A 288358-nucleotide genomic window follows, 5' to 3' on the forward strand; every position below is an offset into this window, starting at 1 on the left:
GCGGTTGCTGACCCGTCGACCTCCATCACGCGACGCCGACCTCGCTGGCTTGTCGGCCATTTCTGATCACTCGGGCTTGCTCGCCGAGGTCAAGTCATTTGTGCGCGAGGAAATTGCTCGCCAGTTTTCTCTACTGACCTTGCCTCAGTCGCAGTATGTTGAACAGCCGTCGACCACACTGCTGCCTCCCTTACGCCGCGCTATTCAACAGGAAATTGCGGAGGTCATGCCGGAATACCACCAGCCACCCCCGGCGCTTGCGCCACTCAGTTACGCGCAAGTTGTAGCCAGGCCACCCCCAGCGATCCCTGTGTCTGCCCCACATCCTTACGCCGAAGTCGTCGCCAGACCACAGGCCTTCCAGGCGAGTGTGCCGGCTGCGTACGCCGACGTCATTCCTAGGCCACGACTGCAGACCACCATGCAGTCCTATCAGCCGCCGCCCCGTCCATCGCGTCTTGGGCCATGGATGGGACCCACCCCGGCGAACCGATGGCGCACTTCCGACAACCGCCCCGTCTGTTTTGCGTGCGGTTGCGCCGGGCACGTCGCCCGCTATTGCAATCGCGTGCAGTCGCCTCCAGTCGCCTCAACCATGCCAAGCCAGTCGAGCCGCCCGTATTACGATTCGCCGCAGCCTATGTCACCGCCGTCTCGCCCAGCGCCCTCTACCCGCCGTTCACCGTCACCACGACGCCGCTCACTGTCCCCGATGCGGCCACGTCTGGTCCCACGCAACCAGGAAAACTGGTCGTCGCAGTCCACGAGGCAAGGGCTGCGACGCGATCGAACTGCGAAAGCCCTCAGCGAAGCCCATAGAACGTGATAGACGTTGTGCTACCTCGACGACGTCGTCGTTTTTGCTCCGGACTTTTCCACCCATCTTCAACGCCTACGGCATGTTTTGACGCGTTTGAGCGACGCCGGTCTGCAACTGAATCTAAAGAAGTGCCGATTTGCAGCACGGCAGCTGACAATCCTCGGCTACGTCGTGTCCAAGGACGGAATTCTCCCCGATCCAGGCAAACTTCGCGCCGTGACCGAGTTCCCAAAACCTACGTCCGCCAAAGAACTTCGCAGTTTCGTAGGCCTGTGTTCCCACTTCCGGCGCTTCATTCGAAATTTCGCGACTATCATATCGCCTCTGACGAAGCTCCTCGGAAGTAACGGGCCCCTCCATTCATGGTCGTCCGAGTCTGACGACGCTTTCGAAAAGCTCCGCCGTTTGTTGACGTCGCCTCCCATACTACGCCACTACGACCCTACGGCTCCTACAGAGGTACACACAGACGCTAGCGGTGTTGACCTTGGCGCAGTCCTTGCGCAGCGCAAACCAGGGTTCCCTGAATATGTCGTGGCATATGCAAGTCGTACGCTTACTAAAGCCGAGACCAATTACACCGTCACCGAAAAGGAATGCCTGGCGATCATCTGGGCCCTTACGAAATTCCGACCTTATTTGTATGGTCGCCCATTTGATGTGATCACCGACCATCATGCACTATGCTGGTTGTCGTCACTGAAAGATCCCTCAGGTCGCCTCGCCCGCTGGGCACTTCGCCTACAGGACTACGATATCCGCGTGCTGTACCGCAATGGACGCCAGCATGCTGACGCCGACGCACTCTCGCGCTCCCCCTTGCCTGACGACAATACCCATAGCTCAGTGTCTCACAATGCCGTTTCTTCTATCGACATTCACACCATCGCTACTGAACAGCGCAAGGATCACTGGATCGCCTCATTGATAGACTTGCTGACTGATCCATCGGCAACACCATCCACTCGCGCGTTGCGTCGTCAAGCCCACCATTTCGCCGTTCGCGACGACCTCCTCCACCGACGCAATTTCGGCGACGGCCGCCAGTGGCTACTCGTAATACCCCGCAGTCTGCGTTCTGAGATATGCGACTCGTTCCACTCTGATCCGCAGTGCGCACACTCTGGGGTATCGAAAACCTACCACCGCATTCGCCAACGGTACTTTTGGCGAGGGATGTACCGCTACGTGCAGAGTTCGTTCGTTCCTGCATCGATTGTCAGCGCCGCAAAACATCAACGCACCTGTCGCCGGCAGGTCTGCAACCTCTGCCTTGCCCTGACCGGCCGTTTCGGCGCGTTGGCATAGACTTGTATGGACCACTTCCTCTAACGTCGGCTGGTAACCGCTGGGCCATCGTAGCTGTTGACCACCTTACGCGATACGCCGAAACTGCCGCCCTCCCAGCGGCTACAGCGCGCGATGTTGCTTCCTTCCTGCTGCACCGATTCATGCTGCGCCACGGTCCACCCCAGGAGCTGCTCAGCGATCGAGGTCGTGTCTTCTTGTCGGAAGTCGTCGAAGCCATCCTGAAAGAGTGCAACGTTGTTCACCGGAAAACTACTGCTTACCACCCGCAGACGAACGGTCTCACCGAACGCTTTAACCGCACGCTCGGCGACATGCTCTCGATGTACGTCGCCGCCGATCACACCAATTGGGATGCGATTCTGCCTTTCGCCACCTACGCCTATAATACCGCCCCTCAGAGCACTACTGGTTTCTCCCCCTTTTTCTTACTGTACGGCAGACACCCGTCGCACACAATCGACACAATCCTTCCATACAAGCCGGATCCGTCTGAGTGTGCGCCTATTTCTGCCACAGCCAGACTTGCTGAGGAGTGTCGGGAGCTTGCCAAGACGTTTACTACGCATGACCAAGAGCGGCAAAAGAGCATTCGCGGTGACACCACCACTTTTGCGCCCACGTTCCGCCCTGGAGCACTCGTATGGCTCTCAGTCCCTACCACTGCACCTAGCCTCTCTTCCAAACTGCTGCCCAAGTACGACGGGCCCTACCGTGTCGTCGAACGCACATCCCCGGTCAACTACCTGATCGAGCCCATTGAACCATCTTCGGACATGCGCCGTCGAGGGCGCGACATTGTCAACGTAGAGCGTCTGAAGCCCTATCATGACCCGCTCATAGTGACAAGCAGTTAGGTCGCCAGGCGGCTCCCTTTTTCGTACCCGGGGTAATTGTAGCGAAGCGTTGGAAGTCTGTAATGGGTCGCCCTCTCGAGCGCTTTCTAGTGGGTCGTCCCCTTCGGCTCTTCTCTGACAGCATGCTCCTCGCGCTCAGAGTCCGCGCTCTGTCTTGACTGTCGCCGTTGTGCTTCGTCGACTAGAGCCGTCAATAAACGCTTTGTACTTTGTATAATCCATGGGTGCGGCTGAGAGTACAAGGGAACGTAAGAGGCTGAATAAGGAAGCGGCTTGTAATAAGAGAGAAAAAAAAACTCACAGGGTCCCTTATGCATTCGCCTAGACCACTCGAAGGCGAAAGCCGTCTTCCTTTTCTTCAGTTGATGTATTGTTCCTCACGCGCCCCCCCCCCCTCGAAAGCTTTGTGACCTAACATTGTTTTGCACTGCCTCCAAGATCGGAGGCACTGCAATCTTTCTACACCACATCTGGTCATGTGCTGACGTCATCGCATGCAGTCACGTTATTCGACGTCATAATGAAGTCACAATATTTGGTCGTATGGTCACGTCATTACGTGATGATTTTTGACATCCCTCGTGTTGACACCGCCGGCGGTCAATTTTCGCGTTTGCTGAGGCATCTAAGGTTTTCTTCAGAGCAGGTGCAGGGCCCCTAGTAGGCGCGTGTTAAATGAAAACAATACCTCGTTCGGCTAGTCTGATAGCGGACATCCTGTTGGTTTACTTTACAAAATCATTTTTCTGCTCAACTTCTTCGCGCTCTATACTTTTAAATCACGAAATTTCATCGAGCACATAAGGGCCCCTTGCTATAGTGGAAGAGCTCCCTGCACGCGCACAAACATCGTGCGCTATACGTGCATGACTAAAAAGCGCAGGGCAAATTCGCTTAGCACAAAGGCGCAGATTAATTTACATGCGCGAATTAAACGTGAAACTGGTAGCAAGTACACAAGCGGCAACACAGCGGTAAATGACACCATAGGCTGACAGCCACAGAAACACAGACCACATAACGTACAACACATGCCAGGTAACCGCCGCCGCTGACGCGCGGCGGCCCTAACTTGCGATATCGAAATAAATCTTCCCCTCACAACGTCACGGTAACATCCCAAGCTCTTGCTCAGAACGCGCGATAAATTACGTAAACGCAACACATCACGCTTGACACTTACAGCGTGATCGCTGCAAAATTTCAGTCTGCCCAAGTGATCGAAACGCGAACCATAAAACTCCTTTTGTTTCAGCGCGACAAAATTATTTTAAAAGTTTGTGCGCCTGAAAGGGCCCCATTGCACAACCAATAATACGTTTGTGTTAATGGTACGCTGTTTATAATACCAGCAATAATCAAGCTAAATACTCAAGTGCGTATCTCGCATAGCACAGAGCAGTCGGTCGGGGTCCATTTGCTGCGTGTGATGTGTCTGATCCAAGGCGTCGTACCTTCTTTTCCTTCGGAAGCCTAAAAGGCGGAAACCCTGCGCGCTGCTGCTTGAACAGCCAACCGCGCAAACAGCAGCCCATCGCACGCAACAAATTCACGCTTGAATGCGAAGAGCAGTCGCCATGAATATGCGCGGCTTCGCACAAGAGCTTCGTAACCTACGCGCACTCCTCAGCGATCGTGTAAGTGCGGCGCACCGGCGTCTCTCCTTCGCGGCAGGGCGGCAGCGCCGGACTCGGCGCCGTGCTGTCGCCACTGCCGCCCGCCGCCGCCGCCGCGGAGAGAGTGTTACGTCACGAGAAGTGGGCGGCGCTGGGGCGGAGCTCGGAGAGCGGTGAGATGAAACAATAGCCAAACTCTACCGAAGGGTATTGGTCGTATTGGTGGCGAGGAGTTACGGAATCGCCCTCTATCGGATGGGCCTCGATTGCGTGCTAGGAAGGATGCCGCCGGCGCGCGCCACATAGGTATTGCTGTCGGCGCTCTACAAAATGACCTCGCGGAAGCCCTCCGGGACATTTATGCAGGTACTTTCGAAAAGAAATATGTTCTTTTCTGTCAAAAGAATAATTGTCGACGAACAGAAAGCACAAGACAGTGTACAGTCGCTATCTGCAGAAAACCGAGCACCCGCTTCACACGGTCACCGCGATGGAGACCCCTGAACCGGCTTCTTGCGTGAAAGGTAGTCACTCGCTGAGTGCAAAATATGTGAAATATCTCGTTAGAGTAGACTGCCTGTATAACCAAACGGAGCATAACAGAAAGAAGCCTCAAGGCAGCGATCGCACGGGTTCGCGACGACTGACGGTGCCTCTGCATGTATGAGCGTCTGCATGTATGCTCATACTGATGGTTTCGCTTTTGCTACGAGCGCGTTTCGGCACCGCGCTGAAGTTGTCTCGCGCTGCGTATTGATCGGCCTTCGCAGCGGGCAAATGCCGCTGCATCTGTTTCTTTATTCAGTGCATTCGTTTCGTTTGGTGCTCACACAAAACGTGAGCAAATGCGATGCCTTTTTTTAATGCTCCGCGTTTCGGCACCGCGCTGAAGTTGTCTCGCACTGTGTATTGATCGGCCTTCTCAGCGGGCAAATGCCGTTGCATCTGTTTCTTTATTCAGTGCATACGTTTCGTTTGGTGCTCACACAAAACGTGAGCAATTGCGACGCCTTTTTTTAATGCTCCTTAATTATCGTTACATTTGCATTCCAGTGAACTTGCCGCTCTCTGTCATCAACAAATTCATAGACCAAAGCTTCACCACTTCGACATTGCTGCTGGAAGGAGAAGTAGTCTACGAGACCGAGCGTGGTAGTAGCATGCAACGTCAAGGAAAAGAAAGAAAATACAGTAACGTTCGCCGGACTTGTTCTGCAAACGTCGGCTGTGAACTAGAACTCACGTGAACTTGAAATAGCGGTGAATAAAATAGAAGTTCATTGCAGCAACCAGCAGCCGCAAAACAAGATAGTAAATATTTGACGAGTACCCCAGCAATTTTGGCAGCAGTGTCGTGTTTAACGCACACAGGGTGGCATCTTTCCCACGAAAATAAATGAGGCTCCAAGAAAATACATGGGATTGGAGAGGCCCACCGTCAGTTTGAGAGTGGCACAAATAAATTTCGGACATAGTGTTTGCGTCAGGGGAACGCAAGCTTGACTGAAAAAAATGTTATTGGCAACATGAATGCAGCACACAGCCGCAGCATTAGACTCTCTCGCTATGTACGTCCACCAGCAAACGTCGCGTAGCTTATGAAGGCGAAAGCCAGATGCCTCTTCAAACGGGAAGATTCACCTTCGCGGCGTCAAGACAATTGACGCAAAAAATAATCGTCACGTGATGAGGTCACCATGTGACGTCACCATGACGTCACAGACCTCCTAAATTTGTAACTTCATTATGACATCACCCTGACGTGACAACATGATGTCACATGATGACGTATTCACACGACATGGTTCCTTTGCATTGCCTCCGTGATCGGTGATGGCGTTATCATATGACGTCATCATGGCGTCACAGATCGCCAAAATAGGTAGCGTCATTATGACGCCACATAACGTGGCGTCACATGATGACGTATCCAACGTCATGGTCGCTTTGCATTGCCTCCGTGATCGGTCACGGAGGCCGTCCAAAACCGCGTTAGGTGCAGAACGCTTTTGGAAGGGGGGGGGAATCAATACATCGACTGACAAGAAGATGGCTTTCGCCTTCCAGTCATCTTTGGCGAGTGCATAAGGGGCCCTGTGAGTTTTTTAATTCAGCGTTTCCAAACAATGACTTGCGCATCTGCAGCCGATTTTGTGGGGACGCTGAACACGGGGCCGACGATCAAGAGGTCGCACGGGAGGGTTCTGAGATGGTATCGCACGTGGTAAAAGGTAGCGCCTTGTCCATCCTGTGGCAGATAAGCATCATTTGCCGGAGGGAAGCGCGCGGGAGCCGTCGCCTCAGTGCGTGCTGTCTGCTACTCACCGAACATCGCAGGCCCGACGCAGTAACGAATGTCTTCGTCGCGGAAGTGCTTGCTGCAAACAAGACTCGCAGCCGATGGCTACTTGCCGGTTCTTAGCTTTACAACCCATGCTTCACGCAGTTTCTTGACCCGCGGTTACCGGTTCAGGCTGACACTGGGCTCCGTTGCGCAAGCCCGACACTGCGGCACCGAGTGGTAGAGCCCCTTGTTCTTCGCCTTCGGAGGCAGCCACTCTATTACAATGGTTTCAATTGAGCAGAAAATGCGAGAAAACGTCCGTACTTGAACAGTCCGCAGCGCATGTGGGATTTGAAACTCGTTTTCAAAGCACGCGGCAGCGCTCCACAAGCAGCCGACGCGGCCGCTGAGAGCACGTGATCCTGCCAAGTACGTCACGCCGACGGTGGCGCCGGCGTTTCCAGTGGTGGGCGTCGAGGCCAATATATGGCTCTGCTACGGAACGCCCACGCGCGTCATCATGCGCCTGCTCCAGTAGTTTACTTGATAAGTTGTGCCACAACGCAAACAGGTATCATACACAATCTAACCGTCGTTGCGCTCGGGATTGAGTAGGTGTTGTGGCTGGTGTTGCAGCCATAGACGGAGCAGACGGCGTAGCAGATGCCATAGCGGACGCGGCCGCAGCATTTCACACACGAGTGCACAGACGGCCCAAGGGCCCTCGGGCGGCTTGGGACTCTTGGATCACGTGATAACCGCGCCATGTGACGTAGTTACCTATGAGCCGAGACGTCCGCGGTGCGGTGGCCACTGGTCCGGGACGCGTCCGAGACTTGGTAAATCGAAGAAGCTCAGTGTGCCCCCACATGTTCTAGCGAATCTTCGGCCGGCTTGCCTCCCGCGTGGCGTTCTGTGTGCCTCGTTTCTTTCGATCGGTTGCGAATGCCGTAGGCGGCATCAAACCGTACAAACCTTGCGGGCAGCGCTGACTTCCATCGCTGCGGATTTCGTGCGGTTCATTGCGCGCGCCGAGTTGATAACGGGTCCTTTAGTAACGAGCAGCAGAGCGGCACCTCGTGAAACGTTAGGAATAGTTTGAAACCGGGGCTGAAACACAATTATTTTGGCAGACATGACACAATGTTATTAACACATTCTAAAGTTTGAATATTATAGTTCACACAAAAGATACCAGAAGACGCGGACGTTGCGCCTACAAGTTCAAATTCCTCTGTAAGCGCGGAACCACAACCTCAATTTGACTGTCAGCTCCATAGGACTACACTTCTACACAGTCATTATTCAAAAATAAGGGGCAATCGCATATCCCGAGCACACGAATGTTGACGTATGCGTTCCTACCATGTCGACAGAAAGGCCCTTGACCATACAGCTTTTCTATCATTGCTGTTCTCATGCAAGTGGCGCCTTGCGCTATCATTGGGTGCAATATCAGACACAAAAAATCTGTGATCTTGCATATAAGCTTGTTCATGATGACATCTTGCGGTCTGCCTGTCTACACCGGCATTAGTCTTCCATCGAAAGAGACGCGGAAACACGCGTTGCAACGGACACTTAGCACGTGATGCGTACCGTTGCGATGCGGAATAGATGCAGGGCATCAACGGCACTTGGACACATTTTCATTTTAAGGCAACTTCCCGACGAAGTCTGGTTCGTTCGGTTCACGAGTTGTACACTTTCGTGGTGTGTAACCGTGTAGGTCGAAACCCCTTTATCGAGCCATACACCCAATGCGCGCTTGTGATGGTAGAAGTGCGCGAGTGTTGTGTGTGGCTTCGTGACAAAGCCGACATGGACAGAGCAAACAGAGTGGTTAGGCAGAAGTGCTGAGACATGATTTGCGCGAAGAGGAAGTTGACGATGGTCTGGCACACGAGGCCACCAGAAAGAGGAACCGAAGGGCTGAATGAGGTAAATCAAAGTACGCGTGATAGGCAGGCCCTTATGAAAATGACCGTTGATTTTCCATTGCCGGAGTATGATCGAAATATTGACTTTATTGATTTTCAATGATTCCGCAATACTCATTGACTTGCTTCAATACGACGTCAACAACATTTCTGTTGAACTGTTCGCAACAAAAAGGTCATTGACTCATTTCTATCGAAATACCATAGAGGGAGTATTTTCTCAACAATATTTCTGTAGAGCACCTTGCAATAAATATTTCATTGACTCATTTTAATCGAAATACCATTGAAGGAATATTTCGTAAACAAAATTTCTCTTGAACACTTCGCAATAAAAATGTCATTGGACCACTTCCATCAAAATACCATTGAAGGAATATTTCGTAAACAATATTTCTGTTGAGCACTTTGCAATAAAAATTTCATTGACACAATCATTTCGAAATACCATTGACGAAATCTTTCATCAACAACATTTCTGTTGAGCAGTTCGCAATGAAAATGTCATTGACGCAGTTATATCGAGCTACAATCGAGCAATTATTGAGTGCTGATGCTAGTAATGTGCGACATAAAGAAGTCCACACGCCACTAAATATCCCTTGCTAAGCCTTATTTGTTTCACTTATGGCTCAGCAAGGTCATACTCACGTCGGACATGCGCGAAATATTCGCTTGTTCCAGAAATATGCGGTACAGGGGTTGGCTTCGTAGAGGTGGGGGCCAGCAGGAAGGAGGCGCGTCAAGGTGTCATTATCTCACAGTTGAATTTCACCTCTTAGCACTCCGCTTCCCACTAGAGGGCACTTGTAAGCACGCTACTGCAGCATGCCAGAAGATGGGGCTCGAAGCCACATGATGCAGACATGGCAAATGTAAGGGACGACGTCGCTCACTGTGGATGCCCGAGGCACTTTATCTGCGCAATAGACTGTCAACTGTCATGATGGGTACACATTTACGCGCCTGCTTCGTGCTGGCCCCCTCCTCTACGAAGCGAGCCCCTGTACTGTATATTTCTTGAACAAGCGATTGTTTGGCACGTGTCCTACGTAAGGATGACATGCACATGGCATACATTCCACCCAAAAAATCGCGCCATCGACTCATGAGAGTGAAGGATCACCTGCCCAGGGAGCGTTTCCCCAGTGTAGTTTACTAGGTGCCTTGAGCAGACTGCAAGGGTGTTCACATCAGAGTGAGGAAACTACAAGAAGCGTATGCTACAGCATGCCTGTGATATAAATAATAAGAGCGTTCGCAACAACGCTTCAGCAGAACACGCTGTGATGAATGACTACAAGATTGATTGGAACAACGCAAGAATCGCCGCAACAGACAAAAAGTGACAGCATCTTGGCTACAATGGAATTGCTTATCATACAGACCACTTGTAACAGAGTTCATCTTAACAGAAATCTAGACGTGATCAATGCGCGGTATTTGCAGTGATTTCTCAAGCCTATTTAAATGAACCGCTTCTGCTGATGCATTCATTGTCAACAAGGCTTCCGTGCTGGAAGCCAAAACGTGATAAACGTCAGTTTGGTCTGGTCGGTGTCTCTTTTTGTTTCGAATGTACGGTGCCAGCCACGCGGTATTCCTTCATGCTGTCAACTTCCATGTCAACAGATAGTGCATGCGCTTCGGCAAATCAAGATAAAAGAGTGCACAAACTGCAACAGAAGGTGAGGTAATGGGATAGCTGTATGTTTTTAAATGCGAAGCATTTCTTAGCGAACCTTTGGCACTTTGAGCGTTTCTATCTACGTATCTATCTATCTATCTAGCCGCCTACGTCTGGGTGCCATCATGATCACCTCCTTTACTTGGTGTAGACCAAAATTTGCATGGGAGGGTAAGAGGATTTGACGAATATGACTGTCGGGTCATTACATTGATAACGTGAAAATCCTGTCGCGTACATCGTCAAACCCTTTCCACTAGACACGTGTGGCACATACCCGTTTACCACGGGCCGCGGTGTACGGGTATGCGCCACAGGTGATTGACAGTTACCCAGGAACGGCGAGAACAGACATTGGTAGCTTAAATGCGACAGCGTTAAGAAAAACCGACATCGGCAGCGTTGACCGGACGAATGGAAAGAATAAAAATTAGGATCCCAGCAGGAATCGAACCCAAGCATTCTGCGTGGCAGTCAGCTATTCTACCACGGAGCCACGCCAGTTCTATAAACTGGTTTGTCAAAACAGCCTACGCAGGCGTAATATCGATGCAACGTCAATTGTGGTTGTGGTGCTTGCTATCTAATTTTACAGCACAGCAATAAACAATACGTGATACTCCTACGATGTGTACTCCTACGATACAGTCATCATATCAGATTAATGTATGTGGCTCCAGTGTTGGCTCCGCTTTTGTTTCAGTCTAATAAACATTACATTTCTATTCCTATGATTCAGCAAGCTATATTGAAGCATTGCTCGACCCCGGAGGAATACATGAATGAAAGTTATGTGTGATATCCACATCACCGCACCGTAAAGTGCACTTAATCCGCCAGAACGACGTAGTGTCCTCTTCATTTCTTACGAGGCTGGGCGATGGCCTCATGCTAACCGAGGATGATGCCAGATTGATTAACAGCCGCTTTGTAGACTAGGCTACGTAGGCCACATACGTCCAGGTAGTCTACGAATACGACAAGCGCCATCCACTGATGTTGGTCTACGTGGCACTATCCTGGCCTACCAGCCTCCACGGCCTATACCTCACCTACACGAAGGGTGACTTCTGGTTCCGGGTTGTCTCCGTCTCTATCGACCGACAATTAGTCGACAAAATAACCGAGGCATCCTCGAATTCCAACAGCTGTACTATACCCCATACTTCACTACACATGGACCCTTCGTCACCGCGATCACGACCGGATCCTATAACAAGTCATGACCAGCTGCTGGTGCTCACTGATCACGGAGATGATGACCTTGTTCAAGAATGGTCAAGAACTTTTTCCACACATGCACATGGGTAATATCGCTAAATTCAGCGACGGGAATACCCCCCGCCCCACCCAAAACTTAGCCGGGCCCAGTCCGTTCAATGGCGGCAATTACAAACAGGCACCTACACTAATCCCGTAATTATGAAGCACATTTACCCTGATTTGTATTCAAACGACTCATGCAAGTATTGCACCAATAGGGCCACACTAGCGCATATTCTCTGGGAGTGTCCAGCACTAATTCGCAAAACTAGGGACGCGGCCTCCAATGAGGACCTTCGGGGGCGTTGGCGGGCCGCGCTGCTCAGCTCAGGACTAGACAATCAACTCTGGGCGATCCAGCAGGCCAAGGAAGCTGCTGAGAGATACGGTCTCTCGGCCGACTCCTAGGCGGGAACCCAGCCCGGACACCTCCAGGAACTTATTAAAGTTATCCACTCACTCACTCACTCATGCACATGGGTTCGTGAAACGCATATCAGCTTACCGCTTCTGGTGTTGGTAATAACCACGTTGCCGTTGGCAGCGTTACCCAACGGTAAACAACTGGTTATATAACACATATGCGGCTCTTGAACACAATATATGTGCGTGTGAAATTTATACAGATCTTTAGCGTCATTTTTGTAACTTGTCGCTCAGTAAAAAAAATTACGCCACAGTCACCTCCCCGCCGCATGCTTCGCATAACACCGACTCCACGGTACGTGGGATCTGCCGAATTTTTTGCTTCAAAAGCTTTTCAGATACAACGGCCTAGCATCCTTGGTTGTAACGTAATTGATATTATGCGTAGCATCTGGAATACTGTACTCTACGTCTATATTTTCTTGGTGCACGATGGAAGCCGCAGGATTCATTCGCCGACAGAAATGGCAAATGCTCCTGAATATGCATTAATTTATGCGTGTGTGCAGCTGTGGCAAAATGTTGTTTGAGCTACAGTTCAGTACCACTAATGGTGTGTATATTGCTGCTCCGACCACTTATGTCACAAGCAGTCTATGCTATAATGTCTCTGCCAAAGTGGTCATCTTTAACAGTATGCGCTACAGTGCAAAGTTTTTGAATATAAATTTGATGTAGAAGTGCTTCAATTCATTCAAAGGTCGCTGTCATGCTTTTTCTTTGATCTCACTTGCCGCAGTCCGGCAAAACACGTGTATCCACGGCACCTAAAAATTGAAACAAATCTTTGGAGCATAAGTGCAACACTGAGCAAACAATGGCATCATTATTTTCTGAACAATTGCGGATGTTGCAAAATATTTTCTTTGCGCTCTTACATTTACAGGTATAATAACAACTTTTCCCGCCTCGCCCGGGCTTTTAATAAAGTTTATTCACTCACTCACTCTAGCATACTAAGCATGTGGAGCCTGACTTATACCACTTTGGCATTCGCTGATTTCGCTTCATGAACAGGTTCAGCACAAAGTGTTGCTGCAGGATGCCGCGTATCCTGCAGCCACACTAACTGGTTCTGCTGCCTCTTCTGGTGCCTCTTCTGGTTCTGCTGCCTCTTCTGGTTCTGCATCCTTAGCAGTCGCACTGCCTGCTGCCCCTGATGCTGACATGTCGCAGTGTTCATTCAGCAAGGATGAAGAGGTAGTATATTTGAGGATCCCCAAGGAGTATTATAGGTGCGTAGCCTATCATGATAATAAATAGTAACAAGAGTGCTTATTTGGGCCAGTCTGTACATGTCCATAAGAAACGAGAAACAGCACGAACCACAGGATGACAGGACTAAGCGCTGTTCTACTCGGACTACATTTACGGTGCAAGTATTACAGTGCTAAGTCCATATCTATGATTTGTTCTGTCGTTCGCGCTGTTGCTTATTTTCTGTGAGCTAGTAACAAGGGGTGCACATCAGCTAGTCGCTAAATAGCTGCGTGAGAAGACATAGGATGTCTTTGCGTCTTGTTTCTCATGCAATAACTGGTCTTGTGCCGGGTTTCGGCTTACCTACCCAAGCAGCGATGAATGTGTGGGTGCAGAGTATATTAATTGCCAGTTCTTGCCCAGTCAGTCTGCATGTTGCCTGATAATCACGTTGTCTCGACAAAACCCTAAAAAATAATGCTTTCGTGGTAAGAGCGACAACAGAGGTACCATTCAATAAAGCTAAAAAATTGTAGGAGGTGCTGGTAGTTATCTTTGCTCGCTAGTGCTACGTGAGGTATGCTGATAATCCGTGCCCAGCCTTTACCGAAGGTGTATTTCAGCTTTCAGAAGCTGAACTTACCTTCGAGGATGGCTTATCTTACTATTCAAAAGGAACATCATGTGAGCTACTGCATTCACTGTGCATGAGGCGATCTGGGTCAACACAAGCTAGATTGTGCTGCCACTGTATTCATCATTCACCGTGGTTATAAAGCGACAAATGCTGAATTGTAGCTTAAAATCTGTGCAAGGCTTCGACGGTAACTGATCAGCACTTGCTAGAATGAGGGCATTTTGTCATCCTTCAAATGTGCAGCTGCAGCACAACACCCTGAAATATCTCTTAAAATACAGCAACGTCTGCCACACTTGTGACGTAGCGTGAGCGTTACAAGGAGTCGAAATAAATTACTGCTCGCCGCACCGATGCAGACAAACCGCATTGTTGCTATTGACACACTCATTATGGTGATTACTCTTTCTGAATGCATGCCGCCAATGGTTACTGAATAAGATGAAGCTACTGTTTGCCCTAAGAGATAATACTATTTACGCAATCGTAGACGGCCATTACTCAATTCTGAAGACGCACAGTCAGTACATACAACAGGTATCAATAATTTTCAGGTGGTGGCCTTCGAACCTCCAAGCGACCCCTGTAAATCTCTTGCTGGGCCAATGAACACAGCCCATCATGTTTTCTTTTGTGTATTTTGCCAACTATGAAAGCGGTATTTTATAGAGAGCAATTCTGAAAGCCCATTCTCACTTCTTAGCAAAACAAAAAGCATTTTTTCTGTTGAAAAGCTGGCTAAGAAATGGCGACGCCTTTGGCGAAATTGATTGCATCACTTAGCAGTTTTTATTATGTATTTAGTATTTGAGAAATTTCAATTGCACAAGACATTTTGATAATAATTTTCTCACAGCATTTGAGGCGAATGATCTGAGAATATTCATACGTAATGGAACTGCTTATTTTGACTGTTGACTAATATGTATCTTTCATTCAGTATTCATCAAACACTGAATGTGCAGTGTGACAAAGTATAAAGAGTACCTCGCAAGGCATTCTTAACTGGTGAATTATAATCAAGCGCTGAAACCTGGCCAAGTATAAAGTGAAACTTAACAAGATGTACAATTCAGGCCAAGAAATACTATGTGGATAATGCAAGTGAAACTTAGAAAATTATACGATTTAGGAGAAGAATAATAATTATGGGGCTAGCTGCACTGTTATCATTACTACTTCCTTGTTGACATAGAGTAGCTTCAATCAGGGTGTCGGGGACGAAATGTTTTTCGTTTCGGTTGTATTTGTGTTCTGGTGCACAAAGTTCCGTTCCGTTTTTTGTCCGGAGCGAAAAATGAAATGTTCAGTAACGGTTCGTAACGGTTGTTTTTATTTTTTGTGTGCAAAAATTTGTAGTTAAGGTAATCAAAAAAACACTGGATTTGTGATGTAGTTACTTGCCCTCCACTTAGAAAGTGGGACATGGGTAAACACGCTCTTCGGAGGAGCGGACGTTACTGAAAAACAAATTCATAACAACTAGCACAAACCAGTATAGCGTTTAAAGCCATAGTATTTATATTCTCAAAAGGCCAATATGAATTTTTTTGTGGGCTCAACATTTGTGTCAAGGGAGTGAGCACAGATCTCAGACGCAGCCGTCATTGAGTGCACTCTCAGATCTGCAAGACCGCAGATCTGATAAAAAAGATCGCCAAACCTGCGCGGAACACGCAGCGCAGTCACAGCGAAAGCTGGAAGAGCGGACTTTGTAGAGCCCGTTGTAGAGTCTCTTGGGGGAACTTATCAAGTACGCGTGCAAGGTACCCACTACGCGATAAGTCATCGTAAATTTTCTGAGGTAGCGAATGTTTCACCGATGTGATTATTCGTCATTCTTCGGAGAATCGTTGGACCTCTGCACATCTGTAAGGCATTCTGTGCACTTTGTGCTGTGGCTGATGATGATGGAGGATTATCGGTTGAGCACATTGCAGTGGGTGGGAAGCAGTGTTGCGGAATGGGCGCCTCCATTCCATTTCTAGTTCTATTCCGGGCAATTATAACTTACGAACTTACCGCAATTCCATTCCTTTCAACTTCCTCGGCATGAAAAAAAAAACTTAGCCCATTCCCACTCCGGAATGGCCGGGCAGTTTCATTCCATTCCTGTTTTTTCTCAAAGTAGGAAAGCCATCTTGATAGTTTTTTTTTAGGTAAAGAATAAAACGCCCCATCAAGCTGATGACATCACATGCATTAGGAACTGCAAAAGTACGCAAACACGTTACCAAGGCCGAGCGATACTAGCTTGGTGAAATATCTCGTGCAGTCCAATCGCCCTACTATGGTCAGCGTGTTGAACGAATGGTGAGGTTTTATTATTGTTCAAGCTTAAATATGATAATACTAACATGACGACATAAGGTATTTTTATGCTGACCAAAGTTGTATTCAAAGACTAAGGAGTTTTGCCACGAGGCTGCCACGATGCCACGATGTACAAAACTAAGATTTGGTTAATGGGAAACAAAACCCTCTAGATTTGCTGGTATTACTTGGAACAGTGCACCGCCTCGCGTACCTTTTGCCTTGCATCGAATGCGCTACACTGGCCGCACTGCTCGTCCGCACGCACGCTTATCAAGCGCGCCTCGCATGCATGGATGGGGTGAGAGAACTTTCTTTTTTCGCCTGCGTGCAGGTATGCAATGTCTTCCATGTCGCAAATGTTATTTACGTGTGCCAGGTACTAAACTGCTCGTGGATAAAGATCCGGCTGCGCATAGAGTACTCGGCACTTTCGTGAAGGGGAATAAATGAGAAACCAACGCGCAGGGATAATTCGTTTCTCCCCTTCAGTATCTGCTCGGATAATGCAACTGTTTGTACACTAACTTATGCCTCAGTTGTAATAGGTGCGTTGCTTATAAGTGTACCGTGCTTGTAATCAGCCAAACCATTTTAAAAATACTGCTTAATTCGTGACTCTGACCTACTAATCTTTGAAGTTTGGAAAGAGCACGTAGACGAAAACGTCTCTATTTTCGAAAAAAGACGTCATTCCATTCCCATCCATTCCGTGCAAAAGTTTCTTAATGCCATTTCTATTACATTCCTCCAAGCGTGGTCCCCATTCCATTCCCATTCCTTTCCGGGGTGGCGAAACTGTGGAATGATTCCGGTCATTCCAATTCAGGAGCGCAACTCCGCACACTGGTGGGAAGCATTAAACTACACACTCTTTGCGCTATTAGCATTGTGTGACGACTGGTTGTTATTTTACTCTTCTTCCACACTATATTACATTGTTAACACGATTTCGCGCCTGACATGACACCTGTATAGAGTATTTTCGCGAAGGAGTTACAAGCACCAACGTGGCACTGTGGTGAAAGACCCGACTGCCACGCAGGGCGCGTGGGTTAAAGTCCCACCCGACCCTAGAAACTTGTTTCTAATTTATTTTTTCTTATTTCACGTGATAGCGGTCACGGACACCGGCGGGCTGTTGTGATCTCATAACAGCTTTCGCTTTAACAAACTTCTCCACTTTGGCCTGCGTGACAGGCGCGCAGAAATCCACTTGCGTTAATAAAACCCTCTGTTTACCACTGTTTTCGCTTTCCGCACAATTTCAAGGCTTCTTTGCTTCGAATTCCTGCCTGAGGTACGCGCTAATACTGCACCCTGAGATATGCTCACACTGCATGAGCTCAGTTGTTCCGCATTGCGAAGTTCTCTCGTGAACCGAATAACCATTGAAAACATTTCGGTTTCACTCGGAACGAAATATTAAAGTTTCGGTTACGTTTTCGTTCCGGTCAAAATTTCGTTTTTTTTTTGTTTTTCGTTTTCCGTTTTCGTTCTGTTCCGACACACTGGTTTCAATATTATTTTGAAGCTTGCACTTGGCTCAGTAGAGCCCCGCTGGTATTTTCCTCGCTGCATTTCCCTGGCTCGTTCTCATCGTTTCCCGCTGGTCCCGGCATAGCTTCCATAGGGTCCAATATATTGGGAATCCCATTTCTCGCGAAGTACCTAGGAGCTGGTCGGAAGAGAGCGGCCATGTTAACTTTCCGACCGGCTTGGCTTGGCTTGACCGTAAGATTAGCTAGCTGCATGAGTTGTTGAAGGAAAACCCATAAAGTTCTGCTGGTTCTCACGACCAAACAGCATTTCAGATTTTTACTGCAAAGATGCGTCTATAACATAATTGGTTGTAAACTTGTTTGGGCGCTCGCGAAAGTGAGGCCTTAGAGCAGAGGTCTCAGACTCATCTCAGCTAGCGGGCCGCAGTCCGCAAATTAGTGCAACAAGGGCCGGGACCAGGGTGTCGGAACGAAATGTTTTTCGTTTCGGTTTTAGTTTCGTTCCACAGCAAAAAGTTCCGTTCCGTTTCTGTTCCGAACGAAAAAAAATGTTCCGTAACGGTTCGTACGTTTTTTTTTATGGAAAATTTGAAGCTAAAGTAATCATAAAAAAACATTTGATTTGTGATGTAGTTATTTGCCTTCCTCCTAAGAAAGCGGGACAAGGGTAAAACACGTTCTTCAGAGGAGCGGAGTAACTGTACGATGAATTCCTACAAACTAGCACAAACCAATATAATACCCTTCAAAGTCATAGTATTTATTTTTTCCAAATTCAATCACGATTTTTAGTGGGCTCAGTGCTTCGTGTCAAGGGAGTGAGCCATCTCAGACAGCACGTCATTGAGTGTACTCTCTGATGTGCGAGACCGCTGTTCTGATAAAAAGATAGCCAGCCTACGCGGAATGCGCAGCACAGTCACAGCGAAAGTTGGAAGAGCGGACTTTGTAGAGCGCGTTGTAGAGTCTCTTGGGGCAACTGATACAAGTACACATGCAAGGTACCAACTACGCCATAAATCATCATTTTTCTGAAGTAGCGAAGTTCTCACTTGTCATTTTGCGTCATTCTTCGCAGAATCGTGGTATCCGCTACACATGTAAGGCATTATGTGCGCTTTGCTGTAGCTGATGACAATGAATTATAGCTGAGCACTTTGCAGTGGGTGGGAAGCATTAAACCACACACTCTTTGCGGAATTGGCATTGTGTGATGGCTGGTTGTCGTTGTACTCTTCTGCCACGCTGTATTACAAATGTTAACACGATTCCTTGCCCGACATGACGCCTGTATATAGTATTTTTTGCAAAGGAGTTATAAGCACCAGGGGCAGTGTGGTGAAACTCGACTGCCACGCAGGGGGCGCGGCTAAAATCCTATCCGATCGTATAACTTTGTTTCTCATTTCATTTTTCTTACTTCACGCGACAGTGGTCACGGACACGGGCGGCGGCGGACAACTGTGGTGCCAAAATCAGCTGTTGTGATCTCATAAGAGCCTTCGTTGTAACAACTTCAGCGCCGACAATGCCCTCTCCACTTTGGCCTGCGTGAAAGTCCCGCAAGAGTCCACTTGCGTTAATATACATCTCTGGTTACCATTGTTTTCGTTTTTCGCACTATTTCAACATATCTTTCCTTTGGAATTGCTGCCTGAGGTACGCGTTAATACTGTACCTTTAGATATGCTCACATTGCATGAGCTCAGTTGTTCCGGACTGTGCAGTTTTCTCGTGAACCGAAAAAACGATTGAAAAAATTTCGGTTTCACTCCGGAACGAAATAATAAATAAAGTTTCGGTTACGTTTTCGTTCCGGTCAAAAATATCGTTTTTTTTCGTTTTTCGTTTTCGGTTTCGTTCCGTTCCGACACCCTGGCCGGGACAGTGAAGAAGTCGGAGCGGGGAGAGATTTGAACAAAATGTCCATATAACACTGTTATTTGGCAGCATGCCTTTCCCATATCTCATGTATGGGTCATATCCACAGGGGATTTGACGTTGGTTGCAAGAAAGATATCGATACCGATCTGCAGAATGGCTAAATTCTGAAAGAGTTTTTGTTCAATGGTGATGTTTAAACATAGTGACCGTATGGGGTGTCTCAGCAAAAAGATGCTTGAGATCAGTCGCGTCTCTGTAGCCCCGCTGAACAAAGTATTGTTAATCGAAATAGGCGAGAAAATAATTCGACTACAATTTGAAAAACTCACAAATGTTTATTATTTGTGAATTCACAGGCCACTAGCAAAAGGTTCGCGGGCCGCGTGTTTGAGACCCTTGGCTTTGAGGTTGTCATTTGTTGCCACTGTCGCATGTGTATTCATCATTATTTGATGAAATCCGCTGTCTTTTTGCTCTGGCTTTGCTTTTCTTGTGGGTAGTTGACTCGTCGTAGTGGTCTTGCAAGCATGGTGCGAGTGCGCTGCATGTGCTTAGTTTTTTCATGCCTCCAACTGTACGTGTCAACGGAATCGCATATGATCACATTTCTGTAGATGATGCCATTCTCACGTCTACGGTTCTATCCATCGGCTAGATCAAGGCTGAGTATGCCAATGCGAGCACCAGTGATCAGTTTAGAAGTTGGTCTTGCAAGAATCTTTTCTTGGACGATAGTTTTTCGGGATACGTTCACTTATGGGAGGTATTCGTTTCTACTACTACCAGCCACGGCAGCCCGGCACTGTGCCAATAGCGTAATGTTATCGCGCAGCATCACTGACACATCTGGGGATAATGTCACGAAGGTATTGCCATAAGTGATCGCTTGTCAGGCTTCGGCTATTGGCAATAAATTTTTACAGCGAAAGCTGTTATGAGATCATTTCAGCGGCCGTTTTTGGCGCCGTAGTTGTCCGCCGCCGCCGCCGCCGGTGCGTAACCACTATCGCTCGAAATAAAGAAAACGAGATAACAAAAAAATTACAGGATGGAACAAGGCTCAAACCTGGGCCCTCTGCGTGAGAGCCGAGTATTCAACCTCTGAGCCATGCCGGTAACCGTGAACAGTAACAACGCGAATTCTGTAACCAGGCGTCACACAATGCGAATTGCGCAACTAGGTTGTTGAATGCTTCCAACCCTTATAAAGGGCTCCGCCATAATTCTTCATCGTCTCAGGCACAGCATCAACAAAGCGCATAATGCCTTAAATGCGTTTATCAGGTACCACGGCTCTCCGTAGAATGACGAAAAATGGCATAGTGCCTGCTTCCCTGCTTCTCAAAAATTACAGTGATTTATAGCGTAGTGGGTTCCTCGCAATGCACTTGTATTGGTGCCAAGGAAGCCTAAGCGCATGATCCATTTCCTCGGGGTCTCAGTAAAGTTCTTCGACCCCCCTTCGTCTCTCTCCCACGTCAACGTATGTTATACAGCATAGCGGGAGAGGGAAATAGCGACCGGGCGTCACCCAAGGCAAATTGCATAACTGGTGGGCCTTTAAAGCTTCCAATCCATTGCAAAGGCCTCCGCCATAATTCTTCATCGTCATCAGGCACAGCATCAACAAAGTCCGCAGGATGCCTTATAGACGTGTAGCTGGTGCCTCGCTTCTCTCGCAGAATGACGATAATGGCTTAGTAGGTGCTTCCCATCTTCACAAAAATTGTGATTTATGGCGTAGTGGGTACCTTGCCAGTGTGCTTGTATTAGTAGCCCCAAGAGAGCTTACAACGGGCTCTAGAAACGCCGCTCTTCCAGCTTTCGCTGTGACTGTGCTGCGGTTTCAGCGCAGGCCTGGCGTTTTTTAGAGGATATGATACTGAAGGTGCTCGAAAACCTTTCATGCTTATCTGCAATGGCAAATCCTCCAGAAACGCACAGTTTTTTCACGCATAAGAATACGAATTAAATTCTGTGCAGTTCAGCACTAATTATTTTTTTTAGTTTTCGTGTTTTCATCTCTTTCATTTCCCAGCTCTAAAGTTTAATGCTTAGTACGGTTCCTTCAAAAATGTATCAGCAGGGTTCACGGTATGTTTTTAAGTTCAATGTGTAGTTCAGACTTGAAATTCAGCTCGTCCCTATTGTCATTGGGATGAATTAAACAGTGCTGTTTGCTAAAGAAATAATTTTTCGTTTGTGTCTGTGCAGGTTGGCCTGCCTAACGGTGAGGTGCTCTCAAGGGCCGCCTCAAAAAAGGACTTCCATTTGGTTCGGAGTTTCACCAACGCAATATGGTGGACAGATGCCGGCGCGCATAGGAGCTTCACGGGAACAAATCGTTTTGTAGGAGAAGGCGGCCAGAAGCCTGCACAGCAGTCATTGTCCCCACACAAAGTGGAAGCAGATAGAGGTCAGCAAGAAAGCTTGCGCATTTCAGTAGCGTGCACGTTTTCTGTCATGCATGCATGTCGTTTTATGACCTGGTACCAGTTCGGCGACTTCAGTGTACCATTTCTGAGCACAGCTGCAAGTTATATTTCCAGCCACAGAATATACATGCCTAATCGCTGAAATGCTGAAATGCTTGTCTACTTCAAGCAATACTGCAAGTCGGCCTAGTTGGAACATATTCATCTTCACTGATTCGCGCAAGCACACGGAGACAAGGACGAGATACGCAATGACGAGCGCAGTCTAAGCACTAGTTTATTTTTTTGAAATCCTTCACTTGACAACCCTCCAATCTGCGCGATCTGGTCAAAAAAACTCCTCAAAAGCACACGGCGCAGCTCGTGATCACATGCCGTACAGATGACAACAGCAAATTCTTTCTCAAGAAAGCAACAGAAAGGTGGCTAACACATTTTTCTTTCTGCTTGTCAAGGAAAAAGGCCTCCACTATCTTCGTCGAAGTTTGATTGCGATGTCTGTATTCCATGATGGTGCTACTAAAACAAGGCGTGAATCTGCACTCATTGCGGTGCAAAGCTAAATGTGTGTTAGGGCGACCTTTCAGACCCGACATATGTTCTCAGCCTAGTGTTTATACATCTGCCAGTCTGCCCTACGTACACATACCACACGTCAAAGGAATATTGTACACTACATTTTACACATTTAACAAACTGGTGCTTCATGGTACACACCTAACAAACCTTACCTGCACGGGCTATCTCACAGAATAAAATGTTGCTGGAAATTACGAAGTTAAGGTGGTGTTTTAGGTTTAAGAAGAGTAAAAGTGCACTGAAGACGAACACACAATGAAGGCACACACGCACACACATAGCGCTACTTTAACAGTTTATTTTGTGATCTCGACGCTACTTATAGGGCAAAACCATGACCACATCTACTGCCAGAATTACAGCAAGATTACTACGCATCAAAACGGACACCAAGAAAATCAAATTCCTTTTTCGTCAGCGCGATAGAAGGCATACCAACACACCTGTCACCAACCTATTCAATCTCTCCTGCTTCGACTATCTCACGTGTAAGTAGATTTCTATTTCTAGACAGAACTCTGCAGGTGTCGAACAAGGCATGCAACCACACTTCTTACAATGTATTGCTAAGAACCCACCTGCCACGTTTCTAACATTGTAATGATGCTCACGCAGCCGGTCATTCAAGCAACGCCCGGTTTTCCGACGTAGCTGCGACCACAAGATAGCGACAGGCAATACACCACACACTCAGCGCAATCAACAAACTTATTTTTTTTTATAGTTTTCTACACCCGATTTTCATTTGCATTCCTCGTCGTAATCTTGCGCAGCCTTTCCAACTTGTTTGGCGCCGAAAAGAGTACGCGCACATTGGCCCGTTGAGCAATCTTTTTCAGATTATGGCAGACCGCGTGTACGTAAGGTAACACCTTGTGCGATTCCCTTGCTCAAATGTTTCTCGCCACTTTCGGTATTTGTTTTTGCTGTCCCTTAAGATACCTTCAGCTACGGAGACAAGCAAAGCCTGGGGAAACCCGGCATCCAGCAGCCTCTTTCTTTGCTGATCGAAACTGAATTGGACCATATGGTCACACGACTTCGTTAGGGCACTCTTGAAGCAAAGCTTCGTAATCGCCCTCTTAACAAGTTTCTGAGAGATAATAGGCGACGTGACGACGTTTTTGAGTCGTGTGCCATTGGTTGTACACACTGGCCATGTCATACTCCTTCAGCCATACTTGGACATCGTCGCATGGGAGACCAACGATGGGTGGTTCCCGCTGCCGCGCGGTGATGGTCCATGCCGGAGCGGGTGGTTGGGTGTTGTGCCGGACGGCCTGGACAGCGTTTCTTGGGCCATGACAGCGGAGAAGCGAAGCAAACGGCGACCCGAACGCAGCTCCAGGAGAATTCGACGTCGTAGAGCACTTGGGGATCGAGAGCAGCCTCCACGACTCTGCAAGACAGCAGCAATGTCGTGGGCTCGACGTCCTTTATTCACCGAGCCGCCTGACCAATTCCCCGTAAAAAGAAGACACTGACGGTGATGATGATTGTGTACAGGTGAAGATGATGGAGGAAAAATGCTATGAATATTTTGCTCACGATTCATGTTTACAGCCTTCTTGCAGCCATGATATCAAAGGCACACCCTAACTCATGGTTCATCCTCATTCCAGCATAAACTTACAAGGCGCTCTTTGTACAGATTTAGCCCTTGCGCCACAAAACACAACATCATCATGCGTACCACGCTGACGCTATGGTGCGACACTTAGCCAGGTGGTAGCGCGACCGACAAATGGCCCGCCGATAATTTTCCGTTTTGCTGACACGTTACGTGTTCAATCCCCAATTAGCTACTTTTCTTTCATTGAGTTCTTGGTAGAAACCAAATATAGGGCAGCCAACTTTGATTAATAATTTCGAACGCTTGTGCGGACATATTCTCGTCCAACAGAACCAGAAGTTCTCAAAACAGAACAGCTGAAATGTAAGTCAGTAAATTTAAGCATGAGTGAAAAACAAGAGTAAGCATCATCTGGTGGGTTTTTTGAAACTAGTTTTGTGGCGCTACCGCGAATATACCTTTTATTTGAGACTTAGGTAGTTGCACAATTTTTAAACTAAGTCATTTTGTAGACACCATCATAGCATTTCACAGGTTAGATTCACCCTTCCCACTGTCGTAGCTGAAAGAAAACTGCATATTTACTTCAATACGCTACCATCATAATTTTTTAAATGTCACAGTTTCAACGGAAAGGCGAAGCAGTGAATGCGATAACAGCAAATTGGAGTGTTATACGAAGTTAGGTCTGGACTGACTCCTTTGGGTTTCGATTTCGCTTAACTATACGAAACGCCGCTGTACATTAATATGGCTGTTCCAGCACGCGAATCAAGCGAATCGGTTTCAGGCTCTCTCTCGATTCAATGCGAAATAAGCGGTGAAAGTACAGCACTTACACAGGTATGATCCGTGTAATAATCACCTCTTTTAGTGTACGGCGCGTGCACACGGGCGAGCACGCCAGTTAAGTCGAAGTACGCAATTGCTCTCGGAGGCACGCAGCTCACACTCTGCCTCATTGGCAAGCCTCACAAGCAGACCGACGTTATCGCATGAGCACTTGGCGTGACGTAGACGGCCTAACTGTTTAATCTGGGCTTCCGCCGCGTTCGTCGGCAGCGGAGCGCGCTTTTACTCGTGCGTAAATAACGCTTCCAGCTGGAGCCAAACCCAGGCATTCTACAATGCAGTCATGAATTTTACCATCGAGCCGCCTACTGCATGAAACTTCTACGGAAAGGACCCTATAGGGTGATTCCACGTAAGATCGAACAAACGATGGCTGGTCGACCTCACAGATTTTTTCAGAATTTTATATATTTTGCCTGATGAGTGGAAAGAAGAGATCCGCAATTTGTTTTGCCACCAAAAATTTTTTCGAACCGCAGGAAATCAATAATGACGAAGAGGTGGAGTGGAGCGCTCATCCGCTCTGCTGTTTTGGCCAAATTTCGTTATGAATTCCACAAAATATATTGAAGTTAGGTAGCTGAAATTTATTTACCTAAATATATGCATGTTTTTGCTTCTGCTCAGGTATTTTTAGTTTTTATGTGTAGATGTTTTTATAAAAAACTTCAAAAATGGCCCAATCGGCAAAATTTTCTTTACTTTGAAGGTCTTTATCTCAAAAAAGCCTCGTGGCAGAGGTACAAAAATTCTGCATTACGTTCTTCGCATGCGTATCTACCAAACTGCCAAATCTTGTACTTATATAGCTTTTCAGTAAAGAGATATGATCGGGCTAAGTTCAAGAAAACACCGAACAATGAAAACTTCTGACGACAATTAAAAAGAACCCCATTTTTTAAATTTCTTAAACTTTGTCCACTTATTCTCCTCCACATCAGCTTTCACAATCATTAAAAACATGTTGCATAATGTCGTTGCACTAATAGTTACGGCCCCTCCAATGAGACCCTTAGGCAAGGATGGGCAATTCCGACTTCTTGCCCAGCAAGTGTATAAAATGCAGGCAGGATTGAATTTCTTTTTATTAAATGGTCAGCACGTACCTAAAAAGGTGTCGCCGGCACTGAATACGTTAATTTTGAAATTATTTGGTCACTGCAGCGGCCACGAGCGCGGAGCTACCGAGTAGGCGCGCGCGCACCCGAGATGCTCATTGTAAGACGGCGCAGTGAGAGCTCGTTCTCGCGTCCTCAGACCGATTGAGTTCGAAACAGCAACACCTCTCGGGTGACTTGAACGCATGTGCACTAGAGCTTCGCTATTCTATCCGCCCTCTGTTCGCATCTCAGCTAGGCGCTGATAACACGGCGGAGATGGAAGCAAGATGAAAACTCTATAAGGGAGCTATGAGCGCTCGCTTCACGCACGCTGCTGCCACAGAAACTGCGCTGCGCCAGTTGCGATCAGTGGAAAGCATGAACGTGGCGCTCCAGTGGCAAAGCAAAATATGGATTGTCAAAGGAAAGAAAAGCAATACTATCGGTAACCGGATGCGCTTGTCTATATTAGATGTCGGCAGCAGACGGCGTGAACTGGCCGCGCGTTCGGTGCGCTGTTCACACTTCATTCGGCGCGGATAGTTCTTGTGCTTCGCTCTTACTCTACTCCTCCTGTGCGTCTCATGACAAGAAAGTATAGCTCTGAATGAGTCTATTATGGAGACTACCCTTCGAAGCACAAGAAGCTTAAAGGAGTACTGACACCAATTTAAAAAAATTTCGGATTGTTGCTCTAAATAAAAATACTGGTGTCGAGAAACGTGAAACGACTATTGTGGTGCCTGAGAATGCATCCTATATATTTTAATTAGCGCCACCTTAAAAAGACACTTTCGGTTTCGATATCGAGGGGATGGCTTCTCAGTGTCGTTTCATAGCAGTGTGACGTCACGGAGATACACAAATTCGCGACGTACTAGCGGGAAATCCGTCATCTGCTCGTGGTGCAATAGACAACGATGAGTGAATTGTCGTCCAGTGACCCTGACAGTGATTTCTACGATTTAGGCTGCATGCAGGACGCAGAACTCGCGAACTCGGAGGAACTGTCTTGACTTGTCGGGATAATGTCCTTGCAGTGTGGCTGGCTTCAAATGCTCAGCGACGAAAACTTCAAAGTTAAATTAAAATATTTTATACCTGTTCTCCGACTCCAGTGTGTGGACAGCGTGGACACTGCATAACAACCAAGCAAAAAAGTCCCTTTTGCGATGTCTCAAAATCGTGTCAGTACTCCTTTAATTATTGCAAAGAAGTCAAAATTTCGCAGAGTTACCGACCTAGACTTAAATGCTTTGAAGGAACGTTTAACGCCCGAAAGATCAGTGACTGTCAGTGAGACGGACTACTTGTGCTACGCGTGCTTGCTACCACTGCAATGAAAGATCTTCACGGAACGCACAGTTTAACGATGACATTCTTATGCCCCCTGAAAAAGAAATCGACGCAATTAACCAGATCACTGCGACTACCGGTGCACGTGCGTTCAAGTCACCCGAGAGGTGTTGCTGTTTCGAACTCAATCGGTCTGAGGACGCGAAAACGAGCTCTCACTCCGCCGTCTCTTACAACGAGCATATCGGGTGCGCGCGCGCCTACTCGGTAGCTCCGCGCTCGTGGCCGCTGCAGTGACCTAGTATTTTCAAAATTAACGTCTTCGGTGCCGGCGACACCTTTTTAGGTACCTGCTGGCCTTTTAATAAAAAGAAATTCAATCCTGCCTACATTTTATACACTTGCTGGGCAAGAAGTCGGAATTGCCCATCCTTGCCTAAGGGTCTCATTGGAGGGGCCGTAACTATAGTGCAACGACATTATGCAACATGTTTCAATGATTGTGAAAGCTTATGTGGAGGAGAATAAGTGGACAAAGTTTAAGAAATTTAAAAAATGCGTTTTTTTTTAATTGTCGTCAGAATTTTCTATTGTTCGGTGTTTCTTGAACTTAGCCCGATCATATCTCTTTACTGAAAAGTTATATAAATACAAGATTTTGCAGTTTGGTAGATAAGCATGCGAAGAACGTAATGCAGAATTTTTGTACCTCTGCTACGAGGCTTTTTTGAGATAAAGACCTTCAAAGTAAAGAAAATTTTGCCGATTGGGCCATATTTGAGGTTTTTTATAAAAACATCTACACTACACATAAAAACTAAAAATACCTGAGCAGAAGCAAAAACATGCATATATTTAGGTAAATAAATTTAAGCTACCTACTTTAATATATTTGTGCAATTCATAACGAAAGTTCGCCAAAACAGCAGAGCGGATGAGCGCTCCACTCCACCTCTTCGTCATTATTGATTTCCTGCGGTTCGAAAAAATTTTTGGTGGCAAAACAAATTGCGGATCTCTTCTTTCCACTCATCAGGCAATAATATATAAAATTCTGAAATAAATCGTTGAGGTCGACCAGCCATCGTTTGTTCGATCTTACGTGGAATTACCCTATACACGATTTTATTTTCGATACATGCGCGCCGCCATCTTGGACTGATAAGCGATTGTTCTACCTGTTCTCTATATCGTAATATGGAATGGTCATGGTCATGAAACGTTGAATGTACCGGCCAAGCGTTTTCGAGCATGCGAGTTCACCGTAGCACTGTTTATTTTATAAGGACACAAAACTGCAGCGTTATCAGTCCAAGATGGCGGCGCTTGAGCGTGTCCGGGAAATGGTGTATACAATAGCAGTCTTGGGACAACGTCAATTGCGGTGCTGTGTTACTAATCTCTCTGATAACTGTGTAATTATGACTTCATATGCGGGTTTCTTTTAAAAAGCCAAATGTAGAAACCGAAGCTGGGCTAAATTTCACGGGAGCGTGAAGTGCACCTAAATTTATTTCACTTTTAAAACAACTCTAATCAAAATGGAACAATTCCTCATTCAAACGCAAACTGAAAAAGTAGCTTCGAAAACAAAAATGAGGAGATACTCTAAATGCTTGACTCAAACTGAGCCAGATCCAATAAACCAGCGCTGAGTCAACAACTGTGATCAAAGCAACCAACTTGCAATCCGTTTCATTTCTCTCCTGGTAGCTTCGCTGTCGTGTTTTCGCTCCAAATTTTTGGGGGTAGTGGGGGGCGAGTTGATACTTACCGGAAGAAGTGATGTTGTAGGACAATACTGAAATGTAAGGAGTAAGAGCCCGGCTTTCCTCCTTTTTTGCTCTTAGGTTTTCTTTTCGATCTTTCCAGAACAATATTATGTGCTTCTTCTCTCAAAGACGGTGTATTTGAAATACAAGACGACGGAAATAAAGACATCGAGCACCGATCTATCTTTGAAGAAATAATCCGAGACGGCGCGCCATAAAGGAGCTAAGAAGAAGAAGAAGAAGGAGAAGAGCTGAAAGATTTTAGAAGGCCTTCAATAGATGCCAAAAACACGAAAATGCTGCCGACAGTCCAGAATGGTGCCCCTTTTGCCAGGAAGGACCACAATTACGCCCATGCAACAAATGATGGCACTGACAGAAGCACAAATATAGTGTTCATATTATCGTAAAATGTTGATACACCGTCCATTCGCTGCGATTTAGACTGCTTTTGCGGCTAATTCAAGTCTAAGTGAAATGTTCCAATCTATATGAGCCAAATCCAAATTTGACTCCTGAATGCCGACTATAGTGGGCTACACAGATTTAGCCACAGTAGAGATTTGAGTAACTTTGGTGACATGAGCACAATGGCCAAAAAATTGTCGATGTAGGCTTCACTATATTGTAAGCAGCAAAATACTGCATTTACTCAGTTTCAGTTAAAGTGGACTTGGCTGTTTTGGCAAAAAGCATGGTTCATCCGTTCATCATAAAGGACGGTATAACAAAAAAGTGAAATGTGTCCTCGCAGAAGTTGTTGAACGTTTATTACACATTGATAAGGAGAACTTGCAGAATGTCTATTGGTGTTTGGCAGTTATAGCACCACTTGATGCGGACACACCTACATCGACGCCTGGTGGCGCGTCTAAATCCCGGCGAATAACGCTCATGAACATGATTAAACCTTCCTGGTAGCTGTAGTAGTGAACATACAGCTGGACACAGCATATGCTGAATCCCGTTCAAAGATGGCTTCAATATGCACATAATAAACACGAACTCGACATGCACTCTTCCAAGGCGTCGTGATTTGAGAAGAGAAACGGCAAGGTGTCCGCATCGTAGTAGTCGGTGCCGGTGCCGGCGAAGCTTCCGGCGGTGAAGAAACCGCCACATTTAGCCCTTGCGCCACAAAACACCAATACATCATCAGGCGTATCACGCTGACACTATGGTGTAACGCTTAGCCAGGTCATAGCGCGGCCGACAGAAAGCCTGCCGATAAATTTCCTATTATGCCGACACATTATGTGTTCAATGACCAATGAGTTACCTTTTTTTATTGATTTTTTGGTAGAAACAAAATTTAGAGCAGTGAACTTTGATTATTAGTTTTGAGCACTTGTGCGGACGTAATCTCTTACAACACAACCAGAAGTTCTCAAACGCGAACAGCTGAAATCTAAGTCAGTAATGTTAAACATGAGTGAAAAACAAGAGTAAACATCATCTGGCAGGTTTCGTAGAATCAGTTTTGCGGTCCTTCCCGCAATATATTTATTTAATTGGGTCTTAGGCAGTTGCACACTTCACGTTTTCAGTGAAGATGCAGGAACCCTGAGTACATTTCCCGCATCACAATACCCTTGTTGCCACGTGCCGCCTAAAAGAAAGCAGTGCATATTTTACTTCAATACGCTACCACCATAATTTTTTAAAAGTCGCAGTTTCACCGGAAGGGCAAAGCAATGAATGCGATATCAGCAAACAGGAATGTTATACGATGTTAGGTTTGGACCTGACTCCTTTGAGATCCGATTTCGCGTAGCTATAGACGTCAGACTCTGGAGTTTCCAAGATGTGTGGCGCCACCTGTCGGAGAAGTATTGAGTAGTGCATAGACCGACTCTCTTGCACAGTTTGCTATGGGACCAGGTGCAACTAGCGAGTGCGAAACAACGATTGAGCTTAATATCGCGTGTGTTTGCGCATTTAGCACTCAGAACGAGAGCTGTGAATTGCTCTCCGCTAGTCGGACGCGCCACCGAACCGTCGTGAAGTGCTTGCTGGATCACTCGCCTGAACGACGGCGAAAACAGCAGCAGACGAGAGCCCTCCGCACGCTACGAAGAAACTCCGCAAAAGACGCACTGTTGCGTTGTGAATTGCCACGGACGTAAAAGACTGAATAACAACGTTCAGTTTTACCGATTTCATAGTTGTCGTAAAAGAAGAAAGGCGAGAGCGCTGGATACGGGCCGTTGCGAGCGTGTTGGGTAAGCGAAGTACCCGCGTTCTCCACAGCCGGTGGCATGAATGTGTGGCTCTGCTGTTGTTTTGCGTAGCCCTAGCTGATCGTCACAACACAGCATCGCGGACGAATGTATACGTTTTGAAGGCTCAGAGTTCTGGTTCTAACTAGCTAACACTACGTGCGTCATACAAGTAAATCGCAGAATGTTGGTCGTGACCCCCTTCAGGTTTGTTTCGCCCGTGTCCTCCGCGGTTGCCGTATAGCTATCTCGGAGGCCACGGTTTTGTCTTTGGTTGTACCCCGCGAAAGTGGACACGCACGTATACCCATTTGCAGTAACAAACGGAAGACGACCATCAAGAGACCATTTGAGGATGCGTAAAAAACACTCCAATGCACAGGAAGCGACAGATGAATTAAGGGAGAATGCAACTGAAAAGGCGAAAATCGCCGGAGCCATTCGCCCCTGATGAACCGAGTTTTCTACCGCTGATCGTAAGATGCATAGCTAAGTAAATTGATCGTGTATGTAGGTACTTTATCGCTGTGGCATACGTATACATATACCCGATTTTAACGCATTTAAGCTCTAGAGAACGGATGCCGGAGGGCTTGCCTCGAACTCGGTGTCGTGTGATGCTCGCTTGTACTTGCGAGTTGCAGCGTGCGGGAATAAATAAAACTTATTTTGCATTGTACTCGCAGTTCGCTTTGATCAGCTTCCTTTGTTTCTGAAGCGTGGATTGGCGGAAGAAGCTTTCCAGGTCCTTGATTTTCAGGAAACCGCGCCTCGACACCAACGAAAGAGGAGGGTTATATTGCGGCCTATGCACATTCGCTTGCGGGCGGCTCTCTTTGCACTACCCATTTAGTGCCAGGGCTACGATGAGGGCGCTGGTGGCGATGTTTTTCGCAGCGCCGCCTGGGCAGAGTCTGACGTCTATAGGAAACGCTGGCGTAGGTGAATACAGCCGCTTCAGCGAGCGAATATATTTTCTGGTTATCTCCAGTTTCATGGAGAAGTAAGCGCTGAGAGTACAGAACTTACACAGGTATGATGCGTGTACTAACGGCCTCTATTGGTGTGACGTGAACAGCGCGTGTAATACACAAGGACGAAGAACCGACGAGGACTAGCGCTGACTTCCAAGTGAAATTTATTATCACAGACATAGAAAACGAGAACATGTGCACCCGCATTGTGAACAGTGCATTGCGAGAAAACCTTCTGTCCCTCCGCGTACCTTTTTGGTTATGCTCCTGCAAACGTATATTAAGGCACCTGCCTGTCTGGCCGATATAAGTCTGTCCGCTTGAGAGTGCAATGCTATAAACAACGCTACTAGAGCAGTCAACGAACTTATTCTTGTGGTTAATTTTGCATGCGCTTTCATCCGCATTTATAGGGTTGCTCCTGACACTCAGCTCAGACAGCTTGTGCGGTGCCGAAAATACGACTGAGATGCCCTCCTTTTCAACTATCTTTTTCAGCTTGTGAGAAATGGCATGTTTATACGGGATAACCGTCACCTTATTTTTTGCTGGTACCTGAAGATCAGGAGGACTACTCGACTGCTTGAACCTTTCCCGCAGCTTTTCAGCAACATAGACGAGAAGGTGACAGGAATAGCCGGCTGCCTTCAATCTACCTATCTGCGAGAAGAAGCTGTCGTGAATGGAGTGATGGCAGGACTTAACAAGGGCGTTGTGCAGGCATGATTCCCCTCTTAACAAGTTTACTATGTGCCGAAGTGTACGGCAGGAGAGGTTTTTTGGCGCGGGGCTCATACTTCCAGCACACATGCCAGTTAAAAAAGGACAGTTTTAAGTCGAGATATTTGAGCACTCCCTCATCAGCGAGCTCATGTGTGATGACAAGCGAGTCAAGGCAATCCTCAAAAATTGACAAAGTGCCCCGACACAAGGACCCGAAAGTGGCTTCGTTACACTCAAACAAGATGAGATAGTCGTCCACGAACCGGAAGCATTTTGCCACATTGGTTCCTTCCAATCTCGCTTCAATCTTCCTATCCACATGGGCTAGAAACAAGTCACTTAGTATATGAGCGATGCACGAACCGATACATACACCGCTTTTCTGCAAATAAACACGCACATTCCATTGAGCGAAGGTAGAGGTGAGGTACACTTTGAGTATTTCAAGAAAGCCTGCTATTGTAACACCGCACTCGTTTTGGAAAGCAACGGCGCCGAAATCAAGTATTGCTTGTTCACTGACACTCATGAGAGCGCGATGGGGAATAGAATAATAAAGGTCCTTGACGTCGATGGACATACCCTTGTACGATACAGTGTTATGCTCCTTGAGGTATGGATGACATCAGAAGAATTATTAACTATGAAATGATCATTGACCTCTAACATTTTTAGGTGACCTTTATTATTCTATTCCCCATCGCGCTCTCATGACTGTCATTGAACAAGCAATACTTGATTTCGGCGCCGTTGCTTTCCAAAACGAGTGCGGTGTTACAATAGCAGGCTTTCTTGAAATACTCAAAGTGTACCTCACCTCTACCTTCGCTCAATGGAATGGGCGTGTTTATTTGCAGAAAAGCGGTGTATGTATCGGTTCGTGCATCGCTGCCATACTAAGTGACTTGTTTCTAGCCCATGTGGATAGGAAGATTGAAGCGAGATTGGAAGGAACCAATGTGGCAAAGTGCTTCCTGTTCGTGGACGACTATCTCGTCTTGTTTGAGTGTAACGAAGCCACTTTTGGGTCCTTGTGTATGGGCACTTTGTCAATTTTTGAGGATTGTCTTGACCCGCTTGTCATCACACATGAGCTCGATGATGAGGGAATGCTCAAATAGCTCGACTTAAACTGTCCTTTTTTAACTGGCATGTGTGCTGGAAGTACGAGCTCCGCGCCAAAAAAACCTCTCCTGCCGTACACTTCGGCACATAGTAAACTTGTTAAGAGGGGAATCATTCAAGCATGCCTGCACAACGCCCTTGTTAAGTCCTGCCATCACTCCATTCACGACAGCTTCTCGCAGATAGGTAGATTGAAGGCAGCCGGCTATCCCCGTCACCTTCTCGTCTCTGTTGCTGAAAAGCTGCGGGAAAGGTTCAAGCAGTCGAGTAGTCCTCTTGATCTTCAGGTACCAGCGAGAAATAAGGTGGCGGTTATCCCGTATAAACATGCCATTTCTCACAAGCTGAAAAAGATAGTTGAAAAGGCGGGCATCTAAGTCGTATTTTCGGCACCGCACAAGCTGTCTGAGCTGAGTGTCAGGACTAACCCTATAAAACCGGATGAAAGCGCATGCTAAATTAACCACAAGAATAAATTCGTTGACTGCTCTAGTAGCGTTGTTTATAGCATTCCACTCTCATGCGGACACACTTATATCGGCCAGACGGGCAGGTGCCTTAATGTACGTTTGCAGGAGCATAACCAAAAGGTACGCGGAGGGAGAGAAGGTTTTCTCGCAATGCACTGTTCACAATGGGGTGCGCTACAGCATTTAATAACACACAGATTTTAGCTAGGCATCGTCAGGATAGCACGCGCATAATCATTGAAGCTGCTGCTATCGCTAAAGGCAATTGCATCAGCAAACCTTCAATTGCCCTCACTGAAAAATCAACTAGATTACCCAAGTTCATCCGGTCAAATAACCTAGACTACCTCGGTTGCTTCTCCTGACGTCTTTTTCGCGGTTTTGTGGTTTTTGCTTGTTAATTCTTTTTTGTTTCTGGTTCCCTCTCCATGTCTGCCGTCATGCGCATTTAAAATGAGCGGTGATCATGTGTCCGACATGTTTCTCGTTTTTTCCATGTTTGTGATATAAATTTCAGTTGGAAGCCAGCGCTAGTCCTCGTCGGTTCTTCGTCCTTGTGTATTATACGCGCTGTTCACGTCACTTGGAATACCAACTAGCCCGGTCACACACCTTGCTTCTATTGGTGTACGGCGTGTGGCCATGAGCGACCACGCCCATTATTCGGAGCACGCCATTCCTCTCGGAAGACACGAAGCTCACACTCTCCCTCCTCGACAACCCCTCACAAGTAGGCCGACGTTATCGCACTCGGTCTTCGTGTGACTTAGATGGCATGCCTGTTTCACATCTGGCTTCAGCCACGTTCGTCGGTAGGGAGCGGGTTTTTCACTCGCACTTATTCACGCTCTATCAGGAATCAAACCCAACCTTCAAGTGGCAGTCATGAATCCTTCCACCGGGCCGCAATATTGCTTGAAACTTCGGCGGAAGGGACCCTACAAAGTAGCATCTCGGGGCAACGTCATTGTGGTTGCGCTCTCACTAATCTCTTGATATAAGCGCAATAAGACTTCACAGACTTAGTGGGGAGAGAAATTGTTTCATCGAAAGGCGAAGCCGTGAACGCGACAGCAACAGTGGTAATGGTATACGAACCAAGGCTAGCAGCTAACTATTTGGGATCCGATTTTCCTCGTAGGCTCTACAAACGCTGGTGTATGCGAATACAGCCACTCCCGGGAGACGTGTTTTTCGTGCAGTTGTCAACGTTCGCATTTGCTGCTCACACCACGCAGCATGCCCCCCCCCCCCCCGTTAGGTCCCTTGCTTCGCCCAGCGAAAGACGGGCGGGGAAGGGTTGAGGAGCAATAGACGGCAGGCTGGCACGGAAGCTGATGTTATTGTATGCGCCCTTCGTGCGACGCAGATGCCAGCTTGTTTCATTTCTGCTTCAGACGTGTTTCTTGCCAGCGCTCGCAAGCCTTTTACTTACAGCCACGCATACGCAGTGATGGAATCGACATTTTGGTTTTTGGAGCACATGTCTGGAGCAGAAAAAATGCTAGTTTGGAGCAGCTATTAAACATTTTTGGAGCAGATGGCAAAATATTCCAAAACTACTCCTGGAGTTTAAAGCATTATTAAGCATGTCATAAGTATTTATACTTATTATTGAACATATTGCACAATCAGTTATCACTGCAAATTGCAATAAACAAATAATAAGCAGATGGGTGGCCACTGTACACTAAGTAAGATGAGCTATATGCTTAAATTTTTGGGTACTTGTGGCAGAAATAGTATAAAACCGACCAAAGCTAAGCGCCAAATCATAAAAGAAACCACAATCACGTACAGCAGTTTATAATTGGTAATAGAGCTAAGCAATCTATTTATTTTCATATTTGAACAAAATAGCCTTCGTTTAAAACTTAAAAAAGAACACGAAAACTTAGTGCGGATAGGTTTAAAAAACAGCCGTGCCATTTCTTGTGGCAAAATGATGCCGGAACTGACAAAGTGGTAATGGTGACATGCAACTACTTGTGGCATTGTCGATATGCTAGTATGGAGCTAGTGCAGAAACTCCATACTAGCATACTATACTCGCCGACTTTTTCTTGGCAATGAAGGAAGGCTAAGAGAGCGGAACTACTGTACATGTGCTGCTCCGCGAAGTAGTCCGGTTTGGCACGCGTTTTAGAATTTAGTTTCAGTTTGTGAACCATCCGTATCTCCTGTGACGGCTGTTCGATTATTCAAATGGCCGTAGTCGAATAATAACATTGCATACAATTTGGCTTCGTCTCCTTAGAGAGTCATTCGTTAGTGAAATTTGTCAAAAGCTCGTTTGGCGAATCATTGGAAAAGCTAGAGGGTGACAAGTGATCACTGGAAGACAAAGACGCTATTTTAATTGTGACGTGCAGGTAAAAGGTGCAACATTTTCACACGCGCAAAAACATGAAATAACACTGCGTAAAGTAAAACAAATATAAATTTTATATCGTCCTTGGTGTGTGCTGCACCTCCTTTCAAACAGTGTCCCGTAGAAAATAGAGCAATGTTGTTGTTTTAATTCTAACGCAGAAAACATGGATGCAATTGTGGCACTATATTCTTCAGTGGTAGCACACGCGTACTTTGGCTCTGTAGCGTTCTCTTCATGGCCAAGAAAAGTTGTCCGCGAGAAAGAATGATAGTAGACAGCTTGTTTTTTGTTTCGTTCAGGCTCGCTGGATGATCATGTGCTTAAAGATCATTGCTTTCAATTTACCAGCACCATTTCGGAGCAGGTCCGGAGCAGTTACTAAAAATAATTACGGTTTGGAGCAGCATGGAGCAGCATTTCTCTTTTGGAGCAGTTTGAGCAATTCCAGCAGCACTTCATTACTGCATACGCTGCTATGTTATCGATTTGGTGTTTATACGGAACATGACGGCAACGGTAAAAACCTGCCTAGAGAGTCATCATAATTCTTATCGCAATAAAAATTAACAAAAACCGTGGAAGCGGGCTCGCCTTTTTACTGGAGTGCTGCATCGTTCTCGCAGTAAACAGTTCGTCCATTGGAAGAATCAAATAATCCGGCGCTTTTTGCTTTGGTTTAGTTCTCGCCTCCACTACCCTTCTTGCAGGCGATATGTCCTCGCCGGATATTTCTTCACAGATCGCGCGTACAATGGCACCACTAAGCGTTGAACCTATCAAAATTGCGCGCTTGTCGGCCGCGCGCTGTTATCTCCCTTTGCGCGGTCGGAAACGCTCGAAATAGAGCGAAGTAAGTTGATCACGCTCGATGGTCGTACGAGACGAGTGAGAACGGGTGGTCTACTGCATGGCAAAGCAGGGTGGGAGACAATTCCCAACTGATGTTTCTCGTATATGCAACAATCAAGAGTATGCGCTCTAATGATGTCACGTGAATCACCGTTCTGGCGTCACGAATTTCGCCAAAAAGACGAGAGACGGCAAGAGAGAATGAGGCGCTCGATATTATATTTTGAGAGGCGGTTTTTGGACCCTGTGAAGAGGCAGGGCGTGCAAACGCGGACACAAGAGAGTGTGAAGACACCACACGCGTCGCTAATAACTGAAAAATCTTACAGCGCCCATAAATAAGGTAGACACAAATACTTATCTGCGCATTCTAAGGCAAGAGGCGATACCTATCAGTCAGGTGCGCTTGATGGTCGGCGTGTGAGATAACTATTCACTATCTTGATTTTTCTCTTGTCTCTGATTGCACGTCGTGTCTTTTTAACATGAATACCCACCAACTAGCTCAGCTCTCTGTTATTCTAAGTTTTTCCTTGTCTTTATTTCTATATTTACTTCTATATATTACATATCTATTTTATTTATCCATGCACAATGTACTGGGCTCTAGACTACACGAATATGCTATTCAGTGAGTTGGGTCCTCGTGCTTTAGGGCTGGAACATGCTGCAGCGTTGAGGTCAGGCACTACTCTTGAGGATTCGGGATGAGAAAAAGATACAACTTTCGGGGAGCTATTCTCGATGTGTCCATCCAAAGGAGATGCTCATGCCGTGTTGCCAGGTCGGACGACAGAGTGCAGCGAAAGGCTCGAGAAACTGCAGCCTAAATGTACCCGAAGTCGAAAAGAAGCCAAACAATTTGTAGCCGACTAAGCCATTCTTATTTGCAGTTTTATTTGGACATGAGATTTCACATTCAATATCTACCATCCCTTTCGGTGCAACCCGTCGTTAGTGTATCAAGCAGCTTGTGTTAAAAAGGGTGAGAGTTCTGACATTCACGCGTTTCCTTATCAATCACCGAGCGTTATTGAAAAAAAAAAGATATGCAGATTCTGCAAGCTCCGTCTCACCATTCCGTTGCTTTTGGAAAGTTACCTTCCAATGCGAAGTCTTCCATAGGACCAGTTATCAGCGACACTGCAGTATGTTACCCTTGAAGCAAAACAGGGTTAGGTTTTTTAGATGCGAAGCAGCTCTTTGACTCACGTGTGTAACGCCGTACATTACGTGCGTCCGTACGGATGAGCCGCAACGCGTTCCTTCGCCGTAGGTGTTGGAGCGTTGCCAAGTAGGTCACACCACAGCTTTGCGTTGACGTCACGCTCCCCTCGCACGCTTCCCTCGCAGGTGCGCGCTGACGTCACTCTCTCCCTCACCCGCAGCATGCTCGCCGCAGCGCCCGCAGCTGCCGGCTACTCCGCCCGCTCGCAACACCTCTGAACGTGTCACTTCTCTCTCGCTTCACCCGTGGTAGTCAAGGCGAAACGCGCGCCTTCTCCGGTCCAGCGCCCCTGTCTCGACTCTGAAGCAACAACGACTACGAAGTCTTGCCAAACGCTTTAATGAAACTTACACGAAACCCAACCCGAATCCCGTGTCCTTGCCTTTCAAAAATTACACCATCTCCCGCTAAAGGGGACCATGAGGCGATGCGAAGCCGGACAGTTGCACGATCGCGTTCCGTTGGCGTTCGTTGGGCATGCTACCGACCTCGCGTCGTGGAACGCGAAGAGGGACGGTACGAGCGTCGTATCTTCCATCTAGCCTCGCCGTTTATTCTCACAGGGCGAGCGGGGAACGCGGTCGACAGGCGGGCGAGAGGGGGCAGCGTAGAAGAGGAGAGAGAAGGGGAGGGGACGCGCATGCGCTCGAGCTCATCGCGGCGTGCGCAGGAGACAATTTCGGCATGTCTAGCCCGCGTTTCAGAGGAAGAGTGGAAAGGGGGAGGGGAGAGGGGTGGAGAGGAGGTGTGCGGAGAGGGTATGCGCATGCGCAGTAAGGTGGTCACGCCGCACACACCACCACCACCACCCCACCACCGGATTGAGCTCCGCCTTAAGATACTTCGCATCTAAAAACGTTTACTCGAGCAAACGCTACAGCGAGTTTCGCTTCAAACCATTCTCCAGCACCCGCGTCGACGCCCGTTTCAACCGGGTCAACGCCGTGCGTACCGCTGCTGCTTCGCATCCCATCAGGGTTCCCTTCGGGGAGATGGTCCAAGTTTTTTTGTGCTTTCCTTGGAAAATATTGTTATCGGAGCCACTAGCCTTTGCCACTGCCCTGTGAACATTCAGTTAATGAGTCGAATTTAGTGTAGCGCCACCAAATAAAGAAAATTTGCGTCAGCGCACTCCATAATCTTGAGGGCACCCGATAACAAGCCATCACTAATTCGATTTGCGATTTCTACGCGCATGTGCAGCCCTGTAGTGTTAGCAGCCTATGTGGCACGGCGCCGGCCCATGGCGTCACCTTGTTGCAAGAAGCGCATCCACTAACACGCACTATTGATTCATGTCTACAAACGGCAGGCGGCGGCAGCTCTGACGAGAGTGAGCCGATGCCTTGTCTGGAAAGAGACCTTGCCTGATAATACGCGAAATTCCCGCGCCGGTTGTACACTCTCCTTGCCGCGCATAACTATAAAATGGCGCTGAGCTGTTCATAGCCGAGTATGCTTTCTACAGGGTCTTCTTTCATGAAACCCGAGGGGTTGTTCATGACCCTTTAAGTTCCTAGCAACGCGCATCTCTTCTAGGTTTTGTCATCGATTGTGTACTACATTGGTTTTGTTCTGCGATTTAGCAGCCTTTATGCAGATTTCGCATGAATAAAACAAACAGTATAATTCTCCGAAAACTTACGTTCCTAGAGCCCCAAAACTAAAACGACGATGCTGGAGTGTAAAAAATTGCAAGAGAAAATAAATGTCTATTTGTGATGTAAATCAAAATATATAACGTTAAAAAACTCTAGAGAGAAAATGCACAAAGTCTGTTATGTCTGCCCCTCATAAGTCGATCGTGCGGAAGAGACGGCGCGGCACTGTACGTCGTACAAAGCTTCTTTCTCGGTTCTCTCGGCATGGTCTTTGACTGTGCAATTATGAACGGAAAGCAAACTGCTTCCATTGAGGCAGCTCGCCCCCACGCTGGCGCCCACGAGTTCCGAGTACGCGACCGTTCTCAGAGGTCGGCTTCGGGATTATAGCCCGAACGGGTAGGAAAATGAGGAGAGCAAGCATCTCCTGCTTGACCCCCCAAGCGCTTTCGGCACGCCGATGGCGGGGCAGGGTGGAGTCACAACAATGCACAGTCCAAATGCGGGGAACGCGAGGACACGTAAATTGTCTTCCCGGAACCATCTTGACGACAGTCACCGGGGGTTCGACTCGATGAGCGTGAGAAACGGCGCGAGTGCCTCAGGTGTGCGATACAGATGTATTGCAACCGTGGGAACTCCTGAGAGCGTGGGGTAAAGAGAGAGCCATGATGGGAAAGAGTGCCAAAACGCCTGTTTAAAATGTAAAGACACTGCTGTCGAGATTAGGGACAGCCCACTGGGGACTTAATCTGAGAGTAAACAGATTGGATAGCAGAAAGTTGAGGCGGGCCAACTGTGGCCACCTCTCCTTTTTCTTTGTTACCGCAAGGTACTAAAGACTGGACGGGATTCGTTTCCCTTCAGTCTAGGCTGTAATCACTTAACTGATCGATCAGTAAGACTACGTACGATGCAACTTCGTCTGGGCCGTAACCACTCGGTGGTCGAACAGTGAGACTCGGTTCTTCGTATGTAGTAACAGTGTTCTAGGCTCTAACCTAAGAAAAGTTAAGTAGAAGAGTAAGACGTTGTTGGTGTCTATGTTATCATCAGTGTGCTTCGGCAAGATGTACATATGACTGTAAATATTTCGCTACAATATACCTTCAACTTTTTATTACCTCCAACCTGCCTCCTGCTTCATCGACGGCGATCATCTCCTTGACGAGACTTCAATCCACATCAAGGAGAAAACGAACAACAAGGAGAAACATAACTGGCGCAGTCTGACAGGGATCGGCGAGCTCTACAGCAACATACCCTGGACCAGCGCTGAGAAGACCCGAGGGGCAAGGCATCCAACAGCCACCAGCGGCAACGTCGAGACGATCCCACAGCAGTCAACTCCAGCACCGTGGAGGAGATCCAGGAACGAAAAAGCATTCAGAAAAGGGTGAGCAGGATTTCTTACGTCTTTCTCAGATTGGCATGGCAGTTTATGTGTAGAGCACATGGTGAGAACACGCGGGGGTGCTGAAACAATGGAGTCTATTGGAGATGAATGTGCGAGTGTAGCGGATATGGATCGGAGGCGAGAGACATCAAATGATGGTAGTCTAAATTCCGGTAAATCAGATGAGGCGAGAGTGCCTACTCCGAGTCAAGATTCGATGCAGCAGGCATCTCAGGTGCTACCGAATTCAAGGGATACGAGAACGCTCGAACTTGAAATTCAAAGGCTCAATCTTCAGATTGAGTACGAAAGGCTAGTGCAGAATAGAGCGAAGGCTGACCGTCTCAATGGCACGTTGTCCAACTATGGGTCGGAGACGGGTGATCAATGGCGACTGGGTTTTGACTCTATCCGGCAATGTGCAAAAGTGCTGAAAGGGTTCCGCCTGCCGAGTGACGCGGATGTGCCATTATGGTTTGAGGAGGTAGAAAAACTGTTTGCTACTTACCAAGTACCGTATGAGAGTCGCGTGCATTTGGTTATACCAGCACTAACTGAACGAGTTCGTTACCTACTGCGTAACCTCAACCCTGAAGAGAGTGCATATTACGAGGCAGTTAAAGCAGCAGTGCTGACGGAACTGAAGCTTTCTCCGGCAGAGTATCTGCAGAGGTTTGAACGAGCAGTAAAGCGGAAGGAAAAGACGTGGGCGCAGTTCGCGTCCCGCGTGAAAACTTATTTCTCATTCTACCTCCAAGTGAGAGAGGCCGACACGGTAGAAGTGATGGCAGAACTCATGGTTGCTGACCGCATAAAATCGGGCCTTAGTATGGAGGGTCTAGAGTATGTGAGATTAAGGGAAGGCGAGGGATGGCTTAGGCCAACTGAGATCGCTAAAGTGCTCCAAACTTTCGAACAAGCGAAAGGGAAAGGGCATGCTTCAAAGCAACCAGCTGTAGAAATGGGGCAGAAGCCGGCGACACGAATTGAGAAAGGGGCTCTGAAATGCCACTTATGTCACGGCTCAGGCCATTTCGCTAAGGAGTGCCCGAAGGCTAGTGATAACGAGAACGACCCGAAGAAGGCTACCGAGCCAAAGCGGAAGGTCCAGAAGGTAATTTTAACCCACGAGACGGAAATTGAAATACCCAATGAAGTCCTTAGCGAAAAGGTGAAGTCTCTGAAACACGAGGGCGAAGGCACAAATAAACTGCAGTTAATTCCTGTATCATGTGCAGATGTATCCGCAGATGCGATTTTGGATACAGGGAGTGAAGTAACTGTCATTCGGGAGAGTCTGCTTCCGCGTAGTCTATTAGAGCCGTGTGGCACGGTAAGATTGGTGTCTACTTTTGGTAAAACGATCGAGGCAAGGCTAGCTACGTTGCCGGTAAATTTAAATAGCCCGCGAGTGGTGAGGCAGCCTGAGAGCGTCGACCTACTCTGCGCGTTAACTGATGAGCTCGTCGAGGGCACAGATTGTTTGTTGACAGAGGAAGATTGGAAACTTTTGTTGAAGGCCAGCAGCCCTCTGGCACCCTGTCGAGCACCGGCGGAGCCTGCTCATGAGGCAGAACAAGCAGCAGAGAAACCAAAAGTAGTGGCCTGCAATCTTACCTTGGAGGAAAAAGACGTTTCCGGAGGAGATGAGCAAATTGTGGAATATGCTCCACAACCAACCACTATAAAGCGGGAAGAGCTAGTGCTAACGAGCGAGAAGGTTGCTCACCTTGATACTTACGCGCAGGCGGAAGTACAGGTGGTGTTCCAAAGACATTGCACACTCTTTAACGGCACCCCGAGTATAGCGAAGGTAGACGAACATAAGATAGAAATAGAACCGGGCCACCAGCCAAAAAAGGTGTTTCCTTATCGGGTGCCGGAACTATTAAAGAAGGAAGTCAGCCGGCAAGTTGACGAACTTTTAACTTCGATGTTGATCTACCCCACGGAAAGTGAGTTCGCACACCCGGTGGTATGCGTCAGAAAAAAAGATGGGACTATCCGCATGTGTGTGGACTACAGGGCCGTCACCAAAGCGGATGCGTTCCCTATGATGAATCCTCAATAATTGATTTTCCGAGTAGGCAGAGCGCAGTTCATTACGGTAGTGGACCTTAGGCGCGGGTACTGGCAGGTACCGATGGAAGAGAAAAGTCAGAAATTCACCGCGTTTGTAACGCACGAGGGTCAGTACGCATGGAAAGTGATGCCTTTCGGGCTAAAAAATTCCGCGGCAACCTTTCAAAGAATGGTGAATAAACTCTTGTCGCAACATCAAATGTATGCCACGGCATACCTTGATGATATTGCTGTTACTTCTAGTACTTGGGAGGAGCACTTAAAGCATCTCGACATTATTCTTAAGGTCTTAGATAAGGCGGGACTGAAAGCCAGTCCGGAGAAGTGTCAGGTTGCGCAATACCACATACATTACCTGGGGCGTATTGTCGGTTCCGGGACACCTGCACCAGACCCTGGAAAAATAGCAGCGATTAAGAACCTGGTACCACCGCGCACCAAAAAGGAACTACGCAGCATGTTAGGACTTTGCGGCTACTATCGCGAGTGCGTCCGAGGATACGCAGAGGTGACGAGCCCGCTCACGCTGTTAACAATGAAAGCGGTACCTAATAAGATACCCTGGCCGGAGGAAGCCCAGGCGGCATTTGAGATTCTCAAACAAACTTTGTGTGAGGCCGTGGCGCTTAACACTCCAGAGCCATCTCAGCCCTACTGGCTCTTCACAGACGCATCAGCTACGGCGGCGGGAGCATGCTTGGCGCAAATGTCAGCCGAGGGGCAAGAGAAGCCTATCGCCTTTGCAAGCCACCGCTTCTCACCGACCCAGATGCGCTGGTCGACCATTGAGAGGGAAGCGTTCGCAATAATATGGGCCTTAAAGAAGTTTGACTACTGACTTTTCGGTGCCATAGTAATTGTCGTTTCCGACCACAATCCGCTGTCGTAGCTTACAACTTGGACTCCGCACGGGGCGAAATTGACAAGATGGGCGCTGGCTTTACAGCTATATCATGTGTCGGTACAACATCGGAAGAGCGTATGTAACGGTAATGCTGATGCATTATGAAGGCTGCAGAATAGTTTATGGAAGCCATCAGAATAACAGTGCCATGCCACCTGGGGGGGGGGGGGGGGGGCGTGAATGTTCCTGCCCACTTGCTGCTGTATATTGTGGACTGTGTGATTGTGAATTCAAGAAACAGACACTGGTGATCATACCGCTTGAAGCAGCAATGGTGTGCTTGATTGTTTAGCATGTACTTGTTTACATTTCTAGCATTCTCCTGTTGTGTTGTCTCGCAATTGTATTTGATGTTTGTGTAGACTGTTGTATGGTTAGAAAGTCCAGTGACCTAATCGCAGCAGTGATTTATCGTACTACTGAGCGTAGAACAGCCCAGCGTACTCTTTAGGGGGGACGTGTTATGTCTGCCGCTCATAAGTCGATCGTGCGGAAGAGACGGCGCGGCACTGTACGTCGTACAAAGCTTCTTTCTCGGCTCTCTCGGCATGGTCTTTGACTGTGCAATTATTAACGGAAAGCAAACGGCTTCCATTGAGGCAGCTCGCTCCCACGCTGGCGCCCACGAGTTCCGAGTACGCGACCGTTCTCAGAGGACGGCTTCGGGATTATAGCCCGAACGGGTGGGAAAATGAGGAGAGCAAGCATCTCCTGCTTGACCCCCAAGCGCTTTCGGCACGCCGACGGCGGGGCAGGGTGGAGTCGCAAAAATGCACAGTCCAAATGCGGGGAACGCGAGGACACGCAAATTGTCTTCCCGGAACCATCTTGACGAGAGTCACCGGGGGTTCGACTCGATGAGCATGAGAAACGGCGCCAGTGCCTCAGGTGTGCGATACAGATGTATTGCTACCGTGCGAACTCCTGAGAGCGTGGGGTAAAGAGAGAGCCATGATGGGAAATAGTGCGAAAACGCCTGTTTATAATGTAAAGACACTGCTGTCGAGATTAGGGACAGCCCACTGGGGACTTAATCTGAGGGTAAACAGATTTGATAGCAGAAAGTTGAGGCGGGCCAACAGTGGCCACCTCCCCTTTTTCTTTGTTACCGCAAGGTACTAAATACTGGACGGGATTCGTTTCCGTTCAGTCTAGGCTGTAATCACTTAACTGATCGATCAGTAAGACTCCGTACGATGCAACTTCGTCTGGGCCGTAACCACTCGGTGGTCGAACAGTGAGACTCGGTTCTTTGTATGTAATAACAGTGTTCTAGGCTCTAACTTAAGAAAAGTTAAGTAGAAGAGTAAGACGCTGTTGATGTCTATGTTATCATCAGTGTGCTTCGGCAAGATGTACATATGACTGTAAATATTTCGCTAGAATATACCTTCAACATTTTATTACCTCCAACCTGCCTCCTGCTTCATCGACGTTGATCATCTCCGTGACGGGACTTCAATCCACATCAAGGAGAAAACGAACAACAAGGAAAAACATAACTAAGACTATTGAAATAAGACTGCAAAACCACCTTTGGATTTTTTTAGCATGGCCATGCTTCGCACTTTCGCTCCGGCTGTGGATCGTGACTGATGCAGACCGCGAATGAGACGCCAACATACAGGTACGTATGGTTGGCTACACCCCCTCCCCACGCCCCCCGCGTGAACTGTGAGAGATTTGCTATCATGTGGGCAACAGTTAAGGGTTGACTGCTTACTATAGTTTCTGACCAAGCGGTCGAGTACTTTAAGTAGCACGATTCTTTTCTCCAGAATGAGAAATAATATTCCAGAAAGCTAAACTTCTAGAGCGCTCACGAATTCAAATGCGACATCGCAACTATAGAAACTGGAATACGCAATAGCTCGAGATAGTCCCATCGTATCTTCACGAGTCTAGCCACTCAAGGTAATGTACCAGAAATGCAAGTCTACGAGCCAATATTTAGCTCATGGGACACTAAGTGAATACGGCGAGAACGATATTACGTAATGTACTTAGCGCTGAAGTGGCGCGGTTGTACATGCCCAAACACTGTACATGCTCCAAGTTTCCCCTAGGGACGTTTGCTTAAAGTTCAACGTCACTTTCACGGGCATCATTTCGGTATAGTGGCTATATTTCCTGTCTTTTAAAATTTCAAAGTTCATTCCAAGAGATTGCCGCTTGTGCGTACGATTTGACGCAGCAGGAAATTTCCGTGAGTTTGCTTTTGCTATCGCTTGTCCTCACGTCTGCGTTCCCTGTGTTTTGAAGACATAAAATAATAATCCAATAAATAAGTTATTTCTCTCGTTTACAACAAGAAAGAAGGAGAAGTCGAAGCCCGTGAGACCTGACCTACTTATGCTCTTACGACTATTCGGCAGGCAGCCCATACGTAGCACACAAATCATACAAAGATAATAAATGTAGTGGTTCTACGTCCCAAAACCACGATGTCATTGTGAGAGACGCCGTAGTTAAGGGCTCCAGAAATTTTGACCATCTGGTATTCTTTAACGCGCACTGACATGGCACTGTACACGGGCCTCCAACATTTCTCCTCCATCGAAATGCGACGGCCGCGACCGGGGTCGAAATCGCGACCTTCGGGTCAGCAGCCTTGAACCATAACCACTACACCACAGCCGCGGACGCAAGGAAACTTAGGGAGCTTAGGACAGAGCACCCCTGGAAGACGCTGGGCTACCATCCACTCGTCCACGTCATCCGCAACGTCGACCACGTGTATTAGCAAAAACCGAGGTCAGTGCTTCCTACATTAACTATGCCGAGGTGACAATGTCCCTCATGATTACCAGTGGGTACATGGGCAGATTGCACGTACCGTGGGATTCGATGTTATACGAAGCATGCGCAGGAAGGTGACTGTGTCGCAATTTTTCACATTGGGCGAAACGTTACGGAATGACGCTAGAGAAATGTGCAGATTATATACGCATACACATATTATGAAGGGTCGAACTTGTGTTGTATAACCAGTTATTTACAGTTGCTTAAAGGTGCCAAAAGCAACATAGGTGTTACCAACACCAGACGCAGTAAGCTGGTATGTAGTATATATATTCGTCTATACTGGATAGCGCGACTTCGAATAGGACAATGAGCGCACATGCACAGCACAACCGCTACTCGCCACTAAGCTATATCCAGAAAAGTTGCCCTTAATATATAGACAGCCGAGTGGTAGGAGCAGGTGCACTACACGTGCGTTACAGTCACAGTTGCAGTTGTTACCCGTGCGCATATGTGGAAGGGGTTCTTGGGAGTTCTTAAATAAGGTCGTCATCACCGTGATCAGGGAGCACCGGCTGCTGGACGGGACTTTTTATCCGATCCGTTCGTGATCGCGGATACGGATGGTCTAAGTGTAGTTAAATGCTAGGTATAGTAGAGATGGTGGAAACCGCAGTTGACTCTTGCGAAGACGCTATCTCCGTCCACATCCAAGCCGTCTTTCATGCCGTCTAAGAACCAGGAGTTGTTGGGTTTTGATGAATCAACGCTGAAGTCACCGGTAATCATGAGGAACATGGTCACCTCGGTATAGTTATTCTAGGAATAATTGACTGCTATTTTTGCGTAATCCACGTGGTCGACGTTGCGGACCACGTGGACGAATGAATGATAGCCCACCTTATTCCAGGGCTGCTCTGTCTTCAGTTCCCTAACTTTCCTTGCGTCCGCCGCTGTGGTGTAGTAGTTACGGTGCTCGACGGCTGACCCGAAGGTGGAGACTTCGATCCCGGCCGCAGCGGTTGCATTTCGATGGAGGCGAAATGCTAGGGGCCCGTGTACTGTGCCATGTCAGTGCAAGTTAAAAAATACCAGGTGGCCAAAATTTCTGGAGCCTTTCGCTACGGCTTCCCTCATAATCATATCGTGGCGTTTGCGACGTAGAACCCCAACATTTACTGTTATTATCACTTTTCTTCCGTGTCAATGTGTATGTTCTCGGTTACTGTGTTGATTGAGACTCTGTATCACCTGTGGCACATACCCGGGTATGTGCCACACGTGACTGGCGTGACTGTGGCAAAGGGTTTCATGACGTAAGCGACAGGTATTTTGCGTTGTTCATGTCATGACCAGTGAATCGTGTTCGTCATACACTCATCCTATGGTGTGCAAAATATAGTATATTACAACCTATGGAGACGACCAGGAGAAGCGCCCAGACGTAGGCGGCTAGATAGATAGATAGATAGATAGATAGATAGATAGATAGATAGATAGATGATAGATAGATAGATAGATAGATAGATAGATAGATAGATAGATAGATAGATAGATAGATAGATAGATAGATAGATAGATAGATAGATAGAAACGCCCAATGTGCCTGAGGTTCGCTAAGAAATGCTTCGCATTTAAATATCCAACTTGAACCTTGTGTAGAGAGAGAAAAGTTTTATTATGGCAGAAAAGCTGACAGGTCGGCCTGAATCAATGTTCTGGCCTGCTACTCAGCATTACGGAAAGGGGAGAGTGGTAGTAAAGAGAGGGGAGAGAAGAAGCGGATGATGATGAGGGAGAAAAGTGCTGACAAAGTAAGTCCTTGAATGTCCAACAACTATTTACAGTCTCTCGTCGAGCTCTGTATCACGCAAAAACATGTTCGGCGCTTTTAGAATATCGCGCTGATGACATGGTGGTGGTCCCAACAGAACTTTTTCTGAAACTTGCTGCTTCGATGACAACAAGGTGGTCGCCATTGAATTTCTTTGCGTGAGGTATTGTGGGCAGACGCACAGGAGGTGTTCGATAGTCTCAGGAGTGCTACACATCTCGCAATTGGGACTGTCGGCACGGCCGATAAGGTGTAGGTAACGGCGTGTGAATGCCACACCTAGTCGTAGTCGGTGAAATAAGCTTGTAATACACCTTTTCATGGTTGGTGGGATTCTAACATTCATATTTGTGTCAAGTTCGTGAAGACGGCGGTGATGATGGTTTGGTAAAGACCAATATGCTGCTGTAGCACCATAGTTGCTCTGTATTGTGTAGGTTCTGCACCATACACCACTAGCCGCGTTGCGCCTGCAATCTCATTATAAAAAGCCACAGTGTCACCGCAAGGGCGAAGCATTGAACGCGATAGGAACAAATTATGTTATACGAAGTGAGGCTGGCAGCCAACTCTTTTGGGTCCGATCTCGCGTAACTCTTTAAAATGCTGGTGTAAGATAATACGGCCACTCCATGGAGGGAATCCTCTTCCGCCCAGTCGCTTCTGGTTGCGCTGCACTTCGATGAGTATAGAAAGCGCCCGGTGATGGTGCCGAAAACACGGGCGCCAACGATCGCGACCGCGTCCATAGAATCAAAGTTCAAAGCTGCTGCTCGAGCGACACGCTCCCCCTCCTCCTCTCCTCGGGTCTCCATGCTCGCTCAACACAGGCAGGCCTTTCCTCTCTGCTCTCACGGCAGAGCCTCCCGAGCGGGGTGATGTTATCGCATGCTCCGAGGGACGCAGGTAGGCCGGCTCGTTTGATCTCTGCTTCAGCCTCTTTCGTCGGCGAGCGTGATATCACCTCGCTATTGACCATGTCGACACATCGAAACCGCCAGCACATTCCCAGTGTAAGACGAAAGTTGACGAAATGTACAGAAACAGGAGCTTCTCACGTCTCAACTAGCATATGAATGTGTCCGAGATGTTTGAGAACGATGCAGAGAACGCGTAGCGACCTTCACAGGTTCGTTAGACGGGCGGCGGCGTTAAGCCTAATTTGATGGCTAACGCGATCAGAGTTCCTACACGGCATCCGAGATGTGTACCCAAAAGCGGATCTCTGGCGGCTGCGTTCGTTGCGTTGGAGCGCGTTCCGTCCCTCTTTTTTCTGTCGAGAGTTAATTGTGAAATCTTCGTTACGTCAAAATGACGTTGCAGAAGAAGAACCGGAAACAGAGGGCACGCTGCTCGCCGAGCTCCCGCCATTCATTGGTGGCTGAAATGGACAGTCCATTGCATGGACACATCGCGAACACCTCCCCGGTGAAGGGATGTATTTTTTATGTTCAGATTCCCCGTTCATGTTAAAAGGCAAACGGCAGCGCGCAGCAATAATATGGCGGCGGCGGCGGCGTGATCACTCTCCGGACTTCGGCGCGGCGCGGCGGCGTACAGGTCTAGAGAAAAGTGAACTCCTGCTGTCTCCTTGTCGAAATTTGCGTCACGAGAGAAATCGCTTGATTACGCGAGTAAAAGTAAAGGGCTTGAGGATGAACTTTAGCCACGAATACAAACATCTTGCAAGATTCTTGCACCCTGTCCGTCAAGAGGCACTTCGCATACAGAGTGACCAGTTTTTCTAACACAATCTGTCCACCGTCTTTTAACCACGCAGCCGAACCATGAGATTGAAGTAACGAAAATAATCATAATGAAATGGAGCTCATGCGGCACGCATTCTCAAATAATACATGGTACTTTACCGCAATACCTCAAAAGGAAGGCATATAACAGCTTCATCTTACCGGTACTTACCTATGGAGCAAAACCTGGAGACTTACAAAGATCGTTCAACTTTGAGGACAACGCAGCGAGCAAGGAAATCAAAATATTATGTGTAACCTTAAAGCATTAGAAGAGAACAGATTTCCACAAAAGAGCAGACTGAATTGCCGTGCCGACACTGCCGTGCTGGACAGGGCTCGCGTACGTTGCACTTGATCCGGCGCTCCCTAGGTGCCGCGCGTCTCGCCCTTGCTCCTCTCCTGCCCCATACAAGAGCGTGCGCCTTCTTACGTGGCTAGTTGATCTTCGGGGTGTGACGTGGTAGAATGAGCTAGAAGCGGGGTAGTGCGCTCACTGACGTTCAGAGTCAGACGTCAAACGCAAATTGCCACGCCCGCTTCTTCTTTTATTTGGATGTGTTCGAGTTTGACCAGCAAGGACGGTTATCAACGCTCGACGCTGGCCGCGAAGCAGTGTTCGAGAAGCTTCACGATTTTAGTAGATCGTTTTGTTGAGACTGCGCGCCGCACGCGAATGTTCCAGCTTTGTCGAGAGATAACGCCGCCATCAGCGATATTGCTGGAAAGTTCCATAGCGCCTGTATAAAAGCCGACGCGCTTGACCGCTTGTCAGTTGATCGACGGTCGACGCTCTGTACGCCGCTATCAGTGTATTGCTGCAGCTTTCAGTTTCTCGGCCACAAGTTCGGCCTAATAAAGAGTTTCATCTCGACGTGCTTACTGCTGCCTTCGTCGACGTCACGACCACGTGACATCTGGTGGTGGTGCTGCTTCTTCCATGATCCGCACGCCCCCGCGAAGCGCTGACCCAAGCCCAAGCCGAGACGAGGACTGCGACAAAGAAAACCCGGATCGTCGAATAAGCCGCAGGCAGAAGGGACTACAGCCAGAGTGCGGGCTGCTTCCCGAAAAAAAACAGGCAGCCCCAGATCCCAACATCGACCGCAACGACCATGACCGATCCCGTGCAGCCTGCGCCGATCCTTCTCCGGCAGCCCAAGGAGCCGCCAACCTTCCGCGGATAATCACTCGAAGACCCGGAAAGCTGGCTTGAAGCCTACGACCGAGTCGCCATTTTCAATGCCTGGACCAGCGAAGACAAGCTACGGCATGTGTATTTCGCTTTGGAAGACGCCGCTCGGACCTGGTTCGAGAACCAAGAGCGAAGCCTGACAACGTGGGACATTTTTTCGCGCCAGGTTTCTCGCCATATTCACGAGCGTCGTCCGCAAAGACAGGGCTGAGGCTCTGCTCGAGACCCGCGTGCAGATGCCGAACGAAAACGTGGCACTCTTCACGGAAGAGATGACCAGGCTGTTTCGCCACGCAGACCCTACCATGCCCGAAGAAAAAAAGTTCGCCTTCTCATGCGAGGAGTTAAGCAGGAGCTCTTCGCTGGGCTCATGCGGAACCCACCCAAGACAGTCCAGGAATTTGTTTCCGAAACCGACAACATCGAGAAGACGCTGGAAATGCGAACCCGGCAGTACAATCGCCGCGCATTCCAAGACAGCGCAGCAGTTCATGCCCTCGGCTCCGACGACTTGCGCAAAATGATCCGAGCCATCGTGCGAGAGGAGCGGCGAAAGCTCGCACCTTTTGCACAGCCCGAAGTGACGTCGATTGCGGACGTTGTACGCGAGGAAGTCCAACAGTCACTGGGTGTTCCTCAGCCGGCACCGCCGCAGCTGCAAGCAAGGAGCTATGCTGCTGCAGCCCGACGCAACGCCCCCCCCCCCTCCTCGCCCACGTCAAGACGCCGCGCCACACCAGCAGTTCTCGCCACCACCGATGTCATACCGCCCGCCAGCCGGCCAGCGATACACGCCGAGGAAAACCGACGTTTGGCGCGCCCCCGATAATCGTCCACTCTGCTACCACTGTGGAGAAGCCGGCCACACCTACCACCGCTGCCATTATCGGCAGATGAGAGTGCGTGGGTTCGCCGTCGACGCGCCGCGTCCACAGCAGGGTGAACGACCACGTGATATCGCCGACTATCTGGCAGGAGCGCAGTGGACCACCCGAGGACCTTCCCGATCGCCGTCGCCAGGCCGCTACGCCTCTCCCCAACGCCGACCATACACTGGCCCAACCCGGGGCCGGTCACCTAGCACGCAACCGGAAAACTAAGGGCAGCAACCGATGGATTTGCGGTTGCTGTACGACGAAATACCGAAGACCCTCCGCCGCCGACGCCGCCGCCACGACGAACGCTTCAGGACACGACGCGAACACCTGACGACGAAACCTCGCGGACCGAAGTAGACCTGACGACGCAACGTGGAAGCAGCGGAACAAACCGACGTAGCCGTCATCCGACGCCACGACCTAACTGCAGCGCAAGACGACGAACTAGCGACCTCGACGTTCTTATCGACGGCCATAGCGTCACAGCCCTCGTCGACACCGGAGCCGACTAATCTGTCATCAGTGGACCGTTCGCCACGAAGCTGCAGAAAGTTAGGACAGCCTGGGAAGGCCCCGAAATCCGGACAGCTGGAGGTCACCTCCTAACGCCGGAGGGAATCTGCACAGCGAGACTCACCATTAACAACCGGATTTATCCCGCGAACTTCGTAATCCTGCCGCGTTGCTCCAGAGATGTCATCCTTGGTATGTACTTCTTAGGCCTTCATGGTGCAATCATCGACCTGAGGTCTAAGTCAATAACACTGTCCACGGAAAAGGCACTACCGCCGCACACTCCGCCAAGAAAGCACGCCTTGAATGTGCTGGAAGACAAGGTCACCATTCCCACTCGCTCCAGCGTCATCATTTCCGCCGCACTCAGAAATCAGCATGACCTGGAAGGCGTTGTTGAAGGCGACCAGCACCACTTGATTAACCGCAAGATTTGCGTCGCAAGAGGAATAGCAGAGCTGCGGGCAGGGAACGCAACAGTTATGCTCACGAATTTCAGCAACGAGTACAAGCGCGTGAGCAAAGGCACGACGGTCGCCTACATCGAAGAAATCGTAGAAGCCAGCAATGCTTTCGGCCTCACCGATTCTCCCGAGCGTACTCCGACGAATAAACCGCCGCAGCCAGCTTTCGACATCAATCCCAGCCTTCAGAAGCACAAACAAGAACAGCTCAAAACCCTGCTCTTGCATTACACTAGGACTGCTTTTCGTCGTCGTCAAGAATTGGGCAGATTCCCGTGGCAGAACGTCGCATCATAACAGAGTAAAGCACTAGACCACTCCGTCAGAGCCCGTACAGAGTTTCGACGCGAGAACGCGAAGGCCGTGAAGAAACAGGTCGACGAAATGCTACGCGACGACATCATCCAGCCGTCGAAGAGGTCCGTGGGCATCCGCGGTGGTGCTAGTGAAGAAGAATGATGGGACTCTACGTTTTTGCGTCGATTATCGTCGCCTGAACAAAGTCACGAAGAACGGACGTGTATCCCCTTCCCCGGATAGACGACACCCTGGATCGATTACACAACGCAAAGTACTTTTCGTCGATGGACCTCAAGATCGGTTACTGGCAAATAGAAGTCGACGAGAGAGACCGAGAAAAGACTGCTTTTATAGCACCAGACGGCCTGTTCGAGTTCAAGGTCATGCCCTTGGGTCTTTGCTCGGCACCTGCGACTTTTCAACGGGTTATGGATACAATACTGGCCGGCTTGAAGTGGCAGATGTGCCTCGTGTACATTGGATGACGTCGTTGTGTTTTCCTCAAATTTCGAAGGAACACCTTCGGCGCCTTGAAGTTGTACTTCAAGCAATCAAGACTTCTGGACTCACCTTGAAGCCTGAGAAGTGCCGCTTCGCGTACGAGGAGCTCTTGTTCTTGGGTCACGTGATCAGCAAGGATGGTGTTCGCCCGGACCCGCGGAAAACAGCTGCCATCGCTGACTTCCCGACGCCCACCGACAAGAAGGCTGTACGCCGTTTGCTCGGCTTGTGCGCCTATTACAAACGTTTCGTCAAGGAATTTTCACGGATCGCCGAGCCACTGACGCAACTCACGAAGGCCGACGTCGAATTCAGGTGGGAAACGTCGCAAGTTCAAGCATTTCAAGAATTGAAACGACGCCTGCAGACGCCTCCGATACTTGCGCATTTCGACGAATACGCCGATACGAAAATCCACACCGATGCAAGCAACGTAGGACTCGGCGCCGTCCTTGTGCAAAAGACCGACGGATTCGAAAGGGTCATCAGTTACGCTAGCCGGTCGCTATCAAAGGCAGAAATCCACTACTCCACAACAGAAAAGGAGTGTCTGGCCATCATCTGGGCTACATCGAAGTTTCGCCCCTACCTCTATGGCCGGCCCTTCAAAGTTGTGAGCAGGGTTGCCACTGACTTTCGAGTACATGTCGCCAAACGACGAGCACAAAGTCGCCAAAAGTCGCCATTTTTTTTTACAAATTTCGCCAAAAATGTCGCCATTCTAGATATGTGCGGCATATCCTAGTAATAAGAATTTCACTTATGTGTAGCCCCGTGGAATACAGTGTCATTCAAAGCCCCTAAAATATATTGACGTTTCTAAATGCCAGTCGCATCGCCCGCTTCACCATGGGAGTGCTTGGTACACCTGGTTTTCCGACTAGCCGCAAGATGTTTGCGGTGGCGCAAGCATGAATGGATAAAACACTCATGATATCCTTCCATCCCTGTCCGCTCGTTTCAAAGGTAAAAGTGTGGTAAACCTTAAGCGAAAACCGTGAAGGCGTTGTTTGTAGACAGCTTTACATCCCCTTATATGAAAAAAAGGATTAACAGGCTCATTGAAAGCAGTAAGACAGAATTCTTAAAAGTACCGTTCATTAGTGAGTCTTATACCCTTCAGTTTGGACTAATATATGATAGCGGACGCCACTAGCACTATCCCTTTCCTATAGTCACTTATATCCATGGGCGTCGGCAGGGTGGTGCAAAAGGGGCATTTGCCCACCTTAAGCCACAGCATGACTTGCCCCCCCCACTCAAGCTACACCAACACTCCCCCTACCCCTCCCACCCACAGCCGCGATGCAACACGTGTTCATCCCCCCAAGACAAAATCCTGCCGATGCCAATGCTTATATCTACCCGCGTCAATCCGATGCGTTATAATTGAACAGGTAGACAGTGTAAAATGTTATATAGCACTTGTTTTCATTGCACACCCTCACCGAGTATAGTAGAAAATGCCTGAATAAATAATTTTTTACTGCACAAACACCCTCGTATCCGCCAATCTTCGCTACACGAGCTCAGTTAGGGGATACTGCAGCAGTGAATAAGTCGCCAAGCTATTCAGAACAGTTGGAGCTTTCGCGGAACAAATGGCCGAAACACACGACCAACCCGTCATCTAGCCCCTTCAGAAGCGTCATAGTGCCGCTCATTCTTTGGGAAGACACTAGCATAGGATGCATAACTCAGTGGAGACCTAAGCCGAAAATCGCCAAAAATTCGCCATGTCGCCATTCATAATGTTAGGTCGCCACGGGCATCTCAAATTCGCCAATTTGGCGGAAAAGTAGCCACCATTGCCAACCCTGGTTGTGAGCGACCGCCACGCCTTGTGTTGGCTAGCTAACCTGAAGGACCCTTCAGGTCGCCTCTCACGGTGGAGCCTACGACTTCAAGAATTTGACATAACCGTCGTTTACAAGTCCGGAAGGAAACACTCCGACGCTGACTGCCTGCCCGCGCCCCCGTCGACCCTCCGCCGCAGGACGACATGGAGGATGACTGCTTCTTGGGAACCATAAGTGCCGAAGACTTCGCCGAACGACAGCGAGCGGACCCAGAACTCAGGGGCCTTGTGGAAACCTCGAGGGCAGGACCACCGTTGTTCCCAAGGTATTCACTCGAGGACTGATGTCGTTTTTCTTGCGCAACGGTGTTCTCCTTAAGAAGAACTTCTCGCCGCTTCGAGACGATTCCCTTCTCGTAGTGCCCTCCACATTGCGACCAGAGGTCCTCCAGGCTCTGCATGACGACCCGACGTCAGGACACCTGGGTGTTTCTCGCACGCTCGCAAGAATACAGGAAAAGTACTACTGGCCGCGCCTTGTCGCCGACGTAACTCGCTACGTCAAGACATGCCGGGACTGTCAGCGACGCAAGACACCGCCGACTAGGCCAGGCAGACTTCTGCAGCCTATCGAGCCACCTCGACGGCCGTTCCAGCAAATTGGGATGGACTTACTGGGGCCGTTCCCGAGGTCCAATACCGGAAACAAATGGATCGTCGTAGCTACCGACTACCTCACCCGCTGCGCCTAGACAAGGGCCCTACCCAGAGGCAGTGCCACCGAGGTAGCGAAGTTCTTCGTTGAGAACATCCTCCTGCGTCATGGCGCCCCAGAGGTCCTCATCGCCGACAGAGGTACGGCGTTTACTGCTGACCTAACTCAGGCAATACTGAGATACAGCCAAACAAGCCACTGCCGGACTACAGCGTACCATCCACAGGCCAATGGCCTCACCGAGCGGCTAAACAAGACCATCGCCGACATGCTGGTCATGTATGTCGACGTCGACCACAAGACGTGTGATGCCATCCTTCCGTATGTGACCTTCGCATACAACACGGCCATGCAAGAAACAACGGAAATGACGCCGTACAACCTGGTCTACGGAAGGAGCCCGGCAACGACGCTCGACGCAATACTACCAACCGCCACCGACCAAGACGATCTCGACAGCATCGAGAACCTGCAGAGTGTCGACAGCCGTCACTATAATCTTCGACGACGCCACATGGAGTACCAACGCGGTGACCGTGTGTGGGTCTGGAAGCCGATACGCCGACGTGGGCTCAGTGAAAAAACTTCTTCGGTGATACTTCGGGCCATACAAGGTGCTTCGAAGTCACGGCGCTCTTGACTACGAGGTCGTCCCGGCCGGCATTAAGAACTCCCAGAGACGCCGCGCACGACTTGAAGTCGTCCACGTCGTGCGCCTTAAGCCGTTTTTTGCGCGTTAGCGAACCTGGGGACTCTACTTTTTCCTTTGTTATTGTAATTTATTTGTGTATGCACTTGTTTTTTTTCCTTTCCATGTTCTGTTGCAAGCATCGGGACGATGCTTTTTCAGAGGGGGACAATGCCACGCCCGCTTCTTCTTTTATTTGGATGTGTTCGAGTTTGACCAGCAAGGACGGTTATCAACGCTCGACGCTGGCCGCGAAGCAGTGTTCGAGAAGCTTCACGATTTTAGTAGATCGTTTTGTTAAGACTGCGCGCCGCACGCGAATGTTCCAGCTTTGTCGAGAGATAACGCGGCCACCAGCGATATTGCTGGAAAGTTCCATAGCGCCTGTATAAAAGCCGACGCGCTTGACCGCTTGTCAGTTGATCGACGGTCGACGCTCTGTGCGTCGCTATCAGTGTATTGCTGTAGCTTTCAGTTTCTCGGCCACAAGTTCGGCCTAAAAAAGAGTTTCATCTCGACGTGCTGACTGCTGCTTTCGTCGAAGTCACGACCACGTGACAACATTGTTGACATTTCCAATGTCTTCTCACGTGCTTTCTACATGGATGGCAGAATAACTATTCTCCATCGACGGAGTAGCACTGCGATCCACTGGTCTATTGTCTCACAAGGACACTTTTTGGCGTCTTTTTCTTCGGCCTTGCTCGGCAGACTCCTGACAGCTGCCGTTGAAGAACATAAATACCAACGAAACTGACGTGTAGGCTGTAGGTTGCAGCGCTAGCCTAGCTTAGCTTGAACTCGCTAGGCTACACTCTAGCCCACCTCAGGCAACCGTCGAGCTGCACTACTCTCGAACCAAGTGACGGAGATCTTCAAGGGGGAGGAGGGGGGGGGGCACTAGCGCTAGCCTAGCCTCGTTGTGCCTCTCTGGGGTACACTCTAGCCCCGCCCACAGAAAGGCGCGTTTATATTACTACGTTATCGGCGCGTTGGCGAGCGTCACATGCATCGGAGCGCATCGGCCGAGCCCAGTTATACGTTGTCTGAGGCAGTGCGTCGAACTATGGTCTGTTTTTGCCGACGTGACGCAGCGCATGCTCGCGTTTACCCTAGGTCGCACTATAATCGCGCCTTAACAGGAGCTAAAAAACGTGAACAAAAAAAAACATAACTAGCGCGCTATGCCCGCGTTGTAGTTAATACCGCCACACTAAGTCATTCTTGTTTTCCTTCATATGAACAGCTCATTTAAGCAAAACTTGTACTCGACGAACGCGAAAAGGCATTTTTAGGCGCTGAAAAGCCGATATAGGCCCAAACCTCAATATAGGCACATATAGGAACAATAAATGTGTGATTAAAACGTTTCCCTTCCCTTAGTTCATGCTTATATGTTAAATAGGCTCGAAACGGAACCCACGAGAAAATAGGCATTTTGCCTGAAGTTCCGGTCTCTAGTGATGACATCCTCGGCGGTGCTGGGGTTTTGGACGGCCAGAGCGTTGAGCGGGACGTGGCCTATCCCTTTGAGGATGTGTCGCACACGATTAGCTACTGGCATAACCGAGTCCACGCGGCAGCAAAGGGCAAGGACGTCTTCCATGTACGAGGTGTACATCTCCCCTGGGTGTTGTACGCGGCTGTCGAGCTTCCTCTTCGAGACCTCAGAATGAATGTTTGGTGTCCCTAAAGCTCTCCGGATTTGTTGAGCGAAGGTAGGCCACTCAGCGAAGCTGCTCTCTTTTTTGGCAGATAGAAGGCGACGTGACGAAGTTCTTGAGGCGCGTCCCACTGGTTTTACACACTGGCCATGTCACACTCATCAGAGATACTTGGACATCTTCGCTTGAGACAGCGGAGATGATCGGTTGCCACTGCCGGGAGGTTATGGTCCATACAGGAGCGGGTGATTGGGTGTTGTTGCTGGGAGGTGTAGGTAGCGTTTCCTGGGCCATACCAGCGAATAAACGAAGCAAACGGCGACCCGAACGCAGCTCCAGGAGAACTCGACATCGTAGAAGACTTGGGGGTCGAGAGCAGCCTCCACTACTCTGCGAGACAGCAGCAATGTCGTGGGCTCGACGCCGTTTATTCAGCAGAGCCGCTTGACCAATTCGTCGAATGAAGAGACGCTCACAGTTATGATGATTATGTACAGGTGAGGAGGAAGAAGGACAAATGCTGTGAATATTGTGCTCACAATTTATGTTTATGGCCTTTTTACAGCCACGATTTCATAAACACATCGTAACTCATGGTTCATCGACATTCCAGCATAAATTTACATGGCTCGATTTGGCCAGATTTAGCCCTTGCGCCGCAAAACACCAATACATCATCATGCGCATCACGCTGGCACTATGGTGCAACGATTCACCAGGTGAAAGCGCGGTGGACAGATAGCCTGCCGATAAATTTCCGTTTTATGCTGAGACACTATGTGTTCCATCACCAACGAGTTACTTTTAATGAATTCCTTGGTAGAAATCAAATATAGGGTAGTGAACTTTGATGATTAGTTTCCAACGCTTGTGCGGACGCTATTTATTTATTTATTTATTTATAAGTACCTTACATTGCCCTCGTGAGGCATTGTGTAAGAGGGCAAACAGTATGTACAAATTAGAGATAAATATACATAGGTTACATATTGATTATTACAGAAGAAGTAAGTGAATACACGAACATAGACACGCAAAATATACTAAGAAAGCAAAGTGTAATGTGCGCAGGCTCTACACGAAAGATAATCTAAAGGTAACTATTTAAATACCAACAATTTAACAAGAAATGATAACTGCGGAAAGAGTTTTTCGCAAATAACTGAACACAAAGGATCAAAGAAAAGCAGGTGAAATGAGGAAGAAAAGAAAATATACCGATAGCAGCATTGTATGCACGGGTGAATGTGAAAACGCCATACAACAAACTTCGGTTCATAAATATTTTTCAGGGTTGTTTAAGAACTTTTCGCGATCTCGCTCTGATGCGAGATCATCTGGTAGGTCATTCCAGAAACGAATCACTCGCACAAGAGCCGAAAGGTTGAAAGTGTGTGTTTCACCATACATGCGTGACAAGCTAAGGTTTTTATGTAATGGGCATGAAGTTCGATAAGCTAGATTAAGGTGAACAGATGGCATCGTGCTGGTGTTTATGTGTTTGTGGAATAGCGATAAAAGGGAAATGTTACGATAAATTTTTAGTGGCTCAAATGCAAGACCTTGTTTAATCTGTGCTATGCTAGAATGGTAGCTGTAATTACTCGTCATGAATCGACTGGCTCTGTTCTAGATAGATTCTAACATGTTAATTAGGTATTGTTGATGCGGTGAAGAATTGGAGGAGGCGAACTCTAGCTGCGGACGGATTAAAGCAAGATACACGAGCTTGTGTACATCGGACAGAGAACTGTATAATATACGGCATAGAAAATAAAATGATTTTAACGCGTTAGCACAGATGGAAGCGATTGTGTGGACTAAAAAGATTATGAGTTAGGTTTATGCCTAGGTAGTTTAATGCTGAGCACGTTCCACAATGCTGTTACCAATTTTAGATAGCCCACTAAAGTTACGATGTTTTCAACTAAAGGGGATTAGTTTGCACATGGAACCGTTTAATGTCATCTGCTAGGCCTTGTAGCACTCACCAATACGCTCAAGGTCTTGTTGAAGGGCAAGATTATCACTACTGATGCGGATGGGACGGTAAATAATGCTGTCATCAGCGAATATGCGCATACAAGATGGTAAATTATCCGGCAGGTCATTAATGTAGATGAGGAAAAGTAAGGAGCCGAGAGCACTTCCTTGCAGAACACTAGAGGAAACGTAACAAAGTGATGAAGAATAACTGTTTGCGATAGTAAATTGCTGCCGGTTCGTTAGGAAGTTACGGAGCTATGTTAGCGTAAACGAATCTAGTTTTAGCGATGAAAGTTTTAAAATCGAGTTGCAGTGAACAATACGATCCAAAGCCTTTGCAAAGACAAGGAATATGCAGTCTGTTTGTAGATAACTGTTCATATTATCTTATCTTATCGCATTATATGTTATCGTATCTTATCTAGTACAACACAACCATAAGTTGTCAAAAGCGAACAGCTAAAATGTGTCAGTAATTTTAAGCATCAGAGAAAAACAATAGTAAACGTATTCTGGTGGCCTTTTTGGAACCCGTTTTGTGGTGCTTACACCAGTATATTGTGAGCGCAGTCACTGACTCTTCTTGGTCAACTGGACATATCATCATTTGTGCAACTTCCTCATCTGTACATATCATCAGTGTGTTAATAAATCAATTTATCTGAGTGTTGGGTGATTGCACACTTCTTATATCGAGTCATTTCGCAGACACCATCATAGCATTTCCCACGTTACATTCACCCTTAGAACAATCCTGTCTTAGCTGAAAGAAAGAAAGTGCATATTTTACTTCAATACGCTACGGTCAGATTATTTTCAAAAGTTACAGTTTCACCGGAAGGGTGAAGCAGTGAATGCGATAACAGCAAATGGGAATGTTATACGAAGCTAGGCCTGTATCTGACTACTCAAGGGGAGACGTGGGCCTTGAAAAGTGTGTTTTTAATAGTTAGATGAACGGAATGAAATTTATTACAATTAATCAGTTTTTTCTGCAGATTTCAAATCTCTGAGTGGATTTTTAATAGCTGCATTAGAACAAAACATATGCTAGTTCTACAACGTTTTCCAGCACAATTCTTGCGGGGAGTTTTGGTATCTTCTTTTCGTCAAACACAAAAGCAAAGTATGTGGCACGATTGGCAGAAATCTGGTCTAGCCGATGATGCTATTTATTTTCTTATAATGGTGTTTACCAAATGCTAATTCTCGATAATTGTAAAGTGTACGAAGCAAAAACTTTTCAATCTTATTTGCATCCGTTTATTTTGCACTCGAAGTTAAATAAAAGCAAATTAGCATCATCGGCTAGACGAGCTCTCTGACAATTTCGCCACATATTTTGTTTTTGTCTTTGACAAAGCAAAGTTGCCAAAATGTACCGTAAGGAATATGCTGTCAGAAATTGCTTATCTTTTGTTCTAATGCAGATAATATCAATCTACTTGAAGATTTGGAATCTGCAGAAAAGAACTGAATAACTGTAATAAATTTCATTCAGTTAGCCCAACTAATAAAAAAGTTTTTTTTCAAGAACCACATCTCCCCTTAAAGATCCGATTTGGCGTAAGTATACCAAACGCTGGCGTAGGCGAATACGGCCGCTCCAGCGAGCGAATCGGTTTTCGGGCTCTCTGTAGCTTCAATGCGTAGTAAGCGGTGCGAGTACAGCACTTAGATAGGTTTGAGCCGTGTACAAATGCCCTCTGTTAGTGTACGGCGCGCGGCCATGAGCGACCACGCCCTTGAAGTCTAAGCGCGCAGTTCCTCTCGGAGGCGCGCAGCTCACGTTCTGCCTCCTTGGCAACTCTCACAAGTTTACTCACAAGCAGGCCGACGTTATCCCGTGCGCCCTTCGCGTGACGTAGTTGGTCTATCTCAGCTTCAGCCATGTTCGTCGGGGTTGGGGAGCGTGCTTTTACTCGCACGTAAATCGCGCTTCCAGTCGGAGACAAATCCAGGCATTCTACGTTGCAGTCAACAATCCTCCCACCGAGCCACACTATTCCATGAAACTGCTACCGAAAGAACCCTCTACCGCCGCAATCTCAGGACAACGTCAATTGTAGTTGCTGTGTTGCTAATCCCTTTGATAACAGTGTAATAAAGACTTCATATGTGGAGTTTTTTTTCTAAAAGAGCCACATGCAGAAACCAAAGCTGGGCTAAATTTCACGGGAGCGTAAAGCGCAGCTAAGCATGTGTCACTTTTAAAACAACTGTATTCAAAATGGGGTAATTCCTTAATTTAACATGAAGTCAAAAATGCTGTTTCGAACAAAAAATGAGCCAAATACTGTACCTGCTCGACTGAAACTGTGATCAAAGCAACCAACTTAAAATCCGTTTCATTTCTCTGCTAGTTGCTTTGCTATCGTGTTTTCGTTCCACATTTTTTTGGGGGGGGGGGGGGGGGCGGGGGCGAGCGAGTCGGTACTCACCGCAATGATGTTGTGGGGGAATACTGGAATATAAAGAGCAATAGTCCGACTTTCCTACTGTTTTCTGCCTCTCAGTGTTTCTTTTCGAGCTTCGCTCTACAATGCCATGTCCTTTCTCCCAAAGCCTGTATAATTGAAATACGAGACGACTGAAATCAAGATATCTCAAACCGATGTATTTCTTGGAGAAGTTATCCACAACGACGCGGCATAAAAGGAGCTAAGAAGAAGAAGACCTGAAGCATTTTCGAAAGCCTTCAACCGATGCCAAGAACACGAAAACGCTGCCGACAGTCCACAATGGTGCGCCTTTTGCCAGGAAGGATCCCCATTACGCCCATGACACAAAAGATGGCGCCGACAGAAGCACAAGGATAGTGTTCATTTTATCCCAAAATATTGATAGATCGCTCATTCGCTGCGATTTTCACAGCTTTTACAAGCTAATTGAAGTCTAAGTGAAATGTTGCAATCTATAAGAGGCAAATCCAAGTTTTATACCTAAATACCGGAAATAGTGGGCTGTATAGATTTTAGCCGCAATAGAGATTTGGGTTATTTTGGTGGCATGCGCACACTGGCAAAAAATTGTTGGAGCAGGCTCCACGATATTGTGAGTAGCAAAGGACTGCATTTTTCTCAGTTTCGCTTAAAGTGGACTTGGCTCTTTTTGGAAAAAAACATGGTTAATCCGTCCATCATAGGGATCGGTGTAACCGAAAAGTGAAACGTGTCCTTGGAGAAGTAGTAGAATATTTAATATACATATAGTAGAATATTTATTATACATTGATATATTAGATCTTGCACAATGTCTATTGTTGTTTGGCAGCTATAGCAGCTCATGATGTGGACGCACCCACATTGATGCCTGGTGGCGCATGTAAATCCTGGCTAAGAATGCTCATGAACACGATTAATTCTCTGTGGTAGCTGTAGTAGCAAACATACAGCTGGACGCAGCGTATGGTGAATGGCAAAGATGGCTTCAATATGCACATAATAAACACTAAGTCCACATGCACTCTTCCATGGCGTCGTGATTTGAGAAGAGAAACGGCAAGGAGTGCGCTCCCTAGTTGTCGGTGCCAGTGCACTCGAAGCTGTCGGCGGCGGAGAAACACCGTTGGTCATTTTGGAAGTGGCCCTACGCTGGCGAAGAGGCATCACACGCCCGCGCGAAAGGCGAATCGCGTAACTGCGCCGTCACCAAAATGAATCACCGTGGACGCCGCAGTGTGAGGAACTCGTTAGTGTCATGATGCATTACTAGTGGCCTCCGAGGTTGGCTCCCGCAACGCGCCGTTGCTAGTGTTACTCAGGCCCTTCCATTCGCGCGGCGAGAACTCAATCGGAGAAATTGGTGTGACAGCCAGAAAAGCGTCGGTTATACGACGCCTACCTTCTTTACCGGGCTTGGAATAAGGTCGCCATCCCGCGGAATCTTAGAGTTAACCGAAAGATCACACCACAGCCGGCCTGGAAACTCGACTGGAAACGCGACGCGCGTGGAGTCTCCTCTTGATCTGGCCCTGATTTCTCACGGTGCGAACGGGGAGCGCGATGACAGCCAGGCGAGCATCGCAGAGCTATTTTTAATATGAATGGATGCTACGAGCGAGACCTTTGCTAAAGCCGCCACCTCGCGGTGTAAGGCGCTGACAAAATTACACTTCTTTTGGAAACGCGCCGAAAAGGACGGCCGTAGCAGCGTCGCAACGAGGGTTCCCGGAGCAATTCGCGGAGGTCATTCTTTACTTGACTGTAAAGCTCTCTGACGGCAGCACCACACCGCGAGCCAAGAGCAATGCGAATTTACGCGTTTAACGTAATACCGAACGCCCTACTAACTATGACCTAAATAACACTACTCTAGATTTTGTTGCTTCACATAAATACTTGGATATTTATATAATGTCTGACTTGAGCTGGAAACATCACATTAATTACGTTATTAACAATAGAAATCGCATTGAAGGGTACCTACGGGCAACACTATTCGCTTCCCTAAACTACGGAACTAAAAATGCCGAAAACACTAGTGCGTCTTAAATTCAAATACGTATGCTCAATTTGTGACCCTTTTCAATAGCACTTAGCTGACTCGTTTTAAACAGTACCGAATGACACAGCACTTTTCATATTATCTAACTACCGTCGCACTGGCTGGTGTGGTTCAATGAAACGCACCCTTTCTTTGGAGTCACTGGAATCATGTCGCAACGCACCTAGTTTAGTGCTTTTTCATAAGACATTGAATCATTCAGTTTTTAAAGCTCATTTCGTTATGACCCCATCTGATAGCTCAGCTCATTTGGATCATCATTATGACGTACTCGTCATTAGTGACCGCACTAACACTTCTTAATACTCCTTCGTTCCACGCGCGACCAAATAAGAAAACCACGTTCGCTTCCGTACTGTTTTCATTTCAGATGATTTGTTTTTTCCACCTTACACAATTAGTTTCAGTATAAAGTGTTAAGTGTACAGTGTATAATTTTTGGTCTTATTTCGCATCGTGCCTGCATTTCAAATCAGTTGTTGCAGCCTAACATCGTATCTTCATATATATTGTAGCTATTTTCTTACGTTATTTTCGTTTGCTTTTTTGTTAATATTGCGATAGCAGTTATATGCACAGTCTCGTCTGGATTTTGCTGTCGCCGTCGCCTACGTCATGCATCGTATATGTATAAGTATGTATATGTATATATCAAATTCCAAAAGAAAAACAATTCAGGAAAATGCTTCCGGAGCGCGGAATCGAACCAGGGATCTCTCGTTCCGCTGCGCGTGGCGCTAACCACTACGCCAGAAAGCGCAGATCCTTCAGGTAGCTAACGGCGAGCGTTATATACGCACATTTTACCGCTGGCGAGACTTAGAAACGGCAGGCGCTTATAAGCGTTTCTTTATTACCAGCGAGATGGCGCGAGGAGCGCGACGGGCGGACTTAAATGTCGTAGGCGAGCTCGCTCGCTTCTTCTTATATTTGCGCAAGGAGAACCTTGCCCTTCCGCTGTCTGCTCGCGTGGTTTTCTCGTTGTGAGGGGAACAGGGATGTTTCGCGCTTTCACCGCGATGTCCACACTCATGTTACGGAGCGTACGAAAGTCGCTCGAGCTCAAGGGACGCCGCTAAACGAACAAACAGAAGATGAGCGCGAACTCTCAAGTGTCACAGTTCGACACTTGAAGCACGCTGGTTTCCTTCGCTGCTTCGGCCGCCTTTGCAACAGGAGCGCTATTCAAACTGAGAGTATCTAATAGCGAGCCTGACTTCGTATAGCATTAGTTTCTTGCCATCGCGCCCTTGCGGCGAAACTATGACTTTTCTTATGTACCCTACTCCCCATTGTAATGCATTGTAGGGTAAAATACAGGAAATTAATGAAATGAAATGAAAGAGTTGCGATTAACGACGGAACTTCTCTGAACCTATCTTGTGAGCTTATCCGAACTACTATATTGCTCGAGGCAGGACATCCTTCGCGTGAACTTCTTAAGCTAACATGGCGCAGTTATAGACTGTGCCGTGTCCAAATCAATAATGCTACCGACGGAGAAAGTGACGCCACTGGGTACGAACCTACGTGGACGTGCCTTGAATGTGCTCGACGAACAATTCACAATTCCGTCACGATCTACCGCGAAAGCTCACAGGGTCCTTTATACTCGTATATTCGCCTAAGACGACTCGAGTCAAAGCCATGTTGTTCTTTTTTTTTCTCAGTCAATGTATTGATCTTTAAACGCCTCCCTCCGAAAACTTTCTGCAGCTAACGTGGTTTTCCACTGCCTCCAGGATCGGAGGCATTGCAAGCTTCCTGCACCTCAACTAGTTTTTCACTGTCTCCGTGATTGGCCGATCTTTCACCACCAAACAATATGTGATGACATGATTATTTGATGTCACGGTATATCACATCATAGTGACGTGATCATGATGTCACAAATTTTGGTAAGTGTGACATCATAATTGCGTCATATATTGAAGTCATTACGCGATGATGTTCTTTTGGATGATTCGTTTTCTCGCCGACGGTCAATTTTCACTTTTCTCCACCGGGCATGTTAAGAGTACTTACCGGGAGTGCACTTCGGTTAAATCGCTATTTACCAAATCCAAACAACGCAAACAGAGTGTCACTTGCAGAAGTGTATACACCGATCGTAGAGCGTTCTTTGAGCGCATTTTCGTTCGTCGCGGCCGCACGCGTCTCGGCCGCGCGCGAGACCGCAAAAGACTGGTGGGTCCCGCTCCCGGGCAGTGATGGTCCACGCGGGAGCGGATGGTGTGTCGTTGCTGGACGGTCTAGGCAGCGTTTCTTGGGAGCCGACAGCGGATAAGCGAAGCAAACGGCGACCCGAACGAAGCTCCAGGGGAACTCAACGTCGCAGACGAATTGTTGATCGAAAGCGGCCTCCACGAATCTGCTGGCGGCTTGGCTAAATAAAGGGCTCGACTCCGTTTATTGAGCATTGCCGGCTGACCAATTCTTGGAACGAAGATATACATATTGATGATGATCATATACAGGTGAAGAGTATGAAGGAAAAAATGCTGCGAATATTGGGCTCAAAATCTATGTTTCTGGCGTTTTTACAGCCACGATATCACAAACACATCGTAACTCATGGTTCATCGACATTCCAGCATATTTTTACATAGCGCTCTTTGGCCAGATTTAGCCCTTGCGCCACAAAACATCAATACATCATCAGGCGTATCACGCTGACACTGTGGTGCAACGCTTAGCAGGGCGATAGTGCGGCCGACAGATGGCCTGCCGATTGTGGGGTTGCACACGCAACCCATTAGCGAGTTTTAGTATAGCGGGAAACGCTTACGTTAGCGTTAGCGTGCGTCTCAACGCTAACGCTAAAACGGAACGCACTGCGTGTCAACTGGTGGTCTTTTAGTACAGCGGAAGGCATTCCCGCTAACGCTAACGCAAGCACATACAGCGCCATCTAGACATAAAAACACTAAATGCACTGTAGAATCCACAAAAGCGCCACCAAGTCGAGCTGATCCAAAGTCACCACTGTTGCGTCTCCACGTCGCGTTTGCAGAAGTTATGAGTTCTGACACACTGGTTTCTGTCGACATGCCACGTTCGAGAATTCTTCAAGACCCCTATTACTTGGCCTTTTTAAGCTGGGACGCATCACGCGTCACATTCATACACTGCCGCGAAAGGCATGAAGGGAAACGACGCCTGACATGTATCTGCTTGACTTCTGGCCGTATCTTGGAAAGAGGCGACTAAAGACAACGTCGCCATCTCTGCGCCGCTACAGAAAACATGAGCGAACCTTGCAAACAAATCTTGCTAAGCCTTCTGCAGCGCAAATCCACTTTGTCTCTCAAAAACGGAGCTATTTTATCGGGGGTACACAGTTGGCGAAGCCTCATTACTCAAATCTAAATCAAATACGAGCATTATTAGGGAATGAATAAGTTTAATAATGCAGGACGACGGCTACAAAGATTCGAAGTGGACGGCTCTCGCTTCAACAGGCTCCGCCATCTTGCCTTACGTACGGGATCTCTTGCGTGCGTTAGCGTTCAACGCTATATTCCAGAAATAGCGTTCGAACGTAAGAGCTCGGGCTACGTTTACGTTCTGCTCATGCGCAGTTAGGAGCACGCAACGCTAACGCTAACGCTAAATCCTTGCGTTTGCTGTTATCCGCTATACTAAAACTCGCTATTGTCTTTAACGCGGCGGCACCTCGGCTTCGCGCTACGTTTGTACGCGCAGTGGCGAGGGGGGGTTGTGTGGGAGAGGGCGTCGTGCCGCTCCCGCAGACCTTCGCGCCCTGCTCCTTGGCCGAAGTCGAGATGCCCCGTTTTTCCCTCCTTGCCCTTTTCTGGAGAGACTCCTCTCCAGACCCCAAGAAACGCGCGCAGCTTTCTTGGGGACCGCCTTGTCTTTCGACTCGAGCAGCGGTGACGACCACACCTTGATCGAGTCGGGAGCCACCCAGCCGCCATCACCCCCTGCGCAACGCCCGGTCTATATTGAGGTGACTTGCTGCCTCAGGGCCCGACTACGAAGCCACGAGACGTGAGTACGAGCCTTATTGCTCTCAATCTCTTGTGCTTCCCATTTTGTTGTTGTTTTCACGTTGTGGAGCGGAACTTCTCCGCCGCTTCGTTTTATCTGTAATCTTGTTGTGTTGGTGGCGCTTTTGGCACAATAAACTGTGTCAGGCAAACAACCTGTCTCTGTTACCACTGGCCTGAAACCCGCCGTGGTCGCGACTCAACGCGAACCACGGGTTAGGGGTCCAGCTCTGAGTGTTAGGGCTGCTGCGTAGCACTAGTAGCAAGTAACTACACTCCTCTAATGCGCGGTGTGATCCAAAGACGGGACAGTTTCTCACGCGCGGATCTGCTTGTTGCAAAGTTACCCCTATACGATACATTTCCGTTTTATGCCAAGACATTATGTGTTCGATCACCAATGAGTTACTTTCTTTTTATTGATTTTTTTGGTAGAAACGAAATTTAGGGCTGTGAACTTTGTTTATTACCTTGGAACGCTTGTGCGGACGTAATCTCCTGCAACACAACCAGAAGTTGTCAAAAGCTAACAGATGATATGTAAATCAGTAATTTTAAGCATGAGTGATAAAGAAGAAGAAACATCATCTGGCAGGCTTTGTAGAACCAGTTCTGTGGTCCTTCCCGCAATATATTTTTTATTTAATTGGGTCTTAGGCAGTTTCACACGTGTCAAGTCCAGTCGTTATGCAGTGACCGTCATGGCATTTCCCCACCTGACAATAATTACCGAGACGTCCGGCCTGAAAGAAAGCAGTGCATATTTTACTTCGATACGCTACCACCATAATTTTTTAAAGGTAGCAGTTTCCCGGATGGGCGAAGGAATGAATGCAATAACAGCAAATAGGAATGTTAAACGACGTTAGGTTTGGAGCTGACTCCTTTGGCATCCGATTTCACGTAACTATAGGAAACGCCGGCGTAGGTGAATACGGCCGCTTCAGCGATCGAATCAATTTTCTGGCTATCTCTGGCTTCAATTAGAAGTAAGCGGTGAGAGTACAGAACTACAAAGGTATGGCCCGTGTACTAATGCCCTCTATTGGTGTACGACGCGGGGCCATGAGCGACCACGCCCTTTAAGTCGGAGCACGCAATTCGCCTCGGACGCACGAAGCTCACACTCTGCCTCCTTGGGAACCCTCACAAGCAGGCGGCGTTATCGCACTCGCCCTTCGTGTGAATGGATGCCTGATGGCATGCCTCTTTCATCTCGGCTTCAGCCACGTTCGTCGGCAGGGGCGCGCGCTATTTACTCGCAATTAATCACGCTTCCAGCCGGCATTAAACCCAGCTTTCTACGTGGCAATCAAGAATCCTTCCACCGGGCCACAATATTGCTTGGAACTTCGGCGTAAAGGACCCTACACAGTAGCAATCTCGGGGCAAAGTCAATTGTGGCTGCACTCTTACTAATCTCTTTGATTAGAGTGCAATAAAGACTTCATTGAGTTGATGGGGAGAGAAATTTGTTCCTTGAATATCGGAAAAATCTGTTTTATCGAAAGGGCGAAGCCGTGAACGCGAGAGCAACATGTGGTAATGGTATACGAACCAAGGCTAGCAGCTAAGTCTTTTGGATCCGATTTCTCGTAGCTCTACAAAACGCTGGTGTATGCGAATACAGCCACTCCCGTGAGACGTGGTTTTCGTGCAGTTTGTCAAAGTTCACAGTTGCTGGTCACACCACGCAGCATCCCCGACCCCGTATGTTCGTCCCTCCGCCCAGCGAAAGACGGGCGGGGAAGGGTTGTGGAGGAATAGACGGCAGGCATGGCACGGAAGTTGATGTTATTGTAAGCGCCCTTCGTGCGGCGCAGATGGCCAGCTTGTTTCATTTCTGCTTCAGCCGTGTTCCTGACCAGCGCTCGCAAGCTTTTACTGACAGCCACAGCATACGATGCTATGTTATCGATTTGGTGTTTATACGGAACTTGACGGCAACGGTAAAAACCTGCCTAGAGAGTCATCATAATTCTTATCGCAATAAAAATTAACAAAGACCGTGGAAGCGGGCTCGCCTTTCTTCTGGAGTGCTACATCTTTCTCGCAGTAAACAGTTCGTCCATTGGAAGAATCAAATAATCCGACGCTGTCTGCATTGGTTTAGTTCTCGTCCTTCACTGCCCTTCTTGCAGGCGATATGTCCTCGCCGCATATTTCTTCACAAATCGCGCGTACAATGTCACCACTAAGCGTTGAGCCTATCAAAATTTCGCGCTTGTCGGCCGCGCGCTGTTATCTCCCTTTGCGCGGTCGGAAACGCTCGGAATAGAGCGAAATAAGGTGATCACGCGCGATGGTCGTACGAGACGAGTGAGAACGGGTGGTCTACTGCGTGGCAAAGCAGGGTGGGAGACAATTCCCAACTGATATGTCTCGTATATGGAACAAACAACACTATGCGCTGTAATGATGTCACGTGAATCACCGTTCTACTGTAACGAATTTCGCCAAAAAGACGAGAAACGGCAAGAGAGAATAAGGCGCTTGATTTTGTATTTTGAGAGGCTGTTTTTGGACCCTTTGAAAAGTCAGGGCGTGCGAACGCGGACACAAAAATTTGTGAATACACCACACGCATCGTTAATAACTGAAAAATCTTGCAGCACCCACAAATAAGGTGGACACAAATACTTATCTGCGCATTCCAAGGCAAGAGGCGATACCTATCAGTCAGGTGAGCTTGATGGTCTACGTGAGAGGTAACTATTCACTATCTTGATTTCTTTCTTGTCTCTGTTTGCACGTCGTGTTTTTTTAACATGAATACCTACCAACTAGCTCAGCTGTCTGTTATTTTGTGTTTTTCCTTGTCTTTACTTCTATATTTACTCGTATATATTACATATGTATTTATTTATCTATGAAAAATGTACTGGGTACGTACTCCACGAATATGCTATTCAGTGAGTTGGGTCGTCGTGCTTTAAGGCTAGAACATGCTGCAGCGTTGAGGTCAGGCACTACTCGTGAAAATTCGGGATGAGAAAAAGATACAACTTTCGGGGAGCTATTCTCGATGTGTCCATCTAAAGGAGATGCTCGTGCCGTGTTGCCAGGTCGGACGACACAGAGCAGCGAAAGGCCCGAGAAACTGTAGCCTAAATGTACCCGGAGTCGAAATAAGCCAAACGATTTGTAGCCAACTAAGCCAGTCTTATGTGCAGATTTATTTGAACATGCGATTTCACATTCGATAACTACCATCCCTTTCGGTGCAACTCGACGTTAGTGTGTGAAGCAGCTTGTGTTCAAAAGGGTGAGAGTTGTGATATTCACTTGTTTCCTTAACAATCACCGAGCGTTATCGATAAAAAAGATATTCAGATTCTGCATGCTCCGTCTCATCATTCCGTTGCTTTTGGAAAGTTACCTTCCAATGAGAAGTCTTCCATAGGACCAGTTATCAGCCACACTGCAGTATGGTACAGATGAAGGAAAAGAGGGTCAGGTTTTTAGATGCGAAGCAGCTCTTTGACTCAGGTGTGTAACGCCGTACGTTACGTGCATCCGTACGAATGCGCCGCAACGCGTTCCACTCGCCGTAGGTGTTGGAGCGTTGCCAAGTAGGTCACACCACAGCTTTGCGTTCACGTCACGCTCCCCTCGGACGCTTCCCTCGCAGGTGCGCGCTGACGTCACTCTGTGACGGTGCGCGCACCTGCGAGGGAACGCGCACCGTCAGGTGCGCGCTAACGTCACCCGCAGCATGCTCGCCGTAGCGCCCGCAGCTGCCGAATTCAAAAAGGTGCCACACGATTTGTAGCCAACTAAGGCATTCCTATTTGCAGTTTTATTTGGACATGCGATTTCACATTCGATAACTACCATCCCTTTCGGTGCAACCCGTCGTTAGTGTGTGAAGCAGCTTGTGTTCAAAAGGGTGAAAGTTCCGATATTAACGTGTTTCCTTATCAATCACCGAGCGTTATTGAAAAAAAAAGATATTCAGATTCTGCAAGCTCCGTCTCATCATTCCGTTGCTTTGGAAAGTTACCTTCCAATGAGAAGTCTTCCATAGGAGCAGTTATCTGCAACACTGCAGTATTTTACACATGAAGCAAAACAGGGTCAGGTTTTTTTTTGTGCTTTCCTTGGAAAATATTCCTATCAGAGCCACTAGCCTTTGCCACTGCCCTGTCAACATTCAGTTAATGTGTCGAATTTGTGTAGCGCCGCCAAATAAAGAAAATTTGCGTAAGCGCGCTCCATAATCTTGAGGGCACCCGAGAACATGCGTTCACTAATTCGATTTGCGATTTCTACGCGCAGGTGCAGCTGTGTAGTGTCAGCAGCCTATGGAGCGCGGCGCGGGCCCATGGCGTCACCTCGTGGCAAGAAGCGCATCTGACTAACACGCACTCTTGATTCATGTCTACTATTACCTAATGGCATGCTATCTGCTGTTCGACGTCAAACGGCAGGCGGCGGAAGCTCTGACGAGATTGAGCCCATGCCTTGTCTGGAATGAGGCCTTGCCTGATAATACGCGGAATTCCCGCGCCGGTAATACACTCTCCTTGCCGCGCATGACTATAAAATTGGGCTGAGATGTTCATAGCCGAGTATGCTTTCTACAGGGTTTTCTTTCATGAAACCCGAGGGGTTGTTCATGACCCTTTAAATTCCTAGCTAACGCGCATCTCTTCTAGGTTTTGTCACTGATTGTGTACTACTTTGGTTTTGTTCTGCGATTCAGCAGCCTTTATGCAGATTTGGCACGAATAAAGCAAAACAATATAATTCTCCAAAAGCCTACGTTCTTAGAGCCCCAAAACTAATACGACAATGCTGGAGTGTGAAAAATTGCACGACAAAATAAATTTGTATGTGTGATGTAAATCAAAATATATAATGTTAAAGAAGTCTAGATAGAAAATGCACAAAGAACATTCAAATAAGACCGTAAAACCACCATCCGGTTTTTTAGCATGGCCATGCTTCGCATTTTCGCTCCGGCTGTGGATCATGACTGATGCAGGTCATGACTGATCGTGACTGATACAGCTACGTATGGTCGGCTACACGCTCCCCCCCCCCCCCCGCCTCCCGCGTGAACTGTGAGAGCTTTGCTATCATGTGGGCAACAGTTAAGGATTGACTGCTTACTATAAATTCTGACCAAGCGGTCGAGTACCTTACGTTGCACGATTGTTTTCTCCAGAATGAGAAATAATAATGCAGAAAGCTAAACTTCTAGAGCGCTCACGAATTCAAACGCGACATCGCAACTATAGAAACTGGAATATACAATAGCTCGAGATAGTCCCATCGCATCTTCACGAATCTAGCCCCTGAAGGTAATGTAACATGAATGCAAGTCTGCGAGCCAATATTTAGCTCATGGGACACTAAGTGAATACTGCGAGAACGATATTACATAAAGTACTTAGAGCTGAATTGGCGCGGTTGTACATGCTCTAAGATTCCGCTAGGGACGTTTGCTTAAAGTTCAACGTCACTTCAACGGGCATCATTCCGGAATAGTGGCTTTATTTCCTGTCTTTTAAAATTTCAAAGTTTATTCCAAGCTATTGCCTCGTGCCCCGCCACGGTGGTGTAGTGGTGATGGCGCTCGACGGCTGACCCGAAGGTCGCGGATCGAATCCTGGCTGCGGCGGCTGTATTTTCGATGGAGGTGAAAATGTTTGAGGCCCGTGTGCCTAGATTTAGGTGCACGCTAAAGAACTCCAGGCGGTCGAAATTTCCGGAGCCCTCCACTACGGCGTCTCTCATAATCATATTGTGGTTTTGGGACGTTAAACCCCAGATAATATTATTAAGTTATTGCCGCTTGCTCGTACGATTTGACGCACCAGGAAGTTTCCGTGAGTTTGCTTTTGCTATCGCTTCTCCTCACGTCTGTGTTCCCTGTGTTTTGAAGACATAAAATAGTAAATGAATAAATTAAATTATTTGTCTTGTTTACAACAGGAAATAAGCAGAAGCCGAAGACCGTGAGACCGGACCTACTTATGCTCTTACGACTATTCGGCAGGCAGCCCGTACGTAGCACACAAATCATACAAAGATAATAAATGTAGTGGTTCTACGTCCCAAAACCACGATGTCATTGTGAGAGAGGCCGTAGTTAAGGGCTCCAGAAATTTTTACCATCTGGTATTCTTTACCGTGCACTGACATGGCACTGTATATGGTCGTCTAACATTTCTCCTCCATCGAAATGGGACGGCCGTGGCCGGGGTCGAACTCGCGATCTTCGGGTCAGCAGCCTTGCACCGTAACCACTACACCACAGCGGCGGACGCAAGCAAAGTTAGGGAACTTAAGACAGAGCACCCCTGGAAGACGCCGGGCTACCATCCACTCGTCCACGCCGTCCGCAACGTCGACCACGTGGATTACGCAAAAACCGGGGTCAGTGATTCCTACAATAAATATGCCGAGGTGACCATGTCCGTGCCATGTCGCTCATGATTACCGGTGGGTACATGGGCAGATCCCACGTACCGTGGGAATCGATGTTATGCGAAGCATGCGCAGGAAGGCGACTGCGTCGCAATTTTTCACATTGAGCGAAACGTTACGGAATGACGCTAGAGTAATGCCAAATTATATACGCATACCCATATTATGAAGAGTCGAACTTGTGTTGTATAACCAGTTGTTTACAGTTGCTTAAAGATGCCAACAGCAACATAGGTGTTACCAACACCAGACGCCGTAAGCTGGTATGTAGTATATATATTCTTCTATACTGGATAGCGCGACTTCGAATAGGACAATGAACACACATGCACAGCACAACAGCTACCCGCCACTAAGCTTTATCCAGAAAAGTTGCCCTAGATATACAGACAGCCGAGTGGTTCGAGCAGGCGCACTACTCGTGCGTTACAGTCACAGTTGCAGTTGTTACAGTTGCGTTACAGTTGTGATGCTTATACTTATCCGTTATGGCGGAGAACACACGCACGTTTCACGAACCCGTGCCCATATGTGGAAGAGGTTCTTGGCAGTTCTTGAATAAGATCGTCATCACCCTTATAAGGGAGCACCGGCAGCTGGACGGGACTCTTTTTATCCGATCCGTTCGTGATCGAAGATACGGATGGTCTAAGTGTAGGTAAATGCTAGGTGTAGCAGAGATGGTGGAAACCGCGTTTGACTCTTGCGAAGAAATGATCTATGATGCCTCCTGTCCTGGACGTGGCACCGAGGTCTTGTGATCCCCGTCCACATCCAAGCCGCCTTTCATGCCGCCTAAGAACCAGGCGTTGTTGGGTTTTGTTAAATCAATGCTGAAATCACCGGTAATCATGAGCAACATGGTCACCTCGGCATAGTTATTCTAGGAAGAATAGACCCCTGTTTTTGCGTAATCCACGTGGTCGACGTTGCGGACCACGTGGACGAATGGATGATAGCCCACCTTCTTCCAGGGGGGCTCTGTCTTCAGTTCCCTAACTTTCCTTGCCTCCGCCGCTGTGGTGTAGTGGTTACGGTGCTCGGCGGCTGACCCGAAGGTGGCGACTTCGATCCCGGCCGCGGCGGTTGCATTTCGATGGAGGCGAAATGCTAGGGGACAGTATACTGTGCGTTGTCAGTGCAAGTTAAAGAATACCAGGTGGTCAAAATTTCTGGAGCCTTTCGCTTCGGCTTCTCTCATAATCATATCGTGGCGTTGCGATGTAGAACCCTAACATTTACTGTTATTATCACTTTTCTGGCGTGTCAATGTGTATGTTCTCGGTTACTGTGTTGATTGAGACTGAGGCACTGAACGCGATAGCAACAAATTATGTTATACGAAGTGGGGCTGGCAGCCAACACTTTTGGGTCCGATCTCGCGTAACCCTATAAAATGTTGGTGTAGAGACTACGGCCACTCCAGGGAGGGAATCCACTTCCGCACAGTCTCGTCTCGTTGCGCAGCACTTCGAAGAGTATGAAAGCGCCCGCTGATGGCGCCGAAAACGCGCGCGCCAGCGATCGCGATCGCGCTCATAGATTCAAAGTTCAAAGTTGCTTCTCGAGTGACACGCTCCCCCTCCTCCCCTCCTCGCGTCTCTTCATGCTCGTTCAAGACGGGCGGGGCGTTTCCTATGAGAACTCACGCCAGGCCTCCCGAGCGGGGTGATGTTATCGCATGGTCCGAGCGTCGCAGGTGGGCCGGCTCATTTGATCTCTGCTTCAGCCTCTTTCGTCGGTGAGCGTATTCTCACCTCGCTATTGACCGCGTCGACACACCGAAACCGCCAGCACATTTCCAGTGGAAGACGAAAGTGGACAAATATGCAGAAAAAGGAACTTGTCATGTCTGGACTAGCATATGAGTGTGTCCGAGATGTTTGAGAACGATGCAGGAAATGCGCACCGACCTTCACAGGTGCATTAGACGCGCGGCGTTAAGCCTAATTCGATGGCTAACGCGATCAGAGTTCCTGCACGGCCTCCGAGATGTGTACCCAAAAGCGGATCTCTGGCGGCTGCGTTCGTTGCGTTGAAACGCGTTCCGTCCCTCTCTTTTCTGTCGAGAGGTAATTGTGAAATCTTCGTTACGTCAAAATGACATTGCAGAAGAAAAACCGGAAAGAGAGGGCACGCTGCTCGCCGAGCTCCCGCCATTCAGTGGTGGCTGAAGTGCACAGTCCATTGCATGGACACATCGCGAACACCTCCCCGGTGAAGGGATGTATTTTTTTATGTTAAGAGTCCTCTTTCATGTTAAAAGAAGAGACAAACGGCAGCGCGGTGCAATAATATTGCGGCGGTGGCGGCGGCGGCGTGATCACTTTCTGGACTTCGGCGGTGGCGCGAGTGGCGTGAGCAAAAACAGGCGGTGGCGGCGGCTCGGCCCGGCGGCGTCCAGTCTAGACAAAAGTGAACTCCTTCTGTCTCCTTGTCAAAATTTGCGTCGCGAGAGAAATCGCTTGATTACGCGAGGAAAAGTAGAGGGCTTGAGGATGAACTTTAGCCACGAATACAAAGATCTTGCAAGATTCTTGCACCCTCTCCGTCAAGAGGCACTTCGTATAGAGAGTGACCAGTTTTGTAACGTAATCTGGCCACCGTCTTTCAACCACGCAGCCGAACCATGAGATGGAAGTAACTAAAATAATCAGAATGAAATGGAGCACATTCGGCACGCATTCTCAAATAATGAATGGTAGTTTACCGCTATCCCTCAAGAGGAAGGTATATAACAGCTTCATCTTACCGGTACTTACCCATGGAGCAAAACCTGAAGGCTTACAAAGAGGATTCAACTTGGAGTAGAACGCAGCGAGCAAGGAAATGAAAAATATAGGTATAACCTTAAAGGATAGGACGAGAGCAGATTGGCACAAAAGAGCAGACTGAACTGCCGTGCCGACATTCCCGTGCAGGACAGGGCTCGCGTACGTTGCACTTGATCCGGCGCTACCTAGGTGCCGCGCGTCTCGCCCTTGCCCCTCTCCTCCCCCATACAACAGCGCGCGCCTGCTTACGCGGCTAGTGGCTCTTCGGGGTGTGACGTGGTAGAGTCAGGCCCCGAAAGTCTCAAGTTCCAGCGATCGCCGCAGAGGGCGAAAAAATCAACCGCGGCGAGTTTCAGCTTTAAACACCGGGAGTGGATCGACTAACCTCTGCGTTAGGATAACATGGCGGCCTTGTGGAGGCCGCCATTCGCGCTATTTCACTTTTTATGTAGGGGCGCCCTCGTTGGGGCCAAACTTCAAATAAAAATATTCCTGAAATAAGGAAGTTTAGTTGTTTGCTTACCGTTAAACTTCAATAAAACAAATTGCCGTTTATACGAAGTGGCCTTGCCTTGCCAGTTACCGCGTCATGAACCTTTTGTAGTAGTTTTTGCTCCAACAGACTCGTAATTGTCAGCAGCCTATCGGCATCATTATCTTCATTTCAAAATATACGGCGGCAGGTAACGGTTCGCGGTGCATTGGGATGGGTCTCGCGCTGTTTCGTTTCGCTGTAAATGTTTCGAGCCACTGCCTGCCGACACACTCGCTTTTGTTCTGTTCGTTTTGACTCGTTAAAATGCGAAATCGCGAAGTGCATTCAGCTGACTTCAGGGGAACGAAGGGACCGTTGAAGCTTTCACCGGATGACACTCGTTTCAAGCCCGATAATATGCGGACCGGTGAGTAAAAACCCATTGCTTCAGTTTTTTTTACCAATGGCTTTGCGTGGGTGTCACACGGAGGAGACGCACAGCAATATTCAATTTTTCGACGCCATACTCTGTATGAGAAAACGTGCGTTCCTTGCGGCGTGGTTTCACGTGGGAGCGAGTTGCTGAGTTTATCCAGGCCGCTGCAACCAACATTAACCAGGCCGCTGCAATAAAGAAAGGCAACTGCTTCACCAACGCCTCGCATGTATCTTAGTAACTAGCCTGTATATCAGTGCAAAAAACATATGAGTTATAGTTTGCCGGAGTCGCATTTGAGAAGCCAGGTTTAGAGGTCTCATTTCTCCTGTTGTCAGTTTAGGTTATGTTTACTACACATTTAGTGTAACAAAAGCTTCACATAATTATGAGTGTACTTTCACTTTAGTGTGATAAAAAACCGTCACTATAATCAGAATCTTTTTTTCTGCTGTAGCCTCCTGGCCTGACAAGGAAACAGCTGTGTGCAATGAGCAAGGCACCTGTTACATGACACGCCTTGTAAAGAAGCTAGCCCAAGTGATACAACATGCATTATAAGGTACGTTTACATATATGTATAACAAACCGCTGTTTTTGTTCACTATGTTTATATGTTTACTTTTGCAAAGTTTAATATTCATTGATTATGCTTATCAATATCTTGTGATGTCATTACTTGTTTTTCCAGGATTGCCAGGCAACAACAGGGTGACTACCCCCGAATGTCCACTCTGCAAGTGCGGCGAAACATGTGAACGTCTGCTACAACAGCTCATCTTCAACCTCACGCTTGCAATGCTGTATTTGTGAATGGTTTACCAGGCATCTCGTGGAGGGGAGTCTACAATCGTCCACAAGCATTAGCTGTCTACTGTGCCATGCAACCTACACCACAATAGCGTTCAAATTGAACACTACCTCCGTGCATTAGTTACGTTACGTGGCACTGCTGAGCTCAACGACGCAGGTTTTATACCCAGCCACCGTGGTCACATTTCATTGGGGGCGAAATGCAAAGACACTCGTGTGCTTAGATCTGCGTCTGAAGTTCAGGGAAAGACGGAAGCTTGAATAGACGAAAAATTTGTTAACAAGAGGTGTCGCTGGAGCAAATGTTTCGACATGCAGTCTTGTCTTCTTCGAGGCTACAACTGCGTTTGTTTAACTCCAGGCAGTTAGAATCAATCTAGAGTTGCCCACTACTGTATGACTCATAATCATATCATGCTTTGCATGTGAATCATCAGAAATTATAAATTTAAAGGTAAATATATAGAAGTCTGTCTGGCTGGGCAAGATTATAAGAATAAAAAGACCCTCCAGCCACATTTAATCATTAGTCTTCTTAATTTAAAAAAACTAGGAGAACGAACGGGTCTCGAAACGTAGTTTTTTTTAATTATAAATCGCATTAGAAAACGAACATCACGGCAGTGAGGGGAATTAACAGTCTTTCCAACATCTAATAATATCTGGGGTTTACCGTCCCAAAACCACGATATGATTATGAGGGATGCCGTAGTGGAGGGCTCTGGAAATTTCGACCTCCTGGGGTCCTTTAACGTGCACCTAAATCTAAGTACACGGGCCTTAAACATTTTCGCCTCCATCGAAAATACAGCCGCCGCGCAATATAAATGCAACATTTAGTTGTGCCTTATGAGACAGTTTACAAACTACGCTCAAAACTGTTTTGCGTTAATTAACAGCGTTTAGATAATAGAAGTTTACAAAAAGTTACGACAAAGCTTTACAAGGCCGTGCTCATATACATTAGCCTTTGCACATATGTTCAATGGGCTCCTTCAAATTACTTACAGCTAATAAACAAATTACAAGTGTGACGAGCACTTCCAGCACAGCTTCACCAAGCATGTTTACGTTGTCGTGATGAGTGAGATTGTGTTCAGTGAATATGGTAGTGTTTTTCTTTATAGCAGAGAAACGTCCCAAATTTGTTTGAGCACACCTACTTCTGCTGTTTGATTAAATTAACATGTCACAGTTGTAGCACATACCACTATGAAGTGAATGTCTGTCAACTACTGTCACGAAAAAACGTAGGAAATCGAAGAGGTAATTCAAAACATACATGAATTTAGACTTATCCACAGCCACACTACAAGATTTTATGTATTGTCACGGGGTCGTGACGTCGACGAAAGCAGCAGTCGATGTGTCCAAGATCAAACTTTTTATTTGGCCGAACTTGTGGCCGGGAAACGAAAAGTCAAACTACAGCTATACACACTGCACACTGATAACGGTTTGCGCAGCGCAGTAACTACACGTGCAATTGGCCAATAACATAAAACATACAAAGAAAGTGCATGTGCCAGTATTTCAGGCCGGAGCTTCTATTCTAAAAGTAGCAGGGAGAATACATGCTTGAGCTTCCAAGCCCAAATATATTGAAAAAGTAAATAACACAATAACAAGTATGCAATATATACATGACCTTTATTTATCCAGCATTGCACAGGTTCACATCATGACCTACCAGTTGATTTCGTGAGCGTTTGCTTGCAATATTGTCACGGGGATGACGAATACACGAGAGAGACAGCAGCAAGTATATTTACAATATTTACAAGCAACTGTGCCACCGAATGGCTGCCAGCATCTCGCGCGGCATTCCCGCTTCTTCCTCGTCTCTTCGTCTCCAACGGCGTGCTCATCCACAATGCCTCGTAACATCACCCCCGGCGGACGGAGCGCCGTCACGGCGCCTCCTAAGTCATTCAGCACTGGGATTGTAGTAGCGTTTGAGGCGCGACACATGAACGACATCAGTAGGTGGTGTAGGAGAAGACGAGAGCGGATGGACGGGAGTGATGAGGTAGTCAACGTCAGTGACCTTGCGGAGAACTTTGTAGGGCCCTGTGTATCGAGGGAGAAGCTTCTCGCACAAGCCTTCGCGTCGATACGGCGTCCAGAGTAGGACAAGAGATTCGGGCGGGTAGTCGACGTCGCGGTGCCGGTTATCGTAGCGCGCTTTTTGCGAGACCTGGGAATCACAGAGCCTGGCGTGGGCGACTCGGCGAGCCTCGCGGGCGCGAGAAGCGACATCCTGAGCATACACGCTTGGTACGATGGTATCAGAAGGGAGGAGCGTTTCGAAGGGCAACGTAGGATGGCGGCCGTACAGAAGAAAGAACGGCGAATAGCCGGCGGTGTCATGCCTCGACGAATTATAGGCAAAAGTAACATAGGGTAGGGTTGCGTCCCAATCACGGTGGTCAGCAGAGACGTACATTGACAACATATCCGTGAGAGTACGGTTGAGGCGCTCGGTAAGACCGTTAGTCTGCGGATGGTAGGCTGTAGTAAGTTGATGTTCGGTAGAGCAGCTACGGAGTATTTCGTCGATGACTCTTGCGAGGAAGCAGCGGCCCCGATCCGTAAGAAGCTGGCGCGGAGCACCGTGTCGAAGAATGACATCATTGAGCAGAAAGTCCGCGACGTCTGTAGCGCAGCTAGTTGGCAAGGCACGTGTTATGGCATACCTGGTCGCATAGTCAGTTGCGACAGCAATCCATTTGTTACCTGACACGGACGTAGGAAAAGGTCCGAGCAAGTCGAGACCGACGCGGAAGAATGGTTCGGATGGAATGTCAATAGGTTTAAGCAGGCCAGCCTGAGGAAGAGCAGGACGTTTGCGCCGCTGACAGTGCTCGCAAGCAGCGACATATCGGCGCACAGAACGATAAAGGCCAGGCCAAAAGAACCGCTGCCGCACGCGGTCATAGGTGCGTGAAACGCCCAGGTGTCCCGCAGTCGGAGCATCATGGAGATGTTGAAGAATGGTTGCACGCAGGTGTCGGGGAATAACTAACAAAAGTTCTGGACCATCAGGCTTCATGCTGCGGCGATACAGAATGTCATTGCGTAGGACATACTGGCGGAGAGAAGGGTCGGAACGTCCCGAGGAGACTTGGTGGATGACCATCTTGAGGGTTGCATCCCGACGCTGTTCTGCGCCGATGTCGCACAAATCAGATATGGCGAGTACACAAGAATCATTGTCATGGTCAGCGAGGCTAGCAGGGTCCACCGGATGACGCGAGAGACAATCGGCGTCTTGGTGCAGCCTGCCCGATTTGTAAATTACGTCGAAGGCATACTCCTGGAGACGTAGAGCCCAGCGACCAAGGCGACCAGTTGGGTCCTTGAGTGATGACAGCCAACAGAGAGCGTGGTGTTCGGTAATAACTGAGAACTCACGGCCATACAAGTAGGGGCGAAATTTTGCGACAGCCCAGACCAACGCAAGACATTCGCGCTCCGTGATCGAATAGTTCCGCTCAGATGTGGAGAGAAGGCGGCTGGCGTATGCAATCACACGTGTTTGGCCCCCCTGGTGTTGGGCGAGGACGGCGCCGATTCCATGCCCACTGGCATCTGTGCGAACCTCCGTAGTCGCGGACGGGTCAAAGTGGGCCAGTATTGGTGGTGAAGTGAGCAAGTTGATCAGCGTCGAGAATGCAGCCGCCTGGTCCTGGCCCCACGAGAAGGGGACGTCTTTCTTTAGAAGGTCAGTGAGCGGTCGGGCAATGGTGGCGAAATTGCGTATAAAGCGTCGGAAGTATGAGCATAAGCCAACAAAGCTCCGAACATCTTTAGTAGAAGAAGGCAGAGGAAAGTGCTTGACGGCGCTAATCTTGTCAGGGTCAGGTTGTACACCAGTAGCACTTACAAGATGACCAAGCACAGTGATTTGTTGCCGGCCGAAATTGCACTTTTTGGAGTTCAGCTGGAGTCCCGCTCGACGAAAAACAGCAAGAATGGTCGACAAACGAGTTAGATGACTCTCAAACGTTGGGGAAAAGACAATGACATCGTCGAGGTAGCAGAGACATATGGACCATTTATAGCCACGGAGGAGAGAGTCCATCATGCGTTCGAACGTCGCCGGGGCGTTGCACAGCCCAAAAGGCATAACCTTGAACTGATAGAGGCCGTCCGGTGTGACGAAGGCAGTTTTTTCTCGGTCTAAGTCGTCGACAGAAATCTGCCAGTAACCCGAGCGCAGGTCTATGGATGAGAAGTATCTCGCACCATGAAGACAGTCAAGCGCGTCGTCGATTCGTGGCAGCGGGTATACGTCTTTGCGGGTTATCTTGTTCAAGGCACGATAGTCGACGCAAAATCTCCAGCTGCCATCCTTCTTTTTGACCAAGACGACAGGTGACGCCCATGGACTTGAGGAGGCCTCAATGACGCCTTTTGAGAGCATCTTATCGACTTCTCGTTGTATGACCTGGCGTTCGGAATGGGATACACGATATGGCCGCCGTCTGACAGGACTAGCATCGCCGGTATGTATTTGATGCCGTATTAATGACGTTTGACCTAAAGGGCGCTCATCGAAATCGAAGATATCCTTATAGGTCGTTAAAACATGGCGAAGTTGCGCAGCTTGACGCGGTAGAAGATCAGGCGCAATCATTTTCGCGATTTCGTCGGGGGGTGCGCTTGCTGAGCTGGCTGCAACACCGGATGAGCACTCTCCTGCGTCTAATGCCACGATGTTACACGCATCAAGTGCTGATATGTTGGCCAACGAAATGCCTTGCGGAAGAACTTGGGTCGAGTTACTGAAGTTGAGGAGAGGGAGCTGTACGTAGTTGTCGACAACATTCACGAGGGTATGCGGCACAGCAATATTCCGGGCCAACAGCACGTCAACTAATGGGGACACTATGTAGTCGCCGTCGGGAAGAGGTGGTGATGTCGTCAACGCCACACACGTGGCGGCTTGCGGTGACAGCCGAACATAATCCACAGAGCACAAGTGGTTTGGCGGTGAAGCTGCGCCATCAGCAAGCCGAGGCAGTTCAAGTTGAAGAACGCCGGTTGCACAGTCAATGAGGGCGGCGTGAGTAGACAAGAAATCCAATCCGAGAATGACGTCATTTGGGCACTGCTCAAGAACAGCAAACAAAACAGATGTGTGGTGATCGGCGATCGTGATGCGTGCTGTGCACATTCCTATAACGGCAGGACTTCTTCCGTCGGCGACACGAATCATACCAGGAGCAGCCGGAGTAAGCATTTTCTTCAGGCGGCGACGAAGTCGAGCACTCATCACGGAAATATGTGCCCCAGTATCAACAAGTGCGGAAACAGTCAGGCCGTCAACGTCAACGTCGATCAAATTTCGTCGTGTCGGCAGTACAAGAAGAGGATTTGAGGTGGAATTAGAAGATGCAGCATCACCTCTAAGAGCTGCATCTCTTAGTTTCCCTGTCGAACATTGAGCGGCGAGGTCGGACGTCGTCGTAGAGGAGACGGAGACGACGGGCGACGCGCTGGCGGCAAACGGGACTGGTGACCTCGGGGCGACGGCGAGCGGCTGTGCGGCGTAGCAGTGGCATCGGCGTTGTATGGCTCGAAAGGCTGGGAACGGCGGTAGTTATCGGGGTACGGCTCAGGAGGCTGGGAACGGCGGTAGCTGTCGGCGGGGCTAGCAGTGGCATACTGGGTTCTTAAAGGCGAAGACCAACGGTTGTTGCAATGTCGTGCGACGTGACCTATACGGCGGCAGTTGAAGCAGATCGGCCGATCATCTGCAGTTCGCCATTCAGCCGGATTACGAGACCGTGGAGAAAACCGTTGTTCCTGGGGCGGCGACCTGGGGCGAGGCGGCGACCTTGGGCGAACGTCAGATGTCCGGGACTGAGCAACGGCGCAGACAGCGAAGCCCAAATTGCCGAGTTCCTCCCGCACAATTGACTGGACGAGGGCAACTGAGGGCAGGTGCGAATCAACGTGACCGTTGTTGGGAAGAGCAGGTGCAATTGCTTCGATTTCCCGACGGATGATTCGTGTAATATCGGATGCCGGTGACGACTGCAGATGAGAGGTCAGTCCATCTTCGCACGAAGACGTCGCAGCTGTGTTTGGCAGCCGAGAAAATGGCTTTGCAATACGTCGGCTTTTGGCCTGTTCAAAACGCCGGCATTCCTCAATAATTTCGTCGACGGTCGCACAATTCCGGCACAGTAATAGATTGAACGCGTCGTCCGCGATACCCTTCAGCACGTGGCCAACCTTGTCCGACTCCGACATGTCGCTGTCGACTTTACGACAAAGAGCCAGCACGTCCTGAATGTACGATATGTAGGGTTCAGTGGACGTCTGAGCACGGGTGGATAGCTCTTTCTTTGCGGCTGCCTTTCGACCCATGGGCTTTCCAAACAAGTCGCACAGTTTTCGCTTAAATGTGTCCCAACTTCCGATCTCCTCCTCATGGTTCTCGTACCATACCGTCGCCGTGCCTTTTAGGTAGAAGAGCACGTTGGCCAGCATGAGAGTCGGGTCATAACGATTGAGAGCACTGGTACGCTCATAGTCAGCAATCCAATCTTCGACGTCGACTTCATCCGTACCGCAGAACGTCCCAGGGTTTTTCGGATGCGTCAACACGTACGTTGGCGGCGTTGTGGCCGGTGCAGGCGTTGCCGGGGCCGGTGCATGCGTTGTCGTGGCCGATGCAGGAGTAGTCATAGCATCGGTCTCGTCTTCCATCCTGGAAACTCCGAGTCGACGACCACTGCGGAGCTCCGTTGTACAGCGGTTCTTCTACCCCGCAGCTCCACCAAATTGTCACGGGGATGACGAATACACGAGAGAGACAGCAGCAAGTATATTTACAATATTTACAAGCAACTGTGCCACCGAATGGCTGCCAGCATCTCGCGCGGCATTCCCGCTTCTTCCTCGTCTCTTCGTCTCCAACGGCGTGCTCATCCACAATGCCTCGTAACAATATAGTGCTCAAGTTCTATCGACATGTCTATGTGATATAGAGATTGTGCTCGTGGCTGAGCAGTTGTTTAGTGTTCTGTGCGAACACCAACAAAGATGTACACTGCATGCCTCAAGCTTATTTTCTTAGAATGTGCTTGGGAATCTGTAAGCACTCGCCTTATGTCTCTGTTTCTTTAGCATGCATCTACGCTGCACACTCAGCAGTCCGATTACTACTAGCGCCAAGAAATTCTAGCTGTAGAAACTGTGTAACCGAACTATAACTAGGAACAAAACGAGCCTGCAATATTTCTTCCACCTATTACCTGAATATGTAATACGTATGGTATAGCTTCACGGCCGAGAATTTCGCCGAGAAATTCGCGCCTACCCTGTAGACACAACGCGATATTCCTTATTTGTAACGCATTCAAGGTGACATCGCAGAGCGAGAAAGATGCAGAACTGTACGCATCCGCGAAAGTTCACGTAACAAATTTATAAAAACTACATAGCTCTCACTGCGCTAGCTATCTCTCGGCGTAGCGCATGTTTTGTTTCCGACTCCACCACCATGCACTCACTTAAAGATCAACACAACCTGGCAAGCGGCTGTTAAACTCGGACGCCGCAACACAATGAGAGCAACGTTCTTTCAGCGATCTCGGTGTGCAGTTATATGCAGATATTTGTCAGCTGAAAGCTTTCGACGTCTATGAGTGACTTGTTTTGCTTGGACCTGACTGTATACATTGCTTGTACTACCTTGGGGACTCACAATAAACGATGCAAACCTTACTTGATTGACGCTGTTTTTGCCAGTCGAGGCCAGTTTGGTCACCTGGCGATAACTATTACACACGCGAGCCGCGATTTAGCAACGACAAAGAACAAAATACCACAGGGAGCAAAAAGTGCAGTAGCGCGACCAGGGCGAACCAACCGCAAAAATGCGTTTGTTTAATGATGATGATAGTACTTGCAGCGCCATCTCGCCTCGCTCTATTGCAGTTCAGTACGCCGCCGCTACCCTCTATTTCCGTACTACAGCCAAAGGTACAGTTTCAGTTCTCTAATGTGGTAGATGTTCTCTGGTAGAGTGAGCTAGAAGAGGTGTAGTGCGCTCTCTGACGTCGAACGCGTGACACCGCCAATGTCTTCTTTCCTACTAAGGAATACACTAGGACTGCGTCAAGCTGATTCAGCATGTGCGAGGAAAGCACAGACGCTACATCTGCTTGTAGTCCGCGACACACTTCTGCTTTCTGTGACGCGACAGTGACGTCTGGACTGCATTCCGTCGTAATATCGATACCAAACGGCTACGACGCTGCACGAGCACTAGATCGATTTTGTCTGACGAATCCTTAGGTCATTCACTAATACCCCTGTCACACGGACAGCCTTAACCGCGCTTAAGCCAACTACGGTTACGGTTAACCGTAGTTAGTCTCCTAACCGTAGTTATCGCAAACCGAGCTAGGCAAGCGCGGTTTACCCTCAGAAACCGATAGACGAGAACCGGCGCATTCAGCATGGTATGGCCGATGGCTCTCACAAACCGAGAAGCTGACAAGATGGCGGAGCTGTGAGTGCACCAGCCGTGAACCGGCGCACGTTATTCGGTAGCTTCGCGGAGGATTTTCACGGAGCGCGTCTCCAGTTGGCGAACAATAGCCAAGCAACACTAGTTGAAAACGAGTTTTGCTTGGCAAAACGAGGCTCGCCGTGGGAAGACCAACAAAAAAACATGGCTGATCCCTCCATCATTGGAATCGGTATAACACGAAAGTGAAACGTGTCTTCAGAGAAGTAGTGCTTATTGTGTAATGATATACGAGAGCTTGTACAACGTCTATTCGTGTTTGGCAGCTATAGCACCGTTTGACGTGGATGCACCCATGCTGACAGCATGTCTCTGTCGCGACGTCTAACACCCATGATCATGATTAAACCGTTGTGGTAGGTGACGGTGTGAACATATATTTGGACACAGCGAATCGTGAATCCCGCGTAAGGATGATATCAACAAGCTCATAATCAACACTGGTACCCGGTATGCACTTCTTCAAAGCGTCGTCAATTAAGGAGAGAAACGGCACGGTGTGCGCTTTCTAGTAATGGGTAGCCGACGCCTGTGCTCATGCATACATAACACACACTGCGTTTCAGCTACACGGGAGGTAGAGGTTCGTAGCCTGAGCCGCAAGCGCGTGCGTCCCGCTGGCCTCTGTCTCGCAGGCGCTGCTCTCGCTTGACCAAGGCACGACATTCGCCCGTCGAAATCACGTCCTTTCTGCAACGCATATTGCAGCAGTTTTGTTAGTCGGTGCTCTCGCAACTGAAGCAGTCGGCGGCGGAGAAATCCCGTTGGTGCACGTGGAAGCTGCACTACTCCGATGAGCCGTATCCCCCGTATTCTCAAACAAGCCTCGACTCGAATTTGGTCCTTCACTTGACCGAGTTCAGCATAGCGCCGCTGCTCGACTGAAAATGAAGCCGCGCTTCTCAAGAATCGCTGTAGATTATCACTGATATGCAGTGACTTCTTCTGCCCAGAGACGGCGGTCCCATCAATTTTCTCAAGTCAAGGTGGCGCGTTGAGTGAAGGGACGTTCTAGAATACGCGTCCCGCCCGCCACTGTGGTCTTGTGGTTATGGCGCTCGACTGCTGACCCGAAGGCCGCGGGATCAAATCCCGGCCGTGGCGGCTGCATTTTCGATGGAGGCGAAAATGTTTGAGGCCCGTGTACTTATATTTAGGTGCACGGTAAAGAACCCCAGGTGGTCGAAATTTCCGGAGCCCTCCACTACGGCGTCTCTCATAATCATATCGTGGTTTTGGGACGTTAAACCCCAGATATTATTATTCTGGAGTACGGGGGTTAACCATGACCTCAGATATCGCGTGTAATCTCGGAGTAAGCGCTAGTAAGTGTCGATCGTGAAGCATTACTTCTTTTCACCTCTCACAGACGGCGGCACCGCCCCGCACCGCCCGCGGCGAAAGAGAATGTATGAAAGATATAAGGCGCGTTTGCGCCGTGCCTAACATCTCCCGAGATGGCTTAGTGGGTAGGGCGCCGGGCGCTTGCCGTCGCGGCCGCAATCTCGTGGGTTCGATTCCCAACGGGGTATCTTTTTCTTGTTTCTTTTTTCTTTTTCACCCGTTGGTGTCCATTTTATCAACGTCATATCCGTGACGGATGTACTTGGCGGAACCCGGCATAAAACGCTTTCGTGGTAAAAAGACTATTCCGTCCACGGCGTGTTTGCGAGAGGGTACAGTATTATCGCTACAGCTTTCTTGAGGGGAAATTCTTTTTGCATTTTTCGTGTCTAGCCGCCTCACAGAGCTACAAACACTGAATATGCAGCCCAAAGTGGAACGATTCAATACACTGTCGGGAGGGGGGGGGGGGGGTTAGCGGAGGTGTATCTTACCACGCAATTTGCCAAGTGTGTGCCCAAACTTCTTGCTGACCATACGAGCAGCACGTGGTTTCGTGGGCTTGCTCAAGTGAGCTAACTGAGCTCGTGTAGCAATGGCAAACCCGCGTTCGCGTTAACAGAGGTATAAGAACCACGTCTTTAGCCTACTCTGCTCATTTCTCACCGATAGAGCGCACCATGCGGGCCTGTAATATACCAGGGGTAATCGTTCTTGCGCCCGCTAGTTGTATGACACAGAAATGGACGTCGCACCACCTGTCGCGCTTGGACTGACACGGCGGACAAACCACTTGCGTCCACCGCCCCGACAATCGCAGGCGTGCCTCTCGTTGCGCTCACAAGGTTAGTCGCAGAGTTCTACGTAGTACTGAATATATAAATGCACATGCAATCCACGTCGTGTGTGCGTATCGTGCATACACAGTGCAGAGAGTGTGCGTACTTTTATTACGCCATTATTCCATGCAAGTATTCTATGCATATATGCCTTTATTTCAACATTTTGTATTGCAAGACCTCGTAGTTCGCGCAAGGCCAGATCGTTTGCAGCGCCATCCCCATGTTGGCTCGTAGAAGTATAGAGCACGCTGTTGTTTTGTTTAAAGTTGCTGTTAGAGGTTATGTCGCAATACAGTAAGAACTGCGCGTGATACGTAGCTGAATGAAATCCTTGCGTGTTTGGAGTCCATTAAATATCAGGTGAAGTATCTATGGATTTAATCTGGAAGTCAGGAGAGCCTCGTGTAGCGATCGGTTGCTCTAGGGAGAAGCAGGCGCGCTGACCGCTGTGGACCTGCAGTGGGCGGCCACTGGTAGTGTACGTTTATCTACAACGCGAGGTCTTGGAGGCGCTGCTTCCTATGACTTGGCGTGTTCACCCATGCTCATATTCTCGCTAGGTGTAGAACACTGTCGCCGCAACTGTGATTGTTATTAGCGCTTTGCGTAATAAATATGAAGCCGACGACTCGGCATCTCGTCGGTCATCGCTCTCCCTAGAGAGGCAATGATTTGTTTCCTAAGATACAAGCAGAAGACACAAGACAAAACGAATTGTAGAATGCTAGATTCAAGGAAAATCAATTTTAGGCACACGTACCACACAAGGTGACCCGTCAGGCCGTGAAGTGCCATTTGGAAAGGTGCAAGTTATGTCTCTTCCTGTAATACAGAACAGAACATCAATATTATTCAGATGTATGATCGATACCATTAAGATTACCTGGGAAATAACCACTACTAGTGATTACCGAAAACGCGATGCGCAAACATTAAAAGCAGAGCAGCATAATGCTCCCAGAACGTAAAGCTGGTAAGTACAATATTGCCACGGGCGCTTCTGTTTCTATCGTTATGCCACCTGTCCGTTACACATGTAACCACTACCTTGCGCAAACCACGCTAGAATGGCTGGGAACGTTCCCGGTTATTTTATCATCTTCCGATGAGATTGGGTGCCCAACGCGAACAAATACTTTGAGGACGCTTGAGCATCGCTGTCAATAGTATAGCATGATAACATAATCGGACCGTGTTCGTATCACCTTCCCTATCGCTATACTGAATTCGCTTCCCGGTGAACACCTAAACCGTGCCTCAATGAAGGTCAAAGTGCAGACGTTCTCCGCATCCAATATCCATGCATGTGACGCGAAGAAACACGGTCAGCCAGAGGTCACAGGCCGCATTTAGATAAGCAAAGTGTGACCAGCAAAATTCATTACCTGAAGGCTTCCAAGCGTCAAACCAAGCATAGCCGTTCATACGAAAATGCTGATAGACAGTTGGGCTTCTTTTTAGCAATCTTCGGCATACACACACACACAGAGCAACACTTACAAGCGGCTGCAGAACACCACTCTTCCACACCACGTAATCATGTGTACAACCTTAGAAATGTACAGATGAAGGGGTTTGATCTTCCCATGTCTGTTCGCAAAACAAGATACAATCAATGTTGTGCCACGAACATACAGTCGCGCTGAGACGGCTGGCGCATTCTCGACAATGATGATGGTTTCGCGAAAAATTTGGTGGTGCAAGCCAGCATATTGAGACGCATCGCGCGCCTTTACGACGCTGATAGAGTGAAAACGAATCACCATTATGGAGCTGTTGGTGCAAATAACAGTACTTTAAAGGTCATTTCGAGCTGACAAACTCAATGCATACACTGGACGCTCACGATCACGTCTGCCAGGATTTAGAACGCTAGGCGCAGCGAAAACATGTCAAAGTTCAAAGTGAACTCCGCTTGGCCTTCTAGCGGGCGCGCGCCCCAAGATGGAGAGGATAAGCTACAACAAGGAATGGGCCTACGTAGTTGTCGGTGCTCTGGCGTCGATCCTCTGCGTAGAAATCGGTGCTCTGTCATCGCTCGCAGTAGCACGTCACACCTCGAGGATTATGCGAGGCGACAGGTTTAATATGTGTAATCTGTTGCGTGAATATATAAATAAAGGTGAGACAGATATAAAACACACAAACGGAATGTGTGCGTGTTTCTTTTTAACACGAAAGTGTTTCATGCCGCGGCTCACCGAGACTTCACTGGCGTATTTTCGTCAGTGAAAATGGCACACTCATGGACGACAAAAAAAGATTTAGAAGAAAAAGTTTACTCGCGGGGAATCGAGCCCGCTGCGTCTCAGTAGGCGACAAGACGTGACTGGCTCTCTAGCCACTGCGCCACCGACGCACGTGCAAAAAGCTCCACAAACGCGCTTATATCTCTCACACCTTCTCTCTCACGCAGTGCTCTTGCTTGGCGGGGCAGTGCCGGCGTTTAAAAGCGGTGCAGTACTGCGTCAAGACACTAACGAGCGCCGATAGGGAGTGATTCGGCGACGAATCAGTTACGGCGCATTCACACTTGAGAAGCGAAAAGAAAGCGGAAACGCCACAGCGGCCGAAAAGCCGTGTTCGAGCGAGTCAAAATTGTTCAAATTTGTTCTGGCTATTTTTATGCTCCCGCCGCTTTCACCATTTGGAAAAATCATTCCATTTTGCCCCGTTTCCGATCTTATAATTTCTTAACGAATTCATGTTTTGCATGCGAAACAAGGAAAAGAAATAGTTTACGCCTTTTCAAAACGTTGTTTTGGGAGAAACACCAGCAGAAGCTACATAAGTGGACACGCCGGCAGCGGCGGCGGTGGAATAATCTTAATTCAAACCAGGCTCTCGAGGAACACGTCCTTGCCGAAGCTGTGAGTTTTGTCGTGCTGCACGAATAGTTTTCAATCGCGTCGATGTGAAAAACTGGCGACGCCTTGGCCGCCATGATGAATTAGCGGCAAGTTGTTTACATCAGGCGGTTTCTTAGCTAGTCAGCCAAAGTATATGCAGCTTCCCGTTACGTAGAAAGGCGTTCAGCTGTCGCCTGGCGGAAAAATGGTGTTGGACCGACTTTCTTGCGTCGGGCTCGTCGCGTGGTTTCCCGACAGCTTAGGCGGCGAAGCGAGCGAATTTCCTGTGAATTTTGCCGCTTTCGCCCTCTTCGAGGCCACGTGTGAATGCGCCTTTAAGGCGTCTCGATGCCAGCGAGGAACGCTGGCCGGGCTAGCATCGCGTTGTCGCTCTAAACGCAGTTACGTATTTTGCCTAACGAGCCTTGTTAGCGTGTGACGGCTTGTTGTCCTAGTAGTGAAGCTTCCACATGCCCCAGCGGTGTTTATCCGCCGCCGACTGCTTCGAGTGCAACTGCACCGACTTATCAAACTGTGGCAATATTCGCCACAGAAAGGCAACGACGTCGCCGCGCGAATGTCGAGCCTTCGTGGACCAAAACACACGCCATTCGCAAGCGCAACGCCTTCGTGGGCTCACGGCTGGAGCTGCGAAACTCTGCCTCCCGAGTTCTTGAAGCGCAGTGCGGTAGTGTATGCATGAGCACCCTATTACTGGGGGGGGAGGACAACTTGCCGTTTCTCTCCTCAGCTGACGACGCTTTGAAGGGGTGCATACAGAGCACCAGTGTTTTAAGGCGTAAGCCTTAGATGCCCCATCAAACACGAAACTTGAGCGTTAGTGTCGGCGTCCTGCGTCGGCGCGGCCTGCACGAGTGATGCAACAAGTCATGATGACGTCACAGATCGTCAAACATTGTGACGTCATCGTGGCGACACTATGAATCATCATGACGTCATCGCATGACATTGTCGCTTGGTCAAACGTGGGCCGATGACGCAGGCAGCGAAAAACCACTTTAGGTGAAGAAAACTTTCGGAGGGATGCGTGGGTTGATCAGCACATCGACTGAGAAGGAAAAGAAGGACACAGATTTCACCTTTCAGTATTCCTAGGCGTTTGCATAGGGGACCCTGTGAGTCTTTATTACGTGCTTGCTATACCCTACTTGAGCGGGATTCGCGATATTCGGTGTACAAGTATGCGTTACCAACGTCAGATACCACAACACTGAAATCGTGATCATAGGTATTAGTCGTGGGTATGCAGTTGTGCCACGAGGCGTCGACGCGGTTACATCCACGTCAAACGGTGCTATAGGTGCCAGTCAATAGCATAGTACATGCTCTCACATATCAGTAAAGAATCACGGCCGGACTGGAGAGGTGCGCCGGAACGGGAACAGCCGCGCGCCTCTCCAGTCCGGCTGTGCCAGAATAGACGATCAGCGACTTCTTTGATACCACGTTTCGCTTTCGTAAACGCGAGGGTGTTTTATGCCGCAGTCCACCAAGACTTTAGTGATATATTTCCCTCACGCAAATGACGTCGCAAGAATGCACCCAGTCAGTTGGCAAACAAAAACTTAAAGGAAAGTTCCTTGAACGGGAGTTGAACCAGCGACCCCTAAGTCCACGACAACAGATGCCGGGCGCGCTATCCACTGCGCCACGGTCACACACGCTGGAGGCTTTACAAACGCGCCATTTATGTCTCACACTTTCCTCTCACCGTGCTCGGTCGGTGGGGTGGTGTTGCCGTCCTGGAGCGATAATGTGAAGCAATAAATCATTACCGCGGCTTCCGCGATTAGCTCCTGCAATGCGTCGTTGCTACGCATCCGTCCCATTCGGCGCGTTTCCAACAGAAGAGCAATTTTGTGAACGCCATAAGACACCGCGAGGTTGGAGCGGAAGCTTTGCTTTCGAGATATTTGTGGTATTGCATATTCATTTGCGTGATTTCTGTGAATTCTGCGAGACACTGTAAATAATGGAACTGCTGTTTTTATCAGGTTACCGGTGACATATGACCCCTTGATGCGTAAGGCGTATTTCGGCAGCGACTAATCTAATATGCATCAAAACTATCTATCATATTCATGGCTCGTTAGTATTTGTTGTCATATGCACTCTTTAGGGATACCGCGAACGAGTTTACGAGCAAGAAGAAAACTATCACAGCACCATGTCGTCAAAAACCGCGACTCTGTTGCGCACGCAACGTTATTCTTATTCGCTGCGGTATGATCGGCTGCAAAGGAGGTCGCCTATACAAGTACAATGGAAAAGGAATGACTGAACTGGTATATAAGCTAGAATACATATATTCCCAAGACTGTTATGATATCAGATATGCGCGCATGGACAAGTCTAAAAGAACAGTTATTGTCAACGAATAAGTTACACTTTCGATTTCGAAAGTCTCATTAACGAATTCTAGCTGCTTGAGCAGAGGAGCATAATTACATTGCTCTGAAATAAAACGCGACAATATGGTTGAACATGAATTCTGTCTCTCTGAAGCTTAAGTAGTGCTGACAATACACAGGGCCAGTTGATACAGATTCATTATTATGTATTATCGCCAAGTAATGAGACGAAATTACTCAGAAGTGGAATAAATCGCTAAAGCGTAAGTATGTTTGACAATTGGGGGAGATTGCATCGATTCATGGTCATGAAACGACACAAGAAGTAAGACAAAATTACGTATGCGCGCCAATCGTTCACATGAAAGCAGTTCAATGCGGCACAAGTATTGTTTTTTTTTGAAACATCGTGTTGAGTACTAAATATAGCATCTTACTCTCCGTTAGTGCGATTTCACTGAGGAGTGCACAAATAAAAAATTTAACTTGATGCCACGATAACTGACAGACGGAACATCTGCGCATTAAGGAGTGATAAAAGTGTAGAGCGTCGCTGTTTGGTGAAAAACTATCTCGAAGTCGGCGCTCTCTTTATAGTAACAGCTACGTATCACGTTAAAAACGAAACAGATCCCGTGATCTCACACAGTAACTAAATAAGGCTCGTATCGTAACTTCAAAACCGAGCCAAGCTTGTAAGATTGAGACTGATGTACCAGTTTATCCATAACGAACAGCAGTTCCAAGTTTCTTAACAGAGACGGCCCACTCTACATAAACACTCACTATCGACATGAGCACTCACGACTGTCTGACACTCACACGCACTCACAATCGGGACTCAGGTGGACACGAAACGTGCCGTATCATTACACGAATTGGCAGGCGCCTCCTACCTTTGTACGTTTGGTGGGAGGAAGACGAAGTGCTTCTCTTGTGGAACACATCTTGCCCGTCTCTGCCGTTTTCTGGATTCTACACTGCAATTGTGGGGTCTGCCGCCCCCTACATCACGGTGATGGATGTGCAACCCCAAGAGGTTCCGTCCGGTTCCGGTTCAACCGCGGGGATCGCCTCGAGGAAGCGTGGTAACACAGCAAGCGAGAGCGAGGACACCGAGCTGTACTCCGCATCAGGCGATGAGTCCTCCGAAGACGGCTTTCAACCTGTGTTGTACCGCAAGGCCAAACGAAGAATCATCAACGCATCGTCGGCGTCAAGCACAACCACTGTGAAAACTGCGCCTCAGCGGTGGCCCCACTCCATCCTGTTTGTGCCACAGAACGCTATCGACAATCTGCGTGTCCTCAACAGGCAAGCATTGTCTTTGTACCTTGAAAACACAGTGCCAAACGAGATCAAGGATATCAGGCTAAACACGAGGAAAAACATTTTGGCAATCGATGTGATGAACCCGAGTGCGCTGAGCACGCTGCAGCATGTAACGCAGCTGGGGAACATCAAAGTCCGGCCAATCATTCCAGCGGATGGTGCCACCGTAGCAGGTGTCATCTATGACATCGACACTGAAATCGCCAATGAAGACCTCTCAGTGCTTATAAAACCGGCGAATGAAAACAACGTCATTGTGCATGTAGGTCGCCTAGGTAACACGTTGTGTGCGAGTAACGTTCAAGGGTGACTGCCTACCGTCTTACGTGAAGGTTGGCCATTTTCGTCACCAGGTCCGTCCATTTATACCGAAGCCTATGCAGTGTTTCAACTGCCAGAAGATTGGCCACGTGAAGGGCGTTTGCAGAAATTCCGCAGTGTGCCCCCGATGCGCCGAACCTCATTCAGAAGACAACTGTAGTGCAACTACGCTGAAGTGCCCGAACTGTCATGGCGCTCACAGTGCTTCCTCCAAGGAATGTCCTCAGATAAAGAAGGAGATTTCTGTTCTGAAACAGATGGTGAGAGACAGCTCAACTCACAAAGAGGCAGCGGAAAAAGTGAGGCGAAGACGACGTCGCCGTCGAAGGTCGTCACGAAGGACAATGTCGCATTCAGTGAGAAAGTCCGTTCCTCCGGTTCCCAGCGCGGCAAACACCAACGCCGCTGAAAGAGAGGCTACTTGTAGATCTCTCTCAACAAAGGAATGGCCACCACTTAAGGAAACGCGACCAGTAGAGAAGCCACAGCAGAGGGAGCCTCAACCACAAGAGCAAGATGCTACAACGGCATGGCACACAGATCACCAAGTGGTAGCGATTCTGCGATCATTGATGAACGCCATTCGCATGTTGTTAGGCAACATGAAGACGACGTCAGCTAGAAGTGCCCTTCAAGTACTGGACGCTCTCAGTCCGGTGCTGGCAGCCCTTGAATAGACCATGGCTCAGTCACCGATGCCTTTCAGGGATGAGGTCCGGAATGCAGCAATATTTCAGTGGAATGCCAGAGGACTGAGATCGCGCATTGCTGATTTTCGGCGATTCGTGTACGCCAATAAGTTTCCCGTAATCGTCATCTGCGAGCCGAATTTATCCAGTGCAATAAGACTTTCTGGATACGAACCTTTTATGTCGTCTGCCATTACTGAAAGAAGCAAGGTGCTGGTGTTCATTCGCCGCGATCTCACTTACATCCTTCAGCCTGTACCACCTCATGATGATAATCAATATGTATGTTTAAGAGTGAAAAAGAAGAGACTTACCATTACAGTTGTGGGCGCATACCTATCACCATCAAGTCGGTTTGACCATAAAAGATTACGAGATATCCTATCATCAGCCCCTGATCCATGTGTTATCATCGGGGATTTTAACGCCCATCATACTCTATGGGGAAGCCCGAAGACCGACGTGAAAGGCAGAAATTTGGTGTCTTTCGCCTCCGATAATGAACTTTTGTTGTTGAATGATGGCAGTCCTACATTTTTACGTGGCTCCACATACAGCAGCTGTCTCGACTTGGCTTTTGTTTCACGAAGCTTAGTGAGGCATGCGGGGTGGTTCACGGACATAGAAACGCATGGGAGTGACCATATTCCCACATACGTCAAGATTAGAGGATTGTCACCTTCCAAGATACACGACACGATACGAAGAGTGGACTGGACGAAATTTGAGTCTCGAATGGAAGATCAATGTCAAGACCACATACTAGACTTGGAACAGGCAATCAAGAGCACTGTACAGGAGTCTGTACGTACCTTCAACTGCTCTTCGAAATTCACGGACTTCGACCTAGAGTTGGAGAGACTTCGCGCAATCCGGCGACGTGCTGAAAGGAGGTACCGACGCACGAAGGCCATTGACGATTTACGGACTGCCAGACGTATGCAGAAAAAGATCCAGCGCCGGTTGGATAAGGTCGAATTCCAACGCTGGACTGCTTTCTGCGAGTCGCTCGACCCTCGTAAGCCATTATCGCAGCTATGGAGGACGGTACGAGGTTTGCGGTCATCCCCCGTTGAGAGGTCTCCATTCAAGGCGTTAGGCATTTACCAAAAGCGACCAGATATTGACGTAGCAGAAGAATTCTGCGCCAGATTAACTGGACAACTTACAGCACCCGACTGTTTACAACTTTCGAACAGCTGTCCACCACCACGTGACCCCCGCATGGACCTCCCCTTCTCCATCCAAGAACTGAAGGCAGCACTCGCTTCGTGCAAACGTTCGTCTGCACCAGGACCTGACGGAATCTCCTACAGAGCCCTGTGTCATCTGGGTGAGCGCGCGAGACTTGCTCTGCTTGAGCTATATAACGAATCTTGGCAGGAGGGCACACTCCCCTTAAGTTGGAAAACAAGTCGTTTGGTACCACTGTTGAAGCCTGGCAAGTCACCGCTGGAACTGGCATCTTATCGTCCGATCGCATTGGCAAGTTGCGTGGGCAAAGTGATGGAGAGGATGATCCTCGGACGCCTGGAGTGGTACATGGAATACAATAACATCTACCCAGGTACCATGGCCGGCTTTCGCCGTGGTCGATCATCAATTGATAGCGTCATCGACCTAATCACCTTCGTGGAGCACGAGAAAGGCCGCAAGCGTCTTTGCGCTTCTTTGTTCCTCGACGTCAAAGGGGCCTATGACAACGTTACTCATGAAGCCGTCCTTGCCGCGCTAGAAGACGTCGGAGTGGGTGGTCGAATGTTCAAATGGATACACAGCTACCTCTGCATGCGATCCTTTTTTGTGATCACGGAGGACGGGGACACTTCCCTACATTACAGTTATCGTGGTGTTCCCCAGGGCGGTGTGCTCAGCCCTGTGCTGTTCAATCTTACGCTGATTGCTCTCCATACACACCTGCCAAGCACTGTTTGTTTGTCAACTTACGCAGATGATATCTGCGTCTGGACATCTGCGGTAACTCGCCTGCAGCTGCGAGCGAGAATCCAGAGAGCAGCCACTCAAGTTGCTGTGTACCTCCGTGATCGAGGCCTGGAAATTTCTACCGGAAAGTGTGCTCTTCTGGCATTTACGCGCAAACCAATGTCTAACTACAGTGTATCAATCAATGGTCAAAGTATACCGTATTGTCGATCACACAAGTTCCTGGGTGTCATAATAGACAGAGAACTATCATGGAGTCCTCACGTCTCGTACCTGAAAAAGCGGTTGGCAGGCATTTCTCACCTCTTCAAGTTTTTCGCTGGAAAGACTTGGGGAATGTCGCCCAGTGCTATGTTACAACTGTACAGGGTGCTGTTTCTCGGTTTCCTGCGATACAGTTTGCCTGCATTAACTAACGCAAACAAGACAAGTCGACGCATGCTACAGAGTGTTCAGGCCCAGACCCTCCGGATTTGTTTAGGCCTGCCTCAAGGTGCTTCAACAGCGGCGACCATAGCCTTCGCCAAGGACCACCTCATAAAGACTCATATTGAGGTTGAAGCACTGAGGACCCACATAAGGCATCTTGCCCGGACACCACACCACCACCTAGCCTCTCTACCAGCGGACAGACCACGCACCTCCTTTTGCCGAACAGTAACCGCACACGGCGACTCTCTACCGACTGGCTTCACACCGGCGGCGAGACCTTCGGTTCCTCCATGGTGCCTGAAACAACCAGTCATCAACCTGACAATACCAGGCGTCCAGAAAAAACAAGATCTGTCAGCACCAGCTCTTAAACAGCTCGCTTTACTTCTATTGTACGAGAAGTATCACGACTCGACTCACGTCTACACTGACGGCTCCGTCCTACCGAGCAGTTCAACAGCGGCGGTCGTGATTCCAACGATCGCCACAACTATCAAGTTCAGGACCGCTCACCCAACAACATCGACGGCAGCAGAGCTCACAGCGCTTCGCGCCGCGCTGCTTTTCATTAACGACCAAATGAGAAAAAGGTGGACGATTTTCTGCGACTCCAAGGCGGCACTGCAGTCTCTACTGTCGACTTTACGCCGCGGTCCGCACGAACAATTGGTATTTGAGACTGCCGAGATGTTCCACAACCTCACCGAGAAAGGACATTGCATTACATTTCAATGGCTACCAAGTCACTGTGGGATTATCGGCAATGAACGGGCCGATCAAGCTGCCCGTTCAGCCCATACAGAGGACCGCGACCTGTCGATACCTCTTTCTAGGACAGACGGCTGCTCGGAAGCTCCGCATGCTCGCTCGCCAATGCACCATGTCAAATTGGAATGAGCCACATTTCATGCATGCACGACTACACACCTTTGATCCAACGTTAAGCCTTCGACTGCCATCAAGACTTCGCCGAGGTGACGCTACCGTTCTCTGTAGATTATGGCTGGGCGTCGCGTTTACCCATGCGTATGCATTTCGCATAGGGATGGCCGACTCCACCGCCTGTGAACACTGCGGCGACGAAGAAACGATTCGGCATGTTCTGTGTGACTGTCCGAAGTATAGAACACAGAGACAATCTCTTTGCCATGCTCTCAACAAGATAGACGACCAGCCTCTATCAGAAGAAAGACTTTTACGCCATCGTCCGGACATAACGTCGCAGAAGAAGGCTTTACAAGCACTACTCGCCTTCCTGCGATCCACTGGCCTGTCAGAGCGCCTCTGAGCGGAACGCTCTTGTGTGTGTGTGGATGTGATTGTTTTTTTTTCTTTCTTATTATTTATTTTCTCTCTCTCGCTTTCAACCCCCTATTCCCCAACCCCAGTGCAGGGTAGCATACCGGATGCAAACTTCTGGTTAACCTCCCTGCCTTCCTCTGCTCTTCCTCTTCTTGGTGTTCACACCGCAAAGTTTACGCTGAAGTTAAAGGGAGCACGAAGGTAGATTCGGTGTCTGCAGCGGCCACGTTTCCCTTCGACAGTGTATTGTTGAATAACGCCAGGTCGCATACTAAAGGAGTGAGCTGCTTTAAGAAGTGCCCTCTGACACCACAAAGGCTGCCATTATCATATAGGTTGCCAGTAATAAAATAAATGTTCCGTGCTCTAAAGCTTACTTATCACCGGCTCCTTGCGACGATTGACGTTGATGCACCAGCGAGCACAACACACGCGCATCATCGAGAAAAGACTAGTCACGGCAACAGAAGTTGAAAACGGCCAGCAGCTTAATACACAGAAACACGCACACACCACCGCCGCCGCCGGTACCCGTAACCTCTATCGCGCGAAATATGAAAAACAAACTAAATAAGAAAAAAATATCCGGCATGGAACGAGGTTCGAACCTGGGCCCCCTGCGTGGGAGCCCAGTACTGTACCTCTGAGCCATGCCGGTGCCTGAAACTGCTTTGCAAAAATACCCTATACATGCTTTACATCGGAAAGGAACCACATTCGGATACTAATAGTATTATCGTGTGTCCGACGTCCCAAAACTACTATATGATTATGAGAAACGCCATAGTGGAGGGCTCCGGAAATTTTGACCACCTGGGGTTCATTAACAAACACCTAAATCTAAGTACACGGGCCTCAAACATTTTCGCCTCCATGGAAAATGCAGCCGCCGCGGCCGGGATCAATCGCGCGACCTTCGGGTAACCACATTAAGGTATGTAATGTAATGTGGTACAACCACCTAGTGGCTGCTAGTGGCTTCTTCCCTACTTCACAAAAAATTATGATGATTGATAGCGTAGGGGGTTCCTCGCAAGTGGACTTCTATTGGTTGCTAAGGAAGCCCATAAGGCTCCCATGATCCATTTCCTCAGGGTTTCAATAAAGTTAATTCCATCTGTTGGGATAGCGTGTTGGCAGAGTTAAATAACGACCGGGCGTCACACAACGCGAATTACGTAACTAGTCGGTAGTTTAAAGCTGCCACCCCTTTACAAATGCCTCTGCTATAATTCTTCATCGCCTTCAGCCACAGCATCAACAAATTGCACATAATGACTTACAAGGGTTTAGCGGGCACCACGGTTCTCTGCACAATGACGACAAATTGCATAGTGGCTGCTTCCCTACTTTACAAAAATTATAATGATTTATAGCATAGCGGGTTCCTCGCAAGTGCACTTCTATTTTTTGCCAAGGAAGCTTACGAAGAAAATAACGACTGGGCGTCACACAATGCGAATGTCGTAACCAGTGGGTCGTCTAAAGCTGCTAACTAATTACAAACAGGCTCAGCCATAATTCATCATCATCGACCGACGCATCAACAAAGTGCACACAATGCCTCACAGATGATAGCTCGCTTCTCCGCAGAATGACACAAACTTCACAAAAAAAATCACAGCATATCCACGGAGTGAATGATGATGAGTGGGCGAAGCTGCGGAGGTTCATCGGTAAACCGTGAATCTTCCCTGAATTCTGCCCAGTACATCATCACCGACGTGAGATCGGGCGCGTTTATACTAAAGGTTCGATGAGTTATGACGACTTGCAGCTCACTTTAATTTTACATGTCGCTGTGAATTTTCATTGTTTAGAAAACCATTGCTTTAGAAAACATGTGGCGTCTTTCGTTAAGCAGCTGGCGTCTTTTCGTTTTGCTTTAGAAACATCTGGCGTTCTTTCGTATTGCTTTTAGAAAACATCTGGCGTCTTTCGTTGGTTTATTTCGTCAATCAACGGCGTTTTGAACAAAATTTTTATTGTTTAATCACGCGCAGGAGAAATCTCTCCAGGCACTACCTTGGAGGTAAACAATGGCTGCTAATGGGAATGAGAGACAGAAGAAGTCGGCTTTTAGCTAACACTTGCACTTCTACTTCTACTAACGTTTCCTACTGGAACATGCCAATGGCTGCTAATGGGGAATGAGAGACAGAAGAATTCGGCTTTTAGTTAACGCGCACGTGCCCCGCCACGGTGGTCTAGTGGTTATGGCGCTCGACTGCTGACCCGAAGGTCGCGGGATCGAATCCCGGCCGCGGCGGCTGCATTTTCGATGGAGGCGAAAATGTTTGAGGCCCGTGTACTTAGATTTAGGTGCACGTTAAAGAACCCCAGGTGGTCGAAATTTCCGGAGCCCTCTACTACGGCGTCTCTCATAATCATATCGTGGTTTTGGGACGTTAAACCTCAGATATTATTATTAACGCGCACGCTGCGAATTTTTTATTGTTCAACAACGCACAGGGAAACTCTCTCACCGGCACCACCTTGGGGGTCAAGATCTGGTACTAGCGTTACGACTGGTTACGCACTACAACGACTACGAGGGACGAACGGGTGCCGCCTTAAGGAGCTTCGCCCCTAAAATTATAGTTTGTGGCGTAGTGGGTACGTTGCTAGTCTACTTGTATGAATAGCCACAAGATAGTTTATAACGGGCTCTAGCAATGCCGCTCTTCGAGCTTTCGCTGTGACTGTGCTCCGCTTTCCGGGCAGGCCTGGCGTTTTTTTTTTTGCGAAGTTTGGAAGCGTCCAATATGTCGTTATTGGTAATTCTGCGCAGACTTGGTATCTACTACACATCTCTAAGGCGTGATAGGCTTCCAAAGAAACGTCGAGCGGCGCCACTGCTCTTATCGTGACTGCGAATACCCACGGCGCCTCGCCTCTCGCCACGACGGTGCTGCCCTCGCTTCCGCGCACGCGCAGAGCTTTCACATTTCATCTGTGGTGTGCCACACTGTAACTATTGCCGACTAGTAGTGCTCCGGGAGGATTGAGGAGCGCATGTCCTCCCGTGTCCTTGACGCCGCCACTGCCAAATCCAGCGACCAACCGCCTTTGCCGGCAGCTTCTATCCCCAGTAACGCATAGCTCGGCCGTGCGAGCGTCGCTCACAAACTTGAACTTGGGTTGCCTACGTCCACTCTGTTGATGCTGTGGCTAGTGACAATGAATAATCATGGCCGAGTCCTTTGTAATGGGTGGTAAGCTATATATACCCTCTTGCTACGCAATATTCATGAGAACTAAGAGTCAGTAATGCCAAGGAAAGTAGACGGGGTGTTATTTGTAGTAATTAGGATATACGCGCAAATGTGCAGAAAGACAAGCGGATAAATGGATACCTTTCCCTCGGCAGGGACCGAACCTGCGACCTTCGAATAACACACCTGATGTTCTACCACAGAGCTACGGCGGCGGTCATCCTCCCGTCCACTTTGTGGCGTATATATGTGCGTTTAAACCTAGGAGGATTAGTCAGCGCCGATCGCAGCCATGGCGGCGAGTGTTGAACACTCGCCGCATGGCTGCGATCAAGTTATCTTTTCGTCGACTTTACTTTCTTCACATTTATATCATTATTGCTACAAATAACATCCCCTCTACTTTCTGTGGCATTATCGTCAGTTAGTTCTCATCAATATTATGTCCAACAAAGAAAAGAACGAGTCCTTAAAGGAGTACTGACACGATTTTGAAGTGCAGCAAAAGGGACGTTTTTGGTTTCCTTGGCATGTAGTGTTAACGCTCTCCCCACGCCGCATCCGGGAAACACGTATAAATATTTAAGTTTGATTTTAGAGTTTTCATCTCCCAGCATCTGCAAGGCAGCTTCACCGCATGGAAAGCCCTATGACATTTCAAGTCTGCTCACTTAGTTTGCGAAATCTGGGTTCCGCATGCAGCCTAAATCATAGAAATCGCTGTCGGAGGCACTGGACGACAGTTCACTCATCATGCACCACGTTCGACTGACAGCAAAGGACAGCAGGTGCATATTTCGTGGGGTGCAGTCTGCCCGTGACGTCACGGGCAGACTTGACACGTCACTATGAAGCCGCCCTCTCGAAACTGAAACCGAAAGTGCTGCTTGAAAGAAGCGGTATTAAAAATATATGCAATGCATCCCGACGCACCACGACACTCTTTTTAGGGTTCTCGACACCCGTGCTTTAATTTAGAGCAACAACCCGAAAAATTTTAAAATTCATTGTCAGTACTCCTTTAAAAGTGATCTTTCCTTCACCTGGTTTTCATTTTACCTTTCTATCACGTTATATCAAATCTATTAACTTGATTTCTTACACGATATGACGCCTGTATAGGGTTTTTATGCGAAGGAGTTCCAAGCATCGGGGTGACGTTTTGGTGGAATACTCAACTGCCACGCGGAAAGCCAGGGTTTAAATCTCGCTCGATCCTGGATATTACCAGCGGAGCTTCTGAAGTTCAGAAGTCGAATTTTTTCACGAGGCCTATTTTTATTTATTTATTTTTATTTTTTATGCATGCCCAAACATTATAAAAAGTCTTGCAACAAAAATTATCCTCGTGTCATCATTAGTTTGCCAGTTACAGCAAGTTTTACCGAAGCCGAAACCACATTGTCTTTTTTTTTAAGTAAGTGTTGTTTCGTCTATATTAATGATATTCAACGTACTTTATAAATTTTATTGTGACTGTTACATACGAGGATGTCATTAAAAACAACTTTGTGTTTCTAATTGTTTTTAAATCTCTAAAAAGGGGCACAGAGAGGACGCACACCTCTTGCAAGCTCTGAAATCTGTTTACGTTATTCTCAAAATAAGAATTTGCTCCAAGTCATGTGTCGCCAACTTCAATAACGTTTTTCTCAGTGTGTACTTCGAACTTAAATTTTGTATAATAGTTAACACCCTATATATCAGTGCAATGAACTAGAATAAATGAAATTGATGGAATATTTTTAAATTCACAGCTAATTTTGCAAACACGTTTATTCTAAATTGGCTCTTTTCTCCCGTCGTTTTTCGTTTTTTTTTTAACGTGACTTCCTTTATATCTGTTCTATAATATTTATCCTAGTCCATTGCACAGCTCCAACCTTTAGTTACACATCTGCCAGAACTTTGCAGAATTAAGCCTCCCATACTCACTTATCACGGCTGGCGTGACTAGCACGTTTAAGGCAATTTTTGACAATGATCACCTCCCAAAAATAAATAATCAATATTTTGCTCTTTAAATGGCAGGGAACGTCAGGTAAATAAGACGTGTTTCTTCTGAAGAAAAGGTTATTTGAACGCTGGCTGCTCCTAAAAGAATTTGTTTTGACTAGCCTACCACCATAAGCCTTCAGTTCTATGCAAATCGTGCGCAGAAACTGTGGTGTATGTGCTACATAAATTGATCAAGCCCTCCTGCAGAGTTCAGAAGGTGCTGAGGCAAGGAGCCGTGAAGGAGGAGGAAGGCGAGCAAAAACTCTGCTCGGCGAAGGAGAGGAGAGGAAAGAAAGGAGATGAGAGAAGGAGAAGAAGCAAATAAAAAGAAATAGAGTTTCTTGCCGAGGCGGGCGGGATTCGAACCCAGGCACCGATGGTCCGAAGGCGAGCGTCGTGACCGCTCGGCCATTCAGGCATGTACCAGAAGAAGCATTTGTGGCGACCATATAATTGCGTTGCATTATGTGAGGTAAACAAAAAACTTGGAAAGAAAGATTGAAACACAGAAATAAAGAGAAAGGAAGCATAGCATAACCATGTATAATATAGCAAGGGGGTGTTAAAAGAAAGTGATCTTGAGGAGCAGGGGGGAGGGTAAAGAATGGCATAGCCATGTATACCACAGTATAGTAAGTATTTGGGAAAGGAAAGTAAGGATGAACGAAATGTGAACGACAAGGCCACCATGTCCGCTGTTTCCACAGTTCTTGCACCACTAGTGCGTAGCTGCCCGATTTTTTTAATGGACCGGGCTAACCAATTGCTTGTACGCCTGACACCAACAAGTGCACACGTTCCTCACCACTAGCGTTTCCTTAGTACTTCTTTCTTTCTTTTATTTTTTTCCTTATTGCAAGGTAGCAAATCGGGCGCGCGTCTGGTTGACCTCCTTGCCTTTCCTTCCTACCTCCTCCTCTTGCTCCCCTTTTTCCTCATTTTACGCGATAGCGGTTACAAACATCGAAGGCGGTGGCGGCGGACAACTACGCCACGAAAACCGATTGTTGTTGCGATCTCATGACACCTTTCGCTGTAAAAAGCTAGCACTTCCCGTACACACAGCGACATGACCAAACTGGAAGCAAGAACGCGCAGCAAATGTAGGAGAAGTTCCACTAATCTGAAAGACGAACTTACGTGGTAATGAGCCACCCGCACAACACATGTCAGAAAGGAGCAATAATATCAGGAACGAGAACGTATTCTTCATTACTGGCTCTGATACCTATCTGCTTATCAGATCTTATTATCAGTTTAAAACTTCACCCATCCAAAATAAAGTAGTGCCACCTAAAAGAGAACGGTGAAGCGAAATTGAAGTTTTATGAGATTAACGTTTTCCCTCTGCTGCGGCACATCTAAATAGTTTGCCAAAACTACAAATGAGTAAATTTTAATCGAAGCTAAATATGAAACATAAATGGCAAATTATGGCAGCAGCGATAGGTATTGAATGTTACGAAGAATTAAACAATTGCATCAGAAAGTTCACTGCGCAAGTTGGTGTGCTCTCATCTTAAACGAATAAACAGCGCGAAGAAACGAGGGCGAGTAAAGGAGCATCCGGGGCTGTTGTTCCTTTGATCGTCCTCGTTGTTTTCGAGCTCTGTACACGTTCAAGATGGAATGAAACTAGTGCCTGGTTAATAACTCACTACACAGTGCAGTACATCTTAAAATCTAGAGAAGTTGACCACGATCAACAATCTACAAAGAATCACTTCACACCGTATGCGCTTTTTTCATCATGGCATAGTCACTTTAATCTGTTACCTTAATGCAAGTCATTATTGATAATTCCACTGTTGCAATCTTGACACACTGAGCAGGGATTGTCCTTAGAGCCAGCGTTTTGAAAACAGGAGTAGCATTTGTGAGGGCGTTGCGACTTGACCATGACGAGCCATCTTGTCCAAACGTTGCTTCTAGTGTTCTTTCCTGTTGAATTATTTCTCATGCCTTCAAACCTACATCTTTACCTGAGCATCCGTTTCGCTTCTATGCAGTGTCGCCTTGCAGGATGCCTATATGTCCGAAGTAATTTTCGAAACATTTCTTGCGTTAAAATGCAGGGTTTGACGGGATCCCGTCTGGTCGGGAGGCGGCTTTGTAGAAAAGAAATAAACGCGGACCCCATTAAAACACTTTAAAAACAAACAAGACATTTCGGCTGCCGCACGGGAGCCTTGTCCACAAAGAAGTGTAGAGTCAGTTACGTTTCAATAGGTGCCACAAGCATCTCGCATACGCGGGAAAAACGTTTCCGTCGTTGCAGTTGAGTGTGCGCTCTGTCGTCTGTATTATCAAGGATTCCAGATAATGACGCCAAAAAAATTTTCTTTCTTTTTCAATGATACTGGCGCTGTCCCAATCGATTACGTGGCGATGCGATTCTGCGTGTTCCGCCGATGCAATAGATGCAGCGTTCTTCTTCTTGGCGTCTTAGCGGTGCTGTTTCACTCTCTGCTCAAAATTTCCCGTCTCGCGCACGGTAAACATGATGGAATCCGGCGCAAGGCATGCTGGATACCACTCCAGGATGCTTTCTTATGCCAATTTTCAACAACATTCAACAGCGAGTGCATTAGCCTGTTTGCTGGAACATGGGCGATTTGCACGTTGTATCTGCTGAATAGCCATGCCAAAGATTCGCTAATTCAGGGCACATATGGTTCCGGTGCTCGCTTTTTTTTAGGCGCGTCAACATGACGCGCCGAGTATGACAGTCTGTTTTCAACAGAGCGAATAAACGAATCCGGGTATCCACTAGAAGTAAGTTCGTGATGCGCCTTCTCAACGTCAGCCGAAGTACCTTTTGAGTTTGAGCAGATGCGGTTTGCTCGAAGTAGAAGTGAAGAAACAACTGATGGTTTTGGGAGGCTGGGGCACGGAATTAAAAATCAAATAACGGCCAGTGTGGGTGGCAGTTTCCATACACGCAAAGCGATAGATGCGCTTGGCCAGTACGTCAAGGAAACGAAGTTGGTCATGCTGTTCTTCCTCGGCAATGAACTTGACAGCTACTTCTTCTTGTTCAGATGATTCGTGAAGGCTGGGAGAGTGTCCCTCCTTAATAATGCTGAGCAATCGTCAACTTGACGAATAAAAGCTTTTGGCTTCGAGGTAATGTAATTCAGGGCACGTTTTTCAATAAATTCCATCGTTAAATGGGTGGCTGTAACTGATACAGCGGTCCCCATCGCTGTTCCGTGCACCTGCCTGTAAAATGTGCCTTCGAAAACGAAGTACGTATTGTAAAATGAAAACTTCAAAAGCCTACGAAGGTCCGGTACATCTATAGGGCGCCTCTCGGCAAGAGTTCCATCGGCTTATAGAGCCGCGGTGCATGCTTCCAAAGCTAAGTCCGTCGGGGTGCTTGTGTATAAGGCTTGGACTTCGAAGGAAACTGGCATGTCGTCGTCGTCCAGTGTGCAGTTCCGCACTTTCTCGACGAAGTATAAGGAGTGATGAACATGCGTAGAAGTTTTTTCCACGATGGGACAGATCACTTTGTGCAGAAAACCGGACAATTTGTGAAGGGTTGAACGTGTGAAGTCCAGCGATGGGGTGCAGTCGCAAACTGCGAGTGGGCTTCGTTTCTTCTGTCTCTTCCTTTAAGCGGGGTCATCTTTAGATAGACGCGTGCGAGCTGCTCCAGACAGCTCCAAAACGAACCTAATAAACTTCATGCATAAACGGTAACCTTCAAGAAGCGATCAATGTACCACGGTGTATACTGCGCATCGCTGGAGCTTAGTGTCACGAAATAGACAGTTTTCTGAATTCGTAATATAACGGTAACATAATTGTCAGTGATTAAGCTGCCGGCGCTGTTTTGCGCGTGTGGATGTTGGTAACCCCTAAGCATTAAATATGGAAATATCAAGGGGCTCAGTACTTGCGTGAGACATGCTCTAAGTACCTCCGTATAACCTCATGAAAAAAATTACTCCAGCAAGTGCTATATCAACACTTATTGGAAGCTCAAAGAACGCTTTAGTCGTCGAAAGTGAAAAACGTGTGTTTACGACCCGCGGCGGCTACAAGGCCTTAACGTTGATCTGACCTTCGAGTATAGTGAGCTGTTCAAGGAAGGAATAATGTATCTGACTGCTTAAGTCAAAGCCAAGGTTTAGGGGCTGCTATGTAGAAAAAAAAACGATTTACCGAAATGGGCCGTTCGTTGCTGTTGTGAGGTACCTTCCTGCTGCGTCAATGAATGGAAACGTAATGATGGGTGAATTCTGAATATTTTATATTCATCAACTCTGAACGCCAGTGGATTTTCATTCCCGGTATTTCGAAATGTCGCCAAGAGCGTAGTTTGTAGACTCAAGATGAAGTCCTCCCGTTTCAGCATAAATAGAACACAAAGTTCAAGTGACACGCTGATATCCGAGAATTATTTATTGTTATAGGTCAAATATTTCAATATCTCTTTAAAATGTCCTGCTATTTCAGTATAGAAAAATAAACAGACTTTTTCTCCTGGGTGCATGTTAATTCACTTATTCAAGCTTGTGGTTTTGCATTGAAATAAATCTCCTGGGGAACCATATACGAACGCGGCTCCTTTGCCGACAAAAACATAGGAGATGGTATTGAGGCTGAACCGGAAGACAGCCGGCATCGAGTATAATAACGATGGTCATATTTTCAATAAAATAAATTTTCCTTCACTGTGATCTGCCATCTACTTTGGGAGCACGTTTCCCAAGTGACCACCGCGATACGTTTTTCCACCATAAGGATATTCTGTGCCGCAGCACATGCGTTTTACTCCACCGTGTGTTTCGCACGATTCAGGTAGCCTTACCTGCCAGGAAGCGATATCCTTGCGTAGACAACGTGGTGGGCGGTGGGGGTGGGGGGGGGGGCACTTACTCTGTTGGTCCCCTGTGCCCTGCCGCAACATTCCCATGGAACCATTATGGATACCTGTTAGTATTTCTCATCCCGAGCATACGTAGCTACAGTCAAAGACCTATTGTGCACATGTCATCGCCTGAACCATATACAACAGCGCTGCCTGCAAACAGTGGGCTTTCTTCCCAAGAAACCGCAGGACTACGATTCTTGATTATGTTCGATCCACAAATGACCACTTTTCATGTACACAGCGGTCCACTCTTAAGAGGAGCATTGGAGCGTGTTGGGGACGATCGGCGCCACCACCGACCGGCGGCTGCAAAAGGTATCGCGCGGGCGGTGTGCGCGCCCTTATTGAGGCACTTTTGCCGTCCGCTAGTGTGTTGAATGATGCTACTGATATAAATTCAGGGCGGCGTTTGAACCCGAAGCGCTTCTTTCTGTTTCAACTGTGTATCACCCAGGCAGCACACATTGTCTAGAAAACGTTTTTTTAGGGATAAATGGGATAAAACGGATTCTAAACCTGTTTCCACGTTCCAAAAACGTGACAGAAAGTCCGTATTATATCCGTTTTTGATAATGTATAGAAAACACATTTTTAAGACCATTTTGGTATGGAATGTATATTTCAAGTCGTTTGTTCGATTATAAACTAATTTCGATGTTTTAAAAACGTCTTTTCTGTGACGTCTAGAAGACGCACTTTATAAAACGTTTTCCCGCCAGCAGCGGATCGCGCGCTACTTGGCCCATGCATGCATGGGCCTCATTGAACTACCGCGAATTGAAAATTGAGCTCGATCCTGCGCACGCCATCTCTCATTGTGATAAAGAAAGTAACGCGCACAAAGATAAAGGTGTGTGGTGTCTACATTGCATCAGCAATAATGAAGACTTCAAAGTTGTTCAACCAGTAAACTTTACGTAATTAACTGTTTTTACTCGCAGCGACAACCGTCTAACTACCTCACTTAGGCCTTAGCGCTGACTGTATCCATCCACGTGGCTGTTGCTTCTGCAATATCAGTTAAGCTCGCCGATTTCGCATGGGCGGTCGAGCTCACCGGTCATGCACTCTGCTATATTTCGTGCTTGTGTCGTGACTTATGAAGGCTATAAACGCAGCTGTGTAGAAACTACACTTCGCGGCGTGTTAATTATTGTGGACCCGAATGCAAGTATGCCTGTGTTGAGCGACTGTTACGCTGGTTGACGGTTAGAGTCCTGTAAGATTCTCTGCGGAAAACTTCACTCATCAGCTTGCGCGCGGGACGCGCTCGCAACTTCCTTTCTTCTACGCTCGAGGGACGGGCGTGGTTACCTTAATGTGCGATTAGTTTTCTGTGGATTTGCGGCTACTGTAAACCACGGGCTTCTGTCATTTTTGAAGGTAAGTTCATTTTTATTGCGTTTGCTTTCAGTATTTCAGAACTATGACACACGAAAAAGCGTGTTTCATTGCATCGCTGTTTGCATATGCGACAGGCTTCAGCAGTACGTGACTGCGGAACTTATTCAGCATACATGATAAACCTGTCGAAACGTAAACGCAGGTCATGGTTTCCGTTCATGTTCGAACGAACATGAGCGAAAACCGTATTTATATTTGTAAACCTAATTATGGTACAATGAATATGTTTTTTCTTGGCCGCTTGATGAGGTAGTTTCGAGATACGTTAGCTTAAGCTACATGTGCCGCGTGAGAGGCAGTTTTAGAATAGGGTACGCAGAGATAGGCTTCCTTGGGTGCATATGCTAATTCCGCCACTTAACCTGAGTACGCAAGAGGATGGCGTATGACGCATGCGCAGTGGCCAGCTTTACAATGTAATACGCAAAGATAGCGTTTGTTGCGTACGTAGCGTATACCGCACGTGCAATGACGGTGAACGCTAACGCAAAACTTTGCGCACCCAATTGTAAAACTGCATTGTTGGAAGCTGCAGCAAGTGTCATATGTTTTATTGTGTCACTGAAGTTTGTGGATTAGAGAACCTTTGCAGCGACAGCGAACTGTTTCATGGTTTCTTCCACAGTACTATCTGCATGTAACGAGAGGCTGGGCACGCTTTTCTGTTAGTTGCGAATTTCTGATGGCATGAGAGTCAAAGACGTGTTTCACGAGGAGGAGTTCGGCATTGTTTCTCGGCGCTGTGATTTCTCAGTGCTGCCTCGACTATATCGATGCGCTTTCGGACTAGTGGTTTATGTTTCCCCTACACTGTTAACCTCCTCCTTTCTCGGTAAAGCCGACAGCTCTTAGCAGAACGCAAAGGTTCTCTTTTGCGTCTTTTGTGCGTGGTTCAATATAGGAGGCAAGCTCGCTGATGCCGCACGGTGTTATCGACATTTCAACTTTTCACACCGTCCTATTTTAGCTATAATAGCAAATAATGAAATCATCTTTTCTCCTATTTAATGCAGGTGGTACTTGCCCTAGATGTTTAGGAACAAAGGCTGCGCCAACTACATTATTACTTTCTTCTTTTTGATGCGCTGACTGAGAGGTTTTTCTCTTTTCCTTGGAAACTTTAAAAAACAATAGGTCACACTTTGTAAAGCAGCTATCTTTCTTGAGCGTCTCTGTTTGTCGGCATCTCTGAGAGACCGCACTAGGGCTATTGTGCTAAAATATGTTTCACTTGGGACGCTGCCCCATGCTGCTAATAGCACAACTTTCGTGTAGATGCCATTTGTAGTGTTCTTAGCAGACTTTCGGAAGTACCTAGTGATTTCCCTCAAGTACCTGTCATGAAACATGCGTTCAGACTGACTTGTCATACATTGTGACATTTTGACACTGAGCAACGTGATGAACAAAGTGAAATGCCCTGACATGCCTTTGACAATCCTGAGTTTATAGCTGTGTGCGTATTGAGTAAAAAATAGGGAAGAGTAACAATTTTTTAGCTCATGCGTCTTAATACATTTTTTCTTTTAGCCTGACATTTTTTTAATACTGGGCACCATAAAAGAAAGTTGGTTTTTGTATCAGGCTGGTATTTTCATGCTACAAAGTTTTACTTATTCATTTTAGTAAGAGGCCCATTCATTGTAATTTTTGTGGTCGTTTACATTAGTTTTTTGTTCATGCATTTTGTTTTCGCGCTACAGTTGGTTCAGTTGCACATTTTGGTATATGTTCTGTAATTTACAGTTTCGATATTTTCTGCTAGTCATGGCACATTTAGGGTTCAATGCGTGCTCTCTAGGGATGTCAGATCATAATTCCTGTGATATATCTTCTACGCTGAATTTCGAATAGATTATACTAGCTATCACCCGAAACATTGTAAACAGGGCACTTTCAGGAGCCAAGGAACAAGGTTACGTCGCATCTGCGTAGAAGATGAGAATTACGTAAACAGACTTACTACCCTAAAAGAAACACTAGCAAACAGAAGCCATCCAAACGCGTTCCTTCATAAGGCTTACACGGACGCACTAAAACTAGATCGCACTGAGACACTCAAACCACGCCCTAAAACCACAACAACAACAACGCCTCTCCTCAGTACAAAATTTTCCATCGCACTTCCGAACAACAACATCCTCGCAAAATACTATCCGATTCTAACAACCAACCAGAAACTTAAAAAAAATCACAGCATATCCACGGAGTGAATGATGATGAGTGGGCGAAGCTGCGGAGGTTCATCGGTAAACCGTGAATCTCCCGTGAATTCTGCCCAGTACATCATCACCGACATGAGATCGGGCGCGTTTATAATAAAGGTTCGATGAGTTATGACGACTTGCAGCTCACTTTAATTTTACATGTACGCTGTGAATTTTCATTGTTTAGAAAACCATTGCTTTATAAAACATCTGGCGTCTTTCGTTAAGCAGCTGGCGTCTTTTCATTTTGCTTTAGAAACATCTGGCGTTCTTTCGTTTTGCTTTTACAAAACATCTGGCGTCTTTCGTTGGTTTATTTCATCAATCAACGGCGTTTTGAACAAAATTTTTATTGTTTAATGACGCACAGGAGAAATCTCACCAGGCACTACCTTGCAGGTAAAGAATGGCTGCTAATGGGAATGAGAGACAGAAGAAGTCGGCTTTTAGCTAACACTTACACTTCTACTTCTACTAACGTTTCCTACTGGAACATGCCAATGGCTGCTAATGGGGAATGAGAGACAGAAGAATTCGGCTTTTAGTTAACGCGCACGCTGCGAATTTTTTATTGTTCAACAACGCACAGGAAAAATCTCCCACCGGCACCATCTTGGAGGTCAAAGCGTAAGAATGGTTACGCACTACGACTACTACTACGACTACGAGGGACGAACGGGTGCCGCCTTAAGGAGCTTCGCCCCTAAAAATCTTCCCCGAACCGCCTGTGGTAGCCTCCAGACGCAACGCCAATTTTAAAGATATGCTCGTGCATGCAAAACTCGCCACAAGAACTACACCAACGTCTGGACCCTGTGGGCGTCCAAGATGTTCTACGTGCAAACATATACAGCCAGCCACCAACGTAAAAAGCACAGCATCCGATTACCTTCACAAGGTAACATCGAACTTCACGTACACCTCTAACAACCTGATATACTGCATTGAATGTGCCACCTGTAAAAAACAGTACATAGGCGAAACTGGACAAGCAATTCATGTAAGACTGAACGGCCACCGCGCAGACACAAAGCACAACTTACCAAAAGCAGTAGCCAGCCAGTTCAATCAACAAGACCACAATTTCGATCAAGCCAAACTTTACATTCTACAAACAAACTTCCGGTCACCACGTGAGAGAAAATACAGGGAATCGTATTTGATACACAAATTTCAATCCCTACACCCATCAGGAATAAATCTAGCACGTGGTAATTTGGAATTATTAGAAGCCATAGCATGATTTCTATAATATTGAGAGACATGAAGTACGCTCAGCTTTCAAAAACCTTAACCTATTCGCAAAATAAAATCCCGACCAGCTCCCACAATACACTATCACTATTATTTTTTAATATCTCATAATCTTGCATGTATAAATGTGCACGTATGTGTAGATATTATACTCTTAAGATGTTTTCATTTTCTAGTGACTCCGAACCCCGGTTTCCTTTCCCCTTTCCGCCCTCCTAAGGCCGCTTATGCCCAGCATTATCACAACCCTCGACTTCTCAGGAAGTTCTACGAGTCTTGTTCCGATTGTTCCCCCCCGGCCGCCCCTCCTTCCTTTTCCTTTTTTACTTTTCCCTTCTTTTTTTCCGTCCTAGTTGACGGACGCCCAATTTTTGGAAGCCACCGACGACACTCCATGCATATGCCAGCCAATTACATCACCCATTAAGCAGGAGCTTTTCAGGCAACCCTTTCAATATCACTGAAAGTAGGCAGGCGGAATTTTAAACGTCCGCCGCCCGGGTACCTCTTTTTTTTCGTTTGTAGCTGCCTTCCGCACCGCCTTCTGCAGCTCCTTGGCGGACATTTAAACGTAAGCCACCCGGTTTTTCTCCCCGCATGTAGTTTCCTTCCCCACCACCTTCTGCAGCTCTTTGTGATGGCTGCACTCGCCCTCTCGCTTGGTGGTACCCCCCCCCCCCGCTTTTTTTTCTTTCTTTCTTTGCAGCTTTCTTTAACTCTGACATGGCAGACCCGAACGTGTTTGCAAACTCTCTTGAAATGTGGCAAGGGCTACACTCCTCTGCTTTCGAGTTTCTCTCTTTCCAGGCAGAAATTACCAACAGCAACAAGACGCGCCACCGCTGGACATGACGTCATCACTAACCCCTTAAAACTAACACGCCAGGGATGACAAGGCGCCTTTGACAAAGATAGGTCCCCTATAGAAACGTCGGCCAGCCTGATCTGAGGCAATTTCTCCTGTTTTGATTCCTATAACGTTTATCCATCTGTCGGCTCCCTTCTTTATCTTGGACTCGAAGCCTGAAACCGTTACTTCTTTAGTGGGCGCAGTTTGAAACATAGATGCTGCATCCTCAAATGTTTTAAGCTAAGGTCTATAATGGCGCCTTTTGTTCCGAACGTCTAGCCTTCTTCTGTAATGATGCCAGATTTCTTTTCCAAACATTTTTTTTCAGTGAGAATTGTTCCAACAGAGGCATGTTATAAGAAAGTTCCTGAAAGTTCCATTTTGTGAGCAATACACTTCAGCAACAGTGATTTTGCATGCAATTTACGTTCTTTTTTATTACGTACTCTTGGCTGGATGGGCCAAATATTATTTTGCAGTTTTGTTTTGCTATTAGTGATTTCAACACATTGGAATTCATTTCCACTAACTGTCGTCTTAAGTAGCGCTACTGAACCATTGGTTTGAAGGGAAGGGAGACACACACCAGGTGCTTGATGCATGCCTCCTTTCCTGTTTAGAATGCTGTGTTGGAGTAAGATGGCGACGTGAGCCTGTTGTTTTACGTTCATGTTTGGAAAATTAGGCTGAAGCACACTGAAAAAAATTGGCCGCGTATCTGCGTGCTGCGCTGCAAATGTCGTCGAAAGACGATAGAAGATGCGCTGCATAAGATATGGACGCCATCTGGCAATACGTCGGGAAACATGAGTGCTGTGTTGCGGGCTGGTAGTCCCGGCGCAGCAGCAGGCTAAGACTGGCGGTGACCAACGCGACCGGCGGGGGCGCCAGGCAGCCCGAACACGTGGTTTGGTGCGAAGCGCTGAAGCAGAAGAAACGTCCTTACTCAACGAGTACTCTCCACCCACTCTTTTATTTAAACGTCGCCTGAGTAAAACAGGAACGCCAGAGCGGCGCCCCATGGCATTCGTACAGTGCAATACAGAACCGAAACCGAAACACAAAAATGAGCTCGTACGGGGGCACGGAGGAAGGCGAAAGTTGCATTTTCAGCGCAGTCGCATTTTCAGCGCAGCTGAAGAAACTAGGGTCTTTAGAATTACATATGTATGCATTTTCTATTAAAGGAACACACCACCTAATACTCACCTAGTGATGTTGCGCCTCAGATATGCGTAATGTTTGCTTTTTGATCGACAATGTACAGAAGTATGAACCTAGTCGGCCGTTCAAGATGGCTGGCCCTTGGGCAAGTGGTTCAACTTTGACCGAGTGGCTGAATCTAGGGACGTGCCGACAAACAGAAAGACAGACCAAAATTTCTCCGTTTAAGTGTCCCAAGAAAGACTATCGTCTTTAATAACGTGGACAGTAGAAGTGGACAGGAGTAAGCGCTGTCCGGTCCACTTCTACTGCCCACGTCTTTTTGTTGTGTTGCTGTGTTGGCTGTGGCTCGGTGTAGCGTCTTCTATTCATTCGCCTATTAGATGGGTAGGGCAGATTCATCAATCTGCGATAAGCGCCACTGTGTATGTACTATCGATCATCATTTGTGGCGCTGTCCGCAGTTTCAAACACATCGCCAGACTCTCCAGTGTGCCAGTGTGCCTTCAGGAGACTTGATGGTCGGCCTTTTACTGAAGAAAAGATCTCGGGGGCCTGCCTACATAGCGCAGCAGCGCAGAAAACCACACGAGCCCTCCTGCAGCGCTTCAAGGCAACAAAATTGAGCGACCGTCTGCGATAGGCTCCTCTGTGCGTGGGTTGTGAAATGTCTGCTTCTCTCTATTTTTACTCCCTCATTCTCCTCCCATGAGTATGGAGCAAATGGACGCCAGTTAACCTCCCTGCTTATCCTCTATTCCTTCTCTCTCTCTCTCCTTCTTACAAAGAAAAGAAGTTCAGCGGAAGGTGAATCGTTGAGGAAACGTTTCATCAAGGACGCTTGTCTTCGTCAGGGTCCTGGCGGAAAGTAGTCCCCTTGTCGAGTCGTTAGCTTCAGCGGCATTCCCTTTTCGACAATTTCTCTTCACTTCATCCTCGCGTTTCATTCAGTAAAGCTAATTGAGACGACGCCTATATATTGCAGAATGGCTGTGCCAGATCCTAAATTTTGTCAAATTGCATTGCTAGTGTTTCGCTAATGATGAATCGTGCAACAAAATTTCGCTAATGATGAATCGTGCAACAAAAAGTGTCTTTGATGTAATAGTATGGATAGCTGGGCGAGTTGGTTTGAGGACATTATTGGATCATCTCGGCGTGCACACAATAGCCGAAAACGAAAGGCGAGAAGACAAAAAAGCGCGCCCGTTTGTCTTCTCGCCTTCCGCTTTCGTCTATTGAGTGCGCCCCGAAATGTTTCCGATAATGTTCTTGAAGGTTGGATACTATATAGCTGCATTTTGATTACCGCAATATGTAACGTTCTTTTGCCGCTTCTGAATAATGTTATCCAGTCGCATGGTTTATCCCATTTCTTGTTTGTTACGTTTCTATGCTGTACAGGAATCGTTGCTGTTTTGCATAATAAGTTATGACATGACCACTTTTGTCTGTGAATCTACTGAGCTCTCACTCTTTATTAGTAATTACACAATAATGTAAGTGTAATAACTATAAGAGAGAGGGCTTACTAAAACGTGAGCCATTAAAAGGGCGTGCACAAAAACAAGACAGCTAAAAAAAGAGATCCTGCAGGACGCCTTAAAAACGTTTAGACAGCGCCTTTCTATAGACAATGCAATGGGATATTTTAATCCGTTTCATAAAATGGAATATTTAAAACGTTTTCTAGATCGTCTTAAAAACGTTTCCTAGATGGTCTTAATAACGTTTTCTAGATCGTTTTGAAAACGTTTTCTAGATGGTCTCAAAAACGGATTCTAGCCGTACATTAGGCTAGGTATACGATGTTTTCTGACCTTTAGATTCCATTCCGTGACGTTTTGTAAACGCTTTTATCGTCTCAGATAAACGTTAATAAAATGTCAATTATGAGTTTTGTGCTACCTGGGCACAGTTGTTGTTGCTACAAAAACAAGCTGAAGGTAGCAAAAGCTTTGTTTTACGTTTTCATGTAAATGGCACACTTCCGGCGCAAGTCCAATGTTGTTTGATGAACTCAGTGAGCTTGTTGGATTTACAAGTCCCGGACGGCCTCGGACGCCGGCGCTGCATTCGTTTTTCTCGGGAACCAATCGGAATCTCCGCCCTCTGGTCCGGGACCACTCGTATGCATGTTCGTCTGCAGACGGCCCGGGACTGTCCGAACTTTTTCTTTCTGGCAGCTGGCAGACAACGGCGCGGTGCGTTACGCGTGCGGCCATCTTAAGTTGGACACGGTAAAATTGGCAACGTTCTCTTGCTCTCTCTTTGCTTTTCTGTCCGCTTCTCGCACGTTTCCGGATTTCGCATTCTCCTCGCACCCATTTCTTGTCGTCGGAGTTGCGAGCCCGCGTCGAGCATATACGTACTTCTGAAGGTCGGGGAAACACGTGTGGTGCCCGCCAGAAAAAAAAAAAACAGCTACGGAACGCCACGCGCGTCATCGATGCGCCCGATCTAGTAGTTTACTTGGTAAGTTTTGCCACAACGCGAACATGTATCATTCACAATCTAACCGTCGTTGCGGTCGGGATTGAGTCGGTGTTGTGGCTGGTGTTGCAGCCATGGACGGAGCAGATGACGTAGCAGATGCCATAGCGGGCGCGGCCGCAGCATGTCAAGCACGAGTGCGCACACTGCCTGAGGCCCCTTGGGCTGCTCGGGACTCTTGGGTCACGGGATTGGTAATCGCGACCGTTTTTTATTCAAATTGTAGAAATTACCACGTGGGGGCACATGAAGAGACATCGTGTTTACATTGCGGGACCGTAACTGCACCGACGTCTCGACGTGTTGTACTACTATTGTGAAAGCTATTTGTTTCGTCAATTCAGTGCTCTAGATTGTTTTCCTACACAATGTAACAATAGATGACTAAGTTCTGAGTGAAACAAAGGCGGAAACGCAAGGTTGAAAAGCTCGTGTGCCTACAACCGAGTGAAGACTGGGCACAAGACGATACAAACACAGGGAAGGTTTTTACAAAGGCATCCTAAACAAACGAAAGCCCGTGTATGCAGACCTCACTTCAGACGATATATTTTGACGAAATGTGCCCGCGGAAAAACCCAAAACGCGAATGAATGCTTCCATGGGATGCTCTCGCTGCGTGTCCCTAATGATGTCAATGTAGGCCCGCACACTGTTTTGTTTGGACTATCAGATTTTATATGTCAGTTCAACAATGGAAATAGTGGCACACTCGATATCTTGAGGCAGGCTGGTGTCGATCCTGGCTACTACCCCACAATAGCTTGCCTCAGCAGGGACTGAACTCGCTTGAAGATCGCCAGCCAGTAGTCAACTGCGCACGAATAACAAGCCCGAAAAAAATCTAGGAGCTGCCAAACAATCTCACGGTGAACTCGCGCCAGCTAAGGAAGGTCCTCGCTATGCGTTTGGTGGCTTCCGTGTCCCACAACCTTCGAATGATGTATATAACACGTTTGGAAAACATCTTGCTTGTTTTGTTTAAATTTCATTTTCAGTTGTTTTTTGTTGGCAAAAAATTGTAGCTTTTGAATGAACCAATATTTTTTTATGAAACTTCCCGAGCTTTTTTATGGAATTTCAATCTGTGCATGAACTAGGATATTGGAAAACCACGAATAACTTTTGATGGTATAAGCTTTCAATTGAAATGGAAGACCTGAAATTACACAATTTTAGGTTTTTCGGTTATATTATAATAATATCGACGACAGCGGAAATATTATAGTTCACTGCACAGCCTGCATGTACAGCTAAATTGCTGCCCAGCCATGTTGGTTTTGTATCGCAGGATCGGTACCTAGGACCTTTCGCGTAAAGGGCATATTTTGAGTAATTTTAGTAATTAAATTGTGATTAGTTGCAATTTTCTCGCCTGACATACTTGAAATGCCTTTTTAAACAGCCCTTTTTAAGGCAGGCACAAAGCAATCAGTTTAGGATCAAAATTTTTTTAAAAATTCCAAAAAGGTGGCAACATACCTTAATCCTTCAGCCACCTTGCAGGATTCCGGAGAACTGATTCGCAACACAGCGAAAGCTGTTATGAGATCACAACACACGGTTTTGAGGGTGTCGTTGTTCGCCGCCGCCGCCGCTGGTCTCGGTAACCGCTATCGCGCAAACTGAGAAAAAATGAAATAAGAAAAAATATCGAGGGTCAGATGGGATTTGAACCCGGACACTGTGCGTGGCAGTCGAGTATTCTACCACAAAGTCATGCCGGGGCTTCAAGCTCAGTATCAGAAATACCTTATGCGGGTGCCATGTCGGGCAAGGAATCGCGTTAACATGTGTTGTATAAAAAGGTAGAACAGAAAAATAACAACCAAGCCTCACACAAAGCGAAATGCGTAACGAGTGGGTCGAGCAATGCATCGAACCCATTAGAAAGGGCTCAGCCATAATTCGTCATCGCCATCAGCCACAGCATCAACAAGGTGCACAGAATGCCTAAAGTGGCTGGATTTTTTTTAGATCAGTAGAAAATCCAGGGACTTTAACATTACCTTGCAGATGTGTAGCGGGTGCCTCGCTTCTCCGCCGAATGACGAATAATGGCATCGTGGGTCCTTCCCTACTTCACAAAAAACGCAATGTTTTCTGGTGTAATGGGTACCTTGCAAGTGCACTTGTATTAGTTGCCCAAGAGAGTCTGCAAGAGGGTCTAGAAACGTGACTCTTCCAGCTTTCACTGTGACCAGGCTGCATGTTCCACACATGCTGAGTGTTCTTGCGTTTTGTTCCAGTGAGGACGACTACTGCCACTACGGGATGCCTGATGAATCGAGCCACAAACGTTATCGGAGTGCGGACGTTTTTGTTGATAGACAGGAAGAACACAAGAGCCTCAATTAAACCTGCGAAACTTTGCTGGCGATGCCACGTCGCTCGAAGATCCTTCGGCAGATATTGCTTGAGGAACGGCTTAGCTCCGTTCAATTGTAATGTTAAGAAGCACCATTACATACACTTTATAGTTTGGTCTACTGAGAGTTCTATGGGCGCATAGTGGTATTTATTATTCCGAAAGATTTCTGTAAATTTTGAGAACCAATTTGTTTCTGACGTAAATTATTATTATTATTACTGTAATTAAGGAGGGAACAAGCTGATAACTGCAACCTAAAGAGGCACGCGACTAAGTGAATTTTGGTTCGAGCGCGCATACATCACGAGTTTGAGCGCACTATATATATAGGTAAGGCTTGTTATTTGGCCCAGAGAGTGACATAATCTCAAGATACGGGGATCAATTTGTTTGCGGTTGTTGTTGATGGAAACGGTTCCACGAGAGAGTGGTTCCAGCAAGCCCATCGCAAAGTGCCTGCACCATCTACAAAGTAAATGCATAGACTGTAGCAATCACAGTCGCCTTGTCGGTGATGTCCTGAGTCGACGACATTTTAACGCGATAGCGTTAGAGAGCTCGTTTGGCACAAATTTCGGCGTCGGCGTCGTTGGTTGTGAGCGAAGAAACAGTGTCGTCGAAAAGAAATCATCGGCTCGAATGAGAATCGAATCTATGTCTTCTGCGTGGCAAGCTCGAGTTCGACCACAGAACAACGCCAGTGCTTGAAACTGCTTCGGAAGAATCTCCATACGAATGTGATCTAGTGGGAGGAGTCCCCTTAACGCATGTAATATGGCGTGGCAGAAGCGTAGAATCGCACCAGACGACAAAAGATGTGAATTGGGCAATGAGTAGGTAGTTTAAAGCTGCCCACCCGTTACAATGCGCTCAGGCATATTTAATCATCATTATCAGTAAGAGCATCGATATAGTGAGAAGCTGCAGGGTTGCTTGGTGGGATTCTTTGCGGACAGACTCTGCATATCTTTTTTTTTTCAAATATAATGTACAATTATGTGTGTTATTATATTGTAAAGTTTCCATGAGCCGTAGCGAAGGGCGCGCGTATATTTTCGTTGGAAAACACTTTCCAAACTAGATTCATCTCAAAGTGCGCAGCTACGGTCATGATCGACAAAAACACGTGGGACTTGCTGGTTCGGCGCAATTACGACAGGTCCCGGCGAAAAATTCGCTCCGCCGTTGCGACACCGTAAATAAATTGAGCACGTTGCTCACTCGCTGCTGACTGTTCCGGCGAGAGAGATCGGCTGATTTTGAAAATTTTTTTCTGAGAGTGAATTCGCAGCCTGAAAATCTGTTACCTTTAGCGTCCCGTGAAACGGTATTTACCAGGTACGTCGAGTACACCGGCACTTAAAGGTTAGCTTATGGTGCGATATAAGGTCAGCAGTGACGGTACAGCGCTGACGTCAGTTTTACCGAAACAATGTGCACACTATGCTACGATAATTAACAAGTACGTAGCGATCGTTGGTTTACGCTTCCGGGGTCGACCAACGCTTCAACATAGCTTGTGCAATGCTCTCTCATGCTTCCTCATTGGTTGCCCCCTCGACTGAGAGAGAACTGAGTCCGTGCAGTAGTCGTAAGGGAAGTGCAGATCGAGATCGATCTGAATTACCGTGCACGCCTTATGAACGACGAGAGAAGTGGTGGCGCCGCCTACGAAGGGCCAGTATTCGGTTAGGGTCGGGGTTTGGCCAGCTTCCTGGAGTTTCAAGACAGCCGGTAGAGAACAAAGGGATTGGACAAAAGACGAAAGGTGTGAGCGCTTTTGCCTGTTCCAGAAACCTCTAGAATTTCACTTTACGATTTCGGATTATGACGGCGGAATGGAATGGGGTGTTCATTTGCAGCCATCATGAATGACTTACATTTTAGATGCCCTCCTCCATAACCTGTTTGGAGTTTGGGAGACAGGAAGGGGGATGAAAACCGATATACCTGGCTAGATGTGGCTGTGGCCCCCTCGCTGCGCTGGCAAGCGGAACCGAGACTACTTTTCGAGGTAGCAGAGGTCCGGGATGTATTGGGTTTGAACTGAGTGATCACACAGGCGTGGATGACCTGCACTACCTCAGCTACAATGCGTTGGACAGAAAATGTGGAGATGTGGTGGAGGACCAGATTTTAAAGGGTGGGTGACGCGCTCCTCAAGGGACAAAGTTTGATGAATGGGCAGTGAAACCTCAGGTGCTGCGGGAGTTAACAATTGTCCGTGTGTCTTCCCGCGCTATGCTGCTAGCCTGTTCAAGATGAACCAACAAGCCCATATCGGTACCCTAGTCTGACGCGGACGCCACTTGCATTGTTTCGCCGGCGGCGAAGAAGCAGAGGTGCGCGTGGCGTCTGTGGCACGGCGCGCAGCTGCAGCGTCTCGTTGCAGGGATGCGGTCTTGGATTTCGCTTGTTGCGTTTCCAGGTGTTTACCATATCCTCGAGATATTCGTCCTCCGAGGGCACAAGTTGGACGAGGGAGGAAGTATCCATGTTAAGCATATGCATTGAAGTAGGGTCATAACCCGTAACCATGGTGGCTGGTTCCATCGCCGGGCTCAGAGCCGCGACAAGGCGCCCAAGCCTAGTGAGGTGGCGCGGTAGGCAGGGGTGAAAACAGTCTCTCAAGGTACCGCAAATAGGACCACCTGGAGGAAAGTGGTATCCGAGTGAAGCACAGATCTTGGCCACGACGACAAACCTGGTCGTAGCAGAGATAGTGGTGATGACCCGCAAGTATTCAGAGCATCAGCGGAGCCGATGCGAAGAGCGTCCGTCACCAAAGGGTACCCGTAGTAGCCCTGCTAAGCGGTCCAGAACAACTTGTCATCCGTATAGCGGGGTTCCATATACCTGAAGTACGTGGAATCTTCATTTTTTTCTCAGCCTAAAGACGAAAAGAAATCATATTTTGGGTGGTAAAATCAGGGACTATTTCTTGTTTCGAACGCCGCTACTGCAAGAAGTCTCGGTAGCCTCCACAGCGTTGCACCTCAGCTTCGAGATGCGCGTCTTCCTCCTCGGGAGTACACACCAAGGAGGTTTTAAAAAATTCTGGAGTGGAAGCTCTCGCAACGTGTTGCCAGCCAAACTGAAGCCAGCTTTTGCCCACCGAAGAGCTCGGAAACATGCTCTTTTCTGGTGGTGTCTACTTAGAGATCAAATGGCTTTCATTTCTTAGTGTAAATGGTACCTTAATTATAAAATAAAAGATCGTTGTTGCCTACAAAAGTAACCCGTCGAGAGGAGTATAGGCGTATTTATTGATCTCCAATAAATTTTGCCACGACTTTGAGGCTTACCTACGGAAACTAGTAATACAAAGACACACTTGGAGCCGTATCTGACCCGTAAAGATTGCCATATTAAACTCCTCTGGCGTGCGAGGCAAACGCTTACTTTCCGTCGCCAAACGCCGATATTCGGCGCAATAATCTCTTGCGCAATAATCGCCACTCCAGCAATTTTTTTAACGTCCTTAGTACACACTTCCTTTGATGATGATGATGAAAAACATTTATTATAAAAAGAAAAAAGAAAGAGAGTTTGGGGGCCAAAGCATGACCCCGATACAAGGTCGGCGTCCCTTGTCCGGGACACTGCATGACGAGGCCCCGTCTCGCGCCCGTCGCACCAGAGCCCGTTGCGACTCGAGTGATGAGCAGTTGAGGAGGGCAGTCTCCCATGCCTCTCGTGAAGGGGTAGGGGAAGGGGGCAGATGGGGATGTTTAGTACATGCCCACACCATGCGGAAGATATCACAGGTCTCCCCACAATGTGGGCACCGCGCCATGGCTGTCTCGGCACGATCGGACGCGGCAGGCTATGCGCTGTAGAGCGCAGGTTGCGTGCGATGTCTCCGTTGGTGGATATGGATTATCTACTGCGCATGCGTGGCTTGGCCAGGACGTGCGGTATGTAGTCGCGATGCTTGCTTTCTCTTTATTTCTATTCATTTTCTATCTCTTTGCGTCCATGGCTTTAAACTGCCATGGGACGCTATGCGCGGCGTATCCACCAGTCGCTATGCGCGGTGGTCTGCATCGAAGAGCATGGCTTCGCATGACATCACACCAGCTGTGCTGTTTGCGTCCCATGAATTTAAACTGGCAAGGGACGCTATGCGAGGCGGTATCTATCGTAGAGCGCGTGTTGGGCTTGGTGTTTGCTAGGCAAAGGCGTGGCGAATTCATTAAAGACGATAGTCTTTCTTGGCGAACTTAAACGCAGAAATTTTGGTCTGTCAGTCTATCTGTTTGTCTCTCTCTCTGTCCGTCTGTCACCCGATTCAGCCACCCGGCCATAGTCGAACCACTTTCCGAACGCCCAGCCATCTTGTACAGGTGGCTAGATTTATACTTGTGTATATTGTCGATCAAAAAACAAACATTACGCATATCTGAGGCGCAACAGCACTAGGTAAGTATTAGGTGGTGTGTTACTTCAATAGAAAATACATAGATGCGTAATTATAAAGACCCTAGTTTCTTAAACTGGGCCGAAAATGCGACTGCGCTGGAAATGCGACGCTATGCACGGGGACGAACGCTCTGTGCCACAGAAGAAGGAAACCCTCTGCACAAGCTCATGTTTGCCGGCGTATTGCCAGATGGCACCCATATCTTACGCAGCGTAGAGTTTTTTTCCTGCAGCTTTTATGGTTTCACGGTCTCCACCGCAGAGCGCGTGCTATGCGCGGCGGTATCGTGGCGGTCTCCATAGCAGAGCACGTGTTGTGCTCGGCGGTTACTATACAAGGCTATATTATAGTCGTCTATCTGCGTGGTGGCCGTCTAGTTAGGACGCTCACCTTCGGATCGAGGGTACGCTGGTTCGCATCCACCCTGATTCAGAATTTTTGCGGCAGGAACTCTTCTCTTTATCTTGCTTTATATTCTTTTTTCTCTCTTTCTCTATATCTGTTTGCTATATTTGCCTAAATTCTGTGGCACATACCCGTTTATGAGGATGACAGCTTTCTGCAATGCCCCTGCCGTCTTCGTTGTTAGAAGGATGACTTACGTGTTATAAAGTCCAATTCAATTCTGGCGTTGTGTGTCTTCCTTCCTATCCAAGGCTTTGTTCGCTAGTACAATGTTTCAGAATACGCACTGCACAACAGTGGTCCCCTAATAGGAAACACGCAATGAAATTAAATGAAAAAAAGTCAGCTTTGCCTCAAAGGTGAAGCCATGAATGCGATAGCGAGAAATCAGGATGCCACAGGAAAAAAGGCAAGCAGCTATAAACTTCCTGCGCGTTGCTTAGGCACAAAGGACGGAGAATAAGAAAATACACAATGCAAGTGCGAATCAATAACTGCCTCAGCTTGACACTTCCAGCGCGCTGCTCAAACACAAAGAAGGACGCTCAAAAAGAACGTACAGGTATCCATAGGACGAGCAGGAACAGTCACAGTTGCTACTTCAACTAGTCCCTACTTTGGCGCTTCTATCTAGCAGCTCACTCCTTTCGCAAACGCGGCTGCTGCAGCGAGCAAACTGACCTTCGAGCGATCTATGGCTTCGACGTAAACTTTGCGGTTATATCACGAGACGTACAAAACTCCCCCTCAAGAGATACGCGCGCAAGCACGCTCGCCCTGTATGTGAAAGCACAAGTTGGAGGCGCATATCCTAATACAGGCGAAACACTAGGGAGTTTTAGATTGAGGGACCTAAATAAATTGGGAGCCGCGAGGACGCATGCGCGGAACGCAAGCCAATCTCAGGCATATGCGCTCGCGTTGTCCCAAGACCCTGCAGCGCCTTCCTTTGAGCGGCGAACAAAACCGGAGAGCACGGGACCTAAACAGCAGAAAGTAAGGACGGCGCTTGGCTGTGGAACGTGTAGCCACGGCTCACGTTACTGTGGGCGTCGATTGCGGTCACTGAAAGGAAACTACATTTGGCTGTTGTTGGTACACATTCATGAGACTAAAATTACAGCGCAAACGCCCTTTTTTTATTCTTAGTTCTTTAGTTCCCTGTCTCCGCACCCATCCGAATTTGATGTCATGTTTCCGCGTATGTAGTAGACTATCATGCTTGTTACACGTTTTAGTTTAGAGCTATTACTGTGTGCGCATGTGCGTTAAGGTTGCCGCATTGGGCTTACATATGCATTGGCGTATGAAAAAGAAGTCACAGTTTCGTCGCAACGGCGAAGCAATGAATGCGATAGCAATAAATTGTAATGTAACGCGAAGAACGGAAAGCAGCTCGAAATTGTCACCGCGTCGCTCGAGCCCAAAGGACGCACGAAAAGAAGGCACACAGAACGAGCGGGAACTATCATGCGTCACAGCTCGACACTTCGAGCGCACTGCTCAAACATAAAGCAGGACGCACGAAACGAAGGAACAGATACACACAGGTCGAGCGCGAACTAACTGTCACAGTTGTTACTTGTTTCTGTTTGAACCACCGTTACTAGAACAACTCAGTTTCAAAGCTCCGTATCTCCGCCAGCGGAGGAGGGTGGTCCGAACGGCGGTCGCGAGAACAAGCGGCGCTGCAGTTCCGTCTTGCGTAGAGTGCCTCGATGCGCGCGCCCCCGCTTAGAGTGGTGTCAGCTTTTGAAAGGGCAGGTGCCGCCTCCTCGGCCTTGGCGGCAGCGTGGCCGCCATTTTGAATCCCCCGCCCGGTCACTTGTGCGTGGCGCGCCTGCTGTTTTAAGTGCGAATGCACTTTATAAGCGACCCTGAATCCGCCGTCCCATAGCAACGGCGCGAGGAGCGGAGAGGAGCGTCTGTAGCAACGGCGCAGCGACGTCACACCCCACGTGACTGCGCGCGCTCCGCCTCCTCACCGCGGTTTGCGCGGGCGCGCGCCGGCTCCGCACCGCTCTTCTAGGTGGCATTGGGTGCAGTGCTTCGCCGCTCCTTCTCTCGCCGTTCGCTCTCTCTCCTCCCTGCGCCCCACTCTCCCGTCCGCTGGCTGGGCGCCTCTCAAGAAGAAATGTGTGCTCGAGACGCCACTGTGAAACGCCAACGGCGACCACAAGGCTGAGATTATGGCCGTCAGGTACAATGACGACACAAACAGGTGCTGATGAATGTGTAAATAAATGGTTACGGTACAAATCCTCGTGTCGTCATTAATTTACGCCATTAAAATTACTGCGCCGTGTACTCTCGGCGCAAGAAATGCATTCGCATTTCGTCACGATTCCCTTCGGGGAGGTGGGGGCATTTTTTTATGTCGGAGCTCGTTTCCCTCCAGTTTTATGCGCTCGCTACCGTCACCATGGCCGGGTGTTGCGTGCTGCAGTGCACCAATCATTCCAGAAACGCTGGGAGCTGTATCGTTTCAGAAGATACGAGGTTTCTTTGAACAGTAAAAATCAAACGTGACAAGCGGCATCCGAAGAACACATTATGCACTTGCAGCGTAAGTTTCCGGCCGGTATTTCGAATGCACATGCAAGGATAACTTCTGCCGGTGTTAACCTTGCGTAATAAATGGACACACTGATATGAGCTACATGCTTAAAATGCTTTAGTTCACGTGTGCATGAGTCCTGCATTTTTCTTCGCAAACATTCTTTACTGCACTTGGTTGGTCCTGTATCTGCCTTTCATTTTTGCTTTCGCTATTTTTGTGATTTGAAATGCATCATGGAATATATTATGCGTGTTTGTCTGCGGATCAGATCCTTCTTTTTTCCTAATAATAAATATTTGTGAGAATTTACGTCCCAAGAACCCCGATATGATTATGAGAGGCGCCGTATATAGTGGAAGGCTCCCGAAATTTTGACCATCTGTTGTTCTTTAACGTGCACGTAAATCTAAGTACGCGGGCCTCCGTCATTTCACCTACATCGAAATGGGGCCGCTGCTACCGGGATTCGATCCCGCAACCTTCGGGTCACCAGTCAAGCACCATAACTAAAACAACGGCGGGTTCTTGTTTTTATATTCCTTTCCGTGTTTCAAGTACGCCTTCTGTGCTGGTCTGGTGCCCATGTATGTATGTGCGCAGTTAAATGTTTTTTATCATTCCCTGTTTCTGTGTTTCAAGGTTACATTTTCGTCCTGTCTTAAATAATTGCGCAGTTCCTGTTTTTTTAATCATTTACGATCACTGTGAATCGACTAGTGGCAGTTGTGCTTTATTGCGTCATTTCCATTTTATTTGTGTAATTGCTTCTGTCAGCGCAGCATTAGTGCGCACAAATAAATGGCCTGTACACTGGATATTAACATACACACACAAACACACACACGCACACACACACACACATTCAGTATCTTATTTCTTTGAGCAAGCATAATTTATTATTAATGTAAGCCCTGAAGGCTCATACAGGAATGCGCACACAAACAGTTCTCGCGAAGCGTCTATACAAAGAAGACGCATGAAAACAACAAGATGACGGGGAAGCATTGTGTACAGTAGACACGCTATGTCAGTAAAAATTACACCATCTCCCGCTAAAGGGGACCATGAGGCGATGCGAAGCCGGAGCACTTGCACGATCACGTTCCGCTGGTGTTCGTTGGCCATGCTACCACCTCGGGCATGCTACCGACCTCGCTTCGTGGAACGCGAAGAGGAACGCTACGCGCGTCGTGTCTGGCTGTTAATTCTCACAGGGCGAGCGGGGAACGCGGTCGAAAGGCACCCGAGAGAGAGCGAGCGTAGGAGAGGAGAGAGAGGGGGAGAGGACGCGCATGCGTTGCTGCTCATCGCGGCGTTGTGCAGGAGAGAATGAGGCGCGCGAGAGGGGGGAGTGGAGAGAATGTGTGTGGAGAGGGTTTGCGCATGCGCAGTAAGGGTGGTCACGCCGCACACCACCACCTCCGGATTGAACTCCGCCATAAGATGCTTCGCATCTAAATTACAAGAAACAAAGTCAAGTTGTACAATGAGTGCGTCATGGAAAACCAGTTAATGAAATAAAAACTCACAGGATCCCTTATGCGTTCGCTTAAGACGGCTCGAAAGCGAAAGCCATCTTCTTCTCAGTTTTTTGCGCACGTAGCGCGGTGTTGTATTGCCTCCAAGATCGGAGACACCTCATCTAGTTTTGCACTGCCTCCGTGATCTGTCCACTTTTGACCAAGCTACGATGTCATGTGATGACGGCATCATATGACGTCACGCCGAAATTTGTGAAGCCATGATGACGTCATATGGTGACGTCATCACGTGACGATGATTTTTTGCATCCCTTGTCCCCAACGTCGTGGTACACTGACGCCGTAGACGCGGGACGCCGACGGTCAAATTTCGAGTTTGATGAGTCATTTAAGCATTTCGCCTTAAGAAATACGTCCGCCACGGTAGTATAGTGGTGACGGAGCTCGGCTGCTGACCCGAAAGTCAAGGGTTCGATCCCGGCCGCGGCGGTCGCATTTAGGTGGAAGCGAAATGCTGGAGGACCGTGTACTGTGCGATTTCAGTGCAAGTTAAAGAACACCAGATGGTCAAAATGCATGGAGCTCTCCACTACGGCGTGCCTCATAATCATATCATGGTTCTGGCAAGTAAAACCCCAGTTATTATTATTAATAAAAGGGACAAATAAACGACGACGGGCATCCGGCGCACAAAGTGTAAAACAGTATTGGAAACACTCAATAATATGTGCATGCAATTGGGCATGCGAGAAAACCTGAAGATGCAGAAAAAGAAACTGCAGATACAAAAAGAAGAAGGAAAAACGCACTGATACTGCGCGCATGCAAAGCTTTACGGCGTACTACTCAACAACGTATTCACCGTTTTGATAAGGACTCAAGGTGCAACTCGAGTGCCGATACAGTAGCGGCTACAGATTGTGAGCAAGAAATGTCAGCAATAATAATGATAAAGAAGCTTTCGTTTCATTTTAGCAGGATATTCGCACCATACTACCCCTCGGCCCTTTATTCTGGGTACAATATGTATGATGCCATTTATAATAAACGAGTAAATTGTTTGCAAACTTAGCAAAATGAGCCACCTTAATCGCGCTTAGGTAGCTTCGCAACACTAAATTGTGTGTGTTCAGATACATGTACTGCTGCTGCTGCTGCTGACATGTATACAAATACTTTAAACGATTGTTTGTGTATTTGGAATGCAGAGCTTGCGAGAAAATTAAGTAAGGATTTACACTTGTAGCCGTTCACTACGCAGTTAAACTGCTCGTCAACTACAATTATATTTTGCACAATAAAGTCTCCGTTCCCGAAGCAAAGTGTGAGATTGGGGTAGTTGGTATTCCATTATTAAACTGCTCAGCGCAAAACATTTGACACGGTACACATAGAACACACGGTACACATAGATAGGACCAGCGCTGGTCCTCATCTTTTCTATGTGTACCGTGTCAAATTTTTGCGCTAAGCAGCCCGTTTCCGAGCCGGCGAGTGTAAAATATTCCGCAAACTTGTTCGATATACCTCGTCATAAAATCTCTTGAATATCCACTGCTTTGAAGGCATAGCGACAGCTGACAACTGATCGAATGTCAGTGTGATGCAACTCTCAGTCTCGGTAGCGTATATAGGTAATCGCCTGCCTTTCGTTTTGCTGTTCTATTTTTGGCGGCTCCTCCAAACTGGGCACTGGGCTTTCGCGGGACGCCGTGCGGTTTTGGGAGGGGGGGGGATTTGGGCCCTAAACCCTGAACATTTTGGCTTTGAAATGTGGGGTGGAAGTGCTGGGAACAAGCGCGGCACGGCACCGGGCGCGAGTTCCCACTTTCCACGTGGGATCAAAACTTCTTGTCCCGCAACGACACGACGATAGTGCATTACAATGTTGTCACTCTCAAAATGAACGCCACAGACCTTGCATTTCGCAGTAACCTTTCTATTTTTGCGATGCAAAGCTTGAATGGCGTAGGGCCGTTTGGAGGTCCGAAGAAGTATCGTGAAGCGGAGTCGTCGTTAAGGTAGCCGCTCTTGCAGCCCGGCGCAAAGCAAGTCGGCATACCTCACCGTGAATCTGTTATCTGTTCGCCCTCGTTACGCTTCGTACATCATGCACGTGTCTTCGTACAAGACGCTAAGCCTGGCCAAGAACAGTCGCAAAAATGACGAGCGGACAAAACGCAGACGTCGCTGTAACCCACGTGCGCTCGTACATCGGCGGCGCCGATCACAACAAGCGCCAGCCGCGGGAGCTAGACGTGACTGCAGCGCCCCTAGTTCTCACGACCGCCACGCGGACCGCCTCTCCGGCGGAGCTTTTAAACTGAGTTTGTTCTAGTAACGTTGGTTTGAACAGCGCGCTCCTTTCACAAACACGGCCGCTGTAGCGAGCGAAGTGACCTTCGTATGCTCTGTGACTTCAGCGCGGGCATCGTGGGGAAAGCGCAAGACATACTCCCCCCGGCGCTCCATCCCCCCGGCCGCCCCTTTCTTTCCTCGAGATAAGAGCACGAAGGCGACCACGCCATGTAGGGCGAAGAGAAACGGCGTTCGCTGGAGCGGGGCGACGATCTTTAAAGCGCGCCACGCGCGCACATCGCGCCATCTATGTGGTGACTAAGAAAGCATGCTGAAGTAAATGGTGTATATAAATAGCTCGCCGTTAGCAGGCTGTTGACGGTACTGTTGGTGGCCTAACCGACTAACGCCGCGCGCTGCAAAGCGAGGCCGCCCGTTCGATTCCGTGCGTCGGAAAGTTTTTCTGAATTATTTTTCTTTGTGGCTTATATATATATATATATATATATATATATATATATATATATATATATATATATATATATATATATGCGGTGCATGACGACGGCAAAAACGAGACGAGACTGTCCATATAATTGCTATCGCAATAATAAAGATCTTTTTAGTCAGTGTTTGTGTCGTACATTTGTTTTCTTCGTGGGTGTCTTGTGCGTTTGCGCTGCAATATTAGCCTGAGGTTTCGGGTTACGGTGTAAGCTATATACTGTGAGTCTGGTTCAGCCATCTCGTTTCTTCCATCCTGCGGCATAAGCCACCAAGAACCAAAGCATAACGAGCCAAAGGACGTTCTTGTTTTTCCCTGACCGGCTGGCTGCCTGGTCACTAGTGGCGCGGTGCTACAATAAAAAAAATGCCCCCACCTCCCCAAAGGGAATCGTGAAGAAATGCGAATGCATTTCTTGTGCCGAGAGTACACGGCGTAGTAATCGCTTCACTCCGTTTATATATACGCGCGAGCGAGCGGACAGGAGAGGGGCGCAGGGAGGAGAGAGAGCGAACGGCGAGAGAAATAGCGGCGAAGCACTGCACCTACCCTCCTCTACACTCCCTCCACACACGCGGGAGCTGCGCCGACCTCCCACGATGCGAGTGCCCTCACACGCCAGAGCGCGCTCCTCCTCTCCACTCGCTCTCCGCTACTCCGCCCGTACACCGGCTCCGGTTGCAAGGGGCGAGGATAAGCGCGCGCGCCCACAGCTGTTGCTATGGGAGAGGGAGTGAGAGCGGAGAGATAACACCTGCCGGCGCGCGGACACCGACAGACGCCTGACCTGCCCCGACAATGAAATGCATTCGCATTCAAAATGGAAAACTAGCGCGAGTCGCCAGCGATACGACGCAAACGCATCGCGGCAAACGATCCAGCATGGCCCCAGTTGCGCATAATTTTAATTTCACCACGTGTGGCGACTCATGCATTTCACCCAACGCCGCCTGTGTTTATATTGTGCCTTTAGTATCCCGCAGATGGAATGAAACATAGTGCAATTGTCTAAAGCAGCACGCTGTGGAGCGAGAACGTCCGCCGAGAATATACATAGAATTGCTATCGCAATAAAATTAAGGCAGCCTCGCACTAGTGGTGCAAGCGTGAAGGAAGTGCGCAGCTGGGCGGCCTTCTTTGTTTCTTCCTTTCTTTATTTCTCCCCGGCCGCTGCGGCCGCGTTTTCGATGGGGGCGAAAGTGCTTGAGGCCCGTTTGCTTAGATTTAGACGAACATGAGAGAGCGCCAGGTGGTCTAAATTTCCGGAGCCGTCCACTACGGCGTCTCTCATAACCATATCGTGAATTTGGGACGCTATACCCCAATCAATATCATGTATCCATTTTTCTCTGGCTTCGGCTATATCTTTCTTGTCTCTGTTTATTTCGGTTTCTTTCTTTCTGTCTATCTCTCTGTCTTTAATGTTTACTTCCTCTTCCTTGCGATCTTTTTACCTCTGTCTCTATTTCCTTCCCTCTCTTTGATACTCTCTTTTTTTCTCTTACTGTCTTTCTTCCCTTTCTTGTTTCTTTCTATTTCTTTCTACGCTATTCTTTACTGTCTCGCCTCCTCCTCACCCTCACATCTCTTCTAACAGCCACTTCCATTTCCCCCTCTCTTGCTATACTGTGCCATGCAAGGTTATGATATGCTCTGCCGGCGTGCCTGGAAAACCGAGTGGTAACGACGCTCACCTTCGGATCAATGCTACGTGGCTTCGAAAGCCACCTAATCAAGAAATGTTTTCGCCATGAATTTCTCTCCTTCACTCTCTTTTTCACTCTATCTGTACTCGCTTTCTCGCCCACCGTAGTTATTACATCGCCACGCTAGACAAATCGGCGCACGTGGTCTCGAAGTGACGATGAGGCCGAAAAGAGCGCGCACAGTCTTCATGATGATCGATATATTCTGTTCACGACCTAACGGGGCTTATTCGTACTGAAGCAGCTCTGCTGTTAAAATGCATAAAGAAATGAATAAAAAATAAATTATTTTCTGAACAAATGAAAAATAAATATATGAATATGTAAATAAGTAAATAAAGTGCGCGCTGCACTTGTCAGGTCAAAGTGTTTCAAGGAGCAGAAGCCAAGTTAAAAAATTCCATGCGTTTCACTGCCTTTCATCAAAATCATGTTTCAACCCTCTGGTGTGTGCTACACAGGTCAAGGACGACGTTGCTGCTTCTGTGAACACCTTGGCTTGTTCTGATTTACAGTATGAATATAGCTTTATGCGAATAATAAACTACTGCAGGTGTATTTTCTAGTAATTCTTGAAGCAATACATTTTTGTGCTGTCTGTCTCGATTGCTTCAATGTCATTCAGGTGGTTTTCAGAGGGCTAACGCATGGTAATATTGTCACGGGGTCGTAACGTCGACGAAGGCAGCAGTCGGCGTGTCGAAGATGAAACTCTTTATTTGGAAGAATTTGTGGTCGGGAAACGGAAAGTCAAACTGCAGCAATACACAATATACACTGATAGCGGCGAACAGAGCATCGGCCGACCATAAAACTGAACTTCGCTGGGATGCACCGTCTTTTATAAATCACGCATCGAATATTCCAGCCTTATCACTGGCGGCCGCGCAAGCTCCGGAACAATCTCGACCATTCGCGTCATGTGCGCAATCTTCACAAAATGATTTACTGCAGTCTTGAATATTCCCAGACATTCTGGCGCGTCTTACGCAAGGCAGCAGCCATACGTTAAATGGGCCCGTAACAGAAAACAGAAAGGCGCGTGTGTGACATTGCCCCCTCTGAAAAGGCATTCGCCCGATGCTCGCAACAGAATATGGAAGGGGAAAACAAGTGCATACATAAGGGAAGTACAATAAGCAATAAGTACAACATAATTACAATAATAAAGCAAAAGGTACAGTCCTCAGGTTCGCTAACGCGCACAAACGGCTTAAGGCGCACGACAGGGACGACTTCAGGTTGTGCACGGCGCCATCGAGAGCTCGTGATGCCGTCCGGGATAACCTAGTCTAGAGCACCGAGACGTCGAAGCACCTTGTATGGCCCGAAGTATCGCCGAAGAAGCTTCTCGCCAAGTCCCGACGGCGTATCGGCGTCCAAACCCACACACGGTCACCGGGTTGGTATTCCATGTGAAGTCGTTCTTGATGCCGGTTCTTGATGCGCAGGCGGGCGAGCTGTCGTGCTTCTTTGGCGCGTTGCAAATAAGCAGTGACATCTAGATTGTTTTGAACGGTGGCAGTTGGCAGCATTGCATCGAGCGTCGTTCCGTAGACCAACTCGTTCCGTATGCCTCCCGTAGAGCAACTTGTAAGGCGTTACCTGCGTCGTTCCTTGCACGGCCCTTTTGTATGCGAAGGTCACGTATCGAAGGATGGCATCCCACCTCTGGTGTTCCACGTCGACGTACATGGCCAGCATGTCGGCGATGGTCTTATTTAGGAGCTCGGTGAGGCCATTGGTTTGTGTGTGGTAGGCGGCTGTCCGGCGGTGGCTGGTGTCCTTGTATCTCAAGATCGCCGGAGTTAAGTCCGCAGTAAAAGCCGTACCTCTTACGGTAATGAGAACCTCTGGGGCGCGATGACGCAGGACGATGTTCTCAACAAAGAACTCGGCCATCTCGGCGATACTGCCTTTGGGCAGGGCCCTTGTCTCGGCGCAGCGGGTGAGGTAGTCGGTAGCTACGACGATCCATTTGTTTCTGGAGTTCGACGTCGGGAAGGGCCCAGTAAGTCCATCCCGATTTGTTGGAACGGCCAGCGAGGAGGCTCGATCGGATAAAGAAGTCCAGCTAGCCTTGTCGGCGGTATCTTCCGTCGCTGACAGTCTCAGCAAGTCTTTACGTAGTGGGTGAAACATGTTGCATCATGTTTATTAGAACAAAATGACATATTTTCAACTATTGTGTTTCCAAAGCGTGGTTGAACAGGATAAACGACATCTCTTGTGACAAGGAAATTCTATAAAACGCTGCATTTCTTCCCTGAGCTTCGCTTAATAATAATAATTAGGCATTTCTGGTGAGTACAATATGCTTTGTAAAGAAAACGACTGTTTGAATAACATGCATTTGTGTAGTTTGGAACTGCATTTCTGTGTTCGATATCCTTCAGCCCCTAGGCGGCCCACCAGTCAACGTTGGCGTAAGTGGCAGCGGCGGCGCCGCCGCCGCGGAGGAGATGGAGGCTCGGGAAGCCAAACGTAAACGCCAGCGTCGGCAAGCGGTAATTCAAACGCCTCGACAACCACCGTCTTATAAGTCACATAACAGAAACGCAAACTCGATGCGCACCCCCCGCGATGCTTTTGCATCCCACCATGGTTACCCGTAAGGTGAGATGATGTGTAATTTTTGTTGATGTTGGGGCTGAAGACGATGAATAATTATGGCTGAGCACTTTGAACTGGGTGCGAAGCTTTGAGGTGGTAGGGCGCCTTCAAATGTCAAGTTTTTTTCACGAGGTCGATTTTTTTTATTTTTTGTGCACGGCCAAACATTCAAAAATATGTTGCAAAAAAATTATCCTCCTATCATCGTAAGTTTGCAAGTTATAGCAAGTTTTCCATACTCCATGCACGTATAGCGAAGCAGAAACCACATTGTGTTTTTTTCGAAAGTAAGTGTTGTTTCGTCTATATTAATGATATTCAAAATACTTTATAAATTTTATTGTGACTGTTACATAAGACGATGCCATTAAATATAACTTTGTGCTTCTAATTGTTTTTAAATCTTTAAAAACGTGCACAGGGGGGACGCACACCTCTTGCAAGCTCTGAAATCTTTGCGTTTTTCTCAAAATAAGAATTTGCACAAAGTCATGTGACACGAACTTTCGTAACTTTTTTCTCACTGTGTACTTCGAACTGAAATTTTATACAATATTTGAAAACGTATATATCTGTGCAATGAACGAGAATAAAAGAAAGTGATGGAATATTTTTAAATTGCCAGCTAATTTTGCAAACAAGTTCAGTCTGTATTGGCTCTTTTGCCCGTCATTTTGTTTTTTTAACATTACTTCCTTGATATTAGCTGCATAATATTTATCCTAGTTCATGGCATAGCTCCAACCTTGAGTTGCACAAATGCCAAAGCTTTACTGAATTAAGCCACCGATTAGTCATTAGCGCGGCTGGCATGCCCAGCACGTTTAAGGCAATGTTTGGCGACGATCACCTCCCCAAAAAATAAATACTAATATTCTGCACTATAAATGGCTGGGTAAGTTAATTAAGACATGTTTGTTTTGAAGAAAAAGTTATTTCTACGCTGGCTGCTCCTAAAGTTTTTTTTTTTGAGTGGCCTACCACTTTAAACCACGCACTCGTTGCGCAATTTGGATTTTGTGACGCCTGATTGGTATTTTACTCTTCTACCACGCTATATTACATATGTTAACGCGATTCCCTGCCCAGCATGACGCCTCCATAGGGTCGTTTTGCAAATGAGTTTCAAGCAAGGCCCGGGTTCAAAATTTCTTCCGATCGAGGATTTTTTTCTTATTCCCTTTTTTCTCATTTTTCGTGATAACGGTTAAGGACAGAGGCGGTGGCGGTGGCGGCGGCCGCCGCGGCGGCAGCGGACAATTACGGTACCAAAAAGGCTGTTACGACCTCACAACAGCTTTCGTTCTGAACAAAAAACGCCAGGCCTGCGCTGAAACCGCAGCACAGTCACAGCGAAAGCTGGAAGAGCGGCGTTTCTAGAGCCCCTTGTAAGCTCTCTTGGGGCTACAATACAAGTAAACCAGAAAGGTACCCACTACGCCATAAATCACAATTTTTGTGAAGTTGGGAAGCACCTACTAAGCCGTTATTCGTCATTCTGCGGAGAAACGAGGCACCAGCTACACGTCTGTAAGGCATTATGTGCACTTTGTTGAGGCGACGACTGATGACGATGAAGAATTGTGGCTCAGCCCTTTGTAATGGGCTGGAAGCTTTAAACGGCCCACCAGTTATGTAATTTGCATTGGGTGACGCCCTGTCGCTATTTCCCTCTCCCGTCATGCTGTATAGAGAGAGAGAGAGAGACAGCTTTATTGACGGCACAGCGAGGTCGTTGAATTACATACGTTGACGTAGGAGAGAGACGGAGGGGGGGGGCGAAGAACTTTGCTGAGACCCTGCGGAAATGGATCATGCGCTTATGGGCTTCCTTGGCAACCAATACAAGTGCACTTACGAGGAACCCACTACGCTATAAAACGTTGTAATTTTACTGAGACCCCGAGGAAGTGGATCATACCCTTATGGGCTTCCTTGGCAACCAATACAAGTGCACTTGCGAGGAACCCACTACGCTATAAATCATTGTAATTTTTGAGAAGTAGGGCAGCAGGCACTGTGCCATTTTTCGTCATTCTACGGAGAGCGTTGGTACCTGCTAAACCCATGTAAGTCATTATACGCGCTTTGTTGATGCCGTGCCTGATGACGATGAAGAATTATGGCAGAGTCCTTTGTAATGTGTTGTAAGCATTCAACAACCTACTCGTTGCGCAATTCGCATTGTGTGACGCCTGGTTACACAATTCGCGTTGTGCGACACTTGGTGCTTATTTTACTCTTCTGCCACGCTATATTGCATATGCTAATGAGGTTCCTTCCCGACATGAAGCCTGTATAGGACCTTTTTGCTAAGCAGTTTAAGCACCGGCATGGCTCAGAGGTTGACTACTGGGCTCACACGCAGAGGGCCCAGGTTTGAACCTCGTTCCATCCTGGATTTTTTTCTTATTTCGTTTTTTTTTCTTATTTCGAGCGATACCGGTTACGGACACCGCCGCCGGCGGCGGCGGCGGCGGACAACTACGGCGCCAAAAACGGCCGGTGAAATGATCTCATAACAGCTTTCGCTGTAAAAAGAAGCGCTCCTGTCAGACGGGTTGAAACAAAGCTGAAACGGTATTCACATCTCATGCACATTTCTACAGTAAAGCATTGATAATGCCTGAAAACGCACCAGCACTATTCGTTGAACTGCAGCACGCAATGGACGCGAAGTGTACATGTTTTCACCTCTTCACGTTCCTCCTACCAACAAAAAAATAATTGCAATGCCACAGTTGACGTTGCCAGAAATGCCCATTGAAAGTACTTTTTCACTTAATGATGCCAGCATATGAAATGCCGGCTCTCTCAGACGGCTATGCATAGCGCAAAACTATTCAAAACTATGACAGAGAATACCTACAGAAGCTTATCTAGCGGCTGAGGGCATGGACGGCTCGCCCGGCTATCTCCGATGCGCGTATTGCTCGCGTCTGTACAGCCATCTGCCATTCACTTCAGACTGCCAACGTTGTGTGACCACAACGGAGTGATTGCTGCCGCATGGAGCTGATCGTCTTCCACTAGCTACGTGCCGCGCGTCACATGCTCACTATGTGGCTGCCGGGGCGCTTGCTGTACCGTGCGCGCATCCATGTCGTCGAAGTGTTTTCACGTGCTCCGCTCCTGACTACATGGGTGCCAGTCATGCGGCGATTGTCGATTTTTAAAGACTATCGTCTTTAAAAAAGAGGGAAGTGTTGGGCAAGAGAGAGACGCGAAAGAAGCAGCGAAGAAGACGAGCCATGCCCTCGGCTGTTGGGTTCCGGAACCGAGCCTTGCTTACCAGCTGAGCCCGGAGGGACCTGCCACATACGAGCAGGCCATGGCGGCGCGTCTCTCAAGAGCTGTTCCTGCGTGACGTCCTGTGCCCGTGGACACGTATAGCTCTCGGGCTTCCGGCGCGAGCTCTGGCGTGGGTGTCCGGCCGGGACGCGGCCACGGCGTCGGTGCCTCCTCTTCGACCAGCAGCCTTGGAAGCCTGTTTCGACCAGTGGTCGTCGCGCTCCACTGGAAGGCTTGTCTACCATCAAGGACCTTGGTGACACCAGCGTTTGTGCCTCGTCTCTCCGATACACGTAGGAACTGCTCGTTAAGGCTGATTTCACGGCTTAGTTGTATATTGTTATGTTGGGTTTCTGTCAGTGTGATGTGTGCTCGTTTTCAGTGTATATATTTAATGCTGCGTGCAAACGGCCTCTTCCTTTCGTGGGTGCCTGTGTCGACGTCTCGGACACCCATTGATTTGGAACCTGCACGTTGTGAGGCATAACTACAACGTAACAGTTTTCCTCCTACCCAATCTACGAAGGAATTGTCGTGTATATGCAACACCCAGCCGAATCTATGTAGTCATGTTTCCTGCTCTCCCTAGGTGGAATGGAGGCCGAAAAGCATGACCAGAGTCAAGCTTGCAAAGGCGCTGTTAGGGATGATCAATGTCGTCCCATAATCGTGTCACATGTTTTCATAGACTTAGACAGGAAGACATAGATGTCATATAGGGAAAAGTGAATTGATATGTCTTCGCCGCTAGTGTGCGCCATTTCTGCTTCTGAGTAGGACTTGTTGCTGGGCGAGTTGGAGCTGCTTCTGCGTCAGCTTGCTCGTTCCCAGCTTTGCCACAGCTAACGGGAATCGATTGCTCTGCAACGGTATGTCCAGACTGAGATGCCTCAGTTAACATCTTCATTATCTCGTTCACAAGAGGCTGGTATGAAGGTTCCTTGCTTCATGTAATTGCTGATTAGTTGGATTGCCGGCTTGGAGTAGCGAAATAATGTCCATTTCGCGGGACTCTGGTCCACAATGTAGCGGGCAGCCCGGGCGATCAGCTCAGCCGCAGTAGACAATGTGCGATGCGCTATATTGAAGCGTTTCGTGATGCGCATGTGAGGTACCGTGAAAGCTACTGCTGAGGAGGTCTGCGTAACAGAGCCATCAGCAAAAATATGCACCGCATATCCGTACATATAGGCAATGTATGATAAACCGAAATGCTTAAGTCCAGCGGTTGGTATTATACAACGAACTGATGGAGTAACTCGAACATCACCGCGGTGATTGAAGTCTGATACAATAGTAAGAACTTGTTCCTGGTGAGGTGGCACCACGGAATCTTTGACGGTTCGTAGGCGATGGCGTGACCAATATTCCGCGTTGGTAGCATCAGCCTCTAGCTTACGTACGAGGCGCGTTGTCGACAAGAAATGGAAGCGGTAACATCAGAAAGAAAGTCCCATCCCAATATAAGCATATAAGCGCAGGAAGTCAACGCGGTGAACTGAATATGGTGCCGGATCATGTGCCATCACGTGATTGCTCAGGCACGGACGGAGGGACGGTCGGACGCCGCCGCTGGGAGAGGCCACAGCTGCGGCGGCGCAACCGTTTCTATTCGCCGTTGTGCTATCACGTGATGGCTGAGATAGTGTGAGGGGGAGAGAACCACAGCTGGTACCGCTTCAGGGCATGGAGAGACGGACGCCTCGAGTATGAGCAAATAAAGGCTTTCCCCTTTAAAGAAGATGTGCGCTAGCCAGCCGTGCGTAAGCACGCCAGTTGCGCCTGTACTTCGTTCACTATGTGTATGCTGCGCTTGTGTGAGTAATGAAATAGGAAAGTCTACTTCGTCAACATCCTTATCGCGGCAAACACGTGAGCGAAAAAAAAAAACATGGCTGATCTCTTCGTCATAGGGATCGGCCATGGTGCAAGAAACTCTTTAGGCGTGAGAACGACGCGGAGAGAGCGCTTGTTGGAGAGGGGCGGATTATGTTCTCCTTTTCAGCGTGCCGAGAGATGGCGCGCAGGACTGACTACCATTAAAGTCCCTGGATATTTTTGGGAAAGTACCGTCTTTCTTTTAACCGAGCCGCCACGCCGAGCACTCTCCTCTCCCGCCTTTCACCTCCCCGCTTCACGGGCCGTCGCCTGGGAAACGCGCGCGTTATCTGCGTGACATAGCATTCTTGATAGGAAAGTGGCGCGAGCCGGGTTATGGGGCCAGCGCCCGCACGGTGGTCGTTTGGGAGAGGAGATAGATATGGTTTGGACACTTGGGAGAGGAGGGTTGGACACTTGGGAGAGTATATGAAGGAGAGTGTCGCTACTTTCTATATATCAAGGGACTTTAACTACCATGGCGGGCTGCTGACAAATTCCGCAAAGCATCTCTGGCACTCCGGGCAACGGTTTCCAAATCTCAAGAACCGAGTTATGGCGCGATATCGAACATGCGAAACGTCGCGTGAATGCCCGTTTCCGTCGCTCGTCGCTGTGCGTTGCATTTTCGCGCATATGGAGTTTGACCTTCACAGTTCACGCGCTTCGTTAGCTGTGCAGTGCACGCTCTTTTTCTTGTTGCTGACGTTGCTTTTTGAGCTCGTTTCTTAAAATGCCATATATCAAGTGGCCACATTGATATATGCGGCCACTTGCTTTCTTTGGTAAATAAAGCTAAAGTTTCCTTGTTTTCTGGTTATTACTGCTTTCGTCTTTATTGCTAATGCATATATGGAAAAAAATTTCCTTGCGCAGCTGGTTTGATCACGGAACACAAAGGATTACTAGAGTAATAAAAAGGTATTAGGTTCATTACATTCCAAAATTAAACGACCTATCTTGCCCCTGGAAAAAAAGTCTTCCAGCAATGCATTTGTGTTTAGAAATGAAGTCGACTTTAAGAAGATTGCTGCAAGCTTGGACTTCGTAAGCTGAACTTCCTGCATTTTATGTTGCAGCAAAGCCTAATCATAAGAGGTCTCCCACGCTGCAGCACAATAAAATAAATCAAACCAGCAGCTGCCGCGTAGATGCTCTGCATTAGCTTGGGCACGGCCATGTATAGTTAGGACTCTCGAGGATTGTGCCTGTAAGTGAGGACGAAAGGAACAGGGACGAGAATGTGCACATCGATGGCGGTGCCGTAGTCGATGTGTCGCGGTAGGCTCTCTACGTGGTTGAACGTTGAAGGGCACCATCACATATTGGCCTCTGCCTTTTCACCCCTGTGTCATGTTTTTTAAACAGTTTCGCCGGTAAACTTCATACAGAGCCTGCAGTGGCTCACATTTCAGTTTCTTTGAACGCGTCGCCTCACTTTCGGCGTTACCACGAGCGCACTAGTGTGATTTTGTGGAATGCTATTGCAGCACTAGGGGGAATGTTTCTCTAAACCAAATTCGAGTGGGAATGGGAAAACCACGCAGGGCGGTGGGCTACTTTAACTTCGGGGTTATATGCAGGTTTCTTCTTGTAACTGCGGAGTACCTTAGGGGCACGGGCTGTCGCATGCTGTCACTGTATGCCGTCGTCGTGGTCTCGTGCCACTTGGCGTCACGCAGGCAAAACCTTGTATAGGACAGCCATCCGTAGTGAAAATTCCAACAGCTTGTTGGTCTGAGGGAATACGAAATTTTGCCATGTTAGTGATGGTCTGGTGGTAGCGGCCTACAGACTTGAGCCTGCTGGTCTGAGGACCTAGTGGCACAACGTTGGCTAATCTGCCTTTTAAAATGCGAAGCATTTCTTAGCGAACTTCTGCGAGTTTGAGCGTATCTATCTATCTATCTATCTATCTATCTATCTATCTATCTATCTATCTATCTATCTATCTATCTATCTATCTATCTATCTATCTATCTATCTATCTATCTATCTATCTATCTATCTATCTATCTATCTAGCCGCCTACGACTCTGGGCTCTCCTGGCCGTTTCGTTAATAGGATATACACCAAAATTGGTATGGCGTAACGTGACTTTATGACGAACGTAAGTGACAGGTCATAACATGAATATCATGATATCCACGTCATGAAAGACATGATTTACATGCCCCTGTTTTGGTGTTCTTGCGGCCGTTTCGTTAGTTTCATATATACCGAAATGGGTATGGCGTGACAATAGTGTATGACGAACACAAGTGACAGGTGCCTAACGTGCAAATCATGACACGCATATCATGTACAGCATGATGTATATTCCATGCTCATGGTGCGCTCGTGGCCGTTTCGCTAGCTTGATATACACCGAAATTGGTATCGCGCGACGTGACTGTGTGACGAACACAAATAACAGGTGGTAACATGAAAATCATGACACGCATGTCATGCACAGTATGACTTACGTGCCACGCTCATGGCGCGCTGGCGGCTGTTTCGCTAGCTTAAAATACACCAAAATTGGTATCGCGCGACGTGACTGTGTGGCGAACACAAATAACAGGTGGTAACGTGCAAATCATGACACGCATATCATGTACAGCATGATTTACATTCCATGCTCATGGTGCACTCGTGGCCGTTTCGCTAGCTTGATATACACCAAAATTGGTATCGCGCGACGTGACTGTGTGACGAACACAAATAACAGGTGGCAACATGAAAATCATGACACGCATGTCATGCACAGTATGACTTACGTGCCACGCTCATGGCGCGCTGGTGGCCGTTTCGCTAGCTTGATATACACCAAAATTGGTATCGCGTGACGTGACTGTGTGACGAATATAAATAACAGGAGTTAATATGAAAATCATGACACACATTCACTGTACACCATGACTTACGTGCCACGCTCATGGTGCACTGGCGGCCAGTTTCGCTAGCTTGATATACACCAAAATTGGTATCTCGCGACGTGACTGTGTGACGAACATAAATAACAGGTGGTAACACAAAAATCATGACATGCATGTCATGTAGGGTATGATTTAGACGCCACGCTCATGATGCACTCCCGGCCATTTTGTTTACTGGATATATACCTAAATTGGTATGGCATGACAAGAGTGCGTGACGAACATAAAGGTCGCGCATCGTATATATGTAGCAGAATATATGTTTCATTAGCATGGCTTATACCAGATTATACACGCATGCATGTATGACAATCTCGCGATATATAGCGAACTAGATGTCACGACATGAATGACTTCATAAGCCTCAATGACAAACAAGACGATGTATGCAGCTCTTTGCTGGCTGCTTCGCATTACCTCGACTCCCACACTGCGTGGGATCTGCCGATTTTTTTCACTTTCCTGTGCTGCCCTCTGCATTTTTTGGTAGAGGCCTGGGCAACCGGTATTGTCAGAACAAAAGCATCCGAGAGCAAGGGTCGTTTTGCGACTTTTCCACTAGGGGAAAGGCGTATGCGGCATGGCATCGCGAAAGAGGCGGATTAGAACGGACATATCCACTAGAATGCTTTCTAGGCGAGAAATGACCCCAAGTGTTAGTTTACTAGCAATTGGGTGGATTCAGCGCGATAACGGGGACAGATATGAAGAAGGGACACGAACACCAGCACTGTCCCTTCTTGATGTCTCTCCTCGTTATTGCGCTGAATAAAACGTAGGCAGTAGCACTACACGAGTGCGTGCCACAGTTTGCACACGGGAACTTCAGGAAGCTCGATGTGATATTTGCGCAGCCCGTATGATAAGGTCTTGCACTTGATGAAAGGAAGCGCATCTCCCCTGTCAAACAGCAGAATGCTGGGATTGAACAAACGGTGCTCCAAAGCCTTCATGATAAGGTCTTGCACTTGATGAAAGGAAGCGCATCTCTCCTGTCAAACAGTAGAAGGCCGGGATTGAACAAACGGTGCTCCAGAGCATTCATGAACGCACAGGATGTGATGAATAGTCTCTGATGTGTGACATACACTGCACTTGGTGTTTTCCTCCTACCCAATGTTACACAGGTATTGTCGTGTATATGGAACATCCAGCCGCAATCTATGTAGTAGTGTTTCCTGGTTTCTTAGGTGGAATAGAGGCCGAAAAGCATGACCAGAGTCAAGTCTGCAAAGGCGCTCTTAGCGATATTCAATGTCATCTCATAATCGTGCCACAGATGTTTCCTAGACTTAGACAGGAACCCGTAGATGTCATATCGGAAATAGTGAATTGATATGTCTTCGCCGCTAGTGTGCGCCATTTCTGCTTCTGCGTCAGCTTGCTCGTTGCCAGCTTTGCCCCAGTTACCGGGAATCGATTGCTATGCAACGGTATGTCCAGAGTGAGATGCCTCAGTTAACACATTCATTATGTCGTTCACAAGAGGCCGGTATGAGGGTCCTTGCAAGAGTAACAAGAGTAAACGTAACAAGAGTAAACGTAATCTGGTGGCCTTTTGCAACCAGTTTTGTGGTGCTTCCACGATTATATTGTGAGTGCAGTTACTGACCCTTCTTGGTCAACTGGACATATCATCATTTGTGCAACTTCCTCATCTGTACATATCATCAGTGTGTGTCAGCTCGAGCTCTACTCGAATAAATTTATTTTAATTGAGTCTTAGGTGGTTGCACACTTCTTATATCGAGTCATTTTGCAGACACCATCATAGCATTTCCCACGTACATTCACGCTTGGAAAAATCCTGTCGTAGCTGAAAGAAAGAAAGTGCGTATTTTACTTCAATATGCTACGGTCATATTATTTTTCAAAAGTTACAGTTTCACCGGAAGGGTGAAGCAGTGAATGCGATAACAGCAAATTGGAATGTTATACGAAGTTAGGCCTGGAGCTGACTACTTGAGGGGAGACGTGGGTCTTGAAAAGTGTGTTTTTAATAGTTGGATGAACCGAATGAAATTTAATACAATTATTCAGTTTTTTCTGCATATTCCAAATCTCTGAGTGGATTTTTAATAGCTGCATTAGAACAAAAGATATGCTAGTTTACAACGTTTTCCAGCACAATTCTTGCGGGGATTTTTGGCAACTTCTTTTCGTTAAGCACAAAACCAAAGTATGTGGCATGATTGGCAGAAAGCTGGTCTAGCCGATGATGCTATTTATTTTCTTATAATGTTTACCAAATGATAATTCTCGGTAATTGTAAAGTGTACGAAGCAAAAATTTTTCACTCATAATTGCATCGGTTTATTTTGCACTCGAATTTCGATAAAAACAATCAAATTAGCATCATCGGCTAGATGAGCTCTTGGCCATTTTGCCACGTATTTCATTTTGTGTTGACAACGCAAAGTTGCCAAAAAGTACCGTAAGAAATATGCTCTCAGAAATTGCATATCTTTTGTTCTAATGCAGATAATAAAAATCTACTTGAAGATTTGGAATCTGCAGAAAAAAACTGAATAAGGGTATTAAATTTCATTCAGTTAGCCCAACTAATAAAAAAATTCAAGACCCTCGTCTCCTCTTAAAGATCTGATCTCAGCGAGCGAATCTCTTTTCGGGCTCTCTGTAGCTTCAATGCGTAGTAAGCTGTGCGAGTACAGCACTTACATGGGTTTGAGCTGTGTACAAATGCCCTCTGTTGGTGTACGGCGCGCGGCCATGAGCGACCACGCCCTTGAAGTCGAAGCGCGCAGTTCCTCTCGGAGGCGCGCAGCTCACACTCTGCCTCCTTGGCAACCCTCACAAGCAGGCCGATGTTATCCCATGCGCCTTTCGCGTGATGTAGTTGGCCGCTTTTACTCGCACGTAAATCACGCTTCCAGTCGGAGCCAAATCCAGGCATTCTACGTTGCAGTCAAGAATCCTCCCACCGAGCCACACTATTGCATGAAACTGCTGCCGAAAGGACCCTCTACAGTAGCAATCTCGGGACAACGTCAATTGTAGTTGCTGTGTTGCTAATCTCTTTGATAACAGTGTAATGAAGACTTCGTATGTGGCGTTTCTTTCTAAAAAAGCCAAATGTAGAAACCAAAGCTGGGCTAAATTTCACGGGAGCTTGGAACGCACCTAAGTATGTTTCACTTTCAAAGCAACTGTAATCAAAATGGCGTAATTCCTCATTCTAACGTGAACTCAAACAGGCAGTTTCGAATAAAAAATGAGCCAAATACTATACCTGCTTGACTCAAACTGAGCCGGATCCATTAAACCAGCCCTGCGTCAACAATCGTGATCAAAGCAACCTACTTGCAATCCGTCTCAATTCTGTCCTAGTTGCTTTGCTGTCTTGTTTTCGTTCCACATCGTTGGGGGGGGTGAGCGATTGGTACTTACCGAAGGAAATGATGTTGTAGGGCAATACTGGAATATAAAGAGCAATAGGCCGACTTTCCTACTTCTTTCTGCCTCTTAGTGTTTCTTTTCGAGCTTCGCTCTACAATGTCGTGTCCTTTCTCCCAAAGCCGGCATGATTGATATGCAAGACGACTGAAATGCAGATATCTCGCACCGGTCTATTTCTTGAAGAAGTGATCTGAAACGGCGCGGCATAAAAGGAGCTAAGAAGAAGGAGAAGAGCTGCAGCGTTTTCGAAAGCCTTCAGTAGATGCCAAAAAATACGAAAACGCTGCCGACATCCCAGAATAGTGCGCCTTTTGCCAGGAAGGACCACCATTGCGTAACTTGAGAGAACGGCAGCATGGACCAGTTGGTGATTTATAATCGACGTATTTGCAGAGCGCTACGTAAACGACGACGTATGAAAGGACACAGCACAGCGCCTGTGTTGTGTCCTTTCATACGTCCTCGTTTAAGTAGGGCTGTGCAAATATGTCGATTATAAATCACCATTACGCCCATGAAACAAAGGATGGCACTGACAAAAGCACAAGGATAGTGTTCATTTTATTCCAAAATATTGATAGATCACTCATACGCTGCAATTTAGACTGCTTTTAAGAGCAAATCGAAGTCTAAGTGAAATGTTCCAATCTATAAGAGCCAAATCCTAATTTTATTCCTGAATACCGAAAATAGTGGGCTATATAGCCGCAATAAAGATTTGGGTTATTTTGGTGGCATGGGCACACAGGCAAAAAATTGTTGGAGCAGGCTCCACAATATTGTAAGTAGCAAAGGAGTGCATTTTTCTCAGTTTCGCTTGAAGCGGATTTGGTTCTTTTTGGAAAAAAAAACCTGGTTGATTCGTTCATCATAGGGATCGGTGTAATACAAAAGGTAAACGTGTCCTCGCAGAAGTAGTAGAATGTTTATTATTACATTGATATATGAGAGCTTGCACAATGTCTATGGTGTTTGGCAGCTATAGCACCGCTTGATGTGGACGCACCCACATTGACGCCTGGTGGCGTATGTAAATCCCGGCTAATAACGCTCATGAAATGATTAATTATTTGTGGTAGCTGTAGTAGCAAACATAGTGCTGGACACAGCGTATGGTGAATGCAAAGATGGCTTCATTATGCAGAAAAAAACACTAAGTCGGCATGCGCTCTTTCGAAGCGTCGTCATTTGAGCAGAGAAACGGCAAGGTGTGCGCTCCCTAGTAGTCGGTGTCAGTGCACTCGAAGCTGTCGGCGGCGGAGAAACACCTTTAGTCCTTTTGGAAGCGGTCCTGCGCTGGCAAGGAGGCATCCGGCGCTCACGCGAAAGGCGAATCGCAAAACTGAGTCTTTACCAAATGGAATGACCGTGGACGCCGCAGTGTCAGGTACTGGTTAGTTTCATGATGCATTACTTGTGGCCTCCGAGATTGGCTCCCGCAACGCGCCGTTGCTACTGTCGCTCAGTCCGTTCCATTCTCGCGAGGGGAGCGTAATCAGTGAAATCAGTGGGACAGTCACAAGATCGTCGGTTATTGGACCATGAGCTTCTTACTAGGCTTGGGATAAGACCGCTATCCCGCGGAATGTTAGAGTTAACAGAAATATGACACCATGGCCGGCCTGAAAACGCGACGGGAAACGCGACGCGCGTCGAGTCTCCTCTTTATCTGGCCGTGATTTCTCACGGTTCGAGCGGGGAACGCGGTGTGACAGCTAGGCGAGCATCGCAGAGTTCTTTTTCATATGGATTAATGCTATGAGCAAGACTCGGGCTAACGTTGCCACCTCGGCGTGCAAGGCGATGACCAAATTACACTTCTTTCGGAAACGCGCCGAATGGGACGGCCGTAGCAACGGTGCAACGGCGAGTTGCCCGAGCAAATCACGGAGGCCACAAGTTACTTCACTGTGCCGCTCTCTGACGGCAAACACCACCCCACGAGCCAAGAGCAATGTGAGAGGAAAGTGTGAGCGATAAAATGCGCGTTCGTGAAACCTCTTGCATGTGTGACCGTGGCGCAGTGGTTAGAGAATCCGTCACCTATCGTCGCGAACCGACAAGTTGTGGGTTCGTAAAGTTTTACGCATTTCACGTACTACCGGACGCAGGGGCGTATGGTATGGTATGGTAAACTTTATTGAGGTCCTGCAGGACGCGTCTCAACACGTAGCGGGCCGCTCCCACGAAGGGACCGGAAGGCCAAGCCTCTCGGCCGCATCGTGGGCCTGCTGGACAGCCCAGAGTTGTTCAGCCAGAAGGGGGCTACGGAGGGCCACATCCCACCTGGCCGAATTATTATCGACTGTAGAGTGTGACCGGGCACACCGCCAGAGCATGTGTTCTAAAGTGGAGATTTCTCCGCACGAGGGACAAGAACTGTCGGTATAAATATCGGGATAGATCCTGTGTAGGAGACACGGGTTCGGATATGTATTCGTTTGCAAAAGCCGTAGTGTGAGGGCCTGAGCTCTGTTGAGCCGCGGATGTGGAAGAGAGTAAATTCTGCGAGCGAGGTAGAAATATTTTGTAATCTCGTTGTAGGTAGAAGGAGTGTCCCTGTTCTCGGTGGAGTCGTCTCCAAGCTGTCCGGGGGAAGCGCCGTAGGTTAGGTCGCGCGCAGCCCCATGAGCCGACTCATTGAGGTTGGGGGGAACACCCTCTATCTGGCCCTGATGTGCGGGGAACCAACAAATGAAGTGGTGTGTGATTTCCTTACCCTCGAGGAGCCGAAGGGCCTGCTTAGAAATAACGCCTTTTTCAAATGCTCTTACTGCTGACCTCGAGTCGCTATAAATAGCGTCTCGCGTGTCATCAAGCAAGGCTAGTGCAATTGCCATTTGTTCCGCAATTTCCGAGTTCCTGGCCAGAACCGAGGCAGCATTGGTAATTTGTTGGTTAGAATGAATGGTTACAATTGAGAAGGCTTGGCGTCCTCTATAGGAGGCAGCGTCCACAAAGCTGACCTGTCGCTGATCACTGTATATTTGCTTAAGGATGTTAGCAGCTCTTGCTTTTCTTCTACCACGGTTATAATCGGGGTGCATGTCTCTAGGGATAGGCGCCACCGTAATGCTTTCGCGAACAGAATGAGGAATGTTGGAAAAGTCTCCTGCGATCACATCGGGGCAATGACCGAGATCCGGTAGGATGCATCTACCCGCTTTGGTAGTAGTGAGACGAGCTAGTTGTGCGCGTTGCTGAGCTTCCGCGATCTCCTCTAGGGTGTTGTGAATGCCGAGCTGAAGTAAACGCTCTGTGTGAGCAAAAATCGGTATTCCAAGAACTCGCTTGGTGACTTTTCTTAGCCAGAAATTTTTTTCGGGGGGGGGGGGGGTTCAACCATACTTTATGTATGTTCGCGCGTGCGTTTGTATGTGTGCGTCTACATACGCGCAAGCAAAATTGAAAATTTTCGGGAGGGTTTGAACCCCCCCCCCCCAACCCCCTCCCCTTGGCTACGCCCCTGACCGGACGTCTTGCTAACCATAACCTAAATAACACTACTCTAGATTTTATTACTTCACACACATACTTGGGCATTCATACAATGTCTGACTTGGCTGGAAACATCACATTAACTACGTTATTAACAATAGCAATCGCATTGAAGGGTACCTACGGGCAACATTATTCGCTTGTTTAAACTACGGAACTAAAAATGTACAAAACACTAGTGCGTCCTATACTCAAATACGTATGCTCAATTTGGGACCCTTTTCAGTAGCACTTAAGTGACTCGTTTGAAACGGTACCGAATGACGCAGTACTTTCATCTCATCTAACTACAATCGCACTGGCAGGTGCGTTTCAGTGAAACGCACCCTTTTCTTGTAGTCGCTGGAATCACGTCGCAGAGCACCTGGTGTAATGCTTTTTCGTGAGATATTTAATCATTCAGTTTTGAAAGCTCAGTATCGTTATAGCCCAATCCGATCGCTCAGCTCATTTGGGCCATCATAATGACGTACACGTCATTAGTGGCCGCTCTAACACTTTTGAATTATCCCTAGTTCTACGCGCGCCCAAAGACTGAAACCAACTTCCCTTCAACATTGTTTGCGTTTCAGATTATGACATGTTTTGTCCCACCTTACGCAATTAGTTTCTTCATAAAGTGTTATGTGGATAGTGTATAATTTTTGTCTGTATTTCGTATCATACCAGCATTTGAAATCAATTGTTTCAGCCTCACATGGTATCTTCATATGTAGTGTAGTTATTTTTTTATGTTATTTTCGTTTGCTTTTTTGTTATTTTTATGTACCCTACTCCCCATTGTAATGCTTTGGAGGGTAAAATACAGGAAATTAATGAAATGAAATGAAATTAAAGAGTTGCGATTAACAACGGAACTTATCTGAACCTATCTTGTGAGCTTCGCCATAGTACCGTATTTCTCGAGACAGGACATCCTTCGCGTGGACTTCTTAAGCTAACACGGCGCAGTCATAGACTGTGCTGTGTCCAAATCAATAACGCTACCGACGGAGAAAGTGACGCCTCCGGGTGCGAACATACGTGGCCGTGTCAAAAATGCCAGGCCTGCGCTGAAACCGCAGCACAGTCACAGCGAAAGCTGGAAGAGCAGCGTTTCTACAGCCCGTTAAGCTCTCTTGGGGCTACAAAACAAGTACACTAGAAAGGTACCCACTACGCCATAAATCACAATTTTTGTGAAGTTGGGAAGCACCAACTAAGCCATTATTCGTCATTCTGCGGAGAAGCGAGGCACCAGCTACACGTCAGTAAGGCATCATGTGCACTTTGTTGACGCGACGACTGATGACGATGAAGAATTAGGGATCAGCCCTTTGTAATGGGTTGGAATCTTTAAACGGCCCACCAGTTATGTAATTTGCATTGGGTGACGCCCGGTCACTATTTCCCTCTTCCGTCATGCTGTATAACATACATTGACGTGGGAGAGAGACGGGGGGGGGGGCGAAAAACTTTACTGAGACCCCGAGGAAGTGGATCATGCGCTTATGGGCTTCCTTGGCAACCAATACAAGTGCACTTGCGAGGAACCCACTACGCTATAAATCAGTGTAATTTTACTGAGACCCCAAGGAAGTGGATCATGCGCTTATGGGCTTCCTTGGCAACCAATACAAATGCACTTGTGAGAAGCCCACTACGCTATAAATCATTGTAATTTTTGAGAAGTATGGCAGCAGGCATTGTGCCATTTTTCGTCATTTTACGGAGAGCGTTGGTACCTGCTATACGCATGTAAGGCATTATGCGCACTTTGTTGATGCTGTGCCTGATGACGATGAAGAATTATGGCAGAGTCCTTTGTAATGGGTTGGAAGCATTCAACAACCTACTCGTTGCGCAATTCGCATTGTGTGACGCCTGGTTACAGAATTCGCGTTGTGCGACGCTTGGTGCTTATTTTACTCTTCTACCACGCTATATTGCATATGCTAATGTGGTTCCTTTCCGACATGAAGCCTGTATAGGACCTTTTTGCAAAGCAGTTTCAAGCACCGGCATGGCTCAGAGGTTGAATACTGGGCTCCCACGCAGAGGGCCCGGGTTCGAACCTCGTTCCATCCTGGAGTTTTTTTCTTATTGCGTTTTTTTTCTTATTTCGAGCGATACTGGTTACGGACACCGGCGGCGGACAACTACGGCGCCAAAAACGGCCGGTGAAATGATCTCATAACAGCTTTCGCTGTAATAATGTGCTCGAGGAACAAGTGACAATTCAGCCACGATCTACCGCAAAAGATCACAGGGCCCTTTATACTCGTAGATTTGCCTAAGACCACTCGAAGTCGAAAGCCATGTTGTTCTTTTCTTCTCAGTCAATGGATTGATCTTCAGACGCCGCCCTCCGAAAGCTTTCTGCAGCTAACGTGGTTTTGCACTGCCTCCAGGATAGGAGGCATTGCAAGCTTCCTGCACATCATCTCTCTTTACACTGCCTCTGTGATCGGCCGACCTTTCACCACCAATCAATGATATTTGATGACATGATGATTTGATGTCACTGTCTATCACATCATGGTGACGTGATGGTGATGCCACAGATTTTGGCAAGTGTGACATCATAATTGCGTCATATGTTTAGGTCATTAGGTGATGATGTTCTTTTGAATGACTCGGATTCTCGTCGGGCGCCAATTTTCACCCGTGTCCACCGGGCAAGTTAACTGTACTTACGTGGAGTACACTTCGGTTAAAGCGCGATTCACCATATCCAAACGACGCTAACGGAATGTCTCTTGCAGTAGAGTATACAACTATCGGAGAGCGTTCTTTGAGCGCATTTTCGTCCGTCGCGGCCGCGCGGGTGACCGCCGAAGACGGGCGGTTCCCGCTTCCGGGCGGTGATGGTCTACGCGGGAGCGGATGGTTTGGTGTTATTGCCGGACGGTCTAGACAGCGCTTCTCGGGACCTGACAGTGGATAAGCGAAGCAAACGGCGACCCGAAAGATGCTCCAGGGGAACTCAACGCCGTACAGGAATTGGAGATCGAAAGCAGCCTCCACCATTCCAGGCGGCTCGGCTGCATAAACGGCTCGACGCCATTTATTCAGCATTGCCACCTGACCAATTCTTCGAACGAAGAACACGCACACATTGATGATGACTATATACAGGTGAAGAGGATGAAGGACAAATTCTGCGAATATTGTGCTCACATTTTATGTTTATGGCCTTTTTACTGCCACAATATCTTAAACACATCGTAACTCATGGTTCATCGATATTCTAGCATAAATTTAGACGGTGCTCTTTGGCCACATTTAGCCCTAGCGCCATAAAACACCCATACATCATCAGGCGTATCACGCTGACAATGTGGTGCAACGCTTAGCGAGGTGATAGCGCGGCCGACAGATGGCCTGCCGATAAATTTCCGTTTTATGCCGAGACATTATGTGTTCCATCACCAGGGAGTTACATTCCTTTTATTGATTTTTTCGTAGAAACCAAATTTAGGACAGTGAACTTTGATTCTTAGTTTCGAGCGCTTGTCTAATTGTACAACACAAGAAGTTGTCAAAAGCGAACAGCTGAAATAATAATAATATCTGGGGTTTAACGTCCCAAAACCAAGATATGATTATGAGAGACGCCGTAGTGGAGGGTTCCGGAAATTTTGACCACCTGAGGCTCTTTAACATGCACCTAAATCTAAGTACACGGGCCTCAAACATTTTTGCCTCCATCGGAAATGCAGCCGCCGCGGCCGGGATTCAATCCCGCGACCTGCGGGTCAGCAGTCGAGCGCCATAACCACTAGACCACCGTGGTGGGGCGACAGCTGAAATGTAAGTGGCTAATTTTAATCATGAGTGAAAAACAAGAGTAAACGTCATCTGGCAGGCTTTGTAGAACCAGTTCTGTGTTCCTTCCAGCAATATATTTTTACTTAATTGGGTCTTAGGCAGTTTCACAATTCTTCTCATATTCAGTCATTTCGCAGAAACCATCACGGCATTTCCCCCCCTCACATTCACTGCCGGAACGTTTTACCTGAAAGAAAGCAGTGAATATTTTACTTCAATACACTACCACCATTATATTTTTAAAAGACGCAGTTTCACCGGAAAGGCGAAGCAATGAATGCGATAACAGCAAAGAGGAATGTTACACGATGTTAGGTTTGGAGCTGACTCCTTTGGGATCCGATTTCGCGTAAGTATACGAAACGCTGGCGTAGCTGAATACAACCGTTCCAGCGAGCGAGTCGATTTTCTGGCTGTCTCTGGTTTCAATGAGAAGTAAGCGGCGAGAGTACAGAACTTACAAAGGTATGAGCCGTGTACTAATGACGTCTATTGGTGTACGGCGCGCGGCCATGAGCGACCACGCGATTCCTTCGGAGGCGCGAAGCTCACACTCTGCCTCCTCAGCAACCCTCACAAGCAGCCCAACGCTGTCACACTCACCTTTTGTGTGACGTAGATGGCATGTCTCATCTCAGCTTCAGCCACGTTTTTCGGTAGGGGAGCGCGCATTTACTCGCACATAACCACGCTTCCAGCCGGAATCAAACCCAGCTTTCCACGTGGCAATCAAGAATCCTTCCACCGGGCCACAATATTGCCCAAAACTTCGGCGGAAAGGACCCTACACAGTAGCAATCTCGGGACAACATCAATTGTGGTTGCACTCTTACTAATCTCTTTGAATACAGTGCATTAAAGACTTCACAGAGTTGGTGGGGAGAGAAATTTGTTCCTTAAAGTTTGCAGAAATCTGTTTCGTCGAAAGGGCGAAGCAGTGAATGCGACAGCAACATGTTCTAATGGTATACGAACCAAGGTTAGCAGCTAACTCTTTTGGATCCGATTTCTCGTAGCTCTACAAAACGCTGGTGTATGCTAATACGGCCATTCCCGGGAGAGACGTGGTTTTCGTGCAGCTTGTCAAAGTTCACAGCTGCTTCTCACGCCACGCAGCATACCCCCCCCCCCGTATGTCTCTTCCTTCGCCCAGCGAAAGACGGGTGGCCTATTTCCGTTGTGGTTGAAGAGCAATAGACGGCAGGCCTGGCACGCGGGCTGATGTTATTGTATACACCCTTCGTGCGACGCAGACGGCCAGCTTATTTCATCTCTGCTTCAGCCATGTTCCTTGCCAGCACTCGCAAGCTTTTACTTAAGCCACAGAATACGATGCGTTGAGCAATGTTATCGATTTGGTGTTTATACGGCACATGACGACAACAGTGAAAACCTGCGTAGAGTGTCCTCATAATTTTTATCAGAATAAAAAATGAAAAAAAAATGCCGTGCAAGCGGGATCGCCTTTCTTTTATGGAGAGCTGCATTAGTCTCGCTGTAAACAATTCGTCCATTGGAAGAATCAAATATTCCGGCGCTTTTTCATTGCTTTAGTTCTCGCCTTCACTACCACTCTTACAGGCGATATTCGCAATGCCCATAGACTGTCGCGCCACCGAGCGGAATTCAGGAGCGTCCTCTCAAGGAGGGTTAGTAGACGACAAAATGGCGGCACTATGCAGTCGCTCCCTTGTTCGGCTGTGCTAGCCTCAGTGTTAACGCGTCGGCAAGAAAGGAACACTACGACTTTGCATGTTCCCTGCATCAGTGAACAAACCGGGCCCTCCGTGACACGAGAAATCTGATTCGTTCTTGCGAGACGCGAAGTTTTCGTGAAAATACGTGGCAACTCACGCTTTCAATGCTAGCCCACAGTGTACACATATTAGCAGCTTCGCGAGGCTTTCTGTAGCCACGTAGGTAAGTTAAATGTTATCGTCTGACATATTCAGTTGAAGCTCACCCTGTTTTACTTGCATATATAATTGGTCAGTGTTTCTTGTAGTGCATGAGTCCCATAACACTGCACGCGGGAGGGAGGTCGCGCGGGCTCGCGATGTGCTCATGTATAACTGAGCGATCTCAAGTTGGCGATACATTAAAATAGGGCCTCAATCCTTTGTCAGCAAAGCGCTGTTACGAATCGTGCGAGCAACGTTTCAAACATTCGAGGACGCGTCTGCTCGACGCCTTTCGTGGAGCGAACGCTTTCCATCCACGCCGTCCTTCGCCAGTGTGTTGGGTTTCATAGCCACCGCTGCGCCGCTTGTTTTTGTACGTTTGTTGATAGGTGGCAGCACACTGCAAGCGATTTGCTTGTTGACCGGTCTGAGAGCAAAACGTTCTCCGACGTCTGTCTAATTGTAAGGGTGGTGACGCGGAGTGGTCGAAGTCGTTCGGCGGAGGAAATTCTTCAGAATGCTTTCAGCAGTGATGTTGAAAGAAGCCATCTTGACGACGAGGATTTTTCACTGGGCGTAGAAGACTGTGAAAGCACCGAGAGTGACAGCGACGATGAACCACCAGCTGCTAACTCACGAGGAGCGAGTTGCACTTCACGTCCCCTCGTGCGTTAATGTTCTTTCACGCTCGTAAGTCACTTTGATTGTATTTAATGTATAATATCCTTGAGCGAGATCAAAATAAAAGCATAGCTCCTCTTGTGCATTGCATGTATCACATTTATTGTGGATATTATGGAGCGCCTCATGCCGCCAACACGCTCGAGCTCGACCAATGAAGCGAAATGGTTAGAGCGATGGAACGTGCAGTCACGGCCACAATCCACGCCTCTCGGCGAACTTCATCGACGTTGCGAAAAGCATACGTGTTTATTCTTTTCGATATTCATGTTTCGATCATGCTGATAGAACCTGCAACATGCGAGTGAAGTACACACGGCTAGAGTCTCAGCATGGCTGTGACACAAGCGCTACTGAATGGCATGTTAAATGCTTGTGTTCCGTTGAAGACGTAACACCGCGTTTTCGACTGCGCAAGTAATGACGACGGGGTATTATCACTGAACACTTTTATGTTTGCAAGCCATCATCACGCGCAGCAGCGATGGCGCTACTCGCTGGCGGCCTACTACTGCGGCAAATCCGTCAGGCAGGCTCGGTACGTACTACCTCGGAGTGCCGTTCAGCTCATACGTCAATTCTAGTTCATACAGGTTTATGTAGCACGCACAGGATTTCGCAAAGCATCGTTATGCACGGTAACGGAGCTGAAATATAACCTTTCACTTCGCAGCAAATAATTAGGTGGCGAGTACTTAGCACTTTCCATGGTTTGGGAAAGTATTTTAGTCTCATATCCATTCCAGCGCAGCTCATGACTTCATCCGGTGAAAGTAGCACGGTCCGTACGTCCGCACGTCCTATCTGTTCCTATGCAAACAAACGGGTTGACCCTCCACCTGGCGCCATATTGAAAAGCACGGCGCGCCACCTATAGTTCGTGGGCATTGCGGATCGCCTCGCCGGATATTTCTTCACATTTCGCGCGTAGAATGTCAGCACTAAGCGTTGAGCGTATCGAAGTTTCGCGCTTGTCGTCTGCTTCCTGTTATCTCCGTTTGCGTGGTCGGAAATGCTCGAAATGGAGCGAAATAAATTGATCACGCTCGATGGTCGTACGAGACGAGGAAGAACGGGTGGTCTACTGCATGGCAAAGCAGGGTGGGAGACATTTCCCAACTGATATTTCTTGTAAATGGACCAACCAAGAGTATGCGTCCTGATGATGTCAGGTGAATCACCGTTCTGGCCTCCCGAAGTGCGTCAAAAACACGAGAAACGGCAAGAGAGAATAGGGCGCACGATTTTGTATTTTGAGAGGCTGTTTTTGGGCCCTTTGATAAGGCAGGGCGTGCCAACGCGGACACAAGAAAGTTGTGAAGACACCACACGCGTCGCTAATAACTCAAAATTCTTACAGTGCGCATAAAGAAGGTAGACAAGTCAGGTGCGCGTAGTGGTTTACGTGCGAGATAACTATTCACTATCTTGATTTCTCTGTTGTCTCTGTTTGCACGTCGTGTCTTTTTCACATGAATACCTACCAACTAGCTCAGCTATCTGTTATTCTGCGTTTTTCCTTGCCTTTACATCTATAAATTACATGTCTATCTCATTTATCTATGCGAAATGTACTGGGTCCTAGACTCCAAGAATAAGCTATCCAATGAGTTGAGTCGTCGGGCTTTAAGGCTGGAACATGCCGCAGCGTTGAGGTGAGGCAATGCTCGTGAGGGTTCGGGAAGGGTGTAAATATACAACTTTCGGGGAGCTATTCTCGATGTGTCCATCTAAAGAAGATGCCCATTCCATGTTGCCAGGTCGGACGACGCACTGCAGCGAAAGGCTCGAGAAACCGTAGCCTAAATTTGCCCGAATTCAAAATGGAGCCAGAAGATTTGTAGCCAACTAAGCCATTCCTATTTGCAGTTTTATTTGGACATTTCGCATTCGACAACTACCATTCCTTGCTGTGCAACCCGTCGTTAGTGTGTGAAACAGCTCGTGTTCAAAAGGGCGAAAGTTCCGATTTTCACGCGTTCCCTTAACAATCACCGAGGGTTAATGGAAAAAAAAAGATAGTCAGATTCTGCAAGCTTCGTCTCATCATTCTGCTGCTTTTGGAAATTTGTCTTGTAATGCGAGGTCTTCCATAGGACCAGTTATCTACAACACTGCAGTACTTTGCACATTAAGCAAAACAGGTTCAGGGTTTTTCTTGTGCTTTCCTTGACAAATTTTGTTATCAGAGCCACCAGCTTTTGCCGCTGCCCTGTGAACATTCAGTCAATGTGTCGAATTTAGTGTAGCGCCGCCAAATAAAGAAAATTTGCGGAAGCGCGCTCTATAATCTTGAGGGCGCGCGATGACATGAGATCGCTAATTCGATTTGCGATTTCTACGCGCAGGTGCGGCTGTGTAGTGTTAGCAGCCTATGGAGCGCTGCGCCGGCCTATGGCGTCGCCTCGTGGCAAGAAGCGCATCGTACTCACACGCACTCTTGATTTATGTCGAGTATTACCTAATAGCACGCTATCTGCTGTTCGACGTTAAACGGCAGGCGGCGGCAGCTCTGACGAGAGTGAGCACATGCCTTGTCTGGGAAGAGGCCTTGCCTGATAATACGGAAAATTCCTGCGCCGGTTATAAACTCTCCTTGCCGCGCATGACTATAAAATTTGCTGAGCTGTTCATAGCCGAGTATACTTTCTACACAGTCTTTTATCACGAAGCCCGAGGGGTTGTTCATGATCATTTAATTTCCTAGCAACGCGCATATCTTCTAGGTTTTGTCACTGATTGTGTACTACTTTGGTTTTGTTCTGCGATTCAGCAGCCTTTATGCAGATTTGGCACTAATAAAACAAAAGATTATAATTCTCGAAAAAGCTTACGTTCGAAGAGCCCCAAAACTAAAACGACGATACTGGAGTGAGAAAAATTCCAAGACATCTTTCAAACAAAATAAATTTGTATGTGTGATGTAAATCAAAACATACAATGTCAAAAATCTCGAGAGAGAAAATGCTCAAAGAACATTCACATACGACTGTTAAACCAGCTTAGCATTTTTTTTATCATGGCCATGCTTCGCACTTTCGCTACGGCTGTGGATCATGACTGATGCAGACCGCGCATGAGACGCCAACATACAGGTACGTATGGTCGGGGCTAGGTAGGTATGGTCGGGATGTATGGACGTCCCAAAACCACGATATGATTATGAACGACGCCGTAGTGAAGGGCTCCAGAATTCTTGACCATCTGGTATTATTTTACGAGCACTGACATCGCACAGTACACGGGCCTCTAGTATTTTGCCTCCAGCGAAATGCGACGGCAGCGGCCGGGATCGAACTCGCGACCTTCGGGCCAGCCGCCGGGCACCGTAAACACTATACCACAGCGGCGGACACAAAGTTAGGGAACTGAAGACAGAGCACCCCTGGGAGACACTGGGCTACCATCCACTCGTCCACTTCGTCCGAAACGTCGAGCACGTGGATTCATGTCATGACCACTGAATCGTGTTCGTCATACACTTATCCTATGGTGTACAAATTTTGGTATATTACAACCTGTGAAGACGACCAGGAGAGCACCCAGACGTAGGCGGCTAAATAGATAGATAGATAGATAGATAGATAGATAGATAGATAGATAGATAGATAGATAGATAGATAGATAGATAGATAGATAGATAGATAGATAGATAGATAGATAGATAGATAGATAGATAGAAATGCCCAAAGTGCCTGAGTGAGTGAGTGAAGAAACTTTATTTCCCTTTTTAAGAAAGGGGAGGAGCCGGAGGGGAGAGAGGGAGGTCTGTGATCCAGTCCCAGTAAGCGTCCGTCACCACTTCGTGTGGCATAACGTCAGACTACCAGTCATGGTAGGCCTGAGGTTCGCTAAGAAATGCTTCGCATTTAAATATCCAACTTGATCCTGTATAATGTAGTATCGTTGGAGCATTGCAGGACAAAGCAGCGGAAGCGGTAGATAATAATAATTGCCATGGTTTCACAATGCAAAACGACTACATCATAATGAGAGACGCCATAGTGAAGGGTCCTGAAAATTACGGCCACATGCGGTTTATTAACGCGCACCTAAACTAAGCACACTGACCTCTATAGAATTTCGACTAGATGGAGATGTGGCCATCACGGCCGCGTTTGACCTCGCGAGCTTCTCGTCAGTAGTCGAGCACCATAACCAGTAGGCACTGCGGCGGCTAAAGAGGTAGATAAAGAGTAAAACGCTTTTGGGCAAACTTGATTCAGGAAACGCAGACGTCACGCAATTCATAAATGGTGTGGACAAGCGTCTAAATATGATAGAGTAAAACGTGTGAGCTCCTCATTCATGACCATAGCAGGGTGCATGACTGATCGTTCTTTTCAGCATAGTCGCTCTCTATTGTGTAGGTTCTGTACCATACACCACTAGCGGCGTTGCGCCTGCAATCTCATTTTAAAAAGCCACAGTGTCACCGCAAGGGCGAAGCACTAGACGCCATAGCAACAAATTATGTTATACGAAGTGAGGCTGGCAGCCAACTCGTTTGGATCCGATCAGGCGTAACTCCACAAAATGCTGGTGTAAGAGAATGCGGCCGCTCCAGGGAGAAAATGCTCTTCCGCACAGTCTCTTCTCGTTGCGCAGCACGTCGAAGAGTATACGAGCCGCCCGCTGATGGCGCCGAGAACACGCGCGCGCCCATAGAATCAAAGTTCAGTGTTGCTGCTCAAGCGGCACGCCCCCCCCCCCCTCACCTCGTGTCTCTTCATGCTCGTTCAAGAAGGGCGGGTCGTTTCTTCTCTGCCCACACGGCAGGCCTCCCCGAGCGGGGTGATGTGATCGCATGCGCCCTCCGAGCGACGGAGGTGGGCCGGCTCGTTTGATTTCTGCTTCAGCCGCTATCGTCAGGGAGCGTAGTGTCAGCTCGCTGTTGACCAAGTCGACACACCGAAACCGCCAGCACATTCCCAGTGTAAGAATAAAGGGGACGAAATATACAGAAACAGGTATTCGACATGTCTGAACTAGCGCTTGAATGTTTCCGAGATGTTTGAGAACGATGCAGGGAATGCGTACCGACCTTCACAGGTGCGTTAGATGGGCGGCGGCGTTAAACCTAATTTTATGGCAAACACGATCAGAGTTCATGCACGGCGTCCGAGATGTGAACCCAAAAGCGGATCTCGGGCGGCTGCGTTCGTTGTGTTGAAGCGCGTTCCGTCCCTCTCTTTTCTGTCGAGAGTTAATTGTGAAATCCGCGTTACGTCAAAATGACATTTAAGAAGAACAACAGGAAGCAGAGGGCGCGCTACTCGCCGAGCTCCCGCCATTCAGGGGTGGCTGCAATGGACAGTTCATTACATGGACACATCGTGAACACCTCCCCGGTGAATTAATGTATGTTTTATGTCCAGAGTCCCCGTTCAAGAAAAGACAAACGGCAGCGCGCTGCACTAATTGTGCGTCGGCGGCGGCGCCGTGATCACTCTCCGGACTTCGGCGGCGGCGCGAGTGGGGTGAGCAACAACAGGTGGTGTCAGCGGCGCGTCGCGACGGCGTACAGGTATAAATAAAACTGAACTCCTGCTGTCTCCCCGTCAAAATTTGCGTTGCGAGAGAAATCGCTTGATTACGCCAGGAAAGTAGAGGGCTTGAGGATGAACCTAGCCATAAATACAAACATGCTCCAATATTCTTACACCTTCTCCGTCAGGAGGCACTTCGTACACAGAATCACCAGTTTTTCTAACGTAATCTGTCCACCGTCTTTCAACCACGCAACCGACCAACGAGACTAAAGTAACTGAATGAATCAGAATGAAGTGGAGCACATTCGGCAGGCATTCTATAATAATGAATAGTAGTTTACCACTATCCCTCCAGAGGAAGGTATATAACAGCTGCATCTTACCGGTACTTACCTATGGAGCAGAAACCTGGAGGCTTACAAAGAGGGTTTAACTTTGAGGATGACTCAACGAGCAATGAAAGAAAAATGATAGGTGTAACCTTAAAGGATAAGAAGAGAGCAGATTGGTACAAGAAAGATAACAGAATTCCCGTGTTGGATAGAGCTCGTGTAGGGTGCACTTGATCCGGCGCTCCCCAGGTTCCTCTCTTGCCTCATACAAGAGCATGCGCCTGCTTACGTGGCTAGTTGCTCTTCGGGGTGTGCCGTGGATGAGTGAGCTAGTAAAGGGTTAGTGCGATCACTGACGTCGAACGCGTGACGCCGCCAATATGTCATTTCGTACTAAGGAATACACCAGGACTGCGTGAAGCTGATTAAGCATGTGAGAGCAAAGCATAATGTTACATCTGCTTATAGTCCGCGCCACACTTCTGCTTTCTGTGACGTGACATTGACATCTGGAGTGCATTACGTCGTAATATCGATACGGCTACAGCACTGCACGAGCACTAGCTTGATTTCGTCTGACGAATCCTTAGGTCATTGACTAACAACCACGTCTCTAGCCGACTCTGCTCATTTCCCACCGACAGAAAGCACCATGCGGACCTGTAATATACCAGGGGTAATCGTTCATGCGCCCACTAGTTGTATGACACAGAAATGGGCGTCGCATCACCTGTGGCGCTCGCAGTGACACGGCGGACACGCCACTCGCATCCACCGCCCTACTCAATCGCAGGCGTGCCTCTCTTTGCGCTCGCGAGGTTAGTGGCAGAGTGCTACGTAGTAGTGAACATATAAATGCATATGACATCCAGGTCGTCTGTGCGTATCGTGCATACACAGAGCAGAGAGTGTGCGCACTTTCATTACGCCATTATTCCATAGAAATATTCTATGCATATATGCCTTTATTTGCAAATTTTTTATTGCAAGACATTGTAGTTCGCGCTAGGCCTGATCGTTTGCAGCGCCATCCCCATGTTGGCTCGGCACAAGTATAGAGCATGCTCTTGTTTTGTTTCAAGTTGCCGTTAGATAGAGGATATGTCGCAGTACAGTAAGAACTACGCGTGATACGTAGTTGGAGGAAGTCCTTGCGTGTTTGGAGTCCATTAAAGGTCAGATGAAGTATCAATGGATTTTACTTTGGAAGTCAGGAGAACCCCGTGTAGCGATCGGTTGCTCTGTGGAGAAGCAGGCGCGCTGACCACTGCGGACCTGCAGTGGGCGGCTATAGTGTACGTTTATCTACAACGCGAGGTCTTGGAGGCGCCGCTTCGTATGGCCTGGTATGTTCACCCACGCTCATATTCTCGGTAGGTGTAGATCGCTGTTGCCGCAACTGTGATTCTTCTTAGCGCTTTCCGTAATAAATATGAGGCCGACGACTCGGCAACTCGTCCGTCGTCACTCTCCCTAGATAGGCAATAATTAGTTTCCTAAGATACAAGAAGAATACACAAGACAAAATGAATTGTAGAATTCTAGAATCAAGGAAAAGCAATGCAAGGCAGACGTACCAAACAAGGTGACCCGTCAGGCCGCGAAGTGCCATTTGGAAATGTGCAAGTTACGTCTTTATCTGTAATACAGAACCGAACATCAATATTATTCAGACATATGATCGATACCATTAGGATTACCTAGGAAATAACCACTACTAGCGATTACTGAAAACCCGATGCGCAAACAAAAGCAGAGCTTCCCAGACCATAATGCTGGTAAGTTTAATATTGCGACGGGCGCTCCTGTTTCTGTTGTTATGTAACATGTCCGTTGCACATGTAACCACTATTTTGCGCAAACCACGCTAGAATGGCTGGGGACTTTCCCGGTTACTTTATCATATTCCGGTAAGATTGGGCGCCCAACGCGAAGAACTACTTTGAGGACGCTTGAACATCGCTTTCAAGAGTACAGCGTGATAACATAATCGGACCGTGTTGGTATCGCCTCCCCAGTCGCTACACTGGCTTCGCTTCCCGGTGAACATCTAAACCGTGCCTTAAGGAAGGTCAAAGTGCGGATGTTCTCCGGCTCTAGTATCCATGCATCCGACGCGACGAAACACGGCCCCACGGCGGCGCGATGCCGTTTAACACCGCGCCCGTGGGCGTTTTGCACCCTCTCGCTAGTGACAGTCTAGCCGCCGAAGAAACTCCCAGATGTGCGCGCAACCAACGCTAAATAGTGTATATAAATAGTTCGCCGTTAGCATGCTGATAGATCTATGCGTGGTGGCTGAGCGGCTAAACACATCACGCCATGGGGCGAGGGGTCGCAGGCTCGAATCCCCCGTTCCACAAGAACCGAGGTTTTTTTCTATTACTTCATCATTTGCATGAACATCTAATTTTCGCTCACCGACAACGCTCATTTTTCGCTCACAACCAACCGCACCGCCGCTGACACCGCTGTCGTCACCAGAATTTCTGGGAAACGAGCTCTTTAATGCTGTCGATTTAATAGATAATATGGTTTAAGAATTAAGATGAAGTGTACCGAAGGTGCGGTGTTATGTCAGGGTTCCCAATCCAAACTTCATTGCTGCAGCAGTATATTCAAGCTGGCAATCTCATGCAACCCACGGCAACTCCTTTGGTGCGCGTGATGTAACCGGCGGCAATTATTCACGCAACGTCTGGCAAGTCCTCTCATCAACGGACCCGATTCAAGGCAGCGACTAACGGCGGTTCCTGATCGGGGGCTTCGCACTGCTGGCTGATTCAAGGGATCCCAGGGCAATAAAACAACCAAGCTTCGCTAAGAGAAGGGGGAACAGCGAACGAAGAAATCCCGGGTCGTCTTTGCACCTCATTGCGAGCCCAATAAGCTGTCGGCCCAACGCCGAATATGTAATGCCTCTGTTTAGATGTATGTACATATATTTTGCCTTAACTCACCGTCGCCTTGTCCGCGTCGTCTATTAGCTCAGCGCAGATGCAGCCGCAAGCTGAGACACCCGATACCCAACAGTGGACACTAGAAGTAGACAGGACAGCGCTTACTGTACATGTATTCGGTGTGCTTCATCCTAATTTTTAAACGATATTGTCTATTAACACGATAGCGCTAAAGATCTCGTTTCGCCTGCCCAACTCGCCATCTGGTTGCAATACAGTTTATTCTGAATCTAACATGGTCACCAAAGATAAGGCTGTAATCTTCGATTCCGCATGTATATATGCTGACGTCATTTGCTGCTGATCGATTGTTCGACGCTGCAGCGACTTTGCATGCCGATATCATTGCAACTGGAGTGTCGTTCTTTTTCTAGACACAAGTTCGCCCAATCGGCCAAATAAATAGGAAATTGAAGGTGACAACCACCGCGGCCGCAACTGTCGGTTTCTCTTTCACAACCCCTCCGCCACATTGCGCGATTCCGAAGAACTGATATGCCCAATAAATAGTTTGATCTCTACCGGCTGCGATTGCTTCCTTGATCGTGACAATCACGTGACAATGTTATCGCAAGTGCATGAAGCAACAGAAGGTCAGTCAGAGGTAAGAGGCTGCATTTCGATAAGCAACGTGTGACCACAAATATTCATTACCTGAAGGCTTTTAAGCGTTCAACCAAGCATAGTCGTTCATACGAAAATGCTGAATCGGTATACACATTTGTGCCTCTTTTTAGCAAACTTCGCCATACACACACACACAGAGCAACACTTACAAGTGGCTGCGGCAAACCACTCTTCCCCACCACGTAATCATGTGTACAATCTTGGAAATGTACAGATGAAGGGGTTTGATCTTCGCATGTCTCACGAAGGAAAAGACGATACATTTAATGTTCTCCCACGGACATACAGTGGCGCTCAGACGGCTGGCGCATTCTCGACAATGATGATGGTTTCGCGAAGAATTTTGGTGGTGCAAGCCAGCATACTGAGACGCATCGCGCGTCTTCACGACGCTGATGTAGTGAAGACGAATCACCTATAATGAACTGCTGATGCGAATAACTGTACTTTAAAGGCCATTTCAAGCTGACAAACTCAATGCATACTCGTACACTGGACGCCCACGATCACATCTGCCAAGATTTAGAACGCTAAGCGCCGCGAAAACAGGTCAAAGTTCAAAGTAAACTCCGCTTGCCCTTCTCGCGGACGGGCGCCCCAAGATGGAGAGGATAATACACAACAAGAAATGACCCTACGTAGTTGTCGGTGCTCTGACGTCGATCCCGTACGTAGAAATCGGTGCTCTGACATCGCTCACAGTAGCGCGCCACACCTCGAGAATTATGCGAGGCGACATGTTTAAATTTTGTAATCTGTTGCGTGAACCTGCAGCTGTCCTTCATAAAATGTGTTGATGAGAAATAAACATTATTATTGTTGTTTTATATTATTAATATTATTAGTATTATATAAATGAAGGTGAGAGAAATATTAAAACACAAAAATAGAATGTGTGTGTGTGTGTGTTTCTTTTTAACACGAAAGTGTTTCCTGCCGCGGTCCACCAAGACTTCACTGGCGTAGTTCCGTCCAACGTTTATAGAACCTTGTTCAGTTGCCAAACTCTCCGCCTCCGCCGTACTCTGAAAGCGGCGCATAACGGACTTCCGGTCCAGGGGGGCGCTACTGCGGCAACAGGCTCTACGTAGCAGACGACAAAGCGTGAGCGAACGTCGCGCATGCAGCTGCTATCCGCGCAAATAATGAATTCCTTGAAAACGCAACAACGAGAACGACTAGTTTTTCTCTTTAGGTAATCGTGATGGTTTAATACATTAGCAAGAATGTTTGAAAGCGCGTTAGATGGTGTTTTATGTTGCGCGAACTATAGTAGGCACCGAGAGCTCGGTGGTTGCTGCGCCTCTCATCAAGTTCAGGGCGACAGGCATTAGTGTTGTTGTCTAAGTCCACTTTTCAACGACAACGCGAGCGGCTTTGAAAACAATCTTTTTTTTTTAATCCTAACGGGGAATACTCCAAAGGTTCTGGTAGGTCCTGTGAAAATACGTAATGACAGAATTTTGTAGGAGCGCCGCGAGGAGTTGTGCAGTACGTTCTGCTCACAGCCTTCGCGCATTACCCATTATAGTTTGTTTTAAGTGCCCAAGAAACGCCAAGAACACTAGGACACATCGCTTAACATTGTTAATGCATATCGACTATGCGGCAGAGCGCACTTGCAGAAATCGACCCTCGCAAGCGCATGATGAACTTATGCACGTGTCACGGCACACTTCGATATCGATCAAATCCCATCGGGACTGCAGTTTTTCGCTGGCTCATCTCTGCGAGTTGCGGAAAGGAGCCACTTGGGCTTGAGAGGTTACATTCAGAACGGTAGCGCACATAATCGAAAATAGCCTCACCATCTAAAATTGGGCCCTCACCTCGCCCGACAGCATATCTTGTATGCAATTTTAATCCTTCACAAATACTAACGATAGCTTTTTTTGTTTTACACATTTTTAACGTTCCTCCTTAAAACTGTATTAAACAGCTTAGTAAAGTGATTGCAGCATTACAATTCTACCTTTATACGCTTGCACGTTTAATGTTTTGAAATGACACCCTTTCATGTTTTCCCCCTCATTTATAGCATGCTTTACCGCATTGAAAAGTATGGTCTTGCTTATGCCATATATTTTTTTCTTCATTTGCAGTTATTCATATGCACCTCGGCAACATTAAATGTGAATAAATAGTGGGATTAACAGGTTCTTTTAATACAATGCATTGGAACTAACTTCAGGCTATCATGAACATATAAATGTGAGAAGTGGTATCTTTACACAGGACAATAGTTATAGTGAGAAAAGCACAAAAAGTCACACATTTTATTGAACAGTTTCGCTGGTTTACATACAATATTTACAGAAATTGCACGATTTCCAGATTTACAGTAAACGAGCCTTTTTCCTGGCATTCTTGACCTGTTCACTGACTTGGCTTCTCTCTGCAAGGTGCCTGGAGTAAAAATGCATTCGCATAACCAAATAAAACTTAATTAACTTCACCGTAAATTCCTCGGCATGCAAATCGCAGCCCAGTCGCACGAGTGATCGATTAGACAAGAGGTCCACAATGCCCCAAAAGAGGCTCCCAAAACCTTTCCTTCCTTCGTTTCTTTCTGTATCACAGGCTCAATGCCTGCAGCAACTTTACCAACTGTTGGGAAGGGTGCTTTAAAGCACCAGGGACAAACGATCTCTTCTCCGTTAACACAGCTGCTGGTGGCACACATTTCACATCCGTGGTGGTAGCATGGCACTCCGTGCATGCAGAGCACTTTAGTGCCTTCTTCGCCACATAACCTGCAAGATAATACAGTACTGTTTGTTCAGCAGTCGGGTGATTATAGTCATGCTCTACTGCACTAACAGTGCTTTCTTCAAGGGTAATTGACTTCAAAATGCTGTCGAGTTTCTCATTTCTGGCTTGCTTTTCCACTAGGGCTGACATCTTCTTGTCGCTCAGGGTCTTGTCCAATGATATCAGCACAGGATCCGCAACCCCTGAGCAGTTACCTCTTGATGCCATTTTTAGAGGAGTATGTAAGCTCAGGAGTCGAAAGACTTGGCTGAAGCCAGTGATTGTAGGGTGATTTTCGTCACCACCAAAGCTGCGAACAACACCAAAGAAGCGCTGAAAATAAAAATGAGCTACAATAAATTAGTGTTCCAAACATATATGTTATAAACGTCATTCATATTAAGAAAATTTCGTAAAGAAACAAATGTGGTACCTCTAGTGGGTCCTGATTCAGTTTAGCAGTAAGCACGTATGGCACTCCTTTGCTGTGGAGAAAGTCAATGATGTCAAGCGTGGACAATAGTGTCACTCTCAAAGACTCTGCTGTCATCTGGGAGGTGAACATTTTTGTGTTGCTGTCTGTACAATGCCTTGCTGTTGAATCAAGCATCCGAAGAAACCCTTTGATCACCTGCATAAAAAAAACATGTAAATGATGATTTATAAACAAAGCGCATGCACAAAGCAATACCAGCAACTATTGTGGCATCTATTACTCCTATATGTTGTATGTAAAAACCTATGCTGTGACATTAAATACGAGTTGCCAGTGATGTCTACTTGTCTGTTATGCAGTGTATGCATGCGGACACTACACGTATTAAGGTACCTTCGTCGGTTGAACAAGTTTTTCATAATCGTAGCATTGCACCACATGGCATACTCCTCTCACCTGGATTTTAGGAGAGTTCTTTCGGATACCCTCTACTGGTATCCTGCATTCAGTGCGTCAAACAAATCGTTGACCAGTAGAGTGAATTCCTCCGTGCCCTGGGTATTCTGAAGCCAGGCACCTTTTGCTCCCTGTAGATGTTCAAGCCAATAGCAACACTCCTGCTGAAAACTGGATATGAAGTGAGGCACTAAAGATTAATGGGCAGTCACATGGCACAAGAAGGCAGTCAAAAAACAAATTGAGCATCCAGGTTTCTGTCTGAAACTGCGGAAGCAAAAGTGAATAATCTGTTTTTGTGCAATTATTGCTCAGAATGGTTAACACGTACCTGTGCCGCAAGCCTGACATTTCATTCTTTGCAGGTTGCTTGGATTAACGTGGCAAGTTGTCAGCTTAGGCACGACTTTCAGTTGGTTATTCTCCTCCATCTTGTAAAGCAACTTGTAGTCATTGAAGTTGACTTTGTGGCTGCCAGCCTGAAAAGGAAATAAAGATACTAAAAAACAAGAAAGACGAGCTCACCATTTCTTAATAGTAATATCTTGTTTCCACATGTAACACAAGTACTACAGACCAAAAACTGAGTAACTCTCCATCGATAGAATTAAGTTTTATATTAAAATGATAGCAAATTACACTTACCATGCCATAGGTGTGTGTCAGCAGATGGTTCGTGATGCATTTTATCACATGTGGGACGTCACATAGGAAGTGCAAGAACTGTCCTGCTTTGAGTGACGGGTGCTGGATCTTGTTTCGGGCTTGGGAGAGCTTTCCACTTATTCCTAATGGGTCCACATTGAGCGATTGTTTCCAGCACCATCTGATACCACAGCTATGACTGAAGCTCCATGGCGTTCTAATTGAAGTACTGACTCTAGCACCATTTTCGAAAGCACAATACCAGGTGCCGCACCTTTCGTTGCAAAAGAAGCAATTGGTTGAACCCAGGGCTCAAAAATAGGAACAAACATCACAACAAGTGCATGATCTGCTAGTGTTCCATTTCATCAGGAGTGGTGTCACCAAAGTTAACAAAGCCATCAAACTTGTAGATCGATGAGTTGAATTCCACGCCTTGTCTGAGCTTGATTTCATCAATTAATATGGTCCCATAGTTGGACGTACCTCCTTTTTCATTAAAGTACGCTTGAATGCTCTCCAGTGCAACCTTATTAAAGCCATATTCACAAGGCATTCCTGAAAGAATCTGGTCAGACGACTGCATGGGGCAGCGCCAAGAGCTTCATGGACCTTATTAGCCTGTATGCCTTTGGGCAGGCAATCCTTAAGAGGAGGCAGTTCATTAGCCATGCAGTGCTGTATCGAATCCCTTGGGGAGCTTTCGCCTTCACTTAGCTTTAGGGAACTTTCAATGGCCATTTGCTGAATAGGTGGCAAGACGCTAAGTGCTTCTTTAATGTTGTCGGGCTCCGATTCCAATTTATCTTCCAGCTCCCTCACGTCGTGCAAAAGCTTCTTTGGTCGAACCGCCGCTCTCACGGCTCTTTTTTCGTAAAATGTTCAATTTTTGCTGCCGCTCCCGTTGCTTGCGCCCTTCTTGACCCTGCTTCCTGGTTAGCCTTATCTTCAGCTTCGAACAACGTATGCAGCTTATACTCTGGGTTAATACTTCACAGCAGCTGCTTCTTCCTTCGTATAGTAGCGCCCCTGCGCATATTCTTTCACAGCCTGTGCACACATTCAGTGCGTCAACACGCGCGAGCAGTTCTGTCAGGTGTGAAAGCACGGTGATAGTGTCAGATTGAAATGCCTTCGCAACACGCCCATGCGCGCTAACACTCACTGACATATCTTCAGCGACGATGACGCATTTTTCAATTACTAGTGTGCGTTCTTCAGCCTTTATTGCATAAAAGGCCACAAAAACTGCCGTTTTCATCAGAGGTGTCAATGCTACGCCAACTCGTAGACGGCAAACGAACATTTTCAACATCGCTCAGACTGAGCGCACCGCTTGCCAAAGTGACGCCAGAGTTATCCGCACAGTTTTCAGGCTCGCAGGGTGATTTAACTCGCTTCAAACATTTTCCTTCGACCGTCTTTCCTCGATCTGGAATCTTTCTTTTTTTTGTTGGCGGCTTCGAAAGATACGATGGGAGGTTAGGAAAAACTTTAGGCACACTTCCCTGCACAAGACTCCACTTACCGCGAGCGATTTCGACTTTTTTCCCGTCGACAATGTGGCTGTACGTTTTCAAGATGTCCTCGGTATGAAAATGCACATCGCAAACTTGCGATTTTTCCGTCAGCCTTTTGTCGAGACGGGGAATAGCGCGATCCCACGCTGCACGGAGAGCCGGATCACGTGGAGCCCAGAAGAAGTGTCTCGGGGAATTGTTAGTCCTATAACCGCTTGTGCATCCAGGCACACAACAAGTCGGCATTGCAGAAGAGCAAACATACACGCTACACAGGACACAACAACACGCAAAATCTCTTCCGTCTGCGTGCTACAACACGCGGACACTGCGCAACCACAGCCACACACACACGCGAACCGGCGCACGTAGCTGGAATGGCTGAAGCCTGTTGCGACAGCAGCGCCACTTCCAGCCACCGCTTGCGGCGGCGCCGCGCAACACCGCCGAGTTTTCAAACTGAAAGAAGTTCTATAAACGTTGGTCCGTCAGTGAAAATGACGCACTCATGGACGCCAAAAAAAAGATTTAGAAGAAAAAGTTCACTCGCCGGGAATCGAGCCCAGTGCTTCTTAGTACGCGACAAGAGGTGACTGGCTCTCTAGCCACTGCGCCATCGATGCACGTGCAACAGGTTCCACAAGCGCGCTTATATCTCTCACACATTCTCTCTCACGCAGTGCTCTTGCTTGGCGGGGCAGTCCCGCCGTCCAAAAGCGGTGAAGTACTGCGTCAAGACACTACCGAGCGCCAATAGGGAGTGATTCGGCGAATAATCAGTTATGGCGCATTCACACTTGAGAAGTGAAGAGAAAGCCAAAACGTCACAGCGGCCGGAAAACCGTGTTCGCGCGAGTGCACACGTTGAAATTTGTTCTGAACACCTGAATGCGCCCGCGGCCTTCGCCATTTGGAAAATTCATTCCATTTTGCCCCTTTCCTGAGCTTTTAATTTCGTACCAAATTCATGCTTTGCATGCGAAACAAGGAAAAAAATTGTTTACGCCTTTTCAAAACGTTCTTTCGCGAGATACACCAGCAAAAAACTACATAAGCGGACACGCCGGCAGCGGCACCGGTGGATTCACGCGGCTGTACAAAATCGAGATATATTGGGGCACGCCGACTCGCTGCTGCTGCACCTTCTTCTACTTCATGTCTTCTAGGTAATCTTAATCCAAACCAGGCTCTCGAGGAACGCGTCCTTGCCGAGGCTACGAGTTTTGTCGTGCTGCGCGAATAGTTCTCAATTGCGTGCATGTGAAAACTGCCGACGCCTTGGCCGCCATGATGACTTAGCGGCCAGTTGTTAACGTCACGTGGTTTCTTAGCTAGTACAGGCAAAGTAAATGCAGCTTACTTTTAAGTGGAAAGGCGTTCCGCTGTCGCCTGGCGGAAAAAATGGTCTCGGACCGACTTTTTCGCGTTAGGCTCGTCGCGTGGTTTTCCGACCGCTTAGGCGGCGAAGCGAGCGAATTTCCGGTGCGTTTTGCCGCTTTCGCGCTCTTCGCGGCCACGTGTGAAAGCGTCTTTGGCGTCTCCATGCCATCGAGGAATGCTGGCGGGGCTAGCATCGCGGAGTCGCTGTAGACGCAGTTACGTGTTTTGTCTATCGAGCCTTGTTAGCTTGTGACGGCTTGTTTTCCTAGTAGTGAAGCTTCCACATGCCCCAGCAGTGTTTCTCCGCCGCCAACTGCTTCGAGTGGCTGCACCGACTAATCAAACTGTGGCAATAAGCGCCACAGAAAGGCAACAACGTCGCCGCGCGAATGTCAAGCCTTCGTGAAGCGAAACACGCGCCATTCCCAAGCGCGACGCATTCGCGCCTTCACGGCTGGAGCTTCGAAACTCTTCTTCCCGAGTTCTTGAAGCGCATTGTAGCAGTGTATGCATGAGCCCCCTAATAGTGGGGAGTGCACAACTTCCCGTTTCTCTCCTCAACTGACGACGCTTTGAAGGGGTGCATAGAGAGTACCAGTGTTTTAAGTCGAAAGCCTTAGATGCCCCATCAAACACGAAAATGGACCGTTGGTGTAGGCGTCCTGCGTCGGCGCGGCCTGCACGAGTGATGCAGAAAATCATCATGACGTCACAGATCGTCAAACGTTGTGACGTCATCGTGGCGACACTATGAATCATCATGATGCAATCGCATGACATTGTCGCTTGGCCGAACGTTGGCCGATCACGGAGGCAGCGCAAAACCACTTTAGGTGAGGAAAACGTTCGGAGGGACGCGTGGTTTGATCGGCACATCGACTGAGAAGAAAAAGCAGAAGAACATAGATTTCGCCTTTGAGTAGTCTCAGGCGTTTTCATAGGGGACACTTTTAGTTTTGATTACATGCTTGATAGTACTATATTTGAGCGGGATTCGCGATATTCGGTGTACACGTGTGCGTTAACAACGTCAGCTGCCACAACAGTGAAATCATGATCATTGGCATTAGTCGTGGGGATGCAGTTGTGCCACCAGGCATCGACATGGTTACATCGGCGTCAAACGGTGTTATAGCTGCCCGCTAATAGACATTGTACAAGCTCTCACATATCAGTGCACAATTACGGCCAGCCTAGAGACGCGCACGGAACCGGAACGGCCGCGCGTCTTTCCAGTACGGCCGTACCACAATAGACGATCAACTACTTCTGTGATAGCACGTTTCGCTTTCGTGTTGTACCTATTCCTATGACTCAGGGAGCGCTCATGTTTTTTTTAACATGAAGGTGTTTTATGCTGGAGTGCACCAAGACATCAGTGACATATTTCCGTCACGAAATTGACGTCGCAAGAATGCACCCAATCAGATGGCAAAAAAAAAAAAACCTAAAGGAAAGTTCCTTCAACGGGAGTCGAAGCAGACCGCGACAACAGATGTCGGGCACGCTATCCGCTGCGCCATGGTCACACACGCTGGAGGCTTTACAAACGCGCCTTTTATGTCTCACACTTTCCTCTCACTGTGCTCGGTCGGTGGGGTGGTGTTCCCCTCTTGGAGCGGTAAAGTGAAGTAGTAAATTATTACCGCAGCTTCCGCGATTAGCTCCTGCAATGCGTCGTTGCTATGCGCCCGTCCCATTCGGCGCGTTTCCAATAGAAGTGCAATTTTTTCAACGCCTTAAGACACCGCGAGGCTGGAGCGGAAGCTTTGCTTTCAAGGCATTTGTTGTCTTACATTTGCGTGCTTTCTGCGAATTCCGTGAGACACTGCAAACAATGCAACTGTTGTTTTTATCAGGTTACTGGTGACATATGAGCCGTTGCTGCGTAAGGCGTATTTTCGCAGTGACTAACCTAGTATGTATCAAAAGTATCTATCATTATTTTTGGCTCGTTAGTATTTGTTGTCATATGCACTGTTTAGCTTTACCACGACTCATTTCTTTAGCAAGGAGAAAACTATCACATGACCATCTCGTCACAACCCGTGACTCTGTTGCGCACGCAACGTTATTCTAATTCGCTGTGGTATTATCGGCTGCAAACGAGGTCGCCTATACAACTACAATGGAAGAGGAATGACTGGACTGACGTATACACTGGAATACATATTTCTCAAGACAGATATGATAGCAGATATGCGCGCATGGACAAGTCTAAAAGTACACTTATTGCCAACGAATAAGTTGCGCTTTACATTTCGAAAGCCTCATTAACGAATTCTAGCAGCTTGACCACAGGAGCATAACTACATTGCTCTGAAATAAAACGCGACAATATGGCTGAACATAAATTCTGTGTCTCTGAAGCTTAAGTAGTACTGACAATCCACAGGGCCAGCTCATACAGATTCATTATTATGGCTTATCGCCAATAAAGAGACCAAATTGCTCAGAAGTGGAATAAATCGATAAAGCGTAAGTAGGTCTGACAATTGGGCGAGATTGTATCGATTCATGGTCATGAAACGACACCAGGAAGTAAGGCAAAATTACCTAAGCACGCCAATCGTTCACATAAAGGCAGTTCATTGCGGCGCATGTAGTATTGCTTTGTTTTGAAACATCGTGTTGGGTACTAAATATAGCATCTTACTCTCCGTTACTGCGATTTCACTGAAGAGTGCTCCAATAAAAAGTTTATTGATGCCCACGATAACTCACAGACGGAACATCTGCTCGTTAAGGAGGAATAAAAGAGTAGAGCGTAGCAGTTTGGTGAAAACTTATCTTGAAGTCGACGCTCCGTTTATAGTAACAGGTACGTATAACATTTAAAACTAATCAGATCCCGTGAACTCGCACAGTTACTAAATAAGGCCGGTATCGTAACTTCAAAACCGAGCCATTCTTGTACGATTGAGAATGATGTACCAGTTTATCCATAACGAACAAAAAGCAGTTCCAAGTTGCTTAGCAGAGACGACCCACTCTACGTAAACACTCACTATCGACATAAGCACTCACGACTGTCTGACACTCACACGCATTCACAATCGGGAATGAGGCGGACACGAAACGTGCCGTATCATTACACGAATTGGCAGGCGCCTCCTACCTTTGTACGTTTTGTGTTCGCACCGCAAAGTTTACGCTGAAGTTAAAGGGAGCCCGAACGTCGCTTCAGTGTCTGCAGCGGCCACGTGTCCTTTCGCCAGCGTATTCTTGAATAACGCCAGGTCGCATACTAAAGGAGTGAGCTGCTAGCTGTCGTGTGTTGCTGTCGCATTTACTGCTAAGCGCAGCGTTGGGGTAGTGTATTTCATTCCCACGACTTGTGGGCACGTTTATATCGGGGAGACCGGGAAGTGCATAAATAAACGCCTCAAGGAGCATGCCTATTGTGTATGATCGGTCACAGGGAGCAACTTAGCGGTGCATGTGAAGGATTGTAACGGTTGCGAGCCTTTGTATCGTCAGACCTGCATTCTAGGCAGGGAAAAATCAAAGCTTGAACGCGAACTGCTTGAGGCGTACCATATCAAAAAGACTGGACACGTGTGTATTAGCGAACCTTCTGTGCATATCACAGAAAAAGAGTGGCTGTTTCTTTCAGGGTGTGACTGATTAGCGGGTGGATGATAGGCTTCTTGTTGTAGCGTGCGCGCGTGCGCAGGATGAAGTGTTTAAATATACGTGGATGCGTAAATAAAATGGTTGTAAGTCCGGCGATGGTGTGTGCTTGAATGTGCCTTCTTCTTCGTCCTTGTTTTTTGAGCTTCGCTGGTTTCCTCGCACCTTACAAAACATCGGAATGTTCCTTGATTTAATCGTACTAAAAGACATACTTTGCGGGCGATATACTCTAGTGAGCTGTCAACTTTTGGTCTTAATGTGCATGAAAAAAAAATTATTTCTACGAAAAATGCAAAGCACACCTTGAGCAAGAAGTTTGGTTTTGGGAGGCTTTATGTGCAGTAAACGCCGTGCATTGTTCGCGAAGCCGGAGCACTTGCACGATCGCGTTCCGTTGGCTTTCGTTGGGCATGCTACCGACCTCGCGTCGCGGAAGGCGAAGAGGACCGCTACGCGCGTCGTGTTCTCCCTCTAGCCTTGCCGTTAATTCTCACAGGGCGAGCGGAAAACGCGATCGTTCTTGGCGCGCTTTCTCTTTCGCTCGGGAGCGGACACTTTCCCTTCAATTGAGCGATCACAAAGCGGTGACTTGAAGGGACCACGTAAAACAACAGTACAATAAAACTTCGATGTTTAATATATACACGATGTTTCACACTCTGTATTGTACTGGGCGAATTCCACGGAAGAGTTTCTCGGTTTACCGATTATTCCCTCCGGAGCTTCGCCCCACTCATCATCATTCACCCCGTGGATATGCTGTAATTTTTCCCTTTTGGAGGGTAGTAAATCAGGCGCGCGTCTGGTTAACCTCTTTGTCTTTCCTTCCTGTCCTCCTCTTGCTCCTTTTTTAGGGGCGAAGATTCACTTAGTCTAACCTTGTCACGCGTTCGGCGTCCGGCGTAAGGCGTAACGGGCAGTATCTCGCGAACAGTATCTCTCGTTACCGATACTTTGCAAACTGACCACTACTTCGTCTTTGCAAACATCTCACTATGATCCATCACCGATCCACTAATTCACCAAAAATAACGCCTTTATAATGAAGGGGGAACGGAAGCTACCTTTGCAAACTGACTACTACCTCGTCTTTGCAAACATCCCACTATTACCCATCACCGATCCATCCCTTCACTGACCATAAAGCCGTTATAATGAAAGGGAAACGGAAGCCACGTCTAGCTATCACTTAAGAATAATAAAATTGCTTGTATAAATACATACAGTGTTTGTCACGTCTTCGATGATATACTGGGCTATCGCTTTGATTACTGCTGGGCGAAACCACTGAAGATATCACGACGTAACCATGATTGCTTCAAGAGCTTCGACCAAGCTCTTCATCATTCACCCGTGGATATGCTGTGAAACTTTTTTTTTTTCATTTTACGCGATAGCGGTTACAGAGATCGAAGGTGGCGGCGGCGGACAACTACGCCACCAAAACCGGTTGACGTTGTAATCTCATGACACCTTGCGCCGTAAAAAGCTAGCACTTCCCGTACACACAGCGACATGGCCAAATTGGAAGCAAGAAAGCACAGCACAGGTAAGAGAAGTTCCATTAATCTGAAAGATGAACTTACGTGTTGAGCCACCCTCACAACACATGGCAGAAAGCAGAAATAATATCAGGAATGAGAATGTAATCTTCATTACGGGGTCTTATACCTATCTGCTTATCAGACCTTATTATCAGTTTATAAGTTAACCCATCCAAAATAAAGCAGTTCCACCTAAAAGAGAACGGTGAAGTGAAAATGAAGTTGTATGAGATTAACGTTTTCTCTCTGCTGCCTCATATCTAAATAGTTTGCCAATACTGCAAATGGTTAAATTTTAATCGAAGGTAAATATGAAACATAAAGGGCAAATTATGGCAACAGCGTTAGTTATTGAATATTGTTAAGAATGAAACAATTGCATCAGGAGGTTAATGCTCAAGTTGGTGTGCTCTCATCTTAAACGAATGAGCAGCGCGAAGAAAGGAAGGCGAGCAAAGGTGCGTCCGAGTCTGTCGTTGCTTTGCTCGTCCTCTTTTTTTCGCGCTCTGTACACGTTCAAGATGAAATGAAACTATTGTCTGGTTAAAAACTCACTACACAGTACAGTGGATCTTAAAATCTAGAGAAGTTGAGCACGATCAACAATCTACAAAGAATAACTTCACACCGTATGCGCTTTTTTCATCATGCCATGGTCACTTTATTCTGTTACTTTAATGCAAGTCATTATTGATAATGCCACTGTTGCAATCTTGACACACTGAGCAGGGAATGTCCTTAGAGCCAGTGGTTTGAAAACAGGAGTAGCCTATGTGAGGGCATTGCGAGTTCACGACGACGATCCATCTTGTCCAAACATTGCTTCTAGTGATCTTTCCTGTTGAATTATTTCTCATGCCTTCAAACCTGCATCTTTACCTGAGCATCCGTTTCGCTTCTATGCTGTGTTGCCTTGCAAGACGCCTATATGTTCGGAGTAATTTTGGAAACATTTCTTGCGTTAAAATGCAGGGTTTGAAGGAATCCCGTCTGGTCGGGAGGAGGCTTTCTAGAAAAGGAATAAACGCCGACCACAATAAAACACTTTAAAAACGAACAAGACGTTTCGGCTGCCGCACGGGAGCTTTTTTCACAAAGAAGTGTGAAGTCAGTTACGTATCAATAGGCGCCGCATGCATCGCGCATAAACGGGAGGAAAGTTTCCGTCGTTGCGGTTGAGTGTGCGCTCGGTCGTCTGTATTATCAAGGATTCCAGGCAATGGCGCGAAGACAATTTTCTTTCTTTTTCAGCGATGGTGGCGGTGTCCCAATCGATTACGTGGCCAGTAGATTGTGCGTGTTCCGCCAATGCAATAGACGCAGCGTTCGTTTTCTTGACGTCGTAGCGGTGTTGTTTCACTCTGGGCTCGAAATTTACCGTCTCGCCCAGGTAAACATGATCGCATCCGGCGCCAGGGATGTTGTATCCCACTCCGGGATACTCTTCTTTTGCCAATTTTTCTTTTACATTCACCAGCGAGTGCATTAGCCTGTTTACTGGAACATGGGCGATTTGCGCGTTGTATCTGCTCCATACCCGGGCCAAATATTAACTGACTCCGGATGCATATGGTACCGGTGCTCGCTTTTTTGGAGGTGCGTCAACATGACGTGCAGAGCATTACGGTCTCTTTTCAACAGAGCGAATAAACGAATCCGGGTACCTACTAGAAGTAAGGTCGTCCTGCGCCTTCATTACGTCAGCCGAAGTACCTTTTCGGTTTGAGCAGATCCGGTTTGCTCGAAGCATAAGTAAAGAAACAAGTGACTGTTTGTGGGAGGCAGGGAGCACGGAATTAAAATTCAAATAACGGCCAGTGTGGGTGGCTTTTCTATGCACGCAAAACAACATTGCATGATTGTTGCGCTTGACCAGTACGTCAAGGAAAGGAAGTTGGCCGTGATGTTCTAACTGGACAGTGAACTTGATAGCTGGATTATGTTATTCAGATGATTCGTGTAGGCTGGGAGAGTGCCCCTCTTATATATGCTGAAGCAATCGTCAAAGTAACGAAGAAAAACTTTTGGCTTAGGAGTAAAGAAATTTACGGCACGTTTTCCAACAATTCCATCGTTAAATTGGCGGCTGTAACTGATACGGCGGTCCCCATCGCTGTTCCCTGCACCTGCTTGTAAAATGTGCCGTCGAAGACGAAGTGCGTATTGTCAAAAGAAAACTTTAAAAGCCTTCGAAGGTCCGGTACATCAATAGGGCACCTCTCGGCAAGAGTTCCGTCCGCTTCGAGAGCCGCGGTGCATGTTTTCAAAGCTGTGTCCACCGGCATACTTTCGTATAAGGATGGACGTCCAAGGAGTCTGACATGTCGTTCACGTCCAGTATGCTGTTCCGCACTTTCTCGACGAAGTCTAAGGAGTGATGAACATGCGTAGAAGTTTTTCCCACGATGAGAGAGAGCACTTTCTGTATAAAACCGGACAATTTGTGAAGGCGTGAACGTGTGTAGTCCACGATGGGGTGCACACGCAAAATGCGAGTGCGCTTCATTTCTTCTCTCTCTTCCTTGAAGCAGGGTCATCTTTAGATAGACGTGTGAGAGTTGCTCCATACAGCTCCAAAACGAACCAATAAAGTTCATGCACAAACGGTAACCTTGAATAAGCGATCAATGTACCACGCTGTATACTGCGATTCTCTGGACTTCAGTTTCAAGAAATAGACAGTTTTCTGAATTCGTAAGATGACGGTAACAAACTTTTCCGTGATTAAGCCGCCGGCGCTGTTTTGCGCGTCTAGACCTTGGTAGCCCCTAGGAATTAAAGATGGAAATATCAGGGGGCTCAGTACTTGCGTGCGGTATGCTATAAGTTGCTCCGTATAACGTCTTAAAAAAAATACTCCAGCAAGTAGTATATCCATACTTACTGGAAGCTCAGAGAGGGCTTCAAACGTCAAAAGGAAAAAAAATATGTGTTTACGACCCGCGGCGGCTACAAGGCCTTAACGTTGATCTGACCCTCGAGTACAGTGCGCTATTCAAGGAAGGAATAATGTATTTCACCGATAAGTCAAACACAAGGTTTAGGGGCTGCTATGTAAAAAAGGAGAATTTACCGAAACGGGCCTTTCTTGCTGTTGGGAGGTACCTTCCTGCGGCGTCAATGCATGGAAACGTAATGACGGGTGAATTCTGAATAGTTTATATTCATGAACTGTGAACGCCGGTGGATTTTCATTCCCGGTATTTTGAAATGTCGCCAAGAGCGTAGTATGTAGAGGCCAGACGAAGTCCTCCCGCTTCAGCGTACATAAAACCCAAAGTTCAAGTGACACGCAGATATCCTAAATATATTTAGGGTTAAAGGTCAAATATTTCAATATCTCTATAAAATGTCAAGCTTTTTTGTAGTATAGAGCAATAAACCGACTTTTTTCTCCTGGGTGCAGAGTAATTCACTTATTCAAGCTTGAACGTTCCATTGAGATAAATCTCCTGGGGAACCATATATGAACGCTGCTCATTTGCCGACAAAAACATAGGAGATTGTATTGAGGCTGAACCGGAAGACAGCTGGCATCAAGTATAGTAACGATGGTCATAATTTCAAAAAGTCAAATTGTCGTTCACTGTGAGCTACCATCTTCTTTAGGCGCACGTTTCCCAAGTGACCCCCGCGATAATTTTTTCCACCACAAGGATATGCTCCGCCGAAGCACATGCGTTTTAGCTCCACCGTGTGGTTCGCACCATTCAGGCAGCCTTACCAACCAGGAAGAGATAGCCTTGCGGAGACACTGCGTTGGTGGGGGGGGGGGGGGGGGGGGGGGGCGCTTACTCTGTTGGTCCCCTGCGCCCTGCTGAAACATTTCCATGGAACCATTATGGATACATGTTAGTACTTCTCATTCCGAGCATACGTAGCTACAATCGAAGACCTATTGCGCACATGTCCTCGCCTGAACCTGGTACACGAGCGCTGCCTGCAAACACTGGGCTTTCTTCCCAAGAAACTGCAGTACTACGATTCTTTATTATGTGGGATCAACCAATGACCACTTTTCATGTACACAGCGGTTAAGAGGACCGTTGGAGCGTGTTGGGGACGGTCGGGACCACCAACTACCGGCGGCTGCAAAAGGTATCGCGCGGGCGGCGTGCGCGATCTTATTGGGGCAGTTTTGTCGTCCGCTAGCGTGTTGAATGATGCTACTTGCCAATAGTTGACATAAATTTCGAGACTGGGACGCTTTCGCAACTTCCTTTCTTCTATACTCGAGGGACGGGCGTGGTTACATTGATGTACGATTAGTTTTCTGTGGATTTGCGGAAACTGTAAACAGCAGGCTTCTGTCATTTTCGAAGGTAAGTTCATTTTTGTTGCATTTGCGCTCAGTACTTGAGAACTATGACAAATGAAAAAGCGTGTTCTATTTCATCACGAGCTGCATGTGTGACATGTTTCAGCAGTACGTGACTGCAGAATTTATTCAGCATACATGATAAAGCTGTCGAAACGTAAATGCAGGTCATTTTTTTCCGTTCAAGTTCGAACGAACATTAGCGAAAACCGTATTTATGTTTGTTAACCTATTTGTAGTACAATGACTATGTCACTTCTTTGTCACTTGATGAGGTAGTTTCAAGATATACATTAGCTTAAGCTACGTGTGTCGCGTAAAAAGCAGTTTTAGAATAGGGTACGCAGAGATAGCCTTCGTTGGGCGCATATGCGCAGTAGCCAGTTTTACAATGGGATACGCAAATATAGCGTACGTAGCATATAACACATGCCAGGCCCGTAGCCAGGGGGGTCCCTAGGGGCCCGCCCCGCCCCCCCCCCCCCGAAGTTTTGGAGAAGTATGCGTTTTTAATCGAAATAAATAATAAAAATAAGTGCTTTTCTCAGTCAAGTCAAGGTTTTCAGCAAGTGGGCCCCTCCCGAAAAAAATTCCTGGCTACGGGCAGACGCATGCGCAATGGCGATGAACGCTAACGCAAAGCTTTGTGCACCCAATTTGAAAACTGCATTGTTGGAAGTTATGGCATGTGTCATCTGTTTTATTGTGTGACTGAAGTTTGTGAATGAGGGAATTTTTCAGCGACAGCGTACTGCTTCATGGTTTCTTCCACAGTACTATCTGCATGTAACGACAGGCTGGACACGCTTTTCTGTTAGTTGCAAATTTCTGAGGGCATGAGAGTCAAAGACGCGTTTGACGTGGAGGAGTTCACCATTTTTTCTCAGTGCTGTGATTTCTCAGTGCTGCCTTGACTATATCGATGCGCTTTCGGACTTGTGGTTTATGTTTCCCCTGCACTGTTAACCTCCTCCTTTCTCAGTAAAGCCGGCAGCTCTTAGCAGAACCAAAAGGTTCTCTTGTGCGTCTTTTGTGCCTCGTTAAATATAGGAGGCTCGATCTCTGTCGCCGTACGGGGTTATCGACTTTTCAACTCTTCACACTGTTTTATTTTAAGTATAATAGCGAATAATGAAATAATCTTTTCTTCTATTTAATGCAGGTGACACTTGCCCTAGATGTTTAGAAACAAACGCTACGCCAACAAAATATTGCTTTCTTCTTTTTGATGCGCTGAGAGGTTTTAGTATGAAAAAAGATGGATGTCAAGAGATTGACATTTTTTTCTTTTCGTTGGAAACTTTAAAAACAAAAGGTCACACTTTCTAAAGCAGCTTATCTTTTCGAGCGTCTGTGTTTGTCGGCATCTCCATGAAACCGCACTAGGGCTATTTTGCTCAAATATGTTCGACGTGGAACGCTGCCCCATGCTGCTAATGGCACAACTTTCCTGTGTATGCCATTTGTAGTGTTCTTAGCAGACTTCCGGAAGTGCCTAGTGATTTCCCTCAAGTACCTGTGAAGTAGCCATGTGTTCAAACTTACTTGCCACACATTGCGACATTTTGACACTGACCAATGTGATGAAGGAAGTGCAATGCCCTGACCCACTTCTGACAATCCTGAGTTTATTCCTGTGTGCTTATTAAGTAAACAATGGGGAAGAGTCACCATTTCTTTAGCTTATGCGTCTTATCATCGTATTTGTTCTTTTAGCCTGACATTTTTTAATACTGTGCATCATAAAAAGAAAGTTGTTTTTTTTTATCAGGGTGGTATTTTCATACTCCTAAATTTTACTTATTCATTTTAGTAAGTGGCACATTCATTGTAATTTTTGTGGTCGTTTCCATTAATTTCCTGTTCACACATTTTGTTTTCGTGCTACAATTGTTTCAGTTGTACTTTTTGTTATATGTTGCTGTAATTTACAGTGTTCATATTTTCTGCTAGCTATGGCACATTTAGGGTTAACTGCGTGCTCTCTAGGGATGTCGGACCATAATTCCTGTGATAAATTTTGTACGCTGCATTTCGAAGCCTGAAACCGTTACTTCTTTAGTGGGCGCAATTTGAAACGTAGATGCTGCATCCAAAAATATTTTTACCTAACGTCTAAAATGGCGCGTTTGGTTCCGAACGTCTAGTCTTACTTCTGCAATGATGCCAGAGTTTTTTTCTAAACAATTTTCAGTGAGAAATGTTCCAATAGAGTCATGTTGTAAGAAAGTTCCTAAAAGGTCCATTTTGTGAGGAATACACTTCAGCAACAGTGATTTTGCAAGGAATTTACATTCTTTTTTATTACGTATTCTTGGCTGCGTGGGCCAAATATTATTTTGCAGTTTTTTGTTATTAGTGATTTCAACACATTGGAGTCTATTTTCACTAACTGTCGTCTTAAATTCAATGTAAAAAATATTTTGTGAAAAAAAAAACAAATTCTCTGGCAGCTCTTTCGCCACAAAATTTCTGTAAAGCTATGTTTTCTACTTTGACGTTTTCTGTGTGTTAACAGATTTTTTTTTCGCTTTACTTTACAGAAATTTTCTGCATAAACACAATGTTCAGTTGTGCTTTACCGAAAAGAACTTGGTTTTCTAATTTTATATCTTTCTGTTATTTCACTATTTTCTGTTTTATAGTACAGAAATTTTATGTTTAAAAACACGTTTCAGTTTTCAGACACTGAAAAATAGTGTTTTCTGTTTTCATTTATATGTTATTTCGCTAATATTGTCTGTTATCGTTTACAGAAACATTCGTTTACATTATGTATAAGTACAAGCTCAGATATCGAGTCACAAAGGCTATGTTTTCTGTTACTGCCTTCCAGTTATTTCATTACTGCATTTTACTCGGGAACATAATTTCTTATGCATAAATATCAACTTATATATATTGTCTTAGAAAAGCATTCCACAGTATTAAAGAGTAGTTATGCCACTTGTGCAAGCGATCCGCGAAAATATTTTTAGCCAAATACAATGGCAAAAATACCAATATATTGCGTTTGCATAATCCAAATATATTCCAATTTTTTATTAATAATATCTGGGGTCTTACGAGCCAAAACCATGATATGATTATGAGGCCCTTCGTAGTGGACAGCTTCGGAAATTTCGACCATCTGGTGTTTCTAACGTGAACTGACATCGCACAGTACACCGGGCTCTACCATTTCGCCTCCGCCGAAATGCGACCGCCGCGGCCGGGGTCGGACCCGCGACTTTCGTGTAAGCATCCGAGCATCGGAGCCACTGTACTACAGCAGCAGACATTGTGAACTTTTTGGAGCTACACCCGCGAGGTGTTGCTTCCACCACTCTAGTAAATAACGCAATAAAAACAGGCACGTTTCAGTAGATTCTCCTTTCATGATAAAAGAAACGAATCCTTGTTTAAGCACATGAAATGCTGCATGTAAACAGCTTCAAAATAATGAAAACTGCATACATGTTGTCATCGTAGATTCAAACTGGTTTAGAAAATGTGTAGATATACCGTATTTACTCAAACATAGGCCGTCCCCGATTCTAAGCCGAACCCCGAAATTCGCAAGGCCAGAAAGCAAAACTTAATCATTGCACTCGAATCTAAGCTGACCCTCCTACCCAACAACGCGCCACAACGTCATTCACTCTGCTCTAACATACTTACATGGGAGGCCTGGGTTGCGAATCTGGGCGAAACCACCTCCTCGTGGGCAACTCTCCTTAACCACATACTAACCATCTTAGGGGAGGTCAGTACAGCCTCACCCTAGGGCTCAGACCCGGACTTGGGTTTCGAAAATAAAAGTTTTCTCTCTCTCTATCTCTCCTCCCCACTTTCGCACATCGCTTTTCGAAAAAAACATCGGCTTACTTTCGAGTAAATACGGTATATTCATAATGACACTGCAAATTTTTCGTTGAAACACTTGGCATTCATAGTCTCGCATTAAGTTGGTCATTAGTGGTGTGAGGCAGCGCTGCTTTTTTGACTTCTCGACCTTGCTCCCTCTGTCAGGGTTCAGTGCTGCGGCTGCCCTAAAAACGAATAATGATATTTTTATGTGCACCAGGCCGTTGCATGACTATGCTGAACATAATGAGCCACACTGGGAACAACACTGATTATGTTGGTAGAGCCCTCAAGAAACCCTCGCATTGCCTCTTCAAGGCATGCTGTGTGGAATCAGTTAAAAAATAACCTCATGATCCCGATGAAGATTCATTTCTGTAAAATTACAATATGGTTCGTACAATGTCATTTATTGCAGTGTAAGGACTTTAAAGGAAATATTGCTTTTCACAAAGCAAGGTTCATGTGCTTTTAAACACTCAGCCAAATACAGTAAATGCTCATTAATTAGGATTTCAATGGTCTGGAATAAATGTCTGAATTAACCGAATGCCCAATTATCGAGAGCATCAAGAAAAAAATAAACAAGTGACAATAATAAAGTTTATATAAAGTTTAAATAATAAGTAAACAAGTGACAATCAATAAAGTTTCATTTTCTTGATGAATGCGCAAATCCAGTACGCATTTTGCATAACAGTAAAAGCCAGAATTTCTTACATTAGGTTCATCCACAATGAGACCTCGGCCCAAGACCCCGTGTATTAAGCCGAAACGTTTTCTCAACCCATCCCTTATTACGTACCTCCGCGAGCAACACCACCACGCCCACGTGATGATCATTTTGTAGCCGAAAAATTGGCCAGCAACTCATCGTTTGTCCATCGGAATGTAACAAGCGAGTTTTATGTCAACTTGCGGAGTGCCGCTGAAGGTCCTCATCTTCAACAGCTTCCGCCATGAGCTTTGTGACATTGTGCGCTCATAGCCCGAAGTCAAAACAAAGCTACCATGCTATTAAACAAAACAAAGGTGTCATTAAACAATGCATATCCTTGCTGTGACCAGAGAACACCGCCGAACTATCCGATTTTTTAAGTGCACACGCATGATTGCACAGTAGACACTATCGGTTTCACAATTTAGATCTGCAAAAATTATATTGAAACCATTGTAGCGCAGATAGACCCGGACAAAGTGGATGACGTGTCACTACGGGCACACTTTTGACCACGGATTTCATGGCATTGCCCCAGACAATCAGGGAATGAACATACTCATCCTAAAGCGCATGCGTGGAGATGTTCTCCATTGCAAACAATAAGAGATATGAAAAAGGCGTGTGTACCTATAGATGCCAAATAAGCTTATAGACGTGTCGCTGATGCAATCTGTGCGCATTTTGCTTACAGGGAATTCTCGCTTGACTGCACCAATCCTCGTCGGTCATTTGTTTATTGTGTCTCTTTCTTTTTCTGCGGTGTGCTCACAATTATGGTATACCAACTAGCCCGGACACACTCCCGCAGCAAACTGCATAAAAATGTGCTAGCTCTTATTTAAACTATTGAAAATTTTCATGTTATTGGGTGCCCCTTTGAAATCCTCATTAAAGAGTGATTAAAATACTTCACACGTCAACCGTTCCATACAATATTGTTATTATTTAAAATCTTTTACGACCGCTCAGAATTCCCGTAGACAGTTTTACACTTAAGCTGAACATTTCCATTTGGTCATTCCCTCCATAAGAACCCTCATTGGCTTCAAATGACGGTGTAGTATCAGATATTGAAAATTCCCCAGTACTTGTCTACTTTTGTACTATCTAATGTGGCTTGAGCTAAGTTAGTTGCATGAATCTTGTTCAAAAAGTCAGAAAAATCACATTAAGTTTTACCTTTGTGTGAACTCCAGGGTTAGGCTGACCTCCTTGCGTTATTCAATAGTAAACGCGAAGTGTGTAAAGAACATCAACTTGAATGCCTTGCACCGTGTAGTGGATTTGATCCCATCATGGTTATCAACACAGATGGTATATGCCCCGGCAGTCAGAAAGTTTTCTTCTGGAACAAAATATTTCATGTTTAGAAATATTCAGCAATATATTGCAAGTATCCATAGAAATACCTTTGGCAATGATGAAAGGGGAGCACGGCACGCCTCGGACGTTATCTTCACTTGTACTTTGCTGCAATAATAAAAGTTATGAAGTTAATTATGCGATAAGTAGCCATTAAACTCCTGCACCCTGGAGTTCAAACAAGCATACGAAGAAAACTAAAAAGATAGACAACATTTTTTATTGAACTACAGACATTGTTGATGAGATATAAAATAGATAAAAATAAATGCTGAGTAAAAGAAGGTAAATTAAAGCAGCGAACAATTTGAGGAGCAGGTCACTGTCAAATAATCCTCTTACCTTCTGGTAGCTCGAGATGCAGCACCACCTTAGGGCACTATAGCATCAGTGTCAACTTAGTGTGATCCATTATGTGATCCTTAGCGCAGGTAATTTGGGCGCCCATGACACACAACCATATAAAATCTTTTTGGACTATTTGTTTTGTTTATAGGCCTATTTTCGTACTCGGTATCTCATAGCCACTTGCTCAGAGAAGGAACTCTGAGAACACTTTTCTGTACTGTTCCAATGGGCACTTTATGCAGAATGCATTCATATTTTTGTGCAGTGCGACATACTTCATGAAACGTGCCACAGTCGTATTGGTGGTGCAACAGGGACTGTAGACATATATCGCTGAAATAAATAAAAAACTGCAATTACCGAAAGAAATAGAAAAGTCTGCTATAACGGTAAGCATTTCTGTAAAGCTATAAAAAAGGAAAGGAGGCTAATGCCTGACTGTAACAAACATTTTTGCCAATTCAGAGAGAATGAATCTAACATTAAATACTATAACTAATTGAAACATATTCCTAGTGTTTTCAAAAAGCCTTTAGAGGCCTGCGCATTTGCACGGACGTGAGGTTAAGCATGCAGACGAATAACACCTGAGCACGTGGGCGCGCTCAGTGAACCTCCATAGCAGAAAGTGTTTACGCAAGGAATCAACAACGCATGCGCAATGACGTTCGCAATGACGGTTGCTTCGCGTCGACTATTTCATTATTTTGGCTAGCGAGCCACCAAGTTGCAATTTCCGTCACGCTTTTTCGTTACCAGGAATCCATTTATAAAGGACACGTGGTGAGGAAATTTTTCCAATGACCTGTTCAATCTGGGAAAACTTGCCACCTGAGATGGAGCAAAATGTCCTTCGTTTTATGAAAAGCAGATGGTCAGTTGGTTTTTATTTTTACTGAAAAACTCTTTCCAGTTGGGCTAAGCCATTGGGCCAGAAGACGAGTTGCACCTGCCTGCTGGGCCGTAGCCAGAAATTCTTTTCGGGGGAAGGGTTCAACCGCTGTTTTGTGCGTGCATATTTACACATGCAAACTAACAATTTGGTGGGGGGCGGGGTGTTGAACGCCCACCCTGGTACGCTGATTCCTGCCTATTACGTGCTGTAAACTACATAGCATAAATGTTCCTTCTCCGCAAAAGAGCACAACAATATATATGTTCAAAATGTATAGAATATTGTGGATGTTTACAAGTCGCAGAACATTTCTAATGAGCAATTCGCCTCATTCAAGGAGTGATGCGCTTAAAGGAGTCGATGTTATTTTTTAAGTGATAATATTAGCGTAATTACAGTTTGTTTCGCATGGCGTTATTCGGCAGGAAACAGCGACGTAAAATAAACAAAGCACATCTGTGGCGGCAGCATAGCTGGCTAAATGCACAGGTCAATCCGTCATATGCCAGTCGTCTGAGCAGTTCGGCAGCCGCTGACATCTGCCAAGCTGCTGTTTTTGTAGCCTACATGTCCATTGGGCGGAGGTATAGAACGGATGTCTTTCTAAAGCTGTGTACCAAAACGTGCGCATGTCTTTTTGCGCACGTGCGCACGCCCTATACCTCACGCGCGACAGAACGTGCGCCTGAAAGAGCTAAAAAATTTGGCGTTCAGCGACGAACACATCTCGTAACTTGGTTGCGTCATTCAAAATTTTTATCGGTATTTTTATTCGTCGATGGAATCTAATAACTACTGCCGCCAAGCACTGGTGAAGAAAACGGGTGAGAGCCAACGAAAGATTTATTCGCCCTTCAATACGCCACTAAAAACAAAGCCCGCCTCTCCGGAAACCGGGATTATTTCATAGTAGTCACAATCGATGTCCACAATAAGCCTTCACGCACGGCCAGAACAGCGGCGTCGGCGTTGGTGCTCCACTGAGAGATCACATGTGACATGTGCCACGACTCACCGTCTGTACTACGAGCGCACTTGAGCCCACTTTCCAGAGGTGTTCACGGCTTCACGCCATTGTATGTACACCACGGATAACAACCGCGTATCTAACATGAGCTCCAGCAGGGAACACGCCAATCTGAAACGCGCAAAGTTTCTCCTACCGAGAAGACGTGCTCCACCGCAACGCAGGCTGAATGCGATGACGCAAGATAGCGCCTGTACACGTCAAGCCCGTGCCCGATTGGCTGGTCGCTTCGAGGTATCAGTTTATCGAGTGGATGTGCCCCACACATCTATTCGGTGAACTAGGTTTACCTAGGTTATCTATCGTCCGCCAGGAACTCAGCGCTTCGTTAGAAAGCTCATCCAATGATACTACGCCAAGAAGCTATGTGTTCGCACATTCCCGTCAGCAATGTTCAAGATACATAGCATTATACAACCAAGCAACCTATGCATTGACCACTACAAAACACTAAACGCGTTCATCAAGCCACAACATCATTCAAGCCACAACAACATCACAACAGCAGGGTTAATAGTGACGCATCTAAGAAACATGCATGCACTAAGAAACACGCTACGCGCTTTGTTGAATGTGTTTCAGCAATTGTGTATAAAATACCATTAACTTGTGGCGCTGTCACATCGGCCAAACAGGCCGATGCATAAATGATCGGTTGAGGGAGCACGCTTACTCTCTGAAAGGCTCTGCCCCCAGCCACCTGGCTGACCACTGTAAAAATTGTGGTTGTCAGCCGATTCTTGATAAGTGTGTGGTCATGGGGCGCTATAAAACCAGCGCGAACGCGAGATAAGCGAAGTCTTTCACATTGAAGAGCACGATGTCTATTGTGTTAGCGTACACTCAATTTCGCTTCATGGCTGTGAAATTAGGTATCTGGGGTCCACTGATATGAGAGGTTCTTGATAATGTCCGCCGTGTGGTCTTTATCACATGTATGTGACTTTGGCTTATGTTTCGTGTTTATGCGCAGTTACCTGTGTCCATATCATGCACGTTTTTTGCAATAAACATTGGTTGTTAGTTCAGCGCCGTGTGTGTCCTCTTCTCGTCCCGTGTTTAGCGCTGTTTTCATTCTTCGTCTACCACCAATCAGCGCCTACATTTAGATGCGAAGCAGCTTATGAACGAGGCCTGTTGTCCCCCCGGCATCGCGTCGGTGTAGCCAGTGCCCCGCTAGTACCCGGAGCGCCCACTAGATGACTCTGGGGTAGAGCGCTCGCTCCACTCCGGCACGTGCTCTAGTTTGAGTGGAGCCCGCTAGCGGCGCTGTAGTTCAAGTGATAAAAGCGCTAGTTCTCCCCCGACGCGCTCTTTTCTACAGCAGCTGTCATGGAGTGCTCCTTCCAAGAACGAAGATCGCATCGCGGCGGCGCGGGCGCGTAAAGCGGTTAAGGCCCGAACACACGTACGCGTTGCAGCGCGTCAACGCGTTACTTATTGACGCGGCGCCGCGCCCTCTCCCTATGGGGAGAGACGGCGCGCGGCTACGCGAAGCTGCGCGCTCTCCCTCTCCTTGAGAGAGGGCACGGCGCCGCGTCAAAAAGTCGCGCGTTGACGCGCTGCAACGCGTACGTGTGTTCGGGCGTTTACAGCGCGGCAGCGTCCTCAAGCCTATACGGAGCGGCAGGCTCGCGAAGCCGAAGCGAAAGGGGCGCGTCGTCAAGCCGACCCTGAGTTGAGAGCCCGAGAAGCTGCAGGGGAACCTCGAATGGAAGGACCATGAACAGCGATGAAGAAAATTAAAGATTTACAGAATTTTAGGTCGAGTGATGGCTGCTTCGCATACTACTCAGGGTTCCCTTTACGGGGAGATGGTGAGATTTTTTTCTTCTCGTCCTTCTCCCGCGGGCTGTCGTCTTAGCAACCAGACATTGCTCTCCTCCCACGCTCACCCTTCTGTCTTTCAGGGAGAAATCGCGAGTCGGCGGGCGTGCGCGCCTCGGGAGTCATGAGACTCTTGACTCCCGCCGGAAATGTGGACAGCGTGCAGCCGCTTGACACGCGGAGGTGTCGATGGGCGGGACGCCGCCGCGGCATGCTTTCCGCCATTGTGCACGTACCTTGTCGCGGCCATTCGCTGTTGTCGCTTCCCTGGCCTTGGTGGCCGATAACATGTTAGCCCGCCGCACACGCATTCGCTCATGCTCCTGCCGGCGTTTCGTATCGGGAGGATCCACATTCTTGGGGCGCTTATCCGAACCGCTTGCCGTGGAATCATCACAGGGCTGCTTGGGAGCCATCCGACGAACGCGACTGCTGCAACGACTCGCCTGACGAAGGAGCGTCGCCGCGCGTGCCGCTGTGTCATCACGTGATTGCTCATGCACGGACGGAAGGGCGGTCGGACGCCGCCGCTGGGAGAGAGAGGCAGCAGCTGTGGCGGCGCAACCGTTTCTACGCGCCGTTGTGCTATCACGTGATGGCTGAGAGAGTGTGAGGGGGAGAGGCCACAGCCGGCACCGTTCGACGGCACGGAGAGACGGACGCCGCGAGTATGAGCAATTAAAGGCTTTCGCCTTCAAAATGAAGGGAGCTAGCCAGCTGTGCGTAAGCACGCCAGTTGCGCCTGTACTTCGTTCACTATGTGTATGCTGCGCTTGTGTGGGTAATGAAATAAGAAAGTCTATTTCGTCAACATCCTTATCGCGGCAAACACGTGAGCGTGAAAAAAGAAACATGGCTGATCTCTTCGTCATAGGGATTGGTCACGGTGCAAGAAACTCTTTAGGCGTGAGAACGACGCGGAAAGAGCGCTTGTTGAAGAGGGGCGGATTATGTTCTCGTTTTAAGCGTGCCGAGTGATGGCGCGCAGGACTGACTACCGTGGCGGGCTGCTGATAAATTCCGCAAAGCATCTCTGGCACTCGGGCGATGGTTTCCAAATCTCAAGAACGGAGTTATCGCGCGATATCGACCGCGCGACACGTCGCGTGAACAGCCCGCTACGTCGCTCGTCGCTGTGCGTTGCATTTTCGCGCATATGGGGTTTGACCTTCACAGTTCACGAGCTGCGTTAGCCGTGCAGTGCACGCTCTTTTTCTTGTTGCTGCCGTTGCTTTTTGAGCTCGTTTCTTAAAATGTCATATATCAAGTGGCCACATTAATGTATGTGGCCACTTGCTTTCTTTGGTAAATAAAGCTAAAGTTTCCTTGTTTTCTGGTTATTTCCGCTTTCGTCTTTATTGCTAATGCATATATGGAAAAAATTTCCTTGCGCAGCTGGATTGATCACGGAACACAAAGGATTAATAGAGTAATAAAAATGTATTCCAGTCTTTGGATTCCAAAATTAAACGACTCATATTGCCCCTGGAAAAAAAGTCTTCCAGCAATGCATTTGTGTTTAGAAATGAAGTCAACTTTAAGAAGATTGGTGCAAGCTTGGACTTTGTAAGCTGAACTTCCTACATTTTATGTTGCAGCAAAGTCTGATCATAAGAGGTCTCCCACGCTGCAGCACAATAAAATAAATCAAACCAGCAGATGCCGCGGAGATGCTCTGCATTAGCTAGGGCACGGCGACATATAGTTACGACTCTCGAGCATTGTGCCTATAAGTAAGGACGAACGGAACAGGGACGAGAATGTGCACATCGATGGCGGTGCCGTAGTCGATATGTCGCGGTAGGCTCTGTACGTGTTTGAACGTTGCAGGGCATCTTCACATATTGGCCTCTGCCTTTTCACCTCTCTGTCATGTTTGTTAAACAGCTTCGCCGGTAACCTACATACAGAGCCTGGAGTGGCTTACATTTCCATTTCTTTGAACGCGTCGCCTCAGTTTCGGAGTTACCACGAGCGCACTAGTGTGATTTTGTGGAGTGCTATTGTAGCATTCGGGGGAATAATGTTTCTCTAAACCAGATTCGAGTGGGAATGGGAAAACCACGAAGGACGGTGGGCCAGTTTAATGCAGGTTTCTTCTTGTAAGTGCCGAGAACCTTAGGGGCACGGGCTGTCGCATGCTGTCATTGTATGCCGTCATCGTCGTCTCATGCCAGTTGGCGTCACGTAGGCAAAACCATGTATAGCATAGCCATCCATAGTGCAAATTCCAACAGCCTGTTGGTCTGAGGGAATACATAATTTGGCCATGTTACTGCTGGTCTGCTGGTATTGGCCAGCAGGTTTGAGCCTGCTGACCTGAGGACCTGCTTGTTTGAGGTCCTAGAGGCACAGCGTTGGCACATCTGCCTTTTTCACTTTCCTGTGCTGTGCTCTGCCATTTTGGTAGAGGCCTGGATGTCCTCTGCCATTTTGGTAGAGGCCTGGGCAACCGGTATTGTCAGATCAAAACCATCATAGAGAGCAAGGGCCGTTGTGCGATGTTTCCACTAAGGGAAAGGCGTATGCGGCATGGCATTGTGAAAGAGGCGGATTAGAACGGACATATCCACTAGGATGCTTTCTAGGCAATAAATGGTGAGTAAGTACGAGATGCGCGAAATGCTGGTAGCATCATACAATGAAAACCTATAAGAATGACATGTTGCTGTCTGCGATCATTAACCCCGAAATGCAGTGAGCCCTGGGTGCTGCAGAAGATGGGACAATTGAAATACCTGCTTTGAAAGGTTATGCTATTTTTTTTATATTTTCTTTGGCAAGTGTCTTGCACAAAAGTAACTTTGGCTTACATTCTCCAAAATCTACCAATGTGTAACTGAGCCATCATGTCCATGATATTAAGCTGCCACATCCATCAGCGATCACTGCTCTGCTTCTTCTTGCCTGATTTGAAGACAAAGTTGGAATAGATGCTCACTGAAATGGTGTAATTATCTTGTACTTTGTACATAAACAAAGGAAGCAAGGAACGAGGTGTCAATGCGGAGAGCAACGTTCTCACAGAGCACTGTTAGGAACATAACCGTCGCATCAACTTTCACAATACGTGTGTGACAGACGCTGAAGTTAATCCCATGAAGAGGCTCTGGTAAGAATCATGGCACATATAAACCAGGCTGGGCAACCTTAGTAGGTCCGAGGGTGTAGCATGTAGCAAGCTGGCAACACTGTGCATGCCACACCTGTATAAAAGCATGCTACTGATAATAAAACGTCACTGGCTGCTGAGACACTGACGCACGTGTGCACTCAATCAGATACATGGTGTCAGAAGTGGGCAGCCCGCGTTGACGCCCACTTCGAAAGCCATGGCAGAGCTTCCGCCTCCGGAGCCGCTACGGCTGGGTGAAAATGTTCCGGACAACTGGGTGAAGTTCAAGCAGCGTATACAGCTGCATTTTGCCGCCACCGAGCCGCAGGAACCACAGAAACCACGTACCAAGGCGCAGAAAGCAGCTATCTTCCTTCATCTTGCCGGACAAGAGGCCATGGACGTGTTCAACACCTTGAACATCAGCGAAGAAGACAAATTCGACTACGGCAAACTGGTGGAAGCCTTCGAAGCCTACTGTCTGGCGCAAAGCAACGAGACGTATGAGAGGTACGTGTTCCGCAGCCGAGTCCAAGCGGATGGCGAGCCATTTGAGCAATTCTACAGGGACCTGCAGTTGAAGGTTAGGAGCTGTAATTTTGGCAAACTGCGTGCGTCCATGTTACGGGACCAGATAGTTTTCGGAACCGCAAGCAAGAGCCTGCGTGAAAAGCTGCTATCTAAGAAAGACTTGACCCTCGAGATGGCCGTAGAGGGAGCAAAAGCAGAGGAAGTTGCACTTGCACGCAGTAAATTATGGAGCGAAGAAAGAAGTGTTTCTGCGGTAAAGCACGTCAAGGACAAACACTAGGATAGATACCAAAGTAAAAGCAGATGCGGGTTTTGCGACAGAGTGCACAAGGCTAGGCAATGTCCTACTTATGGCAAGACTTGTGCGAAATGCAACAAGCCAAACCATTTCGCTGTGTGCTGCCGAACAAAACCGCCGAAGGTGGATAACGTTGACCAGCGAAACGATGTAACGCAGGACAGCGATAGCGATTTCAGCGTGCTCGAAATTTTCGCGGCAGGCAGCAGCGGCATGATTAAGTCGAACCGGGACTGGCTGGTTATCACACGCATACTTGGCCGTGACGTAAAGCTGAAAGTTGACACGGGTGCTCAAGCCAACTTAATTGCACTTGGTATATTCGAGACATTGAAATCTCGACAGCCTCTGCTACCAACTAAAGCTATTCTGCACAGCTACGAAGGAAACGAAATTAAGCACTTGGGAAAAGTCCGCCTCGTTGTTCAACTAGGATCCCAGAGTCACCCAGTCGAGTTTTTTGTCGTGAAAAAAGGAAGGCAGGCTATACTCGGGCTTGAAGCCTGTGAGCAGTTTGGTTTGGTTAGTGTTGACCACGTCGTTCACGACGTCAAAAGTGAGAGCAACCTGTCTAAGCGCATACAAATGGAGTTTAAAGGCTTGTTCACAGGTACCGGCAAGCTTCAACGGGAGTACAGAGTGACCTTGAAGGACGACGCCCGGGCAGTGGCGGAGCCTGCAAGGCGTGTTCCCCTGGCACTACGGCCCCAACTCAAGGAAGAACTGGACCGCCTGGAAGCCGCTGGCATCATCACGAAAGCTGGAGAACCATCTGACTGGGTGAGCCCATTGGTAGTTGTCCGTAAAAAGAAAGGAAAGTTGCGTATTTGCATGGATCCGAGGAATTTGAACAAAGCGATCAAGAGGGAGCACTTCCAGCTTCCACGAAGGGAAGAGATTGAGCGAGCTTGCAGGTGCGAAATATTTCAGCAAACTGGACGCAAATAGCGGGTTCCATCAAATCCCGCTTGACGACGATACTTCGCGAATCTGCACGTTCAGCAGCCCTTTCGGGCGTTACCGCTTTTTACGGTTACCATTCGGGATAGTTTCGGCGCCGGAGGTCTTTTAGAGGACGATGACAGAAATTTTTGACAGTTTGCCCGGCGTGCGTGTCTACGTGGATGATGTCATAATTTGGGGAGCCACGCTGGAAGAGCATACCGAGAGGCTGTATAACACTTTGAACGCTGCACGAGCCACTGGTTTAACTCTTAACTGGGATAAGTGCACGATTGCAACGTCCCAAATATACTTCATGAGGGACAAAATCAGCTCTTCTGGAATCGAACCAAATGACAGCCTGGTTAAATGCGTCGTGAAGTGCCCGACGCCTTCAACGAAAAAAGACCTGCAAAGACTCTTAGGCGCTGTGAATTACTTTTCTTAGTATCTGCCAAACTTGGCCAATCACACGAAAGCGCTTCGTGCCTTGCTGCGGGACGATGTCATTTTTGAATGGACAGACGAGCATGACAGGGAATGGAATCTTTTACGCGAAATGCTTACGAAAGCTCCTGTTCTTGCAATATATGATGCCTCACTGCCTATAAAACTATCCGCTGACGCATCGGCGTTCGCTATAGGAGCTGCACTTTTTCAAAAGCATGGTGAAGAATGGCGTCCGGTAGGCTATGCTTCCAAAATGCTAACAGACACGGAGCGCAGGTACGCGCAGATAGAGAAGGAAGCACTGAGCATTGTTTTTTGGTGCGAAAAGTTCAGCGAATTTGTCGTGGGCAGGCAGATAGTCATAGAAACCGATCACAGCCATTTGATAGCCATTTCTAAAAAGGGACTCGGTGATATACCGCCAAGACTGCAAAGACTTTTCTTGCGCATGTTAAAATATGACTACCAGTTGCAGCACGTTCCTGGGAAGAAGCTGATAATAGCGGACATGCTCTCTCGCGTTCAGGGGCCGAAATTGCCGGAATATTCTTCCGAGGATGTTGAAATTCATGCTATAAGCATCTTGTCTGATCGAGTAAATCCTAAAACAATGGCAGAGCTAGCTGAGGCTATCGCAACAGACCCCGAACTGCAGATCGTGATAAAAATCACAGCATATCCACGGAGTGAATGATGATGAGTGGGCGAAGCTGCGGAGGTTCATCGGTAAACCGTGAATCTTCCGTGAATTCTGCCCAGTACATCATCACCGACGTGAGATAGGGCGCGTTTATACTAAAGGTTCGATGAGTTATGACGACTTGCAGCTCACTTTAATTTTACATGTACGCTGTGAATTTTCATTGTTTAGAAAACCATTGCTTTAGAAAACATCTGGCGTCTTTCGTTAAGCAGCTGGCGTCTTTTCCTCTTGCTTTAGAAACATCTGGCGTTCTTCCGTTTTGCTTTTACAAAACATCTGGCGTCTTTCGTTGGTTTATTTCATCAATCAACAGCGTTTTGAACAAAATTGTTATTGATTAATCACGCACAGGAGAAATCTCACTAGGCACTACCTTGGAGGTAAAGAATGGCTGCTAATGGGAATGAGAGACAGAAGAAGTCGGCTTGTAGCTACCGCTAAAGGCTGGAATCTTCGCGGCCCATCGAAGGTGAGCTGAAAAGATGCGCAAATGAGCTATCTGTTGTCAGGGGCATACTGCTCAAAGGAACCAAAGTTGTCATTCCCACTTCAATGCGCAAACAAATGTTAGAGCGCCTGCACCGCGGCCACCTGGGTATTGGGAAGTGTAAAGCCCGAGCGCGACCGCTCACGTACTGGCCTCGAATGAATGACGACATAACTGCTATGATTGAGCGGTGCCCTTCCTGCCGATTGCATGCGTACAGACAAGCCGACGAACCGTTGCTTTTACGCGATACACCTGATCACCCATGGGAGAGAGTAGGAGCAGACTTGTTTGAATATGCTGGAGGACGTTATATTGTTGTGTATGACTCGTATTCAAATTTTCCGGACTTTGAGGAGCTTCAGGAAATTACTACAAGAGCAGTAGTCCAAAAGTTATCATGCATTTTTGCTCGATACTGGATACCCAAGCAGCTCTGTACGGATGGAGCACCACAGTTCACCGCGAAAGAGTTCAAAGATTTTTCCCAGATGTTTGACTTTGAACATGTTATTTCCAGCCCCCATTTTCCTAGATCAAATGGCCTCGCAGAAAAAGGAGTCCAGGTCAAGAGATTGATGAAGAAAGCAGGAGCAGCAAGCGACTTCTGGCTGGGGCTCTTAAACTACAGAACATCACCACTCGAAGACGGCAGGTCGCCCGCAGAGCTTTTGATGCACCGAAACCTTCGTACACCACTGCCCGAGTTTCAACACTGTCTCGAGTCGCAGCCCGTCAAGCATAGACAAAACGTGCAAAAGGGCACGCCGTTACCGCTACTTCAAGAAGGCGACACTGTTAGAGTTATGGACCATAACTCTTGGCGTTTGAAGGCGAAGGTGCTTAAACTGGTGTCCCCGCGTTCCCACTTGGTTCTCACAGAAGAGGGAAGACAGCTGCGAAGAAACCGCCGAGACCTCAGGCGAACAGCGGAACCTTTCAACGAGCAGAAGACGTGCCCGGTGCGTTTGTCATCAGAAAGCAGTGCGACGAATGACGGCTCATCTTCATAAAGCAGTGAAACATGTGTGCGCGTGCCAGCGGAAAGCAACGATACATCTGTGCGCGTGCCAGTGGAAAGCAGTGAGACATCTGTGCGCGTGCCAGCGGGAAGTGAAATTGGTGGAGGTCCGCATCTAGAATCCAACGGCACACCATGCAGAAGGGAGGAAGTGACGCCAGCAGCCGTACGGGCGCAGCCACCGTCTCCGGACGAGCAGGCTGTCCGTGCGACTTCTACCAGCCCCATGGCACGCAGGTCGACAAGGGAGAGGCGAAAACCTTACCGTTTGAACTACGATGAACAATTTCGTCAAACTAATTAACCTGTTCAGTTGCTCTTTGTTTAACTTGTAAATAACAATGTTTTCCTTTGTTTAAAAGAAAAAGCTTGTAGCATGTAGCAAGCTGGCAACACTGTGCATGCCACAACTGTATAAAAGCATGCTACTGATAATAAAACGTCACTGGCTGCTGAGACACTGACGCACGTGTGCACTCAATCAGATACAGAGGGAATGCTTTCAAGCACGTACGTGCATGGCCTTTGAAAGCACTGGTGAAACGTGCGACCTAGTTACATTGACCACAATGGTAGAAAGGACCCGGCTAAAACTGCAAGTATCTCAAGGAATTACAGATACAGGCGTGACTTCCAGTTTCTCTTCTTGCCGATTACACTACAGTTCACGCAGACTGATTTGTGCGTAGTCGTTGGTGTGTGCTTCGGCAGAGCATTTGATGCTGCTGCTTTCTTTGCCACAGCTGCCGTTAAAGTTTGCTATCTCTCCAATGTACTACACACGCTCTTCTAGTCCACTCAGGACATGTAAAGAATGCCAGGAATGTTTTCATTTTGCAGCTCGTGCTTGTCGGTTACGAGGGTGTGCCACAGTTTGCATGCGGGAACATCAGCAACCTCGATGTGATATTTGCACAGCACGTATAATAAGGTCTTTCATTTGAGGAAAGGGAGTGCATCTTGCCTGTCAAACAGTGGAAGGCTGGAATTAGACAAACGGTGCTCTATAGCATTCATGAACGCGCAGGATGTGGTGAATAGTCTCTGATGTGTGACATACACTGCAGTTAGGGCTTTGCTCCTGCCCAATCTGGTAAACGTATCGTCGTGCGTATGCAACACCCAGCCGCAATTTGCGTAGTAGTGACATGAAACACAAATACTATGTAGTAGTGTTTCCTGGTTTCTTCTTAGATGAAATGGAAGACGAAATGTATGAACAGAGTCAAGTCTGTAAAGGCGCTCTTAGCGATAACCAGTGTCATCCTATAATCGTGTCATAGACGTTTTCATCGACTTAGACAGGAATCCATAGATGTCATATCGGAAAACGTGAATCGATACGTCTTCGCCGCTAGTGTGCGCCATATCTGCTTCTGCGTCAGCTTTCCCGTTCCTAGCTTTGCCACAGTGACCGGGAATCGATTGCCATCCAACGGTATGTCCAGATTGCGATGCCTCAGTTAACATCTTCATTATGTCGTTCACAAGAGGCCGGTATGAGGGTCCTTGCTTCATGTAATTGCTGATTAGTTGGATTGCCGGCTTGGATTAACAAAATAATGTCCATTTCGCGGGCTCTGGTCCACAATGCAGCGGGCAGCTTGGCCGGTTAGCTCAGCCGCAGTGGGCAATATCCGATGCGCTATATTGAAGCATTTCGTGATGCCCTTGTGAGGTACCGCGAAAGCTACTGCTGAGGAGGCCTGCGTGACAGAGCCATCAGCAAAAATATGCCCCGTATATTCCTATATATAGACAATGTACGATAAACCGAAATGCTTAAGTGCAGCTGTTGGTATTATACAACGGACTGATGGAGCAACTCGAACATCACCATGGTGATTTAAGCCTGAAACAACCGTAAGAACTGGTTGATGGCCAGGTGGCACCACAGAATCTTTGAGAGTTCGGAGGCGGTGGCGTGACCAATATTCCGCATCGGTAGCATCAGCGTCTAGCATACGTACGAGGCGTCGTCGACAAGAAATGGAAGCGGTAGCATCAGAAAAAAGTCCCATCCCAAAAAAGCATATAAGCGCAGGAAGTCAACACGGCGAAGAGAATATGATGCCGGATCATGTCAATGAAAACTCGAACGGAGCACTGTGCTGATCACAGTATCTTCACGTTACTTGCACAACGCAAGGGAGCACCATTATAAGGTGTAGTAACCTTGCGTAGAAAATAGCACAATTTCGCATGAATAACAGAAATAGCTTGAATGGGCACCCCTTCACTTTACACCAATAACCAATTCAACATTTTTGAGAGAGCGCAACGACGACGTGGACGAAGAAAATAGAAGCACAAACCACAGCGCTGACTCGCAACTGAATGTTTAATAAAACATATAAAAATTAAGAAAAAGTCTGCACACCCCTCACATCCATGTGTCCTCAATTGAGCCAAACCAAAACCGCAGATGAAACAGCAAGCCAGCATTACATCTCGAAACGGAAAAAAACAAAAACAGACCACGTGTACTCTCCATGACAAGGAAAGATACTGTACTAAGAAAAAAATTCGGCAGATACCACGCGTTGTGGGAATCGGTTGCATGCGAAGCAGTCAGCGACTACTTTTATGCTGTACTTTATGACTTTGAGGCAAGCGTTACGAGGTGGATCGACGTGTTTTGTAAGTGTAGTAGCTGTGTGCACATAGTGGGCTTACCAGGCACGTCGACAACACTGGCGTTTAGAGGGTAACTTATGGTGCGACGTAACGCCAGCCCTGACGTTAAAGTAATACGTCAGTATTATCGAAACAAAGTTTACTTTATGGGGCAATCATGTAAATATCATAGGTAACTTTCGTTAATGTATTCCTCCGGGGTCGCGCAATGGTTCAATATAGCAAGCTGAATCATAGGAATACAAATGTGATGTTTATTAGACAGCTGTAAAAGCGGAGCCAACACTGGAACTACAGATCTTAATCTGATATGACGCCTGTATCGTAGGAGTACATATTTTGTGTTTATTGCTTTCTTGTAAAATTAGATAGACAGCACCACAACCCCTATTGACATTACACGAACATTACGCCTGCGTATTTTGTTTTTCCAAACTAGTTTATAGACCTGGCGTGGCTCTGTGGTAGAATACCTGATTGCCACGCAGAACGCTCACGTTCGGTTCCTGCAGGGATCCTAATTTTTAGGGGCGGAGTTCCTTATAGCGGCACCCGTTCGTCCCTCGTAGCGTAGTATGTAACCAGTCTTACGCTTTGACCTGCAAGGTGGTGCCGGTGGGAGATTTTTCCTGTGCGTTGTTGAACAATAAAAAATTCGCAGCGTTAGCTAAAAGCCGACTTCTTCTGTCTCTCATTCCCATTAGCAGCCATTCTTTACCTCCAAGGTAGTGCCTGGTGAGATTTCTCCTGTGCGTGATTAAACAATAAAAATTTTGTTCAAAACGCCGTTGATTGATGAAATAAACCAACAAAAGACGCCAGATGTTTTGTAAAAGCAAAACGAAAGGACGCCAGATGTTTCTAAAGCAAAACGAAAAGACGCCAGCTGCTTAACGAAAGACGCCAGATGTTTTCTAAGCAATGGTTTTCTAAACAATGAAAATTCACAGCGTACATGTAAAATTAAAGTGCGCTGCAAGTCGTCATAACTCATCGAACCTTTAGTATAAACGCGCCCGACCTCACGTCGGTGATGATGTACTGGGCAGAATTCACGGAACATTCACGGTTTACCGATGAACCTCCGCAGCTTCGCCCACTCATCATCATTCACTCCGTGGATATGCTGTGATTTTTTTTTCTTTCCATTCGTCGGGTCAACGCTGCCGATGTCGGTTTTTCTCAACTCTCTCGCATTTAAATTACCAATGTCTGTTCTCGCCGTTCCTGTGTAGAGATAAACTGTCAGTCACCTGTGGCGCATATCCCTACACGGCGGCCCGTGGTAAACGGGTATGTACCACACGTGTCTGGCGGAAGGGGTTTGGCGACGTACGTGACAGGATTTCTACGTTATTCATGTTCTGGCCCTACAGTCATATTTTCCAAATCATCTTACCTCCCGTGCTGATTTCGGTCGACACTAATTTAAGGAGGCGATCATAGGAGCGCCTAGACGTGGCGGCTAGATATATAGATACGAGGATAGAAACGCACGAAGTGCCAAAGGTTCGCTAAGAAATGCTTCGCTTTTAATAAAGACGCTATCATGTACAGCAATAGAAGGTACGCTAATTCATTGCTCACCCATTTTCATGACGTTGTGAGCCTCAGTTATTTATCTTGTGATTTTGTCATGATGTGTTGACAGCTCATCAGCTTCATGAAACAGGTGCGAGACACAGCGCAACACGTTCGGAAACATGCGTGTGCGGATTCTTTTGTAACGAACGCTTATGTTCCAATAGCCCGATGTTGATACATCTACTCGTTCGGCTTATGTATGCTCGACCACATGAAAATGGCAAGAGGTACACGACACCTTTTTTACACTGCACAAAGGGAGTCATGTGTCTGACCCCGCAGTCGTTTTTGGCGACTCCTCACAAGGGCTTTTTACATTTTCGCTCAACAATTCTAAAGACCTTGATTAACCTGTTAGGCGCCGAAAAAACAACACTAACTCCAAAACGGCTGGCCACATTCTTCAGGTTGTGAGATAGCTTTTGTATATATGTTCAAGTACTGTCACCAAATGACCCAGCTTTCAATCTTTCTGCAATAACCAATTGTCCGGGCTCTCTGACGGCGTTCGTGTTTGTCCTACCGATGCAGCTTTCTCTCCAAAAACTGCACCAGGTAGTTTTTGGAGCGGCATTCAGAGATAGGGCTGACCGGTCGTATAGGCAATGTTGAGCGTCACAAGGCGAAGGGGAGGGATGACGTCCTAGTCGGTATGTTCGAGGTGCGTCGGGTGAAGACGGGTAGAGGGAACGTGTTGAAGGCTTCGCTGGTACTGGCTAGGAGAGTACGTGGAATCCCTTTTGTAAACGTGGTAGCCACGGCGTTCGTACTGCTGGGCTTTGCGACAAAATAGTGAGGTATGGCCTCGAATGCCACAATAATAACATATTGGGCGAGACGAGGGCCAGGGGGCGTAGATTGCAGGAGCAGGTGGGACAGGTGATCGTGGTGCAAATGCTGCAAGTCGGTCTGAGCTGGAATGGGATGCACACTCTTAACCAAGGCAGGCTGCATGGCAGAGACTTGCGCATACGTCGCGGGGGGAGTTGGGGGCGGCGGAGCGTCAGAGGTGAGAGCGCAAGCCATGGAGGACAGCTCCCCTTTCATGATGACGTGCATACCAGTAGAAGAGGAGCAAGGCTAGGAGGCGGGTGGATATGACTGTCCGTGCGCTCGAAGCTCTTCACGAATCAGGGTGCGAATTAACGCACGCAAACCCGCATTCGAGGAGGGCCGGGTGTCAAAGGCGTCTGGGAGCAATTGGATGGCTTCTAGTTCATCGAGATGATGACTAGTCGGGATGGCATCCTCAGCGGTGCTGAGGCCCAGTTGAAAAATCCGCCAGAGTGCTTTTGGTGTGTTCTTGCGTGTTTTGGTGTAACACCAGAACACACTGATGTGTTCCAGAACACACTGATGTGTTCCAGTACACACCTACCTGGTGTGCTGTGTGCTGGTGGGAACACCACAGTGGTGTGTTCTGGTGGGATGCAAGTGTCGTGTGATGTGTTCGGGTGGGAACAACAAACTGGTTTGGTGTGTTCTGAGGGGATGACATTCTGGTGTGGTGTGTTCTTGTGGGGACGGCGCTGGTGTAGTGTGTTCTGCTGGGGCCAGCACTGGCGTGATGTGTTCTGATGGAGGTGCAAACCTAGTTTGGTGTGTTCTGGTGGGAAGTGCAGTCATTCACTTAAACCTTTGGCACATAGTATTATCAAGTATGCAGTCACAAACTTGGAAATGTAAACGTTATCTTATTACGCTAAAATTACGCTGACCGCTGTGAACGTCGACACTAGTACAACGCTATTATCTTCACCCGGTCCTGCTATCACGCTAGCACCGAAATTGTAATATTAAAAAAAGAGAGCAGGAGTAGAGCACTGCACGGGCTGTAATTCTCGGCCCGGGCCCGGCCCGAGCCCGGAACTCAGTCAAATTTACCCGCCCGAACCCGGCCCGGTGACTCAAAATGAGACCCGGGCCCGGCCCGAACCCGCGAAAAAATTTCGCCTACCCGGCCCGGCCCGGCCCGACCACAGATCAGGCCCGACTGAGGCCCGACTCAGTAATCTAGGTGGTGTTGCCCGAACATGGAATCGACAGCAAGGTGTTTTACGTGGCAAATGTCTACGCTTTGTTGGCGCATGTTTCGCTAAACAATTATACATTAACATACAGTAATTTCTTGTAAAGAGAGGCTCATGGTGCAAACAGTTGAGCGGACATACTGGATACAATTTATGTTTGTTCGGCAGTGGTATACTGTACCCATTTTTTCTGCAAATACACTGGGGATCATGAAGGGCGTTTTGTAGCAGACATTGTAGCAAGGAAAGTGATTTGCAGCACGAGTTCAGTTTCGATAGGAAGTGCAATAACAACAAAGGATGAATTGATGGATGGATAAACTTTATTATGATCCAAATTATCTGTGTCAACACTGACAAAATCGGAAACTAGACCCTCTCCTATGGTATCGCTGCACCCCTGAATCGTCGCGTCCTTGCTATGGTTGGCTGCCCCGCTAACCGTGTCAGCTTTTGACAATTCCGAAACGTCTGCCGAACGCTTTCGCACCTTTTTTTTTCTGCGATTTCGGCAAACACCCTTACCCACCATGCATCGATCATTACTTTGGGGCATGACTTGTGGAGTTGTGCAGCTCGTTGGTGTTGTGCTACACCTTCTATCCCGCTCATACTTTTTGAATTCTCCGCCACGTCGGACTGTCGGACCAACTTAGCTGCTTCAGCGCAGATAAAATCTAAAGCAGCGCCCTCACCGACGGTATCGCCGAACCCTTGAAGCGTCGCGTCCTTGCTGTAGTCAGCCACCACGCTATTCGTGTGTACGTTTGACGATTCCGAAACGTCCTTTCGAAGCACGAGGAAGGTATCCAGCTCCTGACTGACCCCATTAGGGCTGCTGGAACAAACCTCGTCCCCGCAAGGAGCGTCTTTCGGAATTGTCCCTAACTCCAGAGCGGCCAAGGTAGCGTTCTCAACATGCTCTACCTTCATGCACTCTTGAAAGCGCGGGCCTTTCTCTGGCGCGATCTCGCAAACGGCGACCGTTCTCCTCAGGAGAAGGATCAGTTAGCAAGCTACTCCTCTTTTCCCTTCTCCACACTGCAGAACCTCCGGAGTCGCTGCGCCGGCCACGTGCACGTGCCCTTGATGCCCCTCGGTTTCCTGTTCTTCGATAGAGTCTGGCGCGCTCCGAGTTGCTCCGTTCCGCACTATTTTGCGAAAATGGGGATCGATATGTTGTTGGAATCCTGCCGCCAAATCCCCTTCAGAAATGATCCCGTATATGAGATATGGGAAAGGTCTGCTGTGAAATGACGGTAGTTTTAAAACCTGTTCCCCCTCCCACTCTCCTACTTTCGTCATTGCCCTAGCCCTTGCGGGAGTAAATTTTCGTGAATGCGGCCCGTTAGCTGAGGTGAGTTTGAGACCCCTGATATGGCGGAACAAGACGAAAGCTCAGACGTTAACAATGTGGGCACACAAAGCACGCTGTACATGTCCATCTGGCGCCACATGACCACTGGGAGCCGTCACACTGTCAGAGAAAAAGAATGTGCCTTTATAGGGATTCTATGAATCAAGACTCCGTGCAGTCATTTCATTCTAGAGGGTGGCTCAAACTTTCGACAATGTTTCCCCGCGTTGGAGCTCTGTGCTCGCTCTTACGGTGACATCTCATAGGTATAATTTTATTATATTACATTTATTGCTGCGATTACAGAGTAACATTTGGGATATAGAATAATAACGAAAGCAAATAAAGCACGGAAGAGCGAGATGTCACATATGAGCGCCTGGTCTTTTTACTTTTAGCTCGCCCGTTTCAGATAAATCAAGTAGCTCATATCCAAGAAGCAAAAAAAGTTCAGTACTTATCCCTCATCAAACTTCTCCAAATAGTTTACCCCACTTAAAAAAAAACCGTTTTCTCGAGATAAAATGTGGGACATATATGTACGCATAGCGTATGCGGAACAAGGCACATTAAAGAGAAAAACGACTTTTCTATTATCAGTAAATTACTCTTTTACCATTCCAAAAGCACCACGCTCGCCGCGACAAGACTCTTGGTAAGAGAGAAAACTCGCAGGAAACTGCAGGTAACGACGCCAACTTGAAATTCAGCAAACGCCGTGTCGTCATAGATTCTGACGGCATCTACTGGGCCCTACGTATTTTATAGTGGGTAAATATGAAGTACATTGACCTCTTAGGGGGTCATAGGCTTAACATACCAAGTTTCTGGAAATTTTGTTGAGTTAATGTCCGCAAAATGCGACGAATACAGTTTGAAATACGTGACGTCATGTGCGGAGATTTCAGCGCGAAATTTCAAAATGGTACTTTGACCTTGATTTTCTTATTTATTAATGAACTCATTGATGGTGAAATTACTGACGTTCGGGTTCTCAGAGTACACTTTATCGGTCTAAACCCATTCAGTGTTTCGCTTTAGCGACCCTTTAAGAACGGAGCAAAGTCCAAGCCCGGCCCGACCCGAGCCCGTCACCTCAAACCCGGGCCCGGCCCTAAGCCCGGAGCTTCAGGCCCGAGCCCGGCCCGGGCCCGCCGTGAAAACTGCTTTACCCGGCCCGGCCCGGCCCACGGGCCGGGCCGGGCCCGGGTTTTCGGGTAGGCCCGAGCCCGTGCAGTGCTCTAAGCAGGAGGCCTTGCCGTCTACGCAAAGAACAAAACCATTCCATTCCATACACAAGAGGATAATGCAACTGATCGATTGTATCCGGTTCTGTGCCGTGCAGAGAAGCTATGGAATTGTGAGCTCTGATGTCATAACTGGTGTACAGGTCAAATTAGGTAACTCTTGGGCCGGCATATGTGTAGTGCAGAAAATATTTGTCTTAGACGCTTTTTGAGTACCTTGTAGACGTCTACCATGCCTTTCACAAATTTATCTAGCTATTTACCTAAATAAATAAATAAATAAATAAATAAATAAATATGTATATATATACACAAACTTAAAATTCTCCACGGTACAAGACACCAAGCAAGAGAACTGCATACACTTCTTGCACTCTCATGCATTGCACAGCTGACAGTAGTTGATGAGGCATCTATAAAAAGACAAAGAAAGCAATGTCACATTTGCATTTATGCAACGCATCAGCACAGAAGAAATTTTTGTACTTCTAATTACACTATACACACATGGTGAACTGCGGTAGGCATACGTGGAGGTACATCAATGTCCCATAAAAAAGAATGCAAATAATCAAAGAAATAGGCAATCGACAAACCCAAAACGGCAATCCCAGAATATTGAACATTTCGGCAATCCCAGAACGTTGTGCCATAAAAGGCCTTCAATATAACTGCTAAAAATTTTGAAATTATGCTGTACTCGCATATGAACATTGGAAATGAAAAGCACATTTGAAATGGAAAGTGAAAAACCAGCTTTAGTAAACCCATTAAAATTATGAGATATTGTTCTTGTGCCCTTTGACCTTTAAGAGTAGAGACCAAAGAAGGAAGGGCGCAACAAAACAGCTGCCAGTATCGGACATATCACTTCTCAATTTGGCGACCAAGCACAGAAATTTAGGTTCACTAACAGGCAGAAGTAGCATAAGCAAATAGCATCAAAAGAATGTTTCACATGCTTCATTCTAAAAAGACATGACGTGCAAACACGGACACAAGAAAGAAGTCAGGACACCACAAACGGCGTTTGTGGTGTCCTGACTTCTTTCTTGTGTCCGTGTTTGCACGCCCTGTCTTTTTAGAATGAATACTTACCAACTAGCTCAGCTCTCTGTTATTCTAAGCTTCACATGTTTGTTTTAGGGGCGAAGCTCCTTAAAGCGGCACCCGTTCGTCCCTCGTAGTCGTAGTGCGTAACCAGTCGTAACGCTAGTACCAGATCTTGACCTCCAAGGTGGTGCCGGTGGGAGATTTTTCCTGTGCGTTGTTGAACAATAAAAAATTCGCAGCGTGCGCGTTAACTAAAAGCCGAATTCTTCTGTCTCTCATTCCCCATTAGCAGCCATTGGCATATTCCAGTAGGAAACGTTAGTAGAAGTAGAAGTGTAAGTGTTAGCTAAAAGCCGACTTCTGTCTCTCATTCCCATTAGCAGCCATTGTTTACCTCCAAGGTAGTGCCTGGTGAGATTTCTCCTGTGCGTGATTAAACAATAAATATTTTGTTCAAAACACCGTTGATTGATGAAATAAACCAACGAAAGACGCCAGATGTTTTCTAAAAGCAAAACGAAAGAACGCCAGATGTTTCTAAAGAAAAACGAAAAGACGCCAGCTGCTTAACGAAAGACGCCAGATGTTTTCTAAAGCAATGGTTTTATAAACATTGAAAATTCACAACGTACATGTAAAATTAAAGTGAGCTGCAACTCGTCATAACTCTCATCGAACCTTTAGTATAAACGCGCCCGATCATACGTCGGTGATGATGTACTGGGCAGAAATCACGGAAGATTCACGGTTTACCGATGAACCTCCGCAGCTTCGCCCACTCATCATCATTCACTCCGTGGATATGCTGTGATTTTTTTTAAGGAATGGTTGACACTGTAGTTTGTTTTCTGCATATGCCTATTCTTCCTGCAAAATGCCAATACTAAAAATGTCATACGAGAAGGCGAATAGACAAGCAAGATGAAGTGTAAGTTTATTTCAGGAAAAAGCAAAACAAAGAAAATTACAATTTGCTTAGGAGACCGGCGAAAAGGTACAAAAGCCTGACATGGTACCTGCCCCCTGAAAGCCTAAAATCCCACGAAAATGACAAAATGCTCAGGGTAAAAAACTAACAGTCAATAAGGTAATAAGAATAAATTAGTTGCTACATGCAAGTCACATGTGTATAAGAAAAAATTCGGCAGATCCCACGCATTGTGGGAATCGATGTAATGCGAAGCAGCCAGCAAAGAGCTGCATACATCGCCTTGTTTGTCTTTGAGCCAAATGAAATCATTCATGCCATGGCATCTAGTCCACCATATATCGCATGTTTGCCATGCACGCATGCATGCACAATCTAGTGTACACCATGCCAATGAAACGCATATTCTGCTATATAAATGCATGACCTGTCGCTTATGTTCATCACGCACTCGTGTCATGCCATACCAATAATTGGTATATATCACGTTAACGAAACGGCCGGAAGCGCACCATGACAGTGGCATGTAAATCATACCGTACATGACATGCATAACATGATTCACATGTTAAGACATCTCATTTATGTTCGTCATACAGTCACATCGCGCAGTACCAGTTTTGGTGTATATCAAAGGAGCGAAATGGCCGCGAGTGCACCATGAGTAGAGCATGTAAATCATGCCATACATGACATGTATATTATGGTGTTTCATGTCACCACCTGTCACTAATGTTCATCATACAGTCACATCGCGCAATACCAGTTTTGGTGTATATCAAGCTATCGAAACGGCCGCGAATGCACTATGAGCGTGGCATGTAAGTCATGACATACATGGCATGCATGTCATAGTTTTCATGTTACCACCTGTTATTCATGTTCTTCATACAGTCACATCGCGAAATATCAATTTTGGTGCATATCAGTCTAGCGAAACGGCCGGGAATGCACCATGAGCGCGGCATGTAAATCATGACATACATAACCTGCATGTCATGATTCCATGTTACCACCTCTCATTTACATTCGTCATGCAGTCGCGTCGCGCAATACCAATTTTAGTGTATACCAAGATAGCGAAACGGCCGGGAATGCACTATGAGCGCGGCATGTAAAGCATGACATACATAACCTGCATGTCATGATTTCCATGTTACCACCTCTCATTTACGTGAGTCATGCAGTCGCGTCGCGCAATACCAATTTTGGTTACATCAAGCTAGCGAAGCGGCCCCGAATGCATCATGAGCGTGGCAATTAAATCATGACATACATGACATGCATGTCATGGTTTTCATCTTACCAACTGTTATTCATGTTCTTCATACAGTCACATCGCGCAATACCAATTTTGGTGTATATCAACCTAGTGAAACGGCCGCTAGCGCATCATTAGCGTGGCATGTAAATCAGGTCGTACATGACTTGCATGTCATGATTTTCATGTTACAACGTCTCACGTTCGTCATACAGTCGTGTCGCGTAACACCAATTTTGGTGTATATCACGCAAGCGAAATGGACGCGAATGCACCACGAGCGTGGCATGTAAATCATGACATACATGTCATGGATGTCGTGATTTTCATGCTACCACCTGTTATTCATGTTCTTCATAAAGTCACATCGCACAATACCAATTTTGGTGTATATCAATCTAGCGAAACGGCCGCGAGTGTTCCATGAGCGTGGCATGTAAATCATGTCATACATGACATGCATATCATGATTTTCATGTTACCACGTCTCAGTTATGTTCGTCATACAGAAATGTCTCGTCATACCAGTTTTCGTATGTATCCCTTCTCTTAAACGGCCGCGAGCGCCCCGAGACCATGTCATGTAAATCATGCTGCACATGACATGCGCGTCATGATTTGCTTGTTATGACCTGTCATTATGTTCGTCATGAACTCTTGTCACGCCGTATCAATTTTGGTATATATGAAATTAACGGAACGGCCGCAAGAGCCCAAAGGCCGTGGAATATAAATCATGCTGTTCATGACATGCGTGTCATGATTTTCATGATATGACCTGTCATTTATGTTCGTGATAAGGCAATGTTATGACACACCAATTTTGGTATACATCCGATTAACGGAACAGCCAGGGAGCCCAAAGGCCGTGGAATGTAAATCATGCTGTTCATGACATGCGTGTCATGATTTTAATGATATGACCAGTCACTTATGTTCGTAATAAGGCCATGTTATGACACACCAATTTTGGTATACATTCGATTAACGAAATGGCCAGAAGAGCACAAAGTCGGAGGCGGCTAGATAGATAGATAGATAGATAGATAGATAGATAGATAGATAGATAGATAGATAGATAGATAGATAGATAGATAGATAGATAGATAGATACGCTCAAAGTCGCAGAAGTTCGCTAAGAAATGCTTGGCATATAAAAAAACAGATGAGGGAATTGGCCCAGGCAATGACATCAGTAAGGCATATATGTGACGAACAAATGAAACAAAGTTTGAGAACATAAACAAACGTGAATCTGATTTGCATGACGAACCGTAAGACTTCAATACATGAGGTTTTAAAAATTAAAAAAAAACAAATACTTTAGAGAATACAAAACAGTGATTATGATGACGGCGATTATGTTTATGTAGATAGTAAGTGTGAGTGAATCTTCCTTTTAAAAATTCTGCATGAGCCTATATCGTCAATCAGAGTAGTTAGACTCGAGTGTCAGATCAACGTTAAACGAAAAAGATTCCTGCAATATTCTCTGCCTTACTGTCACAAGACCCTCACCAAGTAATGAGTAATTATTTGACACATGAGGCATTTGAGTAATTAATAAAAAGCAGAAACACACTGCTGCATGCCTAGGCATGCAGGAGGGGGATTAATAACAAATGCACTGACAAAAGGAGACATGCTCACCAATGAAAGAAAGAAAAGGAAAACTGTACATTCTAACCTATCATATCAACTGTTGTACAAGGTGCACCATATGAAGTTTCGCGAAACACGTCTCGTAAACATCATAAAGATTCACCACCATCGTTTAGCCGCCTTCAAAAACATTCGGTATTTTTGCTAGAACTTCCTCGATTTACAAGAACACACGGTGAAGCCATGCTGCTTTCACGCAGCAAACACTGCCCTACATGTGATGACGGATGCTCGATGCTGTACATGAAGGGTAAAAATACTGCTGACAGATAATTTCCTGGCATAACAATAATATGGTTGTCCCTGCAGCAAAAACACCCCGAATTCGGTAAACATGGCACTGTAATCTTCAAAATAGCTAGAGCATGTTTTTTCAGCACGCATGTGCTTCGCACTGTGCAATACGATGCCTCTGACACGAGCTCTCAAATATTTACTGACACCTGCACCTGGACCAACAGCTTCCCTTATTAGTGCTAGGACATTCTCCTCGAAAACGCAGGGAGGCAGAGGAGCCCGTAACACACAGGTCTGGCTGTGCTCGGTGCTCTTTCCTGAAATTATTGCCTGCTGCTTTTTCAAATACGTTGGCAGAGTCACAAGGCTTTGAAGCGACTGCATCACACCGTGCATAACTATGCGTTCTGTTACCTGTCGAGGCACATCTTTTGCTGCGGATATTAACTTCGAAACCTCTCTAATGTCACCTTCAAATTGAATGTCGAAGTGGCCCACAGTGGTCCCGCCATCCTTACAGATTTCGCCAGGGGAAGAAGCTGATGGACATTGAAATTCTGCGCGGCTGCACTATACAATACGGAAACCCTCTTGAACAAACCTCTTTAACAATCTCTCGGCAATAAATGTCTCAGACTCCTCGACAGTTTCCTTGAGCAGCATGAAGACACTTTTGAAAAGCAACATGAAATGCCTGATGTATCTTGATGGCAGAATGTCATCGAGACACGGGACACTGTACCTCAAAAGCCAGAATTTGCATTCCGTTGCCTTCCAAAAGGTCCTTTCCGAACCTAAAGTGCTCCAAGAAGGTCAAGTGTTGCTGTCCTCACGTGAGACCTACGTCACACTGTGTTTACATGTCACATGATACCACCACCTCGATAAGAAAACCACAAATGTTTTTTTTTTCAGGAAGTGGCATGGAAAACATACCAAACGCGTTCTTGGCAACCCTAATAAACTTGTTAGTGTTCTTGACAGCAGTAATTTCAATAAACGCAAGAATACGAAAACTTCTAAAATCGGAGTCAGTAATCCATCCCCAATATCTCACATAATCGGCGCTTTACACGGAACCTTTTGATCTTGTACCTTCAAATATGAGCTACCAGTGGTTGTAATCCAGTAAGCACATGTTCATTGAAATACGACTCACACAACCACAAGCTTGCAACCTACTTACATAGAGGCGAGGAAGCATTACTGTTAAATTTCTTGCCACAAAATCAGAGAGGTCAGCATCTGGGTTGTCGACTTGAAAATCGTCGCCTCTTGACTACACTCCGAATTTCCATAGACCTTGCTGACTGTTACAAGAAATTCATCCTGCAGATTTGGTTCATCTTCGAGCCCAACATTGCCCTCAAAATGCTCATCTGAACTTACCCACATAAAAAAAAGGAACAAAACAGAAGTGAGGCGATATTCAAAAGTTATGCATTCATGTTTCATAATGAAGTATAAAAGCCACATAAGCAATTTTGTGAAAAAAAAAGCAACAAGGGACATGATGGCGTTAGCTCACGCCAAGTTGAATCGCACGATAGTGACAGCTGTTCAATGCTGCTGTTATGGAGGCAGCGAATATGCGCCGAAGCTGGAATGACAGGTGCTCTAAGAATTTAAGCATATTTGTTGGTTTTAAATGCAAAGCATTTCTAGCGAACTTCTGCGACTTTGAGCGTATCTATCTATCTATCTATCTATCTATCTATCTATCTATCTATCTATCTATCTATCTATCTATCTATCTATCTATCTATCTATCTATCTATCTATCTAGCCGCCTACGCCTTTGTGCTCTCCAGGCCGTTTCGTTTATCGGATGTATACCAAAATTGGTGTGTGATAACATGGCCTTATCACGAACATAAATGACAGATGATATCATGAAAATCATGACACGCATGTCATGAACAGCATAAGTTACATTCCACGGCCTTTGGGCTCTTGCGGCCGTTCCGCTAATTTCATAAATACCAAAATTGGTACGACGTGACAAGAGTTCATGACGAACATAATGACAGGTTCTAACATGCAAATCGTGAGGTGCATGTCATGTGAAGCATGATTTACATGACATGGTCTCGGGGCGCTCGCGGCCGTTTAACTGAAGGAATATATACGAAAACTGGTATGACGAGACATTTCTGTATGACAAACATAACTGACACGTCGTAACATGAAAATCATGATATGCATGTCATGCACGGCATGATTTACATGCCACGCTCATGGCGCACTCGCGGCCGTTTCGCTAGATTGATCTACACCAAAATCGGTATTGTACGATGTGACTGTATGAAGAACATGAATAACAGGTGGTAGCATGAAAACCATGACATCCATGACATGTATGCCATGATTTATATGCGACGCTCATGGTGCATTCGCGGCCGTTTCGCTTGCGTGGTATACACCAAAATTGGAGTCACGCGACACGACAGTATGACGAACGTAAGTGAGACGTTATAGCATGAAAGACATGACATGCAAGTCATGTACTACCTGATTTACATGCCACGCTCATGATGTGCTAGCGGCAGTTTCAGTAGGTTGATATACACCAAAATTAATATTGCGCGATGTGACTGTATGAAGAACATGAATGACAGTTGGTAAGATGAAAACCATGACATGCATGTCATGTATGTCATGATTTAATTGCCACGCTCATGATGCATTCGCGGCCGCTTCGCTAGCTCGATGTACACCAAAATTGGTATTACGCGAAGCGACTGTATGACGAAGGTAAATGAGACGTGGTAACATGAAAATTATGACATGCATGACATGCACGACATCATTTACATGTCATGCTCATGACGCACTCGTGCCGTTTCGCTTGCTTGACATACACCAAAATTGGTTTTGCGCGACGCGACTGCATGACGAACGTAAATGAGAGGTGGTAACATGGAAATCATGACATGCAGGTTATGTATGTCATGATTTGCATGCCGCGCTCATTGTGCATTCCCGGCCGTTTCGCTAGCTTGGTATGCACCAAAACTGGTATTGCGCGACGCCACTGTATGACGAACGTAAATGAAGGGTGGTAACATGATAATCATGACATGCATGGAATGTACGAATTGATTTACATGCCATGCTCATGGCGCACTCCTGGCCGTTTCGCTAGATTGATATGCACCAAAATTGGTATTGCGCAATGTGACTGTATGAAGAACACGAATAACAGGTGGTAACATGAAAACTATGACATGAATGCCATGTACGTCATGACTTACATGCCACGCTCATGGTGCATTCGCGGCCGTTTCGATAGCTTGATATATACCAAAACTGGTATGGCGCGACGAGACTGTATGATGAACATTAGTGACAGGTGGTAACATGAAAAACCATAATATTCATGTCACGTATGGCATGATTTACATGCTCTACTCGTGGTGCACTCGCGGCCATTTCGCTCCTTTGATATACACCAAAATTGGTATTGCGCGATGTGACTGTATGACGAACATAAATGAGAGGTCTTCACATGCTAGTCATGTTATGCATGTCATGTACGGTATGATTTACATGCCACTGTCATGGTGCGCTTCCGGCCGTTTTGTTAACGTGATATATACCAAAATTGGTATGGCATGACACGAGTGCGTGATGAACATAAACGACAGGTCATACATTTGTATACCGCAATATGCGTTTCATTGGCATGGTGTACACTGGATTGTGTATGCATGCGTGCATGGCAAACATGTGATATATAGTGGACTAGATGCCACGGCATGAACGATTTCATTTGGCTCAAAGACAAACAAGGCGATGTATGCAGCTCTTTGCTGGCTGCTTCGCATTACATTGGTTCCCACAGTGCATGGGATCTGCCGAATTTTTTTATTCCTTTATTTTATATTGTGTTACACAGACGTTCTGTGAGGCCGTTGAAGGTGTAAATAGAAGATAAATACTTTATTCTGTATTCATTTTTTGCTTATGTATTCGCTGTATGTTGCCTATGTACGGGGGGCAGGAGCTCTGTCAAGCTGCGACGAAGCAGCTTTTTCTCTTGGCACCTTTTTTCCGTTTTATCGTGTAAACGAAGGACGAAAAATAAAACATGATTGATTGATTGATTGATTGAACCTCCAAACGACCCCTGTAAATCTCTTGCTGGACTAATTAACACAGCTCATCATGTTTTCTTTTCTGTATTTTGCCAAGTATGAAAGCTGTCCTTGTGTTTTTCAGACTAACTCTTTTTCAATTACTTTTATAGACAGCACTTCTGAAAGCCCATTCTCACTTCTTAGCAAAAAAAAAAGCATTTTTTCCTGTTGAAAAGCTGGCTAAGAAATGGCGAGGCCTTTTGCGAAACTGAGTGCATCACTTAGCAGTTTTAAAAATTTATTTAGTATTTGAGAACTTTCATTTGCACAAGCCATTTTGATAATAATTTTCTCACAGCACTTGAGGCACAATGATCTGAGAATATTCGTACGTAATGGAAGTATTCATCAAACAGTGAAATGTGCAGTGTGATAAAATATAAAGAGTACCTCGCAAGGCATTCTTAACTAGTGAAATATAATAAAGCGCTGAAACCTGGGGCAAATATGGAATTATACAATTTAGGGGAAAATACTGTGGCTAATGCAAGTGAAACTTAGAAAATTAAACGATTAAGGAGAACAAATAATAATTATGGGGCTAGCTGCACTGTTATCATTCACTACTTCCATGTTGACTTAGAGGTAGCTTCAATCAGGGTGTCGGCAAGAAATGTTTTTCGTTTCGCTTTTAGTTTCGTTCCGTTGCAAAAAGTTCCGTTCCGTCTTTGTTCCGGAACGAAAAATAAAATGTTCAGTAACGGTTCGTAACGGTTGTTTTTATTTTTTGTATGCAAAAATTTCATGTTAAGGTAATAATAAAAAACACTGGATTTGTGATGTAGTTACTTGCCCTCCGCTTAAGAAAGTGGGACATGTGTAAAACACGCTCTTCGGAGGAGCGGAAGTTACTGTAAAACAAATTCCTAACAACTAGCACAAACCAGTATAGCGTTCAAAGCCATAGTAATTGTATCCTCAAAAGGCAAATACCAATTTTTTTTAGTGGGCTCAATATTTTGTGTCAAGGGAGTGAGCACGATCTAAGAAGCAGCACGTAATTGAGTGTACTCTGAGATCTGCGAGACCGCAGATCTGATAAAAAGATCGCCAAACCTGCGCGGAACACGCAGCGCAGTCACAGCGAAAGCTGGAAGAGCGGACTTAGTAGAGCCCGTTGTACAGTCTCTTGGGGCAACTAATACAAGTACGCATGCAAGGTACCCACTACGCCATAAGTCATCGTAAATTTTCTGAGGTAGCGAAGTTTCCACTATGTGATTATTCGTCATTATTCGCAGAATCATGGTACCCTCTACACATCTGTGAGGCGTTATGTGCACTTTGTGCTGTGGCTGATGATGATGGAGAATTATGGTTGAGCACATTGCAGTGGGTGGGAAGCAGTGTTGCGGAATGGGCGCCTCCATTCCATTCTAGTTCTATTCCGGGCAATTAGAACTTACTACTATTCTCCTTTCAATTCCTCGGGAGAAAAAAAACCTAGCCCATTCCCACTCCGGGAACGGCCGGGCAGTTCCATTCCATTCCTGTAATTTCTCAACGTAGGAAAGGCATCTTGATAGTTTTATTGAGGTCTTAAAGAATAAACGCCCCATCAAGCTAATGACATCACATGCATTAAGATCTGCTGCGAAGCGAGGAACCCGCTTCACAGCAACAAGCCATCCGCCTGGGGGAAGAAGCCGCGAGGAGTCGAGCCCTCTCGCCTGCTTCTAATCGCGGAGGTGCCGGCCCCCGTTACCTAGGCCTGTGTGCCGAGGACGGGGAGTAGGGGGCCTCCTTTTCTGGCGGAACAATAAAGTTGTTATCATCATCATCAACTGCAAAAGCACGCAAATCACGTTACCAAGGCCTAGGGATAGTATCTTGGTGAAATATCTCGTGCAGTACAATCGCCCTACTAATTCCCATAGGGGCGGTCCTCCCGCTACCTATAATATTTGCATGGTCAGCATGTTTAAACAAATAGTGGTGTTTTAGTATTGTTCAAGTCTAAATATGGTAATACTAACATGACGACATAACGTATTTTTATGCTGACAAAAGTTGTAACTAAGATTTGGTTAATGGGAAACAAAACCCTTTAGATTTGCTGGTATTACTTGGAACAGTGCACCGCTCGCGTACCTTTTGCCTTTGCATTGAATACGCTACACTGGGCCGCGCTGCTCGTCCGCACTCACGCTTGTCAAGCGCGCCTCGCATGCATGGATGGGGTGAGGAGAACTTTCCGTGTTCGCCTGCGTGCAGCTATGAAATGTCTTCCTTGTCGCAAATGTTATTTACGTGTGTCAGGTACTCAACTGCTCGTGAGATAAAGATCCGGCTGCGCACAGAGTATCTGGCACTTTCGTGAAGGGGTATAAATGAGAACCAACGCACAGCGGTAATTCATTTCTCCCTTCAGTATCTGCTCGGATAATGCAATTGTTTGTACACTAACTTATGCCTCAGTTTGTAGTAGGCGCGTTGCTTATAAGTGTACCGTGCTTGTAATCAGCCAAACCATTTGAAAAATACTGCTTTATTTAAATTCGTGACTCTGTCCTACTAATCTTTGAAGTTTGGAAAAGAGCACGTAGACGAAAACGTGCTCTATTTTCGAAAGAAGACGTCATTCCATTCCCATTCGATTCCGTGCAAAAGTTTCTTAATGCCATTTCCATTACATTCCTCCAAGCGTTGTCCCCATTCCATTCCCATTGCTTTCCGGGGTGGCGAAAATGTGGAATGATTCCGTAGTCATTCCAATTCAGGAGCGGCAACTCCACAACACAGGTGGGAAGCATTAAACTACACACTCTTTGCGCTATTAGCATTGTGTGATGACTGGTTGTTATTTTACTCTTCTGCCACACTATATTACATTGTTAACACGATTTCGTGGCCGACATGACACCTGTATAGAGTATTTTTGTGAAGGAGTTACAAGCACCAACGTGGCACTGTGGTGAAAGACCCGACTGCCACGCAGGGGGGCGTGGGTTAAAGTCCCACCCGACCCTAGAAACTTGTTTCTCATTTATTTGTTTCTTATTTCACGGGATAGCGGTCACGGACACCAGCAGTGGCGGATAACTATGGCGCCAAATTCAGCTGTTGTGATCTCATAACAGCTTTCGCTTTAACAAACTTCTGCGCCGACGATGCCTTCTTCACTATGGCCTGCGTGACAGGCGCGCAGAAGTCCACTTGCGTTAATATAAGCACCTCTGGTTGCCACTGTTTTCGCTTTCCGCACAAGTTCAAGGCTTCCTTGCTTCAGAATTCCCGCCTGAGGTACGCGCTAATTATGTACCCTGACATATGCTCACATTGCATGAGCAGTTGTTCCGGATTGCGAAGTTCTCTCGTGAACCGAAAAACCATTGAAAGAATTTCGGTTTCACTCCGGAACGAAATAATAAAGTTTCGGTTACGTTTTCATTCCGGTCAAAAATGTCGTTTTTTTCGTTTTTCGTTTTCGGTTTTCGTTCCGCTCCGACACACTGGTTTCAATATTATTTTCAAGCTTGCACTTGGCTTAGTACAGCCCCGCTGTTGTGTTCCTCGCTGCATTTTCCTGGCTGGTTCATCGGTTTTCGCTGGTCCCGGCATAGCTTCCATAGGGTCCAATATATTGGGAATCCCATTACATCGCGAAGTACGCTCGGAGCTGGTCGGAAGAGAGCGGCTATGTTAACTTTCCGACCGGCTTGGCTTGGCTTGACCGCAAGATTAGCTAGCTGCATGAGTTGTTGAAGGAAAACCCATAACTTGAGTTCTTCTGGTACTCGCGACCAAAACAGCATATCAGATTTTTACTGCAAAGATGACGTCTGTGATATAATTGGTTGTAAACTTCTGTTGGGCGCTCGCGAAAGTGAGGCCTTAGAGCAGAGGTCTCAGACTCATCTCAGCTAGCGGGCCGCAGTCCTGAAATTTAGTGGAACAAGGGCCGGGACAGTGAAGAAAGTCGGAGCGGGGAGAGATTTGAACAAAATGTCACATAACATTGTTATTTGGAAGCATGCCTGCCCAATATCTCATGTATGGGTCATATCCACAGGGGATTTGACGTTGGTTTCAAGAAAGATATCAATACCGATCTGCAGAATGGCTAAAATTCTGAAACAGTTTTTCTTCAATGGTGATGTTTCAACAGTGACCGTATGGTGTGTCTCAGCAAAAAGATGCTTGAGATCAGTCGCGTCTCTGTAGCCCCGCTGAACAAAGCATTGATAATCGCAATAGGCGAGAAAATAATTCGAATACCTTTTGAAAAACTCACAAGAGTTTATTATCTGGGAATTCACAGGCCACTAGCAAAAGGTTCGCGGGCCGCGTATTTGAGACCCTTGGCTTTGACGTTGGCATTTATTGCCACTGTCGAATGTGGATTAATCATTATTTGTCGATGTCCGCTGTCTTTTTGCTCTGCCTTTGTTTTTCTTGTGGGTAGTTGACTCGTCACAGTGGTCTTGCAAGCATGGTGTGAGTGTGCTGCATGTGCTTAGTGTTTTCACGCCTCCAACTGTTCGTGTCAACAGAATTGCATATATTGATCACATTTTTGTGGATGATGCCATTCTCATGTCTACGATTCTATCCATCGACTAGATCAAGGCTGAGTATGCCAATGCGAGCACCAGGGATAAGTTTAGAAGTTGGTCTAGTAAGAATCTTTCTTGGACGTCCGTTTTTCGGGGATACATTCACTTATGGGAGGTATTCGGTCATCTACTACCAGCCACGGCAGCCCGGCACTGTGCCAATAGCGGTATGTTATCGCGCAGCAACATTGACACATCTGGGGATAATCTCACGAAGGTATTGCCATAAGTGATCGCTTGTGACGCTTCGGCTATGGTGGCGTTAAATTTTTTAGACGATATGATACTGAAGGTGCTCGAAAACCTTTCATGCTTATCTGCAATGAGTAAATCCTCCAGAAACGCACAGTCTTTTCAAGCATAAGAATACGGATGAAATCCTGTTCAGTTCAACACTAATTATTTTTTAATATTTTCGTGTTTTCATCTCTTTCATTTCCCAGCTCTAAATTTCATGCTTAGTACGGTCCCTTCAAAAATGTATCAGCAGGGTTCGCTGTATGTGTTTTAAGTTCAATGTGTAGTTCAGAATGTTGATATTCAGCTCGTCCCTATTGTCATTGGGATGAATTAAGCAGTGCTGTTTGCTAAAGAAATAATTTTTCGTTTGTATCTGTGCAGGTTGACTTGCCTAACTGTGCGGTGCTCTCAAGGGCCGCCTCAAAAAAGGACTTCCATTTGGTTCAGAGTTCCACGAACGCAATATGGTGGACAGATGCCGGCGCGCATAGGAGCTTCACCGGAACAAATCGTTTTGCAGCAGAAGGCGGCCAGAAGACTGCACACCAGCCATTGTCCCCGCACAAAGTGGAAGCAGAGAGAGGTCAGCGAGAAAGCTTGCGCATTTAGTAGCGTGCACGTTTTCTGCCATACATGCATGCTGTTTTATGACCTGGTACCTGTTCGGCGACTTCAGTGCGCTATTTCTGAGCACAGCTGTAAGTTCTATTTACAGCCACAGAATATACATGCCTAATGGTTGAAATGCTGAAATGCTTGTCTACTTCAAGCATTACTGCAAGTCGGCCTAGTTGGAACATATTCATCTTCACTGATTCGCGCAAGCACACGGAGACAAGGGCGAGATACACAATGACGAGCGCAGTCTAGGAACTAGTTTATTTTTTTGAGAACCTTCACTTGACAACCCTCCAATCTGCGCGATCTGGCCAAAAAAACTCCTCAAAAGCACACATGGCGCAGCTCGTGATCACATGCCGTACAGATGACAACAGCAAAATTTCTTTCTCAGGCAAATCAACAGAAAGGTGGCTAACACATTTTTCTTTCTGCTTGTCAAGGAAAAAGAACTCCACTATCTTCCTTGAAGTTTGATTGCGATGTCTGTATTCAATGATGGTGCTACTAAAACAAGGCGTGCATGTGCACTCATTGCAGTGAAAAGCTAAATGTGTGTTAGGGCGACCCTTCAGACCCGACATATGTTCTCAGCCTGGTGTTTATACATCTGCCAGTCTGCCCTACGTACACATGACCACACGTCAAAGGACTATTGTACACTACATTCCTTACACATTTAACAAACTGGTGCTTCTTGGTACACACTTAACAAGCTTTACGTGCACGGCTTATCTCACAGAATAAAAAAACGCCAGGCCTGCGCTGAAACCGCAGCACAGTCACAGCGAAAGCTGGAAGAGCGGCGTTTCTAGAGCCCGAAGCTCTCTTGGGGGCTACAATACATGTACACTAGAAAGGTACCGACTACGCCATAAATCACAATTTTTTGAAGTTGGGAAGCAACTACTAAGCCATTATTCGTCATCCTGCGGAGAAGCGAGGCACCAGCTACACGTCTGTAAGGCATTATGTGCACTTTGTTGACGCGACGACTGATGACGATGAAGAATTATGTCTCAGCCCTTTGTAATGGGTTGGAATCTTTAAACGGCCCACCAGTTATGTAATTTGCATTGGGTGACGCCCGGTCGCTATTTAACTCTCCCACCATGCTGTATAACATACATTGACGTGGGAGAGAGACGGGGGGGGGGCGAATAACTTTACTGAGACCCCGAGGAAATGGATCATGCGCTTATGGGCTTCCTTGTCAACCAATACAAGTGCGCTTGCGAGGAACCCACTACGCTATAAATCATTGTAATTTTACTGAGACCCCGAGGAAGTGGATCATGTGCTTATGGGCTTCCTTGGCAACCAATACAAGTGCACTTGCGAGGAACCCACTACGCTATCAAGCATTGTAATTTTTGAGAAGTAGGGCAGCAGGAACTGTGCCATTTTTCGTCATTCTACGGAGAGCGTTGGTACCTGCTAAACGCATGTAAGGCATTATGCGCACTTTGTTGATGTTGTGCCTGATGACGATGAAGAATTATGGCAGAGCCCTTTGTAATGGGTTGGAAGCATTCAACAACCTACTCGTTGCGCAATTCGCATTGTGTGACGCCTGGTTAAAGAATTCGCGTTGTGCGACGCTTGATGCTTATTTTACTCTTCTACCACTCTATATTGCATATGCTAATGAGGTTCCTTCCCTGACATGAGGCCTGTATAGGACCTTTTTGCAAAGCAGTTTCAAGCACCGGCATGGCTCAGAGGTTGAATACAGGGCTCCCACGCAGAGGGCCCAGGTTCGAACCTCGTTCCATCCTGGAATTTTTTTCTTATTTAGTTTTTTTTCTTATTTCGATCGATACTGGTTACGGACACCGGCGGCGGCGGCAGCGGCGGCGGCGGCGGCGGCCGACAACTACGGCGCCAAAAACGGCCGGTCAAATGATCTCATAACAGCTTTCGCTGTAAAAATTAAGCTAGAAATTACGAAGTTAAGGTGGTGTTTTAGGCCAAGAACGAAATCGGAGGTGTGTGTGCTTTGGTTGACCAGAAATGTGAGGAACTGAAAAGTGTACAGGAAGACTACTTTGGTGTTAAATGTACACACAATGTAGTGTACAATATTCCTTTGACGTGTGGTCATGTGTACGTAGCTCAGAGTGGCCGATGTTTAAACACGAGGCTAATGGAACATATGTGGAGTCTGAAAGGTCGCCCTAACATACATTTAGCTTTGCATTGCGAGGAGTGCGCATGTACGCCTTGTTTTAGTGGCACCATCATTGAATACAGGCATCGATATCAAACTTCGAGGAAGATAGTGGAGGCCATTTACATTGACAAGCAGAACAAAAAAATGTGTTCGCCACCTTTCTGCTGCCTTCCTTGAGAAAGAGATTTTGATCTTGTCATCTGTACGGCATGTGATCACGAGCTGTGCCATGCGTGCTTTTCACAAGCTTTTTTTGGCCAGATCCCGCAGATGGGAGAGTTGTCATGTGAAGGTTTTTGAAACAATAAACCAGTTGTTAGACTGCGCTCGTCAATGTGTATCTCTTCCTTGTCTCCGTGTGCTAATTAAAATAATTGGATATAGTTGAAATCTTGGTGGCAAAAGGTGCATTTTCTTCTTTGTCCAGAGTTTTTTGGGGAAGTAAAACCTGAACTGTGGTATTATCCGTCATGGTACTGACATTCCAGCCATTGTTGTTTCGTGACGTGCGAGGCTTCCCGAAGTTCAATAAAAGCATTAAGCCTGAGCATTCCAGCTTTGGAAGGAGTCATGGTGGAGATTTGTTACAATGATAGTCCTACTTTAAAAAATTAGCTCCTCAGTCCGTATGTTACGCTGTATGACAAACATGTAGCAGGTTATTTACTGAAGAGCACGTAGCAAACGTATATTTACTGCAAGTTTTACCTTAGTGGGTCTTAATCAGCTGCCGTATTTCATTTATAGGCATTTCTCAATGAACGAAAATGGATCTGTGTTCCGTAGTTTTTCTTTGCCTAAAAAAGCAGAGCACAAATCTGCAACAACCATTGTGAACTTAAATCATCAAATTAGGGAAATCCTGTGATGAATTGTTCTTGCAGTCTCTTCAAGGCACTACAGTGCTGCCCAAAGCCTTTCGGAAGAGGAAGCGAAACAGGCCGCCCAGAACCACCAGGCTTTTTGCTGTCCCAGAAGACATCCATGTTGAGGCGAGGGCAGCAGATATGAACAGAGAAGACATCATATTTCCAAACTACTGTGTAAGCCTTGTGTTTTTGCCCGCGGCCATGTAAAGATGCACGTTTTCATTCACAATGCATTTAAGGACATAAAAAGGCGGATTGCACCTGCACCCATCGTGCAAAAACACACCAGCTCGGTTCTTGCCAAAACACTACAGTCCTGGGTCTCACAAAAACACGCCAGCCCGCTTCTTGCCAAAACACACCTGCCCGGTTCACACCCGAAAACCGGTAGTATACACCAGGCCCGCCACACCAGCCTGAAACTCTGTCTGAATTCCCGCTCTGGCGGAAACGGGAAAAATACGCCAGGCAAGGCCTGGTGTGTTTTTCGACAGGGGGTTTTGGACGGCCAGAGCGTTGAACGCGACGCCACCTATTCCTTTGAGGATGTGTTGAACACGATCACATTGTGTCATAGCCGAGTCCACGCGGTGGCAAAGGGCAAGGACGTCTTCCATTTACGAGGTGTACATCTCTCCTGGGTGTGGTACGCGTCCGTCGAGCTTCTTCTTCGAGACTTCAGAATGGATGTTTGGTGTCCCGAAAATCCTCCGGATTTGTTGAGCGAAGATAGACCACTCAGCCAAGCAGCCCTTGTGGTTAAAAAACCCTGTTTTTGAGAGATAGAAGGCGACGTGACGAAGTTTTTTAGTCGCGTCCCATTGGTTGCAAACACTGGCCATGTCATACTCCTTCAGCCATACTTGGACATCGTCGCATGGGAGACCAACGATGGGTGGTTCCCGCTGCCGCGCGGTGATGGTCTATGCCGGAGCGGGTGGTGGGTGTTGTGCCGGACGGCCTAGACAGCGTTTCTTGGGCCATGACAGCGCAGAAGCGAAGCAAGCGGCGACCCGAGCGAAGCTCCAGGGGAACTCGACGTCATAGAGGACTTGGAGATGGAAAGTAGCCTCCTCTACTCAGCAAGCCAGCAGCAATGTCGTGGGCTCGACGCCCTTTATTCAACCGAGCCGCCTGACCAATTCCCCGTCAAAAAAGACACTTACAGTGATGATGATTGTGTACAGGTGAAGATGATGGAGGAAAAATGCTATGAATATTTTGCTCACGATTCATGTTTACAGCCTTCTTTCCGTTTTATGCTGACACGTTACGTGTTCAATCCCCAATGAGCTACTTCCGTTTGATTGAGTTCTTGGTAGAAACCAAATATAGGGCAGTCAACATTGATTATTAATTTCGAACGCATGTGCGGACATAATCTCGTCCAACACAACCAGAAGTTCTCAAAACCAAACAGCTGAAATGTAAGTCAGCAGTTTTAAGCATAAGTGAAAAACAAGAGTAAAAAAGCCGCCAGATCCCACGCGTTGTGGGAATCGATGTAATGCGAAGCAGCCAGCAAAGAGCTGCATACATCGTCTTGTCTGTCATTGAGGAAAATACGTGCCACTCATGTTATTTATGTTACACGTTACACAGTAACGTCGCGCAATACCAATTTCTGTGTAGAACAAGCTAGCGAAACGGCCGCCAGCGCACAATGAGCGTGGCACATAAGCCATGCTGTACATGACATGCGTGTCATGGTTTTCATGTTAACTCGTGCTAGTTATGTTCCTCATACAGTCATGTCGCAAGACACCAATTTTGGTATATATCAAGCTATGGAAACGGCCGCCAGCGCACCATGAGCGTGACACGTAAGTCATGTTGTACATGACATGCGTGTCATCATTTTCATGTTAACTCATGTTATTTATGTTGATCACCCAGTCACGTGGCGCAATACCAATTGCGCGGTAGATCAAGCTAGCGAAACTGCTGCCGGCGCACAATGAGCGCGGCACGTAAGTCATGCTGTATATGACACGCTTCTCATGATTATCATGTTAAGTTGTGTTATTTATGTTCGTCACACAGTCACGTCACGCAATGCCTATTCCTGGGTAGATAAAGCTAGCGAAACGGCCGCCAGCGCACCATGAGCGTGGCACATAAGTCATGCTGTACATGACATGCGTGTCATGATTTTCATGTTAACTCGCGCTATTTATGTTGGTCATACAGTGATGTCACAATATGCCAATATTGGTATATATCAAGCTAGCGAAACGGCCGCCAGCGCACCATGAGCGTGGCACGTAAGTCATGTTTTACATGACATGCGTGTCATGATTTTCATGTTGACTCATGTTATTTATGTTAGTTACACAGTAACGTCGCGCAGTACCAATGTTGGTATATATCAAGCTAGCGAAACGGCCGCGAGCGCACCATGAGCGTGGCATGTGTATCATGCTGTACATGACACGCGTGTCATGATTTGCATGTTAGGACCTGTCAGTTATGTTCGTCATACACTCTTGTCACGCCGTATCAATTTTGGTATATATCAAGTTAACGAAACGGCCATAAGAGCACCAAGGCTCTGTAGCATGTATATCACGTCGTTCATGACATGCATGTCATGCTTTTCATGTTATGACTCGTCATTCCTGTTCGTCATACAGTCATGTTACGCCATACCAACTTTGGTGTATATTCGATTAACGAAACGAGCAGGAGAGCACAAAGTCGTAGGCGGCTAGATAGATAGATAGATAGATAGATAGATAGATAGATAGATAGATAGATAGATAGATAGATAGATAGATAGATAGATAGATAGATAGATAGATAGATAGATAGATAGATAGATAGATAGATAGATAGATAGACATATACGCTCAAAGTCGCAGAAGTTCGCTAAGAAATGCTCCGCATTCTAGATCTGGTGGGATTTTTTAAACTAGTTTTGTGGTGCTACCGCGAATATACCTTTATTTATTTGAGTCATAGGTGGTTGTACACTTTTTAACTTGGAGTCATTTCGTAGACACGATCATAGCAATTCACACGTTAGGTTCACCTTTGCCACTGTCGTATCTGAAAGAAATCTGCATATTTTACTTAAATACGCTACCGTCATAATTTTTTAAATGTTACAGTTTCACCGGAAAGGCGGAGCAGTGAATGCGATAACAGCAAATTGGAATGTTATACAAAGTTAGGTCTGGAGCTGACTTCTTTGGGATTCGATTTCGCGTAACTATACGAAACGCCGCTGTACATTAATATGGCCGTTCCAGCAAGCGAACCGGTTTTCAGGCTCTCTGTCGATTCAATGCGAAATAAGCGGTGAAAGTACAGCACTTACATAGCTATGATCCGGGTACTAATGACCTGAAGCAGGATCGCGAGTTGGGCTATTTGGTGGATGTTCATCGTAATATAATCGACAGCGCAACGGGTTAAACACGGTCCTTCTCTTCTTTCTGTCCGTGTTTAACCCGTTGCGCTGTCGATTATATTACGATGTACTAATCACCTCTCTTAGTGTACGGCGCGTGGGCACGGGCGAGCACGCCACTAAAGTCGAAGTGCGCAATTGCTCTCGGAGGCACGCAGCTCACACTCTGCCTCATTGGCCGACGTTATCGCACGCGCCCTTGGCGTGACGTAGACGGCCTAACTGTTTAATCTCGGCTTCCGCCGCGTTCGACGGCAGCGGAGCGCGCTTTTACTCGTACGTAAATAACGCTTCCAGCTGGAGCCAAACCGAGGCATTCTACAATGCAGTCATGAATGTTACCATCGAGCCACACTACTGCATGAAACTTCTACGGAAAGGACCCTATACAATAGCAGTGTTGGGACAACGTGAATTGTGGTTGCTGTGTTACTAATCTCTCTGATAACTGTGTAATTATGACCTCATATGCGGCGTTTCATTCTAAAAAGCCAAATGTAGAAGACAAAGCTGGGTTAAATTTCACGGGAGCGTGAAGTGCACCTAAATATGTTTCACTTTTACAACAATCTAATCAAAATGGAACAATTCCTCATTCAAACGCAAACTGAAAAAACGCCAGGCCTGCGCTGAAACCGCAGCACAGTCACAGCGAAAGCTGGAAGAGCGGCGTTTCTAGAGCCCGAAGCTCTCTTGGGGGCTACAATACATGTACACTAGAAAGGTACCCACTACGCCATAAATCACAATTTTTGTGAAGTTGGGAAGCAACTACTAAGCCATTATTCGTCATTCTGCGGAGAAGCGAGGCACCAGCTACACGTCTGTAAGGCATTATGTGCACTTTGTTGACGCAACGACTGATGACGATGAAGAATTATGTCTCAGCCCTTTGTAATGGGTTGGAATATTTAAATGGCCCACCAGTTATGTAATTTGCATTGGGTGACGCCCGGTCGCTATTTCCCTCTCCCACCATGCTGTATAACATACATTGACGTGGGAGAGAGACGGGGGGGAGGCGAAGAACTTTACTGAGACCGCGAGGAAATGGATCATGCGCTTATGGGCTTCCTTGGCAACCAATACAAGTGCGCTTGCGAGGAACCCACTACGCTATAAATCATTGTAATTTTACTGAGACCCCGAGGAAGTGGATCATGTGCTTATGGGCTTCCTTGGCAACCAATACGAGTGCACTTGCGAGGAACCCACTACGCTATAAATCATTGTAATTTTTGAGAAGTAGGGCAGCAGGCACTGTGCCATTTTTCGTCATTCTACGGAGAGCGTTGGTACCTGCTAAACGCATGTAAGGCATTATGTGCACTTTGTTGATGTTGTGCCTGATGACGATGAAGAATTATGGCAGAGCCCTTTGTAATGGGTTGGAAGCATTCAACAACCTACTCGTTGCGCAATTCGCATTGTGTGACGCCTGGTTACAGAATTCGCGTTGTGCGACGCTTGGTGCTTATTTTACTCTTCTACCACGCTATATTGCATATGCTAATGAGGTTCCTTCCCTGACATGAAGCCTGTAGAGGACCTTTTTGCGAAGCAGTTTCAAGCACCGGCATGGCTCAGAGGTTGAATACTGGGCTCCCACGCAGAGGGCCCAGGTTCGAACCTCGTTCCATCCTGTAATTTTTTTCTTATTTAGTTTTTTTTTCTTATTTCAAGCGATACTGGTTACGGACACCGGCGGCGGCGGCGGCGAACAACTACGGCGCCAGAAACGGTCGGTGAAATGATCTCATAACAGCTTTCGCTGTAAAAGTAGCTTCGAATACAAAATGGGCAAATACTCTAACTGCTTGACTCAAACTGAGCCAGATCCAATAAACCAGCGCTGCGTCAATAACTGTGATCAAAGCAACCAACTTGCAATCCGTTTCATTTCTCTCCTAGTAGCTTAGCTGTCGTGTTTTCGTTCCAAATTTTTTGGGGGTAGTGGGGGGCGAGTTGATACTTACCGGAAGAAGTGATGTTGTAGGACAATACTGAAATGTAAAGAGTAAGAGCCCGACTTTCCTCCTTTTTTTTGCCTCTTAGGTTTTCTTTTCGATCTTTGCACTACAATATTATGTGCTTCTTTCTCTCAAAGACGGTGTATGTGAAATACAAGACGACGGAAATAAAGACATCGAGCACCTATCTATTTTTTGAAGAAATAATCCGAGACGGCGCGCCATAAAGGAGCTAAGAAGAAGAAGGAGAAGAGCTGAAACAATTTGGAAGGCCTTCAATAGATGGCAACAACACGAAAATGCTGCCGACAGTCCAGAATGGTGCGCCTTTTACCAGGAAGGACCACAATTAGGCCCATGCAACAAAGGATGGCACCGACAGAAGCACAAACATAGTGTTCATATTATCGTAAAATGTTGATACACCATCGATTCCCTGCGATTTAGACTGCTTTTGCGGTTAATTCAAGTCTAAGTGAAATGTTCCAATCTATATGAGCCAAATCCAAATTTTACTCCTGAATGCCGGCTATAGTGGGCTACACATATTTTAGCCACAGTAGAGATTTAGGTAATTTTGGTGCCACGAGCACACTGGCCAAAATATTGTTGAAGCAGGCTTCACTATATTGTAAGTAGCAAAAGACTGCATTTTTCTCAGTTTCAGTTAAAGTGGACTGGACTGTTTTTTGGCAAAAAGCATTGTTCATCCGTCCATCATAAAGGACGGTATAACAAAAAAGTAAAACGTGTCATCGCAGAAGTAGTTGAATGTTTATTATAGATATAGATATATTATAGATATATTATATAGATATATTATAGATATAATTATAGATATATTATAGATATTATAGACATAGGAGAACTTGCAGAATGTCTATTGGTGTTTGGCAGTTATAGCACCACTTGATGCGGACACACCTACATTGACGACTGGTGGCGTGTCTAAATCCCGGCGAATAACGCTCATGAACATGATTAAAGCTTTCTGGTAGCTGTAGTAGTGAACATACAGCTGGGCACAGCATATGCTCAAAAGATGGCTTCAATATGCACCTAATAAACACGAAGTCAACATGCACTGTTCCAAGGCTTCGTCATTTCAGAGGAGAAACGGCAAGGTGTGCGCACCCTAGTAGTCGGTGCCGGTGCCGCCGAAGCTACCGGCGGCGGAGAAACACTGCCAGATTTAGCCCTTGCGCCACAAAACGCCAATACATAATCAAGCGTATCACGCTGACACTATGGTGCAACGCTTAGCCAGGTCGTAGCGCGGCCGACAGAAAGCCTGCCAATAAATTTCCTTTTTATGCCGAGACATTATGTGTTCAATCACCAATGAGTTACCTTTTTTTATTGATTTTTTGATAGAAACAAAATTTAGGCCAGTGAACTTTGATTATTAGTTTTGAACGCTTGTGCGGACGTAATCTCGTACAACACAACCAGAGTTGTCAAACGCGAACAGCTGAAATGTAAGTCAGTAATGTTAAACATGAGTGAAAAAACAAGAGTAAATATCATCTGGCAGGTTTTGTAGAATGAGTTTTGCGGTCCTTCCCGCAATATATTTTTATTTAATTGGGTCTTAGGCAATTGCACACTTCACGTCTTCAGTGAAGCTGCAGAAACCTAGAATGCATTTCCCCGCCTTACAGTAATCCGGGCCACGTGCCGCCTGAAAGAAAGCAGTGCAAATTTTACTTCAATACGCTACCACCATAATTTTTTTAAAAGTCGCAGTTTCACCGGAAGCGCAAAGCAATGAATGCGATAACAGCAAACAGGAATGTTATACGAGGTTAGGTTTGGACCTGACTCCTTTGATATCCGATTTCGCGTAGCTATGGGAAATGCTGGCGTAGGTAAATACAGCAGCTCCAGCGAGCGAATCTATTTTCTGGCTATCTCCGGTTTCATGGAGAAGTAAGCGGTGAGAATACAGAACTTACAAAGGTATGATGCGTGTACTAATGGCCTCTATTGGTGTACGGCGTGTGGCCATGAGCGACCACGCCCTTTAAGTCGGAGCACGCCATTCCTCTCGGAGACACGAAGCTCACACTCTCCCTCCTGGACAACCCCCACAAGTAGGCCGACGTTATCGCACTCGCCCTTCGTGTGACATAGATGGCATGCCTGTTTTATATCGGCTTCAGCCACGTTCGTCGGTAGGGGAGCGCGTTTTCACTCGCACCTATTCACGCTTCTAGCAGGAATCAAACCCAACCCTTAACGTGGCAGTCAAGAATCCTTCCACCGGGCCGCAATATTGCTTGAAACTTCGGCGGAAGGGACCCTACAAAGTAGAAATCTCGGGGCAACGTCAATTGTGGTTGCACTCCTACTACTCTCTTTGATTATAAGCGAAATAAAGACGTCACAGAGTTAGTGGGGAGAGAAATTTGTTTCTTGAACTTTGCAAAAATTTGTTTCATCGAAAGGGCGAAGCCGTGAACGCGACAGCAACATGTGGTAAGGGTATACGAACCAAGTCTAGCAGCCAACTCTTTTGGATCCGATTTCTCGTAGCTCTACAAAACGCTGGTGTATGCGATTACAGCCACTCCCGAGAGACGTGTTTTTCGTGCAGTTGTCAAAGTTCGCAGTTGCTGCTCACACTACGCAGCGTGCCCCCCTCCCCCCCCCCCTTATGTCCCTTCCTTCGCCCAGCAAAAGACGGACGGGGAAGGGTTGAGGAGCAATAGACGGCAGGCCTGGCACGGGGGCTGATGTTACTGTATGCGCCCTTCGTGCGACGCAGATGGCCAGCTTCTTTCATTTCTGCTTCAGACGTGTTTCTTGCCAGCGCTCGCAAGCTTTTACTTACAGCCACAGCATACGCAGTGATGGAAGCGACATTTTGGTTTTCGGAGCACATTCTGGAGAAGAAAAAATGCTAGTTTGGAGCAGCTATTGACATTTTTGGAGCAGATGGCAAAATATTACAAACTACTCCTGGAGTTTAGAGCATTATTTAAGCATCATAAGTATTAATACTTATTATTGAACAGATTGCACATGCAGTTATCACTGCAAATTGCAATAAACAAATGATTAAGCAGATGGGTGGCCACTGAACACTAAGATGAGCTATATGCTTGAATTTTTGGGTACTTGTGGCAGAAATAATATAAAACAGATAACGCTAAGCCCCAAATCATAAAAGAAACCACAATCACGTACAGCAGTTTATAATTGGTAATAGAGCTAAGCAATCTATTATTTTCATATTTGACCAAAATAGCCTTCATTTAAAACATAAAGAAACACGAAACTAAGTGCGGATAGGTTGAAAAAACAGCCGTGCCATTTCTTGTGGCAAAAGTGAGGCCGGAGCTGACAAAGTGATAAGTGTGACAATACAACTACTTGTGGCATTGTCGACAAGCTAGTATGGAGCTAGTGCAGAAACTCCATACTAGCATACTATACTTGCAGACTTTTCTTGGCAATGAAGGAAAGGCTACGAGAGCGGAACTACTGCACATGTGCTGCTCCGCGAAGTAGTCCGGTTTGACAGGTGTTTAGAATTTAGTTTCAGTTTGTGAACCAACCGTATCTCCTGTGACGGCTGTTCGGTTATTCAAATGGCCATACTCGAATAATAACATTGCAAACAATTTGCTTCGTCTGCTTAGAGAGTCATTCGTTAGTGAAATTTGTCAAAAGCTCCTTTGGCGAATCATTGGAAAAGCTAGAGGGTGACAAGTGGTCACTAGAAGACAAAGACGCTATTTTAATTGTGAGGTGCAGGTAAAAGGTGCAACGTTTTCACACGTGCAAAAACAGGAAATGACCCTGCGTAAAGTAAAACAAATATAAATTTTATATCTCCTTGGTGTGTGCTGCACCTCCTTTCAAACAGTGTCCCGTAGAAAATAGAGCAATGTTGTGTTTATTTCTCACGAAGAAAACATGGACGCAATTGTGGGACTATATTCTTCAGTGGTAGCACACGCGTAGTTTGGCTCTGCAGCCTTCTCTTCATTGCCAAGAAAAGTTGTCCGCGAGTATAGAATGATAGTAGACAGCTTGTTTTTTGTTTCGTTCAGGCTCGCTGGATGATTATGTGCTTAAAAATCATTGTTTTCAATTTACCAGCACCATTTCGGAGCAGGTCCAGAGCAGTTACTAACAATAAAGACGGTTTGGAGCGGCATAGAGCAGCATTTCTCTTTTGGAGCAGTTTGGAGCAATTGCAGCAGCACTTTCATTACTGCATACGATGCTAAGTTATCGATTTGGTGTTTATACGGAACATGACGGCAACGGTAAAAACCTGCCTAGAGAGTCATCATAATTCTTATCGCAATAAATATTAACAAAGACCATGGAAGCGGGCTCGCCTTTTTACTGGAGTGCTGCATCGTTCTCGCAGGAAACAGTTCGTCCATTGGAAGAATCAAATAATCCGGCGCTTTTTGCTTTGGTTTAGTTCTCGCCTCCGCTACCCTTCTTGCAGGCGATATGTCCTCGCCGCATATTTCTTCACAGATCGCGCGTACAATATCACCACTAAGCGTTGAGCCTATCAAAATTGCGCGCTTGTGGGCCGCGCGCTCTTATCTCCCTTTGCATAGTCGGAAACGCTCGAAATAGAGCGAAATAAGTTGATCACGCTCGATGGTCGTACGAGACGAGTGAGAACGGGTGGTCTACTGCATGGCAAAGCAGGGTGGGAGACAATTCCCATTTGATATTTATCGTATATGGAACAATCAAGAGTATGCGCTCTAATGATGTCACGTGAATCACCGTTCTGGCGTCACGAATTTCACCAAAGAGACGAGAAACGGCAAATGAGGCGCTCTAATTTGTATTTTGAGAGGCTGTTTTTGGATCCTTTGAAAAGGCAGGGCGTGCAAACGCGGACACAAGAGAGTGTGAAGACACCACACGCGCCGCTAATAACTGAAAAATCTTACAGCGCCCATAAATAAGGTAGACACAAATACTTATCTGCGCATTCTAAGGAAAGAGGCGATAGCTATCAGTCAGGTGCGCTTGATGGTCTGCGTGAGAGATAACTATTCACTATCTTGATTTTTCTCTTGTCTCTGTTTGCACGTCGTGTCTTTTTAATATGAATACCTACAAACTAGCTCAGTTCTCTGTTATTATAAGTTTCTCCTTGTCTTTACTCCTATATTTACTTTATATATTACATATCTATTTTATTTATCTATGCAAAATGTAGTGGGCCCTAGACTCCACGAATATGCTATTCAGTGAGTTGGGTCGTCGAACTTTAGGGCTGGAACATGCTGCAGCGTACATGCTCAGGCACTACTCGTGAGGATTCGGGATGAGAAAAAGATGCAACTTTCGGGAACTGTTCTCGATGTGTCCATCGATAGGAGATGCTCATGCCGTGTTGCCAGGTCGGACGACGCACTGCAGCGAAAGGCCCGAGAAACCGTAGCCGAAATTTGCCCGAATTCAAAAAGGTGCCACACGATTTGTAGCCAACTAAGCCATTCCTATTTGCAGTTTTATTTGGACATGCGATTTCACATTCGATAACTACCATCCCTTTCGGTGCAACCCGTCGTTAGTGTGTGAAGCAGCTTGTGTTCAAAAGGGTGAAAGTTCCGATATTAACGTGTTTCCTTATCAATCACCGAGCGTTATTGAAAAAAAAAAGATATTCAGATTCTGCAAGCTCCGTCTCACCATTCCGTTGCTTTGGAAAGTTACCTTCCAATGAGAAGAAAAAATCCGTAAAACAGGGGGTGGATGCTCGAGCCAACGTTTCGACAAGTGGACTTGTCTTCTTCAAGGCTGGAACTGATTTCCTTAGCTATCGTGTGTATATGCTTCGTGCCCTCTCCCAAAGAGGGGAGAAGGGGTGGGGGGGGGAGAGGCCACCGCGACGATTGGGTGAGTCATAGGGACGGAAAAAAAAGGGGGGGGGAGGACGGGAGGGTGTACGTTTCACTGAATGATTGTCAATGGAAGCACGTGGCATTTTAACAATAGTAGGTTCGAAAGCCTAGAAGAAGGGATTAACTCTCATTCGTTTTCGTTGTGTATGTACCATATCGAATCGATTCGAGAGCCCCCTTAGACACGTTAATGCCTGCTGGCTGGAGTGTATTGAACTTGTGAATAAGGTATGACTCTGTATATTTGCATTTTAATGTAGCAGGTCACAACTTCGAAGATCTCAAACTTTACATACTTCAGTCAAACTTCCGATCCCCAAGAGACAGAAAATATACAGAGTCATACCTTATTCACAAGTTCAATACACTCCAGCCAGCAGGCATTAACGTGTCTAAGGGGGCTCTCGAATCGATTCGATATGGTACATACACAACGAAAACGAATGAGAGTTAATCCCTTCTTCTAAGCTTTCGAACCTACTATTGTTAAAATGCCACGTGCTTCCATTGACAATCATTCAGTGAAACGTACACCCTCCCGTCCTCCCCCCCCCTTTTTTTTTCCGTCCCTATGACTCACCCAATCGTCGCGGTGGCCTCTCCCCCCCACCCCTTCTCCCCTCTTTTGGAGAGGGCACGAAGCATATACACACGACAGCTAAGGAAATCAGTTCCAGCCTTGAAGAAGACAAGTCCACTTGTCGAAACGTTGGCTCGAGCATCCACCCCCTGTTTTACGGATTTTTTCATCGCAGCTTCCATCTTCCACTTCCTGCCGTTTTTTGGACTTCCAATGAGAAGTCTTCCATAGGACCAGTTATCAGCGACACTGCAGTATGTTACACATGAAGCAAAACAGGGTCAGGTTTTTTAGATGCGAAGCAGCTCATTGACTCACGTGTATAACGCCGTACGTTACGTGCGTCCGTACGAATGCGCCGCAACGCGTTCCCCTCGCCGTAGGTGTTGGAGCGTTGCCAAGTAGGTCACACCACAGCTTTGCGTTGACGTCACGCTCCCCTCGGACGCTTCCCTCGCAGGCGCGCGCTGACGTCACTCTCTCCCTCACCCGCAGCATGCTCGCCGTAGCGCCCGCAGCTGCCGGCTGCTCCGCCCGCTCGCAACACCTCTGAACGTGTCACTTCTCTCTCGCTTCACCCGTGGTAGTCAAGGCAAAACGCGCGCCTTCTCCGGTCCAGCGCCCGTGTCTCGACTCTGAAGAAACAACGACTACGAAGTCTTGCCAAACGCTTTAATGAAGCTTACACGAAACCCAACCCGCCTTCCATGTCCTTGCCTTTCAAACAAACGTTTACTCGAGTAAACGCTACACCGAGTTTCGCTTCAAACCGTTCATCCAGCACCCGCGTCGACGCCCGTTTCAACCGGGTCAACGCCGTGCGCACCGCTGCTGCTTCGCATCCCATCAGGGTTCCCTTCGGGGAGATGGTCCAAGTTTTTTTTGTGCTTTCCTTGGAAAATATTGTTATCAGAGCCAATAGCCTTTGCCACTGCCCTGTGAACATTCAGTTAATGTGTCAAATTTAGTGTAGCGCCGCCAAATAAAGAAAATTTGCGTCAGCGCACTTCATAATCTTGAGGGCCCCCGATGACATGCCATCACTAATTCGATTTGCGATTTCTACGCGCAGGTGCAGCTGTGTAGTGTTAGCAGCCTATGTAGCGCGGCACCGGCCCATGGCGTCACCTTGTTGAAAGAAGCGCATCTCACTAACACGCACTATTGATTCATGTCTACAAACGGCAGGCGGCGGCAGCTCTGACGAGAGTGAGCCGATCCCTTGTCTGGAAAGAGGCCTTGCCTGATAATACGCGAAATTCCCGCGCCGGTTATAAACTCTCCTTGCCGCGCATGACTATACAATTGGGCTGAGCTGTTCATAGCCGAGTATGCTTTCTACACGGTCTTCTTTCATGAAACCCGAGGGGTTGTTCATGACCCTTTAACTTCCTAGCAACGCGCATCTCTTCTAGGTTTTGTCACTGATTGTGTACTAGTTTGGTTTTGTTCTGCGATTTAACAGCCCTTATGCAGATTTCGCACGAATAAAACAAAACAATATAATTCTCCAAAAAGCTTACGTTCTTAGAGTCCCAAAACTAAAACTACGATGCTGGAGTGCGAAAAATTGCAAGACAAAATAAATTTGTATGTGTGATGTAAATCAAAATACATAATGTTAAAAAACTCTAGAGAGAAAATGCACAAAGACTATTCAAGTAAGACTGCAAAACCACCTTTGGATTTTTTTAGCATGGCCATGCTTCGCACTTTCGCTCCGGCTGTGGATCATGACTGATTCAGGTCATGACTGATCGTGACTGATACAGGTACGTATGTTTGGCTACACTCCCTCCCTCCGCCTCCCGCGTGGACTGTGATAGATTTGCTATCATGTGGGCAACAGTTAAGGGCTGACTGCTTACTATAGTTTCTGACCAAGCGGTCGAGTACTTTAAGTTGCACGATTCTTTTCTCCAGAATGAGAAATAATATTCCAGAAAGCTAAACTTCTAGAGCGCTCACGAATTCAAACGCGACATCGCAACTATAGAAACTGGAATACGCAATAGCTCGAGATAGTCCCATCGTATCTTCACGAGTCTAGCCACTGAAGGTAATGTACCAGACATGCAAGTCTACAAGCCAATATTTAGCTCATGGGACACTAAGTTAATACGGCGAGAACGATATTACATAATGTACTTAGCGCTGAATTGGCGCGGTTGTACATGCCCAAACACTATACGTGCTCTAAGTTTCCCCTAGGGACGTTTGCTTAAAGCTCAACGTCACTTCAACGGGCATCATTCCGGAATAGTGGCTTTATTTCGTGTCTTTTAAAATTTCAAAGTTCATTCCAAGCTATTGCCGCTTGTGCGTACGATTTGACGCAGCAGGAAATTTCCATGAGTTTGCTTTTGCTATCGATTGTCCTCACGTCTGCGTTCCCTGTGTTTTGAAGACATAAAATAGTAAACCAATATATTAAATTATTTCTCTTGTTTACAACAGGAAAGAAGCAGAAGCCGAAGCCCGTGAGACCTGACCTACTTATGCTCTTACGACTATTCAGCAGGCAGCCCGTACGTAGCACACAAATCATACAAAGATAATAAATGCAGGGGTTCTACGTCCCAAAAACACTATGTGATTATGAGAGACGCCGTAGTTAAGGGCTCGAGAAATTTTGACAATCTGGTATTCTTTAACGTGCACTGTCATGGCACTGTACACGGGCCTCCAACATTTCTCCTCCATCGAAATGCGACCGCCGCGGCCGGGATCGAAGTCGCCACCTTCGGGTCAGCCGCCGAGCACCGTACCCTTATGAAAATGACTGTTGATTTTCCATTGCCGGAGTATGATCGAATTATTGACTTCATTGATTATCAATGATTCCGCAATACTCATTGACTTGCTTCAATACTTCGTCAACAACATTTCTGTTGAGCAGTTCGCAATAAAAATATCATTGACTCATTTCTATCGAAATACCGTTGAGGGAATATTTCGTCAACAACAATTCTGTTGAGCACTTGGCAATAAATATTTCATTGACTCATTTCAATCGAAATACCATTGAGGGAATATTTCCTCAACAATAATTTTGTTGACCATTTCGCAATAAAAGTTTCATTGACTCATTTTTATCGAAATACCATTGAGGACATAATTCGTAAACAATATTTCTGTTGACCATTTTGCAATAAAAATTTTATTGACTCATTTCTATCGAAATACTATTGAGGACATAATTCGTAAACAATATTTCTCTTGAGCACTTTGCAATAAAAATTTCATTGGCGCAATTATTTTGAAATACAATTGAGGAAATATTTCACCAACAGTATTTCTGTTGAGTATATATAGCTTGGAATAAAAATGTCATTGACGCAATTATGTCGAAATAACATCGAGGCATTATTCACTGCCAGTGGAACTTGGTGCAATCAATGCCTCATAAATTTTGATACTGCAGGTCAGTCGAAAACACACACACACACACACACACACACACACACACACACACACACACACACACACACACACACACACACACACACACACACACACACACACACACACACACACACACACACACACACACACACACGCACACACACGCACGCACGCACACATGCAAATACACACACGCACGTGCAAACACACGCGCACATGCGCGTGCGCACTGGTCAAAGTTCTGACTGACGAAGGCTGTGCCACGGCCAAAACGTTCACAAACCAGTAAAATGCACGCAATTTTCGTAAGTACGCCCTTTCATTTCTCCAACCATATGTGTACCGGACCTACAGAACTTCTTCGTACCCTTACCTTTGAAACTCCACGTTTCTTTTGTGAACACTCTTCGCAGTGCTCTCTTCTCGACCGATCCTTTATTGTAAAACCACGGCCGGTCTGGAGGCGCGCGCTCTCTCCGCCCCGCCCGTCCCCCTCAATCCGCCCCCCACATGGTTACACCTGTGATGTGCGTGTCGTTCAGTCTCATCGTTATTTACCACTAATGCCCTATTTACCCACATGAGAAGAGATTTTTTTTGCACGGGTTCTTTGACTATAACCCTCCTGGGATCAGTGATGCTATAGAAACGCATCAGAAACTTGTAAATTTTGTCTTGTATACATATATGTACGCACGCACGCACACACACACGCACACATACACAAACACACACACACAAACACACACACACACAAATGCGCGTGCGCGCTGGTCGAAGTCTTCACGAAGGCTGTGCCACGGCCAAAACGTTCACAAACCAGTAAAATGCACGCAATTTTCGTAAGTACGCCCTTTCATTTCTCCAACCATATGTGTACCGGACCTACAGAACTTCCTCGTACCCTTGCCTTTGAAACTCCACGTTTCTTTTGTGAACACTCTTCGCAGTGCTCTCTTCTCGACCGATCCTTTATTGTAAAACCACGGCCGGTCTGGAGGCGCGCGCTCTTTCCGCCCCGCCCGTCCCCCTCAATCCGCCCCCCACATGGTTACACCTGTGATGTGCGTGTCGTTCATTCTCATCGTTATTTACCACTAATGCCCTATTTACCCACCTGAGAAGAGATTTTTTTTGCACGGGTTCTTTGACTCTAACCCTCCTGGGATCAATGATGCTATAGAAACGCATCAGAAACTTGTAAATTTTGTCTTGTGTACATATATATGCACGCACGCACGCACACACACACACACGCACACATACACAAACACACACACAACACACACACACACACAAACGCGCGTGCGCGCTGGTCGAAGTCTTCACGAAGGCTGTGCCACGGCCAAAACGTTCACAAACCAGTAAAATGCACGCAATTTTCGTAAGTACGCCCTTTCATTTCTCCAACCATATGTGTACCGGACCTACAGAACTTCCTCGTACCCTTACCTTTGAAACTCCACGTTTCTTTTGTGAACACTCTTCGCAGTGCTCTCTTCTCGACCGATCCTTTATTGTAAAACCACGGCCGGTCTGGAGGTGCGCGCTCGCTCCACGCCCCCCCGCCCCTCCCCCCTGGTTTCGCCGGTCGTGTGCGTGTCGGTCGTTCTCATCGTTATTTACCACTAATGTCTTATTTACCCATCTGAGAACAGTTTTTGTGTATGCACGGGTTCTTTGACTCTAACCCTCCTGGGATCAATGATGCTATAAAAACGCATCGAAACTTGTAAATTTTGTCTTGTATTTATAGATCGCACTTTTAACGAACACAGTAACTCACAAAAGAAACTAATATAACTGCAAGGACCGTATGGTCTTTCCGCCTTCGTTTGTCCATTGCCAAGGACAACGTATTTCATGGAATACTGCAAAGCGCAATGTCGAAGCGGGATAACGGTCACGCTGAACACAGGAAAACAGCCTCTTTCAAGACATAAATAGCAGAATTCAGTGCAGTATTGCTGTTTCTGTTACTATTCAGTATACACAGTACGTTGGCTTTCTTTTCGAATATAAACGAACTTTCCCAGAAACGAAGTTTGTTAAACTACTATTTTGTCGATTAGCTGTCGCCTTTCAACAAATAAGTATTTTCTCCTCCTTTTATTACGACGACGTGAAATGTACTTTTGAATAGTGTTTAAATGGGGAATTTCAAATTGAATTGGTAGTAACTTGCTTACATGCCCAACTTAGAATATATCAATTAAGGCTAACAAAGTACATCAATAAGAAAGAAGCTGCAGCTGAATCACACTAAGGGCGAGACATTGATGGTGCCATTGGTTCGTTGCTCAATACGAAGAGGCAGGCACGTAGAAACGAGTTCTTTTTTTTTTTTTTCGGGGAGGGGGGGGGGGGCTTGCCTACGTGCCTGCGAAGAGGTATTAAGTAGCACAGTGAACACTTGTTGTCAAAAGGCCCCGGTTTTCGACGTGCTTTTGTTTTGCGCACGCACGGACGTGCACACTTAGCCAGCCGTGAAGACAGCAGCTGTTACTTTTAGCAGTGATTAAAACGCACCACTCGTGTACAGATGCTGTATATTTTTAAACAGCAAAAGCGCAGTAGTAGTAATAAGAACCGATGAGAAGCGGTTGACACGTTGCGGCCGCCCGATTGTACAGTACAGTGCAGGCGCGCGTCCGAGAAAGAAGTGGTGAACAAGCCATGGCCTCCAAGATTGCGCGTCGGCTTATCGAAGGCCATGAACAGGGAGATGCAGTAGACGGAAGGGAGAGAGAGTTGCCGCAACTCAGTTCAAGGATTCAAATCGCCCGCTGAGCGAGAGAGCCAATCAGTTCAAACCGAAGAACGCGCACGCGCAGAGACGTCAGTGAACACATGACCACGTGACGTTCTGGTTTCAAACGGCCCGGGTTGTTCCGTTGAAAGGCTGCCTGCACTCGCTGCGAACGAAGTGGTGTTTCGCGTATCTATTTTTACCGTGTTTATCAATATTACGTGCGGTTATCGTTGTTGAATGAACACGTACTACTTACATCGCGTGTCGGGACGTTTGGGTCGTTGTTTGACATGGAATCGACGGCGGCGATGCGTCGTCGTGGCACCAACCAACGGACGCGAGCTTTGAACAAGATCGCAAGCGCGGGCCGTTTGACGAGACAGTCGCCGCAGCGGATACACCTCGGTGAGTTCAAGAATGTTACCAAATTGCGTTACTGAGTTACCTTAGTGCATGAAAACTTTTATGCAGGTAAGAGTGCCTGGCCGGGCGGCCAGTTACCACAGAAGGGATGCTGCGCAAGAGGAAGGACCTGCTAAAAAAGTATTCATTGTGCTAGTATCGCTGCTTTCTGTGCTCTTCGTTATACCTTTCTATTTAGCGGTTGCCGTGTGCGTTGATTACAGTTGAAAACAAGCTGAAGAATGCGCCTTCCATTACGGGATTCTGTGCTCCTGCCACGCACACCTTGTGTTGTTGAGCCGTTATAACTTGGCTGCACGAGATCGTCGCTTGGAGCGACTTGCACATTGCCTTGTCGCCGTAAAAGTGGGTCCGCTTTTAAACATATTGGTCGTTCCACACCCTTTCTGTGGTGTAAATGCAATTGAAGTTATAGTTCCATAAGCATAGGTATAATGAATTATCTTGCAAAGGTAGACGGGGACGCAGGTAGGCTCTGGTTGCGTCGGCGTCTACCGTGCTTCGTCGTTTTTGCAAGTAATTAGCATAGTTGCCTTCTGGCTGCGCAAGGTCGCGGCTCGTAGCACCTAGATGTGTGCTGGATGCCCATTGAAGCAATGCATTTGTGTGAATCACGCTATGGATACTGGTAGTAACAGGAAGTACACACATCAAACTAAACGGGAAGTCGCACAGCATGCATGTAGTGTGTGTGTTTTCTTTTGGACATTATATATTTTTTATAAACGTTGTGTGACAGTCAGGCTCCTGTCATTTTCGCTCATGAACTTGAAGTCGAGGCGGAAATACTTTGCCGCAAGCAAAATTACATTTGCGCTGTTAATTAACAACTCGTTCATCCACTTTTTAATTATTGAGGGAGGTAGTTTATATTAAAAAGATATAGTGCGTGCCAAGTTGTGGCATGCCGTTTTTGTTTTTTTTTGAAATCGCGAGAGTTGCAGGTTATCCGAGATATTCAACTTCCAATTTTAAGGTTGATATCCAAACTGGGCGCGGGACACGCGGCGTGTCTGAACTGCACGTGACAAGGAAGGGACGACATTTCAAGCAAAACTTGGTATGCGCTAAATTGTCATGCACCACAACTTTCTAATATAAACAACTGCACTCAAGTCAGCAATTAAAAAGTAGGTAACGAGTGCTTGATATTTAGTGTCAGTTCAATTAAGCTTATTGAGCAAGTACATGCTCTTTTTGTTGCAGTGTTTGTGTGATAAAAATTGAGTCAGATATCTGACATGCCATTTCATATTTTCTTTGATGAACCATATACGTTCTAATACAAATTCTTCTAACAGGGAATAGCACAATTGCAAAAGCTTCTTATCCCAAATGGTAAATGGTTTAGGCTGTGCTGGTGCATTGAAACACTACTTGATTGTGTTGTACTGTATGGTTCTTGTTTTCCTTGGTGCTTTGCTAAAGAAAGAGGAAATTGAAAGGGGGTTCTTTTTTGCAGGATGCACAACTAAGATCTAGCATTCAGTGAAACTGGTGACAATGATGCTTTAGTTTATGAAGTAATTAATTAGAGAACGCAATTTCTGATATCTGTATATCTGTTTGCAGATCACGGTGAGGTTACTGGTTCTCAGGCGTGATTACAGCACTGAGAAATTGAAAAAACTAAAAAAAATGGAATAGATCAAGGGGCTCAGTTTTTTTGTTCGACAAAACCTGATGAAGCCAAGGGAGGTATAGGGAAGATTATTCGTAGTTTTTAAAAGTAGTGTAGTAATTATGACATAAAGAGGAATTAATGTAGACAAAAATACATTCTGCTGCCAGGGCCTGAACCTACAACAAAGTGTTGCATCTCATACTCCACCACTCTAGCTACGACATAGTCGTTCTGTCATCCACCCCACTGGGCACTTTTGTGTGTGTAATCCCGGCAGTGCCACACCATGTGCTACCGTCATGTGCTACCTGAGGGCATCAAGTTTGCTGGCACGAGGCCCTCGCTATTAAAGAACGGTAGTGGATCAAGGGCTCATTAAATTGAACAGGCACTTCTAGTGTAAAGGACCAGGTCTGCACATGAATGGACTTTAGTACAGCAAGGATAGTTGTTTCAGAGAGAGGAAAATTGGGCATGTTGCCAAAGCGTGCCCAAGATTTAATGAAAGTAAGAACAGCAGAGGGACAGAAAAACTGACACAGTGCTCAATCTCTTCTGTCCCGTCTGGCATTCTTGCTCTTTTACTGAATCTTAAGCTTTTTTTGAAATCTCCACATCCATGATGTCATACAATAAATGGGCTCATTGTCATCCATTCTGCAAATTGAGCACACGTATATTTATTTAATATTTTGATGGGAGTGCTCCTGGAGTTTTCTTGTGTTCAAATTACATATATGGCAAGCTGTATATCTCACCCTTTTGTAATACACCATTGTAGCAAAATTCGACAACTAATGCAAATTACAATTATTTGCAGTGACTCACTGCTACTCTAATACTTGTTCTTAATGCATCCTGGGCCTATTTTCGAGGACAGTTTTGGTATATAATGATATGCCTGTGTTAAGCCATCATGCTTAATATTACTACTTGTGTACTGTAAGGACTCTTTGTGCACAAGTTGACGGAACTTTTTGTGGTATCTGTTATGCATGTATCCAGCATAGACAGCTGCTCAAGAGACTGAAGTGGTGGACGGCTTGCTGTGAAAGATGGAAGCATTCTTCCTGCAAGTCTGGACAAGGCCATATTAAATGGTATTTATTTGTTTCCATCAATACAAATCGACCGTTTAGACCTTTTCAATTGAGAGACTTATTGCTCCTATATTGTGAGCAACTCAAGACAGGAAACAATATGTAATAGCAAGTGCATGTCATATACATGTTCCACTTGGCCATTCATGCTTGTGGCCACCTGCTTCTGGTAGGATGTGCTGAAAAAATATGTTTTCAGCTACCTGCACAGCGCCATAGCAGGATATCTCACTGTTTGAGGAAACGTGGGACATCTATGCGAGGCAGAATTAACAAATTGATTTTCAGAGTTTCATGATAAAGTAAAACTTGGTAAAACAAGTTGTAAGGTATGCATGCTTGTGTGTTAGAGTGCCGTCTTAGGCATTGTATTTGCTCTAACCAAGTTGTGCCATTGAACTGGCAGCGGACTATGGCATTCAAGTATTATTCTTCACCTTTATGTGCAAAACAGTAATAACGAAGAGCAAGACTGGTAGAGCACAGCCAGAGTGCTGACTACGAACTGAATGTTGTTAGTAAAATCCAGCCATATATTGCAGTTTCAAAAAGTAATGTTAATTCTGCTGCCATATCTATTAATTGCGTGCTCACTATCTTGTCACCAGATGAAGCAAATTTTTGCATGCACACTCCTTGTACTGTAATGCTCAGTGACTTCCATATTCTTTTTTACTTTGTTTGGCCCCTGCCACGGTGGTCTAGTGGTTATGGCGCCCGAAGTTTGCGGGATCGAATCCCGGTCGCGGCGGCTGCATTTTCAATGGGGGCGAAAATGTTTGGGGCCCGTGTACTTAGATTGAGGTGCACGTGTTTGATTTCGGCCGTGTTTGGCATTTTTTCACATTTTCTTCTTTTTGAGGACGGCATAAAAAAAGAACGGATGTAATTCACAGTAATGCGTATTAAAACCAGCAAAAAAACTTTTCGACACATCATTTATAGTTTGCGCAAAATTCGGCCATGAAATCCGAAAACATTGCAGTGAGCAAAAACAGGAGGCCCGCGCCGCCACCTTCAAATATTTTTTTGGCGCGCTGGGAGCGTTTCTTGGAAATAAAATTTTCAGTTCCTTGCACTTTGAATGTGCCCACATAACATATAAAAAACCCAGGCAAAACAAAAATTGCGACCGGACAGGCATGTTCGATCTCTCGTGGAATCACCCTGTGGTAAAGTATGGTTCACACTTTTGACATAGAAGGTATTCATAAAGCTCTGGCACAGCGTGCTTTTCGTTCTTGCCCTCTTTTGCATTTTTACTGGGGAACGCAATGTGCTGGTCATGCACTGCAGTTATACCCATACAGAACTAATCAAATAATTTCATCGTGACGTGTGCAAAGTTTGTTATATTTTTCTCTTGGAACTTTTTGTTATAAGTGCCCTGTCCTTCTGTCGCAGGCTTCATCTGTCGCAAATCGCTGGCCACGAATGCAAAGAAAACCTTGGCCCCACTTCTGTCGAGGGAACCGAAGTTGCCTGAATAGATGAAGAGCGGTGGTGCTACCAATAGTGAACGACTGTGATTTTATAATGTGCAAGTGTATGAACAATCTCGTTACACTAATTTAACATTAATTGCATTCACTATTCAAGTGTTGCAATATTGTAATGTGTAAGCTTATGCACAGTTGCATAAGTGAGCTCTCAATCAAGCTTCAAGTTTGCAATCATATATTTTGGTGGAATTGATAGGGCACACATTCCACTTTAAATTGTGATCTGCTCCTTTACTGAGGGTGCATGCAGGTCCTTGAAAAGATTGAAAACCCTTGAAAAAGTAAAAGTACATTTTTAAAGCCCTGAAACCCTTGGAATTTCTTAGCATATAGTGTCCAATATTGACAATACTAATTTCTATCTGTGTTCTGTAAACATTTGTCTAGCAAACTGAGGGAACATGTCGTGCTCAGTGATGATTCCGCTACTGTGTTTACTTTGCTTGCATCACTGCTTGACCGATCATTCATTTCGTTTCCGCAACTGTCGGTCCGCCTTCTCCCCCTTTCTTTTGATTTGGCTCCTTGGGACTCGACTTCACTTCCATCGCTTATGCTAGTTTCTCTTCTTCTATAGCAAGCTCACTACGTGTGATAGATCTTCTAGCTCAACAAACATCCACTGTCCTATAATGCAGGCAAAATGTGAAAAAAAAAGTTGATGCTTTGTGCTAGAAACCAAGTACTTCTGACTAAAGCTGATTGCATTGCTGCTCAGGCTTAGTGATTGACTCCCATGTAGTGATTGTTATTGATCTTTTGTGTAGGCAAGAACCTTGACTTTATATGTAGAGGATATTTGCTAAGTTGATTGCTCTACTGGCATAAATCCAATTCGCACTTGACTCAATTGTTATCAAAGCCCAAAAACAGGAGAAGCATGATGACTGCATGGAGTCAAATTTATTCAACGATCAAATTGTAAAAATTGGGGAAAAATTTTGAAGCGGTCATTTCTACTTTGTTGTTTAGCAGGTCAGTACTCGGAAAAAGTAGAAGCGTCGTACATCACCGCCATAAAACTGAACAGTTTCTCAATGCCTGAAAAAGTGAGACGGGGGAACTGAACAAGATTACTTATCTAATATAAAAGATGTCCCAGCAGCTGCATTAATGCTGTGAATTTTGTGCACAGTAGGAAGCTAATATGATCAGGTAGAGTATCGGATGCATTATCTCAAGGTTGTAGATTTGGTCCCTATCAGCAGCAAGTTGATTTTTCATCCTGTTTAATTCCTTGCCATCTATGTCATAATTACTACTCTACAGTTAAAACCTACAAATTATGTCCTTTATACTTTCCTTGGCTTCATTGTCTCTCGGTTCTCACTTGGCTGAATCACATTTTGGTATTTCAAATGGATAAAGCTCCCCGTATTGTTTTGGAAACTTTGTTAGAGCAGAAAATTGATACTTGTGATGCTGCCTTCCATCCTACAAGAACCTTCCATAGGAATCCTTGAAGATCCTTGAATTTGGGCTTTGAAACCAGTATGAGCCCTGTTCACTCCTTCTGCACATTTCTTCCCATAGTGTGTGTGCCTTGTCAGCAGTGTTTATGCGCTTTTTTACCTTCTGATACCTGTAGTTGTCTAGAATTTATTTATTAAAGTGGTGCTTTACATAGTGTTTAACTTATTTTGTCTACTTGGATGCGGTTTGCACATTACAGTGGGAAGTTCTTGCTATGTCAAACCACAAATACTTAGAAACTTGAACAAAAGTTGTTGCTTAAAAATAAATATTTTACTTAGAAAACTGTTCTCTTCTTTTTTCCCAAGTTACACAGAAACTCGGCTAGTGTCCATTAAAACAAGCTAATAGTGAAGAAGAGAAGTTCATGGCAATGTTAATGTGTTGCTGCTTGGCATGTGCCTTGGTGTCGCCAACCTCGGGTGCAAATGGAAACCGCGGTTGGCTCTTGCGAAGAAATTATCTATGATGCCTCCTGTCCTGGACATGGCACTGAGGTATTGTGATCCCCGTCCACATCCAAGCCGTCTTTCATGCCGTCTAAGAACCAGAAGTTGTTGGGTTTTGATGAATCAATGCTGAAGTCACCGGTAATCATGAGGAACATGGTCACCTCGGCATAGTTATTATAGGAAGAATTGACCCCTATTTTTGCGTAATCCACGTAGTCGACGTTGCGGATCACGTGGACGAATGAATGGTAGCTTTCAGGTGTGCTCTGTCTTCAGTTCCCTAACTTTTCTTGCGTCCGCCGCTGTGGTGTAGTGGTTACGGTGCTCGGCGGCCGACCCGAAGGTGGCGACTTCGACCCCTGCCGGGCCGGTCGCATTTTGATGGAGGCGAAATGCAAGAGGCGCGTGTACTGTGCCATGTCAATGCAAGTTAAACAATACCAGATGTTCAAAATTTCTGGAGCCCTTCACTACGGCTTCTCTCATAATCATATAGTGGTTTTGGGACGTAGAACCCCAACATTTACTGTTAGTAACACTTTTCTTCGGTGTCAATGTGTATGTTCTCGGTTACCGCGTTGATTGAGATTCTGTATCACCTGTGGCACATACCCGCCTAACATGAACTCTGGTATGCGGGTATGTGCCACATGTGAATGTGAAAAGGGTTTCATGACGTAAGCGACAGGTATTTTGCGTTATTCATGTCATAACCAGAGAATCGTGTTCGTCATACACTCATCCTATGCTGTGCAAGCTGTGGTATATTACAACCTATGGAGACGACCAGGAGAGCGCCCGTACGTAGGCGTCTAGATAGATAGATAGATAGATAGATAGATAGATAGATAGATAGATAGATAGATAGATAGATAGATAGATAGATAGATAGATAGATAGATAGATAGATAGATAGAAAGAAAGAAACGCCCAATGTGCCTGAGGTTCGCTAAGAAATGCTTCGCATTTAAATATCCAACTTGAACCTTGTGTAGAGAGAGAAAATGTTTATTATGGCAGAAAAACTGACAGGTCAGCCTGAATCAATGTTCTGGCCTGCAACTCAGCACTAGGAAAGGGGAGAGTGGTAGTAAAGAGAGGGGAGAGAAGAAGCGGATGATGATGAGGGAGAAAAGTGGCGACAAAGTAAGTCCTTGAATGTCCAAAAACTATTTACAGTCTCTCGTCGAGCTCTGTATCACGCAAAACCATGTTCAGTGCTTTTAGAATATCGCGCTGATGACATGGTGGTGGTCCCAACAGAACTTTTTTTCTGAAACTTGCTGCTTCGATGACAACAAGGTAGTCACCATTGAATTTCTTTGCGAGAGGTATTGTGGGCAGACGCACAGGAGGTGTTCGATAGTCTCAGGAGTGCCACACATCTCGCAATTGGGACTGTCGGCACGGCCGATAAGGTGTAGGTAACGGCGTGTGAATGCCACACCTAGTCGTAGTCGGTGAAATAAGCTTGTAATGCAATTTTCATGGTTGGTGGGATTCTAACATTCATATTTGTGTCAAGTTCGTGAAGACGGCGGTGATGATGGTTTGGTAAAGACCAATATGCTGCTGTAGTCTCACGTAATTCAATATGGTTGCGGCATTGCAGAACAAAGCATCGTAAGCGGTAGATAATAATAGTTGTCATGGTTTGACGATGTAAAACGACTACATCATAATGAGAGATGCCGTAGTGAATGGTCCTGAAAATTACAGCCACATGGGGTTCAGTAACGCACACCTAAACTAAGCACACTGCCCTCTGTAGAATTTTGACTAGATGGAAATGCGGCCACCACGGCCGGGTTTGACCTCGCGAGCTTCTATTCAGTAGTCGAGCACCATAACCAGTAGGCACTGCGCCGACTAAAGAGGTAGATAAGTAGTAAAACACTTTTGGGCAAACTTGATTCAGGCATCGCAGACGTCACGCAAATAAAAAACGGTGAGAACAAGCGTCTAACTCTTATATTGGGTAAAACGTGTGAGCTCCTCATTCATGACCGTAACAGGGTGCATGACTCATCATTCTTTTCAGCATGGTCGCTCTCTATTGTGTAGGTTCTGTACCATACACCACTAGCCGCGTTGCGCCTGCAATCTGATTTTAAAAAGCCACAGTGTCACCGCAAGGCCGAAGCACTAGACGCCATAGCAACAATTTATGTTATACGAAGTGAGGCTGACAGCCAACTCTTATGGATCCGATCTCGCGTAACTCTTTAAAATGCTGGTGTAAGAGAATACGGCCCCTCCATGGAGGGAATCCTCTTCCGCACAGTCTCTTCTCGTTGCGCTGCACTTCGATGAGTATAGAAAGCGCCCGCTGATGGTGCCGAAAACACGCGCGCCAGCGATCGCGACCGCGTCCATAGAATCAAAGTTCAAAGCTGCTGCTCGAGCGACACGCTCCCCCTCCTCCCCTCCTCGTGCCTCTTAATGCTCGCTCAAGACGGGCGGGGCGTTTCCTATCTGCTCCCACGGAAGCCTCCCGAGCGGGGTGATGTTATCGCATGCTCCGAGCGACGCAGGTGGGCCGGCTCGTTTGATCTCTCTGCTTCAGCCTCTTTCGTCGGTGAGCGTAATATCACCTCGCTATTGACCACGTCGACACACCTAAACCGCCAGCACATTCCTAGTGTAAGACGAAAGTGGACGAAGTGTACAGAAACAGGAACTTGTCATGTCTGAACTAGCATATGAATGTGTCCGAGATGTTTGAGAACGATGCAGGGAATGCGTACCGACCTTCACAGGTGCGTTAGACGGGCGGCGGCGTTAAGCCTAATTCGATGGCTAACGCGATCAGACTTCCTGCACGGCCTCCGAGAGTTGTACCCAAAAGCGGATCTCTGGCGGCTGCGTTCGTTGCGTTGAAGCGCGTTCCGTACCTCTCTTTTCTGTCGAGAGGTAATTGTGAAATCTTCGTTACGTCAAAATGACATTGCAGAAGAAGAACCGGAAACAGAGGGCACGCTGCTCGCGGAGCTCCCGCCATTCAGTGGTGGCTGAAATGGACAGTCCATTGCATGGACACATCGCGAACACCTCCCCGGTGAAGGGATGTATTTTTTATGTTCAGAGTTCCCTTTCATGTTAGAAGACAAACGGCAGCGCGCTGCAATAATATTGCGTCGGCGGCGGCGGCGCCGTGATCACCCTCCGGACTTCGGCGGTTGCGCGAGTGGCGTGAGCAAAAACAGGCGGTGGTGGTGGCTCGGCGCGGCGCGGCGGCGTACAGGTCTAGACAAAAGTGAACTCCTGCTGTCTCCTTGTCGAAATATGCGTCACGAGAGAAATCGCTTGATTACGCGAGTAAAAGTAAAGGGCTTGAGGATGAACTTTAGCCACGAATACAAGCATCTTGCAAGATTCTTGCACCCTGTCCGTCAAGAGGCACTTCGTATACAGAGTGACCAGTTTTTCTAACGTAATCTGCCCACCGTCTTTCAACCACGCAGCCGAACCATGAGATTGAAGTAACTGAAATAATCAGAGTGAAATGGAGCTCATTCGGCACGCATTCTCAAATAATGAATGGTAGTTTACCGCTGTCCCTCAAAAGGAAGGCATATAACAGCTTCATCTTACCGGTACTTACCTATGGAGCAAAACCTGGAGGCTTACAAAGATCGTTCATCTTTGAGGACAACGCAGCGAGCAAGGAAATCAAAATATTATGTGTAACCTTAAAGGATAAGAAGAGAACAGATTTGCACAAAAGAGCAGACTGAATTGCCGTGCCGACACTGCCGTGCTGGACAGGGCTCGCGTACGTTGCACTTGATCCGGCGCTCCCTAGGTGACGCACGTCTCGCCCTTGTGAGCTAGAAGTGGGGTAGTGCGCTCACTGACGTCCAACGCGTGACACCGCCAATGTATCCTTTCGTACTAAGGAATACACCAGGACTGCGTGAAGCTGATTAAGCATGTGCGAGCAAAGCATAGACGCTACAACAGCTTGTAGTCCGCGCCACACTTCTGCTTTCTGTGAAGTGACAGTGACGTCTGGAGTGCATTCCGTCGTAATATCGATACCAAACGGCTACAGCGCTGCACGAGCACTAGCTTGATTTCGTCTGACGAATACTTAGGTCATTCACTAACAACCACGTCTATAGCCTACTCTGCTCATTTCCCGCCAATAGAGTGCACCATGCGAGCCTGTAATATACCAGGGGTAAGCCTTCTTGCGTCCACTAGTTTTATGACACAGAAATGGGCGTCGCACCACTTGTGGCGCATGCAGTGACACGGCGGACAAGCCATTGGGTCCACCGCCCGACTCAATCGCAGGCGTGGCTCTCTTTGCGCTCACGAGGTTAGTGGCAGAGTGCTACGTAGTAGTGAATATATAAATGCAAATGACATCCAGGTCGTCTGTGCGTATCTTGCATACACAGTACAGAGAGTGTGCGTACTTTCATTATGCCATTATTCTATGCAAATATTCTATGCATGTATGCCTTTATGCGCACATTTTGTATTGCAAGACCTCGTAGTTCGCGCAAGGCCTGATCGTTTGCAGCGACATCCCCATGTTGGCTCGCGTAAGTATACAGCACGCTCTTTTGTTTGAAGTTGCCGTTAGATATAGGATATGTCGCAATACAGAAAGAACTACGCGTGATACGTAGTTGGAGGAAGTCTTTGCGTGTTTAGAGTCCATTAAAGGTGAGATGAAGTATCAATGGATTTTACTTTGGAAGTGAGGAGAGCCCCGTGTAGCGATCGGTTGCTCTGGGGAGAAGCAGGCGCGCTGACCACTGCGGACCTGCAGTGGCCGGCCACTGCTAGTGTAAGTTTATCTACAACGCAAGGTCTTGGAGGCGCCGCTTTGTATGGCCTGGCGTGTTCACACAGGCTCATATTCTCGCTAGGTGTAGATCGCAGTTGCCGCAACTGCGATTCTTAACACTTTCTGTAATAAACATGAGGCCGACGACTCGGCATCTCGTACGTCGTCGCTCTCCCTATACAGGCAATAATTAGTTTCCTAACATACAAGCAGAAGACACAAGACAAAACGAATTCTAGAACGCTAGAATGAAGGAAAATCAATGTTATGCAGACGTACCAAACAAGGTGACCCGTCAGGCCGCGAAGTGCCATTTGGAAATATGCAAGTTATGTGTTTTCCTGTAATACAGAATAGAACATCAACATTATTCACATGTGTGATCGATACTATTAAGATTACCTGGGAAATAACCACTACTAGTGGTTACCGAAAACCCGATGCGCAAACATTAATAGGAGAGTAGCATAATGCTCCCAGACCGTAAAGCTGGTAAGTACAATATTGCCACGGGCGCTTCTGTTTCTATCGTTATGCCACCTGTCCGTTACACATGTAACCACTACCTTGCGCAAACCACGCTAGAATGGCTGGGAACGTTCCCGGTTATTTTATCTTCCGATGAGATTGGGTGCCCAACGCGAACAAATACTTTGAGGACGCTTGAGCATCGCTGTCAAGAGTATAGCGTGATAACATAGTCGCACCGTGTTCGTAGCGCCTTCCCAATCGCTATAGTAGCTTCGCTTCCCGGTGAACGCCTAAACCGTGCCTCAAGGAAGGTCAAAGTACGGACGTTCTGCGGATCCAATATCCATGCATGCGACGCGAAGAAACACGGTCCGTCAGAGGTCACTGGCCGCATTTCGCTAAGCAAAGCGTGACCAGCAAAATTCATTACCTGAAGGCTTCTAAGCGTCCAACCAAGCATAGCCGTTCATACGAAAATGCTGAATCGGTATACACAGTTGGGCCTCTTTTTCGCACACACACACACACACACACACACACACACACACACACACACACACACACACACACACACACACACACACACACACACACACACACACACACGCGCGCGCGCACAAACACACACACACACACACACACACAGGAACACTTACAGGTGGCTGCAGCACACCACGTAATCATGTGTAGAATCTTAGCAATATACAGAGGAAGGGGTTTGATCTACGCATGTCTCACGAAGGAATGCCAGATACATTGATTGTTGTCCCACCGACATACAGTGGCGCTCAGACGGCTGGCGCATTCTCGAAAATGCTGATGGTTTCGCGAAAACTTTTGGTGGTGCAAACCAGCATATTGAGACGCATCAGACGAATCACAATTCGCCCGTCGAAATCGCGTCCTTTCTGCAACGCATATTGCAACAGTTTTGTTAGTCGGTGCTCTCGCAATTGAAGCAGTCGGCCGCGGAGAAATCCCGTTGGTGCACGTGCAAGCTGCACTACTCCGATGAGCTGACGCACGCTAACACGAAGCCAAAGGCAAAGAACGTAACTGCGTCAAGGGTGCCTCGGCGACGCCAGTGCGGCCAGTCTACCTCTCTGGTATCGAGACGCTTTAACCATTACCTCCGATATCGCGTGCAATCACGGAGGAAGCGCTAGTAAGCGTCGATCGTGAAGCATTTCTTCTTTTCACCTCTCACAGACGGCAGCACCGCCCCGCTCCGCCCGCCGCGAAAGAGAATGTGTGAAAGATATAAGGCGCGGTCGCGCCGCGTTTAGTATTTCCCGAGTTAGCTTACTCGGTAGGGCGTCGGGCGCTTGCCGTCGCGGCCGCACCGTCGTGGGTTCGATTCCCAGCGGGGTAACTTTTTCTTGGTTTTTTTCTTTCTCACCCGTTGGCGTCCATTTTATCAACGTCATATCCCTGACGGATGTACTTGGTGGACCCCGGCATAAAACACTTTCGTGTTAATATAATGGGATCTTCGGCTGGCGGCACTCGAGGCGTTTTTGCGCACTCGTGCGGTGCCGTACGTTCGTCTGGTCACCACTGGTGCGGTGCCGCACGTTCGGCTGGGCCGGCCACGACACGAGTGCACGCCACCGCGCCACCGTGGAGATCGACGGTGGAGTGTGGTGCAATCCCGTCGTTCAGCGCGCGCCGGCAGACGAAGCGGGGACGTTCCATCAGTGCAAGCGCAATTTACAGCTGTCGCTGCAGCAGAACACGGCCGGACTGCTGGTAAAACATGCATAGGCTTTAAATCATCCGGCCGTGCTCACACAAAACTACTTCTGCTGTCGAGATTTCACCGGAGAGCGAAGACGATGCAGAAACTGCTAACCTTCGTCGAGTTTGTGCAAAACTCACGCACCAAACGCGCGTGGAGAACAGACGAGCACACGCTGGACGCACAGCGTCTCGCAAGCGTCTCCAATCGTCTTGCTTTCCGTCGTTTGCGCTCTTAATCCCAGTACAAATTCGCCATTACTAAGTGTCGTCTGCTGAATTTCGACTGCTGTGCTCGTATCGGTGACGGCGCTGCTGTCGCATATTCGAGTTACACGTTCGCCTGGCCCGCAGCGGGGCCTGAAACTCGGGCGGTGTTTGACGTAACTTCCCTTCCACCGCCACGATGCCAGCGCGGTTCAGCCGAAGATCCCATAAGTGAGAGAAATATAAAACGCACAAATGGAATGTGTGCGTGTTTCTTTTAAACACGAAAGTGTTTCATGCCGCGCTCCACCAAGACATCACTGACGTATTTCCGTCAGTGAAAATGGCGCACTCATAGATGACAAAAAAAAAAAAGATTTAGAAGAAAGAGTTAACTCGCCGGGAATCGAGCCCACTGCTTCTCAGTACGCGACAAGAGGTGCCTGGCGCTCTAGCCACTGCGCCACCGACGCACATGCAAAAGGTTCCACATACGCGCCTATATCTCGTACACATTCTCTCTCAATCACTGCTCTTGCTAGGCGGGGCAGTCCCGCCGTCTAAAAGCGGTGAAGTACTGCGTCAAGACACTAACGAGCGCCGATAGGGAGTGATTTGTTGACGAATCAGTTATGGCGCATTCACACTTGAGAAACGAAGAGAAAGCGAAAAATTGAGGGACCCTGAAGCTTCGTCTTTAAGAGTTGAACGCGATAGCGAAATCCGGCCCCTAGTGCGCACTTCAACCACTAAGTGCATACTTATTAATGTGTATTGTTACACACACACACGCACACACACACACACACACAGACGCACGCACGTGCGCGAATGGTACAGGTTTTCGACCTAAAGCAAGAGTCGCATGGCCTCCAAGACACACGCAGCACACCCGCCATCTCAGAGGCCATGAAGAGTCGAGACATATTTCTCACAATGCCTCACAGATGGCAGCACATTATCTAGCGCTTGCTGTTTGCTTGATCATAGCCTTCTATAGAAGACCGGCGTTGGCTTGATATGTTTTCCGCTAGATGGACATAGTTGTCCATCTTTAGAGCTGTTTGAAAATTCGTGTGTGTGTTTTTAGCGGCGATGGCTGCACTATCCAGGCTTGTTTCGACGTAGTTTGATGGCCCCCCGATTGCGCCTACAAATCGCCGAATGGGCTCGTTTTCGTCGTGACACCTGCCGAACAAAATGCGTTAAGGCGACTCCTTTAACCACATGACATTTATGTAGGGTTTTTTTCGAAGCAGCTGCAAGTAACATCGTGGATTTGTGGTAGGACACCTGCTTGCCACGCGAACGGCCCGTGTTTGATTCTCAATGGGAACGAATATTTTATTCTTTATTTTATTTGCTTCTCTCTCAATGTTTCGGTCACGGACGATTTTCCGCACACAACCAACGGTGCCGACACCGTTGGTTGTGTTGGTTGCGACCGTTGGTTGCGACAGGAGATCTCTAACCATATCGCGTTGAAACGTCACAGCGGCCGCAAAACCGTGTTCGAGCGAGTCCAAAACGTTCATATTTGTTCTGCCCACCTGTATGCCCCCGCCGCTTTCGCCATTTGGAGAATTCATTCCATTTTGCCCCATTTCTGATACTTTAATTTCGTACCGAATTCATGCTCTGCATGCGAAACAAGGAAAACTGACGACGCTTTGAAGGGGTGCATAGAGCGCACCAATGTTTTAAGGCGAAAGCCTTAGATGCCCCATCAAACACAAAAATGGACCATTGGTGTCGACGTCTTGCGTCGGCGCGACCTGCACGAGTGATGCAGAAAATCATCATGACGTCACAGATCGTCAAACGTTGTGACGTCATCGTGGCGACATTATGAATCATCATGATGCAATCGCATGACATCGTCGCTTGGCCGAACGTTCGCCGATCACGGAGGCCGCGCAAGACCACTTTAGGTGAGGAAAACGTTCGGAGGGACGCGTGGGTTGATCGGCACATCGACTGAGAAGAAAATGAAGAAGAACCTAGATTTCGCCTTTGAGTAGTCTTAGGCGTTTGCATAGGGGACACTGCGAGTTTTTATTATGTGCTTGCTGATACTGTATTTGAGCGGGATTCGCGATATTCGGTGTACACGTATGCGTTAACGACGTCCGCTACCACTACAGTGAAATCATGATCATAGGCATTAGTCCTCAGTATGCAGTTGTGCCACCAGGCGTCGACGTGGTTACATCCACGTCAAACGCTGCTATAGCTGCCAGTCAATAGACGTTGTACAAGCTCTCACATATCAGTGCACCAGGGGCGTAGCCAGGGGGGGGGGGGGCTTATGGGGCTTTAGCCTCCCGCCGAAATTTTTCGTGCTCTCACACCACCAACCAGTGGCGTCACCCGGGTGGTGGGATTTATTGGGCTTCCGCCTGATTATCATTTATTTAATTATTTATCTTTTTCTGACCCTCAAAATGTTAGCAGAAGCAAGTTTAATATCGGGCTCTAGACAGATGGCTCAAAAGTGGATGATGACACAAAACATCGACTGCTAGCTTCTCCTTGGATTCCTCCGCCATGCTATATGTTTAAGTCTATGAACGATTTTAAGCAGAAACGAAGGTTTACGTGGCTTGGCTGGACAAGTACCGATGGCTTAGCTACTCAGCGCTTCAAGAGGGTGTGTTTTGCCGAGTGTGTGTCCTTTTTAGCAGAAGTGAGATTGGCAAGGGCCAACATGCGCGCACTAAATCGCTCGTATCCAAGCCATTTCAAAAGTGGAAGCACGCCCTCGAAGTCTTCGGTGCACATTAAGTCACTAAATATCACACTGACGCTCATCTGGTAGCCGATAGTTTTCTTGAAACCTTCTCAGGATGTGTGCCCAGTGTTGTTGATCAACTGGACCATGGCAGGCAAATTCAAATAAGAGAGAACCGAAGGAAGTTACAGCCTATTGATGAGACAGTTCTTTTTTTGCGGGCGGCAAGGTGTGGCTCTCCGTGGACATAGAGACAGTGGTCCCATGGATTCAAGCACAGCCTCCTCTACAGATACAGGCAACTTCAGAGCGCTGCTTCGCATGCGCGCGGATTGTGGCGACACAGATCTAAAAAAGCACTTGGAAAATTGCCCAAATAAGGCCTCATATTTTAGTCCAGATGTACGAAACCACATTATCCAAATCTCTGCTGCAATCATCAAGGAAAGCCTAGTCGCAAAAGTAAACGCTGCAGGCTGCTTCTCCGTACTTGCTGATGAAACGACGGATGTTGCTGGTATCGAGCAGCTTACTGTTTGTGCAAGGTACCTTAATAAGGATGCGAACGGAATCGAAGAAGTGTTCTTATAGGCTTTGTGCCAATTCACGACCAAATGGCCGGGCCCTCGCCGACACCATCATAAGGCTCCTTATAGAAATGGGAATTAACATGCAGCATCTCTGTGGTCAAGGCTACGATGGTGCAAGTTGGATGGCCGGCAAAACGAATGGTGTTCAAGCTGCTGTTCGTGAGAAATATCCAACCGCACTCTATGTACTCACTGCGCGTTGTGTGTGCGGCACACACATCTAGTTGTGTGTGCGGCATGCTCCATCACAGACATCCGAAACTGTTTTGGGACTCTGAAGGCGACGTCAGTCTTTTTCCGTAAATCTTCTAGCCGCTCACACGTTTTGCGAAAAATGATAAGTTTGAGCTGTCCTGAGTCTACAAAGCAGCGCCTCTTGCGACTATGCGAAACGTGCTGGGCCGAGAAGCACGACGCAGTGCTTTCATTTGCGAGCCTCTTTGTGAGCACTAGAGGAGATTAAGTTTAACGGAAATGACGAAAGTCCAGTGCAGGCAAACAGTCTAATGTTGGCACACTTTTCACCAGCGTTCTTTGTAAGCCTGCATGTGACGGAGCACGTGTTAGCACTGACTTTGCCACTGTCAAAGAAGCTGCAGACGAGGAGTATCGACATGAGCGCTGCCAGTGAGGACAAAGAAGTGGTACAGCAGACAATTGAAAGTGACCGCAAGAACACGAATGCTTCATTCTCAAAAATAGTTGCACAAGTGCAGCCATTGGCAGAAAAACTGAATGTGGAGATCACCAGCCATCGAGCCGGTGTCTGGAAGCAACACCTTGTGAGCAATGCATTCGAAAGCGCGGAAGAATATTTTCGCAGAAACCTGTTCATTCCTTTCATAGACCACGTACTAGCCCATTTAAACCAACGGTTCGAAAAGCACAGGGCACTTCTAAAGGACTTTTCAATAATTGTACCATCCGCAATACCACCAATGCAAGATGATCGGGAGAAAGAAGCAGAAAATCTCCTGAACGTCTTTGCGCATGACGTCGAAACGAGGGCTGGTATTGGAGAACTGCGCCTATGGTGGACAAAGTGGGCGAACAAAGCAGCAAACCAGCGCCCCGGTACTGGAACCGATGCCCTCTCTCATTGCGACAGCAGGTTCTATCCGACTGTGTAAAAGCTACTCCAGATTCTAGTCACCCTTCCAGTGACCACTGCCATGGCAGAGAGAACGTTTTCAAGCATGAGGTTACTGAAGAACTACTTACGCTCCACGATGTCTGAGGAACGCCTGGTTGGCCAGGCACTTCTGTACGCCCACAGAAATGTCCACATCAGCGTGTCGGAAGTCACTGACCGTTTCGCTAAGCTTCCTGCCCCGGTCAACGTTGTCCTTTGATACCGAGCAGGACAAAAATCAGCGCAAACGAAAGGAAAAGACACTGCTGTTCCAGAGTTCAGGTCAATGAGCCCGTAATTCTGACACAATATTATTTTTCACCACCATTTAAAGCCGTGAGGATTTTGTACCTTTTAGCAGTTAACACTGTGACCTAATATAAACATAAGAATACGGGCATTAGGTGGACATTACCAGCCAATCGACAGCTTCACCTTGTTCACTGAGAGGTCGGCATACGCGGCGTTACCAAACAAACTTAACTATTGCGAAGCCGTACTAGCAGCATTGTTTGTTACTTTGATTTGTCGTCTTTGTTCTTCATTGCTTTTTGAACTAGAAGCGGCAACCTTCCTTTTATATTGAGTGCACAATAGTGGTTCGCACTTTTAAAACAGTTTTGAAATAGTTTCTTTCGGTATTTCTGCGCTCTTCCTTTATAGTTCTGTCCACATGGTGCGTCCGAGACAGCTGCTTGGCCCAAGGACATATCAGTTGGGCATTATGTATAGTGATCATTGCTTAGTTCCGTTTATTGATTGCATATTTAAATGCACATTTGTGAAGTTTTGCGTAAGCTTACTGCGCACTGTTTCTGACTTATGTTTTACCCGTATTCGAGGTGTACTTTCCCATTCTTGCTTTTCCCTGGCCACATCATTTGTGCAAAAAGATGAAAATTTTGCGTAAACAACCTACATTAAAATATTTGATGTCGTCTTGGTTATTTTGTGGACTTCATTTTTTTGTTATCAGGCGCTTCTTCAGTTCAAAACTGATGCAGTTCCGAAGTTTACGTGATATTTGTCGTACCTGTTACACACAAAAAAATAGTGAAACGATTGAAGACAGTTATTCCTGGAAAGATTTTGCGGGCATGCCAACATAATATTTTTACGAAAAAAAACACATTTTTTACTCCTTCTTAACAGAGGGCAGCATTCAAGAAGTGATTTGCAACATCTAATACAAATTGTCACTGGTAATACATGTTAATGATAATACCAGTGACAATGTATGTACATGGTAATACATGTACATACCCACGCCTTTTTTGGTAAATTATGAAACCAGACGACAAAACCACAGTCTCTCTTTGTGACACTTCTGGATCCCCCGTTGCCGATTACGACGTTCCATCCGTCAACTCTGCATTTTGTCCTGTCTTTACTAACGAACGTAACAACGAACTTCCTGATTTTCCACAGTTTGCTTTTCCACCAATGCCAAAGATTGAATTCAATTCAGAGGGAATTGTAAAAGTTATTAACGAATTAAAGAACTCTTCGTCATGCGGTATAGGTGGCATAAACGCCAAAATTCTGAAAAATACAAACCATGTATGCAGTTCCATACTGTCAATCATTTTTCAGCATCCACTTGACAAAGGTGATGTCCCATTAGACTGGATAGTTGGGAAGGTCATTCCGGTCTTCAAGAAATGTGACCACTCATTTGCAGGTAATTACCGACCAATCTCGCTCACTAGTGTTTGTTCAAAGATCATGGGACACGCCATCTTTTCTCATGTTGCTACATTTTTATCATCCGTAAACTTCTTTCACCCAAACCAATATGGCTTTCGTAAAGATCACCCATGCGAGACCCAACTAACATTATTCCTGCACGACATTCACCTTCATATGGACCGTAACGTCCCAATTGACACACTGTTCTTACATTTTGAAACAGCCTTCGATAAGGTACCCCACTCCCGTTTCCTTCTAAAAACCTCGCGTCTAAACCTTCATCGGCATGTTTTCAACTGGATTAAAGCATTCCTAACAAACCGTAAACAATTCGTGCATGTTAATGATCACTCATCCGACCTCTCCCATGTCTTGTCAGGCTTGCCCCAGGGCACCGTCCTAGGGCCTCTTTTATTCCTAATATACATTAACGATATTCCGCTTTCCGTTGAATCTAACATCCGTCTTTTTGCTGATGATTGTGTCCTCTACCGCCCTATAAATAACCCCACCGATGTCTCCCCTCTACAGCATGACCTCTCACGTATTCAGCAGTGGTGTACCACCTGGTTGATGTCCCTTAATGCGAAAAAAAAAACATTACTAATTTCTTTCCATCGTCACCGAAAGCACACACCGGCTACTTACACAATAAACAACTGTCATATAGCTGCTACTGACTCGATTAAATACCTGGGTGTCCATCTTTCAAGTGACCTATCTTGGGGCGACCATATAAATCACATAATTCACTCCGCTAACCACGCTCTCGGGTACATACGCCGTAACATTTCCATGGCACGACCTTCCGTTAAACCACTCGCTTATAAAACCATTGTCAGACCAAAACTTGAGTATGCATCTGCTGTCTTTGACCCACACCAAACTAATCATATCAAAATTCTTGAGTTAGTAGAGAACCGAGCAACCAGATTCATTCTTTCAGATTATTCCCGCGACTCGAGCATCTCCGCCCTCAAATCCCAGCTAAAACTTTCTACCCTCACTCGTCGTCGTCGTATTGCACGTCTCTTCCTTTTTCACAGATTCTTTTATTCAACCCCGGGGAAAAACCACCTCATCCAGCCGGTCCATCGAGGTCATCGCACAAGTCATCCAAACGCTTTGATTCCGCCACGTGCCCGCACCACCTCATTTCAGCAGTCCTTTCTGCGCAAAGCCCGAGACGGGAATGACCTTCCGAACGAAGCAGCAGTCATCCGCGATTTTGCGCGCTTCAAAAATGCCACCCAGGAAGTAGACTCAAGCACACCCACCTTCATCGATACCGCAATTTTTGTGTCGCCCACCCCTCATGTAAAGCCCCATATGGGACCTTTGAGAATATAATAAATAAATAAATAAATAAATAAATAAATAAATAAATAAATAAATAAATAAATAAATGTTATTCATATATTTAGTCGTTGCGTTGTAAAAATTCAATGAGGAGGTCGCGCTGCAACGTGAGACCCCCCCCCCCCCCCCGAACAAAATTCCTGGCTACGCCACTGCACTGCACAGTCACGGCCGGACTGCAGGGGTGCGCGGAACGGGAACGGCCGTGCCACAATAGACGATCAACTACTTCTTTGATAGCACGTTTCGCTTTCGTATTGTACCTATTCCTTTGACGGAGGGAGTGGTCATGTTTTTTTAACGCGAAAGTGTTTTATGCCGCAGTCCACCAAGACTTCAGCGATATATTTCCGTCACCGAAATGACATCGCAAGAATGCACCCAATCAGTTGGCAAAGAAAAACCTAAAGAAAGGTTCCTTCAACGGAAGTCGAACCAGTGACCCCTAAGTACACGACAACAGATGCCGGGCACGCTATCCACTGCACCACGCTCAAACACCACGGCTTTACGAACGCACCATTTATGTCTCACACTTTCCTCTCACCGTGCTCGGTCCGTGTGGTGGTGTGGCCGTCTTGGAGCGGTAATGTGAAGCAATAAATTATTACCGCGGCTTCCGCGATTACCTCCTGCAATGCGTCGTTGCTACGCGTCCGTCCCATTCGGCTCGTTTCCAATAGAAGTGCAATTTTGTCAACGCCTTTAGACACCGCGAGGTTGGAGCGGTGGTGGTGGTGGTTTCTTTATTGCTCCCAGAACAAAAAAAAATAATAAAGAGAGGACCAGTACGAAGACTGAAGCTTTGTTTTGGAGATATTGGTGGTCTTGCATGTTCATTTGCGTGATTTCTGTGAATTCTGTGAGACACTGTAAATAATGGAACTGCTGTTTTTATCAGGTTACCGGTGACATATGACCCCTTGTTGCGTAAGCCGTATTTCGGCAGCGACTGATTTAATATGCATCAAAACTATCTATCATGATTCATGGCTCGTTAGTATTTGTTGTCCTATGCGCTCTTTAGGGCTACCGCGAATGATTTTTTACTAGTAAGAAGAAAACTATCACAACACCATGTTGTCAAAAAACGCCAGGCCTGCGCTGAAACCGCAGAACAGTCACAGCGAAAGCTCGACGAGCGGCATTTCTAAAGCACCGTTGTAAGCTCTCTTGGGGCTACTAATACAAGTAAACTAGCAAGGTGCCCACTACGCCATAAATCAAGTTTTTTGTGAAGTTCGGAAGCACCTCCTAAGCCATTATCCGTCATTCTGAGGAAAAGCGAGGCACCAGCTACACGTCTGTAAGCATTATGTGCACTTTGTTGACGCGACGACTGATGACGACGAAGAATTATCGCTCAACCCTTTGTAATGGGTTGGAAGCTTTAAACGGCCCACCGGTTATGTAATTTGCACTAGGTGATGCCCGGTCGCTATGTCCCTCTAACGCCATGCTGTATAACATACGTTGACGTGGGAGAGAGGTGGGGGGAGGGAGCAAAGAACTTTACTGAGACCCCGAGGAAATAGATCATGCGCTTATGGGCTTCTTTGGCAATTAATACAAGCACTTGCGAGGAACCCACTATGATATAAATCATTGTAATTTTTCAGAAGTAGGAAAGCAGGCATTATGCCATTTTTCGTCATTCTACGGAGAGCCGTTGTACCTGCTAAACGCATGTAAGGCATTATGCGCACTTTGTTGATGCTCTGCCTGATGACGATGAAGAATTATGGCGGAGCCCTTTGTAATGGGTTGGAAGCATTCAACAACCTTCTCGTTGCGCAATTCGCATTGTGTGACGCCTGATTACAGAATTCGCGTTGTTCGACGTTTGGTGTTTATTTTAACCTTCTACCACGCTATATTGCATTTGTTAATGTGGTTCCTTCCCGACATGAAGCCTGTATAGGACCTTTTTGCAAAGCAGTTTCAAGCACCGGCATGGCTCAGAGGTTGTTTACTAGGCACCCACGCAGAGGGCCCAGGTTCGAACCTCGTTCCATCTTGGAATTTTTTTCTTATTTCGTTTTTCTTTTCTTATTTCGAGCGATAGTGGTTACGGACACCGCCAACGGCGGCGGCGGCGGCGGACAACTACGGCGCCAAAAACGGCCGGTGAAATGATCTCATTACAGCTTTCGCTGTAAAACCATGACTCTGTTGCCCACGCACTGTAATTCTTATTCGCTGCGGTATTATCGGCTGCAGAGGAGGTCGCCTATACAATTAGAATGAAAGAGGAATGACTGGACTGACATATACACTGGATTACATATTTCCCAAGACAGATATGACATCAGATATGCGCGCATGGACAAGTCTATAAGTATAGTTATTGTCAACGAATAAGTTACGCTTTCGATTTCGAAAGTCTTATTAACGAATTCTAGCAGCTTGACCAGAGGAGCATAATTACATTGGATGATGGATGGATGAATAAACTTTATTTGCTCTGAAATAAAACACGACAATATGGTTGAACATAAATTCTGTGTCTCTGGAGCATAAGTAGTACCGACAATACACAGGGCGGGCTGATACAGATTCATTATTATGGAATATCACCAATTAATGAAACGAAATTGCTCAGAAGTGGAATAAATCGATAGAGCGTAAGTGGGCCTGACAATGTGGCGAGATTGTATCGATTCATGGTCATAAACGACACAAGAAGTAAGACAAAATTACCTAAGCGTGCCAATCGTTTACATGACAGCAGTTCATTGTGGCACATGTAGTATTGTTTTGTTTTAAAACATCCTGTTGGGCACTAAATATACCATCTTACTCTCCGTTACTGCGATTTCACTGGAGAGTGCACAAATAAAAAAAATATAACTTGATGCCCACGATAACTAACAGACGGTACATCTGCGCGTTAAGCAGCAATAAAAGTGTAGAGCGTCGCTGTTTGGTGAAAAAAATCACAGTTTCGCCGCAAGGGCGAAGCAATGAATGCGATAGCAAGAAACTAATGCTATACGAAGTGAGGCTTGCCAATGGATACTCTCAGTTTGAACAGCGCTCCTGTTACAAAGGCGACCGAAGCAGCGAAGGAAACTTGCGTGCTTCAAGTGTCGAGCTGTGACACTTGATAGTTCGCGCTCATCTTCTGTTTGTTCGTTTAGCGGCGTCGTTTAGCGGCGCTCTGTAACATGAGCGCGGACATCACGGTTGAAGCTTGAAACATCCCTCTTGCCCTCACCACGAGAAAACCGCGCGAGCAGACAGCGGAAGGCCAAGGTTCTCCTTGCGCAAATATAAGAAGAAGCGAGCGAGCTCGCCGACGACTTTTAAATGCGCTCGTCGCGCTCCTAGCGCCATCTCCCTGGTAATGAAGAAACGCTTATGAGCGCCGGCCATCTCTGAGACCGTCCAGCGGCAAAGGGTGTGCATATAACGCTCGCCGTTAGCTATGCGGAGGACCTGCGTTCCGTGGCGTAGTGGCTAGCGCCACTCGCTGCGGAGCAAATGTCCCTGCTTCGATTCCGCGCTTGGGAAGCATTTTTCTGAATTATTTTTCTTTGGGGCTTTTATATATATATACATACTTATACATATACGGTGCATGATGGCGACGGCGACGGCAAAAATCAGCCGAGACTGTCCATATAATTGTTATCGCAATAAAACATCTTGAAGTCGACGCTCTGTTTAAAGTACAGCTACGTATCACGTTCAAAACGAATCAGATCCCGTGATCTCAAACAGTTAGTAAATAAAGCCGGTAACCTAACTTTAAAACCGAACCAAGCTTGTAAAATTGACATTGATGTACCAGTTTATCCATAACGAACAAAAAGCAGTTCCAAGTTGCTTAGCAGAGACGACCCACTCTACATAAACACTCACTATCGACATGAGCACTCACGACTGTCTGACACTCACACGCACTCACAATCGGGAATCAGGCGGACACGAAACGTGCCGTATGATTACACGAATTGGCAGGCGCCTCTTACCTTTGTACGTTTTGTGTTCACACCGCAAAGTTTACGCTGAAGTTAAAGGGAGCCCGAAGCTCGCTTCAGTGTCTGCAGGGGCCACGTGTTCTTTCGCCAGCGTATTCTTGAATAACGCCAGGTCGTATACTAAAGGAGTGAGCTGCTAGCCTCTCTTCTTATAACATTCCAATATGTTGAAGTCGCATTCACGGCTTCCCCTAGCGGCGAAACTGGGAATTTTCTTTTTAAGCAAAACCCGAAGTGCCCTCTGATACCACAAAGGCTGTCATTATCATATAGGTTGCCAGTAATAAAATAAATGTTCCGTGCTCTAAAGCTTCGTTATCACCGGCTCCTTGCCACGAGTGACGTTAAAGCACCAGCGAGCACGACACACGCGCATCATCGAGAAAAGGCTCGAAAAGTCACGGCAACATTAAGTTGAAAACGGGGTGGCAGCTATACACAGAAACACGCACGCACAGCCGCCGCCGCCGGCACCCGTAACCTCTATCGCGCGAAATAAGAAAAACAAACTAAATAAGAAAAAATATCCGGGATGGAACGAGGTTCGAACCTCTGCCCTCTGCGTAGGAGCGCAGTACTCTACCGCAGAGCCATGCCGGCGCCTGAAACCGCTAATAATAATAATAATAATAATATGTTGTGTTTAACGTCCCAAAACCACTATATGATTATGAGAAACGCCGTAGTGGAGGGCTCCGGAAATTTTGACCACCAGGGGTCCTTTAACGTGCACCTAAATCTAAGTACACGGGCCTCAAACATTTTCGCCTCCATCGAAAATGCAGCCGCTGCGGCCGGGATCAATCCCGCGACCTTCGGGTAACCACATTAAGATATGTAATGTAGTGTGGTAGAAGAGTTAAATAATAACCAGGCGTCACACAACACGAATTCTGTAACCAGGCGTCACACAATGCGAATTGCGCAACGAGTGGGTTGCTGAATGCTTCTAACCCATTAGAAATGCCTCTGCCATAATTCATCATCGTCATCAGCCACAGCATCAACAAATTGCACATAATGCCTTGCAAGGGTTTAGCGGGTACCACAGTTCTCTACAGAATGACGAAAAATTGCATAGTAGCTCCTTCCATACTTCACAAAAATTATAATGATTTATAGCGTAATGGGTACCTCCCAAGTGCACTTCTATTGTTTGCCAAGGAAGCCCATAAGGCTCCCATGATCCATTTCCTCAGTGTCTCAATAATGTTAATTCTCTCTCTCTCTTTCTCACGTTAACGTATGTTATAATGCGTGGTGGGAGAGTTAAATAACGACCGGGCGTCACACAATGCGAATGACGTAACCAGTGGGTCGTCTAAAGCTGCTAACTCATTACAAAGGGCTCATCCATAATTCATCATCATCTACCATCGCATCCACAAAGTGCACAGAATGACTTACAGATGACAGCTCGCTTCTCTGCAGAATGACGAATAATGTCACGGTGGGTGCTTCCCAACTTCACAAAAATTACGATTTGTGGCGTAGAGGGTACGTTGGTAGTGTACTTGTATAATAGCCACAGATAGTTTATAACTGAATCTAGAAATGTCTAAGGCATGATAGTCTTCCAAAGCAACGTCGAGCGGCGCCACTGCTCTTATCGTGACTGCGAATACCCACGGCGCCTCTCCTCTCGCCACGACGGTGCTGCCCTCGCTTCCGCGCACGCGCAGAGCTTTCGCATTGCATCTGTGGTGTGCCACACTGTAACTATTGCCGACTAGTAGTGCTCCGGGAGGATTGAGGAGCGCATGTCCTCCCGTGTCCTTGACGCCGCCACTGCCAAATCCAGCGACCAACCGCCTTTGCCGGCAGCTTCTATCCCCAGTAACGCATAGATCTGCCGTGCGAGCGTCGCTCCCAAACTTGAACTTGGGTTGCCTACGTGCACTCTGATGATGCTGTGGCTAGTGACAATAAATAATGATGGCCGAGACCTTTGTAATGGGTGGTAAGCTATATCTACCCTCTTGCTACGCAATATTCGTGAGAACTAAGAGGCAGTAATCCCAAGGAAAGTAGAAGGGGTGTTATTTGTAGTAATTAGGATATACGCGCAAATGTGAAGAAAGACAAGCGGATAAAAGGATAACTTTCCCTCTGCAGGGACCGAACCTGCGACCTTCGAATAACACACGCGATGTTCTACTACAGACATAGGCGTGCGCAGGGTTCCGATCAGTGGGGGCTAAGGCTCATCGCAGTGCCCCCCCTCCCTACTAAGTCAATGTATGGGCAGATTTTGCGCCCCCCCTCCCCTCTTAGGTGACTAGAAGTATCAATGTACGGGGCAGATTTTGCGCCCCCCCCCCCCTCTTAGGTGATTAGAGGGGGCGGTTGCCCCCCTGCCCCCCCCCCTGTGCGCACGCCTATGACCACAGAGCTACGGCAGCGGTCATCCTTCCGTCCACTTTGTGGCGTATATATGTGCAAATAAACATAGGAGGATAAGTCAGCGCCGATCGCAGCCATGGCGGCGAGTGTTGAACATTCGCCGCCATGGCTGCGATCAAGTTATCTTTTCGTAGACTTTACTTTCTTAACATTTATATCATAATTACTACAAATAACATCCCCTCTACTTTCTGTGGCATTATCGGCAGTTAGTTCTCATCAATATTATGTCCAACAAAGAAAAGAACGAGTCCTAAAGGAGTACTGACACGATTTTGAAGTGCAGCAAGACGGACGTTTTTTGTTTCCTTGGCATGTAGTGTTCACGCTCTCCCCACACCGCATCCGGGAAACACGTATAAATATTTAAGTTTGATTTTAAAATTTTCATCTCCCAGCATCTGCAAGGCAGCTTCACCGCATGAAGAGCCCTAGGACGTTTCAAGTCAGCTCACTTGGTTTGCGAAATCTGGGTTCTGCATGCAGCCTAAATCATAGAAATCGCTGTCGGAGGCACTGGACTGCAGTTCACTCATCATGAACCACGTTCGACTGAGAGCAAAGGACAGCAGGTGCATATTTCGTGGGGTGCAGTCTGCCCGTGACGTCACGGGCAGACTTGACACGTCACTATGAAGCCGCCCTCTCAAAAACGAAACCGAAGCTGCTGGTTTAAAGAAGCGGTATTAAAAATATATGTAATGCATCCCCACGCACCACGACACTGTTTTTAGGGTTCTCGACACCCATGCTTTAATTTAGAGCAACATCCCGAAAAATTTTAAAGTTCATGTCAGTACTCCTTTAAAAGTGATCTTCTTTACTTCACCTGGTTTTCATTTTACTCTTCTACCACGTTATATCAAATCTATTAACTTGATTTCTTACACGACATGACGCCTGTATAGGGTTTTTATGCGAAGGAGTTTCAAGCATCGGCGTGACGTTTTGGTGGAATACTCGACTGCCACGTGGAAGTCCAGGGTTTAAATCTCGCTCGATCCTGGATATTAACAGCGGAGCTTCTGAAGTTCAGAAGTCGATTTTTTTTTAATTTTTTATGCATGCCCAAACATTCAAACATGTCTTGCAACAAAAATTATCCTCGTGTCATCATTAGTTTGCCAGTTATAGCAAGTTTTACCGAAGCCGAAACGGCATTGTCTTTATTTTTCGAAAGTAAGTGTTGTTTCGTCTATATTAATGATATTTAACGTACTTCATAAATTTCATTGTGACTGTTACATAAGAGGAGGTCATTAAATACAACTTTTTGTTTCTAATTGTTTTTAAAACCCTAAAAACGGGCACAGGGAGGAGGCACACCTCTTGGAAGCTCTGAAATCTGTTTACGTTATTCTCAAAATATGAATTTGCTCCAAGTCATGTGACGCAAACTTCAATACCGTTTTCCTCAGTTTGTATTTCGAACTTAAATTGTGTATAATAGTTAACAACGTATATATCAGTGCAATGAACTAGAATAAAAGAAATTGATGGAATATTTTTTAAATTCACAGCTAATTTTGCAAACACGTTTATTCTAAATTCGCTCTTTTCTCCCGTCTTTTTTCGTTTTTTCTTAACATTCGTTTTTTTTAACATTACTTCCTTGATATTTGCTGTATAATATTTATCCTAGTTCATTGCATAGCTCTAACCATTAGTTAAACAAATGACAAAGCTTTGCGGAATTAAGCCACCCATTACTCACCTATCACGCCTGGTGTGACTAGCACGTTTCAGGCAATTTTTGACAAAGATCACTTCCCAAAAATAAATAATCAATATTTTCAACTTTAAATGGCTGGGTAAGTTAAATAAGATACGCTTGTTCTGAAGGAAAAAATATTTTAACGCTGGCTGCTCCTAAAAAGTTTGTTTTGACGGGCCTACCACCATAAGCCATCAGTTCTATGCAAATCGTGCGCAGAAGCTGTGGGGCATGTGCTACATAAATCGATCAAGCCCTCCTGCAGAGTTCAGAAGGTGCTGAGGCAAGGATCCGGGAAGGAGGTGGAAGGCGAGCAAAAACTCTGCTCCGCGAAGGAGAGGGGAGGAAAGAAAGGAGATGAGAGAAGGAGAAGAAGCAAATAAAAAGAAATAGAGTTTCTTGCCGAGGCGGGCGGGATTCGAACCCAGGCACCGATGATCCGAAGGCGGGCGTCGTAACAACTAGGCTATTCACGCTTTTTTTTTCTTTATTGCCTGCTTTTGACAAGAAACAAACAAAAACAAGAAGAAACGCTATTTACAATACAAAGACTGCTTGCGTAAAAAGGGAGAGGGATACACCTCTTTTCGCGCCAGGTTGTAAATCGCTTTCTGTTCTTACGCAATGTACAGGACCCTTTTCTGCGCACTGTGTGCCAGCTTCGCCTGTGCAAACGGTTGCCGAACATTGTTGTATCCACGAAATATTTGCCTGGAAGCTTACATGGATTTTTAAAAGAAGTAGTTTTAGCTAGTGATTTTTTGTCCGCTCGCTTTTCTCTCGATTATCTTTCCACTGTGACACGGAAAAAATTGTACAAAGACCTTTGTGACGTTGTACTACCTGTACCGCTGTATAGAACCATGTACCCTGCGGGTCGATGGAGAAATGTACTAAAAAGGGTCAAAAGAATGTTGGTACCTGCAGGAATGAAAACATTCTTCTTTCAACTACATTCCGGTACACTTCCTGTCAAACCTTGGCTGGAGGAAAAAGGCATGTTTGTGCCATGGGGAACCGATTGCTTAATATGCAGAAAAGTAGAAACAATAGACCACATGTTCCTCGACTGCTGGGACGCTGTGTTTTTATGGGACGTACTGCAGCGTACCATCAAAAAAGATTTCCCCTTAGACCCCCCTGGAATTCGATATCTCTCTGTTGAAAGTGATGACGGGACACCTTTTGATCTGATAATGTTGATTACACTCCACAGCATATGGAAGTGCAGGATGGCCATACGGCACGCTGATGCGGACGCCCGTCCGGCGCGTCAATACTTCAAAGAAAGCGTAACCCGTTTTGTTGAAGAACAAAAACTTCTTGAAGATGATCCTGGTTGGTTAGATCGTGTAGAGCTTCTTTTGCAAATGAAGGAGGTTTAGAGCGTCCTCATTAGTCCCAGTATGGCCTTTCCTTTTTTTTTCCTGTCGATCCCTCTCCCTTTTTACACTAGGCTATTCACGCACGGTACCAGAAGATGCATTTGTGGGGACCATATCAAAAGAATAAAACACAAAAACAAAGAGGAAGAAAGCATAGCATACCAAAGTATATAGCAAGGGAGTGGGAAAAGAAAGTGATATTGAGGAGCAGGGGAGAAGGTAAAGCATAGCATAGCCATGTATACCACAGTATAATAAGTGGGTGGGAAAGGAAAGTAAGGATGAACGAAAGGTGAAGGATAAGGCCACCATGTCCGCTGTTTCCACAGTTCTTGCACCACTAGTGCGTAGCTGACCCATTTTTTTTTAAATCGACCGGGCTAACCAATTGCTTGTACGCCTGACACCAACAATTGCACACGTTCCTCACCGCTAGCGTTGCCTTAGTTCTTCTTTCTTTCTTTTAATTTTTTCCCTATTGGATGGTAGCAAATTCGTTGCGCGTCTGTTTGACCTCCTTGTCTTTCCTTCCTATCCTCATCCTCTTGATCCTGTTTTTTCTCATTTTACGCGATAGCGGTTACAGAAATCGAAGGCGGCGGCGGCAGACAACTACGCCACCAAAACCGGTTGTCGTTATGATCTCATGACACCCTGCGCCGTAAAAAGCTAGCACTTCCCGTACACACAGCCACATGGCCAAATTGGAAGCAAGAACGCACAGCACAGGTAAGAGAAGTTCCATTCATCTGAAAGATGAACTTACGTGTTTGGCCACCCTCACAACACATGGCAGAAAGGAGAAATAATATCAGGAATGAGAACGTAATCTTCATTACTGGCTCCTATACCTATCTGCTTATCAGATCTTATTATGACTTTATAAGTTCACCCATCCAAAAAAAAAAGTAGTGCCACCTAAAAGAGGATGGTGCAGTGAAAATGAAGTTGTATGAGATTAACGTTTCCCCTCTGCTGCGGCATATCTAAACAGTGTGCCAATATTGCAAATGAGTAAGTTTTAACCGAAGGTATATATGAAACATAAAGGGCAAATTACGGCAACAGCGTTAGTTATTGAATGTTGCTAAGAATGAAACAATTGCACCAGAAGGTTATTGCTCAAGTTGGTGTGCTCTCATCTTAAACGATTGAACAGCGCGAAGAAACGAGGGTGAGCAAAGAGCGTCCGGATCTTTCGTTGCTTTCCTCGTCCTCGTTTTTTCGCGCTGTGTACACGTTCAAGATGGAATGAAACTATTGCCTGGTTAATAACTCACTACACAGTGCAGCATATCTTAAAATCTAGAGGAGTTGAGCACTATCAACAATCCACAGAGAATCATTTCACACCGTATGCGCTTTTTTTCATCATGCCATGGTCACTTTAATCCGTTACCTTAATGTAAGTTATTACTGATATAATGTCATTGTTGCAATCATGACATACTGAGCAGGGAATGTCCTTAGAGCCAGTGTTTTGAAAACAGGAGTTGCATTTGTGAGGGAGTTGCGAGTTCACGACGACGAGCCATCTTGTCCAAACGTCGCTTCTAGTGATCTTTCCTGTTGAATTATTTCTCATGCCTTCAAACCTGCATCTTTACCTGAGCGTGCGTCCGTTTCGCTTCTATGCAGTGTTGCCTTGCAAGATGCCTATATGTTCGAAGTAATTTTGGAAACATTTCTTGCGTTAAAATGCAGGGTTTGACAGAATCCCGTCAGGTCGGGAGGAGGCTTTGTGGAAAAGGAATAAACGCCGACCACAACAAAATACTTTAACAACAAACAAGACGGTTCGGCTGCCGCACGGGAGCCTTGTCCACAAAGGAGTGTAGAGCCCGTTACGTTTCAATAGGTGCCACAAGGATCTCGCATACACGGGAGGAAAGTTTCCCTCGCTCGGTCGTCTGTATTATCAAGGATTCCAGGTAATGGCGCGAAGATAATTTTCTTTCTTTTTCAGTGGTGCTGGCGGTGTGCCAATCGATTATGTGGCCAGTAGATTGTGCGTGTTCCGCCAATGGAATAGACGCAGCGTACTTTTTCTTGACGTCTTAGCGGTGTTTCAATCTGTGCTCGAAATTTACCGTCTCGCCCAGGTAAACATGATCGCATCCGGCGCCAGGGATGTTGTATACCACTCCGGGATACTCTTCTTTTGCCAATTTTTCTTTCACATTCACCAGCGAGTGCATTAGCCTGTTTGCTGGAACATGAGCGATTTGCGCGTTGTATCTGCTCCATACCCGGGCCAAAGATTAGCTGACTCCGGATGCATATGGTACCGGTGCTCGCTTTTTTTCGGAGGTGCGTCAAGATGACGTGCACAGCATGACGGTCTGTTTTCAACAGAGCGAATAAACGAATCCGGATACCTACTAGAAGTAAGGTCCTCATGCGCCTTCATTACGTCAGCCGAAGTACCTTTTCGGTTTGATAGATCCGGTTTGCTCGAAGCATAAGTAAAGAAACAAGTGACCGTTTGTGGGAGGCAGGGAGCACGGAATTAAAATTCAAATAACGGCCAGTGTGGGTGGCTTTTCTATGCACGCAAAACAACATTGCATGATTGTTGCGCTTGTCCAGTACGTGAAGGAAGGAAGTTGGCCGTGATGTTCTTCCTGGACAGTGAACTTGATAGCTGGATTCATGTTATTCAGATGATTCGTGAAGGCTGGGAGAGTCTCCCTCTTAATTATGCTGAAGCAATCGTCAACGTAAGGAAGAAAAACTTTTGGCTTCGAGGTAGAGAAATTTAGGGCACGTTTTTCAATCAATTAGATCGGTAAATTGGCGGCTGTAACTGATACAGCGGTCCCCATCGCTGTTTCCTGCACCTGCCTGTAAAATGTGCCCTCGAAGACGAAGTACGTATTGTCAAAACAAAACTTCAAAAGCCTTCGAAGGTCCGGTACATCAATAGGGCACCACTCGGCAAGAGTTCTGTCCGCTTCGAGAGCCGCGGTGCATGCTTTCAAAGCGAAGTCCGTCTGGGTACTTTTGTATAAGGCTTGGACATCCAAGGAGACTGGCATGTCGTCGTCGTCCAGTGTGCAGTTCCACACTTTCTCGACGAAGACTAAGGAGCGATGAACCTGCGTAAAAGCTCTCCCCACGATGGGAGAGAGCACTTTGTGCACAAAACCGGACAATTTGTGAAGGGGTGAACGTGTGAAGTCCACGATGGGGTGCACTCGCAAACTGCAAGTGCGCTTCATTTCTTCTGTCTCTTCCTTCAAGCAGGGTGATCTTTAATAGACGTGTGAGAGCAGCTCCATGCAGCTCCAAAACGAACCAATAAACTTCATGCATAAACGGTAACCTTGAAGAAGCGATCAATGTACCGCGCTGTATACTGCGATTCTCTGGAGCTCAGTTTCAAGAAATAGACAGTTTTCTGAATTCGTAAGATAACGGTAACATAAGTTTCCGTGATTAAGCCGCCGGCGCCGTTTTGCGCGTCTAGACATTGGTAGCTCCTAGGAATTAAAGATGGAAATATCAAGGGGCTCAGTACGTGCATGCGATATGCTATAAGTTGCTCCGTATAACCTCATGAAAAACAATACTCCAGCAAGTAGTATATACGTACTTACTGGTAGCTCAGAGAACGCTTTAGACGTCTAAAGTAAAAAAAAAAATATGTGTTTACGAGCCGCGGCGGCTACAAGGCCTTTACGTTGATCTGACCTTCGAGTATAGTGAGCTATTCAAGGAAGGAATAATGTATTTCACTGATAAATCAAAGACAAGGTTTAGGGGCTGCTACGTAGAAAAAGAGGATTTACCGAAACGGGCCTTTCTTGCTGCTGGGAGGTACCTTCCTGCGGCGCCAATGGATGGAGACGTAATGACGGGTGATTTCTGACCCTTTTATATTCATAAACTATAAACTCCGGTGGATTTTCATTCCCGGTATTTTGAAATGTCGCCAACAGCGTAGTATGTAGAGGTTCGATCACGTCCTCCCGTTTCAGCGTACATAAAACCCAAAGTTCAAGTGACACGCAGATATCCTAAATATATTTAGGGTTAAATGTCAAATATGTCAATATCTCTTTGAAATGTCCTCTTTGTTTTCTAGTATAGAGCATTAAACATACTTTTTTTCTCCTGGATGCAGAGTAATTCACTTATTCAAGCTTGAACGTGTCCATTGAAATCATTCTCCTGGGGAACCATATATAAACGCGGCTACTTGGCCCACAAAAACATAGGAGATTGTATTGAGGCTGAACCGGAAGACAGCTGGCATCAAGTATAATAACGGTGGTCGCATTTTCAATAAAATGAAATTGTCGTTCACTGTGAGCTACCATCTACTTTAGGAGCACGTTTCCCAAGTTACCCCCGCGATCATTTTTTCCACCACAAGGATATTCTGCGCCGCAGCACATGCGTTTTAACTCCACCATGTGGTTCGCGCCATTCAGGCAGCCTTACCTTCCAGGCAGTGACAGCCTTGCGAAGACTCCACGGGGGGGGGGGGGGGGGGGGGTGGGGGGCACTTACTCTGTTACCCTGCCGAAACATTTCCATGGAACCATTATGGATACCTGTTCATATTTCTTATCCCGAGCATACGCACCTACAATCGAACACCTATTGCGCACATGTCCTCGCCTGAACGAGATACAACAGCGCTGCCTGCAAACAGTGGGCTTTCTTCCCAAGAAACCGCACGACTACGATTCTTGATCATGTGGGATCAACCAATGACCACTTTTCATGTACACAGCGGTACACTCTTAAGAGGAGCATTGGAGCGTGTTGGGGACGATCGGCGCCACCACCGACCGGCGGCTGCAAAAGGTATCGCGCGGGTGGTGTGCGCGCTCTTATTGGGGCACTTTTGTCCTCCGCTTGCGCGTTGAATGATGCTACTCGCCAATAGCTGACATAAATTAAGGGCGGCGTTTGAACCAGAAGCGCTTATTTCTGTTTCAACTGTGTATCACTCAGGCAGCACACATGGTCTAGAAAACGTTCTTTAGGAATAAATGGGATAAAACGGATTCTAAACCTGTTTCGACGATTCAAAAAACGTCACAGAATATCGGGATTATATCCTTTTTTGATAAGCTCTAGAAAACGCATTTTTAGGATAATTTTGGTCTGGAACGTATGTTTCAAGACGTTTGTTCGATTGTAAACCATTTTCGACGTTTTAAAGACGTGTTGTTTGTGACGTCTAGAAGACGGCCCTTATAAGATGTTTTCTCGCCCAGCTGCGGATCGTGCATCACTTGGCCTATGAATGTATGGGCATGCATGAACTACCGCAAATTGAAAATTGAACTCGAGCTTGCGCACGCCATCTCTCATTGCGATAAAGAAAGTAACGCGCAAAAGGATAAAGGTGTGTGGTGTCTACATTGCATCAGCAGTAATGAAGACTTCAAAGTTGTTTACCCAGTAAACCTTACGTAATTAAGTGTAATTTACTCGCAGGGATAACCGTCTAACTTCCTCATGAAGGCCTTGCGCTGACTGTATCCATCCACGCGGCTGTTCCTTCTGCAATATCAGTTAAGCTCGCCGATTTCGCATGGGTGGCCGAGCTCACCGGTCATGCACTTTGCTATATTTCGTGCTTCTGTCGTGATTCATGGAGGCTATAAACGCAGCTGTGAAGAAACTATACTTCGCTGTGCGTTAACCTTGTGGACCCGAATGCAAGGATGTCTCTGTCGAGCGATTGTAACGCTGACTGACGTTTAGAGTCCCGTAAGATTCTCTGCAGAAAAATTCACTCATCAGCTTGCGCGCGGGACGCTCTCGCAACTTCCTTTCTTCTATGCTCGAGGGCGGGCTTGGTTACTTTGATGTGCGATTAGGTTTTTGTGGAATTGCGGACACTGTATAAACCGCAGGCTTCTGCCATTTTCGAAGGTAAGTTGATTTTTATTGCATTTGCGCTCAGTATTTTAGAACTATGACAAATCAAAAAGCGTGTTCTATTGCATCACGGGCTGCACGTGCGACACGTTTCAGCAGTACGTGACTGTGGAATTTATTCAGCGTACACGATAAAGCTGTCGAAACATAAATGCAGGTCATAGTTTCCGTTCATGTTCAAACTAACATGAGCGAAAGCCATATTTATATTTGCTAACCCATTTGTAGTACGACGACTATGTTTTTTCTTGGTCGCTTGAAGAGGTAGTTTCAAGATATACATTCGCTTAAGCTACGTGTGTCGCGTAAGAAGCAGTTTTAGAATAGGGTATGCAAGAGGATGGCGTATGACGCATACAGAGTAGCCAGTTTTACAATGGCATACACAAAGATTGCGTACGTAGCATATAACGCATGAGCAATGGCGATGAACGCTAACGCAGA

The 288358-nt window shown here is 46.8% G+C and overlaps 2 protein-coding genes and 1 long non-coding RNA gene across 7 annotated transcripts; 1 reads left to right on the plus strand and 2 right to left on the minus strand.

Moving 5' to 3' along the window:
• The first annotated feature begins 13313 nt into the window (after positions 1 to 13313).
• Positions 13314 to 233349, plus strand: LOC125758250 (uncharacterized). The gene is made up of 3 exons (XM_049415266.1): positions 13314 to 13401; positions 21952 to 22153; positions 233243 to 233349. The coding sequence occupies exons 1-3, from the start codon at positions 13369 to 13371 to the stop codon at positions 233347 to 233349; spliced, it is 342 nt and encodes a 113-aa protein (XP_049271223.1). The 5' UTR covers positions 13314 to 13368.
• LOC119390394 (uncharacterized) lies at positions 23851 to 187867 on the minus strand. Of its 5 annotated transcripts, none has more exons than XM_049414822.1 (3): positions 184788 to 184908; positions 93262 to 93323; positions 23851 to 24150 (listed from the first exon to the last, which is right to left on the minus strand). In XM_049414822.1, exons 1-3 carry the CDS (start codon positions 184855 to 184857, stop codon positions 23923 to 23925), a joined length of 360 nt encoding a protein of 119 aa, XP_049270779.1. In that variant the 5' UTR covers positions 184858 to 184908; the 3' UTR covers positions 23851 to 23922. The 5 variants fall into 5 exon arrangements, 1 of the variants encoding a protein (XP_049270779.1); XR_007415813.1 differs by lacking the exons at positions 23851 to 24150; positions 184788 to 184908 and adding exons at positions 71265 to 71577; positions 187819 to 187867; XR_007415812.1 differs by lacking the exon at positions 23851 to 24150 and adding an exon at positions 71266 to 71577.
• Positions 233350 to 239934: 6585 nt separating the features above from the next.
• On the minus strand, positions 239935 to 285857 carry LOC119390393 (uncharacterized). Its single transcript, XR_005183302.2, has 4 exons — positions 285805 to 285857; positions 282780 to 282931; positions 262892 to 262953; positions 239935 to 240290 (listed from the first exon to the last, which is right to left on the minus strand). It is a non-coding gene; the product is annotated as an uncharacterized LOC119390393 (long non-coding RNA).
• Between the last annotated feature and the right edge of the window lie 2501 nt (positions 285858 to 288358).

This window comes from Rhipicephalus sanguineus, chromosome 4, assembly GCF_013339695.2.
Source record: "Rhipicephalus sanguineus isolate Rsan-2018 chromosome 4, BIME_Rsan_1.4, whole genome shotgun sequence".
In the NCBI taxonomy this organism is placed as follows: Eukaryota; Metazoa; Arthropoda; class Arachnida; order Ixodida; family Ixodidae; genus Rhipicephalus; species Rhipicephalus sanguineus.

What these genes read in the sequence shown, in the direction of transcription:
- LOC119390394 (XM_049414822.1), bottom strand. Translation starts at nt 184,857, where the DNA reads ATGAAGATTACATTCTCATTCCTGATATTATTTCTGCTTTCTGCCATG. An exon ending in TTGTGAGGGTGGCTCAACAC is followed by an intron (nt 93,324 to 184,787) that starts GTAAGTTCATCT and finishes TCTGTATTACAG; the next exon opens with GAAGAGACATAACTTGCACC. An exon ending in CTGACGGGTCACCTTGTGTG is followed by an intron (nt 24,151 to 93,261) that starts GTACGTGTGCCT and finishes GCTGTCTTGCAG; the next exon opens with AGTCGTGGAGGCTGCTCTCG.
- LOC125758250 (XM_049415266.1), top strand. Translation starts at nt 13,369, where the DNA reads ATGTCGCAGTGTTCATTCAGCAAGGATGAAGAG. An exon ending in CATTCAGCAAGGATGAAGAG is followed by an intron (nt 13,402 to 21,951) that starts GTAGTATATTTG and finishes GTGTCTGTGCAG; the next exon opens with GTTGGCCTGCCTAACGGTGA. An exon ending in CAAAGTGGAAGCAGATAGAG is followed by an intron (nt 22,154 to 233,242) that starts GTCAGCAAGAAA and finishes TTGTTCTTGCAG; the next exon opens with TCTCTTCAAGGCACTACAGT.